The 288,358-nt window shown below is 32.4% G+C and overlaps 2 protein-coding genes across 2 annotated transcripts; one reads left to right on the top strand and one right to left on the bottom strand.

Moving 5' to 3' along the window:
• Nucleotides 1-46,155: 46,155 nt before the first annotated feature.
• Nucleotides 46,156-169,343, top strand: LOC129231099 (inversin-like). Its single transcript, XM_054865346.1, has 17 exons — nucleotides 46,156-46,422; nucleotides 49,572-49,745; nucleotides 56,336-56,401; nucleotides 56,569-56,670; nucleotides 60,641-60,739; nucleotides 62,526-62,601; nucleotides 67,267-67,373; nucleotides 92,542-92,707; nucleotides 94,821-95,028; nucleotides 97,296-97,376; nucleotides 97,867-97,966; nucleotides 118,238-118,344; nucleotides 135,387-135,504; nucleotides 138,895-138,959; nucleotides 144,555-144,731; nucleotides 155,790-155,892; nucleotides 169,023-169,343. Exons 1-17 carry the CDS (start codon nucleotides 46,156-46,158, stop codon nucleotides 169,341-169,343), a joined length of 2,337 nt encoding a protein of 778 aa, XP_054721321.1.
• Nucleotides 169,344-187,091: 17,748 nt separating this feature from the next.
• On the bottom strand, nucleotides 187,092-287,781 carry LOC129231098 (TBC domain-containing protein kinase-like protein). Its single transcript, XM_054865345.1, has 22 exons — nucleotides 287,703-287,781; nucleotides 275,364-275,559; nucleotides 275,206-275,278; nucleotides 268,572-268,686; nucleotides 261,423-261,496; nucleotides 260,856-260,967; nucleotides 258,691-258,760; nucleotides 243,108-243,237; nucleotides 242,829-242,928; nucleotides 242,684-242,733; nucleotides 242,472-242,565; nucleotides 237,783-237,917; nucleotides 231,026-231,088; nucleotides 230,754-230,931; nucleotides 228,210-228,293; nucleotides 225,710-225,795; nucleotides 219,240-219,276; nucleotides 205,139-205,300; nucleotides 198,488-198,651; nucleotides 194,238-194,398; nucleotides 192,381-192,534; nucleotides 187,092-187,219 (listed from the first exon to the last, which is right to left on the bottom strand). Exons 1-22 carry the CDS (start codon nucleotides 287,703-287,705, stop codon nucleotides 187,100-187,102), a joined length of 2,361 nt encoding a protein of 786 aa, XP_054721320.1. The 5' UTR covers nucleotides 287,706-287,781; the 3' UTR covers nucleotides 187,092-187,099.
• Nucleotides 287,782-288,358: the final 577 nt, after the last annotated feature.

The following is a 288,358-nucleotide window of genomic DNA, read 5'->3' as shown; positions in this document are numbered from 1 at the left end:
AGGGATGTAAGTAGATATTTTCAAGTTTTGATTAAAACGCGTTTAAAGATAAGGTCCTAGGTAGGCTTTCATTGAACTTTTTTTCTAAATCATGCTGTATATCAGCTTCTACTAAGGCTGCTAGTACTATCTCTGGGCCCAAGACAAAGGATAGGTTCACCTACCATTTGTACTGGTTATCTCTAAATTTTAAATTTTGACACTTACATACCTTTGCTTCTCACTGCCTCATTTGTGAAATAAATGTTTCTACGTATATGAAGTAAATATTAAATCCAATAACTTCTTCTGAAGCTCAAGCATTGCCAGTAAAAAAAATTATACATTATGTTACTTGTGAGGGCCGTGGTAGCCCGATCGGTGGAGTGTCGGATTCGGGGCCGGAGGGTCCTGAGTTCGAACCTCGATGGTCGAAGACCCACCGTCGTCATTAAAGGGGACTGGGCGACGTTAAATATGCCCGTGGTCTTAATGTCCTCCAAGTGAAACGATACCTCTGAGGGTGCTAGAACCAGGTCGCTACTAGCTCCTGGTCTAGTTCTAAATTCTCATTAACTGTTCGATCCGGTGATGGTGCTGCCATCTATAGGTATAAAAAATAATGGAGGCAAGGCACTTAGTATGCAGTCCTAGACATAAATACAGTAGTAGTCAGTTGTGACTCGGAATCGAAATCGAAATGTTACTTGTGTGACAAAAGAGCGTTACTTGTGTGGCCGTGATATTTTTTTTTCAATTAAAAGTCATTTTAATAGTGAAATATAACTTTTATTTAAATCAATTTCGTATGGCATGAACTAAAACTGTACGTAAGTGTTACCCAGGGGTACCCAGCCGACGAGGGCGCAGACTGTGTCATTGAAATTTTTAGGGAGATTCATTTTATAGGGTTTTTGATCTCATTTCGGGGGAAGGTGCTGTTCTGTAACATAAATGGAGGGTGCCATCATCTTTGGGGAAATACACTTTGTATTAACTTCAGTTGATGACTTTAATTTTTTAATACTTGGTCTTCAAAAAAACATGTCTGGTCATTCCACTTTTTCCTGAAGGGACTATAACTAAAATTTCTATTTCTGATCCTCTAAGTTATCTGGATATGATTCCTCCTGTCTACATAACAATCACCACTCACGTACTTTTTGCTCAATAACAACCTTTGTTACATTCGATCCATCATAAAAAGTCATAGTCAAATCTGGGTGCAGAATATCTGCATCTATACTGCCATATTTTCGCCATTCATAACTGACATAGCATTCATTCCTTGGATACCTAGAATATCTTTTACATTTTTTGAAAGGTTGTCTTCTGTAACTTCGAATCAATAACAACTTGACTAAGTAAAATTAGTTAAAGGCGTAGACTGTTTCAATATATCAAAGAAATCAGTTGAGGATCACTAAAAAAAGGGTTACTCTTGCTAATGAGTGTAGCGTTAAGCCACTTCTGGAGTAAGTAGTGCGATTTTAAGAAAACTCTAATTATTCGAGGAAACTTTCATGGTGACTTGTGTAATGTTTCATCTAGCAACAAAAAAAAAAGAGGTAGAGTTCAAAGCGCTTGCGTAAAGATCAGTATCGACGCAGAGCTGATAAACTCTAATAAACGAAATCAACACGTTCCTCCACAGCTGAGCGATAAAAGAAAACATCTTGTTTTGCGAACTGTCTGTGAGCTGTAAAAAGGATGTTGTGGGATCAGAGTCTTATTTCTTCTCTCTCTCTCTCTATCATTTGTAAAAATTAAAAATGTCTTGTCTGTAACTGCAATAAAATTCGGATGATCAAAAGTTGATTGGTGTACATTGGCTGTGAAAATGGATAGACCTAATAAATATTGAAAGAACGAATTATTGAATCACTGCGGAAGGCAAAAGCTGTAAATAACATATAAAAAATTATTAAATAAAAACAAAAAACCCAACTGTGTAAAAACCAAAAAAAGCTAAAAATAAAAATGTATAAACCCAGTAGTTTAGAATGTTATTAAGTACTACTGAATAACTACACCGTTGAAATAGTTTTATAACAGTACACAGATAAGACAAATCATAATTCAAAAGCAGAATAGAAGGATCAACAGTCGAGGCCCATTCCTTTCTGATTCAAGGAACCCCGTAAAATTTGAATTTCGCGCAGTCCACGCTGCAGCAAACGTCTCCGAATTGATGAAGCACACATTGAAACACCTATAGCAGTTGACCACTGTGCTGCCAATTATCTGGAAGAAGCTGTGTGGTCCGTCAGCGCCATACGCACCAGGTGTCTGTCATCGCGAGCTGACGTCACATTTCGGGGTCCACTCCCGGATTCCGAGCTGTCCGACCCTCGTCCGGCCACTACTTCCAAACACGCATGATTGTGCTGCTGTTACGCTGCACACGAGCGGCTACTGCACGATAAGACAATCCAGCTTCACGAAGACCGACGATTCTGCCCCATTCAAACTCCGAAATTTGCTCAAATTTCGCTTTCTTTCGTCAAAGAAGCATAGTAAAGATTCAGTTAAACGTTTACTCTAGCATATAACCACCGATAATCATACACGCCTCGCTACATATTTATATTCGGCTTGATCCACCGTTCAGAGGGTGCTACTCAGCATACGCATGAGCTACCGGTCTGCTATTCTAATCATTTGCATATTATGCCCCACTTTACATTTCCTGCAATTTTCAGCTCACTCACGTAAGTTCATCGTGGTGTTTGCAATTTTCACAAACAGGAATGTATATACAACGTTGTTATTTGAATCGGCTTGGGTGGTTTCATTGTTCATACTTAATTGGTTCGAAGGTCCTTTTTTTTTTTTTTTTTTTTTTTTTTTTTTTTTTTTTTGAAATGTTCAATGAAAAGAATAAAGTGAGTAGGAATGAATAAAAGTAAGAAGGAATAAAGTAGAGTAAAAAAAATTACATTAAATGTTGATTATAGCTTTAAGATTATAGCTTTAAGAGGGCCATTGATCTTCATTGGGGACTAATTAATTGACTAGGACCAGCCTAGCTGGGCCCAGAGCCTGTTGCTGGTCGTCACATTTGTATTATTTTGTTCAAGTTTTCAAGTTTATTTCTGAAAAAAATGGTTTTTTTTTTTTTTTTTTTTTTTTTTTGTGGAAAAAAGGGTGATATCCGCTGTTTTACTCCAAAAGGGAATATATCCAAAATAAAATTGGCAATTTTGATCTGATGAATTGGAGAAAAACTCCTAGACTTATGCCAAGAGTCACTTGTTATGCTACCAAAACATTGTGAAAAATTCGAAATTCTAACAGTTAGTGTTTGTGCGCAAAACGTTTTTTTTTTTCCCCCGTTTTGCCAAAAAAAAATATAAAATTAGATATAATCCGTTTTCAAAGTAAACTAGAAAATGCGTGTTTTTTTTTTTTTTTTTCCAAAATTGATAATACCCACTGTTTTACATCAAAAGGGAATATATCCAAAATAAAATTGGCAATTTAGGTCTGATGAGTTTGAAGAAAAATTCCTACACTTCTGCCAATAGTAACTTGTTATTCTACTAAAACCTTGTGAGAAATTCGAAGTTCTAGCAGTTAGTATTTGTGCGTAAAATGTTTTTTTTTTTTTCGTTTTGCCAAAAAATATAAACAGGATATAATCCGTTTTGTAAGTGAACTCCTCAGTTAGAAATAGTCAAAAAACTTAAAAATTAAGCAAAAGAACTTAAGCCTTCGAAGAAAATCCGATGGAAGCTTATTTTTACTAATGTGTGTGTAACCTTTCAAGCAATTTATCTACACATAACCATACAGGGAACTCTGTTGTAACCTTACACATAAATTAGTGATAGGTTACCACATAGTAACATCGTGTAACCTTCCTAAAGCGATATGTTACTTTACACCTGTTATACCAGTTAAATTACTCCAAAACAATAGAGGTAGCAATGCTGTCACCGTTTTTATAGAGTAAAGCCACACCAATTTTTTTACAATGATTGAGCTTTTATATTTCCCAATTTACTCGTACTTTTTTACCTAACGGAAGATTTTGCTCTTTCTCCCACCCTGTCACCCACCATTGTATGTATGTAAATAAGAAATATTAAATTTAAACTGTTAGATATTTAAACAAACAATTCTTTCTTTAGATTTATTCTATTGTGTTTATTATAACCTCCTCTAAGCACATATAAATGCAATTCATTTTTTTCACTGAGACATAGTTTTAGGATCAGCACACAATATGGAATCATTTAAAACACAGCCTTCCTTTTTACACTCAAATACAAAGATCCAACATTAAAAAAACTTTGAATGATAGTAAGAATTTTTTTAATTGTGCTGTAATAATAATATTACGCTTCATTATTGCACTGAAAATACTATTCCTTAATGTATAGAGAATCTCCACAGAAGGATATGTGCATGTAAAAACCTTTTTGAAACATATATTTCTATACCCTTTTGCAGCAAAGAAACAAGTAAAATTGAATTCTGGCGTGATATTAATCCCATTCATCAGCTACTTTTATCTTAATGTAAAGTTCGTGCTAAGTACACTTATAAATAAATGCATTACAGAGTATTTAACCAAAACTGCGTTTCCATGAGAATTAAAAAGCATAATGCTCGAATCTTTACGATTTGAAACCATTTTCAAGCACTAAAAAAGTAAAAAGTTAAAAACACTATTAATATTACTTTTAACTTTCCTTCTCTTCATTTTTTTAACCTTACATCAGATAACTTAATTTCAAAGAGAAAAATTATTCTTCTGTCAGTTTTATACTCCTTGGACAAAACGATGTCACTAGTGAACATATAGGTCAAAATCGTTAACAAAATGATAACTCCAGTCAGAAAGTTCAAACGAATATCATTTGTTCTTTCAACGGTCTTCGTTCACTTATCGTTTTTCTCTACATGAATGATATGAAAAATATCGACTTTAGCGCTAAGGAATGGCCCCACGCAACAATCAACTTTCTACAGTTTTGGAAAATCTAAGAAGACTTTGCCGAAGTGATAAAAAGATGGCTAATGCTTATGATGGCTTTTGAATGGGAAAAGATAGTTATATACATGTTTATCACTTTTTATTTTAATCATACATCAAGTGAGTAACGAAGCACACATTTAGTGTGGAGACAGTTTCTTAATTTTTTGTTATTGTGTCCCATTTTTTATTTTATTGATTTTTTTTAATCATATTTTAAGATTCTATCTGACGTAACTGTAAGTAAAACAACTTTTTACTCCTCTGAATTTGAAATGAAATACATTATTTCCATAAACATGTATTTCCTGATGCAATTATTTCTGACAAACATTTTCTACCGAAATTCGAAAATAATTTCCACCCCCTCTCTCTGGACATTTCCGTCCATGAAATTTAGTTATTAAGAAGATATAATAAAATGTAGTGCCAAAAAAAAGGTGTAAAAAAATGTATATACAGTGGTGGTAAAAAAAAATTGCATCACCCGCGCCGCAAAGGAGAGGAATATCATCCCGACTGCATTCAACACACAGTCAAGCATCCCGTATCCCAGATGATTTGCGGATGTATTTCTGATGTAGGAGTTGGTGGGCTTCACTTTGTGCAAGGAACAGTAAACGCTCAGGTGTATATTGACATTTTGGAGGAGAAATTGCTTCCGGGATCACTTTACTTCAGTTCCAAACGTCATTTTCTAGGATGATTCTGCTCCGTGCCATAGGTCAAAACTGGTAACAACCTTTATCCTGCCATTAGACTTAAATTGACATGGGGTTAAGTATTTTTTTTTTTTCTCTAAACTCACACGCAGGTTCAGAAATGGAAAAATAAGCAGCATGGGGTCAGCAGTTTGCCTTGGCCCGGAAACAGCCCTGATCTACGCAAACAAAGATCTGATTCCTGCTGTTGAATGTTTATTTCATAAGTTTTGCAGAATTTCACATACATTTATCGTTAATCGATCGACCAAACCTTCTCACATAATCCTATTGTTTTGAAAGTGCGAGGGTGATGCAATTTTTTTTACCAGCACTGTATATTCACCCTTTGACATAAATATTTGCTCAACGTGAAAAACTTGGAAGAATGAAACGAAAATTTTCATACCTGTGTTTAAAAGTTGATAGAAATCGAATACAAAATGATCATTTATTACTGGAAACATTCTAAATGAATGGACGTTTTAATACTCTGTTGAACCAGCTCTAGCGTGAATGCACATGGCAGGGCTCACAGGAGCCCTTTTTTCACAAGACAATGCTCGGTCACACACAGCAACGTTGTCAAAACACTTCCTCTTCCATACTATCACTTTCTCTGGCCTGCTCGACTCCTTGATTTGTCACAGATCAAGCATATCTGGGATAGCTTGGTGCTTTAACTTCGACAGTCTATACTATAGATTATATTAGTAGCTCGTTTACATTAACTGGAAAATCGTAGCCTCCTTGCCGCATAAACATACGGCATGTTAGATCCCGGGTTCGAAACCAGCTAGTCGGAGATCATCCGTGTTCATTAATGGTGAATAGGGCACTTTAAATATGTCGTGGTCCCGAAATCCTCCAAGTGAATCGATACCTCTGGAGGTGCTGGACCAGGGATTGCTCGGCTTCTGTTCTAAATAAAAAAAACTGAGTTGCCTTCAGGGCCACATCCATCCAGTTAAACTGCAAATAGTGGTATAGGTACCTGGAACCCTTTAGTGCGAAATGATATTTAGCTCAGACATTCGCGGCAAAATTAAATTTCTATTTCAATTTCGCGTCTTTGCAATGCAGTTGATATACAACTAGGCATCAAAATCCTCTATGGCATCTGCGCCTTAATAGCATCACGTGAAAGTCTAGATGCCTTATCGAGGGAACACACCAAGCCTGCAAAAAGGCTAAGATCTCTTACGCAGCCCCTATAGGAAAAGAAAAAAAGATTGAACTTCACACATTATCTATGCTGAAAAAACTTTCCACATCATAAGAAGCCTAATATAGATACTAAATTTTATTTAACTGACACAAACTTCTTCTAAAAATAATTTTTCATAAACACCATAAATCATTTAGTAGATTTTATTCTTTCTTTATTCAGCTCATACTTATTTATTTTATAATGTTCAAAAACATAAAAATCCTTTAAATTCTTTGTTCGTCTCAGCTTCAAGATTTACAAGTTGCTGACAATGTTTCAAGTAATAAATAACTTAAAGCAAGGAACTAATTAACTGGATAATTTAAAGCTCTTATCTGAAGCAAATAATTTATCATGAGCGTGATTTTCTACACTTTATTCATCGCAAGATAAAATAACATTATTTATTTTATATGCTGCTCAAGTTTACTTTTCTTTCACAAAATAATCACATGACTAACAGACTGCGAAGTAATAAAACATTTTGACTAATTTTCTGAAAAATGTGATTTGCGGGCCTAAAAAGAGAGAAACTATTTTTTGGCAGAATGTTTAAGCCATGTATTTCGAGATTTTGCAGGCCTTTGGTTGGCATAAACTTTTCTCTGTAAAAGTTAATTAAACATTCTGAGAAAAATTACCGCAAACATGGTGCTACTTTATGTGAGAAATATTTTATATTACTTCATGTATACCAATAAAATCTATTTTGTTTCATACCATTTATTGTTTTGTTTCATAAAAACAATCTGTTCATCCCCCCCCCCTCCCTTTTTTTCGTAGAAGTAAAAATTAAACATTTGCCAGTTAAAAAGTTTTAGTTTTTGCTAGTCGAAAGTTAGTCTATTGTAGATTTAAAGTCATCTCGATGAAAAACCATCTGTCGTCTGTTACTAGTCATCCAAATTCACCTTAATAGAAAGTAAAAATTTAACATTTTCCGATTTAATATAGTTTTTTTTTTTTTTTTTTTTTTTCAGTTAAAAATACGTCTATTATAAATTCGATGTCATCTCGATGAGAAACCGTGGTCTCTTCCTGGTCGTGTGACTTCACCATAATGAAAAGTTATTCAGTCCTCAAATCATAGCTAATGAAGAAATGAAGACAGATGAAGCTTCATCCTTTCAGCCTGAGGAACTACAGCATTGCTTTTCTAACGACCAAATGTAGTACCTAACTTTATGCTGTTATTTAGCTTCAGGACCAATTTAGGCTGTAGTCTAATATAGGCAATTTTCGCTGTTTTAATGATGATGTAAATTCATTCAACTACGTAAATATTTTTTTGAGGTTAAATATTTGTTCAATACGCATTAAAAAATAATGTTTTCTTTTAGGTCTATAAGTGGCACAATTTAGCAAACTGGTTTCTGAATTCGTACCGATAGTTCCATTATTGGCATCAGCCAGAAAAACATCGAGCAATTAATATGCAAGTGAGAAGACACAGTAAGTGACCCTAACCAATACTAAAATATGAACGTCAAAAGATTTTAAAGCAACAGAACACAGCGAAGGAAAATTGCTACCCCACCCCCACCCCGATCAGTTGGTGTTAAGCCATAATGCAATGATAATATTCAAGTGCACTTCAATTACGTAATTAGTATTTCCTGATGATTTTAATGGTTAATATCTACTCTAGCAAATAAGAAGTATTATTTATCTAATTAGCAGGAGTATTTTGGCATTGCTACTATTTATGTTGAACACTAAAATATAAAACTGCCACTGACACGAAAATTGTTATTGCAAAACTTTTTTTGTCCTTTATAGAAAATATCCATTGTAACATTTTCCACTATAATATTAAAATCTGTTCGCGTCCGTCTGTCTGTCTGAAAAGATCTATCTTCTCGAGAACCGCTGCGAATCGGGAGTCAAACGAGATACCGATCAATTCGAAATTTTCCAAAGAAAACAGTAGGACCAATCTCGACTTTAATTAGCGGAGGTATTAATTAAAACGTTAATTAACATAACGTTATTCGGGAATTTTATTTCTTTCCTGCTGCCATTTTGCATTTGCGTGAGCAAGTAAAATTCTAATAATTGTTTTAAAAGAGATTTTTTTGACTACTGTCCAAATCTTAAAATAACTTTTCCATCTAGAATTTCATTTTAAATTAGTTTAAAATTGGTTGCTCTATTCGGATATAGCCTTTATTTTATCGTCTGTCCTTTTTTTTATTTTTTACATTCAAGCTCTTAACTCCTTTCAACATATGAAAGTTGTTTCTTTAGCTATGTTTATTGACTGTAGTGTAAGTTTATCATTCACCGGCCTCATATTTTGGTACATTTAGGATGTGCGACTAATTATGTTTATTTTGTTGGACTTTTTCCCGTCACATGGGTGAGTTTTCGAATTGTAATAACTCTCTTTTTCCTTCCTGTTTCTATTTTTGAAATACAGTTTGTATCGTTAAAAGAACATGTTAAATTAAGATTGTTTGGATTTCTTTAAGTGAAACAGAGTTGAACAAAAATATTGTTTTTAAGGATTTTAACTAAAGCTTAATTCGAATCTGATGACTTGGTATTAAATTAATGCTGATTGGTATTTATTAAGTCTTGGTGCTTTAGTTTCACGTAAGCAACCAAAAAGTATGTGTCACTTTATGTAAAAAGCTGATCGTAATTGTACATACAAATGTTTCAGATATAGTCTATCAGATTTAATTCAGTTTAAAGTGAGCACAGATTATAATTGATAATGCATATATTTTCATCTTTTGTGCTAATTGAAAATACTCATAACTTGCATTATTGATAACTATGATTAACTTTAAAGAGATTTTTGCCAAAAATATGCTCTACTGGTGTTTTGCAAACCTTGCATTACGCGTATTTATTTACTCCTTAGCGCTTTAGAAACTGATGTCAGAGTAATACAAAAACATCAATTGGACATCTCTTTCATTTTTTAAGTAGCCCGTGCAACGCCGGGCACTCAGCTAGTATCCCTAATATTCTCAGTTGCTATCAAAAATATCTGGAGAAAAAAATTCAGATGATACCACTGTGTTTCTACGAGGTATAAAATGCAAGTCTAACGAGATATACCTACTTTTCTTTTTTATAACTGAGAGAGAAATGTGCCTAATATTTTTTAGTAAAGCCCTGCTCGCCCCTTACATTAGTGCCAAAAATAGAAATGTAATATTGTTTTACAGTGCGCACGATAATTAACTACTATTCCAGCCTTGTAATAAATTGTCTTCCCAAATAGCTTTCCGTTCGGCTAAGACTTAAATCCTTACAGAAAGCCGCTACTGCTAAATACTTTAACAGCTTCTCGCCACTTCTTTCGAGACCAAAGCGTAGATCAACATGGTAGAAAAGCACAGTCGTGAGAAGTAATAAAGTACTTAGATGGTCGTAATGTGACAGATAAGACTTATTAGATCATTAAGCAGATAGTCTCGGAGGTCTATGAGGATCTGATTAAGTGTTGTTATAAAAGAAAAGGTCCGGGAGAGAAATGATGTTACTTAAATCTAAGAACTGTTACCGATTCTTCGTCATTACAGTTAGTGCGCGTTGAGTTGAAGATTCAGATCAATTATGATGTTCAGGATATAGAAATATTGGTTTTTGGTGCTGGGCTAAGCTCATTATCTTCGAAAATTGCTGGTATATAAGAAGTTTTTTGTCTTGATTAAGGATTTATTTATGTGTAAGAAGAATAGCCTTCTATGTCTATGCGATATTAGTTAGTGTTATTTTTTAAGTATTATGTAGTTTTCTTTGGCAAGTCTTCATGGAATTATTTTATTGATGGTCTAAAATTATGTTTTTCACGAAGTATTTTTAAAGACATATAAATATAAAGAAATAATAATATAAAGTAATGTGCGTAATTTACAGTTAGAAGAAATTATTCGTGTATCAAATACATTCGTGAAAGTTGGACACTTAGCGCTGCATTAAAATAATATAAGCCGCACCACTTTCAACAGCAATCGGACCCTTCGTCAGTCAGCGGATACAAGGGGATGGTCATGGGGGTCATGACTCCCCCCCCCCCTCCAAACCTTCGACAACTGTATTCGTCCACGTTGTATTCAAACATTTTATGCATAAAATAAAAACGATTAAAATATCTTTTCAATCTATTAATTATTTTTGAAAGTAAATATTTGCACAACTATTTCGTTTCACTGCTTATGAAATTAATTTGAAACGTTTAGCCCAATTAGGTGCCTTATTTCTTGACAATTTGGTGCTTTTTATTGACTCCGAAGCAGTTTCAGAAATTTTTCGTACCCAAAATCGTATATTTTCGTTCAGAGGGGGTGGGTCACTCTTCTGCATGATAATTCCATTAAATAATTCCATCAAAAATAATTCCATTAAAAATAATTCCATTAAAAATATTTTTATACTATTCTTCAAATTATCATTCTTAATATTTAGTACACTTTCAATCAAAAGTGTTTTATTTATTTATTTATTTATTTTTGCGAAGTCTGAAACGGAGATTTTTGCACAATTCTTTTCAAAAGTAAACAACTTTTCAGCGATTAACTACTGATACAAATGTTTTGAGAGTCCAGTATTAATTGTTCTGGAAAGTTTTTGGCGTTTTTTAAGCTTGAAAGGTATTTAAAGTAATAGAAAACTTGTATTTTCTGCAAAACAAACTTTATTTTTTTGTTTCAAAACAACAAAAAACACCCTTTTACTTTTTTTCTACATAGCAAGAGAATAATTTAAATATGCTACAAAAAAATTTTGATGCAGATCGTAGTAGGTACTCCGGAGATATAACTCATTTAATCTCCCAATTGAAAAAACATAAGAACTGACTTTAGATAAAGAGTGTTCACCCAACTGTTCAAAGAATACTTTCTGTCGTTGTCGCTGACACACTGAAAGAGAAGAATACTAGCTTGAAATTGATACCGAATTCAGCTTAAATGATTGAAAAATTAAGAAATTAGAGAGATTTTCTGAATTCATGCCAAAACGGTGACTCCGAAAAATGATCAAAAATTGATTTTTTGAAAAAATTCTCCAAAGCGTAATTTTCATTTAAAAAATCTAAAAAAAAATTTTTTTGGGCTTTTCTCATAGAAAAAATAATGGAAAAAATCGGAGACATGACAGCACGGCCGACTATTTAATTTCGGCGATCTGGCGTGGAATGATCTTTCAGTAAATTTTTAAAATAGCAGTTTAAAAAATTATGTTTTTAAACTGCGATTCAATTTGAAAGTGATCGAAGCGGAAAGCAAACTATTGGTGTATTTAGTCATTATTTTAGCTTCGTATTTGTGTTTAAATGTTAAGAAGAAACATTATGTTAACTGTATTTTTATAACACAGTTATCTGAAACATTAAAATTTACGGTATTATGTCTTATGAAATTTATGTTGCATTTTTTTGACTTGTGTGTAACATTTATTAAACAAACCTATTCTTTATAAAAACTGTAGCGTAATTAAAAACAGAACCTTTAGTAGTTACATTGCAAATGTATACATATTTCATTCCATAGTAAAAGTTTCTGCGCTGTACTTCAAACAAGTTTTTTTGCAAAAAAAAAAAAAGCCCTGTACCTGAGCACAAAAATTAATATTTTAGGTAATTTGAATCAAATGCATATTTTCTTCAGTTCGATTTTTATTTTCTCACATATAGGAAGAGCTTAACCCCTAAAACACTCCCCACTGGCAAGTACTTTGGAGTACGCGTACCTGAGATGACTGTTAATTGAAAAAATGAATTAATATTCATAATGTTGATGAGCAGGAGAGTGCATCATTTTCGACCGGAGAACAAAGGATACATACTCCGATCTTGGTTCATTTCTCACTTTCCTTTCGCGAATAAAATGTGTATGATGGCGCCATCTTTCGGAGAAAAGCGCTGTAAAAGCATTGAATTATCTAATCGGTTCACAAATTACACTAGTCAACACCAGGGCTGCGAAATCAGAAGAAAAATGGTCGACTCCGACTCCTGGATTTTGAAACGTCCAACTCCGACTCCAACTCCGGCTTATTTATTTATTTATTATTTCAAATCCCCCCCTCATGGGAAGGGGGGAACCCGTAAACAGAGATAGAAATATTAATTCTTTTTTATGAAAATTTCGCGCTGTATTTTATTGCAAACCTAATATGCATACAACGTTAGAAGCAGGGCTGTGGAGTCGGAGTCGAACTGATTTTGTGATAAAGAAGTCGGAGTCGTTCGAAAACATGCCGACTCCGACCAGAGGCGTAGGAACTTTGTAGAAGTAGGGGGAGCTGGGACACTGTATAAGAAGTGTCTGGAATCTAAGGGGCAGAAGCAGAGGTGCAACCAGAAAATAATTTTGGGGGGGGGGGGGGGCGGGGGGGAGGCTTTTAAACGTTTTTCCCCATAAAAAATTGGCTTCGAAGCTTCCATCTCTTATTGAATATTGTATATATACAATTATTTATGGAGAGAATGAGGTGATTAAACTTCTGGTTTTGAAAAGGAGTCGGTTAGTACTCGAAGATGAGCACGTAGAAATAAAGGTGTTTCGGGGTCTCTCCCGGAAAATTTTCAAAATTCTTGTTCTAAAATCGAACTTATAGGTGATCTTTGATAATGTTAAGGGGAGAAAAGGTTCGAATACCCTCCCTGAAATTTTTCGAAATTAATGTCTTAAAACGCGATTATATACCATATTTGTTGCCTTTAGTGAAAATATGACTCGAAGGATTGTCCTCAATCGATTTTTCGAACGATTTACATCTCCGTCCTAATATTTCGAATTGGAAGTCCTAAAAACGTAATTGTAGACAACCTTCAATGATGGCAGGGGAAAAGGCTGTACTAGGGCTCTACTCTGGAAATTTTTCAAAATTGAAATCCTAATAGAGAGCGTTTTTCAATGATGTAATCAGAATCGCTTCAGAGGTTTCTTCTTCTTAATTTTTTCAAAATTGTAGTTGCTGAAAAACGCGACTGTGGATCATATTTGTTGGCGTTAGGGGTCCAGCAATTTTTTTGAAATTGAAGTCCCAAAAACGGAATATTACATAATCTCCCATGTTATTGGAGGGCAAGGCATTCAAAGGACTCTCTTCCGGAAATTTTCAGGGAATTGAGCCTTGAAAATAAAATTTGAGGCGCTCTGTAATAATTTTGGAGGAAAGGGGAGGCTTCGACAGCGTAGCATTTAGAAGACTTTCTTATGTTTTGAGAACTAGAAAAAGGGGAATAGATGAAACAGGAGGGCGGAAAAACAGAACGTTGGATATGTGTTAAAATGAATTGTTCACTATATATTATATTGTTCAGATAAATTTTTAGTTTAAAGTCTTTGAGCCTTAGATAGAAACTATAAAATATTGTTGGCTTTTTTTTTTTTTTTTTGCAATAATAGATGAAAGGTAACAATTTTGGCATAAAAATATATCTGTAAGTGATGAAAAAATCGTAATTTTGAGAAAGCAAAACAAAAAAAAAAAAAAATTAATTTGAATTTTGACATCTGGAATTCAAATTATGTTTTTCGCAATCACGAGTGTGTGTGTGTATGTAGGCGTGTGTGTTTGTGTCTGTGTGCAGGTATGAGTGTGGGTAGTTGTGTGTATGAGTGTTTGTGGTAGGGGGGGGGGGGAATGTGTATGTGTATGTAGGAATATGTGTCCGTGTACAGGCATGAGTGTGTGGGTAGTTGTGTGTATGAGTGTTTGTGGTTGGGGGGAGGAGTGTGTATGTGTGTGTAGGCATATGTGTTTGTGTCTGTGGCAGGCATGAGTGTGTGGGTAGTTGTGTGTGTATATGTCCGTATGTATGCGTGTGTGTGTATGTGTTTGTGTATATGTGTAGTTGTATGTATATGTGTGTATGTGTAGTTGTATGTATATGTGTGTATGTGTTTGTTTGTACGTGCGTGTATGTATACGTGTAAGGGTAAGATATTGACGCTACCTGGAGATGGTTTTCGCTAGAGGAGCAGCATCGTGAGGCCGGTCGACGGTGGTGCTACAGAGGGTGCTGGCGGGAAAATAAAATGATAGCACATCAAAACAGTCAAATGAAAGCAATAAGCAATCGTGATTGCTCAGAAAACAAGAATAACTGTAACTTCGTAAAGTATAATCTGAGGGGTCTGATAACTTAAAATGAGATACAGTGGCTCCCAAAAGTGTTCGTACACCTTGAAATTTTGTAGTAAAATCAAAATAACGCGAAACTGAATTCGAATATGAAGTCCTTTTTTTTTCACACCATTCCTATGCCATTCTGAATAAAACCCAGTAGTTTTTTTCAAAATATTGCCAGATTTTATTTTTGAAATTTGTCAAAAGACGAAGGGTCAGAGAAAAAAATACGCCACAAAAGTCATCGCACACTGAAATATTTTCGAATAAATTCATCATTAAAATTATCATAAGTTGTTTTTTTATTATTTTTGCATTGTGATGACACACTGTAAAGTCATTTGGCTTTAATTTTTTGTTTATTTATGCCCTAATATTCTGCTTATTATTTTAAAATGGCAGCTATGCGCATAAACCAAAAAAACAATTCGAAATTTGATGTTTTTTCTCTCTCAGTAGCCGTAAATTGGTTTGAAATATCTCTAAATTAGTTAATTTATACCATTCTATAGTGAAGTGCTTGATAAAATGCTTTAAAGACAAGAATCAGATCGAAAACTAGGTAAGAAAATGTCAAATGCAAAGTGAACAAAGCGTGATTGGAGATTTACAGTTAAAAATACACCTTTCAGCGATGAAAAATTTTCTGCAGAATGGAATGAAACATTTTCGTTTAATTTCCCCCTAAAATTATTCGCGAAGTTCTCTGATTACCTGGATTAAATGGGACCTCTTCCTGCAGAAATTTTCTTGTTCGTGCGAAAAACAGAAAGCTTACGTTTTCCGCCGTAAAATCAATGATAAATAAGCTCAAAACATTTTGGAACAACGTCTTACTTAAAAATAAAAATAAATTCAACATTTTGGGTTAAATTGTTGCATAATTGTAAATAGAAAAAAAAAGAGAAATTAAATCTAAAGAACTTAGTTGGGATCAGTTAATCAGAACGGTGAAGGTGGTCTTGTGTGAGGGTGCAGGACTTGAAAGTTTGAAATTTTTCGATGAATCATGCTGTTCAGTGAAATATTTTTAAAAACAATTTTAAATTATTAGCCCAAAATTTGGCAATCGGAAACAACTTCGTTTTTTTTAATCAAGATAACGATAAGAAGCACACGTTTGCGTTTGGTGCCTCAAATATTGTCATTAAGCTTAGAAATATCTCCTCAATCGCAAGATTTAAACTTAATAGAACATATTTGGAGATATCTGGTGGATATATTACGAAAATACACTATTGAAACGGAAAACGAATTAGAAACAGTAAGACTCGAAGTGCGGCTGAACACTTACTCAGAAATTGTTCAAAAAAAAAAAAAAAGAAAGAAAGAAAGAAAAGAAAAGAAAAGAAAAAAAAAACAATGAAATCTATTCCCAGACATTTAAAAGCTGTTGCTGATACTGCATGATATTCTACAAAATAATAACTTAGTAAAAAGTTAGATTATTTACTAGTTTTTTGACATTTTTTCAAAGTGTACGAAGACTTTTGTGAGATTAAGTTTCTGGCACTTTTTGATTTTTGGTTTCTTAAAAATCAAGTTTTATTATGTTATTAACAATTTTCATGTAGTTTTGTTAAAAAATAAATCATAGATCTTATAATTAAATACCCGTTCCAAAATATTAATTTTAACGAATCGATAATGGTGTATTTCATTGAAAATCGTAAGTGTAGGAATACTTTTGGGAGTCGCTGTAAGTTTTTGGAAAGTTGAAATTATTTGAACAAGTTCAAGATTATTTGAACAAGTTCAAACAACCTTAGTAATCTTTTTTCAGTCATGTCTGGAGCACCTTCCATGTTATTCATATTTAAATGCCAAACTGGCTCATTATTATCTCTGTTTGTGATCATTGGACTAATGGCGAATCCAGGGAGGGGGCGCGCTATGAGGCTGCAGCCACCCCCATACCAGAAATAAATTCTTTCACCCTCTGTCTATGCATCTTAATGTTAAAAATATATATATAATTGCCTACATCCATTCTATCTTTATCAATTAATTTGTTTTCGCTCTTCTTAAGGTTGATACACAAGTTTGCGATAGTAACAGTAGTGTTAGTTTTCCGAAATTTCCCTTCAAATTTCTGAACATTTTCCTACCTGTTCCAAATATTTTTACATTTACTCAATGAAAGAAGGAAAGGAGAAAAAAGTATAGATATAATAGCTACTTGTTTTTCTTTCTTTCTCTCTCTTTAATTTTCGTGTTTAATATCAATTCTTAAAATTTTGTCTTCTTTCTCGCTGTTTTTCACTCTTTGTTTAACATCTTTCAGCTTTTCTTTCTTCTATTTCATTTACATCACCTTGTCAGCGTAATTGTTTTGCATCCTTAACAAGAATTGAAAATTTTGCCTTCAAATTGCATAAAAAATATGTCTAAACGAATGAAAAAACTTTGAATATACATTTAAAATTTAGAATTTTAACACTGAATAGCAAATTTTAGATAATTACAAATGTAACTCAGAAAGATTCATTAGTCATTAACACCCCTAGATAGCAGATAATGATACAGAACACTTTCGTTTACATCGATAAACTTTGGTAATGACAAGGAAACCTCAGCAAGAATTTTAACTACCTCAGCCGCCCCCAGAACAAAATTCTGGATTCGCCACCGCATTGATCAAAAAAACCGCATGCAAAACTAATAAGAATATGAACTGAACTGCAATGCCGCTCTCGAAAACCGAAACACGAGCTCAAGGTGGGGAGCAAATCCATATTGGTACTGGTACTGATTTTCGCAGGCCGCGGGGTAGAGCCCACTTTTCCGTATTTCTAAATCAAGAGATGTTTTAACAGTAAAAAAAGGGTGAAGGTGATTTCAAGTGCACTGACCACTCCGTCTGTCCCCTGCTTTTGTTGCTTATTGGGTGGAAATTCCGAAATTCCTAGAAAAGGCAGATCACATTTTTGAAGTCAGGTTTGAGGAAATCAATGTACGGCAATAAGCTGCAGTGCTAGAATTTTTCGGGAGAGCTGGGCCGGTTTGAAATATTCCAGGGGGAGCTCAAGCTCCCCTAGCTCCCCCGGTTCCGACGCCTATGACTCCGACTCTGGTTTTCTTTTTTTTTCTTTAATTTTCACTGACTCTCCTTGCAATTTTTAAAAAACTGACTACCAAATAATTTGATACATGTATAAAACCTACTACTAATAGAAAAATAACTGTAGTTGTGGCGACCAGCTGGCTTCATTGTTTATCGAACTTTCTGTAACAACTACCTACGCCACAGTCTCATTTGCTTATTTTCTAACTTTGTTTAATTGATAACAATTCTGAGCAAAACAGTTTTATTGCCTAACAATTTCTAAGTATAATCACTTTCATATAAAAATAATGATATATTTTTTACCTCGATCTCAGTTATAAAATAGTAAAAGGAATGCATCGCTTGAGCAAGTTGGGAAACTTCTGACTCTGACTGTCTTGGTAAATTCAAATAAGTGTTAGCGCGAAAGCACAAATCCAGAAGATCCGATAAAATATAAATGTTTTTCTTAATCTAAAGACTTTATCGAAGAAAGCTTGGTTATCACTAAAAAGTACGGAATAAAATAAGTACATGATTTATTGGTTACAACACTCAGTAATTGTAGTTAATCCTAAAATCTTCATTCATATTAAGGTTAATTCTAAAGCTGCCAATACAATTAAAAATAAAATTGAGCCAAGAAATATAGGTACAGTAAAAACTATTCGTGCAAAGATGTATACCACCGCATTTTGTGTAAAAATTGACCCAGACGTATACATCAGGTATCCAACCCAAATCTCTCCCCGCAATATAGTGCAATTTTTTCGTTGAAATTTTCAAGATAAAATTTAAGATTTATTATTAGGGAAATTTTTCAGAATTAAGGTATTTCAATTTTTATATATTCTCAAATTAAGTTGAGGTATCACCCACTAGATGGGTGTCACCCGGGAGGGGGCGCCCCCTCTCAAGGAAAGTTTTTTGACTTAGCAAAAAAGTTTTTTTTCTCTCTCAAGGTACAGCTTTGAAAAATTGAAAGCACAGGATTAGGTCAACATTTTGTTAAACATTAAAAAGGATCAAATTAACCTTTTCAACTTTTTAAAAACGGGATTTTTAAGTAATCTCACTTTAGAAATCGCAACTATTGGATAACTTGATTTTCAAATTGAACTTCTAACCAGAGCTGCGGAGTCGGAGGGAAAATGACCGACTCCGACTCCGACCCCAACTCCGGGATTTAAAAGTCACCGACTCCTACTCCTGCTTTTTTCCATCAAGGAAAGGGGAGAAAAAAATCCTAAACAGAGATTGAAATATTGATTCCTATTATGAAATTTCCACTCCGTACTTCATTGTAAACAATCTAAGATGCATACAACCTTAGAAATTCAAATTTAAAGTTAAAGTTTTCAATAGTTGCGATTTTTAGAGTGATTACACAAAACTTCATTAAAAAAAATGAATGTGCATTAAATTGAGCCCTTTTTATTGTGTGACAAACAGATGTCCATCCAATCGCGGACTTTCAATTTTTGAAGATTATAACTGAAGACAAAAAAAAAGCTGTGGAATATTTATTATATCTCCTTTAATTGCAACGTAACTACTAGACTTATTTTCTTTTAAATGTTATAATAGTGATGTGAAATATCCTGCGTAACATGAAATGATTTTCCTATAAAATCAGTTTTCTTTCTTTCTTTCTTTTTTTTTTGGCAGTGTAAAATTATTATTAAATGTAACATGAAAAATATGAAAAGAAAATTGAAGCAGATGTATATGTTTTTTATATAAAGTTAAATGGGTGTGACAAGTTCAAAAAAATTATTTAAAAAATGTATAGTCAATGATTCAATGATAAACTTCGAATGAAGAGAAAACAAATTTTAAACTTCAACAACAACAGTGATAGTACAAAATAATAATAATGACACAAGAAAAAATCCTTTTTACGAAATGGACAATTTTTTGAAACAATGAAAATAAATAACTAATCTGCGATAAAAGAAAGTAATTAATTATGGATAAAATGATAATTATATTACTGATCCTAATAAACAGGGTGATCCAAAAGTCATTTGGATCAACAAAAATAGGTCAACAAAAATATTTCTGTTTTCGTCCAACAGGTGGCGCTATAGCTTTTTTAAATAACTCCAAAATACAGTTTAATTAAACGGGCTTTCTTAGTTATGGACAGCATTTCAATGCGTATTAGCTTCGACTACCATTGCCTGCTGCCTTTACTGCTTTGTATATCATTTGTTGCTTTGCATGTCCGTAGATTAAAAATCTGACAGCGCTATCTGTTGGTCGCCGACAGAATTATTTTTGCTTCGTTGCCACCCAAAAACCGGCTTTCTTTCCATTCGTTTAGTGCAAACCACATCTTTTTAACTTTCTTCGTGTTCAAATTTTTCATTTTTAAAGTGGGTCCTGACTTTTGGATCACTCGGTAGACTACTGTAATAAAGAGAGAGAGAGAGAGAGCAGACTTTGTATATTTATACAGAGTGTCCAGCAAAGAACTCCCTTATCTCAAAATAGAATATCTCGAAAACAAAGGACGATATTGTAATAAAACAAACGGTACGCTTATTGTGAAACCCATAAAAATCATCTACAGAAACTTGGAAATTAGTAACAAATGATTAGAATTGCAGACCGGTAGCGCATGCGTATGCTGAGCAGCGCCCTCTGAACGGCGGATCAAACCGAATATAAATAGACGGCTGTAGCGAGGCATGTATGATTATTGGTGGTCCAATCATGCGTGTTTGGAAGCAGTGGACGGGCGAGGGTCGGACTGCTCGGAATTTTCCGGGAGTGGACCCCGAAATGTGACGTCAGCTCGCGATGACAGACACCTGGTGCGTATGGCGCTGACGGACCACACAGCATCTTCTAGACAATTGGCAGCACAATGGTCAACAGCTACAGCTAAAAATAGTTTAAAACATTACAGATAGATGTCACAGTCAGGGTGCTTTAAGTTGTTTAAATAAGATGAAAGGGACAAACCCAAACCCCTGCTTCGTTAAGGACGTTGTTTGCAAGAAAGAGACAGCAGATTCCAAGGGTATGCTAGCAATTTATAATGTTTACAGCGAAAACAGTGATATTGACAACAAAAAAAGAGGAGTCTAATTAAACATGCGCCTTGCGGATGATTAAAGCATTTGTTCAATATGCCCTCTTCCTTCTTCAACTACAGACTCTTAACTTGAAGTGCTAAACTGCATGTTCCACACCAGATCAGCGGTTATCTGTGCTCATTGCATGATTGTGGCCAGTATGTCCTCTTTTAGTAATCAGCAACGGCAATTTGAACTATGACTGCTCCATCTCACACAGCACACTCGTCTATAAAACGACTATTTCTCGTCGAAACTCATCTAAAACTCATCTATACTCATCTACATCTAAAGGTGATATCTATTCTACGACTAATAAACGTCATTTCTAGATGTTCTATTAAACGTCTATACGTCTATTAATTATCCTTTACAGACGTAAATTAGATCATCCACAAGGGTCGTCTACTAAACGTCGAATAGAAGTGTCCAGTAGAATCAACACAAACAGTGATGGGTGAAAGCGGATTGCGGTGGAGCTAAATGCTGCAAAAAGTGAATTAAAAATAGTTCATTAGTTCATGTAACAACGGTTAAAGGGCTAGAACTTTATTTTTAAAAAATATTAATGACAATGATGATATTTATAATTTATTGACATAATTGGCAACACTTGTTTCTATGTTATTAGTGTTGAATCACGTGCTTCAACCTTCAACGTACGTTGAGCAGCACCGCTGCTTTTTACTTCTGATATTTTAGCGTCTGTTTTATAGCGCCTTCCCAAACAGCACAAATCGTCCCAAAATCGTAGAAGTAATGTAACATCAACGTGATCACATGTACCGAAATCCTCCTAAATTCGTAGAGAACTGGTTGATAAAACAGCAAAATGTCCGCCCAGCACAGCGATTTTACGTGAAATCGCTGTAGATATGATATGACTTTCAACATTTTTGGGAGCAATTATCAACGTTTTTTGGATGCTTACAAAATATCAACGATATTTCTATTTTGGTTATATTGTACTCTGGAGGAGTTTTCAACGGATTTTAGAGGTTAAATGGAATTATCTACTAATATTAGATGAACTAACAACCTGTTTCAGAGGATTTATCAACGATTTTCTCATGTGTTTGTGTCACGAAATATCTACATAAATTACATCTTGGTAAATTAATTACCAATAATTTATAGACTATTTGCACACTTTTTGAAAGTCTTAAAAACTTTTTTACCCTCAAACTTTTTAAAACAGTAATATACTTAAGATTTTTTAAAAAATCGTATAAATAAAATTCAAATTTGGAATATAACTCAATAAAATAATTAAGAAAGACAAGAAAAATGAAATAATTTTTAAATTAATTTCAAACATAAATAAATATGTATATTTTATTTAAATAATTTAAGAAAAAATGTCTGATGTTAACTATTTTTAGCGTTTTAAAAAAGTAATTTTAAAGATTTAAGACTTCCATAAGAAACATGGCAGTAATCTATGAATCATTGATAACCTATTTTGTATTCATATTTAAGTAGACAATAAACCATTTCTTTTGTATGCACAATTCACAAATTTTATTCCAGCAATAATCTGAACAAACAAACAAAATAATAATAATAATAATAATAATATGAGAATTTTTAATTCAAAGCTATCTCTACGTCGTTCTTGACGATCAGAACATTATTTCTTGAATTTAGGAAACATAATTAAAAAAAACTTTAAAAGCAGGCAATTACTTACTTCACGTTAATACAAGAAATCGCTAATTCATTTACACACTCACGATCGCAACAATACACAAGCCGACAACTGACAACGTGGAAACATACTACAGTCAGTAAATAGCCATTTTTCTAAACTGAAATTGTTGCGCATGCGCAGATTAAACAGTTTTCAGACACGTAAAAACTCGTCAAAATGATTACAAAAATTAGAGATACGCTATATACTATAAATGTAAACTTTCAAACATATTTTGGATTTATTTTGAAACCTGTGCCAATTTCGTACTTTTGTCAACCATATTTGGAAAAGCCCAACTACGTGAGGAAATCTACATCGCGTCGATATCCGTTTGTGATATGTCACGAGTTTTGCACCAGTTCAACGATATAACAACGAATATTGGAAGATCTGTGCTGTCTGGGTTATTGATTTCGGTAAGCTTATTCATCTTGTTGATGATTTCTGTTTCAAAATGATATATGGAAATAAGACTGTTGGATAAAAAAATAAGCTTACACACATGAAAATTTGAAAATAAGATTTTAAGTTTAATAGTGTAATTGCAATAAGTACTAAAAAATTGAACTGGCAGATTAGACAAAAATGTATGAATGTTAAAAGGTTAAGGAAAATGTAACGTGTCGTATAAACATTACAATTAAGAGTCCAGAATTGAAAAATGGTGTGCTGCGTTAATAAGCGCACCTAGAAGACGTTTTTTAGATCATCTATAACTGTTTTTGGTAACGTTATCTAGCGCTATGGATATCGTCTATTATTGATCTAATTCCACCATTTTTCATCCATTGTAGTCGTCTTTTTTCAACGTGTATAAGACGACTTTCAACTGTTCTGAGGGGACATTTCGACGAGTTACAGACGGTTTTTAGATCAGTTATAGACGAGTGTTTAGACCAGATTCGACGACTTTTCAACGTCTATTCCACCAGTTTGTGTTGTGTGGGATCTAGTGGCTCATTTCGGAACCATTGTCTTTCACGCCAAACATATAAGCAGAGAGGTATATGACTGTCATTCGATATAGTAGTTTTTAAATTAACAGAAACGTTTTGAAATCAGGACTTTAATTGTACACCCCTAAAAATTTTTAGAGAGAGTGAGAGTGACTAATAAAAGTTGTAATATCTTTGGAGCTGTACCCTTGAAAAAAATTTAATCGCCAGACAAATTATTTCTCAGAAGTTATTTTAAAATACAGAGTAACATAGCTTTAGAAACATTCTTGCTGTGATGATATTAGTCCCAAAGTATTTTTTCAGTCGCCTTGCCCAGTATTAGTCGAACCCGGGATAGATATGAATATATATTGCTAGATTTTATCATTAAAGAAAAAACCTTTTTTGTCGCAACAGTGACAATGACTTGGAAAAAAAAAATCTTGTTTTAAAAGGTGACTAGTGAGTAGTAAGATGAATCCACTTCCCAAGCAAAAAGATAGAAGAACTTTTACGTTTGTAATTCCGAGTTTTTAAAAAGGATTAGAGTTTCAAAAATCGACAGTAAAAAGGGGTTTTAATAAAGAACTCCCATATAAAGTGAAAAAAAATCCCCGGAGTCGTAGTGGGCCTCTGTTTTAAAGCGACGCCGACTCCGATTTAAAATTAGTCCGACTCGACTTTCCGACTCCAACTCCACAGCCCTGCAGGAAACAGATCCCCTTTTCTTTTTTGTCGGACAGTGGTGGGGTTAGCCGAAGTGGGACACTGTAATTTAGTAGGACTCGACCGATGCATCGGCCTGGCCGATGCATCGGCGCCGATGGTTTAACAATCTAGCCATCGGCATCGGCATCGGCGGCCGATGCTAAATTGCAGGAAACATCGGCCCATCGGCCTTAAAAACATCGAAAAGCCGATGGAATTGGCCGATGTTTTTGAAAAAAAAAAAAAAGAACCTTTGATGTTTTACCTTTTAATAAAAAGTAAAGGTTGTTTTCATATAGAATTGTTTACTAAATTTCAGTATGAATTTCTATTTCAGTCACCCCTGAAAGAGTTTTTAATACTGCATTCAGGTACCAAACAAGTTAATTATAGCGTTGTTTCTTGCTGCTGGATGTATGTACAGTGGCTCCCAAAAGTGTTCGTACACTTTGAAATTTTTTAGTAAAACCAAAATAACTCGAAACTGAATCCGAATATAAAGTCCAATATTTTTTCACATCATTCCTATGTCATTCTAAATACAACCCATTGGTTTTTTCAAAATATTGACGGATCTTCTTTTTGAAATGGGTCAGAAAACGAAGAGACAGAGAAATAACACGCCACAAAAGTCATCGTACACTCAGATATTTTCGAATAAATTCATGATTAAAATTATCATATGCCGTTTTATTAATATTTTTGCATTGTTTTGACCCTTATAAGTCATTTGGCTTTAATGTTTTGTTTATTTATTCTTTAATATTGTGCTTATTACTGTAAAATGGCTGGTATTCGTAAAAAACCGCAAACACCATTGAAAATTTGAATTTTTTTCCCACAGTAGTGGTAAATTGGTTTGAAATGTCTCTAAATTAGTTAATTTATTTGTTTGTATAGTAAAGTGCTTGATAAAACGCTTTAAAGAAAGGAATCGGACCGAAAACAAGGTAAGAAAAGGTCAACCGGCAAAGTTGACAAAATGTGATCGTAGATTTAAAGATAAAAAATTCATGAAAAATACACATTTGAGTACTGTAAAAGTTTCTGCAGAGTTAAATGAAACATTTTACATTTAATTTTCACCTAAAATTGTTCGCCAAGTTCTCTGATTAGCTGGATTAAATGGGACCTCTTCCCGCAGAAATTTTCTTGGTCGTGCGAAAAACAGAAAGCTTACTCTTTTCGTCGCAAAATTAATGATAAATAAGCTAAAAACGTTTTGGAATCACTTCTTACTTATAGATAAAAATTAACTCAACATTTTTGGTTAAATTGTTGTATAACTGTAAGTAAAAGAAAAAAATTAGGAACTTAATCTTAAGAACTTAGTTGGATCAGTTAATCAGGACGGTGGAGGTGTTTTAGTGTGAGGGTGCATATCAGCATCAGGACTTGGTAGTTTGTAATTTTTTGATGAAATAATGAATCATGCTGTTCCTTTAAATATTTTAAAAACCAATTTTGAACTCTTAGCCAAAAATTTGGTTATTGGGAACAACTTTGTTTTTTTATCAAGATAATGATAAGAAGCACACGGTTTTCAACGTTTGCGTCTAGTGCCTCGAAAATTGTCCTAAAATTTAGAAAATATCCCCTTAATCTCCACACTTTAACTTAATGCAACGTATTTAGAGATATCTGGAGGCTAGATTACGAAAATAGGGCTTTAAAACGAAAATAGAGCTAGAAACAGTAAGACTCGAAGTGTGGTAGACACTTACTCAGAAATTACGGTAAAAGAAGAAAGAAAAAGAATGAAATCTATTCGCAGACGTTTAAAAGGTGTTATGATATTCGACTAATTAATAATTTAATCAAAAGTTAGATAATTCAATAATATATAGACATTTTATAAAGTGTACGAAGACTTTTGTGAGATAAAATTTCCGGCACTTTTCGGTTTTTGATTTTTAAAAAATCAAGTTTTAATATTTTTTAAAAACTTTTCATGCAGTTTTGTTAAAAATTGATCGTAGATCTTATAATTAAATACCTATTCCGAAATATTAATTCTAACCAATGGATTGGGGCCTATTTCGCTGAAAGTCGTAGGTGTACGAAGACTTTTGGGAGCCACTGTATGTATCTCTCATAAGTCATAACTCCAAAATGGTAAACTGTAGAAGGATAAGTTTTCGCATGTGGGGTGTGCGTACGTTCCAGTTGTGCACTTCCCTTTTTGTTTTCTATCGGGTGTTCTGAAGAGCCTGTTTACTCATTTTTTGTGGCTATTAATTACTTATTTCAATGCAAAACTAATATAGCGTCTCAGACTGACGATCATTTGGTGATATATTGCCGAATTGGAGACTATGGAAGCAAATATGAGATGGCGAAACCGGTTTTTGTGACATTTTGTTAGATTCTCGTTGAGCCGACGGTAATTTTTAATTTTTCGATATTTGTTATATAAATCACAGTAATGCAGTCTTTTCTGTATTGCTTCGGCGGAGTTACAAGTTTGGGGTCCGTCGAAATACATTTTGGTGCCCTATTTCTCTATCACAGAAGTTGTAAAACATTTATCATTTGCATTTTTGTAACTGCTACGGTGCCCCTATGGTTATGCGCGTCTCGCGCAATTGCAACATTTGCTATATTTTAAATCCGCCACTGCACGTCAAAACAAACTCGGGTGCAAGTTTTGAAAGGGTTTTTTCTGCTTTATGATTATTTTGAGCTCTATTTTTTACAACTATTTTTTGAATTTCCGAGAACACTTGCGTGCCCCTCCTCCCACTCCCTCAATTTCTGAAATTAAACTCTAGTTGTACTTCTGAGTTGTTTAAAACTAACACCATTCATAAAATTAGAGGGGTTTTTTTTTCAAACTTTATCTATTGTTTAGAAAGAATTTAGAGCATTAATGTAAGAAATTGATTCAAAACGTTTTGAATGGTAACATAATTCGGAAATCGAAGGGACTTTTGAATTTTTAGAATAATCAGAGGATGACCCTCCCCCCCCCCCATTGCATAATGCGCCATCTTTTTTGTATCATTAATAGCGAACGATTTTTTTTTCTGTTGTAAGTAACTATTTTTATGTATTTATATAAAATCAATGAATAAGTTACTTTCGTTTTTTATAGAAAAGTTTCAAGGATTTTCTATTATGCAATTTTTTAAATTTCAAAAAATTATTGTTAAATTGAACAATTTAATTTGAACTTGTTTGTAAAGCTTCATAAAAGATTAAACAATCAAATTGTTCAACATTATGTGTGCCAACATCAGATCAAGTAGCATATGTATTCAGTTATTAACTTGGTGTAAATATTGAGTTTGTTTATTGTAGCTGCGTTTTAAGAATCTCGCTCTTTTCATATTTATTTTTTTTTTCAGCAAAATTTATGTCACTGTTTTAGTTTTTTGAAAAATGCAAAATTTTCTATTCATTAATTTTAAATAAGTATAAAAATATTCCTATTATGATTTAGTATTGTAATTAATTTGTTTTTGTTTAATTTGATGACTAAAAAATGTTTACGTACAATCTTTCCACTTTAATTGCGTAATTTGTTGACGGTTTCATAGTTTTATTCTGATTTTTTTTTTGAATGATTTAACAACATAATTTAATGTTTTTTAACTATGTGTAGTGTACCTAAATCCATACATCATTACAATATTACTGAAATCTTAGTTATATGTTCAATTAAAAAAAAACAAAAACAAATCAATTGGTTATTTAACAGCCTCTTTGTTTTTCTTCCTTTCTTTCTTTTTTTTTTTTTTTTTTTGGCTGTTGTTCTTTCTTTTTCATCATACGGCAGTCAAAAAAGGAGAAGCATAACTACACCTTATACAGATTGTACGTAGTACGATCAAAAGTTTGGGGACAAGCTGTATAAAACCTTACCTAGAATAGTTCACATTACAGAAGCACATCCACCTTCAAAAGGTTACCTTGAGGGACTATGTACTTCTGCCAGTGTTCATATAACTTTTGGAAACTCTCCTGGAAGCCATTTTTCGCTACCTTCTATGATGCAGCTTTATCTTCTCCTGGCGGAAGATAGCGGCGTCCATGCAAATTTTTTTTTTTTTTGCTGGGAACAGGTAAAAGTCACACGGAGCTAAGTCCGACGAAACGTTATGTTATTTGTTTGCCATATCAGAATATTGACCAATCGAACCGTGCATCCTCAACATGAAAGTCGCCTTCTTCCCCACGATGAAGTTAAAGCAGCAACGCAAGAGGCCTTACAGGAGGTTGTGAAAAATGTCTTCCAGGAGTGCTTCTAAAAGCTATACGAACATTGGCAGAAGTACATAGTCGTTCAAGGTGATTTTTTTGTAGATAGATGTGCTTCGGTAATGTGAACTATTCAGGGTAAGGTTTTATACAACTTGTCCTCTAACTTTTAGATCATACTACGTACGTATGAGTTTTCAACTTACTATTTCATAATGTTTTTGAATGACGTAAGTTTACGCGCATGAAAACATCATTAGAGAATTTGCGATAATTAACTGAGGAGGCGTTCAAAATGGATATTTCAGTCATCTACATGTTCTTAGGTACATATGCATGTGCAGATGTGCCGAAAAAACTTGTGAAGTTTGAATTGGGTGATCGTAAAATATAAATTTAGGTCAAAATCTGTTTTTTTTTTTTTTTTTGTGATTACAATTCCTTATTCGTAGAAGGGAAGTAAAGTGAAATGAATCAATGATCCTTTAAATCCATGATAATTTTATCAATTTATTTCTGTTTGATTTTTTTTTTTTTTGCCATCGGCCAACGGCATCGGCCATCGGCCATCGGCAATCGGCCATTTGGAGGAAAACAATCGGCCATCGGCCATCGGCCATCTTTGAACAATCGGCCAACAATCGGCATCGGCCCATCGGCCAAAAAATGCCATCGGTCGAGCCCTATAATTTAGCACCGTTTTTTTAAAAGGTGCCTAAGGCTGCTAGAGGCATGGATGGTGCAGGACTCTTTCAGGTCGACATTCACATTCTCTGTTGCCGCCGTTTTGGTATATGTTTAGTACAAACATTTTCTTCCACAAAGTTAAAGGGAAAAATCATGAACAAAACCATAAAAATATAAGAATAAAATTCGCCGACCTCCACTGGCGATAGTCTAAAATTGCGTTTTTATAACTACAATTTTGAAAATAAAGGAAAGTCTTCTTTCACACAACGTTAAACTATTTACGATTGCGCTTTTAAAGTTTCAATATTGAAAAATTACCGGGAAGGGCACACAATACCTTTTATCCCCCAAACATCACCAGAGGTCGTCTAAAACTGGTTTTAAAACTACAATTTCGAAAATTTTCCGGAGGAGAAAACACTCTTAAAAACTGTTATATTTAATCCGATTCGAAAGCGAGAAAATTTTTGGGGGGAATGAGCTTGGGGGGATGGGTAACCCTGCCCCCCTTAACAAAATCCCATCTACGTGCCTTGATGGAGATGGAGCATCAGTGTCAATAATTGGTTAATAACCACTGATGTCAGTAGCTGTCATGTGATCAACTAACATTGGTTACCGGTAGTTCTATGCGAACGCACTAAAACATTCAATGAAATTTGTTTGGCAACGATTTGTTTATTTACCTTTTAAGTTTGAAAAATGCGTGCTTAAATTTTTACTTTGTTTTTAAAAATAAAATTTTTTGAAGCTGCTGTTGAAATTTGCATCAAAAGGGAAAAAGAAAAAGCTAGTGAAATTGACCGATATTTCTGCTTAGTTTCTTCATAATTGCTAAATATATTTAATTTTGTATTATACTCTGGACGAAAATCTACGGAACAAACTAATATGTTGTCAACTCCAAAAGAAAAAGGTCTTTGAAACATGCAATATCTTTTGTATGCTTTAACGAGGTTCGTATGCATTCCAATGTTTTTTAGGAGTTTAAAAGTAGTGTTGTTTAAACTATTTCTAATCTAAGCTAGATAATGTTAGAAGCTGAATGTAAATGTCGAATGAGGCACTTTTGTTCTTTCGAACTTCCCAGTTTTTTTTTCCATCCAGTTTTTTTTCCATTTCCTTTTTCAGTGTTCTCAGTATTTCAGTTTTAAGCCCTGTTTTATAATTGGGTGGTGCAAAAATGGCACTTTTTAAAAAATTTCTGATTTTTACTAGTCTTACCTAGAGATCCTAAATACGAAGAGATTGGGGTTTGCCCCCCATAACGGGACGAAAACTACCCTATGTGTTATTCTGATGCATAAGCTATATTATTGTCAAGTTTCATTAAAATCCGTTCAGTAGTTTTTGCGTGAAAGTGTAACAAACATCCTTACATCCAGACAAACTTTCGCATATATAATAGTAGTAAGATTTGAAGCTTAAAAGTATGGAAATTATTTGTGAGCAAACTTGAACCAACTATCTGCGTTTACATTTATTTTCTCTAGATTTTGGTAGGAGGGGCCAGGGTCCCCATCCTTATATACGCCCTTTCTTTAGATATTTTCGTTTCTCGTCCTTTCTTTAGACATTTTCGTTTCTCGGTGATTTGCAAGCTATTTTTTGGGCTTGATTCAACCCTTTTTGGTGAAAAGCCAGACTCCTTTAGTTCAATAGACCCCTTACTTGATATGCCTCCCACAACCCCTGGCTGTCTCCAAAACTCAAGCGGCCATTAAGAGGAGCCAAATTTCAGATAAGAGAAGACATTATCATAGCTGCCAACATGCTAACTTAAAAATCTTACAATGCACGCGATGGCTATATTTCTACGCTTTTGACCATCATAAAGCAAACTATTAAAGTTAAAGTATTATAATATTTTCAAATCCCTACCTTTACTTGATCTGTGCTTTTATAAGGAAAAAAAATAAATTTAAAAATAAATACATATATAAACTTTTATTTCTTTGAACTTAAACTTTGAAAAGTTGCTGACTTCACAGCGTTCAAAAATTGTCTATCAAAAAATTGTTCAAAACTATATATGTTTTTCTATAAGTTCTTACAGATTAAAATGTTCATCATGTTGTAATCCAGTAAAGAAATGCGCAGTTCTTGCACAAATCTGCCATAAGACCGTACAAAGCTTTCGAAAATCTTACGATGCACAGCTAAATCGTACAAGTTGGCAGCATTGCATTATGACTGTAAACACAGTCCAGTCAAATACAGGCCTTCACGGGATGCATCACTGGAAGTAGTGTGTGGAGTCCCAAGCAGGCTGGCTACTCAAGTAATCTGATTTTTAATGCTCCAGGCATGCAATGTTTTTCCCTACGGCCAAAGTTCAGATACTTTTCTAACAGACCTCATACTTATAATAGTAATGAAATTGTGAAAATCATGCATAAAATTGTTTTGTTCTTCAAATATCAAGGTGTGACATGTACTTCTGTAAAATATTCTGAAGTTTATGAATATGGAAGAATTACCAGCAGGCCCAATGAGAGGTCATGTCAGCCTAGTCTGAAATTAGGGGGCCCAGGCTTGAGGGGGGGGATAACACTGACACAAAAAAAAAGAAAGGCAGAAAAAGAGGGGGAAACTCCGCATAAGAAAAAAGGTTAAGATTAAGTAAATTTTACTCTTTTGGTATCTACTGTAGTTTCACTTAAAATAGAGCTCTAATTGTTTTCCAGTTTACAGTTTTGATTACAGTTTTACCCCTCCCCTTTTTCTTATTTTTTCCTTTTTACTTTCTTCTATATCTAATATATAGAAGAAAGTATTGGATTCGTGCAAATTTTCGAATTTTGACGGATTCGAACGTTTTGAGGTGTGCTGAGTCCATTTCGACTATTTTTGGAAAATGTCTGTCTGTCTGTGTGTGTGTATGTGTGTGTGTGTGTGTGTATGTGTGTGTGTGTATGTGTGTGTGTGTGTGTGTGTGTATGTGTGTGTGTATGTGTGTGTGTCACGCCTGTGTGTGACCAGTTTTTTGTGGCCGCTCTACAGCAAAAACTACCGCATGAAATCGAACTAAATTTGGTACACATATGTGCTCCTATGTGAACTTGTGCCCATCGGTTTTTGGCGCGAATTCCTCCAAGGGGGGTGGAGCAATGGGACGTTTTTTGAGTTACGCGTGCTTGCTATTCCTCAGGAAGTAACTGGCGGAATCAAACAAAATTTGGTCCATATGTTGCCATTAACAGGAGCAGGTGCTGATTCAATTTTGGTGTCAATAACTCAAAGGGGGGTTGAGCTATAGAACGTTTTTTTTGACTGCTGTATCTCAAGAAATAATGAACGGAATGAAAGAAAAATTTATCGGCAAGTAGCCCTTAGTAGGTATAAGAGCTGATTTTATTTTGGTGTTGTATTCGCACTAAAATTAATTTTGAAACGAAGATTTTTTACCCCATTAATACGGTTTCAGATCTCATCTAGGAAAAATTAACGAATGAATGAATATTTGCAATAAATAAATTCATAAATTCGTTTTATTTTTAGAAAAATGTTCGTTATTGAAAATTGATGATTTCAAAAAAGGAAGGAAAAAAAAAGATAGTCTGCATGACCACACTGAATTTTAACAAAATGAACTCTAAATTCTAACCAAAAAATTTTCTTTAAAAATGGATGATCCTACTTAATATATTTGAAAAATCAAGTGCCGAATAAAAGTGGGGACTAAAAATACCAGTTATCGGTTGGCGAAATTGTTTCGCTTCCGCTGCCTGTTTGCCACTCTCCTCAACCCCATCCGAGTTGTCAGAAAACATTCTTCTTAAAAATGAAACTAGATCCTCTTTGCATAGTTAATACTTGATTGTACAATTAACATTAAATGCCACTAATTAGTTACATTAACCTTTATTTGAACTGATAATATTTATATTTTAGTGGTAAATTAAATGCTACTTTGTTGGTTAGTTACCTGTTTTACAAATGGAGTGGCAACTACAAAAAATGTGGCTACTCTAATTGCCTTTTCTCACCACTGGTGACCAGAAAATTCCCCCAATCTTTATCTTTGAATCCTTTTCTTTTTGAAAAAATATTTATTTATCTAATTACTATATGCAGATGAGAAGGCTACCATAGCATTTCTCAAGGAGTTGTTATGGTGAAAGTTCTTTCAAATTGAGCATAACAACGGCAAAGTCGCGAATGGCTACGGAGAAGGATTTCCTGGATTTGAAAAATTAAAGATTTTTCTGTGATCTTTGTTTGTATGCAGGGGTGCTCACCCTGCTCCAAACTCAAAGGCACAAATCACCCCTTCACCCACTCTCAATGTTTGTAAACTATCTTACCCTGAAATTTTGGAATAAAGCTAAACCTAGCACTTTTAGAGTCTCAAATTCCCAGTTACTAAATTCGGCAAAATACATGAGGTATTACATACAATATATGACCAAAAGTATTGGGACACTTTCAAAAATTCACAATTTTACGGATTTCTCGAGAAATAAAAGACCAATTGCTCTCTGCTCTGTAATTTTTTTCACATGAAAAGTATACTCCAGACATCAAATCCAATAACAATGAAGTCTGCTATTCATTTAGGGGACCAGCAACAGAATATACGTTCTTATCATGAATCACTCTGTAACGATGGCAGGAAAGTGTTGCCAGTTTGCGAACGACCCCTTACCATTCGTGGCATATCCTAGAATTATAGAAATTCGGCTCATTAGATCGCTGATAACTTTTTAAATTTTAAAGAAATTGTGTTGGAATTTTTTTCATGGATTGTAGGAAGTATCTGAGCTTTGGATTATGAACGTTATAAATTGCCCTCTTCCGTGTATGCGCAGTGAAAAATTAATTGCTTTAATTGTTCATATTTCATCAATTTTTCCGTATTTTAACTTCAAATCTTATTATTATGGCTCTCTAAAATGCTGTCAAATATTCCAAAAGTTTAGTAACGTTTGACAAAATACTCTGTGTGATATGAGGCGAAAACCTTCAAAAAAAAAAAAAAAAAAAAAATTGCATTTTTGAAAGAAATGCTTATATTTCCATGGGTATAAGGGATACTTTCACAAAAATATAAAAATAAGTTTTTGATAGATTTTTAACTCATTTCTGAAAATTATAGCTTATTCCCAGCAATTTACAATGAAAAATGATCAAAAAACCTTTTTTTTATTTCCTCAATTTGTTGTTGGTCTTTAAATGAATAGCAGACTTAATTTTTATTGGAAAATGACAACTAGAGTATACATTTTATGCGAAACAAATTATAGAGCAATTGGTCTATTATTTCTCGAGAAATCCCTAAAAATGAATTTTGGAAAGTGTCCCAATACTTTTGGTCATATAGTGTATATAGTGCTTCTGCTTCAACACATTGAGTTTTTATTAAAATTTTTCAATAAGTCTTGTGAGTATCTGATCCTCGTTAGTTGTCATGTAATAAATATTAAGGGTTGTCCTTTTTCTCAGGAGGTACGAAAATATTACCTAGATATATATCTGCCTGAAAAAAAAAATCTCGAAATAAATAGGTGAAAAAAATCTCAACGCCTCGCTCTGCCAGATTTTAAAGTTTTTATCGCTCTGCCTCGATTTCATGCATCTTGCATTTAATGAATCATTAATAAAAAATAAAAAAAGGGCATGAAACAGATAATACATAAAGTTACGACAAAAATGAAAATGAACAGCTTACATTTAGGAAAGCAATTATAAGTACAAGTAAGGGTATTTCACAATTAAAAAAAGAAAAGAAAAACCAAGACAAACTTTTTAAAAAAAGTTCTGTGTTACGCACTTCTGTGCCGAAAAATTATAGTATTGTGTCTTCAGTCACAGAATAAAATGAATGTTCTAATCAAATGATTATTAGTGATTTTGTCATTCGTACTGAACAAAAATCTTTTTTGAGATCCCACATTTTCTATTCTATTGACTCCTAGTAATATGTAAATACAGCGAGAGAAAGGATAGGATTTAGCTTCTTGTTTAAGAGAGGGAACCATTTCTATATTTAATTAATATGATCTTTATCGTAAGCATACTATTTACTGAGAAATACTCCCTATTTTTCCAAGCACTCTGTTTGGGGGCTATGCCTTTTAATTTTCTCGAAAATAAAATTTTCAAAATGCAGTTTTAAATGATCTCTGGTAGTATTTAGAAAATGGGAGTTCGGAAGCTTTCCCCGAAATATTTCGAAATAGTCTAAAAACGCAGTCTTAGTGTGATGTTGGGGGGGGGGGGAGGCAAAATTTTCAAAGTGTTATAAACATGATTGTAGGCCATCTTTAGTTACGCTCTGGGACATGCAGGTTTTTGAAATCAAAGTTCCAAAAATGCAATTTTAGACGACTTTTTTTTATGGTCAAAGGACTTTTCGCAAACTCCCTTCCCGAAATTTTTCGAAATTAAAGTCATAAAAACGAAATTTAAGACGATCTTTAATGATGTTTTTTTAAGGGAGGAGGGGAGGGGGGTGCTTATGTGACCTGAAAACCATTAATGCCCGTAATTAATTTTTTCTACGTTGTATTAAATTACTGATCTAGCTTCTGAGAATGAAAATAGAAAGCAATGAAAACTTGTAACCCCCATTCTATATTGTTCACACCTTAAGGCTGAAAACGTCATAAAAACTAATACATACAATGCTTAGTAATTCTAGCATGGTGTGTTTTTTACATTAACCGAATCATATTAAATTACTAATATATTTTTCATGATTTCCTATGTATTTAATGAGTATGTTGGTGTACGGAATGTTTTCCGCAACTGAATAAATGTTTTTGAAAAGTATTTTTATTCTAAAAAATACAGCTTCCAAATTCTTAAAAAGATTTTAAAAAAAACTATTTCTATTGTGAAAAGTTTCTGAAGACATCAGAAAGCCTTCTGTATTTTTGTTTTCTTATCAATCTTAAATGTCGGTATTAGTAATCTGGAAATTTTGTATTTGGATGAAATTTTGTTTTTAATTTCATCCACATTGATGTTTTTTTTCCCTGAAATGTAATTTTACACCCCCCTCCCCTTTTAAAAAGTAAAATCTACTTAAGTTAAACCTTGAATGAACACAAACAATTAGTAACCATGGCGACAAAAATTTGACTTCTTAGTAAATATTAAAACAACGAGCTAGAGTTATTCTTGTCATCATGACAATCTGAAAAATCAGAGCAACATCAGCTTTGGTCAAGTAAAGATAATAAGCATTCACAATTGCTCAAAAAAAAAAAAAAAAAAATTAATTTGTTTCTGGAAGAATAAATATTGTCCTGAATTTTAGTTGTTTTTCAAAAATGATATCGCTGTTGGAGAAATAATATTTAAGCAACGTACTTAAAAAAATATAAAACATGTTTTTTAATTGTAAAGACTATCTGTACAAGCTTGATTCGCTCTGAAAAGTATGGAATAACACAAGTACATGATTTTTTGATTTAAACACTCAAAACTTGCAGTTAATCGCAATATCGATATATTTAAGCTATTTCCAAAACAGTTAATTAAAAATAAGTATTTTAACTTTTTTTTTTCATTGTTTCCGGCAATAAATTAAAATTTGAGGTAAAACACAGGAATTATGACACAAAATGTAAGCTAGGAAATAGTCTTTATTAAAAATAAGATTAGCTACAATTCGCATTGCTGCGCTGGAAAATAGAAAATATGCTATTTTGTTTCTCACGTAATGTTTTAAAAACTGTATAATATCGTAATGTCTTAAAAGAATGAGTAATATTGCGACCCCATAAGAAACGTTTCACGATTCTATTTGGGGTCAAATTATGCATCGTTTTCTTCCTTAGGAAGTTTTCTAAAGAGAAATACAGTAAAATCCTATTACAACGTATACTAATGCAACGAAATACTTGTTTCAACCAAATAAATTTCTAGTCCTGATTCTGAAATTCGATGAATTTTACTGTATATTATGAATTACATGTTCAATGTGTATCTACCTTCTAAAGAAATTTGACGAGTCTGGCTCTTAAAGACACAAATAATTTTCAAAAACGTTTGTTGAGCTGTGGAAAGCACTTTATGTGTGTACATTTGTAGTAACATAAAACACACAAATGAAAAACAATGCAAAATACCTAGTATCTGGAATCTGGAATACGATTTAATCCATATATAAAAATATTTTTCTACTGGAAGGGAAAAATGTCAACTTTTCGCATTCGACAGCATTGTAACAATGTTCATTATATTCTTAATAAACAATTTGACTCAGAAATATCCCTTTCCAATCTATTTCTTTTCAAACCACAAATTTGAAAAAAAAAAAAAAAAAGCAGATGTTGCTAATTTAACAGCTTATAGCACGCATCTACATGAAATCACTTTCAAAAGCACTTGATTCTTCAAGAAAACCTTAGGAAAAAAAGAGGAGAACGTCCAGCGAAGGTCATTGAGGGGAACTAATGAGAGGGTAATAAATCTTACACCCCATTAGCTCTCTCCCCTCAAAAAAGGGGCGTTTACTATGAGGGGCGGAGCAAATGCAAAAAGTGAACGTATTTTGAAATTTTTTTCAATAGTTAGAACCCGATATTTGTTTAAAAAATGGTCGCATTATTTCAAACGAGATCTCAAAAGAGAGCTGAAAATATTTTGCGTGTTAGGGCGTTCTTAAAATTTCGATAGCACGAGTTCCAGATGTTTTACAGAGCGAAATATCCAACAGTACCTCGTTTTCGAAGAAATTCATTTTTTCTCGAATTTTAAAAAATCGGAGAATGGACACATAAAAAAAGTAAAAACTAAAATACACCGACATGGTCTTGAAAAATACTCAGAAAAAAAATTGATCCGAAAACTTCACAGGAATTTGTAAAACAAGCTCCAACTTTCCTGGTAGGTTAACATTAGATCCGAATCTTTCAGACTCTCAGTGAAGAGCACCCTTAACTTAATTGAACCAAATCAGGTAAATATCCTACGTAAATCATGGAATAGTATAGAGAACATATACATATTGCATATTGGTTTGTATAAGTTTCATACAACATTAATTTAAATTTATGTCGCAAATAAGAACCAGATGTTGTTTTAATGAATGTTAAGTGTTTTAATGCTGAAACAGTCTAAAATGTTGTTGTCCTGTGTCAGCCAAGCTGGTAATTTGGGGTGCGCTGCTTCACTTTTCCAACTGTACCGTAATTTGGTGTGAAGTCCAATTTCTACAGTATACACATGCTATAAGGACCTGTTTATAGGGTAGAATGAATTCGTTATTAATACCTAACTCAATTTTAGTATCTTCTCTGCTGGTGATTGTTCAAAATAGTGATAGAAAATTAAACGCAATCCTTATTGTTACAGGATTTTTTATTGAACATTTATGATTCAACGGTAGCATGCACCTTAAGTAAAACTGTAAAAGGTCTCAACGAATCCTTGAGGCTTCCCAGGGTTCATTTTAAGAAACGCTGAATAGCAACATTTCATATATGTACGGTTCTCTTGCCATACATCCACGCTTGCCCTTAAAACGCATTAACATCCATTGTTTAAGATACTTTTTTTGTTGATTGTATTTAAAATATTTCCTGGTGGCTATAAGTTGCTAGTCATTTTCTTTTGCTTGGAACCAAGGTTCACAAATTTAATGATTATCGTTTAATCTTTGAAGAAACTTCATCTGGGATATTTTTTTACACGCTTTTCATTCAGACCAAATTCATAACAATACGAAAAATCATTCGTGTAAAAAAGAGCAATTTAAAGAGACTCAAAATATAAATTTATACCTCTTTCGATCTTTTTAAAATTCCAAAAAAACCCCTACATGAATTCCTGAGCAGCAATTAACCTCTGTGCCAAATTTGGAAGAAATCTGACATAAACTGTAGATTTGTATAGGAACATACACACACACAAACCCACCCCCAGAAACATACATTCATATAATATATATAAATTAGTACCACATTATTATTAATTTTTTATTTTTTATTATTTTTCATTTTTAAATCCTTTTGCTACTAAATAGTTGGCCAACAATGTAGTATTATACAATATTTACAAGGGAAAAAAAGACAAACTATTTTCCTTTAACCAAAAACTAGAATTTAAAGTAATTTTTAAATTAATCTTCATATTCTGTATGAAGCTTAAATGCACTACAGTAGAGAACCAATTATCTGGGAAGTCCGGGACCATTGCTATTCTCGGATATATCTGAATTTCCCGGTTTTCTGGATTGTTAAAAAGCGCTATTCGCCGATTGTTTATTAAACTTAAATTACTTTAATAAATAGTATTACACATTAAAATAAGAGGAAAACAGTCAAAAAATACTTTTAAATATGAAAATATTAAAAACTACTAGAGAGAGAATAACTTAAACATAAAAAAAAAATGATGCTATCAATAAGACCGGAGGCCCTCACATTCAGTTTGAAAAAGAAAAAAGAAACTTTTCGGTGTTTTAACACGAAAGAAAATGAAGGGAAGGACAAGAAACAAGTTTTTGAACATAAATGTGTGATTTTTCTACTATAGTGTGCAAACAAATTTGTTTTTATGAATGCGTTTTTTTTTTAAATTTTTTTGTACAAGTTTTGTATTTGCAGTTACGGTAGTTATTGATAACTATTGCTTTTGCATTAAGTTATTATCAGTAGAAATTTGATTTATGAGTTCTTGCAGCCTTATTAACAGTCTTGTGGGGAATAATTTTTAGATTCTACGATCAACTATCCGGAAAGTTCGCAAATCTGGTTTTCGGCGTCTCCCGCATTTTTGCAACATCACTTACGCTCTAAACGGCTTTAATTAAAGGCCATTCAATAAGATATTGCATTAGAATGCGACAATACCGTCACCTCAGAGCAACACTAAGAAATCTAATCCCAGGAATAACACTAAGATGCCCTACTGCTGCTCTGAGACGACAATATTTATTTCTTTAGTTTTGAATTGGAATAAAACACGAAAGTTTCCGACTTACGAGTGAAGTACGTTTTAAGTCAAGAAAATATTTCGGAAATTTTGTTCCGCATAAAGGATAACCCTTTGAAGTTCGTTTTCGTAAATATTTTCCCGAGTTACCAATTTCTGAGTAATATGGTATTTATTATGAAACTGTTAATATTCTTTTAGGCATTTCAAAAAAATGCTTAGTTTTTTAAACTGCCAAAAATGCTTCTTTTAAAAATGACGGGGGAAAACGAGCAAAAAGTTGCTGGTTTTCTGGTTTCCCGGTTTTTTGGTTCCCGGATAAAAGGTTCTGCAGTGTACAACAAGAATAAACTTCGTAAAATAAAATATTCTTTGTATTGTTCAGTTTTATATTTGTTGTCGATCTAGTGAAACGAAACTTTAAGCATTGAGTTAGCAGAGTTACATAATTCGAAAAATATATTTTCTTATTGACAGTTACTGTACAATTTAAACTGACACAACATAGGTTACAAACCTCTCAATACAATTGGTATATATGTATATTATGTTTCATATTACATAGTTTTTTGTTGAAATGTGATGCTTGTCCTACATTTTTCAATTGTGTTTACATGTACCCCCCTATAGAGACTCGTGAAGTCATTTTTTAAAAATTCCATAAAGTTAATAAATAAATTAAAAAAAAAAAATCTGAAATAATTCCAGGTCACAAAGAAAAGACTATTTAATCATGGGGACACTTTTGCTCCGAGAAAATGATGATATTTTTTGAAAAATTAAGAAGTGAAAAAAAAATGTTCACATGTGCCCCTCTTCCCCTATTATAATTTTGGCTTTTTTTTCTGAAAGCTGTTTGTCATCAGACCCAACAATTTTCATTTAATGCATGTATTTTTATCAATGTACAATTAAACATTATGTTTTCATTTCTATCTTGATCATTTGATAAGTTTTAGGGCTCCTTTTGTTTATTATTTTTATGAATGACTAGCATTCCTGTACCCGGCATTGCTCGGGTTATGGAATTAGCTGGGGTGCACCTAGTTTCGAAAATCCCCTGTAATAATAATTACTTATCTTAATATATAAAAATCTTCTGTGCGGACGTTTGTCACCATAAGGCTTTTAAACGGCTGGACCAATTTCGATTAAATTTTTTGTGTGCAAGCATGGTTTCGAAGTGCGATGGATCGAATCGGAAACGTTTTTGTTAATTAATTAATAAATTTAAACATTGGATGGTTATACCTCCCAAATGATTAATATTTATTTTAACCTATTGTTGAGCGAGAATTGAAATAAATATTAAACCTGTTGCCAAAGGACAATAAGAAAGCCAGTTCTCCTTTTTGTAATGAAATTTCCTACTGTGATATGTCAATTGAGAATAGATAAAACGTAGAGAGAGAATGAAGCTTTCCATTTCTTAAAAGCAACGATTTTAGGTCCCGTGATATATTTTAAAGTAAAGTACTGGAAAGTTCACGCAAAACGTGTGTTCTGTCGTCGTAGTTGAACCATGTGACCGGATCGGTGCTTTAGATTCTCCTAACCAAATGATCAGAAAGTACCGTCCGTACTTAGCAACATTTGTTTCTCGGCTGAAATCCATCTGAGTTTTGGCACCAATGTCAAGAATACGTTAAGAATTATCTAACTAATCAGTACATTATTAAAGGAAAAGATGATGGAATTTAAAGACGAAACAAATTTTATTTTCGTCCAGATAAATTACAACAGGGTAGTTCTGTACACGAAAGATCAGTGCAGTGGGAGATCTTTATCTTTGGTGGAAAGAACAAATTAGGCAATATATGAAGTTTAAAAAGTTTTCGTTCAAAAGATCGAGCGCTAATCGGTCGGAGTTGGTTTCGCTCACTGATCGGCTGGATTACAGTAACGTGGTGGCTTGGCGACTTTGGCTGTAAACAATAGAGTTGTGTGATCATTTGTTTACATTTTAAAGCTACCGTTAATGTAATTTATTGTATATTTTGTTTATTTGGCGAATTATTTCAAATTGCAAGGAGTTGCTTTTCGTTTTTAAAGAGGTTTTAGTCATTTTAGTTGAAGAAAGCGTTTATTTTGCATCTTTATGGGGGGGGGGGAGGGATGAATGATTTTCGCTTATTCAGAGAACTGTTTTTACCTTTATCATTTTTTTAAACGATATCTTTTTCATTGTTTTATTCTTTTTCATATGGGGGATGTTGCAACGGGATTTCCCGTTTGTTCTAGATGGGTAGTTAGTTTTTTACACTTAATATCTGAGGACGCTTTTTATCCTTTGAGTATGGCTGAAAGAACAAACCATCAAGTACGGGAGAAAAATTAGTTAATAAAACAACTGTTCAGTGGGCATTAGATAAATCAAGTTGTAATAAATATACGCATTCTGACACCAAGCAGCTTAACACCTTTTCTTTTTACTTATTTTTTTCAACAAAACGGTTCAAACACTTGATAGTTTAGTGAATTTTTTTTACTTTTCAATTTACAAAGTTTGAACAGAACAACGTCTGTCGGGTCCTTTAGTTACCTATAATTTTTCCTAATTTTGGGAGGATCCCGGGGTCCCTGGACTCCTTATATATATGCCCTTGTCCTTAACCGATCTTTAACTGTTATTAACGATCCTTTTAAAGTATTGATTATCTTTGCAAACACAGACCATCCACATTTTATTGTTATACCTATGTTTAAGCAAGAACTTCTTTGTATACAACATTTTTAGTTTTTTTTTTTCCTGGTGCTAAAATTATTAAGCTGCTTGATGAACTGACTTTGGAGCAAGCTACATAACATTGGCCGTGTGAAAAAAGTCTTCTTTTAAATCGAATCCCTGCTACTTTTAATGTCTGTCCTTGTGACTTATTAATGGTTATTGCAAAGCAAACTTTAACCGGAAACTGCACTCTTCTAACTTCAAAAGGATAGTCCGCCTGTGATGATGTTCTTAAAAACTTAGTTTCTAGCAAAAGACACAAAGTCGTTTCTAGCAAAGTTTTGTGAAAGCAAAAGATAGAAACATTATGATTTGACTTGAGAAAAGCCTCGAAGAATCACGTGAGAAACAAAAACAATACCAAATTTATAGTTCGCTATCGACCAAAAGTTGAGATGAAGTACTGAATAATGATTTGAATGGAGGAAAGCCTTCGAAAATAAGGGATTTGAATTTCAATGACAGGTTTTAATTTCGCAGAAATTAAGAGTTTTAATTAATTTCTCCCGAACTAATTGAGATTTCAAAAAATCCTTTCTTAGTGGTTACTTTCGTAATTATGCGGACATACCTGCCAAATTTCAAGTCTGAAGCTTCAGCGGTTTCGGCTGTGCGTTGATATATATATGTATATATATTATCTCAGGACATTGATTTTTATATATTAAGATATTCATGAAAATATTTCAGGAAACACAAATTGTATTGCTAATGAAGTCAAAGGTATGGGGATTGTAGAAAATGAAGAACAAGTAAAACAGCTGCAAGAAGATTTAGATCATATCACTAACAGAACAGATAAGTGGGATATGACAGCAGTTAATGTTGAGAACGGTCAAGTGTTACATTTAGGTCATGCAAATGAGCATACAAGTTATTATTTACAGGGTTCAGTCATTAGTCAGGCAGAAAATGTTATTGATCGGGATGTCTCAATAAATCAGGAATTCAAGTTTTGTCAACAGTGTAGCATTGTAAGTAACAAAGTCAATAGATTGTTTGGATTTATCAATAGATCTATTTCAAATAAATCTAAGAAGGTTCTTCTGCCTTTATATAGGAGATTAGTAAGACCTCATTTGGAGTATGCTGTTCAGTTTCGGTCTCCTTATCTCAGGAAAGATATTTCTTTATTGGAAAGGGTTTAAAGAAGAGTTGCTAGACTAGTAAGGGAACTTTCAGATTTAGACTGTGATAACAGACTTAATAGGCTTTATATGTATAGTCCTGATCAAAGGAGGGTCAGAGGGGACATGATTCAGTTGTTTAAATCTATCAAAATGAAAGGTGTTAACAGGTTAAATTTTTGCAAATGGTTAAAGCATGATTCAGGCACGGGTCTTCTTTGCGCCCCTGCACCAAATTCTATATCCTAAAAGGGGCCACTTATCAAAAGTTCATTTTTTTTTAAAATTAAACCTTTTACAAAATTTTATGTGTAAAATCAGATCTTTCATTACTTGTAAAGCACAATCAGTTGGTGTGAAATCAAAAATATCTGAAAAAAAAAAAAAACCCTACAGCCTCCAAGTCATTTATTTGCAGTGAAATCTATCAGGCCAAAGGTATTTCAGATGAAATTTGTGATAGCCATGCATGCTCTTCTTACGGCATGACAGGATTGTTTTCACACAAAATAATAGAAGAAAAACACTCAAAAAGTTTTTTTTTTTTACAAAAAGAAAAAAAATTTATAAAAATTTCTTTTATTCACAAAATGCAGACTTGAAAATAAAAACTTTTTAATCAACCCCTGATCTATTTCATACGAATCTAAGAAGGTTTTTCAGCCTTTATATAAAAGTTTGGTAAGTCCTCATTTGGAGTATGATATTCAGTTTTGGTCTCCTTATCTGAAGAAAGATCTTTCTTTATTGAAAACAAAAGGGTTCAGAGAAGGGCTACCGGGTTAATAAGGGGTCTTTCAGATTTTGATTATGGTACTAAGCTTAAAAGTCTTGATATGCATAACCTGGAGCAAAGGAGAGTTAGAGCGGACAAGATTCAGTTGTTTAAATTTTATCAAAATGAGAGATTAAGTTTTATACAGAAACTAGGATAAGGGTTCATTGTTTTAAGCTATTAAAATCTTAGGTAAACCTAAAAATTCGGAAACACTACTACTTTAGTAGGTTTGTCAGCATTTGAAACAGCTTACCTTGAAGAGGCTGTAAAGAGTGAGAAGGTGGATAGCTGTAGGAAGGCTTTTGATTTTCATTGGAGACTAATAAATTGATTAGGAGCAGACTAGCTGGGCCCAGTGCCTGTTGCTGGGCATCACATTTGTATTTGTATCTAGCATTGTTATTCATTTTTCTTGATGTATAACCTAGGTGCCTTTGTTGTCCTTTGCAAATGAATGAATAAAGATGAGATACACTTAATGTTATTAAGATTGTGTAAAATTGAACTTGAAAATAATAATAATTCCTGATGTGGTCTGTAAAAATGGTTTTACAAGAATCAGAATCTAGAAGACTAGTTCTGCAAGAATAGAAGTTTGAAGATGTTTTATGCCAATGATACTTAGGTATTACATTCGTTTGACCAAGAAACTAATTTTTTTTTTTTGCATATACAGTTGGCTCTCTGTTTAACGACTTTCAACGGACCATAAAAAATCGTCCTTAAATAGAACGCTTTTAACACTATAGTGTACCATCTGGGACCGTGAAAAGCCGTCGTTAAATAGAGAAAGTCATTAAATAGAGCGTCGTTAAACAGAGAGCCAACTGTATGTGCTGCCGTGAAAAGGTAAAGGGCTGATCCACGATTTTTTTTTAAATTTTTTTGCATTTTTTATCTATTGCACTTTACTGTACAAGCTTGCTTATTTGGTTTCCACTAAAAATAAAGTATGATAAAAACGTCAAATTCCAACATTTCCTTATTGTTGAAATTTGAATCCAAAACGGGTTTCTTCAAATATCTCAAAAATTCATTCTGCAGATACTGTCCTTTACCTCTCCTTGGCAATGTGAATCTTGAGTTATGATTTCAATAATGCATGACCTCACATGAATGTGCAAAAAGGGGCGCAGAGCCTGAAAATTTCAGAACCCCTGATTTATTTGATGTATTTTTTTTACTTGTAGTTTTGTATAAACTTGAACTGTTACATTCTCTCTCATTTTGTCTTTTTTTTTATTATAGAAGTTCTTATAGACCATGCATCATCTCTTGAATACTACATTTATTGTTTTTGATTTGCTGCATTATGTTTGAAGAAATAATTTTTCCTCCTACATTATCGCCCAAACTACTTGGGGCATGTTCAACTGGTAATAAGAGTGTACTGAAGAAGTTAATCTCTTCTCTACCTTCTTATGCATTAGAGCAAAAGGATAAACTTGGAAGAACACCACTTATTTTGAGCACTGTTTACGATCACACTGATTGTGTTTCACTTTTACTGAAGGCTGGAGTACAAGTGGATAATAATGATAACAAGGGACAAACAGCACTCCATGCAGCTGCAGCAAAAGTATGATTTTTTAAAAAAAAATTAATTAAATTTCTCAAACAGCAAATTGATGCATGATGAAAAGAATGCTTCTTTTGTTTATTTTTGCAGCATTAAGATCGAGGAGTTAATTTTAAAAACCTTCATCAGTCATTGTTTAGAGATTTGAAAAATCATATGTCTCAAAATTTTCTGGAAAACCCTCATTTCTAATTACACATCATCTAAAATAGTTCTGTTGCCTTTCACAAATATGTTAAGAATTTTATCAAAAGTTTTTTTTTTTTTTAATTATATTTTTTACTGTTGAAATGTTAGAGATTTTTTTTTCAAGATGAAAATGTTCCTGCATGCTGAATAAATCCAAGTGAATGTTTTTAACATGCTTAATGTACAAGTGTTAATTTTAATTTACAAAAAATTTAACTACAGATGCTGGCAAAAAAATTGAGCCTATTTTTCTGTGTCATATCTTTTTCTGTAAATGATAGAGTAGTTTCTTAAGGAAGCTTTGAATTTGTGCCCCCTTTTAAAGCTCAACAATATGTAGCATTAGAACAATTGAGACAAATGCATGAAATAAAATAATTCAGATGTTCACTTAATAACCTGAGCAAAAGTTTTGAGACAATTTTTCTAAACTTTATTCAAATCAACCATCTTTATGTAATAAAATACAACAATAATAATTACAAAAATCAGCAAATGACTTTAATATTTAGTTGCATATTCTTTTGCTTTGAAGGACTGCAACACATTGTCCAGGCATGGAATTCACAAGGCTTTTATAAAGTGAATCTGGATCATTTTTGCCCATTCTGACTGAGAATCCTACAGGAATTTTGCCTATGAAAAATGCTTTTTTCTCCCATACATGCTATTTTGCCTTTTTTCAACATGTTGTCAGAAATTCCACTATCCGCCCCTAAGTTTCGGTGCCAGATGCATAACTGTCAACTTGACTCTTTTTTTTAGAAGATATTCCTGAGTTCTAAGCATTTTGAACGATTGTGTATCTGATGTAAGCAAGGATGTAAAGATCTGATTTTTGATTACTTGAACACTTTGAGAGATGGTAAAAACTCTACATTTTTCTCTAAATTTATAATGAAAAATGCAGTATTGCGGTGGGTGCAGCACAATCACCTACTAGATTCAAAGATATATTCAGAGGGGGCAAGTGAGGGCAGTTGCCCCACTTTTCAAAATAGAAAATACATGAAATAATAATAATTTAAAAAAAAAAGAAATCCAAGAAATTTTTAAAAAATTGTTAAGGGGAAAACCAATTTAGAAGGCCAAAATTAGAATATTTCTCATTTTTTTACTGGGGAAGGAATAAACAGACTTTGTTCAAACTTGGAGGATATTGTACTTATGTTTTGAAGTACACTGTTATTTTTTCAAGTCATTTCCGCCAGAATTAGTTGAATTAGAAGCTGTGCTTCTAATTTGACGTGGTGGTCCATGGCTGGACCACCATCAGAGCTTGTTGCTGATGGGTATTACCGAAATCACAATTTTTATTTGTTATTATTTTTTATTAACATATTTCCTAAGAATATAAACCTAATTATGATCAAAAAAGTTGAAAAATAGCATGCTTTTGGGGTGTTTGATTATAGTGTTATGCTTTCTACTATTTATTTTTTCACCTTTTTTTTTATTAAAAAATATTTTTGATAATATTATCATCCTAAAGTTAGGTTCATATAGATTTTAATTCAAAAAAGAATTTTCTTTGCGCACATTTTCAGAACAATTTGTCTTGAACTTTTTTAGCTAGAATGTTTATCAGTTGGAAAAAACTTGTTTTGAGAAAAACGCGTTTGTAAAAAAAGGAAGCGAAAACAAGCATCCAAACTAACAAGAGTTTTGCATTGAAATTTTTTCAGCTTTTTTAGACTTGTCAATAAATTCTGTTCTAATAACTTTGTGCCTGATTTTTTGAAAGTGTATTTCTTTTTCAAATTTTGAACAGTGCCTCGTCTAGGACCATCATTTCAGAGTTTGACCTGAAGAGGCCAAAATATGTATATTCAAGAAGCATTTTATGGAGAAAAACATCAAATTACATATTGCACTTACATAATTAAATTGTTTCCAAAATCGGAAAGGAGGTAATCCTCCCCCCCCCCCTATCGCCCAAAGATTGGCCTGCCCACCTTTCCCTTTTAAAATGAATAGCAGGGTTTGTTGAATTAAATCAAGTGATTAAAAAAAATCATTAATTTAAATCAATTGATTTGAGTCTAGTGATTTTTTTTAAACAAAATCATTAGTTAAAGTCCGTTCATTTTATTTTTATAAATTAATTATGCATTTTCAATGTGTTGCTATAAATTTAACTCCACTGCATTATACAATCTTAACTTCATCCGGCAAAACTACGTAGATCCCTCTTTCTGTGTGTGAAACAGATTTTCACTCTTGCAATATTGCTTTTACTCCAAAATTACAGTCAATTCAGTATAGAACAAAATAAAAATTTGCAGTTTTCTTACACACCATCACTAATATAGTTAAGAAAAGAAATTGCTCAACATATTGTTTTGCACTAAAACATACATGATGATGAAAACCTTATTTTTAAACAAAGCATAAAACGAAATCACTAATATAGTTAAGAAAAGTAATTGCTCAACATATTCTTTTACACTAAAACATACACGATGATTGAAACCTTATTTTTAAACAAAGCATAAAACAAAATGACTTTTTATCTAAGTATTGTAGCATATTTGTAAATCTTTAAAATGTATTGAATAGTTAGAGAAGTTATCTTTAGAATTAAGCTGAATGGATTAGCTACTGTATGAAATATATTATGTTTACAAATGAAAAGTAATTAATAGCTACGAATTTTTAGAAGATTTAAAAAAAAAAAAAAAACCTAATTTAAATTTTAAAAATGTCACTTTTTTGATTAAAAGATTTTTTTTTTTAATCACAAGCCGTGATGGATAGGGCCTTGACTGAAATTGTTTTCTTGGAATGTTGATAGGTACTCAGATTTTATTCTATAATAAGGTAGACTACCTAGTTTGAGATGCTAGCAATCTGTACAATGCCAGGTTCCAGACACTGCTACTAAAAATATAATGGTTGTGTATTAAATGTTAATGTATGTTACTGACATTTATAATTAAGAAATTTTTCTTCCCCCACAGGGATTCAGTCAATGTGTTAAACTTTTACTTCAACATAAAGCTTCAGTACAGTGTAGAAATTTTGATGGTGCTACTCCGTTACATTATGCAGCAATTTCCCCAAATCTGAAGTGCTTGTCACGGATTTTAAAGAAATTGAAGCCTGGTGAGATTGATTTGCAAGATGCTACAAGAGTAAGTTTTTACTTTAATAAGTTAGTGCTTCTTCGGTGTGTGGTTCTTTTTTTTTTTTTTTTTGCTAGATATAAAAAAGGAAAAAAAAAGAAACTAATTTATTTTATACTTAATTTATGGAAAGGTAAATATTTAAATGTTGACTTGAAAGAACGTAAAATTTGAAGTAAGAGAAGTGCATCTATAGTTACCTTTGAATTTACTTTCCTTGAACACTCGTGTCAATTCATGATTTACGATCATGACGTTTACACAACTGAAGTTGCTCATATTTTATTCAAAAATGCTATTTAAGTTTTCATGAAAACAAGGAATGATTAAGTGTACATCCGACATAATTATCACCTAATATTAGTTTGTGATTATTAGTGGAAGTTGTAGAAAATCTAAAAAATGTGTAATTACGGGGGTGACAGAAAAAAAGTTATAGTTTTTGAATGTCATGAAACAATTGAATCTATTGTACTAATGATCTTCTGGATTTTTTAAATAATTTCTCAATGATTCAGGTCCTATTTTACTTTAAAAAAATCTCATTTGTGATGAAAAGTTGAATTTTATGAATTTTTGATTACGGTTATTATTGTGACAAAATCAGTTACAGGTGTGACATCAAGATTATAGATTTCTTGGAGACTAGTAGTCTGTTGACTAGTTTGCAGTATGGTTTCTGGAAAGGAAAATTGTGTGGTACTAATTTATTGTATTTCTATGACAAGGTTACCTTGGCTTTAGATAATAAAAAGTGTGTGGATGTTGTTTATATTGATTTTCAAGAAGCTTTTGGTAAGGTACCACATGTTGCTCTTCTTAGCAAACTAGCTGATAGAGGAATAGAAGGGAAAATTTTACTTTGGGTTAAGAACTGGCTGACTGGTAGGAAATAGAAAGTAGTTGTAAAGGGAAATCATTCTAAATGAAGTGATGTTTTAAGTGGGGTTCCTCGGGGATCAGCTTTAGGGCCTCTTTTGTTAAAATTTTTTATGAATGACATTCATGAAAATATTTTTGGAAATATGGATTGTTTTGTTGATGATGTAAAAGTTAAGGGGATTGTAGAAAATTAAGAAAGAGTAAAGCAGCTTCAAGAGGATTTAGATCATATTACTTAGTGGTGCATGGATGGAGCATGGCAGTAAATATAGGGAAATGTCAAGTGCTACACTTTGGTCATGGAAATAAGTGTACAAGTTGTTATTTACAGGTTTCAGTCACTAGTCAGACAGAAAATGTTCTTGTTCTGGGTGACTTAATCGATCAGGATTTCAAGTTTATTTAAGAGTGCAGCATTGCAACTAATAAAGCCAACAGAATACATGGGTTTATCAATACAGATCTATTTCAAACAAATCTAAGGAAGTTTTTCTGCCTTTATACAGTGCTGGCCACAAATTATTAGTCTAAAGAGTTTTTTTTTTTGTTTATTGTACACTATTTGTACTAAAATACTATTTATTTTACAGTTAAAGTACAGTACATACTGTACACTGATTATTACGTTATTTTAGAATAATTTAATGTTTGCAGGTGGCAGCACTGTCTGCTTTGTTTATGTTCTTTGTTTATCTACCTACCAGGAACATAACCTCAATCAGCTTAAACAGTTCCCTAGTTCTTTTTATTAGTGTGTTCTGTTATATTTAAAGTTAGTTTTAGGTAATTAGTGAGTCTGTGTATATGAGTATATATAATAGTGAGTATAAACAATTTTTTACCTCCTTTTTCAAAAAGTTAAGAAATGGTGTAAAGTATGCCAAAAAGACTTAAAATGCTCATCAGGAACAAGGGAATGCTTACTAAATATTAGATAATTATTTCACTGTTCGTTAATGTGTCTATATTTATGTAATCAATAAAGAATTTGCTTTTAAAAGTCTTAGTCTAATAATTTGGCCAGCACTGTATAGAAGTTTGGTAAGACCTCATTTGGAGTATGCTATTCAGTTCTGGTCTCCTTATCTCAGGAAAGATATTTCTTTATTGGAAATGGTTTAAAGAAGAGTTGCTAGACTAGTAAGGGGACTTTCAGATTTAGATCATGATACCAGACTAAAAAGGTTTAATATGCACCCAAGCAGCACAAAAGCGTTCAAAGCTCGTTCTGAGCACACCATTCGTGTTACCACCAATTATGTTCTCGCAGAACAGCCCAAAACACGTCTATGTGTCTCATCAATCGATGTTGTATAGCACGTCAAAATCTGGTGGTGTACCAGCCCTTTTGCACTAACTTTGAACGTGGAATATGACATTATCTTGAATTGCTAGGAAGACGTTTCATTTTGGTGTTTACAACATGATATTGAATATTCTGTTTTCACAGGTAAAAACTACGCAATAATTATGTTTGTAACTTACCCTTTTCTCATAAAAATTCAGTTTACATGAGATTTTGCACAGAAGTCCTTTGATGATCCAGAATTCAAATGGATAGTTTTCACTCCCCTATCTGTGCAAAAAAACCCAAAGAGAAATTTTCCTTATACAAAAATCCAATTTAGGTTGTATCTTTTGCCAAATTTGGAAAAGAAGTCTTTGAATGCTCATGACTTAACATAAGAAGTTTTCATCTGCCCCTCTCTATGGGGGCAAAACCCCCGTAGCTTATTTTACGTCAGATCTTTGCTAAATTTGGCACATAGATCCTTCAATGCTCAAGAATTAACATAGGGGTTTTTGACAACTCCAATGACGGGGGGAGGGGGGACTCATAGAGGATTTTTCCTTGAGCAAATCCAGTTTGCTTTGGATATTTGCCTATTTGGCTTATAGGTCCTTAGATGCTCAGGAACTCACATAGGGATTTTCACAACTCCCTATCGAGGGGGGGGGGGCATAACCCCCAAAGAGGTTTTTCCCACTGCTAAAAAGCTAGTGATGGGTCTTTGCTAAATCTTGCGCATAGGTTCCTTTAATGCTCAATTATTCACATAGGGGAGTTTTCCCTTCGTTTTAGGTGCAGACTCCTCCCCTCCCCCTAAAGAGGGTTTTCTCTCATACAAAAATCCAGTTTATGTCAGATTGTCACAGAGGTCTTTCGATGCTCAAAAATTCACAGAGAGTTTTCTCCCCTTCCTCAGAGGACAAAAAACCCCATAGAAGTTTTTTGCTTCCAGAGACGGCTTTTCTCATTTAGAAATCAAGTTTTTGTTGGATCTTTGCTAAATTTGACTCATAGTTCTTTAGGTGTTCAAGAATTCACAGAAAAGAGTTCTCGCCCCCCCCCCCCCCTCTCATAAAGGGATTTTTCTCGGACATCCAATTTATGACGGATGTTTTTCAAATCTTTACCTTTATAATGTAAAGCCCAGATAAATCCTAAACCTCCTGATGAAGTTTCAGGTCGATATCTTTAAAATTTAAAAAGTTATCAGCGATCTAATGAGCCGAATTTCACATCGCCTTTGATAGGCGACAACTCGTGAGGGATTGTTTGCAAATAATCTGTTTTTATCATGAATCGCACTGAATGATGGCAGGCATGTGTTACCAGTTTACGAACTTTACGATTCTTCGCCTATCGAAGAATTATTGAAATTTGGCTCATTAGTTCTCTGATAACTTCTTGAATTTTAAAGATATCGAGCTGAAATTTTATCACAAGGTGTAGGATCTTTCTCTGCTTTGGATTATAAAGGTTATAAATTGTCAAAATATTAGAAATTTTTATTAATTTTTCTTGACTTTCTGTTGCTAGGGCAATTATATTAATTATACTTAATTATTTTATGTGAGGGGGTTCTCTATACCTTGACGCTACACTAAAAAATTCTGCATACAAAACTTTCGTTTATTCTAACAAATATGGTGAGAAAAGTAAACAAGCTTCGCAGTTAGTGGTTAAACTCACATTGAAAAGAAAATGTTCATCAAAGAAATGGTTTCAACGAATTTAACTGTTGCCAATAACTTTTCTGGAGTTTCTTTTTCAAGAATTTCATTGAACATTCTAATGACAATATGCAAATTGAATGGAACTTCAGTAAAGATGTATTTAAGCGGTAGACATCCGTTCATCAATCATCTCTCTCTTCCTCCACGTTAATGTTTCCCGTATAGTTTCCGAAGTGGGCTGGCTGCCCAGGTTTCTGATAATCATCTGGCTGGAAATGGATTGACAGCCAGATCCATTTGCTGAAGGTGTACGCTAGGCCGGCCGGCCTTCTGTGTTCCATTCCTGATTTGTGCCACAAATTACCATTGTCAAGATAGTTCAAAGCCTCAGGACTATTTATCAAGATGGAGTTTTATGGAGCACCAGTGGTATAAAAGTTCTTCAATTATGTTAGAATTCCTGCAATAGTTTTTGGTTTTATATCTGGATTTAGGATTCTATATGAATTTTACTTAAAAGTTTTAAAATGTTTGTTTTATCATGTTGTATTTTTTATTGAACTAATAAATGTTAATGATTTACTTAAATATGCTTTCTAATTTGACTCAACCAAGGCACATTTGTGAGGTTCACTAAAAATTTTAAATAGTTTCTCCTAACATAAATTGATATCTTTCGCGCACACACAGTGAAAATTCAACTGCTTTAAACGTTCATATTTCAACAACTTTTCAATATTTTAATTTCAAATTTTATTATTGTGTTTCTCTTGTATGCTGTCAAATATCTGAAAGTTTGGTAATATTTGACATAAAACTCTGCGTGTTATGAGCCAAAAGCCTTTTAAAAATTCATATTTTTGAAAGAAATGCTTATATCTCCGTGGGTGTAAGAGATACTTTAACAAAAATATAAAACTAAATTCTTCATAGTTTGTACAATGCTAGCAAAATAATCTTTACATTTGGTTGGCAATTAAAAACTTTACATAACTTTTACTTGTCATGCTAATTTGTGAATTGGCGGAATACCAAATATTTCGCCACAATCTGGCTGAATATTTGGCATTCGGCCAAAGAACTAGGGAGCATGCCAAATAAAATCATGACAAGAAGTTTGCATGTTAAGTTTTTTATTGCTAACTAAATATAAAGATTTTTTTTTGCCAGCACTGTATTCTTCAAATTACTATTCATATTTAGAATACATTCAATCAAAAGTGTTTTTTTTTTTCTGAAGTCTGAAGCAGAGGTTTTTGCACAATTCTTTTCCAAAGTGAACTACTTTTTAGCGCTTAACTACTGATACGAACCAATTTTTATCCTTTGACAGTCCAGTACTTATTGTTCTGAAAAGCTTTTGGGCTTTTTTAAACTTAAAAGGGCTTAAAGTAATAGAAACTTTGTATTTTCTGCAAAACAAACTTAGATTTTTTTATTTCAAAAGAACAAACAACACCCTCCTACTTTTTTCTACATAGCAAGATAATGATTTAAATATGATGCAAAAAAAAATTGAGTCAGATCATAGTTGGTACTCCGGAGGTATGACTTTTTTAATCTCCCAATTGAAAAAGCATAAAAACTGACTTTAGATAAGGAGTGGCAACACCGAACTATTCACAGAATAATGTCTGCTATTTGCATTGAAAAAAAAAGTATTTGCTTGAAATTGATAAAAAATTCAGCTTAATAGGTTAAAAAATAAAGAAATTAGAGAGATTTTTCTAAATTCATGCCAATACGATAACTCCAAAAAATGATCAAAAATTGAATTTTTGAAAAAAATCACCAAAGCATAATTTTCATTCAAAAAATCTAAAGAAAAATAATTTGGGCTTTTCTCTAGATATCTATTTAAAAAAAAATAATTGAGACAATCGGAGATGTGACATCACATGGCATTAAGCAATTTGATGTGAAATAACCCTTTAGTATTTTTTCTTTTTTTAATTTTTTCAAAATAAAAATGTCTGTTCAGTATTTTGCTTAAACCTTTTATTTTGCACAATATCAACGGTTTATGTTTAATTTGAACTATGAATCGTGTTGAAGAATGCAGACAGTTTCTTAAAATTTCAAACACTTACCCATCACACCAAACTATGAAAGATCATGTATTTTTGAGTTAGTATTTCAAATTCTCTGTAATTAAATCCTGTATTTCCTTTTCAAGCGATATATCAAACGGATAAAAATCTAAATATTGTTATCGCAGTAGTAGATATTTATTGATAAATGACTGTATATCAGTATATCGCACAGCCCTAGCCCTGACATATTGTTGTGTACAAAATTTTGTCTTCAAAGCATTTAGCAGTGATCTCTAAAATGCATCTCAAAATTTTTAGATATTTTTTTTTAATTTCAAATTTTAAAATTTTACTATGAACTATAAAAGTTCATGCAAAGTACAAAATTTAATAAAATATTAAGTGTATGTCAAAAAAGTGATTAGCAACCACTAACATTCCTGTCCTTAATTTCCAATAAAGATTATAACTGCTGGATCACTGCAACTTAAAATATAACAGTTGCAGTATCTTATATGATGCTTACTGCTATGCAGCCATCATCAAATTATGCTCTCTGAAACAAGAAAACAAAAAAAAAAAAAAAAAATCACAAGCATTCCAATTATACTGTGCAGCAAAAAAAAAAAAAAAAAACTTAAATATGCTTTTGACACTATTCTTGCTCATTCCTATGAAAATCTTCATTGCTATGTGTGTCTATTCAAGTTTAATGTTTTTCAGAAAACCCCATTGCATTGGAGTGCAGCATATGCGTGTCTGGAGCATCTGAAAATGCTTTTAGCCCGGGTTTGTATGCTTATTTATCATTTTACTTATCTGAATTGATTCTTATCTACTCCTCATTTTATATTTTGAACATTAATAAAAGTACAACAGATTTCCTTAGTGTAATTATTTACTTCCGATTGAAAAAAAGCTTAAATAGTTCATTAAAACAAAATTTAATATTTCAGGATGCTCATATCTGTATTCCTGATAAAGAAGGTAAAACACCACTGCACTTTGTTGTTCTCCGTAAAGAATCCAAGGCCCTAGAAATTGTTAAGATTTTGTTGGTAAGGTAGTTTTTATGACAAATTTTTATATTTTTATGTATTAAATATGAGAAATAAGTCTCTTTCCTGTATTGTTAAGTAATCATGTTTTCATTATCTGGTATAGTGCTAGTTTTTGATAAAAGATCCTCTGTTTCTTAATGCTATATTTATATAGTTCATGTAACAATGTTGAAAAATAACTAGATTTGAGTAACAATATTCTGATAGGTTCTGATATTTATTAGTATAAATTTCTGATATGTTCAGCTCTATTTCTTTCGAAGATTTTGATATAATTTGTCTTACTGAAACTTGGCTTTGTGAAGATATTGATTCTGCTGACTTATTTGACAATAGATATGCTGTTTTCAGAAAAGATTGATTTTGTGGCTAATGACTGTACGCGTGGTGGTGGTGGTGTAATTATTGCTATCAAGAACTATTTTTCTGCTGCTAATATTGACATGCTGGACTTAAACTTTGAATCTTTGTGGATATCTGTAAATTTGAGCTTTTCCCGTAAATTGCTTTTGTGCATTATTTATTGTCTGTCTGGTTTTAATAATGAAAAATATCTTCAGTTTTTTGACTGTTTTGATTGTTTTAGTTCTTTCTATAATATTTTTATCTGTGGTGATTTTACCTGCACAATATTGATGATCTTGAAAAATGTTCTTTTTATGAATTCTTCTGTTAGAAATTTATTTAATTTTATGTATCTGCATGATCTTAAACAATTCAATAATGTTTTCAATTATAATCGTAAATACCTTTACTTAATTTTATCTAATGTTCAGTTTTGTGATATTTCGGTTGTGCATAGTGTTGAACCTCTTGTTTTGGGGGATCTGCATCATCCTGCTCTTGTAATTGATGTTAATTTTATGCTTGCTTGTCATAGAAAACGCCCCACTAAAAGTGCTAACTATGATCTTAAGAGAGCTGATTTTTTTAAAATGTTTTGTATTTTTTCCGAGATTAACTGGAACTTTCTAAATGCTTTTGAAGATGTCAATTTTGCAGTCTCTGCATTTTATAATATTTTATTCAATGTTTTCAATCATATTCCCATTAAAATTAATAACAGGAAATTTCCTTTTTGGTACTCAACTGAAACCAAAAGATTGATAAGGCATAAAAATAAAGCTTGCAAATTGGCTTTAAGAACTGACGATCTCAATGTGCTGAGTGAATTTCAAACTCTGAGATTCTTCTCTTAAAAAGAGCGTTATAGATGATTACAGTAAATATTTGTGTATTACTGAAAATAATCCTATTTCTGATCCTACTTTAATAGCTCCTAGGATTTTGGTCCTACTTTAATAACAAATATTCCCTGCCTAACAAAATGTTTTACAACAATGTGTGCTATGATAATAATTGTGATATTGCTGAGGCATTTGCAAACTACTTTAGTTCTGTGTATCAGCCTATTACTTGTTATGAAAGAAATTTTAGACTTTTTGAAAACAATGTTTGTGATCTAATTAAAGTTGATAGTATTGGTTATAATAAAAATGTGTGTGTGTGTGATCATTGGCTTTAACGCTTTAAAATTCTCCTCAACAGTTGGAGTTGATAATGTGCCTTCTTTTATTGTAAAAGGTTGTGCTGATGGGCTAATCTATCCTATTCCTGTTTTGTTTAACCTTTCTTTGAAAACAAACACATTCCCTGATGCTTGGAAAAATACGAAAATTATTCCTGTTTTTAAAACTGGGAGTAAAAATGAATGCAGAAATCATCGCCCAATTGGAATTTTGAGCCCGTTTTCGAAAATTTTTGAATCTATTATTTATATAAAAAGCTCTTTCATCAAGTAAACAATTTAGTATCACCTGCTCAACATGGTTTTTTTCCTAAGCGGTCTACAAGTACCAATTGTTTTGTTTGACTAATAAAATCATTTCTGCATTTGAAAGCAGTGGTCAACTTGATGTTATTTACACTGATTTTGCAAAAGCGTTTGATGCGGTTGACTTCGGTATTCTTTGGGCAAAATTGAATTACATTGGCTTTCACATCAGTCTCCCTGACTACTTTTTTTCATATTTAACTTGTCCTATGTTATATGTTTATTTGAATGGTGCTATTTCTGATGATTTTACTAATACTTCTGGTGTGCTGCAAGGCTCTAATTTAGGACCCTTGCTTTTTATTCTATTCGTAAATGATATTTGTAATATTTTTTAATATTGTGACTATCTTTTGTTTGCTGAGTAGCTAAAGCTATTTAGAAACATTTGTACTATCTCTGACACTACCCTTTTACAGATTGATTTGGATAAGCTGCACCGGTGGTGCATGGTGAATAGGCTTTATTTAAATATTAGTTAATGCAGTGTTTTGAGTTACAGTCGCAGAGATTTGAGCCATTCTTGCATCTTTATAAAATTGACCAACAATGTTTATCGCATTCTGACTTTGCTACAAATTTGGGCATCACTTTTAATACAAACCTTGATTTTACACAACATATTAGCGTTGTTTCAAGGGCATATAAGGTTATGGGTTTTTTAAAACGCAAGAATAAAAATTTTTCTAATGAGCAAGCACTTAAAACGCTTTATTTTTGTCTTGTGCGCTCCAAAGTCGAGTACTGCAGTCTTATTTGGGATCCTATTACAATAATAAATATAAAACTCTTGAGCAGGTTCAATCCAAATTTGTTTATTACTTATGTTACAGAACTAATAATCAAGAATTTTTAACTTATTCTTACTCTCATTTATGTAATATTTATAATTTACACTCTTAAATCACAAGGTGAACTTTTGTCTTTTTTTCTATAAGGTTCTACATAATTTAATTGACTGCTCAGCTATCGTCAATTCAATACAACTTGCTGTCCCAAGTAGGACTGTTAGGAGTCATTCTATCTTTTTAATTTTACAAACTTTTTAACATTCATTGTCATGATTTAGATATTTTTAACTTGTCATTTTACAATTCTAAGTCTTTTATGTTTTAATATTTTAAATGTATAGTTTGTTTTAATTGCTTTTTTTATATTATTGTTGCCACTGTAACTGGATTCTTTCTGTAGTGTGCAATACTTTTAATAAATAAATAAATAAATAAAATATAACTTTTATGGAGTTCTTCGCTAATCTGATATCCATCAGATGCTTGTCGGTGCACCCACTAAAATATTGTTTGCATGTTATTAATGGTCAAGTACAAAATTCAGCTGTATGTGAAATTTATGATAACACTGTTATTTATAGTGAAAGTATAAAACAGTTACAAGAAGTTTAAAAGTAGATGAAAATGTTATTTTGAAATAGATATTTTTTAATTTCTTGAGATTTTTTTAAAAATAATTTTTGAATGCTCTGCTTTATTTTTATTTATTAATATACATACAATTTTTTTTTTTTTTGCAAATGGAAAGTAATTTTCACGCATAATAGCTTGCCCGTGCTTACGTGGAATATTGTGTAAGAATTGATGTTTCTTGACATGTTTGTTTTCGCTTGTTCAAATTAATCATTTTCTATTGGAGGACATTTTTGTTATAATTCAGTTCTAAAATTTATTTTCCTACATTTGCAGCATACATACTGGAAAAAAAAAAATTAAATTGTTCCTGATGAAAAATTCTTTAGTAACACATTTGATGAAACACAATGCCTAGTAATTTGAGAGGTCGAATGTGATATCATTGTTATGTTTCATGTTTCTTTTTATATGGAAAATGTATTTTGTTATGAAATTCTAAGATTAAAAAGGTAAATTTAAAATAGATTTACAGCCTAAGTCAATTGGGAGAAAGCTTGATGTTTGAAAATTAATGTTCATACTTGAGAAAGAGAGTAGTCTGATTTAGTTCTGTATGTATATATCGTTAATGTAAAAAAAAAAACAAAATTCATAAGGGCTGTATAAAGGTTTAAATTATTTTTTTTCTCGTAGTGAATTTCATAAACCATAAATAAGTTCACATTAACGTATCAGTAAATATATTTTAAAAATGTTCTCCTCACAGGATCATGAAAGCACTCTCATTAATTGGCAAGATTATGGAGGTCGTTCTGCTCTTCATCTTGCTGTATCAAGTGGCAGTGTTGAAATAGTGCATCATTTGGTATGTCCCTTATATACTTTATTTTTTAATTTAATCTTTAGATTTGTCTCTAAATATAATTTAATAATGAACTTCGTTTTCTCTTATAATACTGTATTTACTAGAGCATTACTTGCAAATGTTTTTATTGCTTACAAGGCAGTTAATGCATTGTGAACCATTTTTTTTCTTAAATTCTATAATTGAACTTCAGTTGAGAATCATAGATTAATCAAATTTCTTCAAAGTCACGAATGGTGATTTATCTCACCAATAGTTTTTCTCCTGCAAAATAATCAGGTTTCTACAAATGACTGTGGTGGGTGTTGAGCATTTACTACACTACAGGTACAGGAGAGTTGAGAAAATTTCCATCCCTTTTGCAGGGCTCCCAAATGGTCCGTTTTTCTCGCCTAAGTCCGTTTTTCAGGGTAAAGTCCGCTTTAGACCGCTTTTTAACATTTTGATCCGATTAGTGCATTTTGATATTGTTTTTTCTTAAAAATCAGATTTTGAAAGTTTTCATTACATTAAAAGATACTGTGCTGATGTTAGTTACACCCAAATACGCTGCAGCAGCACCTTTTTTCTATTGAGCCTGACTTTCCTGTATTTCGCTTCAGATTGATACTCCTCCTTCAACTGCTGCAGCATGGAAATCGAGCAAATGGAGAGGTTTGGGGGGAGGAGTTAAGATGTCAAATCGTAGCAGAACTACCGATATTTCTCCAAGGTTTGTAAGCCCTTGAAAAACCTTGAATTGCTCCCTCTGTTTGCAAACTCAATCTTTTTGCATCCTGTTAATATTTTGATATTCTTGACAATGAGAAGTTATTTTGACATACATTACCTTAGATTAGCTTATTTAATGTTTTATTTCAATAGATAATAAACAACTTTTTTTTGGAACCATGGCAACAGGGACTCAGACTTTGCCGAAATTTTGCTTGTTGTGTTTGAGATTTCTATGTCTTTGCATCTTGTAAATACTATTGTCACACCTGGGTCTTGTTTTGGATCTTCTAGATTACGAGATTCCAAAATTAGGAATCCTACAGTACGGTAAAGCTGAAGAAAAAATATCAGTTTTATCTGTAAATTGCACTGCTGATGGGGAATCATTTTATCTTTTTATTTAGTCATGAAATTGTGTAAAACAAATGCAACTGGAAACATTTAAAATAGTGCACTGAAATTATAATGGGATTTTGAATCACTACATCAGTAGGCAATCTGTATATTGAAATTTTACCTAAGTTTCCTCAAAGGAAGTAATGCTTCAAAAATGGTTCTCATGGAAATCTGAAATCCAAAATATTTCAGGATTGTAAAACTTCTTCAACTGTGTACAATGAAGTGATAAAGTGATTAGAAGCATGGTATTTTCTACACTCGCCAAGTAATAGGAACCTATAGAGACATATTGAGCTTGGATGTAAGAATAAAATTAACATTGATTTGCCATAAAAAGCCTGAGGTAAAAGAAAATGGTTTTTGCTCATTCAATTTAAAACTATTTGCAGGTATATGAAAAACCAAATTAAGTGAATACATACAACTTTTAGCAAGTTAATACCTTTTGCTTCATGAAATGAAAGCTAGAGATGAACTTTTTCATTATTTTATCTGCAAATTTTGAAGATAGCCAGTGTTTAAGATTTACATTAATTGAGTATTAGGGGAAGATACACATATCTGCAGTAAATGTATCCACACACAGTATATGCATGTACATTTATATTATCTACCTATGAAAGCAAGCAATGAGTCCTTTTCGTGATACTTATGTTTCTAATTTATATTTTAGATTTCTAGAGAAAATTGCAATTCTGATGTATTAGACAACTCATTTTGTACACCTTTGCACTGGGCTGCACGAAGAGGTAACTGGACTAATTTGTTCTCAGCCATAGATAGTTTATTGTGTAAAGTATGTGGATACTGCTTTTTTGTAAATTTATCGTCTGATGTGTTTTATGTTTAATTTTGCTGTTTATTTTCATTTAATGTGTATAAAATTCTTCCTATTATTTTATTTAATGGATGTCTGCTCTTTCTATTGTTTCTGGCAATGGCAACAGAAAAAGAAATGTAGAACAGCTTAGTTATGATGGAATTTGAATGTTTTTTTTCTCTCCTTATGTTGGCGGAGAACATAATTTATAGTGTTTACATAATTATGCAATTAGAAATCTTCTTTTATAGAAAGTAAGAATTTGATTTATTTACTGAAGTGCAGGATTAAATAGTGGCTCCCAAAAGTTCGTACACCTTGAAATTTTGTAGCAAAACCAAAATAATGCAAAAGTGAATTTGAATATAAAGTTCAATTTTTTTCACATTATTCTTATGTAATTCTAAATAAAACCCAGTAGTTTTTTTCAAACTATTGCATGATTTTATTTTTGAAATTTGTCAAAAAACGAAGAGATAGAGAAATAATATGACACACAAAATTAATTGTACACTGGAATATTTTCGAATAAATTTATGATTAAAATTATCACTTGTTGCTTATTTAGTATTTTTGTATTGATGTTGACACTCTAAAGTCATTAGGCTCTAATTTTTCGTCTATTTTTTCCCTAGTATTCTGCTTATTATTTTTAAATGGCTGGTGTTTGTAAAAACAACAAACACCTTTCGAAATTTTATTCTTTTCCCTCATAGTAGCGGTAAATTGGTTTGAAATGTCTCTGGGATTAGTTAATTTATACCATTCTATAGTGAAGTGTGAGATAAAATTCTTTAAAGAAAAGAATCGGATCAAAAACTAGGTAAGAAAAGGTCAACTGGCAAAGTTAACAAAGCATAATCAGAAATTTACAGTTAACTCTCTGATGGTTTTGAACGTCTTATTATGCCCTGCCGAGCATGTTTCAAAAGCAGTTTATGCTTATTTTTCTGATGCCAAAATGATCATTGTCAAATGGTCCAAAGTGCAGGGCAGTAGCTAGGCATCGATAGAAGGTAGAGCACTTGATTTACATGGCAAGTTACTCAAAAAAAATTTCATTGGAAAGGATTTCGCGCATCTTACTCATGACCCAGGACCGTCAGAGGGTCAAAAGCTACAAAAAATATACATTTCAGTGCTGTAAAATTTCTGCAGAATTTATTTAAAAATTTTTTGGTTCATTTTCGCCTAAAATTGTTTGCCAATTCTCTGATTAGCTGGATTTAATGGGACTTCTTTCTGCAGAAATTTTCTTTTTCATGCGAAAAACAGAAAGCTTCCGCTTTCCATTGCAAAATCAATGATAAACAAGTTCAAAACATATTGGAATAATGTCTTACTTTCAGATGGAAATAAATTCAACATTTTTGGTTAAATTGCTGTATGACTTTAAATGTAAGAAAAAATGAGAAATTTAATCTTAAGAACTTAGTTGGATCAGTTAATCAGGACTGCGAAGGTGTTCTTGCGTGAGGGTGCATATCAGCATCAGGATTTGGTAGTTTGAAATTTTTTGACGAAATAATAAATCATGCTGTTCGTTTAAATGTCTTAAAAAACAATTTTAAACTATTAGCCCACAATTTGTCAGAAACAACTTTTTTTATCAAGAGAGTGATAAGAAGCACACAGTTTTCAACGTTTGCATCTGGTGTCTAAAAAATTATAATCCTAAATATTATTTCCGTAGCCTGTTTTTCTGTTGCTATGCGAGATCTTCCTCATTTCTCGATCAAGTTCCATCACCCGCTCTTCATTTTAAAGCTTATCTTGCGATAAAATGATGAAAAATAGACCCACGTTCTAAAAAAAAATTCCATCAAAAAAAAAAAAAAAAAAAAAAAAAACCTGTTTAAAAGCATTGTTCTGAGTTATTCGGTTAAATTGATAAGTTTACCTTGAGTTGTTTACCACGCCTTTGGGGCTGTTAACCAGCTGGACCAGAGTTCAAGCTCTGCCAGCATCGAAAACTTAGACCATTATCATGCATTACATGTACACTTAACATATATAAAAATTCCGATCAATAATGAATCTTTTACCCTTACATGTCCGGCTGGGCATGCAATTATTATAATTTTTTAATTAAGTGTTGGTAATTTTAATGACAACTTATTATGTACTGTTTATTTAAATTTTTTATAATGTTTTATATTGAAATAACTCTTGACTCAGATATAAAACTTTTAAATTAGTTTTTTGTCTTATTAATGCTATATGACAAATTCAAATATTTTTGTTATAATACAATAAAAAACTGAGCATGTAAAAATTTTATTTGGGTATGTATTTTTTAGACAAACATGCGTGGCGGGGCATGTCAAATTTTAAAGATTTTTCTAGTCCTAAAACATACATAGCTGCTCCAAATTTGCAATTTTACAGCTCCAGGTTACTCCAAATTTGCAATTTTACAGCTCCAGGCTGCTCCAAATTTGCAATTTTACAGCTCCAGGCTGCTCCAAATTTGCAATTTTACTGCTCCAGGCTGCTTCAAATTTGCAATGTTGCTGCTCAAAATTTTACGTTTTACTGCTCCAAGCTGCTCCGAACTCACCATTTTCCTGCTCCCAAGATTGCTTAAAAGCGAGTTTTGGTCGGCACATCCCTGCATTTTGACTACATTTAAAAAACTACGCTTAAAAAAACGTACTTAGTTCAACTGATTTTGTATTTTAACCATGTGGTTAAATGATGAACACATGCTGCCATTTAAGCTGTAACAGTTAAGCAGCCTGGTAGAAATTTTCAAAAATGAAAACACTTCTCTTCATTGTCTTATCCTGTATCTTACTTCTGTAGCCTGTTTTACTGTTGATATGAGAGGTCTTCCTAATTCTTAATAAAGTTCTGTTATTTACCCCTCATTTTAAAGCTTAACATAACGGCTGATGACAAAAAAAAGATCCACAGTCTAAAAATTGGTTTCTCTGTCAAAAAATCCGTTTTTTGTTTTCTGTTTTTTACTACATATAACTTCCCTGAATATTACTTACAGGGGATATACTATTAAGTAATAGTATATTAAGTAATATACTATTACTTAATAGTATATCCCCTGAAGTAATATTCAGGGAATATACTATTCCCTGAATATTACTTTACTATAATGAGCTGAAGACACATTTGCTTTTTTTTTTCCAACAGAATTCTGGCTCAGTTTTCCTTTTTTTTTTTCTCTCTGCCTTTGCCAAAAAATATCTTACATTTTGTCTATTTTTTTCAAAAATAAAGCTTAAAAGAACCAACGTAATTGTTTATTTGAATTGATTCAGTTGTGTTGAGCCAGAGAGCTCAGCAGCTCAGTTGGTTGAGGGTTAGGATGGTAATTAGCTGGACGAGATTGCAAGGTTATGCCCATACCACCTGCCAGTATAGCAGGTTTAGATTAACATCACACATTAAATGACATACCGTATATACTTAAGTATAAGTCAATCTCGCGTATAAGTCCACCCCCCTACTTTTAAAAGAAAAATTAGGGAAAATTCGAAAACCCGCGTATAAGTCGAGCCCCTACTTTCAGAAAAACACTTCTCTTCGGGAACGTTTTGCCGGTAATTTTGAATGTAAAAAGAAGGCAAATGAAAAGCAACAAAATTTTTTTTTTTATTAAAAAATGTCTGATTATTATTCTTTGAAGGGTGGGGGTTTCTTTCTGTGATCGGGATTTTTGCAAAGGGTTCGATTTTGCTGTTAGGATTTTTGTTACTTGTTGCTTTTATTTTGAATAAATATCAATAAAATTAAGCGCTGTAGGAATGTTATGCATTATTCTTTGAAAAATGAGCATTAGTTTGCGATTATCAGGAAAATTCGTGAATACAGCAATTCTCACACTTTTCGCGTTATCGGCCGATTACTTTAATTATTTAGTCTTTTTCTCACAGTCAGACCATGCAAAAAGACTGCAGAATGTGTAAGTATTTACTTCTATAGCACCTGCTTAAAAGAATTAGACTACAATTGGGAAAATGTTCACGTTTTCGAGTGTTCTTTTCCCATGTAATGTTCGTGAAAAAATTTTGGAAATTCTGTCCTGTGTATAAGTCGACCCCCTAACTTTTAAACTCATTTTTTGTTTTGAATTTCTTGACTTATACGCGAGTATATGCAGTATATCATACATTAAATAATGCAATAAAATAAATATGAGGGGAACACTCCCTGGAGTTTTGCCAGTGTAATGCAATCTACAGTTCTTACACTGTTAAATTAACTTTTTATTGTACGTTTTTGTTTGTTTGTGGCTTTGACTTTGTACAGAAAACTAAGCGTAATGTAAGCATAAAAAAGAGTTATATTTGAAAATTCAGACCTAAAGGAAATCTTTTTTGCACAGAAAAGCAATTTTTCTTTCTATGCTAAAATGTAGATTTTCCTAATAAGAGTTTTTAACGTTTTGTATAAATAAAAAAAATGCTGCTCCAAATTGAAATTACGCTACGAAAGAAAACAAAAAAATTACTATCAACTTCAAAAGTAAAGTATCATTCATTTCCCTTTGGCTTTTGGCAAAAAAAAAACTGCTAATTACATTTTGTCTACAAAAGATTTATCAGCTAAATGTAAATTATTTAATGTGTTTTAGGTTTGTGGGAAAAGGCAAATTTACTGCTCAATAAAGGAGCCATTCCTACTAGTGCTGATCGCAATGGAGCCACTCCTTTACATTATGCAGCTTATATTAATCATGTTGTAAGTGTGTATTCTCATTTATTGCTTTCAAACAGTGCGATTGGAACTGAAAACTGTGGGTGCAAAAAAGGAATGACAACTAAAATCTAGAGGATTTTTAAGGGGGCATCAAAAAGAAAAAAAAACAGTACAACATTTTGCTAAGACTGGTTTTGAGAGCATATGAGTGGTAAAGTAAGAAATAACAACGTCAAAAAGCACAAATTGCAGATTACTACAGACACCTACTACAGAAGATTACTACAGAAGTGTTACAAGGAATGCCTTTTTCGATGCGAAAAAAATGAGCTTATAGATGAAAAGACATCTGACAAAAGACGTTAACAGATATATAAAGTAAAAAAATAATTATGATCTGAAAATTTTGACACTTCTGTCTTTTTTTATAGTTTCTAGTTTTGTTTCCTAAATCTATACTAATGTTATTCTGAAGAGTTTGTTTGTTTGAACACGCTAATCTCAGGGGTCCAATTGGAAATTTTTTTGTGTTGAATAGTCCATTTATTGAGGACAGCTATAGGTTATTTTGTAAAAATTAGATTGACTAAAATATTTGTAATTGCAAATTAAATGTTTAATTAATTGTTTATGTCTATAAATTCCTAATAGATGACTGGGTATGTTAACTCATTGAGAGGGCATTGGCAGACTGTGGATAGCTGCAAGGAACCATGCCACGTGGTTCAAATGGGCGGTTGGCTACGCTGTTGTGCTCAGCGAACTGAGTTTTGAATCTGTTTTTTTTTCGGTATTCCGGTACATAGCTTGATTTTGTAGGATTTTTCTATTGGGTTTTGTTTTCCTTTTTTCATCAACTTTTGTTTTTGTTCTTATAGTTGAAGATAGTTACTTATCTTAGTAAATAATTTGCCATATTATTCAATTGTGATTGTTCTTTATAACATTTTACCATAGTATTGTTTATTTGACGAAACATTTTAAATTCCAGAAAAAACCCGCTTCATTTGCTAAAGTGCAAGATTTTGGTTGTGTGGTTACTTGGCGCGTTAGGCAATGAACTATACAGTTGAAGAATTTGTTTGAGCTTTAAAGCTACTGTTAATCTTTTTATGTGTTTTGTCAAACTTTTAGATTCCAAAGAAACTTTAATTGGTTTTTTAAAAAAGTGTTTATGCATTTTAGTTAAAGATAAATGATCATTTCACATCAGAATGGGGAGGGGAGGGCATGTTTTTTTTTATTCAACGGACTTCCTTAAAGTTCTTAGCACGGACATCGCCGTTCGGGTTCTGCTAGTTGGAAAATAAAATAAATAAATGAACCTTAAAAGGTGCCCCACCCCCCCAAGTCACCGCCACTGCTTCCAAATGTGTCCACATTCCTTTGATTATTAGGCTTTTCTTACCACAGTAACTAGTCCACAAACTTTGATTTATAGGCTTTTCTTGGTATCTCAACATGTTAGCTTCCAAGTAACATTAAAAGTTACGTTCAGACCATGTTAATCATTGGTGACTGACTCAACTTTCTGTTCAGGTCTTGGATTCTATCAGTGACTGACAGTATAAAATACAATATGAAACTAAGAAATTACTTAATAATTTCAAGATCATATCATAAATGTATTTAAGTATTACTAATCAAGAACTTGAAAAAAAAAGAAAGGTGACCAAATGGGTATATTTCCCCCGCCCCCTCAAATATCAAAAGAATTCTTAATGAATTACTCTGCTTGCACATTTTAACTGAGCCATCAAGGTACTAGGCGGGTTTTTGTCAGTTTGGTCACCATGCCCCCATAAAACTTATTCAGGGTGAGAAGAAATAACTTGAACACACATAATACATTATAATATTGATGCTAATGAAAATATTGCGACCAAACTTCAAATTAAATATGAATACATAATTTCGTCTTATATATTTACAAATTTCTAAAATCTTATCCTTAGTACAGGGCTCTAAACGTGTCACAAAATTTTTGGCTATGTGCCGCAACTCACTTAGTGATATTTTATCCCATTCCTTGCATAAGGATTTCCATAGGGATGCCAAAGTTTTATGAGGTTTAGCACACACCCTTGTCTCAAAGATGGAACAAGCAGAATCATCCATTGAGTTCAAATCTGGGAAATACAGTAGCCATTCTTGAGCTCCAATGAAGTCCAAAAAATGTATCTTGCACCAATCTTGGGAGCTTTTAGCTCTGTGTGCAGGTACGGAATCCTGTTGAAGGTCCATCTTTTGTTTTAGAAGAACTTTTGCGACCAAGGTAAGACAACACCCTTCAAAATTAGTTTGTGATATGTTTCTTGATTAATCTTTATCCCTTGATCAAAAAAAGCAAATGGTTTTTCCCACTAGCACATATCACACCCCAAACCATTGCAAATTAGGGTTATTGATGCCATTTAACAATGCAAGAAGGTCTGGTTGACAAGGGTGTGCTAAACTTCATAAAACTTCCGCATCCCTAAAGAAATCCTTATCCAAGGAATGGGATAAAATAGCAGTAAGTGAGTTGCAGCCCATAGCTGAAAATCTTGTGACGTGTTTAGAACTCTGCATTGAAAAGTAGTAAATATACTCTGTCGCAAAAAAATATATGCACCCAGAAGAAATTAATCTACACTCACGAAACTTTGCAGGTATGTAGTGTATAAGGAGAGATAAGAAGATGATAAAAAATTCAGAATAAAAGATAATTTTATCAAGCAGTTACAGCATGCAAAAGGTTACAAATCAGTAAGTAGTGGAAAGTTGTTCAAAATGGGGTCGCTTATGCTTTTTTCTTTATAAAAAATTAACTTATTTTCATATAATAGAGATTTACTGCTTAAAAGCTTAGATATGTCTATTACTATCAAAAATTATGTTGAGCATTGACAAAAATGTGATTATTTTTATAATAAAGATTAAACAATTAAAAAGTGCACAAGTCCCCGTTTTGAACGACTATTCAGCTAAAACGGGGCTACCATAAAAACCAATGCAAAATTTGATTTAAATTTTTTTTTTACTATTTAATTAATTTCAAAACAAAAATTAACCTTACAAAAACTTTGTCATATAAATGAAAATACAGTAAGGTATATGTAAAGAGATCTTCATATTAGATCTAAATAGTCTGTGATATAGATAATTAAAAATCTTTTTATTACAATATTTCTAAATAAATGTCATTAATACTATTTGGCTTGTAATAGACTAGTAAAATTTGACCTTTCTAGCTGATAGTTGTGCCAATTTTGCAGAAATCACATTCAAAAGTGTCATCTTCTTCTTCAGCATTTGAACGTGCTTCATGGGCCCGACCTGAATACCCTGAACACTGAATCCAGGCCTCTTTTTGTTTAGAATCTGAGTAGAGTTCGTTACAAAAAATGCAAGTCTCCCCAGAACCATCATCTTCTTCAGAGGAAGAAGAATACTCAGGCTTTTTTCCAACTTTTTCTTTGAAGTTGACCCTCCATCATTATTTGTTTCCTTCTTTTTCTCCGTTCAGTCTTGTTCTTATTGTTAATCATTTGAGATTGATCTTAAAATAATTTCTTTTTTGAGACTTTTTTGTTTTTTCTTGCTTCTTCTTCAAATTCTAGCTCTTTTTTTGTACGGACTTGTTGGAAGAATTGCAGTTTTCCCACGTCTCTTGTCATTTATGACCTTCATAATTCTTTCCTTCTTCCCAAGTATGCATGAGCATACTTGGTGACACATTAAAGGATGTCGAAGGTTTATCACTAGAAGTTCCAGGCATCTAGACTGCTTGTTGTGACTCAAACACTGTAGCTTTGTCAATAGCAACACCAGAAGAAGAGACTGAGTGTTGAACAAGAGGCACTATAGGTAAATCTCTAATAGCCCCAGAAGAAGAGATTGCAAGTTGGTCTGGATGATTATGATTTGGTATATCTACTGTACATGCTTCACCAGTATCTCCAGAAACAAATACTGTCTGTTGGGGACTTGGAACTGTAGAAGAGTACATAGTCATTTCATTAGCAAGTACTACCTGTTGAGGGTTACAGAAAAAAGATCTATCTGTGGTCTCAGCTGGTGCAAATAGGTGATCAGGGAAAACATTATGATTAAATGGAAAAATACTGATTTTTTCAAAACTTTTTATAGCGGTTTGTACTGATGCTGCCCTTTGAAATACAGCACTGTATAGTTTTCCAACTTGTGCAATGGTTACTACATGGCCAGGGTGATTAATTAACCACCTCCTTACTTCTTGTTCGTAATATGTGCTTAGTGGGCCTATAAATGTGACGTCAAGTGGCTGGAGTCGGTGGGTCGTGTGAAGAGGAAAGCATAGTGAAATAACATTTTTTCTCTTGCAAGATTAATTAGCTCTATGCTTTTTGCATATGACCTATGCCCATCTAGGATCAGAAGAACAGGTTTTTCAGATGTTGGATTCGAAAACTCTACAAAGTGTGTGAACCAAAACAGAAAACTCTTTTGTAATCCATCCGCTTTCATGAAAGTAAGAAAACGATCCTGGAAGAGTATCGTCCATTAAAGCTGGATTCTCCCTCTTCCTTGGAAAGACAAACATGGTTGGCATGAAGTTTCCAGCAGCACTCATACAGGTTTCTGCTGTTATTAGGGTCCCTCTTTCCGCTGAACTTAGACAACCAACATGTTTTTTGCCTCGTAGAGCGAGAACTTTCGACTTCTTGCTGGGAACATTCATGATTCCCGTCTCATCAACATTAAAAATATTTTCTGGAGAGATGTGACGTTTCTCCATTGTTGACTGTAACAGGTAAAAAAATTTGTCCACAGCAACACGATTAAAGCCCTTCGCTTGTGCAATGGAAGTTTGTTCAGGACCTTAAAAAGAAATCCTTTGATTTCATTTAAGAAATCCGTAGAACCAGTCCTTTCCAGTGACTTTCTAATCCCTGTTGAAACTATTTTCAATGCCATTTACTTCGGCTAATTCATGTGCTAGGTGTCTAATATCAGACATTGTCAATCCGAAGAGCCTTTCTTCCATTTGTAATATATATTTAACTAGTTCTTCTTGCTCATTTGAGAAAACGCTCTTATGTCTACCAAGTCCCTTTTCAGCAGCACTTTCTGATGACAAACCTTTTTCAAGAGCATTTTTCACACGTCTCTCAAGCATTGTTTGCGGTACTTTGAAATTTGCAGAAGCATGCCTGTATCCCATCTTTCCATTAAGAACCGCCTGAACAGCTCCAATCATGCTCTTGTTAGACCAGCTTTATCTGTCTGTTTTCCTTTTGTAGCGCCACATATCAAGATCTGAAAATAAACAGGATGGTTGGTTTGTTTTCTGGAGAAAGACCACTAAAAATTAAGCCTACTCGAGCCCTACACGAAAAACGACAAGTAGCCTACCTAGTCTGTCAAGATGTTTGAACTTTGTTTATACTTTAACATAGCTAAAAATAAAGTTAACTGAGTCAATAATCTAAAGACTAGGCCTACAATATCATGAATATAAAATAAGTCTGTCATATTGTGTTTTTGAGCGTCAAATAAGTTCGTAACTACTCCCTCCCTTCAACAGAAGGTAGAAAACTCAAAAATACCATTAAAAATATCCCGAAAAATACAAATAAATTTGCTGTGTAAAAGAGTTACATTCATGCTTTTTGTCATCCAAAATGGGGACGTCCCCATTTTGAGCTACCTGAAATGTCCCCGTTTTGCCAGACAATGCAACTGTACAAAACACATGGATTAAAACAGATTTGAGGTTGAGTAACCATTCAAATAAAATATGTAAAATGATGTTTAACATACAATGGATTTAGTAGTATGCTTACCTAGTTCAGTTTTACAACCAATTTTGCTCTAAATGAAGTGAAAATACAGTTATAAATTGTAAAATATAACCCCAAAAAACTTCAACTTCACTTAAATCAACACTGTTTGCCTATATTACAATGACAACAAACTCAGAATGCCGTAATGGATGCCAGGTTCAACAGTATACATATCATTGGCACTGTAGGCAGCCCCTTTCAACTGAAACCACTACGTCCCCATTTGACCCAACGTCCCTGTTTTTGACAACTTTCCCCTAGTAAAGCCACCTCTGGCAGCTATACAAGCCGAAACATGATGTAGAATCAATTCAATTAGGTCACTTATGACCCCCTGCAGAAGATCATGCCATAATCTTTGCAACTGTGTCGTTAATTTCGCTGTATCCCGGGTTGGCTGCAGTTACCTTCTCAGCACGTCCAGACATGCTTTATTGGCAAAAGGTCTGGTAACCTGGCAGGCCATGGGAGTACATCATATCCCTGAAGACAATGTTAAGAGAGTCGCACAGTATGTGGACGAGCATTGTCCTGCTGATAAATGGCACCTGGGCAACTTGAAGGCATAGGCAGAACAATTGGCATTGAAATGCTGTCCACGTATCTGCGAGCTGTCAAAGTGCCTTGGAGAATAACTAGAGGTGATTGTGTGTCCCAAGAAATCGCTCTCCACACTCACACCTTATGAAATGGCTGTATGCCACTCGACAACAAATGCTGGATCGGAGCGCTGGCCGGTGCGCCTCCACTCACTTGTACGGTGATCATCAGAACTGAGACTGAATCGGGATTCATCACTGAAGATCAAACGCCTCCAGTCTGTTGCACTCCAAGCTGCCCAGGGCCGGCAAAAATCCAGTCAACACTGCCTGTGATGTGGGGTCAGTGGCAAGCATCTTAATGGACGTCAGCTCCTTAAGCCAACTTCGGCTAGTCATCTCCTAATGGTTTCCCTTGATATCACCGGATGCTTGGAAGGAGGTAAGTGGCGTTGAATCGATGCTAGCGACGTTTTCGGTGCTGACATGGCCGCTCTTCTGATTGTGTTGGGCTTATAAGCCTTTATTTAGTATCTTGGAGTACTTTTAATTTAATTTCAAATGTTTAAGTGTATTTTTGAAACTTACCTCCGTTACATTTTGCCACTCCGCTTCCCATGTCCCAGCGGCGAATAAGTGAAATTGATTCGGGCATGATCGTGCAACGTCGGAATCATCCTATGACGTAACACCCGATGGTTGAGATGTTTTTGACTACTCTGAGCCGAAAGAACGAATAGAAAGATTGTTAAATCACTCAATCAGGAATAGTTGAGATGTATATCTTCAATGCAAAGTAGGGTGTGTCATGGGATGACGTATAGTGGTCATGAAACATATAAATAGGTTGTTCAAAATATTTTCAGTGCTTGATTACTCATATTTACTTCCCATATTGGCATCTTGCCATTTTTGTTGACCAATTACGGATTGGTCTTTGCCGTGTAGGGTTGTCGTTGATGGAAGTTACGGCGTGCTCGAGTTGTTGTTGAAGTAAAATTTTTGGATTTATGCAGGGAATGAAATAAGTTTTATTCTGTGTTTAATGTTGTTTACGAGATTTAAATTACTCACTTAATGTGGTTTAAAATGTCACCATTGCGTAAGATTTTGCAGACGTTGACAGATATAAGTAGCTGACAGTAACTAGGCCTAAGTCATAAATATGACCAGTATTCCTACCAACTAACCGGTGCTTCTACGATGGAATTGAAACCTTCCTCTGTATGAATCATCGATGAACAACGGTGTGGTGTTCCTAGTCAAATTTCCTGGTGATACTGACGAGATCTTCCGAGGTTCCTAGTCATATTCCGGTGTGTGATCTAATCGTTGTTTCTGTGGATGGGGGAAATTCTTCTCAACCCAAGCAAGCCTATCGGTTGATGAATGGTGGGACTGTTAGCTGGATTGTCAACACTGTTGGTTTATGCTATTGATGCTGTGTTCAATAAGTCTTCGGCGCAGTGGACATGCGTATTTGGCACAGGAAGGTGACATTTTACAATTTCTTTAATACATTTCATGTTTTTCAAATATTTTGTTTGTCTAACGAGTCAACTATGAAATTTCTGTGATAATTGGGGGTTTACAGTCTAAATTATTTGGGTCTTTAACTAAATTTTTTCATAATGTAAACTGTGATATTTTCTGAATAAATGTTATTTATTTAAACTATTTGAGTATGCTTTATTTCTTACTGGCAGACTACACGGTTTTTTGATCCTCGCATTCATTTGTGTTCCTGGAATGCCCTGACCCTCCGAGACAGTAGACCTCCCTTCCGTGATCCACTGTTCCCAACACCGAGCAATTACCTTATCATTCCGACCGAGGGTGGCGGACAATACTCCTGTTTGACCAACCTGCTTCTCTTAGGCCTATTATACGGCCCCTATCAAACTCCGTCGGCGTTCATACTGCCACCGACTATGTCTTAGAGGCATCTTAAGTCACAATACAGCCTACCAAAGTCAACAGATTCGATTGAATAGCCCTACAGCACAAGTGCTTATTCTTTTTAACTCTCCCACCTGTGCAACTCACATGCTCATAGCACACATAGCCTTGTTTCATTGGCACTGAAATTATAATCATTTGCATATCGGCTATCAAACTGCATTTGTACTGAGTTTCATGATTGTGGCTCGAATTCTTCTAGGTGTGTATATATATATATATATATATATATATATATATATACAGCCTGAGTAAAAACTTTAAGGCCAGTACATTTTTTTGTGAAAACTAGAAAATAAAACTAAATTGATTTTAATACTATGGTATTATTAATTATTAATGTTCATTTGCAAGAAATAACACAACAGACAGGATTTGTAAAGTATGCAATTACCAGAAAAACAGTTCTATATTCATAGTTAGTATTTTAGCTTGAGTAAAATCTTTAAGGACACTAGTTTTTTTTTTAAACTATAGGCTTATATACTGGAATAAATATCACCGCAATTAACAAGATTATGGAAACCCTTCAACTCGTAGTTTTGTCCTTAATTTCTTCAAAGTTTTGGTTTTCTTTGTGAAGATATCGAAAGGTAGGAAGTTAACTGTTCATGCAAGAGAGCATATTGAATTTTTTTCTTTAGCGGGGATGATTAGGCGTACTATTGCGAAAAAAATTGGAAGATTTAAGATTGAAGTCAAAAACTTTTTTTAATTGAAACACAGTTATGGTAAGAAAAAGAACGGGAAAAGACCTAAAGCTTTGTCTTCGCGTGATGGAGGAAGAGTTTGCTAACTTTTCTCATCTGAAAAGTACTCAATCAGGAAACTTATTCAAAAATTATGTTTGAATGTTTGTCAAAAACGATGCATAACGCAATTAGAAGGAGTGAAGGTTTTATTTATGCAGTAGCCTAAGCCTCAGTTACTAATCAGACACAACATAGGGCATTTAAACTTGAATCAGGAAATCAAGACATCGGGTAACCAATGGCTACAAATAATTTTTTTGACGAAAAGAAGTGGAATTTGGATGGACCAGACAGATGGAAGCACTATTGGCAGGATTTACGAAAAGAAAAGGATATATTCTCCTAGCGCCAATTAGATGGAGGCTCTAGCATGACTTGAGATGGCTTTTATTACAATGGTGTGGGCTCAGTTATGTTTGTTTCATGTAAAATAAATTCACAAGCATATCAAGATGTCCTCACAAGTCATCTTTTACCAAATGCTGAATTTATTGCTGAGAAAATTTGAAATATCAGCAAAACAATGCACCCATCCATTAGAGTAACAGTGAAAAAAAAAAATGGTTCCAAGTCAACAATGTTAAAACTATGAAATGACCAATTAAGTTTTCAGATCTTAGCCCAATAGAGAGCTTATGGGGTGACTTAGCAAGATCAGTTTATGCAAATGAGAGACAAAATACTTCATCAAACAGAGTTGAAATTTACTATCGATGATGAATGGCATAAAATAGACCCCGAACGTTATCAAAAGTAGTTTTATCCATGAAAACAAAAATATTTAAAACAATTTGAAGAAATGCCTTCCAAACAAGCTTAAAAATGTTTTTATTTTTGTCTTCATATGCTTTTCTCTTTGTTGGCCTTAAAGATTTTACTCAGGCTCAAATATTGATCGGTAATATTTTCTAATATGGAAATACTTACAAATGAAATTTTTCGACTTTTTTACTTGTATTTAAGGTTAATAATTGTCACTCAAATGATTTTTTGATAATAAGTTTAAGATGTGTCCAATTTCTTAAAGCTTACTGGCCTTAAAGTTTTTACTCAGACTGTATATATTTGCAACAGAGTGACAAAATAATGTTATATATTTGACAAAATAAAGTATTCATATTTATTTTGAAGTTTGGTCATAATATTTTCATTAGCATTAAAATTATAATGTATTATATGTGTTCAAGTTATTTCTTGTCACCCTGTAGTATATATACTCACTAATTCCAATCCAAGTCCCCCAAAAGGTTGTTGGGCCTCTAGTTTCCAACTAGGCTGACATGACTTCTCATTGGCTCTGCATTCTAAAAAAAATTCGACCAAGAATGCATTTAAGATTTTAGAAAACTTCAACTTTTTCTCACATGGTTTTGGCTTATATCTCAGTTTTTGACCAAATCTCAACAAAGGTATGGTAAGATTGACAATGTACATAAGCTACATTGTAATGGATTTAAAATACAATACTGAATGGTGGGTAAGGTATGAACATTTAATTAAATTAATTCTTAACTGTTCCTGAATAAAATTTAGACATTTTTTATAGTTTCCCAGTCAGCTGTAAAGCACAACTTATGAGAAAATCCCAATCAAACATCATTAAATGTTAAAAAAAAGGTTTATAATTGTATAATTGACACAGTGTATTGTATTTCATTCACTTAGAGTCAAAATGTGAGGGGTAAAGGACTGTCCATAATGTTTAGTTTTTGTACTTCATCGACCACCTGCTTTCTTCAATGCTCTGCTCAAGACTCAAATTTGAATTTCATTGATTATCTTTAAATGGACTGAGATGTCATTTGTTTTACCAAAAAAAAAAAAAAAAAAGCCTACTCTCACCATGTATGAAGAATGGGGAAAAAAATCAAGCCATTAGTTTATCAAAAATTGGTCAAGAAAAAACTCAGGTGAAGAAATGCTTTATAACAAAAAAACTGACACTGTGTTAGTAATCATTCACTTCAACTAAAGTAAATTCAACTAAAATGTATCTTTCCACATAAGTTACATTTATGAAGTTTAAAGCGTTTATGTGATTTAGTTTTTCTAGTTCATATACATCATATTTGTAACTGTTACTTAGTTCAGCATGAATTCAGATTAGCTTTTGATTTATTAAAATACAGCTTTTGAAAGTCCATTATTATCCATTTACTTTCCAAGACTTGCAGAAATACTACTAAGTAAATCCTCAATATCTGAATTTTCAGGGTATCCAACTGGATTTTGTCACTGCAAGTAGCCTTATAGTTCATTATGAAATTATGAGATGAAAATTGCTATATATCATGCATGTACAGGTAAAAATTCTTCATTTTAATGCTTATCTTGTCCAGCATTCAGTCTTCATTTGTACACTCTATTTAAAAAAATTGATGCAACAAGAAGCAATCATCTGATTGCTTTGAAATTTTGTATGCTTGAGTGTTTTGACCAGATATGCAAATGATTAAAATTTGGTGTCCAATGAATGAATAGTTTGATCTCCAGCGCATCAAAACTGCGCATCCAGCAAATGTATATTGTTGCGTGTTCAGTGCAACTTCAAACTTTCTTTGAATGTTGACACAGTTCTTGAGAAAACACAGGAGATTTATTTACAACTATGTACAAAAAATATCGTTAGCAACTGCTAAATTAACCATAGCAATTAGGCCAATATCAATTAACACCGTAAAACTCAACGGTTACACACATATTTACATCCAAATATGCGAAAACAGCGTAAAGGCTGGTACACACAATAACAGAGCTAACGGCTCAGACAGTTTAAAAAGCAAAAACTGACTCTCCCACTCTAATGCCACACGGCTTTTATACTGCTTTGGAAAGTTCGACAAAATTCGAAATGCTTTTCGTATTTTCTTTTTATTTCATTCACAAATCTTATCAAATCTTACGGTCCCAATGGGGCGACCGTATACTTCAGACGAATGTCAGGGAGTTGTATGCACATTAAAAGAAGCTATTTACAGGTTACGTTACTAAGGTAATTTTAGATGAAAAATAATGGAATAAACGCCTAATTTAGCCAGATTACAACAAATTAATCACAAAAATAATTACCACTTACAGAATTTGTAACAATATAAAGAGCAGTTCTTCAACAGTTGTGAAAACTTTCAGTTTGATTGCGATTAGTGGCGGATGGGACAGCATGAACCGGCCTTTGCATATACAGACTTGCCGGCTTTTTAAGAGTTGCTCTTTGAAGAGGAGACGCCCCTCCCCCCTCTCTAGTTTTTTCAAATATAAAAGAAATAATGGATCTAGCTTCTAGTTTTAGGAGGGAGTCATCACTAGAGTCTAATGATTCAAATTAGGGGAATTGCATTTTACGAATGTGGAAAAGAAGAATTAGTGATATGAACACTTGCATAGTAAAAAGTTAAATATTCATGCAGATAATAGGGGATTTGGGGAAACTTTTCAAAATTATAGCTCCAAAAATGCACTGTTCAACTATTTTTAAATGATCTTGAACAATGTTTGCCGGGGGGGGGGATTGGAGAATTCCTCAAAAATGTTTTCGAAATTAGAGTCTTAAAAACTCATGTAAAAACTACCTTTGGGAACACTAGGAGAAGGGGTGTGTCGAGTGGTTTGAAGGCGAGGGTGTTTCGTATTTCATTGAAGACTAATGATGTAAGCACATAGATATTTTATTACTGGACTGAGTTACAGCACACAAGTACACCAACGCGAGAATCACAACAGCATAGCTACACACTCAGATAGCGTTAGCATACATCAACACAGAACGGAGCGCCATCTAGTGGCCAAAGCTCCCGCGACATCCCTCCGACGAAGTTCGGAAAAAGGGATTTAAAGATATAAACCTTCTGATGGTTTGACAACCCTACCAGAACGAGTTTTTTTATGGGTAATAGTCTTTGGTGTAGGACAGTCCTGAATTGGAGGAGTCTCTGGAAACAGTTTCTAGCGCCTCTGGTACAGCCTTGGGAACATTGATTGTTTTCTTGGTCTCTTCTAGTTCCAGCATCGGAATTAGGTGTTGGAGATTTTGACGAATCTCACCTCTGGGAATCAGGACGTTGTAGGATTTTGGTGTCTTTGCTGGAGAAGCAATGATTCCCACTGTTTTGGAGTCTGGAATCCTAACTTTCTCACCTGTGCTTAGAGGACGCAATTCGTAAGCAGCATGTTTTCGATCAAAAGCCGCTTTTCTTTATAAGAAATGTCTTTTTGTAAATGTTATTTCCCGTTTAGCCATTTTGGACGTAATTGTTTTGGGTGAACTGGAAGTCGAGTTCGGAGCGATCGGCCCATACATAGTTGAGCAGGGCTACTTCCTGTTGGCAACAATGTGATACGATAGATTAGTAGAGCAATGTTGAAATCTGAGGACTTTTCCAGTAAGTTTTTCATCGTCTGCACCATTGGCTCTGCTTCGGCGTTTGCTTGCAGATAGTGGGGACTACTCGTTTCATGCTTAAAGCCATAGTCAGCAGCAATGAATTCTGATGATGAATACTGTGGACCATTGTCGCTAATCACAAGGTCAGGTACGCCATGTCTGGCGAATATGGGTTTGATACTGTCTATGGTTGCTGAAGAAGTCAAGCTTTGCAATTCACAAACTTCTGGGTATCTTGAGTAATAGTCTGTGATTAATAGAAAGTGTTTACCTCTAACTTCAAAAAGGTCTGTAGTTAGCTTCTCCCAAGGTCGAGTTGGAGGAGTAGATGGAATTAAATGCTCTTTATTTTGAATTCTTGTTTTGACACAGATCGGACAGCAAGTTACTATTTGTTTTATTTGTTGAGAGATACCGGGCCACCATACCGACTCTGTAGCTCTGGATCTATATTTGTTTATGCCTAAGTGTCCATCATGGATTCGGCGTAATATATCTTTCTGTAATTTTTTTGGAATCACCAGCCTAGGTACCTTTTAGTAGTAGTCCGTCAGAAAATTCTTCCAGTATGGACCCGCTTCAAATGGCATGTTGCCGTGTTCTGGCCACTCCTCTTGGCAAAATATGATAATCAGAGATAAAGAGCTATCCTTCAGAAGTTCTTCTTTTATTTCTTGTAATTTCTTCGAAGAAGCAGGGATAGTTTTTACAATATAATTAACATAGGCTTGTACTTCCCTGTCCGACAGCTCATCGTGATTCATTTTATGTGTTTCTGGGGATCTTGATAATGTATTGGCAGTTGCAATTAAGTCACCTGGAACGTACAATATATTGTAATCAAAACGCATCAATCTGATTCTGAAACGTTGAATACATGGTGGCAGTCTTCGATTTTCATCTTGCCTAAAAGAGGGACTAGAGGCTTATGATCAGTCTCTGAGGTGAACTGAAGTCCTATCAAGTATTGTTGAAATCGTTCTGCTGCCCAGGTCACAGCCAAATCTTCCTTTACGATTTGCGAATAACGCTTTTCTGTGTCATTTAAAGATCTTGAAGCGTACGAAACTGCTCTTAACTCGTCATTGGGTTGTTTTTGGAGCAAGACACAGCCTAAACCAAAGGATGAAGCATCAGCCGATAAAGTAGTTTCATATTCAGGATGATATTTTGTTAAGCAGACTGACGAAATAATTATTTTTTTTATTTCTTCCAGTGCTTCTGATTGAGGAGTATTCCATTGAAATTCACCATTTTTATTGAAGAGTGAACTTAAAGGCTCAGTTAATGATGATAAATGAGGGATGAATCTAGCAACGTGATTTACCATTCCTAGAATTCTTCAAACACCGGATATATCACTTAGAGCACTAAGATTCTCTATTGCACTAATTTTCGCAGGATCAGGTTGAATACCATCTTTATCGATGACATGCCCTAGAAATTTTGCACTAATGCATGAAAATACACATTTAGGTAGATTGAGAGTGACTCCAGATTTGAATAATTTTGTTAAAACTTTTTCCAAACTTCTTCCCTTTGAAATTTTTAATTCTAAAAGTGCAAGTTTAGACTATCTTTGGAATTAAAAAAAAATGATCTTATTTATTAATTAAGAATTATCTTATCGGCCTGACACACAGAAAATCATCTTAGTACTTATGCCATGAGTTATTGTTTTTTATATCTTAATTTTGCAACCTTTGCTTTTCTTGCAGTGATTTTCTTATAAATCGTTGAGAAACGTACCAAATTATTATTTTTTTTTTTACTGCTCAATAAAAAAATTCAACATGGCCCAAACAGAGGCAGCCCACTGGGCCCATCCGCCCCTGATTGTGATTCAGATTACCTTTCAACAACTTAAAAATGCCTCGCTGCATGGTTCGTGCTCATTACGAGCAACTATCAGAATTTAAAAGAAGCCATATCATTGGATTAAAAGAGGCGGGTTGGTCAAATCGAAGAATCGCTCGTCATTTGAGTCGAAGTAATGCGGTGTTTCGAAGATACTGGCAAGGATGGGTGGAAAATGGCAGAGTTCAGCATCGGGATGGTAACGATCAACCTAGGGTCATAACAGATGGTGATGACAGAGTGATTGTCGGATCAGCTGTCACAGCACTTTCTTTATCTCTGTGAACTATCAGATGTTCAACCCAAACGCCAGTGTCCATCATGCCCATTTACAGACAGTTGGGACAATGAAATCTACGCTTGCGCTGACCGTTAAGCTACCTGCCACTGACGACTACACACTACCGAGCCAGATTACAGTAGTACATGGTTTGATCAGGTTGGAATGGTCCCGAATGGGGACATATAGTCTTTAGGGACAAATCCCACTTCAAACTGTGTCATGACGTTCATCGAAGACGTGTTTGGAAACACCCAGGGCAGAGGAGAGATCCTGGTTTCACTTTTGCACGCCCACCACTCTGGCTCTCAACAAGGCATTATGGTTTGGGGTGCCATTTCCTTTGATAACTGGACCTCTTTGGTCGCAATTAGAGGTACACTTACTGCACATTGGTACTTCGACGACATCCTAAGACCAGTTTTGTTGCCGTTCCTTTTGCAATACCCTCAGCTGATTTTCAGCTAGACAATGCCAGATAACATACGGCACGTGTTGCTATGAACTGTCTGCAAGCTTGTCAACTCTTCTGTGCCCTGCCAGATTGCAATCTCTCCCATCGAGCATCTCTGGGATATGATGGGATGGTGATTGCATCTGGCAAGGAATGTTGATAACCTTCTCCGACAATTGGAGTGAATTTGGCGGGAAATACCACAGGACACTCCCCTCCCCCGGGAGCTTTATCGGTATTTGCCATGCTGTGCTTCAGCTTGTATCCAGGCTAGAGGTGGGTCAATACCTTATTGAACTTGTTACTGTAACTTTGACATAAATCATTCAACTGTTCTGAAAATTTAATCATTTACTATTCAAAAGATACAAAAATGCAAAAGTGACGACCAGCAACAAACTCTGGGCCCAGCTAGACTAGTCCTAGCCAATTTACAATCCCCAGTGAAGATCAATGGCCCTCTTAAAACTATCTACTCCCTTGCTCATTACCACCTCTTCCGATGAGCTGTTCCAAGGTTCCACTACCCTGCTAAAATAATTTTTCCTAACATCCATGTTAGCCTGAGATTTAAATAGCTTAAAATAATGACCCCTTGTCCTGTTTTCAGTGCTAAACTTTAGCCCCGTAACATCTTTGGTTTTAATAAATTGAAACAGCTGAATCATGTCCCCTCGGTCTCTTCTTTGCTCAAGACTGTACATTTTTAGCCTTCTAAGCCTGGAATCATAGTCTAAATGAGAAAGGCCACTTATTAGCCTTGTAGCCCGTCTTTGAACCCTTTCCAATACATTGTCTTTCTAACGATAAGGAGACCAAAACTGAACAGCATACTCCAAATGAGCTCTTACCAAACTTCTATATAAGGGCAGAAGAACTTCTTTAGATTTGTTTAAAATAGATCTATTGATAAACCCAAGCATCTTATTGGCCTTGTTACTAGCAATGCTGCACTGTTGGCTAAACTTTAAATCCTGACTTATTAAGATCCCCAGATCAGTAACTTTGTCTGCCTGACTAATGACTGAACCTTGCAAATAATAACTTGTACACTTATTTCCATGCCTTAAATGTAGCACTTGGCATTTCCCAACATTAACAGCCATACCCCATTTATCAGCCCACTCCGTAATATGATCTAGATCCTCTTGCAGCTGTTTTGCTTGTTCTTCATTTTCTACAGTCCCCATAACTTTGACATCATCAGCAAAACAATTCATGTTCCCAGAAATATTTTTGTGAATATCGTTCATAAAAACAATGAACAAAACAGGCCCTAACACTGATCCTTGAGGAACCCCGCCTAAAACCTCACTCCAATTAGAATAATTTCCCCTTACAACTACCCTTTGTTTCCTTCCGGTCCGCCAGTTTTTTACCCAAATGAAAGTTTTTCCTCCTATTCCTATATCGGCTAATTTGCTAAGTAGAGCAACATGCGGTACCTTATCAAAAGCTTTTTGAAAATCATTGTAAACAACATCTACAGGCTTGTTATTGTCCAAAGCCATGGTAACTTTGTCATAGAAATGTAATAAATTAGTTGCACAAGATTTACCTTTCCTGAAACCATATTGAAAACTAGTCAATAGATTATTAGTCTCTAGAAAATTTACTATCTTAATTTTTATCCATGTTTCAAAAACTCTGCGAACCACCGAAGTTAGACTCACAGGTCTATAATTTCCCGCACTCCCTTTAGACCCTTTCTTGAAGAGCGGTGTAATGTTAGCCAGTTTCCAGTCCTCTGGCACTGTCCCCGAGTTATAAAAAGCATTGAAAATATTTACAATTACATCTGCTAATTCCTCCGCACATTCAACTAAAATTTTTGGATAAATATTGTCTGGTCCCGGAGCCTTAGTCTCTTTAATTTTTTTCAAAGGAAGTAAAACGTCATCCCTAGAAAATACAAAGTCCTCAAGGTGTACTATAGCTTGTGTCTTGTTGGTGTCAACTGTTGAGATACAGTTATCATTAAAAACACTCGAAAAAAAGTTATTAAGAACATTAGCAATATCACTCTCGTCCTGAATTAAAATTCCGTGCTCATCAACCAGTGGCCCAATATGACTATTTCGATATTTCCCGGAATTAGCGTATGCAAAAAACCTCTTGGGATTTCTGTTTATGTTATCTGTCAGTCTCTGCTCCAAATCTCTTTTCTGAATCTGTACCAAATACTTAAATTTACGCCTTGCCTTACAATACTGGAGCCTATTTGCACTGTGACCAGTTTCTCTAAACCTATGAAAAGCAGCTTGCTTGTAATTTAGAGCATCTTTAGTTTCCCTGGAGAACCACATTGGCCAAACTTTAGTGTTGACACCCTTTCTCCTAAAGGAAACATAATCCCGAACCGTATTCGCTAGATTTTCCTTAAACTCAGCCCACTGAAGATTCACATCACTATTGTCCAATGCAAAAGAAAAAACTACTTTCAAACTCTGCCTAAGTGCCACAAAATCAGTTTTTCTAAAAGTGAGCACAAACCTAAAATTCTCTACTTTGTGCATATCAAATTTAATCCCAAACCTAATACTTTTGTGGTCATTATCTCCAATGTGTTCCCCTACACATAACCCCTGAACAGAACCTTCCATATCACAGAAAACTAGATCCAAAATCCAAGTCCTGTCGAGTACCCTGAGTTACAATTTGATCTAAAAAACAGTCACCAATTATTTTCAAAAATTCCGCTTCTCTGCTATTACTAGGGTAAAAATTATTCCAATCAATTTCTGGAAAATTAAAATCTCCCATTATAATGACTGACCCCTTGCTTGAAATGTCACTAATAATACTAAACATCTGTTCATCTTGACCCTGGCTTAAGTTGGGTGGTCTATAAATGTTCCCTAAAAGTAGTTTTTTACCCTGATTGCTCATCAACTCCAGCCAAATCATATCAATCTCGTTAGATTTATCATTAATTACCAATTCTCTGCAAGTTAAAGTGTCTGACATAAAATAAAACCCCACCACCTCTTTTACCTACTCTATCTTATCTAAACATTATACCCAGCAATAGATAATAAATCATCATCACTTTCGGTAGCCCATGTCTCGGTAACTCCAATAATATCCAACCTCTCGTCTATTATTATGCTTTTCAATTCTTCCATCTTGTTCCTAATACTACGAGCATTTGTATAAAAAACCTTAAGTAAGCCCATCTTACTTTTATTTAATGCTGCACGATTATTTGAATCCCAACTGTTAAAATCTTTTCTCTTATTAGCCACCCTATTTCCGTTTCTACTAAAATCCCAATAGTTAGTACCCATTCGAATTCTGCTCCTTAAAGCATGCCCCCCATTCCAACTTAGTTTTTTGATTCTGAATCCTCTAAAACCAAACCACTAACCATTTTGACCCCTGTAGAGCTCAGATGCAGGCCATCCCTAGCAATCCAATCCCGTTTATAATGACTCCATACATCAATAAACCTGATACTACGCTTAACGCAAATATCCTTGAATACCAGGTTCTTACACCTAGCCTGTTGGTTTAACCTATTTCTATGCACTCCATATCTGGGAAGCAAACCAACCACTTGGACATTTGCCGAACAGTTGGTTGCTTTGTCCAACAGGGAATTCCATTCCATAGTAAACTCATTGTTGTTACTATGGCCTACATTGTTAGTTCCCACCCACAAAGTAACTACCTCCTCTTTATTAAATACCCCCTTCTATTCAGTAACCCTATTTACATCTCTCACCCGAGCCCCTGACAAACAACATCTAGCCACCTTACGTTTAACTCTGCCTATTAAGTTTCCCACCTCACGCACCATTGAATCACCCGAAATTATACCCTTTGTTTCCCAGTCTGTCGCCTCAGCAATAACTTTCGCCTTTACCTTTGGAATATTCCCACTGTCTAACACACAGCTAATGCTCACCTCCTTTTTACTAACTTCCCCCTTTCCCTCTGGAGTGTTTACCCCATCTACACTCCTACAGCCTAATGCTAACTCACCCTCCAAAGTAAGCATCCTAACTCTGATTTCTGAGAGTTAAACACACTTAGTGCAAATGAAATCCTTCTCTGACTCATCCTTCCCCTTAAACAAGCAGAACATCTGACATAGGTCACAAGAAATCCACTTGTCCCCGTTACCACTTTTAACCTCCTTCATTATGCATATCACTCCCATTCTAGCTCAAAATGGTACACTTAAAAAGTCAATACAAAAATACAAAATTGAAGAATTAATGCTAATTATTAGAATTAGAGAGCATTGGAAGTAAAAGGTACAAATATTACTAAATCCTAAGACAAGCAGTAAATTAAAATAAACAAGTTACACACTTAACAGAGCACTCAGGCTTAACAACAAGAAATCAGCACAATTTAGGCTTAGCTACAAAGAATAGAAAAACACTTTAAGAAAGCAAAAAAAATCAAAAATAAGACTTAAAAGCACAAAAATAGACTTAAAAGCAAAAAATTGTATGCATTGTCTTCCTATCCACCAATTTTCGTCTCAATCGGATCACTCCTTCTTGGTGCGTCAATTTTTTTGTTATAGAATATTTCAATGCAATGTTTTTTTTGTAGAGTGTCTATTCTTCTACAAATTTGGTGAAATTTGGCTGAAAACTGCATGTTTTAAACTAAAATGTCAAAGATATGGGCATTAAGAACATTTAAATATTTATGAATGTACATATTTTTCGGGAAATGCATATATAAGAAGAAAATATTGCATGCAGTTAGTACAGTCGAGTATCAGTTATCTGCAATTAATTGACTAGCAGATAATAGGTAGGGTTACATTATTGAAGAAATAAAGTATTCTAACAAACTTATACAAATAAATTGATGGAATTTATTTTAATTGTTCATTATCAATTCAATCCATTGCGGGAATTCTCCCAGTCAAATGCTTACTAAGAAGAGATCACATGCACTCATTGATGTGCACAAGGTATCGTCACGCTTCAGGGTCCCTTCTGCCTACCACTATTTATAGTTTAACTGGTTGGATGGGATCCTAAAGAAAACTTTTTTTTGATCCTGACCAAAAGCTGAGCAATCCCTGGTCCAGTACCCACACAGGTATTGATTCACTTGGCAGTCTTTGTGACCACAACATATTTAGTGAGCCCCAGTCACCATTAACGAGCACGGAGGACCTCGACTGACTGGAATGAAACCCGGTATCCTTCAGTTATGAGTCGACACCATACAAATTAGGCCACCATGGCACCTCATAAGCTATCGGCTGACATATAGTCGGAGTTTCTTTCAGACCCCTTGTTCGGGGGGGGGGGGGCAGGGCCCTTTTAAGAGATTGGAAGGGTCAAGGGCATATTTAAGGAGTGGGTCATGCACCCCCCCCCCCCCAAGAAATAAATTCAAAATTACCAACTCTGAATAATTTTATAACTTCAATTTGTGAACTTACCTTCTTGTTTGGCTTGCTCACCCATCCTGAAATAAATACCTGTATGCGTCCACAGGCTGGACGATATGAGTTTTAAAACACTCCCGGTTCATTATAGCATTCCTATAAAAATGTAACAGATCAAAAGGCTGACAGTACTGCAATATTATGAAAAACACAAATTTTTATTGGAAAATACGAAAAAAAAGTAATGAAAACATTTCTTAATCATTAAAATATACAAAGTCACTCCAATCGAGAAACATATCAAGTTTCATATTGACGGTCCTCCATCACACAGCAAATACATAAGAAACTTTTAAATTAATAAAACATGCAACAAATTATAAATATCATGTAATAAAATCTATTCAAAATTAAGTACATTTGAGAAACAAATGTTCGTTGAATTGTTCCTTGTAAAGTCGAATTTTGTTTCATTAATTTGTCTTAGAATTCCTATGACTTACGGTAACATGTAACAAAATAAAAATTTCAAATAGTTAAGAAAAATAACTCTCACTAAGTTTCTCAGGTAAAAAGGACAAGGAAAATGATTCGAGTCCAGATTGTGTACACTAAAAAATCATTGAAAAATTCATGCATATATATGCACTAAAAATACGTAAAATATTCACTAAAAGCTAAAAAATATGTACAAAAAAATGAAACAAAAAATTTGCTCTTTTTTTTTTTTTTTTAAATTTACGTAAAGAAAGAAGTGAAGAAAATCTAGTGAAAAACGCAGTAATATGTATTTTAAAAAAAAACTTTCTGTTTTTATGCATTAATATGCACTAAATGTCAAAAGGGGCCAAAATTAGCGATTACATATGTACACATGCGAAAGCGGTTTTGTAATGTTTGCAAAAATAAATAACTAATCAAATAAATAAATAAAACTAAAGTAAAACAAACTTTTTAAAAATTGAAATATTTTAAATTTTTTGAATTGAAAAAATAGGTAATATTACTAAATTTGAACATAAGTTATTAATTGTCCAATGACGCATGAGAATCTTCCAAAGAGTTATTCTTTTACTTAAAATCTAAAAAAAAATTATGAGGGTAATGTAATGGGACCCCAAATTAGTCTCAATTTATCGTTTCAATATTTCAATAGCATCGTAAACAGACGCATATGTAAGGACTATATTTTTTTAGTAGATACAGATTTTTCTATAAAAAATCATATTATGTATCTAAGTTTATTATTTTTTTTAACAACTTCATTAAAATTAGTTTTGATAAAGCTGTCAAGCTAAGAAAACTTTGAGAATGATTTCTAGACACCCTTGAAAATTAAATATTGGAGATCATTCTTTTATACAATTTTTAAAACGAACAGTACAATATTATCACGAGTGATTATTGTAAATAAATTTTTAAACTAAGGACAAAAATGTATTGAAAAACAAAAATGTCCCTCAAAATAATTTATTTTTGACTTGGATTGCAAAGATGATCGCTTAATACAGTAAAGATTTCTATTGGGAAACTTTAACAAATATCCGGCTCCCAACTTGAATAAGTTCATACATTAAAAGGCTTTGAGTTCTAGAATAATTATGAAATAAATCTGATCTTCTCTCAGAAAAAATCCGCATAGATTTTTAAAAGTTTTCTAATTGGCTAAAAGTCTTGTCTTCCTGAAAACTGTGGAATGACATAAAAGAAGGGAGGAGGGGAGGTAGTAAACAAAGCCGAATTTTAAGACATTTCTTTCGAAAAGAAGATGTTGTTGACACCATGTAATTTTTCATATAAAAGACAAACATAGGCATTCCCATTACAGCCCGCCACAGATAACTCAAAGCCCACTATCCCTTCCCCTCCATTCAATGCTCCTCATCCTGGAAACTTAATTTTCAACAAGATGTGCCATGAGTGCCAACAGAGTACATGTCCTAAGGTTCCGATACGAACCTTAGGCCGATCCCTCCCCCCCCACACCCTGATAATAAAGTAAAAATTTATTTTTATAATTTCCTTTTTTAGCTCAGAAAAAGAAGAAAAAAGCATGAAAGAAGGCTTAATGCATCTTAAAAATATCTTGAAAAACAAAAAAAAGTCAAAAATAAATAAAATAATTAAGTAAATATCGAAAAATTAAAAATTGGAAAGTAGGGTATTGAGATGGGGGAAAATGTCTGTCGATCTGTCTGTCCCCCCTAATAACTTTTGAGTGAATAGTCCGATTTGAACAATTTTTTTTGTTCAAAAGATCTCAGCAAGCATACCTCATTCCTATATTTCATTTTTTGGTTCGAGCTATTGTTTGTTCAATTTTGAACAGTTCAAAAAAACTTAACATTAGCACCTACGGGGAAGTTCAAGGCAATTCCAAACTGTGACGCGATTCTGCTTCAAACAAACTTCGTAGGAAAAGGCTTTTGATGAAAAACTTCTATATAAAATATCTTTTTGATTTTAACAATTTTCTGTTCAATTTTGAACAGTTCAAATTCCTTAACATTAGCGCCTACGGGGAAACTGAAAGTCAATGTAGATTTCGTACTTGAAGGCGGATTTACATCAAACAAATTTTGTTGAAAATAGCACTTGACGCCAAACTTCAGACTCCGACTCCTAGAATTTAGGGACACCTGACTCCGACTCCTGTGCCCGACACTTAATCAGACTCTGACTCCCCGACTTCGACTCTGACTTCGTAGCTTTGGCAGAAATTTATACATGGAGGACAAATAACTGACTCCGATTCTTGGATGTTCGAATCGGACTAATTTATCTCAAAATCATATTGGCTCCGACTCCGCAGCTATGGTTTTAACTGTGAAATGATCATTGCTTTTATGAGTTGTTTTTATTTTCACGCTAAAGTTTTAATTTAGGTATTCAGATTTCGGCGGATAAACTCGAAGTCATTTATGTTTCTACATAAAGATATTCGCAAACGATTTTTTTTTTTGACAATGAAAATTATTTCTTTAAGTTGTATTTATGTATTTATTTATTTTGGTACGTGCATTAATTTATTTAAAAAATTATTTTTGACAGCAGGGGAAAAAGAAACGATTTTTTTTTATATAATGTATTTATTTTAATGAGCTTATTAATTTTAATTATTATTCTTTCGTTTTGAAAGCTGTTAAAAAAAAATTTTTAATGGAAAAAAGTGTATTGGCTGCTTTGTTTAAAAAGTGCTGCTATTTTATTTGTTCGTTTTTTTTTCTACGCATCTAATTTTTTAGATGAGTGAGGAATATTTTATTCCTAGAAATCAGCTTAAAATATTTAAAAAAATATGTTTGAAACAATTTGCGATTTTAGGTATTTTTGAGAACATTGATCAGATACTAGAAAGTAGTATGGGCAGGAAGTAGGCTCATTTAGTTCTAGATGGAACTTCGTGTTTTAAAATCTTTATATAGTAAAGCAAGTGTAATCTCTATTTTTCAATAGTTTTTGTTGCATTAATTAATTAAATAAAAAATGCAAATACGGCTGGTACGGCCGAGAACCCAGAATAGCGAATAACCAGGACTCTACATTATGTTGTGAAAAATTATTTCCAGCTTTTAGCTATGTACGGGGATTTTTAAAAAATGTTATCTTTCTTCCTCAGTTATTACCTTCTAAATGCATTTATGAATCAAGTTTCTGGGAAAAGTGTTAGCTCAAGCATTTCTTTACATAACCAAAATTACCAAACAGTGGGTCTATAAGGAAGAAAAAAATATTTTGCATATAAATTGTATATGAACTTGTAATAATATAGTGTATGATATATTTTATTGATATAACCATAGAACTCTTAAATTTTAGAAAACTGTTCAAGTTTTCCTGTCAAGGAAATTTATCGAAGATGTTGGCGATTTTGAAGGAAAAACTGCTCTTATTTGGGCTGCTGCTATGAATTCTGTTGATGTACTAACTTACATGGCTGCTAAAGGTGTAAATTTAATAGCAACGGATAGAGATGGATCTACTGGTAAGATATTCATTATTCATTTGTATCATATTTGGATTTGAGTTATCTTTCAATGAACTTTCTGTTTCAGAAATTTCAGAATTATAACTGACATACTACTGAAGATGGAATACCACACATTAGAATGGCAGGATGCCAAGAAAGTGCATGCATCCCACAGGATGCATAAATTTGATCCACAATGTGACCCTTCTGCTTTAAATTGCTTTTTTCTTACTCTACTTCCCGCTCTACTTTGCCTTTCGACAATTAATCACTGCATTTATACTTATTACACTCAACTCCTACTTGGTAAAAGTAATTTTATTAATAACAATGAATGAGGAATTATTATTCTTTCTAATAGAATATATCTTGTGAATCTAAAGGCAAATAGCAAGTGTTTAAAATGTATACTTCAGATCCCTGTTTCAATATGGTACCAAAAAAAATCCAATATTTCACACAAAATGGTTAAAAAGTTTGAATACGAAAATGAAGATCTGTTTTGTGATATCTATGTGCAGCAAAAAATACTTTTATAAATAGATGCACTAATTTCCAGCATAGCACTTTTAAAATAGCTTGCTTAGGAAAATCCATAATATTTGTATAACTTGATATCTGTTGAAGATCTACCTAACTTATGTCAAATAAAACCTCAGAATTACATGTAAATGAAGTCTGGCAGATATATTTTATCTTGTAATTATACAGAGTTACCCCTCTTCCCTCCCCAAAGAAAAAACGAAGTGATGGTACAATCCCCAAATACTACAGAGCTCTCCTAGAACAAGACCCCCAAAGCAAAAAAGTTCACAGGCTCTCCCTCAGTATTTTCCAAAATTGAAATTTCAAATACAGTTTTGGATAATCTTCCATGATGTTATCAGGATGTTCGGGGGCACTTCGCAGGAAAATGTTTCAAAATTGAAACCATAAAAAAAGAAATTTTAGGAGATCTTCGATGATATTAAGGATAGAGGAGGGGGGGGGGATAACCAGAAAATTTTCCAAATTGAAGTTCAAAAAAAGAGTTTCATAACATTTTTTTTTCATATTTTAATTTTATATGGTTGAGACATGCTCTCATACAGTTATTAAGTGCAATAACAATTTATATTTAATTTTTTAGTTCTTGTACAGAATTCAAAGTTTCGGATTTGTTTTTTTTTTTTTTTCCTTTTCCATTTTAGAATTGAAATGTTTGTTAAAAGTTAATTTTTGAGATGTTGTTCACACAATGTTACCATAAACGTTGATTGATCTCTGGAAGCAACTTAAATTATCCCACCAGTATCTTTGTTTTTCTTTCATGAAAAGCATGATATTCCTTGAGAAAAATGTTTTTAATTTCTGTTGAAATTTTAGGAACTTCATTCGTGTAAAAAGGGGGTTGAAATCCATCTAGAGAGGGTGTCAGAAAGAATTCCCATTCAAATTTAGAAACCCCGACTAGATTTCCCTACAAAAATTCTTCCTCTCTGATGCACCCTTTCATAAAAACATATTTTTTGAAATATATATATAACATAAATGAAATAAGTATGGAAGATGAAAAAATGTTAAAAACTGGGTATGGTAAAGAAGCTGCTGTGCCTGTTAGCCATTGTTACCTCAGTCACCTGCATGTTATAGCAAAATATTATGGTGCTCTTTACTTTGAACCTCATTGTAATTTTTTTTCTTGAGCTAATAGGAATACTGCAGAACCCCTGGTGACCCCTGTGACCATGCCTCTGACTTACAGCTTGCAACTTTGATATGAAACTTATTTTTTTAAAAAAATTGTCTGTTTTTAAAATATCCACTAGACGCATTTTGTGCGTTCTTAGTTGTAGTAAGCCCATCACTCGCAAAGAAGTGTTTGAAATAGACTACAGATCATTGTACTCTTAATTTTCAAGGAGTTTTTTCTTACTGTCATCATATAAGTTGAAATTCAGGAAAAATGATACTTAAGGATAAATAGTAAATGGGAATTTCTAGATATTGCCTTGTTAAAACTGTTTCTGTGACTTTTGTTTGAGAATAGGCTGTTTTTGACTTTGAAAACTTTGCTACAAATAACTGTGAAAATGTTTGCTTATTTAACTATGAAACAATGAGTGTTGTTTTTTTCTTTCTTTTTTAGCACTCCATATAGCTACCATTCTTAACAATGCCCCAGCTGTCACTACATTACTAAAACTTGGAAATCCAGTGGATATTTTAGATGGAGATTTCATGACACCTTTATTGAAAGCTTGTGAGTTTGGTCGTGCAAATTCAGCCCAAATTTTGTTGGAATACGGAGCTAATCTGTATGCTGTAGACATGTGTGGTCGTACTAGTTTGCATTGGTAATAAAACCTTTAATTAAGTTATAATTTGTTCAAAATATATTAAAACCTGGTAAAAAAATAATAAAAAGCATACATCAAAATTTTATTGTAAATTATGTTCAGATAAACTTTCAATTTTGTAATTTTTATAGTATTTACAAATTAATGAGCTCTACTGAGCTTAACAGAATGGTTAAAATTCTGTTAAGCTCAGTAGATGGAATAAATTTGTAAATAATTTAAAATATAATGAAATTTAAAGTATTTTATTTATTTATTTATTTTTTTTTCAAATGCCACACACTAAAAATAGCATTTATGCCATTAGTGCAAGACTAAGTGCAAGGCTAAACACTAAGTGCAGTGCACACGTCCGATGTTCTGCGGTCATAGTCTGTCAAGTTCTGATGTGAACTTTATTAATTTATTTTCATGAAGAGTAAAACTTCTGATTATACCATGTGGGCAACATTATTTTCCACATATAACTCCCTCTATATTCTAAAAAAGTAATTATGTATTAACTTTTAACCCTTGCAAAAACAGAAAAGTATCATTTACATGGTGTAAATGTTTGCTCCTCCTGCTTTATTTTGCATTTTAATATGATTATTAATGCTTTTAAAAGACTTATGCCATTTATTTGCCATATTGTTTCACATTTTAATTTAGACTTTAATGATGACTAAGTTACAGTAACATGGCATTGTGATATGTAACTGGAGTTCAGTTTGGAAATTGTATTACATATTAATAGAGCTTTTAATAATTTTCAATGCCTTGCTTTATTTAAAATTGACTTAAAAAAACAATATGTGAGATTGCAAAATAAGTACCTTCAGTATAACTTTTTCTCATGTAGTGGTAAATACTAAGAATAGGTTTGCAATGCAGTAGTTCAGCGTTTCTTAAATTGTGTTCCCCAGAGCCCATGGGTTCCATGGAGATCAATCAAGGGTTCCATGAAGCTATCATTGTTTTTTTTTTTTTTCCTTTCTTTTTAGAAAACTTAAAACATCTATCAAAATAATAATTTTTCAAATCATTTTTCAAATTTTAAGCTTTAAAATTTTGTTTGCGTCTGCAAATTTTTTTTTCAAAGTTGTTTTCAGATTTTATTTTTTGTTAATTTTTGAAATTTATGTTTTGACATTTTCAAATTTTATTTGCAATAAATTTCCTTTTTTACTTAATAAAACATTACAAAATTGTTGCTTGAAACTATACTACTTACAAAAAAAAAAAAAAAAAACAAGGGTTCCACGAAAACAATATTATTAGAAAGGTTTCCTCTCATGAAAAAAAATGCTGCAGTAATTGAATATCAGTAGCTAGGAAATTGTTAGTCCCGATAACCATAAATGTTTTATATCATAAATATAATCCTATTTTATATTCCAGCCCAAAGAAAAAATGGTGTACTATGATTTATCTTGATTCATTGGTTTTTATTTTTCTTCAATGATGTTAATAGTAGTAAACACAGTTTCAAATAATTTTTATTTGAAAAAAAAACTGGTTTGGTTCAATCATTACAATATAATGTCAGGTGAAATCTTCTACAGTTTTACCTATATCCTCTGCATTTTTTAAGCAATCATGAATTGCTTATTCAGGGTTGGCAACCTTGGAGAAACAATTAGAAGAGCATCTATGGTGATTTTGATTAGCATTTTAAAATTTTGCAGAGCAGCTCAGTATTTTGCATAACATTCAATAAAAAAAAACTGAAATCACTTATATAAAATTGTTTTTGAACTTTGATAATCATTTTAAGCACTAGCATGAAAACAAAAAACAGCTTTAAACACTATGTCAGCTGTGTCTAACGCTATGTCTAAACACTTCGAAGACTCGGCCAGGAAATGCAGGGCAAAATAACTTTTTTGCGGAGCTGCGGAGTTTCGCTTTTTTTTCCCCGAGCAACTGGACAAGATGCGGAGCAGTTGGTAACCTTGCTTATTAAGCTCATTTTGCCGAGGTTCTATTATTCAATATAGAAAATTGAGTAAAGTTTCTGTTTTATCTGTTGAACCTCCCATCAAAGTGTTGCATAGGTGTCAAGTGCACAAAATAAATATAAATTATACCATTCTGTCTTCATTTTTAAGGAATTTTCTGCAAAATGAAAAAAATGTCTTCAAAACGTTTTAAAAATCTTAGATTTGAAATGGTGGAACTTTTACATGTTTTTTTTTTTTTTTTTTCACTTTTGATTAATGGAGATGGAAATCATTTTACTCAAAATTTTATTTAACATGTTATCTCTTTCTCTTGGTTTAAAGGTGTGCTTTAGGTGGACATGCCAATCTCTGCCAAATATTGATTTTAAAAGGGGCCTTATGTAATACTAAAGATAACTATGGGTCTGTAGCCTTTTTAATTTTTATTTCCTTTATTTTATCTTTTATTTCTTTAGTTAATCATTGCAATACAATTACACTTCATGCTACCATTTTTTGTTTAAAATATTTTTTGCCATTCTGTTTTCTTTTCATTTAGAACTTAATTGTTTTTCAGCTTCTTTCACATGTTTCAGCTAAACTAAGGGCTTTATTTTGAGTATGCTTATGCACAGATTGGTTAAATACATCTTTATTCACAATGTTATAAATTTAAAATATCAATTTTGATGTTCTTTCTTTTTTATTTAGCTATCTTTGAATTTAGTTTGGATATTTGATTTTTTTTTTATTTTATTTGCTTGTATTTATTTCTTTAGATTCGTAATTCACATTGCTCTGTATCATCTCAATTCTAATAAGTTTAAAATCTTGTGTTACTATAATGTGCTTGCTTTTGCTTTCTTTGTATACAATTATGAACATACATATTCATTTTTTTTCCCTTTTGTAGAATGGTTCCCCTACATTATGCTAGTATGCATGATAACAACGTTAATTGTGTTTCGGTTCTACTAGAGTCAACAGCTAATCCCAATATTATTGACAAAGAGGTATCAAAATTACAAATAATAGATTTCTTTAATTTCTTGGTATAATGTGAGATCTCTAAGGAGTCATTCCATGTCAAGTGACCTGAGGGTCCCCACTCAACCACCTCCGATTTGTATGAAATTTTATAGAGGTGTAGAGATGATTTTAAAAAACCTATATATGCATTTTCAGCTTTCAAGATCCAAATCCTGAGAATCTAGAATCTCCAAAAAAAAAAAGGATCCAATTCCTTAGGATCTAGGATCTCCGAAAAATGTGATCCAAAATGGCAGATCATTTATTTTGTGCCAAATTGCCAATTTTAGACTGAGTTTACAGAAAATTTTTCTCGCTCGAAACCTGAAATCTTAGAGGCTTAAAGTACGTTTGGGCGTTAATATATTCTAGTATTTTTGTGAATTTCAGCTCGTTAGATTTTGTGTAGCACCCGCTTAAACTTGTGAAAAAGCGCAACATGGATATTTTTTCCTGGATTTTAGATTGTCATAAAATCTGAACAAAAATAATTCAAAAGCTCGTGCTTTGTGATTCTATTGTAAAAATACTTGTTTTTAATGGGTTACAGTTGCAGAGCTTAAATATTTATTTTCTAAAAGATATTGACATAAAAAGTGCCTATCGAAACCGTTCAAGTGAAAAATAGCCTATTTTCAAAGCGCTGTATCTCAAGTTTTTCCCTTTTGCATCTTCTTTTTGTTAAAAGTATTAGAAAGAACAGATTTTTTCCTTTAAAAAAAGTTTTTATTTTCATTTTGATGGTGTTCTTTCGTTTAAGGATTAAAAATTGAGCTCGAAATTCTGTCTGTTGTAACAAATTTCCATCTTTAAGAGCAGGTTGCGGAAAATTTTATCTCACTGGAAGCCTGAAATTTTAGGAGCTTAAAGTACTTTTGGTTATCAATACGTTCTAGTATTTTTATGAATTTGAGTTCATTAACTTTTGTGTAGCAAGCATGCAAAGTTTTCACAAAATGCAGTGGAGAAACTTTTCTCTGGATTTTAGAATGTCATAAATTCTGAACAAAAATGATTCAAAAGCTTGTACTTAGTAATTCTACTATCAATATACATGTTTTTAATGGGTTATAGTTGCAGAGCGTACATATTGATTTTCTAAAAGATATTGCCATCCAAACTGACTGTGAAAGTCGTTCACTTGCAAATTTTTAATGCGCTGTAGCTCAAGTTTGTCACCATGCATCTTCTTTCCGTTAGCACCATTAGAAATAACATATTTTTTCCTATAAAAATATTTTGTCTTTTCAATGGCGTTCTTTCAAATCAGCATAAAAAATGAGCTTGAAGTACCGTTTGTCGTTCCCGAAAAAGTCTTGTTTTACAATAAACAAAGAATGGTGAATGCCGTGGACATTGACTAATAAGGATTTTGCAACTGTTAGTCAGAAATAGGTTTTTGATTCTCTTTTAAGATGTTCTGTTGCAAATTAAAAATATGATAGAAACAAAAAAATATCCTGTTCTTGAAGCAGACTGATACATCAGACAGAACAAGTTAATTTTCTTTTTCTATCATATTTCATTTGAAAAGTATTTTTTAAAATATAAATAAGAAACAATTTCTGACTTATAACAGTTTCAAAATTATCATTAGCCAGTTTCCATGGCATTTACCATTCTTTATTCATTGCAGAATTAGATTTCCTCGCTAACGACAAACAGTATTTCAAGCTCATTTTTGTACGCTTATCTGAAAGAACACCACTGAAAAGAAGAACTATTTTTATAGGAAAAAATGTGCTTTTTCTATTGGTGCCAACGGAAAGAAGATGCAAGGTGACAAACTTTAGCTTCAGCTCATTAAAAATTTGCTATTTTGCATGTGAACGACTTTGAAAGCAGTTTGGATGGCAATATCTTTTAGAAAATCAATATATACGCTCTGCAAATGTAACCCATTAAAAACATGTATATTGATAATAGAATTACTAAGTACGAACGAGCTTTTGAATTATTTTTGTTCAGAATTTATGACATTCTAAAATCCAGAAAAAACGTTTCTCCGCTGTGTTTTTCTTGCGACTTTGCATGCGTGCTACACAAAAGTTAATGAACTCAAATTCATAAAAATACTAAAATGTATTGACAACCAAAAGTACTTTAAGCCCGTAAAATTTCAGGCTTAGAGTGTGATGAAATTTTCCGCAATCTGCTCTAAAAGATTGAAATTCGTTACAACAGACAGAATTTTGAGCTCATTTTTTATTCCTTAAACGAAAGAACACCATCAGAAAAAAATCTGTTCTTTCTAATGGTTTTAACGAAAAAAAGCTGCGAGGTGACAAACTTGAGATATAGTGCTTTGAAAATTGGCTATTTTTAACTTGAATGGTTTTGATATCCACTTTGTATGTCAGTATCTTTTAGAAAATAGATATTTAAGCTCTACAACTGTAACCCATCAAAAACAAGTATTTTTACAATGGAATCACGAAGCACGAGCTTTTGAATTATTTTGGTTCAGATTTTATGACAACCTAAAATCCAGGAAAAATTATGCATGTTGCGCTTTTTCTCAAGTTTACGCGCATGCTACACAAAATCTGACGAGCTTAAATTCACAAAAATTCTTGAATATATTAATTCTCAATCATACTTTAAGTGCCTAAAATTCCAGGCTTCCAGCTTGATAAAATTTTCTGCTAACTCAGTCTAAAGTTGGCAATTTCGCACAAAAAGCTGATCCGCCATTTTGATCACATTTTTCGGAGATCCTAGGTCCTCAGGATTTGGACCTAGGAAGTTGAAAATTTGCATAGGTTAGTTTCAAAGACATCTCTACACCTCTATAAAATTTCATCCAAATCGGAGATGGTCGAGTGAGGACGATTTGAAAAATTAGGTCACTTGACGTGGAATAATTCAAAAATGTATTTGAGTGTAAGGGCTCAGAAAATGTATGATGTCTCCAGATATTATGGAATGTTAAAGGATTAAAATAATTACAAAATTATTCTAATTGTAAGCAAGTTTATTTCTATATCAAACTGTGTACTTGACCTTTTTTTAATTTTGGGAATTGCTTTAAATTTGAGATGCCACTAACAGACATGCCGATCGCTACGGATTATCCGTAGTTACTGCGGAAAAAATTTTAAAAAGTAAGTTAACTACGAATTACGGAAAAGGCCCTTTTTTCTACGGAAAATTTTTGTGACATCAACAAACGCTAAATGCGATGAAAAAAAAAAAAAAAATTGGCGATCGCCAAAGCGAGCGAGTACTGACCATTATGGAAGTCTGCAGTCGCAGACAATGGGAGATGGAGAAATGGCGACGGTAGAAAGCAAAAGAATCCGGTTCTAACCGGAAATTCTCCCCACCACGTTGGGTGATATTTGCAGCAACCCTGTTCGTTCGCTTGCTCCTTGCTTCGCACGTGTGTTTTTAGTCTCTGGTGTTTCTTTTCTCTGATTTGTTTATTTTCTTTAATGGATGGAAACACTCGATCGACGTCCCCTCTTCCCGAGAGTCGGGCGAAAAAAAAAGTTGTCAGAAATTCACAGACGTTTACACCAATGAGTTTCCTTGCTTGGAAAAATCTAAAATATCGGAAAATATGGCGTTTTGTACGATTTGTACAAAAAACTTCAGTTTGGCGCAGGGCGGCCGCGACGATTGTCGGCGGCACGTTTCAGCGAAGTCGCATGTTGAAAACTCCAAGGCGATGCAGAACACTAAAGAAGTCTCCACTTTCTTCAGAAAAAAAGATGAAAACTTGGAAGTCATCAAAGCAGAGTGTCTTTTGACTCGTTTTTTGATTGAGCATAATTTGCAGATTGCTACTGCAGACCATTCTAAACAGCTGTTTAAGGAAATGTTCCCAGACTTTTTTTTTCTTATTTCTTCAAGTTGTTTAAATTTTTCAGAATGATTTTTGTTGGGAAAAAAAAAAAACAACCGAAGGAGGAATTAGTCAGCACAGCATGTTTAACTATCTTCTGTTTGGCTTGCAACAGATTTCTAGAGTTCATGGACTCAGATTAAAAAGTTCAATTATTTCATCTTTTTTTTTTCCTTTAAAGACTTTGCTTTAAATGTGTTTTAAAATATCTTGAAAAAATAAGCTGTATATAAGTAACAGTCATCCTCATGTGAAAAAGGTATGTCATTTAAAAAATTTATATTAACTTTTGTTATTAGTTCTGTACATATGAATAAATATTTTGAAGGCAGTGGTTGCGGCACCGACCGCCGGAAATGCAATGAAGTACCGACCTCCTTCTGCGCATGCGCAGAGTAGAAATTACTGCCTTGGGGTCGGGATTGTTTTATGAACCCGACCAAGGGGGGCGTTACGATGGGCGGGATCTAATTTCAACAGCCGACCAATGATATTCTATGCGGTCGGATGAATTATGTATGGCCGACCGCACAAATTAAGATACTTTCCCAATGACCATGCTGAGCTGTCGGACGAAATATATATTGCCGACCACACACATTATGATTCTTTCCCAATCAGTCTAAGCGGTTGGACGAATTATGTATGGCAGACCACCACAAATTAAGATACTTTCCCAATGACCATGCTGAGCGGTCGGACAAAATATGCATGGCCGACCACACAAATTAAGATTCTTTCCCAATGACATTCTAAGCGGTCGGACGAGTAATATATGGCCGACTACGCAAATTAAGATATATACGCCGAGCGAAATGATAGTTCTGGAATTAATATAGATATTAAAACGGCATACACGATCTGTAATTATGCTTTAATCATAATTCAATTATTCGATGCGATACATCGACCATCTCCGACCCATGCCCTCGAGTGTCGCTGCTTTGGGTCGGACATGATTCAAATAGACCTTATGAAATTCTATGGAGGTCGGATGTATAATATGAGACTTAATATGAATTTCCAGTGAAATACTATATTTAGCGATAATTTAATAAGAATTAAGGTAGATTTACGGCGACTAACCGATGTGTGTCACCGCCGGTCGTATAATACGGCAGGAATTCTTTTCCGAACTCTGACTCATGCCCTCGAGCGCGAAATTCTAGGGAGGAAATCCGTAGAGCTATTCATTTTGAACTCTTTTAAACAGTTTTCGAATATTCAATGTACGCTTTGAAACTCGCACCGCGTTCCATGATGCTAGCCATTTTTACACGAACCAAGAGCACGCACGCACATGGTCGGAAGTAGTTGGAACTACTGACGTCGCTAGCTGGAACCGCTGCGCCTAGCGAAGGAGGCGTGTCAATCCGGTGAAAGTGTCAGATTTGCGCATGCGCAAGTTTCTAGGTCGGATGCCGAATCCAGCTCCGACGGTCGGTGCCGCAACCACTGCATATTTTGAAAATTGCTTTAAGCTTTTCTGCCATAGCACACAAAATTATTTAAGTGGATTCATAGTATTTAATATTAGATTCATGAATGCTCTTGATACAAAAAGGAAATCATACTTGCATTAAGCAGTGAAGAAATTCAAATTATTATCCAGTGTATATTTAATTCCATATTTCCTCTTATAATCTTGATGAACAAGTTTACTTGGTATAATACATATAACCTTTTAATTTTCGACGTCGCTATATGTTTGACTTTCGACTTTTGTGTTAGCGTTTGTTGGGCATTGTTAACTACTGATAAGCACTGAAAACTACTGAAATTTTTTTGAACTTCTACTGAAAGCTTGAATAAGAGAGTGGCATCTCTGCACTAACTATTTTTGATGGTGTAGTTCTGGGGCAGTTATTAACATAAGATTTATTGAAGTTGGAAACCCATTGAAAAAAGGTAGGGTATGCTTGTGATAAAAAAAAAAGTGGATGACCCTAGTCCCCATGCATCTCCCATAATTACAATACTGTGTATTTTTGATGTATGAGCTAATTTCAAGAAATCACATATAATTGTCTATACTTTTAAAGTAAGTGTCTTTCTTTGATGCATGTAAAAAATATTGTTGTAAAGAAAATAAATTACATAACTGTGAAACATTGAGATTGACATGAATATATTTCAAGATCAAATCTAGACAATCATTTCAAAGGATAGGGTGCAATTGACTTAGATAGAGGGATGGGAGGCGGAGTGATGAATGGAAATAAAAACAAAGAAAAAAACACTGCATAAATATGATACATGCCTTTTTCCTTATCATAATAAGTGTTAGTAAAATAGTTTTCTAAAAAGAGGGGTAAATTCCGTCTGATGTGAACACTAATGGGAGCCTTTTTTTTTTTGTCTGCAAAAGAGGTGTGTCCGCAGGACAGGGGTATAATAATGTTATTTGCCTTGGAATCGGGGAATTTAAAATTGTTGGCATAAAAGGGGAGTTCGTTAGATGGGGTTTTCCTGTATTTTGAGTATTAAGGTGACAAGGGACTATCATTTTTTTTAAATTAATTTTCAACGAGTTTCATTGAAATTTGCAGCATAGCTACATGTTACTAATACTTACACAAATGCAAAATTTTATGAAAATATTTTTTAATTTAATTTAAATTTTTTTTTCAAATTTCAAATTTGAATTTTTAACGCTTTTTTTCATATTGCAACTTGTGCCTGGAATTTCATCAAAATGACAAATTACTAGCAAAATATGATACATAAATCAAGAGAAAACAAAATGTCGGGAGTACTTTTTCAAGATGTTGTGGTAAAAAAATAAAAATTGGAGAAAAAACCCAAAAACAAGCCATTTTCGGTAAAATATATACATACTTCAGTAAAATATTTTAGACATAGCTAACCAAACAGAAAAATCTTTCCCATCAAAATGTTAAGAAACCTCTCAGGTACTTTGCATAAAATGTTTAGCAAATTTAAATAATAATTCATTACAATTTAACAGTTTGAAATTTGTAAACATGCCAAAAATGATGTTTTGAGAAAATCAACATTTACTGTTTTACTGATGAAAATTTCATTATTAAATAGATGGTTTAATTTTTCATACAAATTCAAAACAAATAAGGTCTTATGATTTATTTTAGGGATTCAAAAAGTAAAATAAAACTTATTTACTTAGAATTAGCATGAAAGATAATTTAATTTGACAGCTGGAAGAAGGGTCGAAACTGTGAACGAAGGGGGCCATGCCCCTTCATTCCCCACAAAAAGTCATAACTTTGTCGATTTTTCACCGATTCAAAAAAAAACTTTTGCAAAAGGTTCAGTTAAAGGTCTAGTTTTTGGAAATATAATAAAAGGAAAACAGTTTTTTTGAGCAATTTTACTCATCTGAAAAGCTCTTGTCACCTTAAGTGTTTTAAGAAAATTATGAATATTTTTACCAGTATTTCAGATCTATTATGTAACTAAAATTCTTCTACTTTTAGTTCGTTTGGGAACTGTATTTGACAGTAATTCAAATTTTCAATGTTCTCGCAAATCAAGGTTACAATACCTGGATAGAAGCTCTTTTTGTCTGTTTTAAATCTATACTAAATGAAATAAACATATTGAATTATTGTTACAAAAATCAAAAATGTAAATTTAATTTGTTGACAAGTATTTGTTTGTTTTGTTCTGTCATTTCTTCATCGTGCTAGCAAATATTTTACCAGGATGCTGATTGCTGATTGGAAATTAAATTTTCACCTCCAACCAAACAAAAATATCCTCGACCGGGAACAAACTATTTCACCTTGTGTCGGCAACAAGAGAGGAGAAATAACTATCCAAAATGAATATCCTGCTTTTATGTTGTTTTCCCCTCCAACTATTGTAAATACACTGGCCTCAAAAAGTTAAGGTACAACCGGTTTTTTGTGTATAATTTGCGAATGAATGAAAGTAGAAACAAAAAAATTTGGAGAATATGTGCATTAAATGGTTTTTTATTGAATGTGTCATAGAAATTTGTATAAGTGTATTACAAAAATGATTCAGGGTTTGTACTCTCCTTACAAACTCCTTATCAACTCCTGCTTTTTAAGAAAATAAAATAAGGGCCGTTAAAACTCCTGAATTTTGCTATTATATCCTTACAAACTCCTTATTTTTTATTCCGCATGGCCTTAAAGATTTTCTTCTGTCGCCAATCCAATACAAGTGAATACATAAGACCAAATTTTACTAGAATTCCGGTCATTGTTTCGTCTGATAATAGCAGATATCCGATTTTTTCATTAGACTATTTTCTTCCCCATATCCGATTTTTTTTTCCTTACTCTAAATTTCTGATGATTATGTCGATAATTATTAACAATATAAATCTTGTAGACTTGTTAAATTACCATTCTAAATTTTTTTTGCTTTAATAAATTCTTTTATTTGCCGTTTTTAGGCTTTTGTTGCTTTCATTTTCGTTAAAGCAATCTCTTTGCATCCAATATGAAAATCGAATTGTTCTGATTTTTGATGCTTATTATGTTTTTAGAGGGCAAATAAAATGAAATTTCTTTTTATTCCTATAAGAATCAAAAAGTTAAAATTTTCAAACGAAATTCTGTGTCCTTTATTGAGAGTCAAAAAGTTAAAATCTAAATTGCAGGTTTAATTTGACTTTTGCTTCAATTAGGTCAATTGTTATTAATAATATGTTTATTGTAGAGCTTTGAAATGCAATTCTAAAATAATTTAATTAAATTAATTCTTTTATGTGCCGTTCTTTTACTTTTAACGCATTCACTTCGAAAATTGCAATCTCTTTGCATCCGCCATGGGTATAAGATTTTTTGCATTTATGACACTTAATATGTCTTGTGAAGATGCAAAGAAATTAAGTTATATTTATATTTTTATTAAAATCATTAAATTAAAAAGTTTTTAATAAAATTCATGCCCTTTATAAGTGTTGAATGTCAGAAAGTTAAGTACGGAATCAATGGTTGAAATTAATTTTTGTTTCAACTATTTTAAGTGTTTTTATTCATACGTAGCGTGTGTAGTTGCCAGGGTTTGTGATTTTTTTTTCATTCAAAAAAATCTTTCGTTTTTTTTTAATTTAAATCAATTGTTTTTTAATTTTAAAAATTTGTAGATATCAATTACTAACAATTATAAATGCATGTGAAAGGGCTGTTTTGAGCAAAATCCCTCTTCAGAAGGTATTTTTTGATCAAAAAAATCCCTCCAGAATGCATTTTTGACCAAATAAAACCCCTCCAGAAGGTTTTTTTCATCCAAAAACCCTCTCCAGAAGGTATTTCTGACTGCACTAGTAGTTGTGTTTGAAGTTTGTCTTTTTGTATTCTGTAAATATTTTGATTATTTTGATAGGTGGAAGTTATCTTGACCTCTACTACTTTCAGTCAGCTTATTACAGTTCTTATTTTAACAACTATAAAGTCGCTCATCAAGTTATGACGGGTGAAAATTGCTTCTACTCTTCTACATTTGAACGAAGCAATTGCCTGTTTGGTGATATTTTGACATTTGAAATTTTAACCCTTACTCCAGTGAATTATCCCTAAACTCCAGTAGATAGCATTCATATTTGACGACTTTTTCATTTCTTTATTCCCCTGAAATGACAGTTTTACCAGTAGAACAGTTAAGTTGCCCGATCGAGTTCAGTCTTGTGACAATTAATCCTTTCCCTGCATGTTAATCATTACCAAAACATATTATCAAATTATCATGCCGTGGGGCAAGTTTCATTGTTGAAACACACACATTTGGCGGACATATGGATCAAGGATCTCATCCCGATATCTCAGACCAGTCGGAGTTTCTCCATGAACACATGAGGTCAGTGTGACGACCGAGCGAGATCTCTGCCCAAACCATAATTCCACCACCTCGATAACTGTGGTCTCCCAACAGTGCTGGATTGATGGTATCTATTGCGCTGTTCCCTTTAAATCAGTAGACACCCTGAATCACTCTCCAATGTAAATCTGGACTATTCTGTGAAAAGCACAGAAGCCCATTGCTGCTGGGTCCAGGAAACATGTTCTCTTGCCCAGCATAAGCGGATCCTTCACTGCGGTCGGTTGAGGGGAACACACACAAGTGGTTGTCTTGCATAGAGACCTGCACTGTGAAGACGATTTTGCACCGTAGTAGCAGATTCTTTTTCCTGATGCTACAAAGTGGTCTGTAATGAGCTGCACCACAGTAGTGGTTCTTCTCTTTCGAGCCGAAAGAACTAGAAAACGTTCTTCTGCAGATGTTGTAGCTTTTGGACACCGAATCTTTGTATTGGTATCGATCATAGCATTGCTGAACAACATTATGAAACATATTCAATACAACTTGCAATTCGATACAACTTGCTGTCCCAAGTAGGCCTCTTAGGAGTCATTCTTCTTTTGAAAATATTTTTACCTGACGGAACTATGTTTATAATTTTTGTCTTTTTAAATTTTACAAACTTTTTAACATTCATTGTCATGATTTAGATACTTTTCACTTGTCATTTTACAATTTTAAATCTCGATGTTTTAATATTTTAAATGTATAGTTTGCTTTAATTACTTTTTCTATATTGTTGCCACTGTAATTGGATCATATCTGTAGTGTGCAATGCTTTTAATAAATAATAAATAATAATAAATATTGAAACTTCTAGCAACATCACCCCGTGACAATCCCATATCCATCCATCTAACTGTCCTCCACCTTAACGAATCGGGTAAACAACGTCTCAGAGACCTTTTCTTAACTCTATTGACTATAGTCACTGAAACTGCCAACAACAGTTGAAAATCAACACAACTTACAGAAAAATGCAAAATCTTGATATTTGCATATTTTTTCTCACTCGTAAAAGTATGCTTTTTTTCCATGAAATAAAAGTAGTATCAACATTTTTTTCATAAATAGTTTTAAAGTTTGTTATTATCATTCATGCGAACTATGAATTTTATTGTTATTGCTATTTTTTTATGGTGAGCTTCAAAAAACATGTTGTACCTTAAATTTTTTAAGCCAGTGTATTGTGCTAGACAATAGTAACAATAGTAACATGGAAGAAAATAATATGTTCGGTGACAGTTGGAAGGATTTGAATCACACTGACCTGGAAGCATTTATTGACTCGTTGCTGCTGTCAAACAAAAAAAAATGTGCATTACATTGTCGTGTCTGAAATTTTACATTAATTTTTAAGACTGAATGTTTTGAACAACAGTGTTTTTATTTCATAAATACTGAAAGGCTCATTAAATTTGTAATCCGTTATGGTTATGAAAACTTATCTGTAAAGCAATTTTTAAAAAAATAAATATATGAAAATGTAATATAAATTCATTGTTACGTCACAAACATAGATAAAATGTAATTATAAGTTGATAATCCTGGAAATTACCACATGAGTCATATTTAACCTGAACACCTTAGTTATATGTTACATTGCAACAACATAAGATGTTTAACATGTCGGCATTAACCACATTGAGGTAATCATCACCAATTTTTTTTTTTTTTTTTTGAAAAACGTGTAAGTTCACGGATAATTGGAAGTTTTACTGTATTTTCCTTTCATAGTAAAAAATATTACTGAACTACAAAATATGGATGAGGTATAGTTATTTTGTGTATATACTCAATGCAAAAGTCTATCTTTAAGGTAAAAATATGCAAGTGTTATTTAATTTTGTATTAGATATATGTTGTGTAGTGTACTCTAAAGAAATGTATTATTTACAGTCGGTTTTAAATACAATAATATGAGTAGAATGATTTTTTTTTCACTATGGGACAGTATGTCCTATATATTATTTCTTTAGCCTGTTTTTCTATCAATCCGTGCGATCTTCCTTTATAGAACTCCATGGTTCATCCCTCATTTTAAAATTTATCGTTATTACGGCCAATGCTGAAAAATAAACGCATGGTGCAAAAGTGTACCGCTTGCCTTTAAGTTGAGATTTCAAATCATCTAAGAACAGGTCCTTTAATCGATATGTTGATTTTTTGATAGCCATTGAATCAGAGCTTGGTCAGTCAAAATAGATAGCAGTCAGTCAAGCGTAGCTGTTAACCAAATAGTCCCGGGATTGAGTCTGTTCATATAATCTACCTTCATAGCATATAAAAGTATTTTGTATATAGTTTCTGAGGTATTAAAATTTTTTGCAGTGCCAATTTTCTTCACTTTTTTGACTCCTTGTTGCAGCATACTGTTCTTTTATAGGGTCATTCCATTTTAAATCAACAAATTTTCCAAAAACTTGTTGCATCACCATTTTTGATTTTGATGAAAATTTGCAAGTGCATTCCTTTCATTTCCTAGACCTCAAAAAAAAAAATTTTTTAATTTTAAAAAAATTTACCCTTTCATATATAGGCCATTTTTGTTGTTGGCAACAGCAAAAATAGGGCATTTTGATGCTTTGTCTTATGGACAATAACTTTTTTCTATCAAAGTTTTTGAGCTCAAACATAGCTCATTGGAAAGCTAAGAAAAAGATCTTTTCATACATGATATCAATAAATTTCAGATTTAAAAAAAAAAAAAACAATTTTTTCAAGGTCAAAGTTTGCAATGAAAATCTATTTTTTTACCACTTTTGAAAATTAAAAAACCCATGAAGGGTTTAGAATAACCAGCCCTATTTTTCATCATATATTTATATGCATGGTTACTTATTGTATAAAAAAATTGGCTTGTTACTCCACCCCCTTTATGAGATATGCTCCCCCAAAGTTGCAAATTTTCAAAAAAATCTAGTTTTCAACGCTAAAAAAATGCATGTGGGGGACTAGATAAAAAAATTTTATTTGTGGTATTTTAAGTACTTTTCACCAGCTTTCTAACAAAATAAAAGTTGCTTTGTTATTCAAAAGTTTTTGGCAGATATAAGGGTCTGAATTTTCAAATAATTGCGCTGAAATAACAGTTTTTTTTTTTTTCACTTTTTATTCTTAGTTTTTTATTGAAATGTAATTATATACCTTATTCTTTGCTTTAAATGGTTAAAAAAAAGACTGAGAAGAGTTATGACGTATTGTATTTGTTACTTTACAAAGACAATTTAACATTTTTATCAGCTAGGGACATAAATCTTTCAATGCTATTTTCTTTAGTATTTTCTCTCACGGAGAAGAGTTGATAAATGTTCACTCATCACAGGTGTGATATTGTCACCTCCCCCTTGTGCAGACCATAGTTTTGATGCAATCAAGATTTTTAAAATGTCTTGCAACTGAACCCAAGTTTGGTCATTATCACTTGATTTTTTAAATGATGTTCCAGGCTCTTTAGGATGAAAATTGGATCCTGTATTCTTCTTCTATGTTGAATACTTTTACTTCCAAAACTTCTCCTAGCCACCAGTTACTATCATACACAGCAAACATAATCTGATAATTTCTTTCGGATTCTTGCTTTTTGTTCAGCAGGTTCGTCTTTCATGACCTGAAAAATTGTAAAATCTGAAGGAACAGATGCACGTGTGGCATTAATGATATGTCTGTTGATAGGGATGTAGCTGTGAAAAGACAGAGTTTGGGGGTAATGGCAATGATGCTTTATATCTTTTTTCAAGATCCTTTGCTACTGTCTTAACATCAGGGAAAATATCCTGCTAAACCATAAGGAAAATGAGTCCCCTCCCCCCTTAAAATTTTGCCTATAGGCGCCCATGCCCTTATCCAGAGCGTCTTTTTTTTATTTTAAAAACTCTGCTTGCTTACTGGCAATGAAATTGTGGCTCTTCAGGTGTTCTAAGTTTTTCACAACACTTAACCAAAAATTCTTGCAAGGGGAGCACATATTTCAATAAAAAACTAAGATTAAAAAGTGCAAAAAAATTGCATTGTTTCAGTGTAATTATTTGAAAATTCAGACCCGTATATTTACCAAACACCTTTGAATAACAAAGCAACTTTTATTTTGTTAGAAAGCTGGTAAAAAGTACTTAAAATACCACAAATAAAAAATTTTTTATCTTGCCCCCCCCCCCCTGCAATGCATTTTTTTAGCGTTGAAAACTGGATTTTTTTGAAAATTTGCAACTTTAGGGGAACATATCTCATAAAGGGGGTGGAGTAACAAGCCAATTTTTTTTTTATACAATAAGTAACCATGCATATAAATATATGATGAAAAATATTGCTGGTTATTCTAAACCCTTCATGGGTTTTTTAATTTTCAAAAGTGGTAAAAAAATAGATTTTCATCAAGAACTTTGACCTTGAAAAAATTGGTATTTTTTTTAATCTGAAATTTATTGATATCATGTATGAAAAGATCTTTTTCTTAGCTTTCCAAAGAGCTATGTTTGAGCTCAAAAGCTTTGATAGAAAAAAGTTATTGTCCATAAGACAAAGCATCAAAATGCCCTATTTTTGCTGTTGCCAACAGCAAAAATGGCCTATATATCAAAGGGTAAATTTTTTAAAAAATAAAAAATTTATTTTTTGAGGTCTAGAAAATAAAAGGAATGCACATGCGAATTTTCATCAACATCAAAAATGGTGATGCACGCCACATTTGTTGATTTAAAATGGAATGACCATATAGCTAAATTCATTAAGCATTCTGAACTATGACAGATCAGCATTTGTAAGTCATTATCAAGTTTATGAGTTGTTGCATTGATAATTTTGTACCTGCCAAATATGAATTTTTCATAGGATGGTTTTATGGGATATTTTTACAGCACAGCTGTAAGTTTCAAGCAAGGCTGCTTCATGCAGCTCAGCTAGCATATGAACATTTTGAAAATGACCCATTTGCTGTTTCAATCCTGAAGAAATGAAATTACCAATGCCATGTGTATGGAGAAATATAAGTATTATCTTGAATGCCAAATGAAATGAAAGATGGAATAACAAACAAACAAATAATGATGGAAATCTATTGGTGTGGGAAATATTCTTTCTACATGCTATAAGAAAAACTCTGAATATGATGTATAATATACAGTGAAATCCCAATTTTATGTTTCTCAAAAGACTGGAAAACACGTAAAAAACGAGAAAAAATATAATGCAGGATGCATAGAAAGCAAAAATCAAGTAGAAAAAAAATAAAGGTAGTAAAGATGACTCACAAAAGGTTTCTATATTTTACTAAAAGAACATTATTATACATACAATTTTAGATCATTTTAACTTGCTTAGTTGTGTATCCACGTATTTAGGTTGAAAATAGTTCAAAATAGTGGATGTTTTTTACTTCCTTTTACAAAAAAGGAAGTATTATATTTGCAAAAAAAATTTCACCCAAAAATCGGCCTTAATTTACATTTTGCTCATCACCAAATGAATGTTGAGTTTTTTTTCAACCCGACCACACGTGGATATGTGCCTAGGAACGTACAGACACCAGAAATATCCATTTTGACGATCCCCGAGTTAATTACAACGAGTTTTCTTGTGACATCTGTATGTATGTGTATGTGTGTCGCATAACTCAAGAACGGAATGTCCTAGAAAGTTGAAATTTGGTACGTAGAATCCTAGTGGAGTCTAGTTGTGCACCTTCCTTTTTGGTTGCATTCGGATGCTCCAAAGGGGACCTTTTTGGGGAGAAATCATTGTTAATTTCAATGTAAACTCAAGTGATGTTATAATTTGGCGGACACTTGGCGATATGTCGCCAGTCTTTTGGTCGCCAATTTTTTTTTTCATTTATTTTTTTTTTAGATCTGGTTTCAATTTGGCTACTGTTGGTGATATTTAGGGAGTAAACTATTGAATCATATTAAAACTGCCAATAATGAGAAAATGACATTAAAATTGGAGTAAAAGGAAGTCATGTGATGCACACATCAGCTCATTTAGTCATTCAGTTCAAAGTAAATGCATCTTCTAGGATTGAAATACTTTAATTTTTTTTCCCTTGTCTTTATGAGAAAGAATATAGCCTTTTACTATTTGGAAGCTCTTCAATGCAATAATGAAAGAAGGAATGGGCTGGGCTTCTAGTTCTTATTCATCTTCATTGGTGGAAGAAAAATCCATATGGTCAACTACAGATGGAGCTGTAGCATTTCCATTTTCATTAATTAGCTTTCAACAATGTGAATTTTCTTTAAAAAAAAAAAGCACAAATAAAAGATATTGCATACAGTGAAACTTCGATAAGTCGAAGTTGCAGAAACAGCAAAAAATATTCGTGTTATCGAAAATTCGGCACATTGAATAAATACAAATACAAATACAAAAGTGACGACCAGCAACAGGCTCTGGGCCCAGCTAGACTGGTCCTAGTCAATTTACAATCCCCAGTGAAGATCAATGGCCCTCTTAAAACTGTCTACTCCTTTACTCATTACCACCTCTTCCGGTAAGCTGTTCCAAGGTTCCACTACCCTGCTAAAATAATAATTTTTTCTAATATCCATGTTAGCCTGAGATTTAAATAGCTTAAAACAATGACCCCTTGTCCTGTTTTCAGTGCTAAACTTTAGCCCCGTAACATCTTTGGTTTTAATAAATTGAAACAGCTGAATCATGTCCCCTCGGTCTCTTCTTTGCTCAAGACTGTACATTTTTAGCCTTCTAAGCCTGGAATCATAATCTAAGTGGGAAAGTCCACTTATTAGCCTTGTAGCCCGCCTTTGAACCCTTTCCAATACATTAATGTCTTTCTTAAGATAATTAGACCAAAACTGAACAGCATACTCCAAATGGGGTCTTACCAAACTTCTATATAAGGGCAGAAGAACTTCTTTAGATTTATTTGAAATAGATCTATTGATAAACCCAAGCATCTTATTGGCTTTGTTGCTAGCAATGCTGCACTGTTGGCTAAACTTTAAATCCTGACTTATTAGGACCCCCAGATCAGTAACTTTGTCTGCCTGACTAATGACTGAACCTTGCAAATAATAACTTGTACACTTATTTCCATGCCCTAAATGTAGCACTTGACATTTCCCAACATTAACAGCCATACCCCATTTATCAGCCCACTCCGTAATATGATCTAGATCCTCTTGCAGCTGATTTGCTTGTTCTTCATTTTCTACAGTCCCCATAACTTTGACATCATCAGCAAAACAATTCATGTTCCCAGAAATATTTTTGTGAATATCGTTCATAAAGACAATGAACAAAACAGGCCCTAACACTGATCCTTGAGGAACCCCGCTTAAGACCTCACTCCAATTAGAATAATTTCCCCTTACAACTACTCTTTGTTTCCTTCCGGTCAGCCAATTTTTTACTCAAATAATAAGAAAAACAAACTATGTAGAAAAAGTAAATACCACCACTGACACTCCTTAAGTTTAAAATATGAGCAAAAAAGTGATAGAGTAATGTATCAAAGATAATATCATCGCTTCAAGGGAACAGTAGGATATCTTACCTTTATTCCAGGGATTAGATGTCGTATCGTTGCTCTAATGCGATGATACTTATATACTTGACATAGTAAATGTAGAATATAGTTCCATAAATTCAAGAGCTTGTATAGGTTGGAAAACAAGTTTATAGCTTTATGTATGCTATAACAATTTTTACTTTATTTTTTAAATCTGTTATCAAACATTCGGATGGGATTCTATAAAAACATGCAATACATCTGCTGCTTTTCTTGCGGCGGCGTTTTTTCTGGCACCGCCAATCGAAAAATGGCCAAAACTTTTTGTGTTAGGTGTTTAGTCTTCAACTCTGTTACGGGTTTCACAGATCGAAATGGCACTCCGAAGTGCGCTCTCCAGATATTGTACCTCTATGCGGTTTTTATTTTATTTTATTTTTTATTTATTTACTTTTTAAATAAAAGATGTTGTTAACACCTTCCCAACCTGAAGTTATCTTTTTCTACTAACTAATGATGAGGTACACTGGATTCTTTCCATTCTGAACACTCATGGGACCGAACAAAGTGTTCAGATTATAGGGGTGTTCATTATAGAGGGAGACTGGAGAACACATGTATTGTTCGTTTTTCACTAGAAGGCACTTGACTCTTCTCACGTCACATGGTGTCTCATGATTCTATTTCTCTGTTTTCGGCAGAATGTATGTTTGGATCATAGCATTTTGTTGTAAAAGCAGCAGTTTTTAAAATGGAAGAATAACTGAACTGACAACAGACAAGTGAAGCAAGTGGTGTAAATGACACTAAGACTTTTTTGCAAATTAAAATGCACGCCCAAGTTAAATCTATCTGGTTGTCTCTTTTTGAAGAGCGTGGATTGTGTACCGATCACCCCCGCATGAAATGGAACTCCGCGTTCGAGAGGGCGTGGCTAAATGCCTTCTCTTGAAAAACGAACAATATACTGCGTTCATGAACTATGTTCAGTATTTGTGTGCAAAACCCTCCCTGTGATATTTTCCACCTAATTTTCTGACTGCACTAAATAAAAACTGTGACTTTCTTTATGAGCAGGTTTTTCTTACCGAAAAAAACTAAGTAAGCAATAATTTAAGTGAAAAAAAAAACATTGCCAAATTATGTGCAAATTATCGGTGTCCGAGATTTATTTGATTCACTTTATATAGACAACTTTTGATGAAATGCAATGGTGCCTACTTTTTTCTTTTTGTTCATACTTTTTGGAAAGTAAAAAAAAAAAAAAAAAACACTATTTCGACTTTTAGAGTTACGTTAGCAAAAAAACTTCGACGACAGTCACGAAATAAAATTTGACTTTTAGAATATTTCGACTCAACGAACTTCGGCTTATCGAAAATAAATAACATTGATTTTCCATTCAGTTAAACGGGAATAAATATTCACTTCGACTTACCGAAGTTTTTGGCTCATCGAAGTTCGACTTAAAGAAGTTTTACTGTATTTTAGATTTTTTTCCCTTTACTTACTTCCTAGCAAAAACATATAATGCGGGAAATTCAACAACAATCCAGCTTAAATTAACAATATTAGTACAGTGAAACTTCTCTGGAGTGACCACTCTCTGTTCCTGAAAAAAGTTATCGTTAATGGAGTTTGGTCACTCTTAGAGATCCTTTTCGAACATGCAAATATATCACCATAGCTGTTATTTACCTTCTTCCTGCAGTATATTAATCAAGAACATTATGATAAAAATGTATTTAAATAAAGAAACTTTTTTTTTTAATTTTAAATGTAAAATATACTTTTTACTAGATTTTTCTATTTAAAAACTAATAGCTTTAAAATATGTGAAGATATTTGTTTGCTTCAGATTCTTTGTTTTTCCTAAAACAACTTTAGTTTCTAGTTTAGTTTTCAGCTGCAAAAATAAATTACTAATAGGTCATTATTAGTACAAGAAAAGATTATCTATTTCTGTTAAGAGTTTATTGTGCTAACAGCTTTGATCATACAGTATCCCTCAACTCCGCATTTTCATCACTTTCATTTTCCTCATCGGATTTTGTGTGCCTGAAAGACAAAAACATTTTTTTACCGCTAGTTTCTTTTAACTTCCTTTCTGATTTTCCTTTCTCATGTAAGTTCATGACTTCTACATGTTTCTCAAGAGTGCCCCACCTTAGCTTCCTAAGAGTCCTAAAAACAATGCCCTCCTTTTCGTGACCTTTTGAGGTTTAAAGCAGAAGAACACCTTTGGACTCGCAGGAGAATAGATTTTAAACCCTTATTCTGGTTTCTTTCCACCTTTGTCAACAAGAGAAAACTGGTCTGTGTATGATCTCCATGTTCTATTGTTTTTCTTTTGTTGTCTCTCGCTTTTTGAGTTTTCTCTAACAAAAATACCTATAGTTTTTAATGCTGAGGTTTACGATTTGCTGGTCATTGTGAGAGGTTTCAATGGTCTTTCCCAGAGGTATTTCAGCATTAGTCATATACGGCGGGGGGGGGATTGGTGTCTCAGAAAAGTGGTCGTTAATGGAGGTGATCGCTATATATAGGTGATCGCTCATAGAAGTTTCACTGTATGTGTAAAAACTAAAACCTGATGAAAGAAACGTGAAATACAGAGAAAATGTTGGTTTAGGGGACGTAAAATTAGATTTTCACTGTATGTGCTAATCTTTTTATGACCTATGGAAAAGAAAAACTGTTTCACATTTCGTTAAATAAAACACCCTGAGAAAAGAAGCTGCAAAAAAGGTCTGAACTTAAATCAATGAAGGAAAATATTTGTACTTTACAATAAACATATTGTGTTATACGTAATAAGAATATTTTTTACTCAAAGATGAAATTTATTCTGATTCCTCAAAAAAAATTATTGCATTTTTGAGCAATCAAAATATATTTTAATCATTCTTCTCATTTTGAAAATTAGTTTTATTGTTCCAAAAGTCCTTAATATACTTCATAGCGAATTTAGTTTCAGTTTAGATGATCAAGTTGGGCTGAGATAACTATGATTATTGTGTATGTGTATTTTCTTTATGAACCGGAAATGTCAAATCATAAACATTTGTTTATGCTTAAACTTTGGAGAACTATTTGCATTATAACTAAAAAATTTTCAATTACCAGGGAAAATCCCCACTTCATTCAGCTGTATTGAATAATCGGCATGGTATTGCAAAGTTACTTTGCCTTTATGATGCAGATGTTAATGCAATGGCAAGAATTGATGGATGGTGAGTAATGCTATAACGTTATTATGAAGTAGTATTTTGCTGCTATATTTTATTTCCAATTTTGATAAGATGTTCCGTCAGGTTTAGTAAGCTATCTTGTGTGAAACTTTTATATTTTATGCAAACTATTTAAGAGAATGCTCTGAAATATTTTTTGTAAATTTAGTATTACGTAATAGTTAACTCTGTCAAAGTAAAAATGTTATACCTATGTTAATGATTTCTCTTTTATTTAATGTATGAAAATCAAGAATCAATGATAAATTTGCTAATAAGTTTCTAAAGCAATATTATATATTTAGATAAATTTAGCTATATTTTTCTTATTCCTTAATTTTGGAAGAATTCACAAACTCTTCAATCAAAAATGAAATTAGCTCAACATTAGGAGTCATCTGGGAGGTATCCTCCATGTATTAAGATCCTTTGAACCCTCTGGTGTTGCAACAAGAACTAAAAACAATAAACTAAGAATAAATTACATTACACAACAAAAAAAAAATTTTTGTCTGCATCCTGGTTTTAAACATTCAATGCCTACTAGTTTTGGGTCAAGAAAAATAAATATGGTTGTGGATTCTTTTTTATTAGGTCTTGTTTTTGAGCTACCCAAAAGCCCACTAGAGAAATATACACAACAACCACACATTGATTTGATTTACAATTAAAAAGGAAAAAAGAATCCTGTGCAATAAATGTGATTAACCACTCAAGCGGCTGCGACGTAATATTACGTCAACGATTTTATATGTCATTAGCGGCAGCGACGTAATATTACGTTCGAAGCGTTCGGCTTTCCTGCAGAACACCAGCAGTTTTTCCCCTTGCGGGAAGTGAAGGGTGAAGGAATTGACGAACAGTAGGGGCGTTAAAAGCATCTACCGCTCCTTTGTCCACCCTCCGTGTCAATTTCTCCCAGTCAGGAATCACTTGAGCATGATTTTCAACTGTCATGTTTCTTTTGAAATACTTGTACAATGTGGATTTTTTTTTTTTTTTAATGCTTGCAAGTTTGTGAATAAAAGTAAATAAACATTTTACAATTACTTATAACGGCAATTTTAATATTTTAATAAGTTTGATTATGTAGAAAAATCTCTGAAAGGTCTTATAAATTATGCAATCAAAATTGATTAAGCTTTAATGTAAAATTTGTCATCCCTAATTCTTCATTTATTGCAGAACTGAGAACTAATATTATTTTTGTAATTTGAGTGTGCTTGGAAAAATCTTGCAGAAATGCTTTTATAGTAATTTTCATGGTAAATTTTTAACTCGTATAAAGAGTTCAATGGACCGAAAGTTTTATTCGTAGTAACGGAAATTTAGCTGCAATGGAGTTCAAGCAATATAATAGCATTTTTAAGGAAACAAAACCCTTATTTTGTTGCATTGGTTTTCGCTTATGAGGTATTACGTTTTTGAGCAATAAAAAGTTTGAAAGTTTGACGATATCAGATTTACAGTTATGTATATGATTAGAAATGATTTTATTATTTTAATGTTTTGAAGCTCAAATTTAGATTAAAAAAATCATAACCTATAATTTCTTCTAAATATTTATGCACTTTAAAATCGTGAAGAATATTCCGAAACGTTCCTGCAAAATAATGCGCAGCTAATGTGCTTAAATTCTGGCAGTAACGTATCGAGAAAAAAAAAGCACAACAGTTTCCCGCTAAAAGACAGTAACCCTTTCCGAAATCAACATGGAATTTTTCTGAAGTATTCAGAAACCTTCTCAATAGATGGCAATGACGTTTTAGGGAAGAAATCAGGTACTCTCTAAGAAAACTTATTTATGTTAGCTTGTTAGCTCCCTGATTTATCCCCTCAATCTGGATAAACCGTATAGTTGAACTTAAGGCTCAATAATCAAGCTCAATAAAAATTTAATAAAAACGCTGAGTATATTTTGATACTGGTAGCTAAAGATATTTTTTTCAAAACAGCAAGAAGTTTGCATTCCTGCAACTTGAAGCAATTCTGGAAATCTTTTCGCCGAACAACTTGATTTTCGCAGAAAACTGGTGGAAACCCGTTAAATTCTAAAATGTTGCTCGGAAATAACCTGTGACGTTCATTAATTTTCTTACAATGAAGAAGCTATTTCCACTTTTCTCCTCTCTTCATAGGTGATTTAAATTATAGCATTTGCTCTGGCGCGTTGAAAAGTAAACTAGTGCGTAATAAAAAAAAAAAAAAAAACAAAAAAAAACAAAAAATTGGTGTTTTTGGACAAAAGAACCAAAATTTGAGTTGTTTCTTAAGTTTTCATGGGAAGGGGGTGTAAAATCTTTTAAATGATGCTTCAATTGGTTTGATAAAGTATTGATGAAGTTATGGCGCTCCCACCGAAAAAAAAAAGAAGCGTTTGAGAAACAATATATATGATAATGATAATAATAATAATAACAAACAATTTCAGCAAAAGTATTGGAGAAATTCAGGTTTCAAGTTATACTAATTTCAAATTAATTAGACTTAAATAATGCAATGTGTTCAAAAAATAAAACAAAACTATATTTTATATTATGATTATTAGTTCGTTTTTTGGCCGAAACTAATATTGTATAGTTGAAGCTTGCAAACTTTTCTCCTAAATAATGAAATTTTAAAGACATGCTAATATTATGTACCTTTTATTCGCCACCTCGCCCCAATTGCGTAAACTGACTTAACGCCCGTATTGAGGTAGGAAAAAGTATTAAGTTGAGCTATTTTTTTGGGGGGGGGGGGCGGCTTTGGTTTCGCGTCAGCGACACACTCATGTTTAGAAGTGAAAATAATAATAATAATAATAATAATAAACTTTTCTTGTTACATAATAAAATTAGCAACTAAGTTTGAAGCTTGACCGTGTTAAAAATAAAAAATACAAATTACCATCTATAGCAAGTATTTTGAATCAAGTCTTGCCCGAAACAAGCAAAAAATTCATCGTCTCTTAGCTCTACTGATCGTATCTAGTATTCTCTGGATTTATACCTACTTTTTTGCGACTAAATTTTAGATTAGCAGAAAAGAAATCTGATTTGGTTGAAAGTCAACACTGGTTGAAACAATAAATTTTCTCTGCAGTAGATAATCTTTTGACTTCGAATCACCAACAGGCCAATCTTAACAGTACTGTAACTATGGGCATGACGCCTTGCGCTTATCCGTCAGTGAAAGCATGCATATATTGGAAGCTCGTTTGAAATACAGCGTAACCCCAAACGTACGCGATTTTCAAGGGACAGAAAAAAAGTTATCGTTAATTCAAGGATATCGTTAAACCGAGGAGCATGGATTTTTAATGCAGTCGAATCCGGAACAGTGAAATTCGTCGTTAAATTGGGGAAATCTCAAATCGAAGTTATACCGTACTTCAATACAGATAATAAAAAGATGCTTCAGCTGCATAAATGTGTACTAAAATGTGTTCAAATGGGATCCGGTGTACGGGATGTGAACTAAAATATGTTCCGAATTATGTTTTGTTACAAAGAAAATGCAACAATTGTGTTCTGCTCAAGATATTTGCTTAGTTAAAACTTGGAAACTCATTTGAACAGAGATTGGACGCACATTTGAGAATAGATTGGGGACAAATTTGAGAACAGATTTTGAGCACATCTTGGCGCACTTGTGAGATCATCCCTTTCTTTGTCACTACTGAGGGAAAGGGGGGGGGGGAGCCAGATGATAGAAAAGTATTTAATGCCGTATTTAAATACTAATCGTAATGGAAGTACATTTGCATCAGAGATTGGCGGTGAGCTATAAGTAAATGTAAAAAAAAAAATCATAATTTTTTAAACTAGCTGCAAAACAAAAAACTATATGATAGAATATAATATAATGCAGTATAGCACCGTTGATGCGTTTTTCAAGCGACTGATATGGAATGATGCATAAATGATTTTTTTTTTCTCTGCAGACAATAATTTTCGAAACAGAGACTTATCCAAAAGTTGGATAAGTCTCTATTTCGGTCTCGCTATTTTTTCTTTTGCTACGGCGGCATTCATGTAAAATTATTTTAAATTTTCAAATTTATTTTTTAATGAAAATACTTTACATATCCGAAACAGGTCAATTTTTAGGTCAATAAAAGAGGGTGAAAAATAATAATAATGTTAAAAATACACAAATAAATCAAGTATAATCTATTAGCTTCAGATTATAGTTCAGAGCAAATCATATTTTAAGTTTATTAAATGATTCATTTTGGAGAACTCATTTAATGAACAAGTTCAGATAATTTTATGAAATTTTGTTAAAAGCGTTGAAGAAAATAAGCAAAGGAACGAAAGAAAGAAGTGAAAGTGTAAAAATCACTCTTGTACATGTTACACTCACAAAAGCAGTTTGTCTACTTTCTTTTTCTTGAGTACTGAAGCACTCGTGTAAGCCCCCTGAATTTGACTGACAGCAGGGCGGAGAAGATAGATAACGTGACGTATGTTGCTTTTAGAATCCATTTCCAGTTTCATTGCATTCGTGAGGAAATTTCTCTGACCGTTCAACACGTTTCTTATTAAGAGTACAAGTTTCGCCAAGTTTCTTATCCAATTTTAAAACTAATAATTATAAAGTAAACAACAAATTAGCCTTTTTACAACTTAAAATAATTTACCACAACATTTAAACCTAATCCTACAGAATGTAATTTAAAAATTTGTAAAACTATGCTGATTGCAAAAATACTGAAACACATCTATACAACTGCCAATTTAACGTGCACACTAAAGATATATTGACAGATTAATGCATCTTTTTAAAAAACTGAAATATTGTATCTATACCTATTAAATAAAATATAATTTTAAAATAATTTTCTTTATTGATGCCCATTAACCGCATTACCCACCTTTTCATGTATAAATAACATCACTATTGTTATAAGTTTTAAAACTAGAAATCATTGAAGAATATTTAATGCAGTACATTTATATAGCTTCATTTTAAATCTCAGAAATTTTTTTAAAAACTAAACTTAATGTAATGTAACTTTCAATAGAATACATTGCAAATAAACATTTTATCGATTGTTGAATGAATTCTGGATCCAAGGGAAGGGATCAATACACAAATTTTAAAATCAAACATACATTTCTGTTATGATATATCAAAAGGTACAATTTTGAATTAAAAAAAAACATATCAAATTGCAAAAGAAAATTTGCAACATAATTTGTTTCTGGCCGAGGCGGTCGAATCACAGCTCAACCGCCACTTAGCCGGGGCACAAGTACATTTCACTAGCGTGCTAATCAATTTTAGATATCAATGTGAAGGAAGTGCCGGCAATGAGATATTTACTGCATTCAGTTTTTTTATGACTATTCTAGATTGACGATCCCAAATAGGGTGAATTTACAACTACTGAATGCGGCAAAGTTTAATAATATACTTATAACTCTTCCTAAGCTCTGACTAAGAGATGACACACACACATATGTCGCATATTTATTTCCATATGTGTGTTTGAAAACCTGTAACGCATCATCCAAAGCAGAGGATTTATTGTCCTTTAGATTGTACACATATTATCATTTGTCTGATTTCCTGAAGGGAATTGTATCTTTAACTGGAGTTTTGAGTCCGATGATAACATGTCTGTGAGCTTTTTAAAATCAGTTCATTTGCTATTATTTTGCAAGACGGAAAGGTATCACAGAAATATTAGAACCTGTGCGGGGAAACCCAAATTTATTTCAATAGTTAATTCAAAATCTATTTTATTTTTCTTCATCTTCTTCAGAAGTTAGCGCAGTGGTGGTGCCCAGCCTACGGCAAGGGCGGATTTCAGGGGATGGTCATGGGGGTATGACCCCCCCTAAACCATCGACACTATTATCCATTCATTATTATTTTACGTGATCATAATTTAATAATTGCATACGAGTTAGATGGATGAATGTAGCATATCATGAAAATATATCAATACGCATTGTGTTCAGATGCTTCATGAATAAAGTTGTCATCTGTAATAATTTTTAGTCTATTAATTATTTGTTTAAGTAAATATTTGAAATAATTCTTCCTTTCATTGCTTCTGATATTAATTTGAAAAAAAAAATGTGCAGTTCTAGATGCCATGAATTTGCCGATTTGATACATTTTATTGACACTCAAACAGTGTCAGAAATTTTTCGTAACCAAAACTGAATGTTTTTCAGCATGACCACCCCTCCCCCTAAAATGCTTGTCTGCATCCTCCCTTGATCTACGGCCCGTGAAGCATATGTGCTCTGTAAAAAGAAATGTGTAAGGTTACCAGTATTAATAGGTGTAACGTTACAAGAATTATGTTTTTGGTTTGGAAGGTTGTCGTAACATAAAGGCATAATCATAAGCAGACTATTCATTATTTATGAGAGTGTACATATATATTATTAATGTATCCCTGGGCTTTTATAATGATCTTAAATGAGGAATATAAAAAATGTGAAATTCATTTATAAATTAATTAGTTGGTTAAGAACCAACCAATTTTAAGAGAAAATATATATATATATATTTTTTTTTGCTGTTGTGAGATTAGTATAGAAATAATTCTGTTGTAAAAGAGACAGCTTTTTTTCTTTAGCATTTTTTCTATAGCTTTCTTGGGGAAGGGTGGGATGCAGGATCTTTCGAGAAAACATGAAAAGCACCTTATTGCACTCGATGTTGAAATCAATAAGGAATTCAGTTTCTACTTATTCTAGGTTGAAAGAAAGGCATGAGTAGAAAGAGCGAGAACATTCACAATACACAATAGCTCTTATCCATGGGGGTCGTTCCTGGGGGATCTTCTACCACACGTGTGTTTAGCAGGAGAGCTTGTCTCAATGGTCTAAGGCCATTTCTAACTGGTTTGTACTTACAAATACATATGACACAGAGACCTAAATTTAATAAACAAAGAGATAGAAAACTATTGTGATTGACCGATAATTGTGAATGGTTTTTGATGTTTTCAAGGCAAATCATTCATTTTAAAAAAAAGTGGTTAAAAGTATCACATTTTAGAACTTACATCCAAACTTTTACATCAATCAGAATGTATCGCACAACTTTTTAACGAATTCCTTACAAAAATAAAATTGTATGAGGCATTCACAATTCCCCAGAACGGATTTGTAAATCACGTGATTTTTTGGGTAATATAGATGGTAGAGTGATAATAATAAAATCCCCGATAAATTAGCGAATTTCGTTCTGATAGTTTTCTGCCTTATCTCTATCCAGGTCGTGATTTCGAATCCCCTCCCCCCTAACCGACGATCCTACCATTACCGTAATAATGCTAGATCTAAGTATTACTCCCAAAAATCTAGTTCTGTGATCTTGCCATACATTCACAGTAGCATCTTACTATTCCGTCATTCGTGTTAAGTGACGAAAGGACATAAGTCTGGGACTTATGCCCTTTCTGCACTAACGAAAAATGTGACCCCTCAATAAAGTGCTTTGTTGTACAAGTATAGACTTCCCTGCTATAATAGTCGATTTCTCTACATACTAAAACCACAGCGAAATCGATTTTGAAAAAAAAAAAAAAAAAAAAATGTGACATGCCCTTTCTGAAATAATCGATTCAAGTGTAATGTAAATTGTTATGTTAACCTTTTCTATTTGGCGCACCCTTCAAAATATTTTTTCTCGACTACAGCACTGCATATAGTGAGATCACGTTACAACGAATACTAATAAAACAAAATTTCTGTTTCAGTGAAATGATTTTTTAGTCGCAAGGTAATTGCTGTTAAATTGCTTGAATTAAATTGCTACGAAATCTCCGTTACAGCGAGCAAACACAATGTGTGGCTTCTTGAAGGGGGGGGGAGAGCTATGAATCAGTGGAGTAACGTAGGGGGGAGGCAAAGGGGGTACTCGCCCCGGGTGGCACTATGCTAGGGGCGGCAAATTCTGTAACACTACATTAAAATTAAAAAACGTTTTTTTTTTTTTTTTAACGGCACTTGTCTCAAGAAATTTTTCTCGTTCAACCACGAGCACGAAATACTGGATACTAACATGTATGTGTTGTATTGATCACTTTAGCTGATATAGTAAGACTAGAAGGGAGAGTTCAACCTCATTGAAGAGAATTATAAATATCACAAAAATCGACAAGCAGTTCGGGGCGGAATGAGTCCCCCCAGAGGGCGCCAACCTTGACTACCAAAGAGCGGAAAAAAAAAATAATAAATAAAAAATAAATAAATAAATAAAGAAAAGAAAAAGAAAAAAAAACACGAAGGTGCACAGATGGTTAGAGGGCGGAAAAATAGAAGAAAAAACGAAGACGCACACGTTCGAGGACACAAATAAAGTGATATAAAAAAAATTTACATCTTGAATTCGAATTATGTATTTCGCAATCAAGATTCACGAGATGCGTAAAATGGTACTCTGTGGCGACGTGCCTTCTCGTGAAAAACGGACACTATATGTGTGATCGTAACTTCAATAAGTATAAATAATTTGGGAAGGTTTGCCACTAAAGGTCTGTGGAGTCGGCTCATATGCAACATACGGTGCTTCAAGATGTATAATTTTTTAAAAAATTGTATTCATTTTATTTTATTTATTTATGTTTTTTTTTTTAACGTGCACATTTTTTCGGACATGGAACTCATGGAAATGAAGCCGATATTTTGATTTTTCATCGAGAAGTACAATCGAAAGCAAATTGCATTGGCTTAAGATTATATTAAAATGTAAAACTTGTTTTGGATAATAAAATCATGTTTTCGTTCTGTAAAATACTAAAAATGTCGTTTTTTAGGTGGAGGGTGGGGGGACATTTAGCAGGAGAGTGTAAGAGGGGCGGCAAATTTTGTGCCTGCCCCGGACGGCAGAAACCTACGCTACGCCGCTGCTACTTATACAAACTACACAATAATATTAATCGATAGATATAAAGAAAAAAGTCGAAAAATGTAATTTTACTTCACATCTGTTGCTATGCCGCTCATATGTACTTATCAAAACTTCAGGGAGTAATTAAAAAAAGCCTATGACAATTCCATAACTGAATGAGCTAAGGGAATTAATTATTTGTTGCAACATAACCAACTATAAGCTATTTAAAAAGAACTGAAAAAGGAAGGGGTTTCCTTCCAATTTCATTTTTCGAATTGAAATCAAATTCGGTCTACCTTTGGGAAGGAAGATTTCAGTGGTTCTTCTGAGGAAATTTCAAAAGAAAATGAAATTATAAATTACTTATCGACACAGATGCAGCACTTTCGAAGAGGAAAGGAGTAGCTAATATTTTGGAGCAAAAAACAAACATAAACATATCACCAAAAGTACTGGAAAACTTTGAAAAATTCACAATTTTACAAATTCCTCGAGAAATAAAAAACCAATTGCTCTGTAGTTTTTTGCACATAAAAAGTATGAACTCCGGTTATCATTTTCCAATTAAAATTACGTCTACTAATATTCATTTAGGGGACCAGCAACAAATTGAGTTGACAAAAAAGGGTTTTTGATCATCTTTCATTCTAAATAGCGGGGAATAAGCTATAAATTTCAGAAATAAGTAAAAGAACTATGCAGCGTTTATTTTTATATTTTCGTGAAAGTATCTCTTATACGTACGGAAGATAAAAGTATTTCTTTCAAAAATACAATTTTTTTGGACGATATTTGGCTCATAACATGCAGAGTTTTCCTTCAAACGATACTAAACTTTCAGAATATTTGACAGCGTACAAGAAAAATATAATAATAAAATGTGAAGCAAAAATATTGAAAATTCGATGAAATAGGAACGTTTAAAGCAATTATTTTTTCACTGCGCATGCACAAAAGATAACAATTTACAACCTTTATAATTCAAATTCCAAATAGATCTTACAACTCATAAAAAAAGTTCCACTTCGATATCATTAAAATTTAAAAAGTTATCAGTGTTCAAATGAGCTGAATTTCAATAATTCTTGGCTAGGCAACGAATGATGAGGGGTCGTTCTCAAACTGGCAAAACTTTCCTCTTATCGTGCAAAATGATTCATGATAAAAACGGATTATTTGCGAACGATCCCTCATGCTTCGTCGCCTATCCATGAATTCGGCTTATTAGATCGCTGACAACTTTTCAAATTTTAAAGATATCGAGTGGAATTTTTTCAATAGTTGGAGGATCTATCTGGAATTTGGATTATGAAAGTTATAATTTTCTTATGGTTAGCGCATGCACAGTGAAAAAGTAATTGCTTTAAACGTTCATATTTCATCAAATTTTCAATATTTTTACTTCAAATTTTCTTACTATATTTCTCAAGTATGCTGTCAAATATTCTGAAAGTTTAGTAACGTTTGACGGAAAACTGCGTGTTATGAGCCGAAAACCGTCAAAAACACTTTGTATTTTTCAAAGAAATGCTTATATCTCCGTAGTTTTAAGTGATACTTTCACCAAAATATAAAAATAAATTCTACATAGTTCTTTAACTTATTTCTGAAATTTGTTGCGCATTCCCAACTAATTACGGTAAAAGAAGATCAAAAACCTTTTTTTGTTTCCTCATATTGTTGCTAGTCCCCTAACTGAATTGACTTAATTTTTATTGGAAAATGATAACTGGAGTATACTTTTTATTTGAAAAAAAATACACAGAATTAGCTTCTTATTTCTGGAGAAATCCGTAAAAATGAATTTTTCAAAGTTTCCTAATACCAAATTACTAATTTTGGTCATATAGTGTATGCGCGTGTCGAAGTGTTGTAGTGTTGATGTGTAATATTATACACACATTGTGTTGAAAAGCATAGTAACACGATGTTGTTTCAGAAGAACGAAGCCAAGCGTTTAGGTATCTGTTTTCAATGCTTTTCAAATTCCTTCTCTGTACACTTTTCTACAACTGACCGTCGAACACGCCCAGGAATGGGGAGCATTGGAAGTCACTCGTGCGAACTAAAAGGCAGGCGTGGTCGAAGATAATCTTGACACTTTCCAGGGGGAGAAGCAGAGTTCCAATATGTGCTGCAGTGAAACTAACGTGCGAAAACCTGCTGCAATATGGCTACAATTTTTCCTTGAATTAGAGCCGCCAAAGTGGTTAAATAGGTCCTGTTGTATTGAACGGTGTTTATTTCTCCGAAAGCATTGGTTGCTTTTGGATATTGCTGTAAACACATCTTTTTCGAATACTTTTTTGTACCTCAAACAAGGACCATCTCTTGCAGTAGTTCAGCAGAATTTGGGGAGCATTAACAGTGCTCAATAACCATGATAACTGCATCCTATTGAAAAGATATCTTGGTGAAACCTTTCCTCGTGCTCATTGCTCATAGTTTGTGTTTAAGCAAAATATCCTTGAGGAAGTGAACGAAATAGAGTTTCAGAGACATATCATTCATCAATAATCACAGAAGATCTGTAGGGGTTTTTTGAACAATAGTTTTTAGTTTGCCTCGTGTCTGCTGCTAACAGAGCTCGTACGGGTCATGGAAATCCTGCAAAGTCATAGAGGAAAAAATAAGCAAATTTCAGACCTTTAAAAGTTATGGAAAATTTAAATTTTCTTTCAAAGTCATGGAAAAATGTCCTGGGCAAAGAGAAAGTAATAGTACCTAAAAGAGCATTAAAAATCTTGGGTGATTTAATAGTATTGCTCATAAAAGCTATTAAAATTGGAAAATTTAATAATCTCAAAAACAAATCTGAATTTTGAAATCTCATTGCATCCACTTCTTTAGCAGCCCCTCCATCTTTTTTGTATTAAATACAGTTCTTCAGAAATCAGACATCAGTTACAGTATATTTATTGTAGAATATAAATTAAATCATAAGGGGGGGGGGGAGGTTTCAGTCTTCAATTAAATAATAATAATATTTTAATGACTAAAAAAGTTATTTATTAGTAAAAGTAGAAAAATAATTGTTGTTGTTGTCGTGTTTGATGAAGTGCAAAGTTTGAAGGATTTAGATACCTCTTGTTAATGTCTTGATGACAAGATCTGCTAATTCTGGAGTTCGATGGCTGTAGAGGATTTCAATTGGTGTTGCTCCAAGTTGGAGGAGGGAGCGCTGACTTGAGTTATGTATGTAACCACGGCATAGGAAATTCTTCTTGGATAGCTAATTTAGATTAATATTACGCATTACATGTACTCATAACATACAACAGATAACACACGTAAGGCAATAAAATAAATGCAACGGGAACGCCCCTTGGCGTTTCGACTCCTTTATGCAGGCTAAAGTTATTATTCAAATAAATTGACTATTAATGGAAGGGTGTTCTTTCTTTTTTTTTTAAAGCTTTGACTCCATTCAGATGACTAAGCATAATGTAATCATAAAAAAAGTATTAGATTTAAAAATTCAGACCTCAAGGGAATCCTTTTTGTGCAGAAAAACTTTTTCATTGTATGCTGAAATGTAGATTTTGCTGTTAGCAGTGTTCGACCTTTTGTATAAGTAAAAAAATACTACGCCATATTGAAATTACGTTTTTCATCCCGTAAACCTTTAACTATTTATTCGAATGTGATGTAAAACATTACAATTATTATTAACTTCGAAAGCAAGAAATAATTTTCTGCTCCTCTGCTTTCAGCGAAATAAAAAAAGGCATTTTATCTACTTTCAAAAAATTACACTTAAAAAACAGACTCAGTTCAACTGGTTTTGGTTTTGAATTTTAAGTGTTTGATTAAAAGAAAAACATGTGCTGACATTCAAGCCATAACGGTTAAAGCAGCTTGCTGTGGGAAATTGTATCAATTTTCAAAAATAAAAACTCTTATTTTCAATCAAATTTATTATTTCTCTAGAATGTTTGTTTCAATTGCAATGCAAAATCTTCCTCATTCCTAAATCAGATTCCATGTTTTACAGATAATTTTAAAGTGTATCATGCTGGCTAATGACAAAACATAGACGCATGGTCTTTTTTTTTTTTTTTGGCAATTAGCTTTTTTGCTGTTTTTTATTACACATTGCTTCAATGAATAGCATTTGAAAATGAAGGCTCAATTGCTCGGTTGGTTGGAGTGTGGTGCTGATAATCAGAATCGCCCCAGTTGGAATCCATGCCAATGAATATCTCTTAAATGTTTCTTTTTTCCATCAGAAGCTCACATAGGCAGGATAGTATTTGCCACAATCCATTTTTTCACATGCACAATTACTGCTCTTTCACTAGTCACTCAGTCACACTTTTAATGATATTTATGTTTGCATTGAAAATACGTACAACCAAAAAGTGAGCGATGATTACATTATCACAACGTTATATTTACCGAGGTTTTGTTGCTGATGAATTTAAATTACATACTTTCTTTTGTGTGTTTACTTTTTTCTGTTTACTTAAATCTGTTTACTTTTTTTGATTCTTCTTCATAATGCTCTTTCTTTGAAACTTTTAAAGAGTGAAACGCCACATGAAACAATTTGAAGAAAAGTGCGGAGCTCCGCACGGGTCGACTAGTGCATCATATTTTTTCTGTTGATCTGTATTTCAGAGTTTATAGTATGGTTACATGTTTTGCAAAATGCAAAAGAGCATTCTAAATTCTGAAAATTAACTGCAGTTTAAACATTTTTACTGTGGCATTTCATTTTATGTTATTAAACAAAACTTATCTGAAAACATTTTGACTAAATTCATCAGTTCTAGTGAGTTTGTTTCTTAGTTGTATCACAATGGATCCATGAAATTCACATTAAGTATTAATACAGTGTATCTTTCCCTTTTCCCACAATAAGCTTATTACAGTATGCATCTACTACATTGGCATTAAACTGGTGTTTCAATGGTAAACATAATTGATTATTTTTCCTAATTTTCAAAAGTTTTAATTAGCTGTAGTGAATAACTTCTTCTTTGAACATGTCGTCGCCTCAGAGCAAGAGTAGGACATGTGCAAAAAGAGAGTTTCTAGTAAAATTGATTTGAAAGTTTGTTTTCATTTTCAATGCTGAATATTTGAGGTTGTAATTCATTGATTAAAAAAAAAAAATAGGAACTCCCCTAACTTTTGAGTACATCTTAAGGAGTGTACTGAAAAATTTAATTAATCTTATAGGAAAATAATTAAATTCACTTGTCCTACTGTTGCTCTTAATGTTTCTGAAGACAACTAGGATATATAAAAGAGAATAGCAACATATTCTAGTGTTTTACTTTAAAAAATCATTTTCAATTAGGACACTGCTAAGATCAGGGCTGCGGAGTCAGAGAGAAAAGGACCAACTCCGACTCCAGGAATTTTAGAGCTTTCGACTCCAGCAACATATTCAAGTGTTTTACTTCAAACAATCATTTTCAATTAGGACACTGCTAAGATCAGGGCTGCAGAGTTGTAGAGAAAAGGACCGACTCTGACTCCAGGAATTTTAGAGGTTTTGACTCCGACAGCACTGGCAGAACTGCAGACTTTGAGGGAAAATGACCGACTCTGAGTTTTTGAATTTAAAACTTTCAACTTCTTTACCACAAAATCAGCCCAACACCGACCCATTTACCACAAAATGAGTCTGACTCCGCAGCTCTGGTTAAGATAAATGTAAAGCTGTTGTTTTGCTGCTTCCAACTCATCAGTAAAGTTGATTTTAAATAAGCGGTTTTGTGGTTGTGTTTAGAAATTAAAAAAAGTCTAATGCTATTAAACATTTTTATTGGAAGTACACCCAAACTAGATATTATTCAGAATTACAATTATTATCATTGTCAACAGTCACGGATCCCTTTAGAGATATAAAGAAGTATTGCTTCTTTGGAACCATATTTTGTTTGCACACGGAAACCAGATCATTCTTCTTTTTGATTGGGATGAATGGTTTTTCTGTATAAACTGGATTTAGTACAGCTTGTTTTCTTTTTGCTTGAGTTTTTATTCTTATGACAATTATACGAGCAATATACTCGTTTTCAGGAAAAGATATCTCGTTAAATATTGACTCCTTCTAAGCAGGATTAGTAAAATAGTTCCAAAAAACCTTTAACAGATAAAAAAACTTCGAAAATTAGGTCAACAGATTTTCATTAAAAAAATCATCAAACTTTAAATAATGCCCCCCTCCTCTAAAAAAAAAGCGACATTCGAATTCAAATAATGTTTCCCCAAAACCCCGATTAGAATAAGAGTAGCAGTTCCGTAAAACCCTTATTATAGAGCTAACAGTCCTTATGAAAATTAGATCAAGGACTACGATCATGGTAAAAGTCTACAATAAAGTTAAAACAAAATTGTTGTCTGCCTACTTCAGAAAAAACATTGAATCATGAAAAAAAGGAAAAAGAAAAAAGAATAATAAGGGAAAATGAAGAATGAAAGGAAAACTGACATTAAAAAAACTGTCAAGGAACCTTTTTTGGATTGTTTAAAATGAATTTAAATCTTAAAGAATTGAAATTTGTTTCAAAACATTCATAAATTCAGAATTCGCGAAAAAGAATGAAAAAAAAAATAAAGTCCTTTTTTTATTGCCTGCGAAAAAACAAAATTACAGCTAATGAGCGCCACATTAGAATTTCAGCTAATTGTTCACCTTTACAATTTACTCTAGAAGAAGAGGTTACAAACAGACACACTGACAAACAGACAGATAGACACAAAGGCAGATGCCCACTTGTTTTAAAATTATAGATTATGCATATAAAAATAGCCAGAAAAAGTGTTCTGCATTTTTTTTACTAAATAGTATCATTTTAAATAAAATATTCACTAAACAGACACACAAAAAAATAAATGAAAATCCCTACATAAAACAAAATGATGCCTTTTTTCTATCACTAAAGGAATACATTTCTGTAAAATTGTGAATAGAATTTTACAGAATTATTCTTTGTAATTCAGTTATTCAGTTGAAAACTTTTTAAAATAATTTCTTCTATAAAATTGTCTATAGAATTCCATAGAAAACTTTCCTAAAGAACTTTCTTATAGAAAATGTATAGATCTTTACACTGCCATGGCAAGGTAAAGCAGAGCATCTGCAGAAATGAGGTTTTGAGATATTTAAAGAAATGTGTTTTGAATTCCATTCTAACAATAGGGAATTGTTAGAATTTGACATTTATTTTGTGCTTTATATCAGTGGAAACCAAATCAGCAAGCTTGTACCATAAATCCAAAGTACAACTAATGACAAATATGAAAGAAAAAAAACAATGAAAAATTTTCAGACACTGCTTTTTACCTTCCCATGGCAGTATAGAACTCTGTAACAATGCTATAGTTGTACTAAATATTCACCTTTTGATAATGGTGTCACCCTCCAACTGCGCATTTTTTTCACTCCTATTTTTAGAGCGTAACAATCATTTTTAGATAGCAAATAAAATTCAAATATACTTTGCTTGAAATTGTGACAGTATTTCAATCAAATATAGTTTTTCCTACCGCAGATCCATCCGCATTAACATACTACCATGCCTAAAAAAGGAACAATACTGAAAAACTTCGAACAGCTTTTAAGAGCGTTTTATGTTTGAAAATAATATTATCACCTGCTTGCTGCAAATAAAAATATTAAATCATGAAAAAAGGAAACTAAAATTATCATGTGATAATTGTTAGAGCAACATTAGCAAATTTAACATTTTGTTGCTTGTATTTTAGTAAAACAGAAGGATATCTGATTTAACCTAGTGTTGCCCTAAACTAAGATGAGTTTTGGAACTTCTGCAACACAAAGTTATGCTTTGCACACAAAAGATTTGTATATATAAAAAAATTTCGAATACTCCACTAAAGAAAGGCACATTTGGTAATATGAAAAAGATCATAAACTCTTTTTTTTTTTTTTTGAAGATGTCTTAGTGTTGCTCTGAGGCGTCAATGTCTCAATCAAAGTTTAAAATTTAGCTCAAATAAAAATGAAACAGATTGACACATCTACAAAGGGTTGCAAATGCATATTTATTAGCCTGATTCATGTTAGCATTTTTCAAAGATTTTTTTTTTTAAATGCTTTTTGCTTTTTCAATTGCTAAAGAAGAATTGAACTCAACTCAAACTTTGATACATGTATTTCCATAGCATATATGTTTGTATGTATATTTGTTTTCTGATGTAATATTTATTAATATTTGTTATAGGGTTACTCCTTTAGACTTGGCAATAAAACTGAAGAACAGGAAAATTATTTCTTTGTTAAAAAGTTACAATGCTTTTGAAGCAAATGAAATTAAAAAGCAAGCTGCTTTGTTAATTGAGGTTAGTTTTCTCATTCCATGACTAGATAAAGGATCCTGAAGTATTCTACTTTGGGAGGAATATCTTTCAATTTTTTAATTTCAAAATTCAGTAAATTCCCCATTATCTGCGGAATTCAGTGACACAAGTGCCGTGGATATTAAAAATCGTGGATAAACCACAAAAATGCTAAAATGAGGGACAAATAAGATAAAAATTGTCCTTCTTCAAACACTTGGCTGTATTGATGCATAATACATTCTACAAACCGTGAAAATATGTACAGTACAGTAAAAATGTTTTTTATTTTTGCACAATTGAACTCAACACCAGTAAAGAACAATTGCATGTATGATGAAGGAAACACAAAAAATAAATGAATAAATAAACAAATAAATAAAATAAAATTAACTGAGTTTAAATTTCAGTGTTTCGAAAAAAAAGAGCCTTTTTTTTTCTGCAAAAATACATGTTCCTGCTTGTTAATAAACTTGTGGATAATCCGCCCCGCCAATAATCCACTCACCGATAATTGGGAGTTTACTGTAGGTGGGAACACTGAACATTACTGGTTCTCAGTGAATTTTTTCCACCATAAAGTTGGCCTAAACTATCTATGATCTGCAAAGTATGAGACAAATAAAATAAAATATTTTTTGAAAATTGTATAATATTGGGATTGTTTTTTACTTTAAATAATCTGAACCCATATTTTATTCAGTTTCTTGAGGAGCAAGGAATAAGTAAAATGTGCTGACTGATAAAGGAACTATTGTAAAAAGCCTATTAATTGAAATGGATAGTGTGATGTTTATTATTAAAAAATATTATTTTTCTATGAAAAACAAAAATAAGATGATTATGAAATATACTATTTGACTTTTTTCTTTTAAATTAAGGACTTATTTTTCCCCCCTGCTTTTTTATTTATCTATATTTTATTACACCTATAATAGAACCTATAACAACTTTTGGAATGAGTTTTTTATATTAATAAATTTGTTTTTGTTTAACAAGTTAAAATTCTGAATCTAAGGGAAAAGGTTGAAGAAAACAGGGCTGCAGAGTGAGAGCAAAAATGACCGACTCCAGGAATTTTAGAGCCTCAGACTCCTTTAACCCAAAATCAGTCTGACTCCAACTCCGCAATCACTAGAAGAATGGCAGACTTTGTGGGGAAATGACAGATTCTAACTCTTGGAACTTTAAGCCTTTGACTCCTGAATCTGAGTCTTTTACTCCAAAATCAGTCCTACTCTGACTCTGCAGCCCTGGAAGAAACACAAATTCTGTTACTTCTTCATTTTAAGTATTTTATCCTTTCAAGTAACATCAAAACCCCTCTCTTGTTTGTTGAAAGGGAGGGGGGGGGGTTCTTGTTGTTCAAAACATAGATTGTTTTGAACTCGCTAAAAAAGTTCTTTGATGAATTCTTCTTTATGTTTTAGCACTTTAAACACTGATTTTATGGAGAAGAAAAAAGTGTTCAGACTGAGAAAGCAGCATTTAAAGATCACAGAACTGTTAGTAAAATAGTGCAGTTGAAATATTTTAAATTCTTGCTACTGTAGTAATATTGATCTGATTGTTTCAAAACTTTTCTGAATTGTATTAAAGGTGTCAAAAAATTTAAAACTTGATATTTTCATTGATTTTTGCTATTAAAATAGCCCTTCATAAAAATATTTTAAGGGGAAGGGGGTTGGGCAAAATATTTCACAATATTCTTTTTTGGAAAAGGACCATTCACAAAAACTCTTTAAAAAATTATTTTTTTAATCTCTAAAATTACCCTTTCACTATCCCTCTTTAGTTACAGATTAAAAGTACTGTAATCAAAATTTTTATTTCGAATTTATTCTGTTAATAAGCAGCAGAAGCTGTTATTTCTATTTTTTGAAACATGTATACATGTTGTTATTAATATTAAATAATGTATGTAACGATGTAAAAGTTATGGGGATTGTCGAAAATGAAGAACAAGTAAAACAGCTGCAAGAGGATTTAGATCATATTACTAAGTGGGCAGATAAATGGGGTATGGCAGTTAATGTAGGGAAATGTCAAGTGCTACACTTAGGTCATGGAAATAAGCGTATGAAATATCATTTACAGGGTTCAGTCATAAATCAGGCCGAAAATGTTATGGATCTGGGTATCTTTATAAATCAGGACTTCAAGTTTAGTCAACAGTGCAGTATTGCTAGTAACAAAGCCAACAAAATGCTTGGGTTCATCAATAGATCTATTTCAAACAATTCTAAGAAAGTTCTTCTGCCTTTATATAGGAGTTTAGTAAGACCTCATTTGGAGTATGCTGTTCAGTTTTGGTCGCCTTATCTGAAGAAAGATATTTTTATATTGGAAAGGGTTCAAAGAAGGGTAACTAAATTAGTAAGGGGACTCTCAGATTTAGATTATGATACCAGACTTAATAGGCTTAACATGTATAGCCTGGAGCAAAGGAGAGTCAGAGGGGACATGATTCAGTTATTTAAATTTATCAAAATGAAAGATGTAAATGGATTAAATTTTTGCGGGGAAAGCAGGACAAGGGGTCATTGTTTTAAGCTATTTAAATCTCAGGCTAACTTGGAAATCAGGAAAAACTACTACTTTAGCAGGGTCGTGGGCACTTGGAATAGCTTACCGGAAGAGGCGGTAATGAGCAAAGGAGTGGATAGCTTTAAGAGGGCCATTGATCTTCATTGGGGACTAATTAATTGACTAGGACCAGCCTAGCTGGGCCCAGAGCCTGTTGCTGGTCGTCACATTTGTATTTGTATTTGTATTATTGTATTTAGTTTTTTGATCTATACTTTTTAGTTTTAATATTGCAAATGCTATGCATTGATTTATGAAATTATATAGTTCTACAAATTCACAGGAACAGATAATGCTCAATTTTATGAACCTCTAATTTACAAATACTTAAGATTTTAGGAACTACTCCATAGTCCTTAAAATGTGTCATTGAAACAATGAAACTTTTCATTCTTTTTGATGAGCTCAAAATGACAAGAGTCTTTTTTAGTGAACTTGATGTAAAGGTCAAAGTAGCTCTTTCTTAAGATTTCCAGGTACAATGATTGAAAATTTAAGGGAGAAAGATAACATGACATGAAATGTTATAGCATGGCAGCTGTGCTGGGCATGAAGAATATTCAATTGGGCTTGGAAATAAAAATGAAATGGTCTTTATTGAGGTATCATAAAAGTATGAGTTTTATTACATGAATGGTTTAATGATATCATCATAAAAGTGCACAATCTTAATTAATATGTTCTTGTAGATTTTTTATTACTCAGAATAAAATATTCAAGCCTCAAATTAAAAAGCTAAAATTTTATTGCTTTTATTGTTAAACACTGTTTGACACTATTTCACTACAAAGGACATGATTGTTTTAGGCTTGGTACCTCAGAGTTAAGAGGAAAAGCAGCAAGAAGTGGAAATCAAATTTCTTTTTTCAGAGGTAAAACTACAATTAATAAAATAACTTGGAATTGTTTAATGCAATTATCTCATACTCTTTATGATTATCCCTTTTGCTTTATGTTTCTAGAAATGCTGTATGTTTTAAATTGCCAATTCCTTTATTTATTTAATAAAATGCAATGCTTATTTAAAATAAAAAAAAACTTAGCTCTTAACTTAATGCCTTTAAGTGAATGCTTTAATAAGGATGAAAGCACTTCTCTATGTCTAGAATAATGTAACTACTTTCTAGGCTTGTAGGTCATTGTCCATTTTCAGTGTTTCTAGCTGATGTTTCAGTTGACATGTGTCAGGATTTTTCAAAGCATACATGAGCCTGAGGCATGTCTTGTAAAACATCATAAAAATATTTTTTTATTACTACCAAAAATGAAAATAGTCAGAAAAAAAACGAAATATTTCGGGAAAAAATGGAAAAAATAGTTTTTCCCGAAGGGGTTTATTTTTACCCCGGAAAACTTTTCAGGAAGTTTTAATTGAAAATTTCAGCAAAAGGTGATAAAATTAGAAATTTCTCAAACTTAAATTCTAATGCTATTTCCTTCTCCCCCACCCCCTCCTTGTATGTTAGAACACTGTCAAACTTTCTTAATACAAGTTGTTGTATGATAATATAATTTGCATAAAGCTCAAAAAACATTTAATACTTTTTTCACAGAAAATGAAAATTTTTTCACAAAATTATCTCAATAATATAAAATAAGGGAACCCTTAGAGGTGAGAGTATGTATATATATTGGGTGTCCCAGGATATAATGGCAAAAAAAAAAAAAAATGTGAAATCAAATACGCATACCCTCCATATTTTTTCCATTTCACCTCAGAAATATGGAAAAAAAATTTTATTGCAATAAAATTACGGAAACCCATGCCCACTTGAGGTCAAAGTTGGACTTGAAATCCTGTATGGTGATTACAGTGGAAAGATCGCTAACTATATAATTTCTTACTACACGTGACATCAATTTATTTAAAGCAGATATTTACAACAATATTACACTACAAGAAACATTATTGGACAGATTTTTGTTTCCAATTTTGCTTTTTGCAGTCAGGATAGATCTTCCTATGCTCTTGAAAGTAATGTAACACAAATTGTTTTTGTTCCTCATCAGCTATTAGCTAACCATGGAAGTCCTGCATCATTTTTACTGCTCTTTCAGCTACATCGTTTACTGCTCTAAGCATTGAGACTGTCTTTTTCGCATCAAGGAATGAAATATTATTGTTCCATAGAGAGGAACTCGCATTAAGAAAACTATCATCAATTTTAAGTCTAGTACACAATGACTGACTTTTGGCTGATATGAAATCATAAATTGTTTTCTCTGAGAAATAATAAAATAACTGGCAACAAATGCACGATATAAAGGAATAATTAATTAAACAACTAGATGAAATCAATGTGCAAAACTTACCATGCAATAAACCACAAAGATCTTCCTTCGATGGAATGTATCTTTTCTCATGAGTCGAGAAGTCTTCGCTACATAGATTTGTCACCATTTTTGATTTTCTTTCTTCTACCTCATCATCAAAAAGCGCTAGGACTGCTATTTCTTCAGACAAATACCATAAATGCAGGATACATTTTTGTCGAGCAGCTTTTATGATAATTGGGTCCATATTTTTGTACGCTTTCAAAGATTTCAAAAATTACAAATCTTTGTTGGGTGCTTTGACTGCCAAAATGCATCGAAGCCATGGTTTCACCTATATTTTCACTACAAACAAGCAGACATTTAACAATGCTTCATTTTTCTTCGTATCTAATTTTAAATGTGAACTAAGTAGTAATAGTTTTAGGGTTTTTAATCCTTCGAGCCATCCATCGAGCTTGGTGCATGACTTCCAGTGGTCTTATTTTAAACTTTAAATTTATTTTCTGTATCTATGCCTAAAAATATGATAGTTCTATCAACTCTCCTTAGAGGAAACTCGGAAGAGGTGGTAATGAGCAAGGGAGTAGATAGCTTTAAGAGGGCCATTGATCTTCACTGGGGATTGTAAATTGGCTAGGACCAGTCTAGCTGGGCCCAGAGCCTGTTTCTGGTCGTCATTTTTGCATTTGTATTTGTATATGATGGCGGCAAGCAAAGGAATGCATTTCTCTATCTATATTTTGCTCAAGAAGGGCGCAAGCACCATTAAAACGACCTGAATTGGAAGCTGTAGTATCACAACAGGAAATTTGAACCCAATCAAAAACTGCCTTCCAAACTGCCTGAGACTGTTCTTTTCATGTGGAATCATCCAGTTCAGGTACAGCAATGAGTTTTTCTTTACATCCATATCAAATAACTATAAGTAAACAATCTTCTTTTGATTTTTGAGCACTCAAAGCAGGCGACAGTTTCTCATCCCAATGTAAAGTCACTACATCATCAGGGATGTTGAAGCGGAATCGTATTTCATGCGCCTGTTTTCTTTTTTGACAGCTTGAAGTCAAGCCCTTTCCTCTTTGTCGGCCAGTTTTTTATACACTACACCTAAGTGACCGTGTCGGCAGGACTCTCTTTGGAGTTGCAAGAAAAACCTCGCATTAAAAATCAATTTTTATTCTTGCCGCTTTTCGGTTCAAATTCTTTGAATTGAAGATTTACTTATCGGAAATTCATCGATGTTATACACACAAGTGCGTCAATAGTAACTTCAAGAATGAACACAGAATCTCATATACGTAACTGACACCTGTCCAATGCAGCAACTAACTTTGGAGTATTAATAAAATCACTCCTCATTACATATTTACTTGTTCTGGGTTCTGAATTACTTGTTCCAGGTTCTGATAAACATGTTCCAGATTCTGGCATACTTGTTTTAGGTTCTGAAATACTTGTTCCAGGTACTGATTTATGTGTTTCAGGGAAATCTTCTGAATGTATATTTTCACTAGAATTTGAAGAGGAATCTTGTTCTGGTTCATACTATTCTGAGGATGTTGAAGCGGAATCGTATTTCATGCACCTGTTTTCTTTTTTGACAGCTTGAAGTCAAGCCCTTTCCTCTTTGTCGGCCAGTATTTTATACACTACACCTAAGTGACCGTGTCGGCTGGACTCTCTTTGGAGTTGCAAGAAAATCCTATCTTCCTCCAATTTGATTAACAAGTGCATCAGCATGTGCAATATCGAATAAATTGTTTAAATTATTTACAAATTCTTGTTGGCGATGCCTGAATACTTCTTGCAGTTTCTTTGCGATTTTTTGTAAATCTCTCCAAATTTGATTGTAGGTTTTTAGTTTATTCACACAATTTGGCAACGATTTGGCGGGAATGGGTGCCTTTTCCCAAAAGATGATGCATTCCTGAATAGAGAGATTTCCACTTTCACTGATAGTTAAATTTACTTCTCGAATGTTATAAAACAAAACAGACAGAGCTTGTCTGCTAAAGGGAAGTTTTAAGCCCTTAATTTAATGTTTTACGACTCCTATTAAAAATATCTCTCTTTTTTTGAACTATGGAACTTCAGTGCCATATTTCGTTCACTATGGAAGAACTGGATTGCGCGTGCATTCTTGTTTTTTTTGTTTTGTTTTTTTTTCCTTCTCAAAACTTTATCTTCAGATGCTTTACAAATAAACTGGAAACACAAATGATATGCATCGCATCCAGTACATTTTGATAATTATCTTCTACATCTTGTATTAAAATAATTTATATTGCACAAGTGCAAATGTCTAGGAACACAAAACTAAAATTGAGGCAGTGAGACAAAAACCGACCTAAGTGTACTTTTCTAAGTTTTGAGTAAAACATGTGGCAAGTTCAAGCCTTATCATGCTTCCATTAAAAAAGTTTTTTGAATCAAGCTATAGATAAAACAACACCTACCAGGGCTACTAGTACCATCTTTTGCCACAAAATAGCTTAGAGGTTCCTCCATTCTTGCTAGTGATTTCCAAGCTTTTAATTTTGGCACTTACACCCTTCTAGGTGCATCATTTTTAGTTTCTGAAATAATTTTACCTCAAAACAATACAATTAGAAATCCGTTTCAGAAGCACTGAAAAGATTTCCCTGTCAAGGCCACATTTAGCATAGATAGAATTTACTGTTTAAAATGAAGGTTCTGTGTTTTAAATGAACTGGAAAAAGATGAAATAATTCTTGTTGGTCAACTGAAATTCAAAAATATTTTCACCCTTTTCATGAGAGCCATCTTAGAGCCCTGGAAAAAAACTAAATTAATGAAGGAAAATAAATAAAAACAGGGTTTGTTGTAATGTATCCATGTGTAAACACATTCAGCAGAATTTTGAACAATAAATAAATTCTGATTCCTCAGTGAAGAAAACTCAAAAAATAAAATATTTGGCTATAGGCAGTAATGAGAAGCAGTACCAATGTTTCAAGTAATTAGCCTACATGGAACAAAGGCCTCTTGAACCTTTGATGAAGTATTTAAAGTTTAGAATAATGAGAGATAGAAAGAATGAACATTTGTTTGACAGCCCACAATTTGGAAATATTTGAGTAAACTTAACTGTTGAAGTGTAGTACCTCTTAGCTTCTTATCACTTGAATGTTTACTAATGAACCAATGTAATATGCAAATACAAATGTGACGACCAGCAACAGGATCTGGAACCAGCTAGTCTGGTCCTAGTCAGTTTATAAGTCCCCAATGAAAATCTGTGGCCCTCTTAAAGCTATCCGTCCCCTTGCACATTACCGCCTCTTCTGGTAAGCTGTTCCAAATGCCCACTACTCTACTAAAGAAGCAATTTTTCCTAATTTCCAAGTTAGCCCGTGATTTGAATAACAAACCATGACTCCTTGTCCTGCTTTCCATGCAAAAATTTTATAATACAAGGAATTTTTACTGAACACAAATAAATTATTGCTGCAATCCAAATTTAACTTTAATATTTGATAAGCATTAGAAGAGCTATGGATTACTACTGGGTGAACTAATCAAGCAGCATAGAACCATTTGTGAGCTTACTATGCCCAACTGTTGCAAAAGAAACCAGTACCCAAAAGTAGACTTACTCCTTTAGACCAATTTAGCGTGAAAAGGAGTTTATTTATATTTAAAACATTAAATTATACACTATACAATAATAAAAGCCATACAAATTTAGATTATAATAAAAAATAAAAGAAGTATTAACCGTTTAATGCTGACATTACCGCTTAACTAAAAAAAAACTGAAAAACGAGCAGAGTAGCAAACAAGCACATTGTATAAAATAAAATCACTTGTTACCTAGTTCAAGAAAAAGTACTCAGCATTTAACTGCTATTGGCTGATAATTGGTATTAAGTAAACGAAGGAGAGAATGCGTCATATGCAATTTTAAGCTGAATAAATACTGGTGCACTTACCCTATACAATACATTTTCAGACATCTGTTATGCAATCATAAATTTTATGTTGATTTCTCTATGTACTTTTGAATTTTTTTCTCATACATCATGGTTGTGATTTCTATCTTTTATTTCTTTCCACTTTGTAAAACATTTATTTTTCTATTGCTTTAGTTGAAATAAATTTTCCTAAGAGTACATAAGAGTCGACTTCCTTCTTTTGCAGTCATCATTTTTATTTAAATATATTTGCAGAATAAAGAAGCAAGCTTTTCCTAAAAAGAAGTTTGTTGCTGTTATTGAAGCAGAGCCTTGTACTTGTTATGTTACTCACAATGGAAAACTCTGTGTCGACTGCACTTCAGGTGTGCATGTAGGTCCTTGCACATTGTTCATTGATAAGATTTTTCAAATTCAGCGTGCCTGGAGAAGGTAAGTTTGTTAAATGATTTCAATCATCATGTAATTCCTTAATTTAGTGATAGCTATTTGACAAGAGATATATTTTAAATCATTTTTTGAAAACCACATCATTTTCTTCTGAATACTATTGGTTTATGATTACATGTGCTGTTTATTTTTTGCTTTGAAAGATATTTTATGATTGTGCTTTCTTAATTTCAATTTGTAGCTACTGGTATAAAGTATTTTGTTTCATTGTTTGATATATGTAGGTACAGGCACTGTTATTGAAAATGATATATATTTTTAAAAGTTTCTAGTACAGCAGGCTCAATCCTTGATCTGAAACACATACTGTTTTTCCGAGCACTAGCTGCCATGCTTCAAAATTCGGTGCTCTCCAGATTCTCAGTAGCCTCTACCTGGCTCTTTCTGTCATGCCAAGACAAACAAGGTTCCAAAAATATATTAAACTAAATACAATAAGTGTATGTTTATTACTTAAAAAATAACATAAGTTCTATACATCATTTTACAAACATTAATAAATGCTTTAGTTTTGTTTGAATATTAATTGAATGTATTATTTTTTAAAATTCTGATCAGAAAAGTTTTATTGATCTTGGATAACTTTATTAAATTAAACCTAATATGAGAAGCAAACATTTCTAATCGTAAAACTAAAATATTTTGCAAGTATATGAAGGAAACAATATGTATAGAAAAGGTAATCAAAAAACAAAGTTATCTCTCTCAAAATAATGTATCTCTTTTAAAAGTTATGAATCCCAATTACAGTGATTGCTTCTGAGTCATTTGGTTTATTAGCATGTAACTAATCTGTAACAAATGACCTACAGTAATAACAAACACATTGGTTAAATGTCTAATCTTATTTAAATATTTTATTTTCTTAACTAAACGATAGAGAGAGAGAGAACAAATTTCTGTTGTAAAAAAATCTTAAAAATTACTCCTCTTGCGTCGCTTTCTTCTTTTTATATGTGAAACAACGCATTTTTTCATTGCAATCACTATGCATCAAGAATGTTGTTCCTCATAAGTGCCTTTAACATTCATTGAGTATGTAAAATATCGCTCCTTCTTTCACTTGAAAGATCACGCTGCACATTTTTATCAGTCAAGTTTTACATGTTAAGCAATTGTAGAAGCTGTGTGTGTTTGTGTGATGCAGATTAACGAATACCAGATTTAGTAAATTCGCTCTCCATTTACTAACAATTGGGTTCTCTTATTTACTTATTCCTTAGCCTTGTTTGCCTTGCCTGGGAACTAAGTGGGGAAATTTACTTATTTTTCATTCAAAGATGAATCCTGAATTATCCGGTATGCTAGTCAACCTCACTTTGTTCCAGCATGCCAGCTAATGCGGGTAACAAAATACATACACACACAATACAAATCACAGTGTTAATTATCAGCAGAAATAAGGTCTTTAGTATTCTAATGATGGGAGAAAAAAGAATTATAAAGCTTCTGGCAGTTAAGAAAGCAGTTTCAATGCCACTGCCGAGAGGGAACAATGGTGCATGCAGGATATTGATTAGGTAAATGTGAGCAGTTAGTTCTCTCCCACCACTACTAGAAATGCTGCAAATTTTCTCTTAGGCATTCTATCAACTGGAAGATGATGAAGAGAAGTGGCATAGTTATCTCTTTGCCCATTCTTCCAGTTCAAGCCTTAGGCGATATCTTATTTTCAAGTTTATTATGTGTGCAGCTGATATTTTATCAATTGAACTGAATGACCCTTGGGTGGTATTAATAGTGTTTTTGCGAATTGATCATGGTAAATCTGCTAGTGAGGTGGGATTCGCTGAAGAACTATTTTCTTGGATCTTAGCAATACCCACATAATTTACTAACAATCCATAATGGTAATGGAAGCACTTGTGAATAGAAACTTGGTTTGGTTCAAGTTCTTAATTGCTAGAATTGCCACCTGAAAATCAGAGAATGCAAAATCTGAGGAACGTGATCTTGAAAGCTGTAGAAAGTCTCTCATTGTCCTTACCTATCTGTTAAAACTCAAGTCAGAAATTTACAGTGAGATATCATGAGAGAAAAGTTCAAAACTCTGCAACTTCTAACATGGATGTCTTGAAGTTCTAAGGGGTTAGTCGGTGAAAGTAATATTACAGAATTTTTTACAGATATCAATTTTTCCTCCCTGATTATGCATTGATGGAAACGATCTTCTGCCTTCAACTTTCATGGGCACATGACAGAAGATGCTCCTCAGTCACTTATAGACAACCTAATCATCTTTTTATGTAATTTTAAGTCAGCACTCATAAACTCCTTTTTCTAAAGTGGGTTTGTCTGTAGAAAAGAATATTACAGTAATAGATTACTTTTATACTCCCTTTTACAAAAAAGGAAGTATTGTACTCGCGAAAAAATTTTCACTCGAAAATCGACCTTAATATCCATTTTGCTCATTCCCGAATGAATGTTGATTTTTTTTTTTCGACTCGATCACACGTGGATAAGTACCTAAGAATGCATAGACAGGCGAAATATCCATTTTGATGATTCCCGAGTTAATTACAACAAGTTTTCTCATGACCTCTGTATGTATGTGCGTATGTATGTTACTCCCTTTTACAAAAAAGGAAGTAATGTACTCGCGAAAAAATTTTCACTCGAAAATCGACCTTAATATCCATTTTGCTCATTCCCGAATGAATGTTGAGTTTTTTTTTTTTTCGACTCGACCACACGTGGATAAGTGCCTAAGAACGCATAGACAGGCAAAATATCCATTTTGATGATTCCCGAGTTAATTACAACAAGTTTTCTCATGACGTCTGTATGTATGTGCGTATGTATGTTGCATAACTCAAGAACGGTATGTCCTAGAAAGTTGAAATTTGGTAAGTAGATTCCTAGTGGGGTCTAGTTGTGCACCTCCCCTTTTGGTTGCATTCGAGTGTTTTTAAAGGGGGTCTTTTGCTTCTTTTTGAGGGGAAATCATTGTTAGTTTCGAGCTATTTAGTTTTGGTCGCCTTTTCTGAAGGAAAGATATTTCTGCATTGGAAAGGATTCAAAGAAGGGTAACTAAACCAGTAAGGGGCAGGGGCAGGCTGGGTCCCTCGAGAGCACAACCTTGGCCTCTAAAAGGTGCAAAAAAAGGTCCAAAATATAGATGGTACACAGGTTTACAAATTTTAAGGAGAAAAAAAAGCGAACTGAATTTTCACAGGTTTGTGAGTGAAAAAAAAGAAAGTTTCACCAAAAATAAATAAATATATAAATAAATAAATAAAAATTGTTCAAGCTTAAGTGCACAATGGTGCATATATATAGGCGGGAGGGTCAGTTCGCCATTGGTAAGAGGACTTTCAGATTTAGATTATGATACCAGACTTAAAAGGCTTAATATGTATAGCTTGGAGCAAAGGAGAGTCAGAAGGGACATGATTCAATTGCTTAAATTTATCAAAATGAAAGGTGTTTATATGGATTAAATTTTTGCATGGTAAGCATGACGAGTGGTCATTGTTTTAAGCAATTTAAATCTCAGGCTAACCTAATTAGGAAAAATATTACGTTAGTAGGATTGTGGGCACTTGGAATAGCTTAACGGAAGAGGCGGTAATGAGCAAGGGGGTGGATAGCTTTAAGAGGGCTATCATTCATTGGTCTTCATTGGGGACTAATAAACTGATTAGGAACAGCCTAGCTGAGCCCAGAGCTTGTTGCAGGTCATTACATTTGTATTGTATAAGTATAGTTACTGTATTCAATGAAAATAATATAAATCTCTTTAAGGTTTCTGTAATTCATTTTTTTTCTTTTTTTTTTTTTTACATTTTGAAATAATGTATGAGAAATCATAATACATTACTTGCACGTAAATAATAAAATTTGCTTTATTTCGAGTACATAATATGCTTACTGTTCAAATGGTTAATTGTTTATGTTATTGGTTCGTTTGTGTGAACAATGTTGGAAACCTAAATGACAAACCTAATTAAGTGCTTCAATTATAAAGTTTTTGTTATATTATTGATATTTTGTCCTAACAGAATAAATTTACTATTCCAATTCTTTCATAGCAGAAAAAAGGGGATGTTTTAGCAATCCAAAAAATTACAATGATTTAAAAGTGGTGTTCATTACTATTAGCAATATGTTTTTGAATGCACTGGAGGAAATATACTATATTAGTGTAATTAAAATCAAATTTTCGATTGAGAATATTTAATTTTCAGCTGTAGTTATAGTAATATTTGTCTTTGAACGATAAAAGCAGTCAAGTGTCCTGAATGAGAGGTATTCAAATGATAATGGAAACTTGCTTTCGGTTCTTTCCAACTACACTATCATTTATTAGGACTCGACTAATGCATTTGCACCAATGGTTCAAAAATTTACCCATCGGCATCATCGACCAATGCTAACTTGGAAAAAACATCAGCCTATCGGCCTTGAAAAACATCTAAATGCCGATGTATTTAGTCCAGTTATCTGGTAGTTTTACCTGGAAAGTTTTCCGGGAGTTTTGAAAATTGGATATTTTATAGATTTTGATGTGCTCTTTTCGAATTTCCACTTTTCCACTTCCTATCTTTGCCGCTCGCTTGGCCATATTGAAAAAATGGCGTCTAAAAGCGGTATTTTGAGGATATCTCCGTTCTGACTTATTTTACGATAAAAACATATTTAAAAAATTAAACTAGAGAAAATTTCCTACAATTTATGTCAGAACAATTTTTTTCGTAAAACAAATAGTTTCGAAGAACGAGCGCTGCAAAGTATTATTTAACACGTGTTATCTCAGAATAAGTCGTTACACTGATTTGAGGTTTAGTTATCGTAACACATCGATGAAACGCAGAGTTTAATTAATAAGAATATAGTATTAACACAATTGAATCGATTTACAATTTACTAACTGCATAAAAACTGACAATCCACAAACTAAAATTCTTTTTGTGGTATAAATGAGCGACGGAGTAATACAGAAGCCAAATTCCATTTCAGTCATTTCTTCCTATCTGCACTAAAACGACGACTCTTTCAACCAGGAGCCACATGGATTCCCCATCTCTCCCTTTCCGAAATTTCGACTGGTAGAACTCAATAGAATATTTTAGTCTGTGTCATCAGTATACTACGTAATTGTCGTAGATCTTCTTATTCTTTTGACAGCTGTATCTAAGTGATCAAACATATAGATATTCAAACCAGGAAGAGGAAAAATTTCGCAACAAATATATACAACTGACAGTATACGACAGTAAGACAGCCACAAACCATATTTTATTCTTGCATGCTTTTAGTGGCTGTGATACAAATTTAAGCAAGTCTATTAATGCATTCAAAAATCCAAATGCTGATCCAGAGATCATTGCTAAAGCTGGAGAACACTTCCTTCTTGACTTATACGGTTACAGTGGAGTGAAAAGTAAAAAAAGCAAGTAAAACATGACTTTAAAACGCCTACAGATATGAATGCTTTGTAAAATCCGCATATAAAAGTAAATTTAATACTTCGTCGCTACTTCCAACAGAAACAGCAGCAAGACAAAATTCTTTTCGATCCTATCACTAGATTCATCAGTGGTGTGGGAATGAAAAAAAACCCAGAGCTGTAGGAGTGAAATAGAAATATGAATTGGGTAATTTCTATGTTATTACACTTGAACCCCCAGATCCACAATCCTTAACAAAGACTTATTTCTTGCAAATGCAAAAAAGGATGTCAAAGAGCCTGTGAATGCAGAAAAGCCAGGTTAAAATGCTCCGTTATGTGTACTAATTGTACAGGTGGTAATTGTGAGAATTCAAAGTTCATACATGATAGCGGTGAAGAGGAAGAAACGGAGACGGTTTTCGAGCAAACGAATGATGCAACAAAAAACGAAGTAGCTTATGATGAATTTGATGATCCCATCGCAGATCATACCAAAGAAATTGCATGATGTCTCAACAGGGGCGGATACAGGATTTCATTTAAGGAGTGGGGGTCATGCTCAAGAATGTAGTCTTACGAACAAAAAATTTCTTCTACGAACAACACCCTCCCCCCCCTGTAAAAACTCTTCAAATATGCTTACAAAAATCATCAAAATCATTGATAAAAATCATTTTAAAAGTTTTTAATTAAAATAATTTTTCAGTTTTAGAATGAAGCCGAAAATTTTCAGAAATGACAACTCAGTTTTCGAAAATTTTGTATCACAAAACCCCTGGTTGATTAAATATTTGTATAGTACTAGACACATATCCATCTTAGATTATAAATTTGCATAATACTCGACACATCCATCTTGTATGCAGAAAAATAACATCAGTTAAAATAATAGTAAAATAACGCTTAAAATAAAAGTAAAACATGTGGCGAAAATCTAATAGTCACAGTCTCAAAGTCTGATACAGGAACTCCAGATATGTTTCCCATCGGGGGGACTTCAACAGTTTTTTCAACAGTCCAAAAAAAGAGACTACACTGCTTTGTCACCCGAGCGCTTCAGTGTTTTTGTAATAGGTCAGGGGTTCCCATAGTGGGTGCCGCAAGGAGGGGGAGGGGTGCTGTAAGCTGTCCATATTTTCAATATGTGTGTATAATAGAAATAGATTAGGGAGCTGTGAAAAATTGTAATTCGTAAAAGAGTGCCGCGAGTCGGAATAAATTGGGAACCCCTGTTATATATAGTTTTTTTTAACAAACGCGGTTTTTTCGACAGGGTTTCCGTCTAATACGGTGGGCTAGTTTACGAGACCCTTGGTATAATGAGGTTTTGCGCTAACACGACACTCAAATTTTACATTTCCTGCACGATACTAAATCCAAAACACTGATTTAAACTAATTAACTTTTTACAACACATTTAAAAATAAACTCAGCACGGTTAAAAACGAAACTATCTAAAAATTACAACAGAAATAAAACATTTACACACTCAAAGGTTTTATCAATTGAAGCAATGCCTGCAGCTTTGGATGCAGTTTTAACCATACAACAAATTTAATCAACTATCGTTGATTAAATTTGTTGCAAAAAAAAGTGATTGGGCGTCAGACACTTCTTTGTTGCTTTTCATTATACTGGCTCCTGAACACAGCGCCGCAGACTAACTGTCTCAAGAAAAGCTATTTTATTGTCTACATATTTTTAAAAAATATAGTATAAATGACAGTTGATACACCCCCCCAAAAAAAAAAGAATTCGAAAACTATTTATTGTTTCTTATTATGTGGTTTCGGTCCGTCTTTTCTTTTTTTTTTCCAAGCAGAAATGCTCACTACTTTAATGCAATGAACCTCAAAACAGATTACAAACTATTGTCGCAGATTTTGATGGGGGGGGGGTTCATGACCCCCATGATCCCCCTCCTTGTATGGTATGCACATTTTAGTTTCGATAAAGTTTTTTATTTTTTCGAGCAAATATTTAAATAATGTTGCGGGTTGGGGACCCCATGACCCCCCCCCCCCCCCGTAACCACCACTGCATCTCAATCGATACTGAAGACGATGAACAGGTGTAACTTCTGGTCCATAAAAAAAACATTTACGCGATAATGCTGTTAAATAACACTTTTCGGCTCTCGTACGCCTAAATTATTCATTTTGCAAAAAGGAAAAAAAATATTGTGATATAAATTGTAGGAGATTTTTTCTTGTTTAATTTTGTATGTAAATTAATATATATAATGCATAAATTAATGTTGCATATGATTTTTTTTTTGTCACAAAATAAGTCAGAAAGAAGATATCATCAAAATACCGCTTTTAGACACCATTTTTTCAATATGGCCGTGCGAGCGGCAAAGATACAAGGTGGCAAAGTGGAAATTCGAAAAGAGCACATCAAAATCTATAAAATATCCAATTTTCAAAACTCCCAGAAAACTTTCCAGGTAACCCCCTTTTTTTGACCAAATGACTGGACTAATTGCAATTTTTTTTTTAAGATGATAAAATTTACTTTTTATTTATCTATTTTTTACTGCATAATTTAAAGTAAGTAAGCATATTGCCCAAAATTGCGGAGCAATGGTACCAACACCAGTTTTAAACTCCAGAAATATGCCGAGTTTTGAATCACCACCGAAATTTCACAGCATGTCAGGCACTTAGCAAACACTTACTTTGATTAGAGTTTTAAGTATTTCATGCTCTTAATTTGAAATAATTGCATTAATACAAATACAAATACAAATACAAAAGTGACGACCAGCAACAGGCTCTGGGCCCAGCTAGACTGGTCCTAGTCAATTTACAATCCCCAGTGAAGATCAATGGCTCTCTTAAAACTGTCTACTCCTTTGCTCATTACCACCTCTTCCGGTAAGCTATTCCAAGGTTCCACTGCCCTGCTAAAATAATAATTTTTCCTAATATCCATGTTAGCCTGAGATTTAAATAGCTTAAAACAATGACCCCTTGTCCTGTTTTCAGTGCTAAACTTTAGCCCCGTAACATCTTTCGTTTTAATAAATTTAAACAGCTGAATCATGTTCCCTCGGTCTCTTCTTTGCTCAAGACTGTACATTTTTAGCCTTCTAAGCCTGGAATCATAATCTAAGTGGGAAAGTCCACTTATTAGCCTTGTAGCCCGCCTTTGAACCCTTTCCAATACATTAATGTCTTTCTTAAGATAAGGAGACCAAAACTGAACAGCATACTCCAAATGGGGTCTTACCAAACTTCTATATTAGGGCAGAAGAACTTCTTTAGATTTATTTGAAATAGATCTATTGATAAACCCAAGCATCTTATTGGCTTTGTTGCTAGCAATGCTGCACTGTTGGCTAAACTTTAAATCCTGACTTATTAGGACCCCCAGATCAGTAACTTTGTCTGCCTGACTAATGACTGAACCTTGCAAATAATAACTTGTACACTTATTTCCATGTCCTAAATGTAGCACTTGACATTTCCCAACATTAACAGCCATACCCCATTTATCAGCCCACTCCGTAATATGATCTAGATCCTCTTGCAGCTGATTTGCTTGTTCTTCATTTTCTACAGTCCCCATAACTTTGACATCATCAGCAAAACAGTTCATGTTCCCAGAAATATTTTTGTGAATATCGTTCATAAAGACAATGAACAAAACAGGTCCTAACACTGATCCTTGAGGAGGATCCATTATGTATTAGCAAGTTAGTTAAGCAATTTAGTACAAAAAACGAGGCTCAAATTTGGGGTCGTCATGGGATAAAATTACATAAACCTTTTCTTCCCAAACAGAAAACGAAAACCTTGATATTTTACAGATTTTAACTTACCCCTTTTAACTTAACACTAAACAAATAAATACTAATACATTCTAGCATATAATCTGGCCTTTAATTGAAGACTTTAACTGCAAGAAGAGCTCAATCATAATAATAGCAAGGAAAACGCCAAATTCATATGGTAAATTATCCCTAAAATAGGCATTATTTTTCTGTCTCGCTTTTAATGCCTAAAAGCAAGACTAGTTTTCCACTGAAATCCGTATTAATACTTTTACAGCTCTTCGCCAGGTTACATGCAGTAATTTTATTTTCAAGGTAGTTTTTTAATTTTTTTTAGGAATAAAAAATGAAAAAAAACTTTCTTAAATTCAATATTCAACTTTCGGACCCATTATATTGGTATGAACTGATTAAGAAAAATTTCTCCAAAACCGTTAAAGTGATCAACTAAAGAAAGTGAAATTTAGAAATTTAATTTAGGGAATTCTAACATTATTGAATGTTTAAAAACTTACATAAATGCTTTTATTTTTTCAATAGCCCAGCTTTTTATTTCCCAGCTTTGGTTTCAAAAGCAGAGTGGGTGGGATTCAAAGGGCTCCTCCTGAGCCAAGTTTTGGAAATGGAAGTTCTAAAAACGCAGTTTTAAAGGATCTTCGATGCTATTAGTAGAGTTCTCAGTCTATGGAAAGCTTTTCAAATTAAAAGTTTTAAAAAAGTGATTATAAGCTATTTTGACAAGAAAGAGATTGGGTTCAATGACTTTCTTTCAAAATGGAGCAATCTTTCAAAATGGAAGCTTCAAAACACAATTTTATCCAAACAATCCGGTTGTATGGTATCCGAAGATATTAGGGGGGTGGAGGGGGGTGCTCTTCGCCAGTATTTTTTCAAAATTGAACTCCTAAAGTAATTTTGGAAGAACTTTAATGATTTTGAGTTTGGTAGAATGTTTTTCAAAATTGAAGGCTTGTAATAAACACGATTGTTGTCCATCTTTTGGATTCGTTAGGCAAACAGATGGATTTGAAAGACTCTCTGATGCTAGATTTTAGAAACTGAAGTCCAAAAAAAGCAAATTTTGCCCTATTTTTTTTTTTTTTTTACTTTAAATAAAAATTTTATGGGAAAACTTCCTAAAGTTGTTTTTTTTCCCAACCACACTTAAAACTTATTTTTCTACGGTAGTATTTTAGGTTTATAGCCTTATATTTTTATTTGTTGAAATTCAATAAATTTCTATTTAAAGTGTTGTTTTACTTCAGTTTTACCTTTGAACATTTAACTACTAACTTTCTGGTGTGACTTTTCGTGACAATCCTTTAAATCCCTCTGTCTTTCTTTACCTTTTCTTCTGTTAAAAACATATATTTGAGGTTCATGTATTTTTCTCTACTTTGCTGTACTTTTCGACATAATACTTTTATCAAAAATAAGAAACATAAATATGTTTGAGGCCTCTATAGAGCTACCATATTTGTTTATTCATTCACTTTTTTTAAAATATGACTTGCCATCAGTTTCTACAAAGAACTGAATACGTTTTTGTTCCTTAAAAAGTGTTTGAAACCTAAATTTTGGTCGTCAATAGTTAGGTGTTTCCATCGGCTATCTTTGAACCATCAGCCAACAATAGGCATTGGCTCATCAGCCAAAAATTGCCATCGGTCAGGCCCTACTATTTATCATTGTTTTAGCGCATCTTGGATCCCCTGTCCCATACATTAATAGGGTTCTTGAATATAACACTTAAAAATTTCTTTATGATGTTAATATTGAATCTCTTGTAAAACAAGGAATTGATTAAGAACGTTCTAAAATGCCAAATGTCTCTATAAATTTTGAATTAATCATTTTGTTTATGCAGATATTCTATGAGGAAAAAATTTGAAAGAGCGCGAAATAACGTTCAAGCATTTTTTGAATCTGAAGAAGCAAGAAGAAATGCTGAGCGGCAATGGAAGAAGAAGGTAAAAAAACTTTTACAGACTGTATAAGTTATGATAGAATATTACATTGTAGTAGTTCAAATCAGTTTGTAATAATTGAATGACAAGAAACAATGTGATATATTTTTGATAAAACATGTACAGATATTTATAGAAATAAATATTTTATACAAAAATTGTGTTTCAACATTTAAAATCTGGTGGAATCAAGATATAAGGAATGAAAAGCACAATTATAGGATGAGAAGTGGGATATTATATTGGAATTACAGAGACATGGGCTACTGAATATGATGCAGGTTTATCATGTTTTTCCGCATATAATTTTAAACAAGATAGAGTAGACAAAAGAGGTGGCGGGGTTTTATTTTATGAGAGACAATTTCATTTGCAATGAATTGTTCATAAATGATAAATCTACCGGTATTGATATGGTTTGGCTGGAGGTGATGAGCAACAAGGGCAAAAAATTGGGTATTGGAAACATTTATAGGCTACCTAATTTAAACCAGGGACAAGATGAACAGATATATCATATTATTAGTGACATGTCCATTAAGGGATCTGTCATCATAATGGGGGATTTCAATCTGCCAGGTATTGATTGATTGGATTAATCTTTACCCTGGTAATGGCAGAGAAGAGGAATTTTTAAAAGTAATTGGTGACTGTTTCTTAGATCAAGTTATAACTTGGGGAACTCGAGAAGATGTAATTTTGGATTTAGTTTTCTGTGACGTAGCAAGTTCTGTTCAGGGGTTGTGTGTAGAGGATGATATTAGAGATAGTGATCATGACAGTATTAGGTTCTGAATTAAATTCAAAGTGTACAAAATTGAAAATTTCAGGATTGTGCAAAATTTCAGAAATACTAATTTTGTTGCACTTAGGCAAAGCTTGAAAGAGATATTTTCATCAGGATTGGAAAATAGCCACGTAAATGTGCAGTGGACGGAGTTTAAGGAAATATTAGCAAAAACTGATGGGGATTATGTTCCATTTAGGAGAAAAGGTGTTAGTACTAAAATCTGGCTTATGTGGTTCTCCAGGGAGATTAAAGAAGCTCTAAATTATAAGCAAGTGGCTTTTCATCAGTTTAAGGAAACTGGTCAGAGTGCAGATAGGCTCCAGTATTGTAAGGCAAAACGAAATTTTAAGTATTTGGTACGAATTTTAGAAAAGAGAATTGAAGCAAAAGCTAGCTGATAACATTGACGGAAAACCTAAAAGGTTTTTTGCTAACGCTAATTCTGGGAAAGCTCCAAAATTTTAAATTGGGTCATTAGTTGATGAGCATGGAAATTTAATTCTAAACAATAGGGATATTGCAAATGTTCTTAATAACTTTTTTTCCAGTGTGTTTAACAGTAACTGTATCTCAACAGTTGACACTAGCAAGACACATGCTATTATTCAGCTTGAGGGTTTTGTGTTTTCTAGGGAGGAGATTCTCTTTCATTTGAAAAAAAATAAAGCAACTAAAGCTCCGGGACCAGATAATATTTATCCAAAAAATTTAGTTGAATGTGCAGAGGAATTAGTCAGGGTTCATACGGGTCATGGAAATCCTGGAAAGTCATGGAAAAAAATAAACAAATTTCAGACCTGGAAAAGTCATGGAAATTTATGTTAAGTCATGGAAAAATGTCTTGGGTAGTAAAAAAGTAACAATAGCTAAAAGAGCACTAGAAATATTGAGTGATTTAGTAATATTGCATATAAATTGAACGATCTCAAAAACAAATCCTAGTTTTGGAATCCAATTTCATCTGCTTCTGTAACAGCCGCTCGCCTTTTTTTGTAATGTGATTTTACTTATTGGGGCGTCACATTATTTTCAGCACTTCTTATATTTTGTATTCTGTAGTAGTGGACTTGCACATTCTTGATTTTGCCACGCCCCCTCAAAAAGTGTAATTCAATTGCATCCGAGTTAGTGTCAACTACTTGTAAAAAATTCATTATTAAATTTACCAGAGTTTATCTTAATATGTTGAAGGCTTTAGAAAATGAAGACTTGAGTCAGGCAATAGAACATAGAAATATGGGAATTCCAATACTCTAAAACAGTAGTGCCCTACATACAGCTCGCAAAACTGATCCTCGTGGCCAACTCAAATATCTGGTTTAGAAAAAGGAATTTACTGAAAAAAGTGGCTTTATTTTAGCAAACGCATATACTTTCAAGTTACATGGATGATTAGATGCACTATTGACACCAAAAGACAATGTTTTTATGAATTAAATTTATTATTGGAAAATTAGTAATGACTCATTCAATTTTTGTCCCATGCATTACTATTCGACCCTATTTATTAAATATTTGTTAGACATTTAAACATCAGTGTATTGCATTCACTGTATTTTTATTTTGCTTGACTTTGTATGATAAAGAAAATAAGAATAATTTATTAGTTTCTGCAGTGTGCACTGATATTTTTTCAGTCCCAAGTGAGTGCTCCAATGAGGTAGTGGCACTCACGTAACAATTCTTCTAATGCCCATTTTCAGAAATTGTCAAATTTTACATTAAATAGTACTATTCTCTTTGTATAACAAGGTCATGGAAAATTTTATGAAGTTCTGAAAAAGTCTTGGAAAAGTCATGGAATTTTTTTATCCAAATTGAGTATGAACCCTGTTAGTGGATGTTATTTTAAATATTTTCAATGCTTCTTATAACTCAGGCACAGTGCCAGAAGACTGGAAGCTGGCTAACATAGTGCCACTCTCTTCAAGAAAGGGCCTAAAGATAATGCAGGGGACCTGTAAGTCTGACTTCAGTACCTTGTAAGATTTTTGAAACTTTGATCAAAATTAAGATTATGAGTTTCTTAGAGACTAATAGTCTGTTGTTTAGTTTGTAGTATGGTTGAAGGGAAGGTAAATCATGTGCTACTAATTTGTTACATTTCTATGACACCTTGACTTTAGATAACAAAAAGTGTGTGGATGTTGTTTATATTGATCTTCAAAAAGTTTTTGATAAGGTACCACATGTTGTTAGCAAACCAGATGATGTAGGAATAGGAGGGAAAACTTTACTCTGGGTAAGGAATTGGCTGACATGAAAGAAACACAGAGTAGTTGTGAGGGGAACTCATTCTAAATGGAGTGATGTTTTAAGCAGGGTTCCTCATGGATCATTTTTAAGGCCTCCTTTGTTTATTATTTTTATGAATGACATTCATGAAAATATTTCTGGAAACATGAATTGTTTTGTTGATGATGTAAAAGCTATGGGGATTGTAGAAAATGATGAACAAGTAAAAAAGTTTTATGAGGATTTAGATCATATTACTAAGTGAGCGGATGAGTGGGGTATGGCAGTTAATGTAAAGAAATGACAAGTGCTACATTTAGGTCATGGAAATAAGCGTACGAGTTATCGTTTATAGGGTTTGGTCATTAGTCAGGCAGAAAATGTTATTAATATGGGTACCATTACAAATCAGGATTTCAAGTTCAGTCAACTGTGCAATATTGCAAGTAACAAAGCCAACAAACAGAATGCTTGGGTTTATCATTATAACTATTTCAAAAAAATCTAAGAAGGTTCTTCTGCTTTTGTATTGGAGTTTAGTAAGAGCTCATTTAGAGTATGCTGTTTAGGTTTGGTCTCCTTATCTTAGGAAATATATTTTTGTACTAGAAAGGGTTTGAAAAAGGGTTACTAGACTAGTAAGGGGACTTTCAGGTTTATATTTTGATACCAGACTTAATAGGCTTAATATGTATAGCCTGGAGGAAAAGAGAGTCAGAGAGGACATGATTTAGTTGTTTAAATTTATCAAAATGAAAGATATTAACAGGTTAATTTTTTGTATGGAAAGCAAAAGGGGTCATTGTTTTAAGCTATTCAAATCTCTAGCTAACCTGGAAATTAGGAGAAATTACTACTTTAGTAGGGGATCAGTGTAGTGGGGCCCAGAGCCTGTTGCTGGTCGTCACATTTGTATTTGTATCTTTAGACAATTCATGATTATTTTACCTGCTTTTAATATGTATAGACTGGAGCAAAGGAGAGCCAGAGGGGACATGATTCAGTTGTTTAAATTTATCAAAATGAAAGATGTTAACGCGGTAAATTTTCTCACGGAAAGCAAGACAAGTTGACAGTGCTTTAAGCTATTCAAAACTCAGGCTTACCTGGAAATTTGGAAAAATTACTTCTTTAGTAGGGTTGTGGGCACCTGGAACAGCTTATCGGAAGAGGTGGTAATGAGCAAGGGGGTGGATAGCTTTAAGAGGGACATTGATCTTCATTGGGACTTATAAACTGACTAGGACCAGCCTAGCTGGGCCCAGAGCCTGTTGCTGGTCGTCACATTTGTATTTCTAAAGTGAAAATTGACCGATATTTACTAGAAAAGCTTATATGATTGGTGTTCATTGGGTAGAATATTGCATTCTGAGGTTTATTTTCAGACCTAAATAATGACCAAATAAAATTATCTGTATTATAAAAACTTTTAACTAAACTAAAACACATTTTAAAACTCATTTGTTGCCTTTTTAATGTTTGGTAGAAAGTTGAAGAAAAACAAAAGGTCTGAAACTAATTTAATAAGTACGGTGAAACTTCAATAAGTCAAACTTTAATGAGCCAAAACTTCGTCGAGCCAAAGTGAACATTTATTCCTATCTAATTAAATAGAGAATGTATGTTATTTATTTTTGATAAGCCAAATTTCTTTGAGTGGAGTATTCAATTTACTGAATGTTTCAGGAACAGCTTCAAACTTTCCTTGCAACTGTAACTCTCCAACTCGAAATCGTTCCCCTCCCCCCTAATAGTTTGTACAAAATAAAATAAATGCCTCAGTGCATTAAAAGACATCTAGAGAAAAAAGATTTAACAAGTCCCTGGAACCAATAGTTTGCATTTTTTCAATTATTGTGGTTTGCATCATTTATTTTTATAAAAAAGAATAACCTGTACATAGATAAGCCAAAAGCCCTGAAAATGAGGTGGAACAAATTAGGGGGGGGGGGCATATTTCCAGGAAAAAGGAATAATTCCATTTACAGCAGAAAAGTTCTGCCGGGGGGGGGGGGGCGGCATGATTATGCAGTACTGTCTGCATCTCCTAGTGCTTCCAAGTTTCCTTTTGTGGTCCTGTTTTACCGATTCCTGAGTTTTTATAATATAACTTTTTACACCAGCTCCACATAAGAGCAAGAGGCAGAACAAGGAAGAGAGTGTGGATGGGGAATTCGGCACGTCTTGGTGTCTCTCACTAAGTCAAGTATTCCCTCCAGTAAATGTCAGTAAAATTTGTCCCGAGTCAAAGGAACGCTAGAGCCAGTGCTGCGCCATCTGTCCGCTGCATGGAATTTGCTTTGTTTTTGTTTTTAATAAGCGTAGCTCATTTCTTCGCTGCTCATCATAGCTAGTAATATTTTATGGAATAACTCTTTGGAATTAAGTTTTTTAGAAATTTTGCAAACAGAGCCTACTTTAGCAGGGTCGTGGGCACTTGGAATAGCTTACCGGAAGAGGCGGTAATGAGCAAGGGAGTGGATAGCTTTAAGAGGGCCATTGATCTTCATTGGGGACTAATTAATTGACTAGGACCAGCCTAGCTGGGCCCAGAGCCTGTTGCTGGTCGTCACATTTGTATTTGTATTATTTAGAATGTGAGGCATGCAAAGCACAAAAATAAGCAAAAGGTTTTCGATGCATGTAATCGAATTTCCACGGAAATGTTGATTTCAATAGATGCTCTGAAAAAAAGAAAGATTCGCTTAAGGCCACATACAAGGGCCAAGTAAGGCCAATAAAAGCATCAATGTTATCGGGAACATCCCCAGACAATGTTTATAAACCTGTATGGTTTGCATTTGAAACTATGCATGCATTCTTACAAATACAAGTGGCGATCAGCAACAGGCTCTGGGACAAGCTAAGCAGGTCCTAGTCAGTTTGTTAGCCCTCAATGAAGATCAATGGCTCTCTTAATGCTATCCACCCCCTTCTAATTACCGCTTCTTAAAGCTGTTGCATGTGAGCACGACTCTATTAAAGTAGAAATTTTTCAATTTCCAGGTTAGCCTGAGATTTGAATAACTAAAAACAATGGCCCCTCGTCCTGCTTAACATGCAAAAATTTAATCCATTATCATCTTTCATTTTGATAAATTTAAACAACTGAATCATGTCCTCTCTGACTCTCCTTTGCTCCTGGCTATACATACACTATATGATCAAAGTATTGGGACACTTTCACAAATTCACATTTTAAAGGATTTCTTGAGAAATAAAAGACCAATTGTTTTGTAACTTTTGTCACATAAAAGGTATGTTCTAGCTGTTGTTTTCCATTGAAAGTTATATCACAAATGCATTTATGGGACCAGCAACAAATTGTGGAAAACAAAAATTTTTGTATCATCATTCATCGTAAATAGCTGAGAATAAGCTGTAATTTTCAGAAATTAGGATCCTTACTACGTACAATTATTTTACATACTTTTGAGAAAATATCACTGATATTCATAAAAATAGAACAGATCGGAGTGGTGATTTCAAAAATTTTAGGACACAATTTTGTTAAAATTTTAGGACATTTTTAGGAAACAAAAATTAAGTTTTTTTAAACTTAAGTGTAATTTATAAGCTTGATTTTCGTAATGGATGATAAAACTTTTCAAACTCAATATTGAAAACTTCAATAAAATGCATTCAATCTTTTATTCTTCAACACAGTGACGCATTGTGAAGTAGAAGTATGCATGGTGCGATCCAAAAGTAATGAGCCTTCGTTTAAAAAGACAGATTTATTGAGCTGATCGGTACAACTGCCTAATCGTCTTAAAAATAAGAACCTCCTGCAACAATGTACTTCTGTAGGCGGCTTTTCCATGACTCAAAGACAACCCTGAAGTCTTGTTTCGATATACCTGCAAGGGCTGCCTTGACATGTGCTTGGATGTCCTTGATGGAGTTGAAACATTTTCTTTTCAGCGTTGATTTTGATAGTGGAAATAAGAAGTCAGGAAGCCCGGACTGCAGCAAGGCTAGGGAAACACGAGAGAATTGACTCGGACCTTCTTCAGTCAGAACTCTCGGCACAAGTTTTGCGCAGACTTTCCGCAGGTGCAACTTCTCTGTAACAATGCGTTGCACCGTTGTTTCCGATAAGTCTAGGGCTTTTGCTACTTGGTAGAGACTCAAACACCAGTCCGTGTTCAAAAATTCACACAAAATTAAACATTTATGTCAGTACGGGCCGAGGACGGGCGTCCAGACTGGGGTTTGTCAGTCACCACTTCCTGGCCTTACAAAAGGCCTTGTGCAACTTTTCTACTTGCAAATAGGACAGATACTCAGTTCCAAACGCCTTTTAAATCATTGTGAAAGTTTGAGAAGAGAACCGAAAGCAAAATTTGATATCTTTACGTTGCTCTGACGAACTTTCCATATTGCCATGTCACGCACAATGGTATAGGGGTTACTTTTAAAGCTGATATTACCACCCCGAAAGCTGAGAGGCAGCTGACTTGTGTTGCACTGTAAAGCCAACAACCCGCACCACCGTTGCTGTCAAGCGGAGCGAGCTTCAGTGTGTGCATGCGTCAGTATAATGTAAGGCTCATTACTTTTGGATTGTACCATGTATACGAGTAGGATAAATGCAGGTCCAATTGCTTCTTTACTTGCCTTGTTGTTGTTTTATCAAAGTGAATTACAAAGAATGATGAAAAAATATCCTTAATAAGGAGGGATTAAAAGTAAGGTGCAAGTCCAAAATTTATTATGTACTTACCTTTTATCAGATAGTTTCATTGTTTTGGTACCTTAGAATCATCAAAAATATCCCTGTAAATTACAGATAAGTCATAAAAATACAAATGAATAATTTTTTTACCGCAACTAAAACTAAGAAAACCTCATCTTTTCGAAATTTTATCTTGGAGTAAATTTGGAGCAAAAGCTTTGGATTGCTTCATCATAACAAATTCATTTTCAGTAGAAGACTAAGAACAAGGAATTAAAGATACAGCTTGATTTTTCAAGTTACTTGTTAACCTCTTCTTATGCCCTGCCGAAAAAATACTTGCTTATCAATATTGGAAAAGTAATGTACAAACAGAACAAAATGCTTTAAATTCATCCTTTTCTGAATGGCACCATGTGCTGATCTTGCATCCATTTCTGTCAGTTTCTCCCAACCACAAAGAAGAGAATTTCGTTTTCCATGGTATTTTAATAAAAACAAATTACAATTTACATTTTTAAAGCAAAAAGCTAGTGACTTAATTTAAAAATTATATGTGCAAGAAATAATCCAACTTCACTGAACAGGAACACAAAGCAAACCAACTCTTTGTACTGGAAGGACAAGGTAATGCTCAGACCACAACGCAAGATGAGCACTATAAAAATGAAATTACTTCCCACCTGAGGACAATCCACTTAAATTTTGCTCTGAATATATTTTTTGAACCAAGTGTTTATATTTGGGTTCTAACTCGACACATAGTATTTATTTTCTTTCAATGAGCTATGATACCTTTCACCCCTCCCCTCTCGACCACAGACCTTCAATTTGAGAGAAAGAGGTAATACTCCACCCCCCCCCCCCCCCAAGTTGACATATTTTTCATTTCTTTTCAAAACGGAAAAATCAAAAATATCACATTCTATTCCTTTCCCCTAACTGTTTTCTGCAACATTTGCTGCACAGCTGTTTTTATTTTCTTTGCTATTTTATTTTTATGTCTTTCTTGCAGAAAAGGAATGACTACAAGACTTACAAAGTATAGATAAAACAAACAGCTTTATATTCAGCATATGTTTTGGTTAATTGCACCCCCCCCCCCCCTTTACCAGAAAAAAAGCAGCAGTAGCATAGGTTTTTCTCTTTCCTTTTTAGAGAAAATTTCTTAGGGTCAACCAAGTTTATTTTATTCTCAAATGGAGGCATGTCATCAAAAAAGATTGCATTTTTGAATTGTATTTTATTTTTCTGCCCAAGTAGAGAATAAAATAATGAACATTTTAGGAATTTTAAGACAAAATTTGAAATTTTAGGATAACTCCTACCCCTGTATAAGCATTTCTTTCAGAGCTACGAATTTTATTTAAAGTTTTTTGGCTCATAATGCGTAAAGTTTTCCATCAAAGCTTACTAAACTTTCAGAAAACGTGACAGCTCACAAGAGAAGAATAATATTGAAATTTGAAATTTTAAAATGTTGAAAATTTGATGAAATATTAATATTTAAAGCAATTAATTTTTCTCTGCTCATATGCGAAAGATAGCAATTATAACTTTCATAATCTAAACTCCAACTAGATTTTCCAACTCATAGTAAAATTTCAGTTCAATATCTTAAAAATTCAAAAAGTTATCAGCGTTCTAATAAGCTGAATTTGAATAGCTCTTGGGCAGACTATGAATCGTGAGGGATCGTTTGTAAATACAGTATAGTCTCAAAAATCCGAGTCTCAAATCTTCAAGGTTCCATTTAATCTGAGGTGCTTCATTTACAGTTCAAGTGAATTTTTTAGTATCTCAAAAACTGATTTTCATGAAAATTTGAAAACATAATTGTTTTGTTGCAGTAAAAACTTATTAACTACATTCAGTTTTAAACTAAAACTACATAATTAAAGCAGGTACATTGAATGAAATTGGTTTCAACAACACTAGCCCTAAGTGGTACGAAATATTCATCATCTACAAGATAGGGATTAAGAAATGCATTGGGATATTGGAGAGTTTTTATAATAACTTAATATGTAAAATTGACATTGATTTGCCACTAAAACGTGTTAACATGCCGTTTAGAAGATTACGATTGCAATAAAAAAAATAGTGCACTACTTGATGCCACATGAGTTAATGTTCAGCCATTATACAACTAATCGTTTTTGTGTTAACCAAGATACCACAACATGTATATATGATGAGAACCCACACACATGTATATAGTAGACACCATTAAAAGTTTGACGAAATGGATTCCGTCACAGTCAAAATACATGTTTTAGTTGCCTACAAATTTTCCCACATAAATACGTACGGACATTGTGAAAATTTAAAGCCAAAATTCATTTAGTTGTAAGAAGACCATACTTTTTTAGCACAAAATTCTTTTAAAACTGTAGAATATTTCAGTCCCCTCAGTTTGAAGTTAAAAATTTTTACTTATGAATAAATAACTCAGAGAAAAAAAAACCACGACAAGTTGCTTATTATTTTCTGCTTTTTAATTGTATAATATATTATGCAATGCTAGTGTTACAGTGGTGGTCAAAATTATACGGACAAAAGGGAAAACCTCCACATCTTTCTGTATTTGGATGGAAAGTTATACAAATTTAGGACTATTAACTAATAGGTAATGAAACTTTTTTTACAACTTTTATTGAAAATGCAAAAGAATTTCTTATTTGTGGAAGGAAGTTTGAGTTTAGACATCCGTGTGATATGGACAAAATTATAAGGACAATTACATTTGTGTATTCTAAAAAGTAAAATTTGCCTGCTTTTTGTTCTACAAACTGCGCTACATAATGATATAAAAGCTTAGTAAGCGATTGGGAAAGTCAGATTCTATTTTTACAATCATCCCACTAGGTACAAAATTTAAAGAATTTGAGAAAAAGAAAGTGGTTGCTTGAAAAATTTCACGACCTATGGTACGTCAAAATGTAACAAATTTGAATAGATAAAGATCAGTCATTGAGAGCTTTCTCAAAATTCCGGCTAATAAGCTCTATAAAGAGAAAAAGGTAGGAAATCTTCTGTTTCTTTGTGTGGTGGTGATAAGACTAATATTGATAAGACTAGCTTGCTCAAAAAAAAAAAGAAAATACCAAGAGATATTTGATGGGAATTCAAGTTACGGTACAGCTCTCAACCTGTTCAACATCTTTTACAAAAAATGAAAAAGTTTCATCATGTGCTGTAATGCAATGTCATGACAGGTTCTCAAAAAAATTGATTAAAGACTAAGGGTTGAGCATGCCAAAAATGCATTGTCATAAGTAAAAAGTGGGATAATGTGATATTTTCGGATGAGAAAAAGTTCAATTAGGATGGACTACATGGTTTTTGATACTTCTGGTACGAGTGAAGGAAAAAAACTCAGAGCTTGTATTTTTGGCGCTGGCTCAGTAATGGTCTGAGGAAATTTCACAACAGACGGAAACTATACCAATATTTTTTGTGCAAAGCAGAATGAATCCTGAGAGTAATATTGATGTACTGAGCAATATTTTTTAACCAAAACCACCGTTTGTTATGAGTTTAAACTATTTGTTCCAGCAGAATAATGCCTAATTACATGTTTCTCAAACCTCAAAACAATTATTTGATGCTTGTGCACTGAACTATGCTGGCCGGACAGAAGGCTAGATCTACGTGAGGCATTCTGGTATCCGAAGTATGAAAAAATGATATTTATTATTGAAACAAGCAAGAACTCATTTTCTCCAAAGAAAAAAAACAGAATAAAAGTTTCCATGATCTTCGACTTTCATGACATCAAGACTGATAAAAGTGATTAAAAAAAGGGTTATATTATTGATTACATTGAGTACTGGGGTTTTTCAGGGCAAAATGCTGGTCCTTATAATTTTGTCCAGTTTTAACAATGACATTTTTTTATTAATCACGGCAAAGCATTTATGTTTCGTATTTTCAAATGTTCTGCATTCCACAATAATTTCTAGCATAAAAATGCATTTTTTTGTGCAAAAATTTCACTGAATTATTTCAGAAATATTTTTTGTATGTTTAATTTTTCTGCTGTCCTTATAATAATTCTGACCACCACTGTATAAGTTCTATTTTAGTACATTTATGAAAAATATTTTAGGTTTCAAAACTCCAAAAATATTAAGAATTCTTAATCAGGCTTTACGGTTATTTATAAAACATAATTCTTGGGTTTTAGCTTAATTTCACCTGTACTTTTAATAATTCTCCTGTATTTGAACAGCATTACAGTCGAACTCGCTTGTAACGAGAGCAAGGGGCACACAATATTTGCTCGTTATAACCAAGTGCTTCGTAAAATACGAGTTTGTGAAAAAAATCATAAAAAATTCCTAATAGTCACAATTTTTTACCTTATTTTTAATCTCTGTGCAGTACCAAAGAAATTGGTTAATTCGCTTTGCACTGTCCGAATGTATGTTTCTTGTGTCACTGTTTCTGAGGTATGGACATACACACATATAAATTTTAAATGCTTCCTTACTCAACAAATTTAAAAAAGTGCTGTCATTGCATGTTCTCGGGATTTATGATTTATCATTACTTTTAGTTGACTTAGAAATATTGAAGAAAATTTTCTCAAAAAAGGATGAACATAACGGGAAATATCAAAAAAAAATTATGAATCACAGAAATATTGCTTGGTTTAAGGGGGGTCACTGGTAAAAAGCAAGTTATTCACCTATAGATTTAAAATTGTACCAACCAAGTATCACTGATTTCCTCTCTAAACCCGGGTTCTCCTTAAATCAGGGCTCGTTATAAGCAAGTTCGACTGTATAAAAATGAGTTATTTCAGTTGAACTGCTAGGAAAAAAAAAACGTTTTTCACAGTATTCATAGAATTCATTAGATTTTTTAGCTGATTTACATATTGCTATGCATGCAAACTGAATACATCAACTAGCTTCAAGTTTAGTAAAAAAATATTTTTTTGTTACCAAATGATGAGAGGATGTGTTCTACTCTCATATGTTCACTTTCTGTGTAACTGCATATTAAGTTTACAAATTTACCAAAGTTCAAAAATTTCACCCGAATACTGTCTGAACATCAACTTAATTGCAGAAATTGCTTCTAATATTCTAAATAGTACCTCATACTTATTTGGAACAATTAAAATTTTTTAAAAAATGCTTACTTTTCTGATACTACGAGTGCAAAACAAAAATAAATCTTAAAAATGATGAATTACTAAATTTAAAAGATACAAAGTTAACAAAAGATGCTGTATGGACTAGATAATATTGAAACATATGGATTGCATTCATTGTAAAAGCTCAATACATACCGTGAAAAAAGCTCCAGCCATTAGTTGGCTAAAGCTTAAGTATTTGGTTCTTCAAGCTGTCACTTTACTCCATTCACCTGGGGAAATGCTCGTTATGAACAATTACTTAGTTCCTTTAATATTTACAGAGCACATCAGTAGTTGAGGAAGAAGCTTCGTCATCTCAAGGGAAATCAACCCCGTATACTTCTTCTCAATGGACATTCAGCATCGGGAAAAGGAAAAAAGAACCTGGACTTATAGAAATGAAGAACAGCATGAAAGAGGCATTCACTCTATTTTATTGGATCATGGAGAGGGAAGCTGCCGAAGATCCTTGTGACCTGTATGGCAGGCTCCTTGCAATTAAGTTGCGACAAATGCCGCAGCAAATTAGTGCAGTAGCAATGCACCGTATTGACAAACTAATGCTCCAAATGAATCCCTGCTCTCTGAAGTCAGAATTTTGATATTTTCTATTGTAAATATGATGGATAAATTATTTATAAGTTCATATGATTTATGTCATTTTTTTAAATTTTAGTGTAAGTTTTGAGTTTTGCTTTTTATCCTTCATGTTATTACATGTAAAACAAAATGAAGTTCAAATGTAATTACCCCAGTAGCATTAGAACATTCAAATTTGGTACAGGAACTGTGTTATTGGTCAAATGAGGGTGTTAAGTGTCACTTGTATAACTTCTTATCAATAGCTGTTTAATGGATACAGTACAGTTTTGCTTCTTTGTGAAAGTTTCATTTCTGATTTGTGTTGGTATTGATAGGTTACAATATTTATTTTCCTGATAGTGGTAATTTGCTATTGTTGTTTTCGATTATGAATTAAAAGTTGGAATAGAATAATCAATATATTATTATATGCTGAATCTCATTTTTTGATACATTTTAAAAAAAGTTGACTGCCACAATAATTTTATTTATGCAAAAAATGTGCTTAATATATTTTTCAAATAAAAAATCTGTTGCTGCTGTTAAGTAAGTGGGTACCTGTACATACTAAAAAGTAATACCAAACTAATATGTTTGAATATTGAGGAGGAAAATGAGAGAGAGAGAACAGAAATGCATTAAAAAATTCATTATAAATAACTTATGTGATTAACAGAGAAAGTTCCTAGGTCAAATAGTATTTTAAAAAGATAGATTTATCTCAAAATAGTCAAGATTATAAAAATAAGATTTGTTGAATAAAATGTAATTCATTCTATTCTAAAGCAGTATTATTTGTTTTATCGCAGCCAAAACAAAATGGTGAGTAGTCATATATTGCAGATTCGTCTGATGTTTATTGATATCATCTGCCGCTTGGAATTTCTCCCACCCCCTCATATTTCAGCAGATAATAAGTAAATATAATAAGTCCAGCAAAAATCAACAATACGGTTTTTGCTGTTTAATCACATCAATGTTAAAGTAAAAAATTTCCATTCAGTGAATAATTTACGGATATATCATTGCATTAATTGTTGCTTTTGATTAATTAAGTTTTGGTGATTTATACTGTACTTCTGTGAGCAGAACTTAAAAACTAGAACCATTTTTCAAGTTTTTTTCCCTTCCTTACATATTTGATCAATATTTAGCAGTATGATTCATTCATTAAAAAAAAAATCTTAAAACACCAGTATTTCATTTTATCATACAGCAATACTAAAATTCCAACTACATATCACAAATTGTCTTTTGATATTTAAAAAAAAATGAATTGCCTCTCTATAATACTATTCCTCAAAATTGACAAAAGTATTGAGGTCCAAAGGTATTGTATTTATCAAGCCATAAACGGGACAAAAATCATTTTTCAAATTCTTTTTTGGTTGTTCCTAAAATATGTGTCATATATATTTGTATATTGTGCATATATTTATCATAAATTTTTATTGACTTATATGTGTTTCTTAATTCATTTTTTGTGAATGTGTTAGTCTGTTTATAAATAAGTTACAAATACAGATATCCCTCGTATAACACGGTTTTATTCGTTCTGTGTAGTATCGAAACTGTGTTATACGAGACTTCTTTATAAAAAGTTTTCTTACTTATTTTTTAACCTAATTAATCATGTACATATTATAAATCATGTCAAGGTTTACCATGATGTATCGAAACCATGTTCCGTGTTATATCAAAACTGTGTTATACGAGACCTTGAAATAATGTAAATCAAGGAATGTGTACCAAGGAATGTGTGAGCAAGGGCGTGGATAGCTTTGAGGACCATTGATCTTCATTGAGGACTAATTAGACTAGGACCAGCCCAGCTGGGCCTAGAACCTGTTGCTGGTCGTCACATTTGTATTTGTATTTCTGAAATCTAAGAAACATAGAGGCAAAGTGAAATACTTAAGATGACTGAGCTATTTCAAAATAAACAAATTAGAAATTTGTTCATTCGTATTCGAAGAATTCGTATCTCTTGCCTAAGGCGAAAGAGGCCAGAAAAGAATATTTTCTTTTTCATGTGTTGTCGCTTGGAGATAAATTCGTCCTTGAAGAAGGAATTCTCTTTGAAATATACGTTGATTGTTTCAGTCAGTGACTTGATTTTTGTCAGAAGATAAACGCGGAATTCTTTACGATTGAACGTGTATTCGGTTAAAACGCCTTTTTCGGCTTTTAGGTCTAGTTTCTTTTTTAATAGCTGGGGAATACCAGCAAAACAGGTCACTCTGAAAGGTTTTAAATGTCTTACAAACAGTTTTCTTCCCCGGTAAAGGTTCAAATGGGATCTTTTCTTGATTTGAGTGACAAATTCTATTCCATGTGTAGACAAAATATGACATTTCCTCAGGCCAAAAATTGTTTGGCAAACCACTTTCTTTTAACAAAACGCAAGCACTATTTGCTATTGTAGGGTTAAAATTCTCAATTAATCCGTTTTGCTTTGGCGTGTACACATTTGTTAGTTCATGTTGTATACCCATATCCTGACAAAACCCGTCTAGTTCCTGATTTACAAATTCCTTCCCGTATCAGATCTGATACTGGCAACCTTTTTGCAGATAAATCTTTCGTCTCTCAGTAATATGTCGTTTTACGATTTCGGGAACCTGACTTTTTGACTTAATGGGATATAATGAACACCTTTTGGAATAGTCATCTATAATAGAAAGAAAATAATTTTTTCCGTTTCTTCCCTCTACTTCATTTTCCCCAAGTGTCCATATGTAATAGCTGTAATGGCTGGGTACTTCTTTCTCTATCAACTTGAAACTAACACGTTTAAATTTTCCTAGTTTAAAAACATCACAATTTAATTTCGCATGTTTAAACTTAGGTAGGCCAAAAACAGCTGAAAGATTTTACGGATACTTTAAGTGTTTACATGTCCACAGCGTTTATGCCAAGTTTCAATGTCACTTTAACAGCATTCTACAGAAGGTACTTTATTTACATGACTAGAGCTAGGAGAATTTTTAGACTTTTTACAACTAACATTATAAACACCATTTTTGAGTTCAGTTCTAAAAATTAATCCATTTGTCGGAAACCTCCACGAAACCTCTCCCACCCTTAAATTTTGCCCCACCTTGGTCAAACTTGGTGCCAGACAAAATATTTCGTCTTAAGGGGGTCTGGGACACATTTTGAAAATTTTTTTATTATGTACTTTAGAGTTTTGAAATTTTTTGCACTGATTCATCATTTATTTAATAAGCAAAATCATAACATAAATATGAAAAAAAAATATTTTTTTATTTAAATTTAATTAATTTTTTTTTCAAAAAATGGGGTTGCTTTAAATTGCTATAACTCAAAATATTGTTGGTCAATTTTCAATTTTTTTTCAAAAAAGTATGCACAAATATCTAAGCTTTAATTTTTATTCGGCGATTTTAAAAATATTGATTCAATAAAAAATATTTGAAGAAAAATTTCGAAAAATTCAAAGATACTTTTTTTTAAAAAAATCATAATTTTTGCAGTAAACGTTTTTTTCAAATTCGCCGAATAAAAATTAAAGTAAATTGCTTGAAAAGGATATGCTCCAAGTTTCATTACTTTATCTCTATCGGTTCCTGACTTATAAGAGTTTGAATGCAAGAAATCAGGAAAAATTGCAGCATGGAGAAAAACGCGTTTAAAGTTTTAAAGTTAAGTACACATTAGTTAGATGCATGCAACAAAAATAACTATATTTTTCTTTCTATTTAAGGTAGAAACAAGATTCAAATGTCTTCTTAAGCAGAAAGAAACGGAGCAATTTTTCAAATTATAAAAAAAAATTGCAAAATTTGACGATTTTTGTGTTCCGGACCCCCTTAAACAAAGAGAACACAGACAACCACAAATATCTCAAAGACATCCAAATAGGTCTATTACATGTCCAGACGTCTTTTAGATTTCTTGGACATCTGAATAATATCCAAAAATATTTAAATCATGGATATAGATATTTGGACATCCAAAGGATATCATGGTATCTCCAAATCATGGATACAGATATTTGGACATCCTAAGAATATCCAGGTATCTCCAAATCATGGGTATGGGTTTTTGCATGTATTCCAGAGATCCTGCAGTTACATGTTTTAGATATGTATATTAGGATAATTTATAGATAACTGTTCAATATCCGTACGATGCATTATAAATATCCGCGAATGTCTGCTTTCAGGATGACTTCAAGATATTTGACTTTTAGATCTGACCGGATTTGTTTGTATTCTGAATTCTGCGGCGATATTATTTTATTTTGAAATTTCATAGAAGAAAAGTGATTTCTTTTTTTTTTTTTCAATTCCTACTCTTTAAAAAAAATCGAGTTGTGTGAACTGAGAAAACTCTTAACTTCTTATAAACTTTGTTAATTTTTTCAAGATCGCTTGTGCCGATGTGGAGATTCTGCTGACTTTTTTTTCTTTCCCCAAGATTAAATTGATAGTGGGAGTGATATTCATTTCTTGATTTCCACAGGTGTTAATTTGTTTTTCAACAGAAGTTTGTAATGAAAGGTAAGTGATGTGTTCATATGTTACTGATCGGTTGTTTGATTAGAATAGGGGTCATCATTAACCAACTTCAAAAAAGGAGGTTATGATTTCGTCTTGCGGCTTTTTATGTGTGTTTTCATTTTTCTCCAAGAATATTGAACCGATTTGAAAAATTCCTTTTTTGTTTGGAAGGGTATGCTTTCCGAATGGTCCCATGTTAATTCGTCTGGATCTGATGAGGGTTCTCGGAGTAATCTAAGAAACTTTAAATTTCTTACGTTGTGGCTACGCGGACCATATGCTTTTGTCAGCTCCGCGATACGTCACTCACAGTTCACGTGATTTTGGCGTGAACGGTGCTATAGTGCCTAGAAAGAGTGCTCTTTCTAGGCACTATAATATTGCATTTTTTCGATGGAGGAATCTTGTCTTGAACAATATTTAATTCTCAGACATGTTTGGCTTTCACAGTGCCGCTTGTTAATTTTAATTATAGTCTTACTAATGTATTTATTACTTATGTCGCAAATCAGTAAATTAAATGTATTTCACTACAAAAATAGTTGAATAAATTAATTTAATATAAAAAAAATTTGATAATAAATAACTTCATTTAGTCATTTAAGTTTTTTTTTTAATATTGCAGTTTTAAAATATATTTAGTGTTCAATTCAAGGGGAATTGAAGACAAAATCCCCCCCCCCCCTCTCTCCAATGATTAAATTGATGTTCTTTATTAAATATATTGTAACTGGTGTCCAATTTCTAAAGTTTGACAAGTATTCTAGATTCAATATTTCATGACGTGGTCAGTTTAATTTACAGTTATGGCAATACTAATTAACAGACTTCGATAGAACTTTATTACTTGTACTTATGTAGTATGCTTCCCGATTACTAGAAGACGCCTAGACCGATTAGGAAAATTCTTTTTCTGTTTTGAAACGGTATACTTATCCCGGTCGTCTAATGGTCTTCAAGTCCAGGTATGAGAGATCCTGGAGAAATCGTTGGAACTCTTCAAATTTCATACTCGCGCTTTGTTGCTTGTAAATTCATAGCGTTTCACTTAGTGAAACAATTTTTATGGCTTTTTTGTTTAATCGATATGAGTGATCTAACTTAGGTCCCAAACCTTTGCTTCACCATATTTGTTCTTTAGAAAAAAGTTATGGGCAAAAAATAAGAAACTTCTTTTAATTTCAATATTAAAGGATTAATTATAAAATCTACTGTTAAAGAAAGTGTCTAATAAAACAAAGGTACTTTCTTCACTCAGTGTTAAAGAAAATACCATAAAACATTTACCATAAAGCATAATCAGGGGAGCCCCTTAAGGGCAGGGGAGGGGGTGTTGAGAGCTATTTTTCCTTTTTAGGGGCTCTTGCTTTAGGGGGAGTACCCCCCTCCCCCCAAATATTTTCCCTGCATTAATCATTAGTAGTCATACCGCAAATTTTGAATAGACTCTTCTGAAGCAAACAGGAAATTCATTTAGTATCATTGGTTTAGTAGTATCTTCATATATACAACATCACAGTAGATCCTCTTTCTAGTGTGGTGTTGATCTATAACATGGCCAAGTAAAGAGAAATGCGACTTTTTTCACCAGTTACGTAACACGTATTATTGTGAAATATAAAGTTGTTAGGAAAATCATTGACATTTTAATGGTTCTAATTAATTTAGCGTACAAATAAACCTTGGAGAGGAACAAAGATCCGTTTTTAGTGCCAATTGTATAAAATGTTACGCGCATTATGATTTTTTCCTTTTTTAGCCAACTTCAAAAAAGACGTTCCAAATTCGTCGGAATCTTTTTATGTATGTCACCCGTGAACACAAACACGCATAGACCAATTTGGAAAATTCTTTTTTTTTTTTTCCCTCGTTTGAAAAGGTATATACTTCCCAGGTGATCCCATGGTCATCAGGTCAGTATCTGAAGATGGGATCCTTGAAAAATCAAGAAAACTCATCAAATTCTATGGGCAAAGTTAAAGCAATTTCTTTTTTAGTGATTCATGATTTTTTTTCGAAAGCTACTTTGATAAAGTCAAACTGATGATGAAGACAATTATCTTTGTAAATAATTGCGCATTTGAAAAAGCCTTTCTTCAGTCTTCGGAAGTCTCCGAGACGTTGTGCTCTATTTCTTTCCCCATTTTGCTCATCTTAGCTGTTTTCATACTCCTGTGCTCGAAGCTTTCTCACTTGAGATGTATGTAAGGACTATAGTACATACTTTACGCTACATACTTATTTTATATTTACACAATTAAAAAGCAAAAAAGAAATTATTTTCAAATGAAAAAAGAACCGACTTCAAAAAACAAAGAGGGAAAAAATAATTGGTCACACTTACATAGGATTTCCTACCCAAACGTATAAATCAAATTTATTTTACAATTCCTATTCAAAAATCAACTAAACACTCAATTATAAAATAAACACTGATTTTAATTACTATAGGATGAATTATTTTAATACCTAACTAATTATATACGATCTCTTAATTTTTAATAACCATTTGAAGTCAGGGGCCTCCTATAAACTACTACCTAACGTAACCGGGAACCCACCAAATCCTGAGTTAAAAACTAATTTAATAAAGCGCAAAAGTCTTTAAAACTAAACCTACTCAGTTACGTTAGGTAGTAGTTGAAAATAATTTATTTCACCATTGCTACTTTGTTTTAAGGTTTAAAAGGTTTGTTTTCAAGTCTTTCTCATTTAGTTTGTATGTTTCTTTAATTTTTCTAAACATAATTTGCAACTCAATTATTGTTTTCCCGATTTATGAGGAGTCAAAATTGCAAGTTTAACCTTAACTAACTTTGATTCTGTGCGTGTATGGTTGGTCTGCATTTCTGCAATCTTTCATTCATTGCTATTTGTTGAATGTTAAAAATCTATGTGCAACTAGGCTAGGTACTTTGTTTTCTATGCTTGTGTTGCTTTGTTGTGTTACTTTGCTAAATTATATTTAAACTCGTATAACTGTGATAAAAAATGGGATGCTAAAACTTAAAATTGAGTTTAATTTTTTGAAGTGTCCACATTTCCGAATGTTTAATTTAATGATTTGTATTATGCTTAAATTTCTCCAAAAAAAAAAAAGAAAGAAAGTATATCCTTTTTATTAAATTGTTCAATTGCAAAGATTGCTCAAAAATAGGTTTACATTAAAAAGATAAAGTAAACTTCGGGTTTTCTTTTTAATGTAAACCTTCTTCAAGCTTCGACAAATTTGAGTTTTCTCTCAATGAGTATTCAACTATCAAAGAGTCTGAATCTTCTGATTGATCTGAATCTTGGAACAGCTTACCAGAAGAGGTGGTAATGAGCAAGGGGGTGTATAGCTTTAAGAGGGCCATTGATCTTCATTGGGGACTTATAAACTGACTAGGACCGGCCTAGCTGGGCCCAGAGCCTGTTGCCACATTTGTATTTGTAATAAGGTGATGCAATTTTTAAAAGCGGAATTTTTTGCAGCGGAAAAAGTGTGCAAATGGCAAAAAAATAATTGTACACAATCGATACAAGAAACAGTTAAAATGCATAAAATATCATTCATGTTGTACTTCTTTGAAGTAGAACTAGCTGACCCATACAAAGCATTAGCACTTGACAGGAGACATTTAAAAAGTTCTTTTTAAAGCAGTTTTTTGACTAACAGTAAAAATGTGACTTGTTTGCTTATATTTACTGATAGCAGTAAAAAAATCTTTAAAATGATGTCTTACTTTTGAAGCTTGATAAAGTTTTCAGGAAGTTATAGCATACACACAAAACACACCTTTGAGAAATAAAATAGTTGAAACTGCAATTTATCGTGTTAAAATAAATGGTTTTTTTTTTCTGATTTCAATATACAAAGCATAGCACAACTGTGGTTTCAAGTCCTGTGCCAGTTAATGGAATCATTGGATCAGGATTCAGCTGAGGAAAATTAGTCATTCAAAAATTACATTTTCTAACCCATAGGAGGATCAATCCCATGAACTTTGCATTATTAGTTCTTCGCTCTTACCATCTGAGCTACTGGGTCTCCATCTCAGGAAGCTATACGCTGAAGAAATATAGTAAAGCAACAAAATAAGTTGAAATATGTTTAAAACGTTCAACTGATTTACCATGTTAAAATCAATGTTTTGTTTCTTGAGTTCAACAACAACAGATCTGAAGCTCAGAGTCCTGCCATGAGTTTAGATTACATATTAATGGAAATTTGGATTAGAATTCTGCTGAAGAAAATAAATCATTATAAAACAATACTTTTCAGCCCAGATTCGAACTCACGTCCTTCCCACAGGACACCCTATTTAACTGAGCCAATGTATCTTCATTTTTGGATGCTATTTATTTATTGAAGCAATGTGTTTTAAAAACTTAGTTTTTTCTTTGCCAAAAAAAACAAAAGTTCCTTTTTTTTTTTTTTTAAATTTCCGACGAAAGTGGTTAAAAAAAATCTTTAAAATAATGCCTTATGAAGTTTGATCAAGTATTCAGGGAGTTATTGCGTTGTCCTAATAAAGAAAGAAACAAAACCTATGAGAAATAATATACACCAACTGACACAAGCAAAGCATCTGCACTCGACTGAAGGAATTAAAAGAATCGTTTTTTTTTAATAGAAAAATGTGAACATTTTTGCTCACAGCGATGAAAACAATCTTTATTATGATGTCTATTTTTTAAAGATTGATGAGATGAAATGTTGAGAATGTTATGATCCCCCCCCCCCCCCCCAATGCATTTCAGAAATAATATACAGTTGCTGACCTGTGCAAAGCATTCACGCTTGGCAGAAGAACTAAAAAAATATTTTTAAGTACTTTTTTGAATAACAGCACAAATATGACTTGTTTGGGTGTGTGTTGTGACATGGGCTGGAAAATATATTAATATTTTTCAGCCCATTGGGAGCTGGGATTCATACTCACAACCCTCTTGTTATTAGAACAATGCTTTATCCAACTGAGCCAATGTATCTACGTTTTGGAATGCTACACATTGTAGCTATGTGTAATAAAAAACACAATAATTCGTTTTTTGAACAGAACAATCAATGTTAATAGTTTCTTTATTCTCCCCCCCCCCGCCCCAAAAACGGCGGAAAAAGGCTTTTAAATGATTTCTGACTTTTTAAATTTGATAAACTATTCAGACAATTATAGCATTGCCACAAAAAAAAAAAAAAAACTATTAGAATAATATATATATTTGCAAAACATCTGCTATAAAGATTAAATGGATCATTAAAAAAAAATCATGAAAGGTTTGTTCCAGGGTTCACACTAGAGAAAAAAGTAAGGTGGGATCTCCCACCCTGACCAAAATTTTAAAAGGGATTTTTAAAATTGAAGTGGAAGTAGCTTTTCTTCTTTTGATTGCTTGAACATTTTAGATAAATATTTATTTGTACAAAGTACTTGCACATTATGTAGCACAAAACTTCTTTAATAAATATAACATTGAAAGAGAATATCCGGTTTTTTACTAAAAAATAAATGTGCATCTTTTTATTTTATATAAATAGACTAATTTTTTTAAAGAAAAATTAACTTTGGAATCTCCTTATTTTTTTCTAATTAGGCAAGATTATTTTTAAAAATCAATCATTTACTAAATGGTCTGCTAATGAAGCACTCTCCATTGTTATAACAAAATGCACCAATGCCTCCAAAAGAAACGAGCTGATGTGTGTGAATTACATGACTCCCTTTTACTCCAATTTAATGTTATTTTCTCATTATTGCCAGTTTTAATGTGATTCAATAATTTACTTTCTAAATATCACCAACAGTGGCCAAATTGAAAACAGATTTTTAAAAAAATCGCCAAATTTGTAGCCAAGTTGGCGACCAAAAGACTGGCGATATATCGCCAAGTGTCCCCCAAATTATAACACTACTTGTGTTTACATCGAAATTAACAATGATTTTACCCCAAAAAGGTGTAAAAGACCCCCTTTGGAACATCCGAATGCAACCAAAAGAGAAGGTGCACAACTAGACCCCACTTGGAGTCTATGTACGAAATTTCAACTTTCTAGGACATACCATTCTTGAGTTATGCGAGATACATACACACATATGCAGAATGCAGATACATATGTACATACGGACATCACAAGATAACTCGTTGTAATTAACTCGGGGATCGTCAAAATGGATTCTTCAGGCATCTATACCTTCTTAGGCATGTATCCACGTGTGATCGGGTTGAAAAAAAAAATGAATATTCATTCTGAGGCGAGCAAAATGGAAATTAAGGCCGATGTTTGAGTGAACATTTTTTCGCGAATACGATACTTCCTTTTTTGTAAAAGGAAGTAAAAAATAAGTGTGAAAATAGCAAAATTGCCAATGAAAGCATTATGGTACAGTTTGACCTAAAATGGGTTGAAAAATACATTTTGTTTGGTGCAAGTAGGAGCAAAAGCTAAACTCAAAGTTTGGAAAGATTTTTCAGCATCCAGTAAACACAAAAAAAAAAGCTATTCTCAATCTTTTATTCTCTTTTCTTTGTGGCTAAATTCCTGGATTCCTCTGTTCATTGATGATAAGACAACACTTAAAAATTATCATGAACCATTCTATTTATATTACCTATCTTCTTAAAATAAATATGAAAAATTTAAAAAATCCAAGATGAAATACTTCACTATCTTTAAAAAATATATCTCCTACAAAGGTGATTAGCCGGAACAGCCCACAAAAGGGAATTTTAATTGAGTGAGATCATAGAAAAAGTTGCGGGAAACCTGCACCCTAGCATGAACCCCAGTCTATTCTAAAGTGAAAGATATTGCGAAGATTCCGTTTTATAACGAAACATTTTTTAAATGCGTTTATCAGATTAAATATCCAGTGAAAAATTTGTTTTTGCAATAAAATACTAAGAGAAGGGCTCATTTAATTCTCCCAAACAGACTAAAGGCAAAGTTTTCCCACTTTTTTAGGAACACCAAAAACATGTTACGACTATTTTAAGAATATTAGGAGATGCAAACTCTTTTAGGAATTTTAGAAAGAATGCGATCTTTACTATGTCACTTTTTGTATGACATTCTTGAAACATTATTTTATCTTTTTTTTTTTTTTTGCTCATATTATATATTTAGTGAGTTCCAGTGGTAGTATTTGAGTTTATTGTTTGCTTTCCTCACCAACTTCTAAAAGTTTCACTGTTTTGCTGATTGAATTGATTATTTTTTTCTATAAATTCAGTTACAGCTTTACTTATTTGTTTAAACAAGACTGAGTTATATTAAAAAAATTCAACAAGCAAAGTTCAAAAATACTTTATTTTTTATTTTATTAATAATAAAACAAAAATAAAGATTTAACAAGTACTTTAAAATATATGTATCATTATACAAAAAACTTGAATTTAAAAAAATGTATTTTTATAAATAAACAGAACATAAATCTGACTAGCAAATACTTGTGGAATATATATACAATCAGAAATTGAGCATGTAGCAACAAATTCTTAAACAAGAAATTCCTCTAAAGAGAATAACATCAAAGCAGACAAAATGAAATGAATGTATTCAATTGCATAGAGCTCAAAGCCCATGGAACACTTAAACAGTTACTACAAAGTTTCTAAAAAACACTAATAAAACTTTAAAGACTATTTGTAACAGTAGCAAGCATCAAATTTACCAGTGCAAAAGCTGGAACAAAAGTGAGTATTCATTGAGAGAGAAAAATGCTGATAATACTCAAAATTTAAATCAATAAGTAAATAAAACACACTGAAAAGAAATCAACCCATATTCAATATTTCTAAGATTAATTTTCAGAAGAAAATTAAACATTTAAGATGTGTTAGCTTTTTAATAACTGGGTTTCAAGAAATATAGTAAAAGAAAAAAGGTGGACTTTTGAATCGCTTATTTAAGTTACTAATAGCCTTTTCTTTCTGAGGAGGGAAAAAAAACCTAAATGCATACTTAATGACATTCATTTTACCAGAAATTTCAATTGTTAAGAAGTCTTTTTTAAGTTTGTTTTTTGCTTCAGGTTTTTCCAACTTGTCTCTCATCGAGTTGTACTAATTTCTTTAACTATATTTGTTGTGGTCAATTTTGACTGAATTCTCCACTCATATAGACTTTTAGCTTATTTTAGTGTTCAAATTGGCAGAATTTCAGCCGATCTCGTACCCACTGATTTGTTTACAAGACTCTTTCACATGCTTTCTGACTGAAAACTGCTTTCTGACTTGTATATGTATATATGTATTTACTATTTAATTAATAGCATTTTTACTAGTAAAAAGAATTATTCCTGCAGTGCATTTCTGCTTTTTTACATATGAGCTATGCTCTTTTTTTTTGTTAATCCATGCTTCATTTTTCTCTCCCTTATCCTAAAGATATACCCTCTAATACACTGTTATAACCAGGGGTTCCAGACGAGTGAATATATTCCCTCTAGGGTGAAAGCATGGTGTCCTAAGGTGCCACACTGGCCAGGAAATAGAGCAGAGGAGCCAAAACAACATGCAATCACAGAAAGACTAGCTGCCCATGTGCTTTTGCCGTAGACATGCATTCAACTACTTCAATATGGTGGACAAATGATGGTGCATCTATGTGTCTTTCACATTGAATGAAGTACACTATTGGATTAAAACACAACTTTTCTAGGATTAATTATCCGAAATAACAAGTAAGTACAGCTTTTGATCACTTTGTAGCTTTTAGGGCTTTCAAACATAGTTAAAAGTATTTAAAAGTGCATTTACTGCTCTTCAGTTACCATTACTGTCGTGAAATTTCCATCATTCAAAACGCTACCAAAAATATCTATCATTATTTTCTTGAGTAAAGTTAGTTGTTATTAATAATCAACAAGTCAGAACCAGAATAAAAATTATTCTTGTGCTTCGGGTAGGATATAACAGAATAGCATGCGAAAACATAAACAGCAAAAAAAAAAAAAAAATCTTTCTCCGTATGGCTTTTTCTTTTTCATTCAAGTGTTTGAATCATTTCCTGTTAGCAGTTAATGTCTTGATAGCGTTAGAAGTTTCATTTGGTTTTTAAACTATCGAAAAACTTCTTGTGCATTTTATTTTGTTACTTATGAAACGATTTTGTTTTTCCATAACTGTAATATCCCAGAATACTTTTGGCACGGGTTATGTTTTAGTAAATGTATAATATCTCACATTATTTAAATAATTACTCGTCTTTAAATTATAACATATTTGTGACAGCTCTTTGATACCAAGTGAAGGGGTAGATATTTATTGTTTTAATTAATTTTTAACGTTACTTTGTTAAAAAAAAAAAACTCATCAGAACCGAATTTTTTTCACACGTTTTTAACGGCCCCCCGAGTTATTATTATTTATTTTATGAATTTTTAAGAAAACTATTAAGATTTCACTGGTCCCCAAAGTTTTTTATTTGCTTTTACCGGCCCATGGATCAAAAGAGGTTGAGAAACACTGAGTTAGAGCACAATCAGATGAATTAAAGCAATGAGCACTTCTTAACTATGTTGAAAACTCTGAAACACGATCAAATGCTGTAATCACCAAGTTTTAATCATTTCCAGTACTGAGCTCAATGTGAAAAAGTCCAAAACGTAGAATATCATGAATCGAAAGAAAACTATTAAAAAAAAAGCACAACTGTATTCAAAAACGCACACAATATGGGGGAGGGGGGAGGAGGATCTACAGTAAGGGTGCCATTTCTCTCTACGAAGGTTCCTTTTTTTCACCCCGGCTGCCTATTTTTTAAAAGTTGCCTGTTTTTCACTCTATTTAGAGGTGCTAATTCGGCTCCGTTTTGGGTGCCGCTGGTGAACAAGCGTTTCTCCTCTGAAAGGTGCCGAATGCATCCTGTAGTTTTAACAGTGTACTGGTTGAAAGGACTTTTTGGCCCAGCTCTAATTCCTTTGCATGTGATCGAAGCATTGTTTATATTCTTTCCTCAGATGAATTTGTTGAATTTTGGTATGTTCTTCAATTATTTGACCTGCGCAGTGGAAAAAAATCTATGCTAGCTTTTATTTAATGTCACTCTTATATTTTTCTCACTTTAATAAGTTAATTGAGAATTTTCTTGCTTGATAGCTACCTTTTTTTCTAATTTAAAAAGTATTCTTAAGCAATATGACAGAAAAAATGAGGCAGTACATTCACATTTGAAAATTAATTTTAGTAAATGGTGCTCCATAGCAACTTTGTTTCCTAACGCTTATGGCAATAAGAGGCGCTAATGATCCTCAAAATATGTGAGCCATGCTTATTGATTTTGTCTGACTTTACATTCCTTGCATTACATTCCTTGCATTCCTTGCATTGATCTCAACATTAATTTTTTTTTAAGCTTTTAAATCATAAGTAGTCAAAACATCATTGCAGTACGCTAAAATTGAGCATAAAGTTTTAAAATAAGAATAATTATTTTACCTTTAACTACTTCTTTCTATAACTCATTTGACACAAAATTAAAAAAAAAGTACTCATGTTTCTACAGAAGACTGCAAAAAGAAATATAAATGGATAATAATAAAATTAATAACCTGACAGATTAAAATCGTCTATTTCAGTAAGTCAATATTTATTTAACTCTATAAAGAAGAAATGGTCACTTAACATTAGAAAGACAGAGGCTTATGAAGCCCTTCTCATACTTTGTAGTTTAAACTGAATAATAACTAGCCGCACATAATAGAACTTTCTGACTTTTTGTAATGTGACCCTATTCGATTTCTTATTTAATCTTTCAGTTATTAGCCTCATAGAAGCTTAGATATTAAGCTTGATATCTAAAAAGACAGAAGGGATTACAATGACCCTTAAAGCATTATACAATTAAAAACAGGAATTTTTCTTTCTCCTAGTAGCTGTGATATGAAAAAGTGCTATACATTCTAGTTTCATTTAGACATTTCTCCTTTTGCAATTTAACAGTATTACAGATGCTGAATACCACTGAATGCCCACTAGCCAAAAACAGGGTTGCCTTCAAAAGAGCAACAAACGTTATGTTTTTGAGTAAAAACATCATTGAACATAATTATGCCTTCAATCTTTATTTTGTTAAGCATAATATAGATAAGAGAAGATACCTGAAGCATATGGACTGATTCTTAAAGAAAATTTACAATAATTCACTAAAAAATAGGTAGAACCACACCACCTACTTCAGTCTTTCTAAGTTTTCATTTTTTTTTAATTTTTTTTTTTAGTGCTTTGTTAAGAACATCTTTTTTAGTTGTACATCAATCAAATCAGTTTGATAAAATTAGTCATAAAATGTTTTCCTGGATAATTTCACCGGATCCTTATATTTGTATCAGGTTTCAAAAGGATAGTTTTGTTGCTCTAGCTTTATTATGAATGTGACAACATAATAACAATACAAAACAGGTGAATACACAACTGTATAAAGAATTCAACGAATGGCAAATAGCAGGGACGTAACTAGAGGAGGCAGATGAGGTTTGAGCTCTGAGCACCACATTTTAGGGGTGCTAAACTAACATAGTATATGTGAACAAATGGTTTCCCCCCGGAAAAACTGTGGAAGGAAAAAGACAACTTCCAAGAAGTTAACCAAAAAAAAGAACCTAACTAAATGCAGAAAGATAGCATGGGTGGGAAGAATGGGCAGAATGAGCACAGAAAGGGGGGGGGGGGGCAGCAAATGCTGGGAATGTAATTTGACCAATACTTTCTATATCTTATCCAATCGCAAAACTTGAAGGAGGATTCTGCAAACCAAGAGCCTTGAAAAAGCATTACAAAGTGATGCAAATACTTAAATAACGTCATCATGCAATAATACCCTTAAACTTTCACCATGATGTCTTCTTCAGCTTACAATGAAGAGAGTGACTCTATCCTGCAGGGCTAAGGGAGTGACAGTCAGTCATGTATCAAGTTCTCACTATCTTTGGCAAATCAAAATTCAACAAGCCCCCCCCCCCCCCATTTCCTCCAGAATTCCTCTTTGTGTTAGTAGTATGTTTTCTTTTAATTTTGCCTTTTTTATTTCACCTCCTGCATTTACAATTTTTAGCATTAAAAAATACCAAAATACACAGTGCAAAAGGAAAGAAAAAGCTCCCCAGAAGTCTTCTTTTATTACTCAACTCCTTTAAATGTTAAAGGTGCAAAAAGAGTAGGTAAGACATTGTTTAATTAATTTGAATAATATAAATAAATTAGTTCAATGTTATTGATCTTTTCACAGTATTTTGGACAAATGTAGACTCCATTACATGACACCTTTTTTGCCATAACTATTTAATTCACTGTTTGTAGCACATTATTTTATCTTGAGTTTTTCCTTCTAACATACAAGCTCAAATTAAAATAAGATGCTAATCTAACAGTAAATTAAATAGTTATGGAGAAAAAAAAGTGTCATGTTATGGGACTCTACATTTGGACAAAATACTGTGAAATGGCTCTAGTTTTAATTTCTTATTTCATTCATTCTTGGGGGAAAGTATTGCACCATAATTATGGAGATTTAAAGCTCTAAAAACAGTTTTTCCAGGGAAAACACCAAAAAAATTGTTTTCCTCTTTTTTATTTCTTGCAATCAATGAATATACTCAGGGTCCATTTAGATTTTTACCAGTAATTAATTTACAATTGCACATGGTTTGAAGACTTATTGTGCCGGCAACAAAAGTTAAGATAAAATTATACAACTGATACTGTTTGATGAATTAATTTATTCTTTAATCAACAATTACTGTTTAAAATTACATGAATGTTAGGGTGCGTTTTTCAGTTAAATATCTTCATGTAAACAAATTTTTAAAGTAAAATTACATTCAAATTAATTTAAAATATTTCCTCCTCTCTAGTTTTCCAACAAAGTTAAATACCATAATCCAAAGCAATAATCTATTTATTTTGGTTCAGCCCACATACATCTTTTCACAATTGAAATTATTATAATAAGAGATAATGATTATGTTCACTAAGCTTCTTTTATATTAATGTCTTATGTCTATGAGCTATTTCAAAGGAATCTTGATATTTTACTGTAAAAAAGTAAAGATATTGTACATTAAATTATATTTTCAAACCAACACATTTACTATCTCAGTTGAATGGGGAGGGGGGATTGAAATTAATGAGTGGTGTTAATATCAAGTTTGTTCAGCAACAGTCTTGTTGTTGGTAGGGGGTAGGGGGCGCCAAAGACAAGTCTTCTACAATTTTAAAATTTCTTAGTTACGTCCCTGAGTAAAATTCGGATCTTTTCAGATCATTAACTAACTGTTATAGCTTTCAGATGTTTTGGCAATCAGCAAACCAGTCCTCCTTAAAACTTCAATGCCTCCATGTAAAGTACAAACATAACTGTAGCCTGCTCTTACTAGCTTAGTAGCAAACTGAAATAAAGTAACACAATATCAATATGATATATATATATTTTACTCATTCATCACAAATTGAAATTTTCATGAATCTTAAGCATATACAGGGTTGCCAACTGCTCCCCATCTTGTAGAAATACTCTGCAACTTTGAAAAGAAGTTATTTTGCTCTGCATTCCCTGGCTGAGCTCATTCACAAGCAATCAGGCAAATACCCCTTCATCTCCTTTCTTTCCGGTCAGGATTTCTACTATTGCATGTGTTCATTCTAAGATACGAAAAAAGATGGGAACTTTGTGCCTTGGGTAGGAAGGAGAAAGGTTTGAGAGTGACAGTGCAAGTGTTAGTGTTTTCACATTTTGAAATCAGACTGCATCGCCTTCCGTAACACTTGCTCATTTTTGTCTATAATGCCTTTTTACCACTTAAGACCTTCATAACTTTTTGTTGATTATTTTCAACCCTTCGTATGTTTTATTGTGTTCTTTCTTGGGTAGAAAGAAGGAAGGAACTTCTTTCTGCTGGTGGGGGAGGGTAAAACAGCAGTGGAGGGAGAAGTGAAATCTGATTGCATCCATTAGTGTTCTCTCAGTTTTGTCTGCTATACCATCCTACTGCTTAGACATTTATACCCTTTGTAGACTTATTTCTATCCTTATATTTAATTTTTTGCTGAAGACTGCCTTACCTATTCAAGAAAGTAGTTCCATCGGATCTAATTTAAGCCAGTATCATTCGCCAAATTTAGTCTTAATGCTTACCAAAGATATAGCTTACTAAGATTTTAATAAAATGAAATTTATTTTAATAACATTTTGCTATTTCATTATGACAGAAATGTAAATATGGGAAATGAAAGATGCTTATAGTTAAAACATGACATAGTGTTTAAAGCTGTTTTATTAATTTAAAAATAATTTATTTTACTGCTAGTGCTTAAAACCATTATCAAAGCTTGTAAACAATTTAGATAAGAGGTTTTAGTTTTTTTTTATTAATTTTTATACAAAATACCCTGCTGCTACACAAAATTTTAAAATGCTCTCAAAAGCCCACATATACTCCTCAAATTTTTTCTCCAAGGTTGGCAACCCTGCATATTGTCCACCTCACAATAGTTGGCATTTATCTTTGGATGAATCTAATTCAAAACCAATTGAAGAGGAGAAAAAAAAATGTGTCTTAAATCAAGCACTGTTGAATAGGGTGGGCCAAAAAATAACTTTTTTTTTTTTTTTGATTATGGGTAGTACGGAAAAGGTGCCATTGATAGAGCAAAGTGCACATAAATTCGAATTTTTTCAATTCAAATTGTGTATTGAAAATTTCTTGATCTGCTGCAATTGGGTTGAAGTTTCGAAAAAATGCTGTTTTTTCACGTTTTTAGCCAAAATTAGTAAAAATAGTACGCTACTATTTTTGATGATGAGTTGCGTGGAAAACGTGCCATTGGTGGCACTAAACTCCCATAAAAATTTTGGGGTGTGTGGTATAGCTGTTTCCTTTGCCACAAAGGAGTAGAAGTTTTCGCAATTTTCACTTTTTTTAACATTTTCAATAAAATTTTTCAAATAGTAAAAAATTTGTTTTTGCTATATTTTTCTGCCATAATTATAGTTTTATGACATGTGATGCATTTTTAGATGCATGGTGTGTTGTAAATTACTTATTGCATATAAATTTTTAAATTTAAAATATGCTATTAGAAAACTTAATGCAGCTCTGTTTGATTAGCGTTCAAAACCAACGGGAGTAATGCAAAATTCGTTTTTAATCACTGGTAAATCTTTCTATTTAAGAACAAAGTTATTATCTCTTAACTAAAACAGTCTCGTGAAACCGTACTCCCATAAGAACCATGAAAAGAAAAACAAAAAACATACGGTCAACGGTGCAGGTGTTAAAAAAAGAAGGAAATAAAACTTGACGTTAAATCCCGGTTATCACAAATTTGCCATTTCAACTGCGCTTGCGCGCGAACTTTGCTGATTTCAAAAATCTTGCTAAAATTAATTACAAACATTTTAAATTTGTTAATAAATATGAGATAGCAACAGATAAAAATTAGAAATCACAAAGCTTTCTCTGATTTAGTTTTTAGGTCTCGGTAAAGATTGAATTTTCGTCTTAATTATTAATGGATTCGGAGTTTGATTTTTCTATTAAACAAAAGCCCTATTGGCCATTTTTTGGCCCCCATGGCCAAATTCGCAACCTCAGAAGAGTACTAAAACTGCAGCATTACTTCTAATACAAAGCCGAACTATGAACCTAAATAAAAATGTATAATACTAAGCTGTTTACGCCTAACGTAAAATATCCGCAATAGACAGATATCTGTCCATCATAACGTTTTTAAACTACGTTTTTTAGGAATGAATTGTAGCCTAAGTTGCTCCCTGATAATGTAGCTATCTATGGTGAAACAATGGTTGAAATCGGTCTGGTAGTTTTGAAGATTATCCCGTATATACATACACGCAGAAGTAGCCATTTATGTATAAAGATAAATATTTCCAAATCAATAAATATTGAAGGGTCATTTTTCTCTTTACATTATAAAGATTATCAGTTATTCATATAATATATCGCGAAATCACTGCAAAAATAAATCGCAATTATTAATTTGTTGTATTATAACACTAAAACAAGAAACATGAAATCTTAAAACAGAAAACCCAAAAAGGCTAAGTCCGCGCGCAAGCGCAGTTGAAATGGCAAATTTGTGATAACCGGGATTTAACGTCCAGTGGAAATAAAGAGCTGCAACATTTGGTGTACATTTTTCATACGAACAGACTACTGGTCTGACACCTGATAAATACGATAGAAAAAGTACTGAACCTAAGAACTTTCTGGCTTAATCAAACCCAAGCTGATGGCATGCGAAAACCTACTTATGCTATCATTCTATGTTACCTTTGTCATGTATTTCTACATTGGCAAAAGAAAAGGAAAATATTGAAAATTTGAGCACAGACCAAAAGCAAATAATTGATAGTTGTGCAACTGTTTCAACTGGACTGTTCAGAGTTACAAGACAGCCAACCAGGGCCTATTACGTACTCTAAGTGGCTCACAGCTGCCTACAGAACATTTTGCTTGCACTTTTTGTAATATGAATTGATTTGCCCATATGATTCGCTTAAAGAAACGACCAGGTTACACAAAAGGGATTTAAAAAAGTAAATTACATGACCTTCCTAAGAATTCACAATAATGCTACCACAGCAATGGAAATTGACTAAAACCAAGGTATTAAAACACTGTGATGAGTATTAATTGAAAAAATAGACAGCAATTATAAGAAGAAACAAAGATCAAGAAATTCGAGTGTTTGAAGTTTAAGGTTCCAAAATCAAAATTCAGGTTAAGTGAATATGATGATATGCTCCCCCCGGTTTGGTTTTCAACCAATATCAGCCAACCTTGAATCACGAAATGTCTTTGGATGCAAGAAACTGGAATAAACATAGTATCCGAATCAATTTTAGAACCTGAAGTCTTACGCCAGTTGTGTGTAGTAAATAGAATGCTACTAAAACAGCACGGAAAATGCAGACGGCCGCAAAGGAAGAAATGCTTTCATTGAAACAATACTGCAACAGAAGTAAAAGTGCTAAAAGGCAGAATTTCAACTGGAAAAAAGCTTTATTACCTAAAATAGTGAAGATAAAAATTGTCTGCAAGCAGAAATTTCCTGTACATACACACCATCTTTAGTTCTTTGTTGAGTTCTGTGTTGTTTAACCTTAATTTTGAACGCAGCTGCAAAGTTTTTGAATAGCACATTTCAAATTAAAAATTTTATACGCAATAAGTAGTTAATTTATGACACATCACATATCTAAAAATGCAACGCATGGGATAAAACTAGATAATAATGGCAGAAAAATATGGCGAAAACAAAATTTGTACTACTTGAGAAAATTTATTAAAAACGCTAAAACACTGAAAATTAGTATAACTTCTACTCATTTGTGGCAAAGGAAAGAACTGTACCACACATCTAAAAATTTTTATGCAAGTTAAGTACCACCAATGGCACTTTTTCAACGCAACTCATCATCGAAAATAAAAATATACTATGTTTACTAATTTTGGCTAAAAACATGAAAAATCAGCATTTTTTCAACAATAAAGAGGCAGATTATATAACTATTTATTTTCATTGAAACATAGCAATTAAGTAGTGCAATTTTGCAAATTGAACACAAAAATATTTAAATATTTTTTTTTAAATCATGCAAACAGGGGCACATTTGGATTTCAGAACAATGTTGAATGTGGCATATACCAAAACAAAATTATTATTATAATTTTGAGGCACCCTGTGCCTGGAAAAAAACCCCATAAAAATGAGTTTCCCCTGCTACCTTCAAAGATCAACAAATCATTTAAAGTGAAGCCTTTGTGGCACAATTGACTAGTGTGCTTGGCAGTTAACTGAATATGAATAGTTAGTGGATCAAACCTACTCGGGAGAGTGATATGTTTTTATTTACTGCCTTAAAAAAAAGGCAGTTGCTGGACTAGCAGGCAGAAGCTATGTTTCATTGAATAACATAAGCTTATAATGTAGAAGTTGAAAATGTTGAATTGATAAATCTCACTCAAATTTAATTAGCTTTGTTGTTTCAAGATACCCTCAACATTATAAGCTTATGTTATTCAATAACAGCACAGCTTCTGACCACCAGTGCTGCAATTGTCATTTGTTTTATTTCTTAAAATTTATGTTTTAAAAACTGAGTAATCTACTTTTTTGGTAATAAAGCTTTTTTCTTTTTTTTTGTTTAGAAAAAGAAACAAGCACTCAACTTTTATTCTGTTATTTCATATAGTAACTTATGAAGAAGTTTTTTTTTTAAGTTCATATATGAGAACATCCTGAAGTTTTAATTATTTTAAAAACCTAGCAAGTAGCACTTCGGTTTGATCAATTTCAAACTATTTCAGCTAGATCCACTAATAATACAGCAAAACATTTATATATGTAAGAAGCAAATAAGATATGAAAATATCAACACATGATAAACTAATGAATATTTTTAAATAATGGATTGCTAATTGTTTTTTAATAGTTCAGTGATTAAATTATACAAACTGAAAATCAAACTGTTCATGTGATTATTATATAGCATGATATCAGAATTAAGAAATTGCATTAACTTACTTCAGAAGCTGCTCTGTCTTTACTGCTACCAATGACAGTGATCAATTTTCCTTTCCAGCTACGATGAAGTTGTGAACTACCTAAACTACCATCATCTGAAAATGCTGTAGAAAAGGGTACATTTATACTGTTCTCTAACGATCCACGACAATATCTAAAATATCCATTCAGGAAAAATTTAAACTAAGTTATGAAAACTCAACTTTACATTTGAAACTCATTTTTAAATACACATTTGCAGCAATAAAACAAGGCTGTCCTTAATACATTAGCACTAAAACTACTTACTTTTTAAATGCATTAAACATGAGAATCAAACATAAAGAAGCTCTACAGAATTAATTTAGAATAATGAAAAAAAAAGCAATAGCATTTAATTGATCCTTTCATATATTGAGAGAATTTTTCCTAGGGTGGAGAATGAATTATGTCCCCCTAATAAAATCTTATCTATCTTATATCTTCCCTCTCCTGAGCTGGACAGTGTGACAGGCTTTTGTTGTATGGTTAGTATGCTATTTCTGCCGATGATAGAGATTACTATGCTTTGAATCTGAAAATGCCTGGGATTCAAGATACAGATAGATATTTTGAGAATTTTTTCCTCGGTAATAAATTTGTAAAATATCCTAAATTTTGGCTAGAAATGCACAGAAAGCTTTAAAAAAAAATTAATTAAAAAAAACTGAAAGAGGTTTTCGAGGTAAGCAAACACATTAAGACACACTTTGAATTTTTTTCTTTGAATGTTACCAGAGTTTACTTATTAGTATGGAGGAAGATAAACAAGAATGAAATTAAGTATAAAACTAACAAGTTTCTTTCGTGAGTTAAGTTTGTGTTAGCAATTGAGGGAAACCTGAGATGTTTCCTCAAAGTTACTTTGTATAGAATAGCAGTACTTTACTTCTAGTTTAGGAATGTGATGTAAAAATTAAATGCTATCTAATAAAAAATAATTGAATATTATGAATTATACTTCTCAACAAACCATGCATTGAAATAACAAAATCTATGATGCAGAAAAGATAATTTTGAGAACTTTTCAAGGAACTGTTCCATCAACAAGTTTCAGAAATATATTTATCTGACTCATTGATGGGGATTTTTCTTGACATTATCTGTTACCGTAACACAAAAGACATTTATTTTCTAGAGTCTTGCAACAGTTGTTTAGATAGCAATTATTATCAATTGAGAGATGAGATTTAGAAGGGAAATTAAAATTATTTTCTTTTAAAGAACATTCTAGAGCTTTTTTTAATTTTATTTTTTCATCATTTGAAATTTTTACAAGAGCAAAAGCATTTAATATTATTTTACTATTTTAACCTTTTTTGCTTCTTACAATCTAAACTTCGGCATGTGAGATGTCTTGTTTTTTTCTCATAACTATTTTGACATTTTGACCAAATACTTTCTTTTACGTCACTAAATGCACATAAATATTTCATACTATTGTAAATTTTCCGGTATATATACAGCATCATTATGCAAGTGATATCACACACTCAAGCTGTGCATAAGCTTTGATGATTTTTTTTTTTTTTTTGCAAGCCAGAAAATTTTACATGGACAGTTTTCTGAGATGAAAATAAATCTTGATGTGATTCCTGTATTCCTACTCAGAATTTCAGCCCTTAAAAGGATCTCAAGCTCAGTTAAAATATAAATATGTTTTAACCTATTTTTTTATATTTGTTGTTAAAACAGAAAAACTGTGCTTTCTTTCTAAGAAATGTTTACAGAGGAATACTCATAACTTCAAATAATCTTCTTTGAACAGATTGTCACTAAACAGAGAATTAATTGCATATATACATATACTAAAAATCAGCAAAATAGTATAAAGGATACTCTTCACTTGATCTAATGTCAACAACTACAATCTTAATCTTTTGGGACTTTGGATGAGTTCGTGGACCAGGTAAAAGATCTAAAAAGTCTAACAGGTCTTCTGCAGAAATTCTGGCACACGTTTCGGATTTTAGTTCTTCAAGAGGTACAGGTGTCATCACCTAAATAATTATGAAGCATAATTTAATTAATTTTCAAACGGATATAAACTTTGTGTTCACGATTATATTGATATGAAAATGTAGTTACTACAAGCTAAACCTATGAGATTATACCTTTACTAAATGCATTGATTGATGCAGGAGAAAATACAGTAAGGAGTGAAAAGTGAGCATGACATTAATGCAGTCATTTAAAAGTATAGAATATGTACTTTTTGGTAATTAAACTGATTGGAAATATTATGAACTGCAAAATTGTAATAGATTTATACTGCAAAAGTCATAATAGTAATACTTTGATTAATTTGAAACGCTTGAACCCAAAACACTGTTAACCAAAATTATTTTTTTTCCCTTATTCAAATTCTCAAATTTAAGTCAAGGTAACTATTTATAATGTTAGTGTAGTAATTTATTTTCATTTATGTATTGCAGCATCATCATATTTACAATGCCATTTTGTTATAAGAAATAAATGCAGTTTACACAATCTGAAAATGAATACTAGAATTACGGCAGTCTTCATATACCCAGAGTAATGATGTGGGTTATTTTGACCCTCCAAGAAGAGATTTATAGTTCCCTACATAATGTTATAAAAAGTAGTTTGAATAATATTTATAATAAATGCAGTTTAATTAAAGGATGCAGAGATTTTGAGGATATATGAGGCAGTGAGAAGCAAAGGGATGTAAATGGCAAAATTAGAAATTTGGAGATAAACAGTACAAATAGTAAGGGAACCTTTCCTCTGTCTTGTGGCAAGATATAATACAAATAGCATTGGTAGGTGGTGCTGTACAGCATGATTTAGAAAAAAAAAATCAATGAAAGCCAACCCAGGATGTTATCTTTAAACATGTTTTACTCAAAAATTGAAAATATCTACTTACATCCCTTTGCTTCTCATTCTCTCATATGATGAAGTATAGGGGGTAAAAAATCTTGAAATAACCAGCCTAACCTAATGTTCACTAGCCGCTAATGCTCCTTTTTATGTACAAAAACATTATGGATGCTACAAGTTCTTGCCATAACATGTTCCAAGAGGCACTTTTGAGGTTCTGCTCTGCTTCAGCATTAGTAAATGTATTTACAATTCTTATTTTCCTCACAGGGGTGAAAATGACACCTGCCAACAACGTCTATGTATAGCCCTTTAGTTTGGATTAAAAAAAAAGAAACATTTTCTTGAAAACTTTCTGCTATATTTAGGCTTGCCAGATTTCTGAAATGCTCAACTGGGACAGCATCCTCCCCCCCCCCCCCAAGTGGAACAAACAAGGATTCAAAAGGACACTGGTCGGTTTTTAGAGTTTTAGAGCGTTGTTCATTCTCAATGCTATGAATAAACAGTTAATAATTAGGAGCCTAAACCAGGGGTAATAAAAGGATGCCTCAGTTGCCAAATGGATTAACTCCACTTTTTTAAAAAAATCATCATTTCTGCTTTAATAGTGCTAAATCAATGCTTAGCAAGTGACTTGATATCAAAGTTTTAGTTCAGCACATTTCTGACCATGTGATGGCAGACTAAGTAACACGAGGTCCTATTTACTCCTATGGATAGAAAACCATCTTCTTTATAACTTTTCTCCACTTTTTGCTTTATGGAGTTAATCGATTTGCCAAGTGAGGCATCCAAATAATACACGACACAAGCAGATACATTTAAACATTTTATTTCCAACAGATTAATATTTTTAAGTTAGTTTAGTTCAATGAAACACTTTGAATGAGGAATAAAAATTTGAACAATATTTATGTGTCTTTTTTTTTGGCCAGGACTTTTTTAGAATATCTCATTTGTTTTTAATCTTGTGATAAACATCCTCACAAGCTAATCCGATATTAATCTTGCAGGTCAATGTTACAAATCTGTACCTCAGAGCCAGACTAACTTAAGTCCATAATGACTACTTTACAGGAGAAAGGAAAAACATTTGTCTGGCACATGCAAAGGATAGGACGTGCATTATTTTAACACTTGTAAATAATTATAGAGGGTTTTTTTTAAAAAGTTGTTTGCATTGCTCGATGTGGACTAGGATTCTACATACAATGCAGTAATAAATTGCGAATTTTGGACTTAGTCAGTCTGGATTTGAGGTTCAGAAATGAGTTTTTATTTTAAATAAATAATCCTTTACAATTAATAATGTTTAGACTTTTTGGTCATCTGTAATCAAATTTATCTTTTACAGGGGCGTGAAGTAAATCGGCTAGGACGCTGGGATTTTGTCTGAAAACCGGGACATCTGGCAAGACGTCTGGCATAATCAGTGCTTATAGGTTTTACTTCAAATAAATATTTAATAATTATTTTTAGAACATTTGTTCAAAATATACATATAAAACATGTGATAGAGTAGAAAACATAATCTAACAATAAGTAAGATATGACAGAAAATTAATTCACTACTTGAAAAACTCACTACTAACAAACAATAAATAAAATATTTGCAGAATACAAAAGAATGGAAATCTAAAATACAGCATGCAAGTTACTGCAAAGCACATGTTTCAGTTTTTCCATGCTTAAGAGCCAGTTTTTATAAGAACCGGGCAGAAATGAGGTGTTTGGATATACACCATTTTTGATTTTGCTCAATTTTTCATGGTGGATTCTTTTAAAGATTTTAGAAGACACATATTTTTTCTTTTCCTCCAAAATATTTTCTTGGGACCTGTAAAAATTCGTAAAGTGGAGCCTGACATAGAGGTTTTTCCCAAATCAGCATTTTTTAAAATGCGATTATTTCTGAGTATTAAGCATCAACCAAAAAAATTCTTGTGTTTACAATAAAACATTTAGTACTTAAATTGAAATATATGATAAATTTTGTGGCTGATTTTCAGTACATCCTTTCAGGAGTCGCCAAACTTTGTCGGAAAAAAAAATGAAAAAGAGCCATGTTTGAGGCCCTCTGATTCCCTGCATTCAAGCTCAACCATGGTTTTTGTACATAATTTGTGTAAGAATATATATAAATTATTTAATACCCTCATTAGGTGCATGGCTCACCATCTGAGCTGCTAAAAAAGTGGCAGTTTTAGTATTGAAAAATGCTAAAAAGTGCAGTTTTCATAAGCCTTTATCTCAGTGCACTGAGGGTCAGTGTAGAACTGGATGCCTAAATTTTAAACTAGAGTATGTGTACTTTCAGAAACAAGTGACAGAATTATGGGCAAATTCTTCTCAAGAACACAATACGTATTTCAAAACAGTAAAATGAACTTCAATTCAGTCAACTTATCCAGGTTTAAACTTTCCTCCAGGGACTTCCAGATACTATTTAAAAAAACTAGTATGATCAAAAACGTACCATAATAAACGTACCAATTGGTGCCCAAGCTAATTGTCATAAATTCAATGAATTGTATTGAATAGAGCAAAATGAAAATCATGTTGCAGGGCAGTTAGAATGTAATACAGCCAAACCAGCTTATAACAAGCCCTGATTTAATGAGAACCTGGATTTAATGAGGAATACAGGAATATTTGGTAAATACAATGGTAAGTTTGTGGGAGCATAACTTGCTTTAAATGAGCAAAGTCTGCTTAATGTGAGCAATAATTCTAAAATTTAAAAAATTTCAACATTGCCTTCCAGTTCAGTTTATTTTTTCTTGAAAAAATTGCTTTGATATTCCAACATCAACCAAAAGTTAGCAAGGAATCAAAATCTTAAGATAGTTCAAAGTAAATAATCAATGTTTTGGGAACTGTACAGAAAAAAAAGAAAGAAAAAAGAAAAAGATGCAAGAATTTATAAAGTTGTATAATTTTTAACACCAACATGTTATATACGAGCACTCCTATATAACGAAAAAAGATCCATGTCCCTGGGAACTTGTTACTAGCAAGTTAGACTGTATTATGCAATATAACAAATTTTAATATTAAATTTACAGTACAAAATTCAAGGAATTTAACAAAAACTGAAATGTACTTCTTCAATTTTTTCAAAAATGAAAAGATAACTATAAGACTGAAGCAATAAGGGAAAAGAAAACATTTGATAAAAGCAACAGTAACTTTCAGTTTAAACAAGACAAAACTTTGAAAATTCTTCATGCAAATCTTACTAAATTCTGCTCTACTGCATAAGATTCATTCGAGGACTTCACATTAGTTGCAGAAGACTGTTTCGGTTTTGGACTAGGATTTTCATGCATTCTGTACGTTATGCTTTTGGGTGTACTACAAAATATTTTTTTCGAATCTTGAACACAACGCTGTATATCAATTTCTAAAAAGAAAGTAAAAATATTTTTTTTATAAAAGAAATTTTGTATAAAAATTATTTTGTTTGCACACTCTAGGACCAATACTTTACGTAAATAGGCAATTACGTAATGGGCAACTCTATTTTTGTTGTAATTCTAACTATAGCAAAATCTTTTTTTTTTTAAATTCAATCAAGGACAATCAATTTTAACTTGTTCAAGCTCATTTGGCTGATCAGAACATTTTATCAGTAGAGTTAGTTTATGTTGTTAGTTATGTTTGAGGTGTTATGTGTAAATGAGAACCATGAGTTTGGTTACAAGTATGAACTGATAGTTTAATTATTTAGAAAATTAACTGCAGTGTCTGTTTACATCTTTCACTTATACTATGATAAATTTTACTATGTTAACATGGATTTGAATGTTTAAAATTAAAGTCAACTAAGTAAACTACAGTTATATTGTTTTTATTGTGTTTAATTGTTATAGGGATACTTGATCCCTGGGATCATGTATCCCTGAAACTGAAGGGATCAAGTATCCATAATATGTGATTTTTACAAACATAGGCTAGGCTGGGGCTAGTTGAGCATAGGGGAACTTTGTGCAATTGAAATATCTCAAAAACTGCTCACCATACGTATAGGCATCAAATGGCAGAAAGAAAGGGTTATGGAGGTAGAGCTCATTGTTTACTTTGTGACAAAAAAGTAAAAAACTCATTTGCTGCAAGTTTTGTCTCTATTAGTCCAATGTAATCTGTTTTCTGTCAGGCAAGTTTTATTCTTTCAAATACTATATTTTCCATATTAATTTATTCCTTCCTTAAATATTTTTTTTTTTAATTTTAATAAACTGTTTCTCTTGTTTGTTGCCAAGTTTGTACCAAGTTTCGTAAAACTAAGTGGAAAATTTGTTGAAAGCCAAAATCATGTGAAATAAATTCACATTTTTTGAAGAAATATTTAGGGGAAAGGGGGGCACATGTGAGCATGGTATGTTTTACTGGGATAACATCAAGCAAAAAATCTTGAAAATTTCTCAAGTAATGGCAGTACTATTCCTACTTCTTGGCCAAACTTCTAGAGCAATGAGACAGTTCATATTTCTGTGGTGACAGCTTCTTTGTTTTAGTAGATGTTGCATAAAATTTTATCGTTGCCTTCTTCTCATGAAAACTAACTAACGAAATAAACTGAATAATTGCAAACCTTTATATGAACTTTCAAGTAAATTAATGACAATGTTTAAAATTTTTATTTAAACTAAAAATTCTTTATTTTCCAAAATTAGTTCAAAGGTAGATGATGGGGCACTTCTGAAGAGAACACGTAGGGTCACATATGAACAGTTTTCATATCCTCTCCATAATATAAATATTAGTATAGCATTATTTTAAGTGTTTAAAAAAAGATGTAAAGATTTATAATCACTAGTTTGCAACAATCAGTTAGTAAATTTATTGTTAATAATTATTAAATTATTGGTAATTAATTATTTCATTATTTTCTGTTTTTTAAAATCCTTAGTTACTAAATAGTTGGCCATGAATTTAGTGTTATATAATATTAACAAGAACAAACTGATGTGTGCATCACATGACTTCCTTTTACACCAATTTAATGTTATTTTCCCATTATTGCAATTATAATGCGATTCAATAGTTTACTCTCCAAATATCACCAACAATGGCCTAATTAAAAAGATTTTTAAAAAAAAATCGCCAAATTTGTCGACCAAAAGACTGGCGATATATCGCCAAGTGTCCACCAAATTATAACACCATTTGAGTTTGCATCAAATTAGCCCCCAAAAAAGTGCAAAAGACCCCTTTAGAAACCCCGGAATGCAACGAAAAGGGGAGGTGCACAACTAGACCCTACTGGGAGTCTACATACCTAATTTCAACTTTCTAAACCTACCGTTCTTGAGTTATGCAACATACATATGCACATATATAAATACAGACGTCATGAGAAAACTCGTTGTAATTAACTCGGGAATCGTCAAAATAGATATTTCGGGCATCTATAAGTTCTTAGGTACATATGTATGTGTGGTCGGGTCGAAAAAAAAAAACTCAACATTCATTTGGGGGTGAGCAAAATGGAAACTAAGACCGATTTTTGAGTGAACATTTTTTCGCGCATACAATACTTCCTTTTTTGCAAAAGGAAGTAAAAAACAAAATATTTATATAAAGTTGAAAATAATTTTAACATTTATCATTATATTCTGTATGAAGCTTAAACACACTATGTAACAAGAATAAATTTTAAAGAACCCAAAGAATATTTTATTATGTAGTCTTACAGGGTCATTCCACGCCAAATCAACGAACCTCTGAAATAGAACCATCGTCGATTTCTACAAAATTTACAGGAATGAATTTACCCACGTGATGATAGAAAAATGCAGTTTTTAAAGATTTTTTTTCACCATTAGTTTTTTGTGTGAGACAGCAGAAAGTACTCAAAAAATGGCAAAAAGTGACATTTTGGTAGTTACAAAATTAGTTTTTCTCAGCTAATATAGTAGCTAGAGTTTTGTACTAGGTGTCATTTTAAAGCTCTTTTAGTAGACTTTCACAAGATATGTCACTTAGCAAGGTTACGTTACACTAATATTTCAAAGTCATACACAACATTATTTGACCTTAAATATCTTAAAAAATGAATTTTTTAAAAATCTGAAAAAAATATTTTTTTTTGCAGACTAATGTGGTCTAGACATGGTAAAAATTTCAGAATGAGAACATAATGGGATCATACTGAAAATTAATAATGAAATTTTTCGATTCTGTAGAATAATGCAATTTTCCCAAGGTGTGATTGCTAATTGAAAAGGAATAATTAATTGTCAGTATGATCCCATTGCTGTCCCATTCTGAAATTTTTTATCACAGATGTAGACCACATTAGTAAGCAAAATATACATATTTTTTTTTCAGATTTAAAAAAAAAAATCAACTTTTTAAGATGTTAGAGGTAATGTAAAGTTTTGCATGACCTTAAATTATTAATGTCACATGACCTTGCTAAAAAAACATATCATGTGACAGCCTATTAAAAGAACTTTAAAATGACGCCTAGTACAACACTCTAGCTCCTATAGGAGCTGAGAAAAAGGAAATTTTTGTAACTGCCAAAATATCACTTTTTGAGTACTTTGGGAGGTCTCGTAAAAAAAAAACAAATGGTTAAAAAAATCTAAAAAAACTATTTTTTTCTATCATCACGTGGGTAGACTCATTCTTGTAAATTCTGTAGAAATTAACAATGGGTCAATTTCAGAGGTTCGTTGATTTGGTGTGGAATGACCTTATAAGTTTTTTCTTGTCAATCCAGTGATTAGACTATGCAACAAAACTTTAAAATTTGATAGTGAGCAGAGATATAGTTTGGAAAAAATAGTTTCTTATTGGCAGTTACTATACAGTTTAAACTGGTTCAGTATAGGTTACAAACCCTTCAATGTAATTGGTATATACATATACAGGTAGTTATCAAAATAATGGAAATACCTGTGAATAAAAGTGACATTTTTGAATGTGCTTTGTACGCAATAAAGAACAAAACTAGATATGTTTTTTTTTTTTTTATAAGTAGCAATCTACATATTCTGGTAGTATATGGTGGATTAACTGAAGTTCTGGACGCCTTGGATTTTTTTAAAGCGGGTGAAATATCGGACCTCTCAAATTTTAAAAGAGGCCAAATTGTTGGAGCGCGTCTAGCTGAAGCAAGTGTAACTGAAACATCTCAATTTTTTGGTGTTTCTAGAGGTACAGTATCTATAGTCATGACAGCATCCATGCAGTGCTGTAAGACAAGCGTGTTGACAAAGCAAAATATTGGACAGAAAGAGAAGCTTAGTGAAAGAAACCGACAGTATTGAAGAGGATTGTAATGTCTAAAAAGCAAACAATTAGAGCTCGACAGATGGCATTTTTTTGGCCGATGGGCCGATTGTTCAAAGGTGGCCGATGGCCGATTGTTTTTCTCCAAACGGCCAATGGCCGGTGCCGTTGGCCGATGACAAAAAAAAAAATTAACGGAAATAAATTGATAAGATTGTCAGGGACATAAAGGATAATTTATTCATTTACTTTACTTCCTTTGGACGAATAAGGAATTGAAATCACAAATAATAATAATAATAATGATAATAATAAGATTTAGACCTAAATTTCTATTTTACAATCACCCAATTTAAACTTCACAAGTTTTTTTGGCACATCTGTACATGCATGTGTACCTAAGATCATATAGATGACCAAAATATCCATTTTGAACACCTCTTCAGTTAATTATTGCAAGTTCTCTTGTGATGTCTTCATGTGCGTAAACTTGTGTCGCTCAAAGACGTTATGAAATAGTAAGTTGAAAACTCATACGTACGTAGTATGATCTAAAAGTTCGAGGACAAGTTGCATAAAACCTTACCCTGAATAGTTCACATTACCGAAGCACATCTATCTACAAAATAGTTACCTTGAATGACTATGCACTTCTGCCAACGTTCGTATAGTTTTAGAAACACTCCTGGCAGCCATTTTTCGCAACCTCCTGAAGGGCCTCTTGCGCTGCTGCTTTAACTTAATCGTGGGGAAGAAGGTGACTTTCATATTGAGGATGCACGGTTCGATTGATCAATACTCTGATATGACAAACAAATAACATAACGTTTCGTCGGACTTAGCTTTGTGTGACTTTTACCTGTTCCCAGCAAAAAAACATTTGCATGGACGCCGCTTTCTTCCGTCAGGAGAAGATAAAGCTGCATCATAGAAGGTTGCGAAAAATGACTTCCAGGTGTGTTTCCAAAAGTTATATGAACACTGGCAGAAGTACATAGTCCCTCAAGGCGACCCTTTGAAGGTGGATGTGCTTCGGTAATGTAAACTATTCTGGGTAAGGTTTTATACAGATTGTCCCCGAACTTTTGGATCATACTACGTACAATCTGTATAGGGTGTAAATATGCTTCTCCTTTTTTGACTGTTGTATGATGATAGAGAAAGAACAACAGCCAAAAAAAAAAAGAAGAAAAACAATGACACTGTTTAATAACCGATTTAAAAAAAAATTTTTTTTTTTTAATTGAACAATTAACTAAGATTTCAGTAATATTGTATATTTATCTAACAAAATGACACAAAAACCGGTTTCGCCATCTCATATTTGATTCCATGGTCTCAAATTCGGCAATATATCACCAGATGATCGTCAGTCTCAGACGCTATATTAGTTTTGCATTGAAATAAGTAATTAATAGTCACAAAAAAATGAGTAAATGGGATTTTTAGAAAACCCAATTGAAAACAAAAAGGGAAGTGCGCAACTGAAACGTACGCACACACCACATGGAAAAATTTAACCTTCTACATCTTACCATTTTTGAGTTATGACTTATGAGAGATACATTTGTACATCCAGCTGCAAGAAACAATGCAATAATTAACTTGTTTGATATCTGAATGCAGTATTAAAATCTCTTTTAGGGGTGACTAAAATAGAAATTCATACTGAGAAATTTAGTAAACAACTTTATATGAAAACAATAACTCCCTTTACTTCGTATTAAAAAGTAAAACAGCAAAGGTCTTTTTTTTTTCGAAAACATCGGCCAATTCCATCGGCTTTTTGATGTTTTTTAAGGCCAATGGGCTGATGTTTCCTGCAAGTTAGCATCGGCCGCCGATGCCGATGGCTAAACTGTTGAACCATCAGCGCTGATGCATCGGTCGAGTCCTACAAACAATATCAACAAAAATGACCAGAGAACTCAATCACAACCTGGATTCACCAGTGTGAGTTATTAGAGTCAGGAGGCACCGTTATCAACAGAACATTTATAGCAGAGTAGCGATTCCCAACACACTTGTGACAGAGTGTTTCCATTATTTTGATAACTACCTGTATGTTTCAAATTAAGGAGTTTTAAGTTGAAATGTGATGCTTGTTCTGCATTTTTTAATCATGTTCATATGTGCTCCTCCCCCCTATTGGGGCACAAGCAAACAAATGAAGGCATTTTTTAAAAATTTTATATATTACAGAAAATTTTTTGAAAAAAATCTGAAAAAATTCCAGGGCACAAAAAAGACGAGAATTCAATTCATAAGGACACTTTTGCTCTGAGAAATTGAAAATATTTTTTGAGAAATTAAGAAATAAAGAAAAATAGCCACATGTGCAACCCTTTCCCCTATATATCCATAAATATGTGGCTTATTTTATGGAAGTTCATTGATTGTATATAGCAAGTCAAATCTAGTTTGAAATGTAATTTATTTCTAGTTTTTTACAGTATAGGATGATCGAACATGAACTGATGAAGGATATGTAACTGAAAGAGAGCTAAACCATGCCATATAAAATACTGTCATATAAAATGCTGTAAGTCTAGGAATCATGGTCACGTAACTCACACAAAACAAATCTTTGAATATGTTTATGTCAAAATTATAATGAATTAACTTATGAGCAGTTAAAAGCAACTTACCAGGCATGTCAGAAAACATAAGAATGCATTCATTGAAGCCATATGATAGTAAGTTATTTCGCAGTTGCTTTAAAATAGCTACACCAATGCAAAGAGGAAAACATGGATCACCCAACAGCAAGGTATCCCATAAATGAAAGATTTTATGCAATGGAAAAACATCTAGAGAGAAATGAAGGAAGTATTTTGTGACATGACAAAAGAAAATATATAAACAAAGTAAAATTCATTATGAACTCGTTATTCAACAAAATGCATTACACACATTGTCACAAAGCAAAACATTTTACAACATTTATGTGTTGTTCCAGTTTTAATATTACTCCAAAGAGCTGGCTTCAAATGAGTGTCTGTGTTAATTATTACATTTATTGTGTAACTGTATCTGGTTACAATATTGCTTGCAGTTGCACTAGAGTTCAGTGTGAAGAATACAGCAGTTTCTTGTAAAAATGTATCAATGATATAGAAAAAGTTTTTAAGGTATATGATGTACCTTTATAGCATAGTGAAAATCACTGGTACTGGTTAATTTTCTCACTGGCTATTATTTAATTTTCTTTACCTACTTTTGCATAGCCCTGCATACAAAAAAAAAAAAAAAAAAACTACTACTGCTACTAGAAAACATCAACTGATATTGCAATGGTATTATTGAACATTAATGTTTAATTAAATGAACAACTTCCAACATTGATTTTAGTTTCTTAACTTTAATTCATTAGTATAACCAGATAGTGCATAATGAAAAGAGTACATCTTTAATGATAATTTATATTGAGATGAACCCTTTTTATTCCATGTGTATGATGTTTGAAGAAATAATTTTAAATATTTTAGCAATTACTACTTTGATACAATACAACCTAGCAAATCTCTTGCAACTCAAATCCTATTACAACTAATCTATTATATAAAACATAGGAATAAAATAATAATTAAAAATCAAGTTCACTGAAAGATTGATCAAAGATTACTCTAGAAAAGAATAATATTATTCATGCAATTATAGGGATTTTTTTCAACCCAATGAACTTATTTAATCAGATATTTACTTCTTGATGGAACTATTTTAAATACCAATAATGCTAAAAAGAAATTCTTTTGTAAATCATAGTGCATTAAAACTTAATATTATTAATGGAATGGATTAATGATCATTTGATACTTAAAAAAGAATAATTTGTCCCATCTGTAATTTTTTAAGTTGAAATCCACATTTCAGTAAGGTTAGGGATTTTAGAAGGAGGTAAGCAGGATAATAAAGATGGTGAATATGATTTCCCTCAGAAACAGGATTTTATTAGTAATGGATCAAATTGAAAAAGATTTAGAGTAAGATTTTTCGATTCCGAAAAAATAATGAAACATTTTGCAATGATCAATTTTTTTTATTCATAAGAGAGTAAAACATCTCTTGCCATCTCTTTTCCTTTCTTTTATTTATCTATTTAAAATATGCAGTCGAACCTCCATATATCAAACTTTCACATATCAAAATTTTCTACATATCGAAATCCCAGCAAATTTCTATGTTCATTACATAAAAAAATTGTTTCTATCTATCGAAAAAAATCTCTATGTATCGAATTTTTTTTCGAGACATACATAGATTTTTTTCTTCTTTAGACTGTTTGTCTCATGAAAAATAAAGTTTAGGGGAGAAAACTATGTTCACTAAAAGTTGCTACGAAACTCATAAGGAATCTGGGGTTGAGGGGTGTGTAGATAGGTCGTTGTTTTGTTTTAGAATTCTTAAATTCCCTCAAGTTTATTTCAAATATTTTAGTTGTAACCAGTAACATTGTAAAATCAGTTTCAAGTCACCCCTTTTGTCTGTTGATTATCGTTCCTAGTCGTTTTAGCTGTAGTAAAAACCATTTAAGTTAAGTAGATTAATTTTTTACTTTTCTCTCGATTTGTCAAAACGAAAATCCCCTAATGTTGCGGATCAAGTTGAATTGCCGAAGAATGAAGATGTATGAAGGCGCAAAAATGTAATTTCTGTTATTTTTTTAATTATTAACTTTCATTTAATCTGATGCTTGTATAAATTAGAAATTAGGTGTCATACACGAAAATTAATTTTAATGTTTTAGGAGATTTTTAGGATAAAATAAGATCCTTTCTATATATCAAAATTTCTATATATCGAATTTTTTTCCAGCAATTTGCTACTTCGCTATATGGAGGTCCGACTGTATATATATATTTTACATTTTAAATTTTCAATTCATTTTATGTTATAGTTTTTTTAACTTTAACCAAATGTTACTTTAAAAAGAAGTACAACTTGTACGTGGTACAATTCCCAGTTTTATGAAATAAAATCAAAACAATGAACAAATTTTCTAAAAATCATGTAAAAATAATCAACATAAAAAAGCTTTTTATTCTTGTCTTGCTTTTTTCTTAACTTCATTTATTGTTTCTCAATTGGACAGTGTTTAAAAACTGCCAATTGACTTATTAATAAGTCACATTAAGTTATGAGTTGGCTCATTTTAAAATATTGTTCTGGCACCAATTCACACCTGATATTTATACATGGTATCCACTAAAGTTTGCTGCCACCCAAAATAACTTCTGAACGGCACAAGCTATAGGCTATAGTTGTAAAAGTTGGGGCTAGGTTTACTAAAGTTGGCCAGCAGTTCACAATAAAGCTGCTTACAGTGCCCCTGGTGGCAAATTTCAGAGTTAGAGTTATTATCTCAGAAGCAGTAAGAGATACGCAAAAAAAGTCAAATACAAAGTTTAGTAAAGATCAGACATTTTCCACACAGTAACGTTAAAAATAGTAGCCGTAAAATGCATCAAAGCTACTAGTTGTTAAAGTATGGTGGTTGCCTAAAATGGTCTTGATGTTCACCTGACCTAAATCCTTTGACTTTTCTTGGTAAAAATACATCACACAGCAAGTATATCCAACACCAATACCAACATTGTAGGAATTTTGAAACTGTATTATGTATACTCCTGCCAACATGTTACCTACCATGTTGTGCAATGTGTAATGGGAAGTGCAGTCATGTGTCCAGATGTATACTTGTGCTAAAATGCAACATATTTAGCATTACAGATAGATCAGGCTCATTTTTGCAAGTGCAGTTCTGTTCAATGTTATCAAACAGAAGGCTGATTTATACTACCCTACTATTTTTAACATCACTGTTTCAGAAAATGATGCAGAAATACTTTATACCACCCTACTATTTTTAACATCACTGTTCAGAAAATGATGCAGAAATACTTCATATTCAACTTCTCCCCTATATCTCTTACTGCTCCTGAGATAAGAATGCTAACTTAGAATTTTGCTGCCAGAGAGCACTGTAAGTATCTTCACCGTGTAGCGCAGGGCAATTTTAGTATACATAGATCCAACTTTTATGACTCTAGCTTTTACCATTGGCTTGTAACCGTAGTTGGTAGGCCCCTTGTAAATACAGGGCCTCTTGTACATGTCGGTACAAACTTGCAGGAGTTGTACAGGAGATACTGACGATGCAGAATCACATAAATGGGACGAAAAAAGCTTTTTAATAGAGTAAAAACATGTTTTAGTACGAGACAATTTTCCCTTTGTGCACTGAATGCTGAATATATAGAAAAAGTTGATTTAATACACAGTACCTGATTATCACACAGGCTGCCTAGGCCTGGGTCTGGGGCCCCATCTTCCTAAGGGGCCCATTTTTTAAAAAGAATTATGCATAGCATTAAAATTAATATGAGCAAGTAACATTACATGTAATTTTTTTGGAAAACTATGAGTTATTCATTAGAAAAGAACTTAAAGGGATTTTTTTTTAATTCTGCAGGTAGCAGATTTACCATGTCACAATAGCTAGGGGTCTTTACAATCATAGGGGCCCTAATGGGGACTCATAAAAGCACATGATGCATGCTTAAGCAATAGAGCTCAGCGATTGACAAAGGGGCCTCCAAAAGTGCATTCTGATGGGCCTAAAAACCAGGGCTGTGGAGTCGGACTGATTTTGGGGTAAAGGAGTCGGAGTTGTTAGAAAACATGCCGACTCCGGGCCGGGCTTCTTTTTTTCTTTCCTTTTCACTGACTCTCCCAGCATTTTTGAAAAACTGACTACCAATTGGTTCGATTACATGTATAAAAAGATACTAATGAGAAAATAACTGCCATTATGGCAATCAGCTAGCTTGAGTGCTTACCGAACTTTCTGTAGCCGTCCCATAGTTTGCTTGCTTTTTAACTTAACTAATAGCAACTCTCAGCAAATGGTTTTAATGCCTAACATTTTCAAATAAAAATAGAAATATAATGTTTTGTTCGATCTAAGCTATAAAATAGTAAAAGAAACGTAACAAATTAGTAAGTCGAGGCCCGTAGCTAAGGTTGAAACATTTAAGGGTGATCGGCAAATTCAAAAAGTTCTGGCACGAAAACATTAATCCAAAAGAACTGATGAAATAATCTAATGTATTTTTCTTTGTTAAGACTATTTCTATAAACTTTGGTTCTCATTAAAAAGTATGGAACAAAATAAGTGTAAATGATTTCTTGATTACAACACTCAATAATTGCAGTTAATCTTAAAATCTTCATATTATGGTTAATTCTAAAGCAGCCAATAAAATTTAAGTTAAAAATTTAGCGAAGAAGAAATATAGGTATAATAATAGCTATTTGTACAAATTTGTATACCGGCGCATTTTGTGTAAAATTAGCTCCTGACGTTTATGTGCCCTAATTTCATTGAAATTTCTTTGATGAAATATAATTTAAAATATATTCGCGAAAATTTTCAGAATTAAAATATTTATATTTTTTATAAACTCTGAAATAAACTTTGGGTGTCATCTACCAGATGGGTGTCACCTGGGGCAAACCACCCCCTCTAAAGAACTTCGATTTAGTGAAAAAGCTTTTTTTCTCTCAAGTTACAGCTTTCAAAAATTGAAAGCACACGATTTGATCAATATCTATTTGTTAAACATTAAAAGGGGGCAAATTACAGGTAATCCTTTTCAAATTTTTTAAAAGGGTTTTTTAAGTCATCTCACTTTTCAACTCGTAACTATTGGAAAATTTGATTTTTAAATTCAATTTCTAACGTTGTATGCGTCTTAGGTTTACAATAAAAAACAAAATGCAAAATTTTCATAAAAAGGAATTAATATTTCAATCTCTGTTTAGAGGTTTCCCCCTTCCCCTGAAGGGAGAGAGGGAGTTGAAAAAATACAATTAAAAAAAATTTTTTAAATCCGGAGTTGGAGGTTTCAAAATCCAGGAGTCGGAGTTGGGGTCGGAGCCGGCCATTTTCCTTCCAACTCTGCAGCCCTGCTAAAAACCTGTGAATCCACCACTGCATTCTGCCATAGTCATCAGAGGCCCTCCAAATTATTGTGGGCTTTGGGCCTCACTTTTAGTTAGTCGGGCCCTGTTAATACATGCCGTCTTTCTGCTAAATACTATGAATGGAATGAAGTATATAAATTTCCTTAATGTAAGAAAGTAAATACTTCTCTGGATATTACCACTTAGAAACGTAAGCTCAAGATTTTTCTGTATTGGAAAAACTGTTTCTTATAGGTAAAAACATGCACATGCAGCTATTTTCCAACTTTAGAGCTTTATCTTTTAAAGAAAGGTTTGCAAAGCATGTTTTAAATGAGAAAGAAAACTTTTGTGCTTTCAAACTCTCCTAAAATGATATCTACCAGGGTTTGAAATGAGTCCTATTTTGTAATTAAAAATTTTAGCTTGATGACCATTAGGGTGTCCCGTCCATATATGAGGAAAAAAAAAATTTGAGCTACACTATCACAAGAGGTGTCAAAATTTGCGAAATTTTTCACAGATCACGAAAAAGGTAAAAGAAATGAAATTGCGTGTCATCTTGAGGGCTCTACCGCTCTTTGAAGTTTTGCATATTTTACATTTTTGACAGACCTAAACGATATGATTTAAAAAAATACAAAAATTAAGTTTAGAAAGCATTTTATTTAAGAAACTAATGAAACAAAGCACAAGAAAACAAAATAAACAAACTACAGTTTATAAATAATGACAAAAGTTTAGAATTTAAACTTATTTTTGTGTACAAAATTTGGCATTTCTGCGCGAGATTGCAACCTGGTTCTAACGAAGCCATCTCTAAAAGTAGCGTTAGTAACACTTTGTGAAGCCTGTGTTATTAGTTTAACACATCTTTCCACAGATTGTGAGTGGCAGGGAAAGTCAACGATTTCCAAGCTATTATCTTTTGCCATAATTTGAAGGTTCTCGTTAGAAATATGTCGAAGAACCAGTGGTGCTGTAACCTGACACTCTTGCCAGACAATTATTTCCGTATAATCTTTAGCAGAGAAGTTAATTTTTGGTGTTTTAAATATTCTGCGTTTAGTGCTACTTTCAGCCTCTCTAGCTTTTTTTATTCTTCGTAATGCTAACTCCTGAATGTGCTCCCTATCATCAAACAACATACTGACCAGCAGGTTTTCTGGGTGCGCAAAAAAAGCATTTCTTTCGATAACAGAATACACAACAGATTTCAAGTTTTCGGGTAAAAATCGAGAGTACACAATCATTTGAAAAATATGTTTGGCTGCTTCCTTAAAAGATGACTTTTGCTTGATTAAGAACCAAACTGGAGCGTACACTTTAACCACGTAGTTAACAAGTAATCGCAAATTTTCTGTTGGATTAAGAATACTTACATAAAGTCTGAGTATACGATTAGCAGAAGTAAGCCATCTCGAGTGCGCCATTTTTCCAGGTTGGCGATTTGTCAGCTCAGGTCTACAGAAACCAGTTGATACAGCTTGACAAATCTCATAAAGATATTTTTGATCCGTGCTTAGTTCATCAACCACATTTTTCGGCAAATTAGGCAAATTACCATCCACCGCGCAAAAAGACAATGTCATTTTATTTTCACAACCAGCTAACTGTTTTCCAATAGGTCCGGAATATCCTTTAGGACCCAAAGTGCAACCATCTAAGGTCAAGAATAAATGACGAAGGGGTAATTCGTTGGCATGAAGCATACACACACACCATTGCAATGGTCTTTCCAAATACTCCTCTAAATATTGAATCACGCCACCCTTCCAACCGGTGTTTATTGCAGTTCCGTCACATCCAACGCAAATCACGTCTTCTAAATTCAAGCATTGACCTTCTAATAGAGCTGTAATCGAAGTTAGAATTGCCTTTGCAATGCCACGACTTGGCGTTGTGTGTCCCAAATAAATTGATCCGGGTTCTGCTAAAATTGAGATGTGCTCTTCTAAAATTTCTTTGCGATGGTAACGAGCTCCTATTTTCTCATTTATCAGAGTCTTGTCTTTACGTCCATCAAAGTAAATGCTTTTTATAACAATACTTCCAATATCTTTGGAAGCTTCTTTCCGAGCTTTAGCTACAGCTCTGTAAATTTTGTTTTCATCAACAACTAGAGTTAAATCTTCTTTTGAAACCAAGCCGACATCAGCTAAAACTGCAAAAGCAACAGCAGCAGCAGATCGCGTCGACAAACCGTATCTATCACAGACCTTAGCAACTGTTGGCAAGATCAGTGTATTCCTATTTGTCGTTGCAGTTGATGGTGTCCCTGTAGAGGCCGTATTCGTCTCTGTTATGGGATACGTTTCTGGAGAAAATTCACGCATCGAATCGTCATCAAAATTTGCTGAGACAGAATCGTTGTTTTCAGTAGAAGACTTTTTTGCTGCCCTTTCAAGTTTTCTCTGCTGTTGTTTCATTAATCTAACTGTTTCTTTCTTATCGACACCTCTTATCACCATTTTCCTGTCATTTCTTTGATCCAACAAGAAACTTCTCTCATTGATGGGAACTTTATTAGGTTTTAAACACGAACAAGACTCAAATACAGGGCACTTACAAGCCGCAACGTCGAAGAGCTTCTCAGATGACTCTAAAAAGCACTTCAGTTTATTTTCAAAACTATCATTTCGTTTGCTTCTGGGGTATCGTTTCAAATTGACGTACTTTTCGAAATAGAATTTTAATAATTGAATTACTCGTTCCTTAGTTACGATTGGAATTGAAGCTTTTGTCCAAATACTGTTGATTTTTTCAGAAACAATTGTATATATATATCTGAACTGGAAGGATCCTTTCCATTATGCATACATTTCTGTTCGCTCCTGACAAATAAAATAAATTTTATGACATCTTTTACAGTAGGTAGCTGCCGATCATCAAGTTCCTTGTAGGGTCCCAGTATAGCACAAGTAGTCTCACTACGTCTCGAACTCATTACTTAAAACTAACAGAATCGGCATATAACACTAACAATTGCAACTGTACTTTTTTAGCATTAAAATTACTTTGGCTACGAAGAAAACACCCGTGAGTCAAGCCAAGAAAGCCCTCAAAACAAGTAAAAGGAATTAGCAAGTTGAAACCAAACAAAGTCGAAGTCGTCAGTAACATATTGTTGCATGCAAATCGAGACGTGGCGTCAAGCTTCGTGGATGATTCTACTGCGGAAATGGGGGTTATTCCCATATAGGCATTTACAGTAGTAATCACCATATGTTTTTTTTTTTCTGTTCGTGTTGATATTACGAATCACGATCTTTTTATTTCAGCTGTCGAGCTTTTATTTCACAGTAAATTTATAACTTTATTCACGGTACTTCTTTTTCAGTTGCCATAAAAATGACAATTTTTCAAAACTTTGACGATCGGTAGAGCCCTGAAGATATAGTTTTATTCTATTTTTTAAATTATTTTTGTAATTTACGATCGATTTCGCAAATTTTGAGGGGTCTTGCATTAAGAAAAACGGAAAAAAAAATTTCAGGACACCCTAATGACCATGGTTTCACAATTAGTTGTCATTTTTTACTAACTTTATATGTTATGCAAAATATATTCAAACCTGACAGGTCCAAATTGAATTCCTGTCTTTCTTTTCCAAGCTTTGATTTTAACAATAGTGCCTATACTTCGAACAATTGAGAGAAATTCATTTCTGCTGCCACCGATCTTTCCTAAACGGTTTATTTTAACAGTGGCTTTTTACAGGAAGTAATCACAAATTACTAATGAATACCTTATTGAATGACTTGAGCTTCTCATTATTTCGAATTTTTAATGTATACATACACTTACATAAAGTTTCTAAAGTGATTTTCAATAATGCTCTTGCTTATCAATTTTTCTGGTAAGGCAGTAACAGTTTGTAATTACAAAAAAATATACATATTTATTCCCTCTAAATGAATTACATATTTTAACAATAACATAATTATCATAACAATCGAAACTTGAAAGCTTTACCTAAGCTGCTTGAAAATGTTTTAAATTGTGTGTTAGCAGAACATTTAAGCAACCAAAACAAAAAATTAAATGCTAATGACACATAACTTTTAAACAAAGGAACTAGTTTATACACCGCAATGTAATGTGATTCTCTGAGTCACCATCTATACTCCCTGCAGTTTTGTATTAATACACAGTCCAGTTATATCTATTTGATCACCCCCCCCCCCCCCCCCACTTTTGACGTCAACATTAAATAAAGAATCGCATCTACTGGAAAAAAATCCAGTAGATGATTGAGACATACAGCAATATCATATTTTTCATTGTTATTTAGGGAAAAATAGAATGTTTTTAACATCCATTAAAGTACAATGAAATGCAAGTTCCTTATATTACATAAACAATCGAGAGAAATGCTCAAAATGAAAGAACCTCCTGGAAAAACTAGTAGAGTTGGCAGGTATGCATTCGATTGTATTATTTTCAGAAATTCTAAAACATGTTTATTATTTTTAATGATCCAAGTGTGGCCACAATCCAGAATTTTATTAAAAAATGAATTTAACAGGTTAACAAAAATTTTTCCAGGGGAATTCATATAGGAGTTTGAACCACAGGTAATATAACGGAATTTACCAGGATTTTTTTTTTTTTTTTTTGAAATTTGAAAATTTGAGAAACGAGCTGATGTGTGCATCACATGACTTCCTTTTACACCAATTTAATGCTATTTCCCTATTATTGCAATTTTAATGGGATTCTCTCTCTAACTCTTTAAATATCACTAGCAATGGCCACATTGAAAGCAGATTTAAAAAAAAAAAAAAAAAATCGCCAAATTTTTCGCCAAGTTGGCGACAAAACTTGGCAACCAAAAGACTGGCGATATATCGCCAAGTGACCGCCAAATTATAACACCACTTGAGTTTGCATCGAAATTAACAATGATTTCCCCCCAAAAAGGTGCAAAATACCCCTTTAGAAACACCCGAATGCAACCAAAATAGGAGGTGCACAACTAGACCCCACTACGAGTCTATGTACCAAATTTCAACTTTCTAGGACATACCATTTTTGAGTTATGCGAGATACATACGCACATACGCACATACGCACATACGCACATACGCACATACACACATACGCACATACATACAGACGTCACGAGAAAAGTCGTTGTAATTACCTCGGTGATGGTCAAAATGGATATTTCGCGTGTCTATACATTCTTAGGCACTTTTCCGCATGTGGTCGAATCGAAAAAAAAACTCAACATTCATTTGGGGGTGAGCAAAATGGAAATTAAGGGCGATTTTTGAGTGAAAATTTTTTCGCGAATACAATACTTCCTTTTTTGTAAAAGGAAGTAAAAATGGTAATGTATGGGAAGATAATCTTAGAGTGTATAATATTAACTTTTTTGTTGAGAGCAATGACCTTTTTAGCAATGGTATTATAAGAAGAGTTAACTTTAAGCTTATTTTTAAAGGTTTGCATTCTGGTTGTTGCTTTTTTTTTTTTTTTTTTTTTTGCATGTTCACTCGAAACTCTTCAGTTTGTTTATTTACATGTATGTTTTCATGTTCAATTTTCCTCCAAGGCTCTTGGGGAGGGTAGCAAGTTATTGGGACATTCTCTCTTGCTAAACAGAAAGGGCCTTGTGAGCTTAGGGACCGGTCCTCTCCTTAAGAAAGTATTGGTCTCTGGTTCACTTTCTTCATTTTGGTGTTGTTTCCTTGTTCTTGCATTTAGGTGTTGTTTCAGTGTTCTTGCTTATTGCAATTTCCAGTTTATATTGATTGTTTATACATGAAAATGTTTGCACTGTTTTTGTTTCCAGCAACTTTGCCCTGGCATTACAGTACACTTTACTGTCTGTTCTCTAACTCCGCAACTAGAAGCTGCGAACTGTTCCAATTGAAAAAAAGGTGATGGTTTAAGGAAGTGCACTTCACAATGCATTCAGTTTTTGCTTGCTTGTAACTTCCTTCTTGCTATTACCCCTGTTTTGATAAAATTAGAAGAGACCTGAAGCATGCGCAAATTCAAGTAAGGTTTCGCATTAAATATCGGACAGTAGCTTTTATTCTTTCTTTCAATTTTGGATTTAAATTTAAAATGTTCTTAAAATGTATCTAATGCTTTACATGTAATATATATATATATATATATATATATATATATATATATATATATATATATATATACATACAGGGTGATTATTATTAAAGTTCCACCTTCAAAACGCTGTAAAAATAAAACCACTGGTCAGAAGGACCTAAAATTTCAACGGGATATTATCGAAGAAGGGGGAAAACGTATGACAATAGAAAAATAAATACAGTCGGACCTCCATATATCGAACTTCCACATATCGAAATTCCAGCACATTTCCATGTTCATTACATAGAAAAATTGTTTCTATATATCGAAAAAATCTCTATACAGTCAAATCTCGTTATCGCGACACCCGGATTTCCCCGACACTCCGGATGTCACGTAACTTTTTCAAAGTCCCGAACCTATGCCACATAATTTTAACGTTAAGTAGCTCCGGATTTTACGACAGTCATTTTGGTGCACCTCCGGTTAAGACGACACTTTGAGCAGCGCCGACTGGATCAAATATTTCTTTGCAATTGTTAAATTTTCTGTGAAATAATGAAAACATCTGGAAATGTTTGTTGTAGGAACTTCGGACTCTGACAAGAGATTTGAACAGGCATGACACCTCAAGAATGGTGGGGGGCGTGTAGATAAGTTCTGAAAGGTACAGGTTTCATACTTTGACAAGAGGGACAATAGAAAGGAATTCAAAGCAGGTGGAGAGTCTTGAATTGGTTTCTTTCTTGCTGATACTTTCGTGGAAAGGAGGAGTGTTAAAAATGCTATTGAAAAGTTATTTAGTAAGAAAAGTTTTTAGTTACACAAAAAATAATAATAATAAGTGAAGATTTTTTTAAGAAAAAAATATTTTTGTTATATCTACCAATAATTCAAATTTACATTAGTTAAATCTAATTTAAAATGTATATATAGATACTACTATTTTCTTCATTAAATCTAATTTTAATGTTAACTAATGTTTAATTATGAATTTTTAAATATTCTGGTTATGACGTCGCTCCGGCTATGACGACACTTTGTTGACAGTCTCAAAAGTGTCGTGATAACGAGGTTCGACTGTATATCGAAAAAATTTTCCAGACATTCGTAGATTTTTTTTTTTCCACTTTAGACTGCTTGTCTCATGAAAAATGAAGGTTAGGGGAGAATATTATGTTCACTAAAGGTTGCTATGAAACTCATATGGAACCTGGGGCTGAGAGGTGTGTAGATAGGTCGTTGTTCCGTTCTGGAGTTCCGTCAAGTTCATTTCAAATCTTATTACTAGTAACACTGTAAAATCAGTTTCAAGTTATCCCTTTTGTCTGTTGATTATCATTTTTAGTCTTTTAATTCAGTAAAAATCATTCAGGTTAAGTAGATTGTGGTTTTTTTTTTTCTTTTCTCTCGATCACATTGTCAAGACGAAAATACCCTAATGTTGCGGATCAAGTTGAATTGACGAAAAATGAAGATGTATGAAGACCCAAAAGTGTAATTTCTGTTAATTTTTTAATTCTTAGCTTTTGATCTGATGCTCGTATAAATTAGAAATTGGGTTTCATACACGAAAATGAGCTTTAATTTTAATGTTTTAGGAGATTTTTATGATAAAAACAGATTGTCTCTATAAATCGAAATTTCTATATATCGAATTTTTTTCCGGCAATTTGCTACTTCGATATATGGAGGTCCGACTGTAGTTGGAATTTTTAGCAATAGATGGTGCAGCAAGTGTCAGAATATGTCAATCAAAACACCTGTCATGTGCCCGACTCATTAAAGTTGTTATAAAAACGCCAAATACACATTTTTTCCTCATTTCGCATCTGAGAAGATCACTATGACTGTCTCAATGAAAGACCTGGCCTTCCCGATCACCTGATCTTAACCCGTGTGACTTCTGGATATGGGGCTATCTGATAGCTGTTGTGTTCAGTGCTCTGATTGCAAACTTCGCTGAGCTGAAGGCATGCATTGCGCAACACATTCTAAACGTGACCCTGAAAACACTTCACTCAGTCTTGGAACATGCTGATGTTGTTTCTCGATTTCAACTTGTTACAGAAAATGAAGTATATTATATTGAACATCTTTTGCGGCAGTCTCACGAAAATTAAAGACCGATTTGATTATTACTGATGTGCTACTTACTTACTTTATGCAGTTTTCGGCCTCAGAACAATTAAAAACCAATTTTTCCCATCCGATGTGATATGACCTTTCCGTGTTGGATGGGCTTACTTAACTGTCACACCAATACACTCGTGCACGCTGAGAAGTACGGAGTTTTAACGTATAGTTTACACCTTAGGTAATATTTTTTGATTTATTTGTCATTTGTAGTCGACCATTATTAAATATGATGCTTACAGTGCCATCTATTGCTAAAAATTCCAACTATTTATTTTTCTTCTGCCATCAAGTTCCCCCCTTCTTCGATAATATTCCGTTGAAGTTTGACGTCATTCTGACCAGTGGTTTTATTTTTATAGCGTTTTGAAAGTGGAACTTTAATTATAATCACCCTGTATATATGGGCAAGCAGTGAAGCACTGTTTATACACTTTTGAAGAGCTGTACAAAAAGCGCATAAATGAAAAAACATATAATTTATAAAAATGCATAAAAGATAAATGTAGAACTATGACATACATATACTGAATACTGTATGAATAAGTTACATTCTAGTGATGAAATAAATGATGAAAATCTTACGTGTATACATAGTAAGAAACCATGGAATGGCATACAGCTAAAAGAAGAAAATGTACTGTTCAACATGTTAAAATCTATAAAACATATAAAATAATTTTGGTAAATCATAAACAATATGCAAAACAAATATCAGGGTTGGGGCATAAGTCATGGCAACTATTTTTTTTCTTGTAGATATGTGATCACAAACATATATGCATCACATGGAAGTTCTGCAGGCATAGTGTGTATGCAGAACAAGAGATGGCTCAATGATAGCTGGGAATAGTGCAGCGAGGGCTGTGAAATCAGTCAGTTGGTGAGTCATGTGCAAGACCATATAAAGCAGTGTGTATGGTAGTTACTCTGACATTGGGGATGGGAAGAATTAGAGAACCCGCCATACTCTCCCAACCTTTCCCATTGTGACTTTGATCTCATTCCCAAGATTAAGTGGTTGGCGGTTTGCAATACGAGAGGACATTGCTAATGCTGTGCGCCACCAGCTGACCCGATTCACATATGGTGAGGCAAATGCTGAGGCTGATAGTATTCAGTGCCTCCCACATCGTTAACAGCATGTGATGACAGTAGCAGGGGATTACATTGAGGGTCTTTAGGCCCGGGTTTATCATGTCGACTTTTTGTGTACTGTGTTGTCCTTCTTTTGCACCATGAAGCCTATATTGCCCCATATACTAACGAAATGAATTAGTGTGTTACAATATTTCAGTGCTATTCATTGTCCACACATGTAGTCAACACCTTGTCCTTTCGTCTGTATCTGTCACATTATTCAACCGGACTGGTTGTATTCAAGAAAAAATAGCTGCCATGACTTTTGCCCCAACCCTCGCAATTTTCAATATTCTGTTATAACAGAACAGAAGAAACATACTCAGAACAACAATATAGTGTTATAAATATAAAAAATATGATTTTTTATATTAACTCAAAAGCAGAAAAATGTTAGTAAGCTGTAAGAAGAGTTTTATGTGCAAAAAAAAACAGAATTATGCATAACATGAAAAAAATAGATTCTATCAAGCCTATATGGATTGTAAGACTTAAAAATTTATTAAATCACCAAAACTTTTGCACACACACACACATTTTTCAAAAAAAAAACTCAGAAGCTGTAGCAACCTTGCAATAGAAAATATCAATCTTTATATTACTATAAAATCTACACAATTTTTCATTTCCTTTTTTCATTGTCAATGGTAGTTGCTGTTCATGTCTTATATGCTAGAATTTGCTCAGCCAAACCTACTGATCAGATTATTCACAGGGAATCTATTCGGAACTGAAGAGGATTAACATTGATTAACTCCAGTAATAGTACATAAACATACAGGCCACCAATTATTTCGCACCTTAGAGCATAAACCTGAAGATGTACGCACTCTTTACGTATTAAACATCATCCTCGTCAAAATTGCCATGCCCTTTGAGAGTCCTGGCCTTTATTAAGTCTATAAAGGACGGATCTTATATTTTGCCATGTCAAGCCTTTCCCATTCCACTCACCTGCCAGATAGTTAACCTTCAGTTTCTAACTTCTCAAAAAGCAAAATCTGCATCAAGGCAGAATGTTTTTCTCTAGATCTTCTAAAAGCAGGAGTTGCATTAAAGACCTTAAAGGCGGTTCTCTCTGTATTCATCCTCAGAAGATGACCTGCCCATCTCATTATATTTAGTTTTATTGATTTAATAATGTCTTCATCTTTATATACATATATATATATATATATATATATATATATATATATATATATATATATATATATATATATATATATATATATATTGTAAGCTCGAAATTATACATGTATTGCTTAAGCCATAAATGGATCCTAGAATGGCACCGAAAATAGTGCGTCCAATTTTCCTTCCAAAGGTCACTAAAGCAATTTTTCCCTTAGAGTCACAGTCATTGTCTCTGAAGCATAGGTTAAAACTAATTTTAATTAAAACCTTGTACACAAGAATTTTCTTCCTTCTCTTCATTGGATGTGGTTTCAATAGCAATCTTAAACCAATAAAGCAACGCTTTACAGAAAATGATCCCTTTTTTTTCTTATTTCAGGATTAATATAATTTTGAAAGTTAATTTTGGAACACAAATAGGTCACTTATTTCACAGATTCAAAATTAAAAGTTCCAATATAAAAAAAATTAGAATTTGTATATTTAGGCACACTATTTCATCTGTTTCGTATTTATTAGACACTTTTTATTAAGAGCAAACTAACTGCAAATCATAAAAATTAAAACCTAATAGCAATTGCATAGACATAAGAGGATATACTTGCATAGATTGTATGGTATATGCAGATACAATGCAAATTACATGTAGTGAAAATGATATTTCTCAGAATTTCTTTAAACAGTATGGTTCGTAGTATGTAGTATCCAGGGGTCTGTCCAGGATTTTTCACAGGTTATGTTTCAAGAAAAATTAGAAAAATCAAATAATTTTGCAAAAAAAAAAAAAATAAAAAATAAAATAAAATAAATTATACAAAAACAAAATTTCAGGTATTTGAGTGAGGGGAGGGTGGTATCACTCTCTGGGAGATGGGCACCCCTCAAGTATCAATATACCATTCTACATTGTGTCAAAAAAACAACCAAATGTTATATGTATAACATTATAATTTTGAAAAAAAAAACAGAAAAAAAATCATGTAGGGATTGAAAATTGAACTTTTTGACCAAAGACACTCTTAAAAAGAACAAAATTTCATTTCAAACTTATAAATTTTGTAATTTTAACAAAAAAAAAGAGATTTTATTTGTTTACCTCTTAACAAGAGTACTAAACATCAAAAATTCGAAATATCCAATTCCCATCCTTCCTGATCTTAGCGGATGCACAAAGAATTCAATCTTCTAAGTGAAGGCATCAAAATTATAAAAAAGGCTTGTAAAATAGATAGTTTTTGTATAATTATTTTGGAATTGCATTTTAGAGGCCTATGATAAACATATCATTAATATTTATAGACTCCGTGAAAGGAAAAAAAATTAAAACCATCGATTCAGCATTTCAATTTTTGAGTCATAAAAGAAAATGGAATTTCGCTTAAAAACTTGAAATAAACCTTGTAACAGAAATAAAGATACTTTGCATTTAATTGAATCCTAATAAAGTGAAGTTAGCTTGAAAAAAGAATAAAATATGATTTTCATATTGGATGTAAACATATTGCATTTTTCAAAATGAAGGCATCAAAAGTATAAAAATGATCTGAAAATAATCTTCAAAATAGATCAAAATTTTGTCAAAAACTTCAAAACCTTTGTGTGACTCAAAACTGATATACAAAGAAAACTGACTAATTTTAAGAATTTTTCTTCTAAAAAGTATGAAAATTATAATTCTAGGAAATAGTGGTACCACTGTTTAGCCATTAAGGTGCTCTTTCATCTATTGTATAAAATGTTATATTTATTCATATTTAAGTAATTAATATTTACAAAATTTTAAAATTTAAAAAAAACTGATTTAAATAAAAGAATTCTGATATTGCTTTTCTTTTTTTTTTTTAATAAAAAAAAATACAAACCCTTTCAACTGCAGATGTTATGTATGTATTAAAACATTTCAAGAAGTTGAAACAAGAAAAAAAAAATCAGCCAGGGATTCCCTAATTAAATTTCTGACATTCAACACTTTTACAGAGCATGACTTTTCTCAAAAACTTTTTAATTTAATGATTTTAATAAAAAGACAAAAAAACTTAATTTCTTTGCCTCTTCATGAGGCATAAATGCAAAAAATCTTATACTCATGGCTGATGCAGAGAGATTGCTAATTTCACACTGAACTTGATAAAAGTATAAAGAACGGCACACAAAAGAATTTTTTAAAAATATTTTAGAATTCTATTTTGGAGCTCTACAATAAACATAATATTGATAACAATCGATGTAGTTGAAGCAAAAATCAAATTAAACCAGGAATTAAGATTTTTACTTTTTGACTCTCATAAAGGACACAGAATTTGGCTTGAAAATTTTAACTTTGTGATTTTTATAGGAATAAAAGGAAATTTCATTTATTTGCCCTCCAAAAAAGCATAAAAAGCATCAAAAATCAGAAAAATTTGATTCTCATATCGGATGCAAAGACATTGCTTTAATCAAAATGAAAGCATCAGAACTCTAAAAACGGCAAATAAAAGAATTTATTAAAGCAAAAAAAACTTTAGAATGGTACTTTAACACGCCTACAAGATGTTACATTAATAATTATCGACGTAATCATCAGAAAATTGGAAAAAAAATTGGATGAGAGGAAAAAAAAGTGTAACAAAAAAATCGAATTTCTGGTATTAACAAAAAAAAAAAAAAATAGCAGAATTCCGGTAAAATTCGATATAATGTAATCACTCGTATCGAATTGGCGATAGAAGAAAATCTTTAAGGTCATGTAGAATAAAAAAACTAGTATGTTGTGGCCATCACGAAACTTTCTTTTATATTTTTCTTTTTTTTTTTTCTGATCCCTCCCCATGCTTGACAATATGCAATATTCCCAACAAAAACAAAATTACACATGCAAAAACTAGACGACCATCCCAATGTCTGAATTATTGCAAAAGCAAAGCAAAGAGCGAAAATTGAAAGTTATTTTAAAAGCCTTGCTTGAATTAATTATAAATATTTTATTTGTTAACAAACATAAGATGGCAACAGTTAAAAATTTTAAATCATTGAGATAATATTTCCGATCATTTCCGAGAAATATGCAGACGACAATCTATTACAATTCATCTTTCTTATTGTTGCATTAATAAATCTATTTTTATTCGCAAAAAAAAAAAAAATCAACACCTCTTGGAGCGATTGGCGTCAAAATTGAACCAAAGCCTGTTTAGATATGGATTCACATATATTCCAAATTTCAACCAGAACGTAGTATTACTTCTTGAGATAGGGCACTCACAATGAAAAAAAAGAACAGGCGATTGTGCTACTCCCTTTCTAGCTGTTGACACCAAAATAAAATCAGCTCTTATACCCACTAAGGGCTACTTGCCGATAAATTTTTCTTTCATCCCGTTCATTATTTCTTGAGATACAGCAGTCACAATTGACGAAAAAATAGTTCTATAGCTCAACCCCCGTTTGAGTTATTGACACCAAAATTGAATCAGCACCCGTTCCTGTTGATGGCAACATATGGACCAAATTTTGTTTGATTCTGCCAGTTACTTCCTGAGGAATAACAAGCACGCGTAACTCAAAAAACGTCCCATTGCTCCACCCCCCTTGGAGGAATTCGCGCCAAAAACCAATGGGCACAAGTTCACATAGGGGCACATATGTGTACCAAATTTCGTTCGATTTCATGCGGTAGTTTTTGCTGTAGAGCAGCCACAAAAAACTGGTCACGCACAGACGTGACACACACACATACACACAGACAGACAGACATTTTCCAAAAATAGTCGAAATGGACTCGGCACACCTCAAAACGTTCGAATCCGTCAAAATTCGAAATTCGAAAATTTGCACGAATCCAATTCTTTCTTCTATATATTAGATATAGAAGAAAGTAATAAGGAGTTTGTAAGGAAATAATAGAAAAATTTAGGAGTTTTAAAGGCCCTTATTTTTGTTTCTTAAAAAGCAGGAGTTTATAAGGAGTTTGTAAAGAGCGTACAAACTTTGGGATAAGAATATCTTTTTCAAAATCTTAATTTAGCTCTGCAACTGTAACCCATTAAAAACCAGCATTTTGAAAACAGAATTAGGAACTATGCGCTCATGAATTTTTTTTGTTTAGATTTATAACAACTCCATTTAAAACCCATTAAAACGTTTCCCCAACAGGCTTTTTTACAAGTTTACATGCATGTTAAAGGAAATCTAATGAGTTCAAACTCACAAAAAATACTAGAGCATGTTAACAGAATTACACAATTTAAGCCCCTAAAATTTTAGGTTTAAAGTGTGAGAAAAAATTACAACCATAGCCAAAACAAAGCAATTCGTTTCACAAAGCTTAACTGCCATTTTGGAACACTTTTTTGGAGACCTAGATCCTCAGGATTTGGAATTTGGAAGCTAAACATTTGCACAGGTTAGTTTCAAAGGCATCTCTACACCCCAGTAAAATTTCATCCAATTTTGAGATGGTCGAGCTAGGACAATTTGAAAAATCAGGTCAGTTGACATATAACTCAGCTACCAATATTATGGTTAGTGTCATATTCTACGGCAAAAAAACTTTTCTTTAGTTCTTAATGACTTCTTCACTGCGTGCATGCTGCTTATACATTCAGTGGAGCAGGGGGAAAAAAGGATTTCTTCTGGGTACAGCAGCTGTTTCACCATAATTAGAAGGTGAACCACGATTTAATTCAAAAATTGCTGATTGATATGTGTACTAAATTGAAACATTTATCACAATAGTGTAATACAGAAAATGCTTTTAAATATTTAAACAAATGAATTTAAAAACTACAAAAGTATCTCACCTCTGGAATGAAACCAATGTTGTCTAAATGGTTAGTCAACTGCGGATCATGATAAGCAATCAAATGAGAAAATTTGGCAAGATATTCTGCTCCAAGGAGAGGAGAAAAAAAAGATATAATTTTAAATAGTTAAAAACTAACAAAATTATATAAACAGTATAATATATAGAAGACATTATCAACAAAAATACAATTTTTTTTAACATACATTTTGAGGTCTAATATTTCTTCAGTTTTCCTATGTTTAAACCAGTGTGAATAAGGAATAAAGAGTTTATTTGACCAGTACATGTTTTGACGCTTTTGCATGGCAGTGTAGCACAAGTTACATAAAATTATGGTTGGAACTTTTGATAGCACTAAAGCTTAATTCAGTACTAAGACCAGTGGACTTTTGTGCAACTATGTGTGTGTGTGTGTGTGTGCACATTTTTATCACTATTATTATTATTTTTGGAACAGATAAGAAATTATTCTTAAACTTTTAAGCAGCCACTTTAATTTTGCTTTAAACTTGATTTTAAGTGTATTATTCAAATCCTTTACAACCCATTTTATATGAGCTCAAGAATTATTTTTTTATGCATTATAGTACAATGCACACCAGTTTGGGAACTATTAGCCTTCCTTGTTTTGCTTCACTCAATCAAAGCCTTACAAAATCAAGTCATCACTTGCAGAATTCAAGTTTAAAATTTTTAATTGGATGCATCTCTGCAATTCTTTAAAAAGTTAAAAATTTCAGAAAAAGTAACATGTAATGCATAGCAAAAAATGAATTACTTTAGTGCCATTTTGACAGAAAGAAAAGAGACTTTTGGGGAACAAAGGAAAACACAAGTACAGTGAAACCTCTCTAATGCAGACACTAACAGGACAAATTTTTTTGTCCACAATGGAGGATTGTCCGCAGGACGGGGTTAAATACGGTTATTTGCCTTGGAATAGGGGAATTGAAAATTGTCTGCATAAGAGAAGTGTTTATTAGGAGGGGTTTTACTGTATTTATAGGAACTACACTAACATTTTCCCAACAGTTTTATACTCATAACAATACTCCTAATTTTTTGTAATAAACTGTAAAGAGTAAAATAATATATTATTAAAAAATTATTTTATGAACATGAGCAAAGATAGTACCTCTGGGTACTGACACACTGCTTATTTTTTTTCAAATGAAATGTGTCATTAAACAATTGTTCTTTACAAAAACTAGAATGTAATCCAGATTGCACAGCTGATGCATACTAAGCTTACATAATGAAACACAAAATTAATGATAGAAAAATCTTGTGCAAATTTATAGACCTATACATTTTATTATACTATTGTACTATTTATATTCATATTTTCTCCAGTGGATAAATTAGAATGCAAATAGTAACATTCACTTTATTTTGGAAAAGTGTATCTTGCAACAGAAACTACGTGAATCCCTCATAAGCAAAAATCGTCGTCATGAATGAAAATGCTTTTTAACATGTTTACTGCCAATTTTATTTATGGGCCATTTCATGGAATACAGTAACTTTGTCCCACATGTGACGTCTTGTATATTTCATTAAAAGTAATAGTTTAAAAGGGCAATGAAGAAAATGTTGTTCCTTAGCAAATTACAAATGTATGTGGAATTCCTTAAGCAAAAGATTTCGTAATTACCTTTTAAAGTTATTATACTTTAATGAAATATATGAACCCTCATGTGCAGAACAAAGTGATTACTTTTTCGTGGAATGGCCAACTACATGTTTTTTTAACGGTTTAAACGGCTATTGTTTCTCAACAAATGATATAAGTTTCCTTTACACAGCAACCTTTGCTTTTAAAACCTATAATTATTTTGTCATTGTAATATTAATAGATCAAAAATATTAAATGATTCATACAGCAAGTTACAAGAGGTTGACTTAGGCTGTCCTGCATGTGACACATGCAAATCAGTTAAATTGTAAGTAACAAAATTATTTAATAAAAAGAAAACTGCAAAAATGAAAAAATGTGCTTATCCCTGTTTAATTAAAATATTAAGAAATATGATAAAATGTGAAATTTAAGCGTCTGATTATCCTGCAGGTTATGGTAGAATGGCCCTTATAATTCTTTGGTCTCAAATATTAGCCTAGTTCAGCTACATTTAAAAACCTTAGTAAAAAAAATATCTCAAGGACTTAATAGAAAACAATGTTAAAGACTTAAATATATGGCTCTAAAAACTATTAACTTGTATATGTGAATCAACTTTTGATTGACTAGTACCTTCCCAGATGACAAATATCCCTACTTATTCCTTGCACCTGCACTTGAATTTGTACAAAAATGGCAAATCCAGTCATTATGATATAACTCATAGTTCTATTTTCTCACCTGAGCCTACACGCTATGATATATCTTGCAGTTGACAGCCAACGTTATAATGCTTTATTTATGCAGATGATAATAAAAAAAATTTGTGCACCAAAATTTGATTAGGAGTTCAAATGGAAATTTAAGACTTGATTACCTTGTATGACAGATGAATTGTCCTTTAAGAAAAAATTGTAGAGGTATTTTGGTATAAATGCAGACAAGCATGCATATGCAAGAGCTGAAAAAAAAGAAAAAAAAAAAACTTTTAATTAAAAGCAAAGGAGGTAAAAATATTAACAAAGCATCATACTCGTATGTACTACTTCTTAATCTTAAAACAAAAGAGTAATATTTTAAAATTCCTAAGTCGATAAACAAATCTGCTATTGCCAGTGTTACAAGAAAATAACATTTAAATGATAACAAAAACATTAGGTCCATTACTTAAATAAGAAATTTCATTCATGATTCTTTATCTTTGTCCTAAATCCCTTTTATTATTTTTGAAAAAATTTAAAATATATTACAAGTTAAGGATGAAACTAGATTTTTTTTTTTTTTTTGTAAGGAGATTTTTAAGCCTCCACAGACTTTTGTCATTTAAGCAGAAGCATTGTATATATCAGTAAGCATATTAAGACATCAGCATTCGGAAGAAAATATTAAGAACTCTGCAATTTTAGGTTTTAGGTTTACCTAATCACAAAAGAGTATCAATAATTTGTAACAGCATAGATTTTTGTTATTTTATGACTACTTGTCTATAATTAAATATCTAACTTAAAGGGGGAAAAAACAAGAGTACATGTACTAGTTTTTACACATTAAACGGCAAGAACTTCCTCCAGTATCAATCTTTTTCAAATTGGAAAGAATGCCTCTTGTAAGAAAGAGCACTTTTATCTCTGGATAAGCTTTGTTTGACGTCCATAGGTATGATTTGTGGATAGTTGAAAACATTTTGACGCACTTATTAACAACTCTTCAATTTCAGGACAATGCTTCTGTTAAGATAGCAATTTCATCAGTGTTAATAAACCAAAGTTCTTCTGTGAAACCTTTTGTGATTGTTGCGTTAGAGTATCTAAATGCAGTTTTTTTGCAGAGAACTACAATATTGTTGACAATATGCTAAACTAACGAATGTGAAAATTGGCACTTTTTAGGAGAGAAAAAAAATTTTCTCCACCTGATGCCTTTAGTTATTTTGAATGTTTTAATTTTTAGAGATAACTCTAAGTGTAAAAGTATCATTTGAAGTAGTTATAACTAGTAGGTAGCCGTTTTAGATTACTACGGCAAATAATCAAATTTGAAAAACGCGTTTTGTGATTTTTCACATTTACTAGTTTAGCAGTTTTTGTTTTGTGATTAGATTTATTTTAACTGTAGCATTAGTTAGTTTTGCAATTTTTCACATTAGTTAGTTATTTTGTATGTCAATGATATGGTGCACAAAATTGTTAGAATTGAAATTTCATATGAAAAATGGCCAAAAGGCATAAAAAAGGAGAATGTCGTCAGCACCATGTTAAACTAACATATGTGAAAAATCACAAATCATGTTTTTCAAATTCGATGGTTTGCTGTAGTACTCAAAAAGGGCTACCTACTGGTTATAACTACTTCAAACGATAGTTTTACACTTAAAATTATCTCTAAAAATTAAAACATTGAAAATAACTAAAGGCGTAAGGTGAAAAAAATTTATTGTTTTGGCTCTCCTAAAAAGTGCCAATTTTCATTTGTTAGTTCAGCATAGTGACGGCAATATCTTTAAAAAAAATAGAACACAATTTTTAAAAATACCCTAAAAGAGAAAAATGATCCAAAAATGCTATTGATATCAAGAAATCTCTGGAGAATATATTTCATGCTTAAACCTAAGAGATCAAGAAAAAAATCACCAGAGAACAAGGACAAAATATGTATAGATTAAATAAATAGTATCAACTAAGTCAATTGTAAGGAATGAAAATATTCAGACAACTTACACATGTGAATTCTACAACGCAAAAAATTGTAGTTAACTTAAGCACATTTCTGTTAACATGTGTCAAGCAACAGGTGTCAGTAACAGGCCAAAAGTCTACTTTTAATCTATCCCAATCCATCTACTTTACCACTTCTTGACAGAGTGAAATAATGGGAACGGTGCATCCGCAGAAATATAAATATACATTAATGCTACATTATAAGCATACTTAATTTCACTTTTAATCTTAATTATATCTGTGAATATAACTTGGACAAAGATAAATAATGCAGGAAGGTTCTTTACTCAAGATCTATGATGTGCCTTGTATGCAACATAAAATGCTTCTAAGAATTGTTTAAACTCTTTTTACATCGTGAAAACATTTTTGGATATGGAGCTCATTGGAGTGAGGCCAATATTCTGGTTTTACACTGAAAAATCATAAGAAAAAAATGAAAAATAGATTGTGTTTGATCATTTGAAATATATTTTAAAGGCAGAGTTTCCATGAGTCTCTCTTTTAGAGACAAATGTCTATGCTTTTGAACTTTTTCCCTCTCTAGCCTCTCAGAAGAATATTAATGGTTAACACTTTTTTCTTCTAAACGAAAAAAAAATAGCTTTGAAATAACGAAAATTGAAAAATAACAAGAATTGTGTCAGAAGCATTTTGAAAAGTTTTTTTTTTTTTTTTTTTTTGCCATGCAGTGTTATTTTTACCTTCATCATTGAAATTCAAAGAAAGAAAAGGAGCACATAAGGAATCAAGGCCTTGCCAATAGACATACTGTGGGTGACTAACAACCCATGCTTTCAAAATCCTTTTAAATTTTTGATGACCAATAGGTGAAGACAACAATTCATCATACTGATGACAGCGTGGAATATCTACTTCTATCTGCAAAAATAATTCATGCATTAAAATCAGGATCAAAAACTAATGATATGAACTTGAACAGTATTTTTACAGAAATATAAAGATCAAGTAATACCTGACGATCAGTTGGAGTCACAGTTTCCTTGTCTATACTGTCATATATTAATGTAACATCACCCTGAAAAAGAGCATAGTTAATATGGTACACAAATATTAACTACTATGAACACAATAACTAAGTTTTTTTTAATACTGTATGTATAATTGTCATCTAATTCTCATTGTTTGAAAACATTATCAAAAAAACTCAAAATATTTTTAGCAAAAGGCACTTTGGTTCAGTTATATCAAGTTCTAGAATATACTAATTGAAAACACCTGTACACTTCAAAAGCATGCATTACAAAACACATGGATAAATGTTTAATGCTAGTTAAAGATTGAACAAACTTGAATAACTTTTGAAATTGATTTACTACTTCCAAGGCTATTCTGCCGTGGGCAGGCAAGGGGCAGTAACTGCAAATTTTAAATTTTTTTCTTGTCATCTATTTTATGTTAGCCTTATTGTACAAGCTTGCTCATTTGGTTTCCGATGATATTGAAGTGCAAAAATGAGCTAATATAGTAGGCGCCGCTTAAGGTGATCAAGGTTATTGTTATCATTCGCTTAATGTGATCAGAATCACGAAGTCCTGGAATATTTGTATATTAACACGTGCTTAAAAAGTTGGATATTGTAACCAGTGTCTTCGTTTATTGTTATCACTTTTTCGTAAACTTTTAATTTTTGTTCCTCAGTTAAAAGAAATACAAAACAAATCCTGACAAGTAGCTTCCAGAAAAACAAGTTGAATTTTTATCAATAAAGCAGTATTTTTCTGCCTGCTCAGTTAAACTAAAAACTTCACTCTAAGCGGTCAAACATTTTAGCCATGGAGAAAAAGCACAATAATTTAACTTTCAAAAAAAAAAAAGACATTTTAAAGCGCTTTGACAATTTAACAGTGATGAGTCAAAGAAATGTTGAAGAACAAGTAAATAATTCCCAACCATTACTTTGTAAATTATTAAAAAATCGCGAAGAGATTGAAAACAAAATGAAGCTAAATAAAAATTTGAACAACAAGCGAAACCGTGTTGAAAGAAGATGGTGAAGTTGAATCTGCTTTGATATTGTGGTTTACGAATGTCAGGGAAAAGGATGCGTTCGATTGCGGCAAAAAGTAGATCTTGCTTTTAAAAGGGAAAAAAAAGACTTTGTAGCATCGGCTGGATGGTTAAATCGATTGAAAAAAAAGAGCTATTCCATTCTGCTAACCTAGTAATTTATAATTTAAAAATGTGTTTAGTTGAGGTATTGTAATTTTAATTTGCAGTGGTAAGAATAAATGCTTCTTAATTGAAAAAAATCATTATTTTGTCTGCCCTGGATTATTTTCGGTTGTTGTTATCAGTCGGTTATTGTTATCGAACTGTGTTTGTCTCAAAGTGATCACATTAAGCGGCACCTACTGTATGTCTCAATTGTTAATATTGAATCTCAAATGTGTTTCTTCAAATATTTTGAAACCGATTTCTACAGATACTGCCGTTTATCTGCCCAAGGCAAAATAGTAAATAATAATGGAGTTGCACTTAAGGCCCCTGACATAAAAAAAGGGAATGTAAAAACAAAATGCATACATGAGAGACAAGAACTATGACCCCCCCCCCCCCCCCCCAACACCATCACACTTTTTTCTTTATTCCAATCCAACTTCTTAGCAATCAGTCAAAAAATTCTTCTAATGATCAACTTATCCACAACTTTAACATAAAACCAAATTTTGAATTAGTAAAATGATGAAAGGAGAATGATTAGGTACTTTATGATTTAAGTGTACAGAAATTATTAAATGCTTAAGTATTAATAGACACCAATGCCCATTCTATTAATTTAATCACCATGATTCATTTTTTAACTGTTATTCATTATGGTTGCGTTCGCATACCGCAACCGGTAGCCACCAGTCAGTTGATCACATGACAACTAATGACGTCAGCGGTTATTCACCAGTGGTTCACCAGTCGATGTTTCATTGAATGCTTTCGGTAGATCCCTGGCTACTTAAGCAGATGAATAATGTGCAGGTGAAAATGTTGGACAAAAATGTGACGTGCTTCAATCAACCAGCTTAAATTTCAATCGACCGGTGAATCTACCGGTAAGCCATAGAGCAACTTTGAAAACAACCAGTTAATCCGTAGCTCTATTAGAATGTTAAGGTCTGGTCGACCAGTTGTGGTATGTGAATGCAATCTATAATACATTTAAATCACTTGCCTTTTATAATATTTTGTAAAGTGCAAAATGTCCCATTAATGGATGCATTTTGAAAGTAACCTCATTCAATAAATTGACAAGCTGTATGAGTTAGTTGACCTAGTTCACTAACAGATTGTATAAAACATCATAATAAATGTTAAGTAAAGTCACACATGTTTAATTCAATTAGTATATTGTTATTTCTGTTTTTCTATTGAGTGGCAACAGTTGGTGCGTTTGTTAGAACAGCTAAGTTTTGAAATGTTTTGAGAAGTTTTGGTAAGAAATATTAAGTAGAATGAAGCATATGCATATGAATTGACAAAATGGTGAGCATTTAATGTCGTACCTACTAATAAGCATCTAGAATCACTCTAAAATCTGCCAATCATTCTAGATTGATATACACCAGGGTTTCTCAAACTTTTTAGCCTTTGGATCCCTATTATGGACGAAAGTTTATTGTGGACCCTTGTCATTAGAGTGTAAACTTAATTAAATTAACAATTAGAGGGATTTATCACTACTACATAACAGGTAAGTAAATAAAAATGCTTAACTTTATTTACAAATTTTGGAGTAGGAAAATCAAGTTGAACACACAGAAACCAATAGGAAACAAAACAATTAAAATTCAAAATAGAGCGTTGAACTAAGGGGAAAAGTGAGGTTGTTTTCACTGACATAACTTTAATATATTGGGTTTAATTGTTAACAAATGGAGTCGAATATTAGGATCAGCATCTAGACAGCTTTGGTATTTAGCTTTGTTGGCTACATATACTGAAAATTCGAATTTACATCAGTAAGTTGTCGGAATGAGAAGAACCGGCTTTGCTTTTTCAACACTTGAAGTTTTTGGTTTTCCAGCCAAAACCATAAATGGGGGCAGGGTTCCAAAATATCCTGATATTTTGGAAAATATCGAAAAATCCGATATAATACAGGGTTCATACACTTTTGGTTAAAAAAAGTTCCCTGACTTTTCCAGGTTTTCCAGGTTGTTTTTTAGAAAATTCCAGGTCACTCGCTTCATTAAAAATTTAAGTTTAAATAGTAATATTTTCAAAATAATTAAAATTATTTAAAGTAGCAATGCAGAAGAACGGAAACTTCTCCCCTTAGATTGAAAAAAAAACTTTGAATTTTTTTTCCTTTGTTTTCTTTGTCAAAATTTTAACTTTATTTACAAATTTTGGAGTAGGAAAATCAAGTTGAACACACAGAAACCAATAGGAAACAAAACAATTAAAATTCAAAATAGAGCGTTGAACTAAGGGGAAAAGTGAGGTTGTTTTCACTGACATAACTTTAATATATTGGGTTTAATTGTTAACAAATGGAGTCGAATATTAGGATCAGCATCTAGACAGCTTTGGTATTTAGCTTTGTTGGCTACATATACTGAAAATTCGAATTTACATCAGTAAGTTGTCGGAATGAGAAGAACCGGCTTTGCTTTTTCAACACTTGAAGTTTTTGGTTTTCCAGCCAAAACCATAAATGGGGGCAGGGTTCCAAAATATCCTGATATTTTGGAAAATATCGAAAAATCCGATATAATACAGGGTTCATACACTTTTGGTTAAAAAAAGTTCCCTGACTTTTCCAGGTTTTCCAGGTTGTTTTTTAGAAAATTCCAGGTCACTCGCTTCATTAAAAATTTAAGTTTAAATAGTAATATTTTCAAAATAATTAAAATTATTTAAAGTAGCAATGCAGAAGAACGGAAACTTCTCCCCTTAGATTGAAAAAAAAAACTTTGAATTTTTTTTCCTTTGTTTTCTTTGTCAAAATTTTAAGTTTTTTTAAACATTTTGTTCAAAATTGTTTTAATTTGTTTACTATTTGTTGAAAACAGAGTACTTTCAACTTATTTAGCATTTCTTTGATGCCACGTGTCACGCGTAATATTATAGCGTTTTGCTGTAGTCCTGCAGCAACCTTTTAGCATCTGCTTTTGGTTTACAATACTTCTTTTTATTTTCTTATTAGTAAGTTACACAAAACATATTGAGCAAAAATGCAAAGCTAAATTTCAGTATAAATATGATTAACTTGTTGCATCAATTGGCATACCATGTAATGCATAGTAACAAAAATCAACATCCGCCGATCATAGGCCAATGCCAATAATCTTTTTTTTTTTTTCACATATTAAAGGACACTTACATTAAAATTTTAAATTTTCCTTTCCAGAAAGTAATAGTTAATTTTCAAAAATTCATAACTTTTTGCACATTTAATGTTGTTTTCAATAGTACACATTGATATAAACATACTACTTCCATTGTGCAAATGATCAAATATGGCGACAAAGTGAAAAATTTAAAATAATAAGTAGATTTTTGGATTTGTAGTATAAAAGTAGTAATAAATAATTAATAATCCTTAAAAAATTACAATAAAAGCAAAATAGTCAATATTTAGCACATAAAGAGTCTAAATCAATTAAAACAAAAAAATGTTATGAAGATTAAATTTTGCATTTTTCGAGAAAATAATTACAAATTATCCGAAAAAAAAGGCATAATTTGTGTTGTTTTCAATAGTTTGCATTGCAATTAACATCCAATGCCGTTTTCGGGATCTTAGGCACTTAAAAAGTCTAGTGCACTTCCCTCTTGGGAATGACCAAATATGGCGGCTATGCCCAAAAATAAGAAATAACTTTTTTAATTTGTCGCGTGAAGACAATTAAAAAATAATAAATCTTCATGAAACTACAATTCATTGAAAAGTTTTTATCACATTTGCGTTCAAGGCAGTGAGGATAAGATTAAGTTTTAATAACAAAATTTTTCATTTCTCAAGAAAATTATTTTAAATAATAATAATAATAGAAAAACAATTTGCAGACCATTTTTTGTTATTTTCATCAGTTTTCAATTAAAGAAAACATCCAATTCTGCTTTGTTTTCAGAAACTTAGGCATTTTAGGATCGTATCTACTTCCATTTTGTGAATGACCAAAGATGGCGACTACGTTTCACACGTAGCTGAAAGGGATTTTCCGATCAAAAATAAAAATAAAATAAAAACGATTTTCCTCGATCGGCCCTCCCATCTACAGGTTGTGCTTCCGAAGCAGTAAATTGTCTTCTCTCCTGTTGAGTTTGTGCATAATTCCTGTTCACCTGACTTTCTTTTCCTTGGGAACTACTGAGAGCCAAAAATGGCGGCTGTTGAAGATTTTTTGGGTCGCCACTTTTTTCATTGCTTTAAAATTGTTACAATTTTTTTTAAATACATCGATAAAAATGAAGATTAGATCACATAAAACAAAATTCCCTGGGGTAAAATTGGAAAAAGAAAATTTTTGGGGACACATTTGGAAAATTCCCTGACATTTTTGACTATGTCATTTTCCCTGATAATTCCAGGTTTTCCCGGAGCGCACAACCCTGAAACGAACAGAATATTGTGGCAACCCATCTAAAACTTTAGGCAGTAGAAAGAAATGCGCTCCCCTCACTGACTCCATGCAAGAAAATCTTCGCTCTTTTGGCGCATTTTTCGTTGTGAAAAAAAACGTTCATTTTTCGATTGCAGTTTTAAGTAACAGCGTCGGTTTAGATAAAAATTTACAATTTTTTTCGTGAAATCACAATAAAAACGAAGATTAGATCTCATGGTACTTAATTCCTTGGGGAAAAAAATGGAAAAAAAAATTTTGGAGGACAAAATTTGAAAACTCCCTGACATTTTTGACAGTGTCATTTTCCCTGACAATTCCCGGAATTCCCGGAGCGTACGAACCCTGTAATACTTCTTCTTCTTCTTCAAGGATTAGGCATATAGCCTGTTCCGGCTTCATAGTCGCTCCACCACTTCCTGGACCTACCACGGTCTCGTTTGCCCCTTGGTCTGTAATAAAAGGCAGCTCTCGGAAGTCTCCCTCGTGCCATACTTCGACAATGGTTTTTCCAATGGTTACGATATTCCGTAATTTTTTCATTGAGACTGAATATCTGTAATTCCCTTTGAATAATTCATTCCTTATTTTGTCTAGGATAGTGCAGTTCTTCAGAGATCACAAATACTTCATCTCTGCTGCTTGAATTCTACTAGTTTCTTGACTGTTCAAAGTCCATGTTTCAGAGCTGTATAGTAAGGTTGGCACCGCCATAACATTATAGAGCTTCAGTTGTGTTTCCTTTCTCGTTTTTCCCTTAAGGGTTCTTGTAAGGGTTCCACATAAATGTTCAAACCTATGTAGTTTGTTTTGGACATCATTGTCGTGGTCAAAGGTGATGTCACATCCTAGGTAGTTGAAGTGCTTCACCTGTTCAATAATTCTATTATCAATAACAATTTTACTTCTAATTGGCACTTTACCCCTAAATGCCATTGTTTTAGTTTTCGGGATTGAGATCTTCATATTATATTCTTGGCATATCTTGTGGAGTATGTAGGTGGATCTTTGAAGATCGTCTTCATTTGATGTAATACTTGACAGTAAAATAGCATGTTGAAAAAAGCATCTTACTTGTATTTTAAATCAACCTTCAATTTGAAGACAAGAAAAAAGAACGAAAGCATATGATTAAACATTCATTCTTACTTCAATTTCAAGTAAAGCAGCCCATATCCATGGCCTATAAAGAGGAGGAACGTCAACTTTAGCATCATACAGAATTTGCGCCCTTTTGTATGGGTATGCTTCAAGCTGTTTTTTAAACATTATATTACGATGAAGCTGTAAAAATAAGAAAACAGCTTTACGAAACAAAATATGTTTTGGTAAAAGATGATTATTTAATAAAATTAACTTTAGTTGATACAATGAACAGTGGCATTCAACAAATCAAGTAGAACCAACCTTAAACACATAACTTATGAAAACAAAGGTTCAAAATGTGCATGAATGTCATCATGGATCTTGAAACATAAGATCCTAACATTTTAAACACATACATAAAAATATCAGGCAAGTTACTATCCCTTAGGTCAGTATGTCACAACTCATTGCCCGTGGGCTGCATGTAGCAGTCTCATTCATTTTGTCAGCACTTACTAAACATTAAAGAAATAAATACTGACACTGTCTGCCAAAATGTTTCATTATTAAAGACTTTTAGACAGTAGAAATTTGACTGGGTGAAAAAGCGAGACATGCTGAATTATGAATCCAACCATTTTTTTTCATAGTTGATTTTGGAAATAAATTTGTTTGAAAAATTTGTATGGGAAATAATGCTTCAAGAAATTCGAAAGATAAATTTTGTGGATTTTAATGCAAAAAAAAGCAATAATTAGCATAAAAAAACGATTGGCGGAAACTAATGTGTTTCTAAATTTGGGATTACAAAAAAAAAACCTTTATAAAAACAAGATTAAAAATTGGACACACTTTTCTGATCATCTGATCATTTTTAAGAAAGTTCATTAAACTTGGTTTACGTTCTTTTTAAAATACTTTATTTTCTGTAGATGTGGCAAACCCTATATAAAACTAATCGTTTTTAAGAACTGTATGGGCCGCACCTGTTAATCCATCACATCGTCAATTTCTAAATGTTCCAAAAGTATGGTATAGCATCATATTCAAGTCAAGAAAAGATATTTAAGAATCAATCCAGTAGTCACACATTTGCAGAGCAAAAATTTCTTCCGAATATTGATGAAAAGCTCTAGATGTCATTACTATTTGGACAACAGGCAGGTTTTTAAGCATCCAGAATAAATACTAAAATAAAATATCAAGAAATACTGAATATAATTCCTAAAACCTTTTTTTATGTATAAAATTCTTTTTCTAGGAGATCAAATATGACATTGACGTGAAAAGTTTCATTTTATTTCTTCGTTTTTCAATTTTATGCTAATTATTTTAAGCAGTTTACTTATTTCTTGAGTCACCTAAAACTAAACAAGTATTCCATCAAATAAATAGTTTTGAATGCCAATTCAATCTTAACAATTTTAAGTAGAAGGATATTAAAATAAATCACCAGTTTTAGTTTTTTTTCCTTTGGGGGGGGGGGATTTTCAGACTGAAATGTAAATAAATGTGTCGTGAAATAAAAGTTTTGATTCAGGTCAAAACAATGAGAAAAAAATGTCATTTACTCTTTATAGACCAGCATTTCTCAACCTTTTTTGATCCAGAAACCAGCCAGAGCTTCTGAAAAAAAAAAAAAAAAATAGCGGACAAATGTTTTCCCCCCTTTCTTTTCTTCTTTCTCTTTCATTTTTTTTAATGAAAAAAGAAAAAAAATTTGCTCTTGCAGACAGTTTAAAACATGTAAATTTTTTTTACGAACTGGTAAGGTTTTTTTTCCCCAAAAAAAGTTAACTTGAGGACCATGAAACACTGGTGATTTAAGTGTAATTTTTGGTCTTTTGACCCTATGATGAAACTTCCACTGCTCATGGGTACTGGTTTTATCAACTTAGTTTACTTAATTTATCTATCTTGTTATGTAAACTTGTCTGCTTGTTATTTTATTGGTGTTTATATTTACCTGGCTTATTTGTTTGACGGCTTTGCGCATCTTTGGGCTTGTGGTTTATTCTATTAATTTTTTTCTTCTAAATGTTTTCAATATATATATATATATATATATATATATATATATATATATATATGAAGAGTCAGGGGGAAAAATGCTTTCAGTCCAAAAATTTGGAAATTCAGGTTTTTACGGAATATTGTAGTTCAATTCCGTCTCTATTGACCCCGCAAAGCAAAAGGGAGAAAAACGCTACCAGTCCACAGTAATTTAATAAAAACTAATGGCACTGAGGGGGGGAACGCTTTCAGTCACAGCGCGGCGCAATGACTGAAGTTTGGTAAATTTTCTGCAGGAGTGTTTTGGGTTGAGGAGTAAAATCCTTGCTTTAGTCAAAAATGAAAACATTGAGCAAGAATTTCAAGCTAAAAAAAAAATCAGTTTTTAAATTTTATTACTTTTCTGGTAGATTTAACTTCTTACTTAAATGAAATTGCTTTAAACTAGGAACTTAAGGCAGAAAATTTTAATATCTTTCATGAAATAATATTTAAGATAAATTTTTTTAAAGTTCTACTACAGATCCTAAGTTTTTATCCCCTTAGAACTAAAACTTGCACTGTTAAACAGCCCATTGAGACTTATGCTTTCTACCTTTTCATATTTAAATTTTTGATTTTTAGTCAGCCCCCCTCCCCTTCTACCAGACTAAAAAAAGTAACAATCCTGAAAAGTTCTTAAAACTAATCTCCAAAGAGCATATTCCCAAACTGCATAAATTCTATTGGCAAACTATCATTGTCAGTCAATAGATATGTGTGTGAAAGTGTTTTTTCTACTTTCAAACAATTTAATGAATATGATTGATTTAATAGAAAAAACAAGAAATTGCATTTTCAGTGTCTTCCCAGCTTGAGACGTTACTGAATTAGCAGAGAACTTGTCATAGCAAAAAAGTAATATATCAGGAAAGCAATAAAAATGATCACATTAATTTCTCAACGGCAAAATATAGTGATAGATAAATCTAGGAAGCATACAGGGTTTGTCCGGAAAGTAATAGGTCTAATTTTCTTCCGCCGCGACTGTACTTCAGAGCATGCACACACCGGCTGCATTCGGTAGAGGGCATTCCTAGCTAACGAACGAGCGGCTAGTCGGTTGTCCCGAGCACCTGAAGAGTCAGGACAGGCATTTTCGCGCGACGTGTTTCTGTGAGTGGTGCAAGCCAAAAATGCAGCGTTCGTTAGAGCAGAGGTACGCGATTAAATTCTGTTCAAAACTCGGTAAATCTGCAACAGAGACGTTTGATATGATCAAGCATTTTTACCCAGATGTTGCTTTAGCAAGAAGTGGTGTGTTTCGGTGGCACCAGGCCTTTTTGGCAGGCCGGGAAGAGGTCGCCGATGAAGACCGCTCTGGAAGATCTTCGACTTCAAGAAACACCTGTTGCATTGTTAAAGAATACTCACGTATTGTGAGTGTAATTGTGCCAAAAGTTGCAAGAAAAAATCGATTATGTAAGACAACAAAAGCCTTTATTGAGGCAAAAATTTTATGTAAATAAAACATTAAAAACATTTGTTAGAATAAAGAATGAACTGGGCCATTGGGTATTTAGACTATTGCACTAACTAAAATAGCAAGAAAAAATATTTAAATATTGCACTATATCATATCCTACATTTGCTGCCTAATACTAATCCTGTTTACAACCTTGAGTAAAAACTTTCAAGTAGTGAGCAAAATGACTAGATGAAGTTCAAATCTTATACTACCAACATGGAGAAATTCAACTTAGCATCTTACAACTTGGAGGTAGGCTGAACATTCTGCTCACGTTGATACAACTTACGAACTAGTTGTAAACAAGCCTTCACATGGCTTGTTTACAACCAGTTGGTACACGTGGTCCCATTGGTCCACGTGTACCAAGTATGATCAATGTAACAACTTCTGGAACCTTCTACGACTTTCCCGCTCATGAGAGATCGTGACGAGGGCGCCACCAAGTAGCGAAAACATTGGAAGTACGTATTCGAACTTTAACTTTGATGGAGGATGTTTACCGGATGCTTACTGATATAACATGCGGCCAAATGCCGTAAGTAAACACTCAATTCTTATACAAATCTTTAAGCAGTAAGCAACGAGATAAAAATAATATAGGGTGAATATACTATTAAAAGATAACAATGCCGACAATGTGACTTGGGTGCGAAAAGTTTGCGTCGACTAAGTATTCGTTTAATTGCCCAAATAAACGAATACTTAGTTAAATTTACCAAAATCTGTGGTTCATGACATTGTGACGGTGCATTTGAACATACGCAAGGTGTGCGCGAAGTTGGTGAACAGCTAACTGACCAAGGCCGGCATTCCAACGTTTCCGCAACCGCCCTACAGTCCAGATGCGGCCTTCCCGGACATTTTTTTGTTTTCTCGCCTGAAAAGGCAGATGAAAGGCAAGCATTTTGAGACGACAGGGGGATCCAAGCAGCATGCACCGCGGCTCTCAAGGCTATTCCTTAGAATGCCCACCGTGACGCCTTCAATGCTTGGAAATCGCGCTTGCAGCGCTGCATCGATGCAGAAGGAGTCTATTTTGAAAGTTTTTAAAGAATTATAACAATTGGCACAATAAATTTTTTAAATTGACTCAGTCCTATTACTTTCCGGACAAACCCTGTAATTCGTTCCTTAATGTGGTTCATAATTTTCAACACTAAAGTGATAAACAGGTTAGACCACACTGCTTTAGCAAATAATTATGTGTAAAAACTTGTCGTTGAAATTACCTGATATTCAACATCTTTTTCTTTAATGATAAGAGGTAATTTGGCTGTTTCTATCAAAGCTTGAAAACAACTGGAATTATGTATCCCATTTAACCTGCAACTCCAAAGAAAAACATTAAATTATTTCCATCATATTTAAAGCACAAATAAATAAATAGCTAATAGGTCAAAACTTGAATGCAAATTCAAACTTTTTTAAAATATTCACTTACACATATTCTGTGAGAGGATAATACACTTCAGGATCAACATCTCTCAGTCTCTGATATTAAGATAAGTAAAATAAATCAGTTATTTGCAGTAATTAAACTCAGCTGTATAACTCAAACTGTATAACACAACAATTTAGCAACTCACATGTTTAAGGGGCTCTAACGGCAGAGTTAATACTGAAACGTCTAATAAATAAGCACGATCTTTTTCCAATCCAAATTCTTCTCCTTCTCCAGCTACAATCCTGAAAATTTTCAGATTTCAAAGCTTAGTTACATTTAACTATTAGATCAAAATAATGAAAATAATATAAATATATAATTATTATAATTAAAATAATAATTTCCAAGAAATGTCGAAAATGTATTCATTTTATGTGACTAATGCAATGAATTGATTGTGAAAAATTCTACTATGTATTACTTGGATATAGTAACAACAGGGGGTTTAGCTTTAATGAGTTCTTGCCTTCGCAGCTCAGCTTCCAGATCACCACCAGCTAGTTGCCATAGATAATACACTTCATGAAATGGTCTGTTTGCTAAGTGATCAACTAAAAATTAAAAGAAATATCAGTTGCAGCATTATTTTAAAAAATATTGGATGAAACATATGTGTTATTTAATAAATAGTTGGGCAATGTGGGGTAGTGAAATGGTGAAGTATTTACTCTGCTTTTAGCGCGCCACCTATCTGGTAATACTTTAACAATGTAATAACACAAGTAGTCTATTCCAGTCAGGAAAAAATTATCTCTGAAGATCAAAGCATATAATTTTTTTTTTTTTTTTTTCCAATGGGGCTGTATAAGAAACTCACCTCAACAGGTGTCTGGGCCATAACCAGACCTAGTGCGCTCCCCAACAATGCATCAGTCTTTCATGTGTCACCATTAAGGCGCTGATGCATGACACAGTAGTAGTTTTTTGACGCCCAGTTTCTACTTGATGGGGGCACCTGGGCTCTCTTTTGATGCCAAATTGCACTAGGAATTTAATTTAGACGAGGGATATTCTAAGCCAAATGAATACCCTAGGGATTTTTTACATGCTGTATCATCATATGACATGGGCGCTGATGATTTTCTGTATCTTGAAAATCCAACGACTGGCCACCTCGGGCAGGCCAGAACCCAGGTCCACAGGCTTAGAAGGCCAGCGCCTAACATCAAAGCATATAATGATGCAAGCAATTTTTAAAATTTGGTATTCAATGTAATATTTTATTGTAAGTCAATTTTTTTTTCAATATTAACAAATGGTTAAGTTCTTGTTTTTAACATTTTAAATATCAAGTTGAGACTTACTTTAATTTTCAGTACAGTATTTATTTATTTATTTAATATTAAGTTGATTTGTATTTAAATATTTCGCATAATTAGTCAAGTACATGCGGGGCAAAGTGAATGGGGAAAAGTGAAACAGTTCATTTTGTTTACTTATTCAATCATTTACTAAATCACTTGAGCATCCATTTAAAACTAATTTATTTTCATTACTTTATTTAACTATTCACTCAATTACTTGTTCATCCAAATTTGGCAATGATAAAACAAGACAAATTTTTTAAGGTAATAAAAACATAATCAGACCTCGACTAAGCATTTGTAAAATTTTAATTACTCAAACAATGTCATCAAACATTAAACAAGGTAATCAAGCACAATTAAAACAAGCAACACAAGGCTTACAATCTAATTTGCTCACATATAGTCTACTCCTACTCAAATATAAACATCTATGCTACAGTTTTTTTTTTTTTTTTTTTTTTGCAGGGTAACATCTGGTACCTTTCAAATTTTTTGTTTAACAAGGCTATTTTATTGCACCAAAGAACTATATAGTTCATAGCAGAGAAACTTTGAAACATTATCTTTCGCAGACAATATAAATTAAAAACCACAGTTAAAGCAAAGTAATTTAGTCATCACTTAGATAAACATGAGAAAACTGATTATTTAATAATAAGATTCAAAATTGTATGGCATCACATGGTCTTTATTTCTATAAAGTATCAGACACTGTGACCAAAATATATAAATACATATACTTAATACAATAAAGACAGTTCTTCTAAAGATATACGATATTTTCCTGTGAATTATCCGCAGACCACCTATAATCCGCAGGTCCTAAAATCAGCCTGAAGAAAAAAAAGCTTTGTATAATCTGCGGCGTCGTTTAGTCTGTGGATAAAACGATGTAAAAAAATAAAGTTTGAATTTAACATACCATTTGAGCAACTAAACTAAAAACGTGAAAAAGTAATTACTTTGAAGGCATAATCAAAATTAATCTAAAATATAATCTAAAATATAATTATTTCTTCTTGAAATCTTGATTATAGTACGCTAATTACTTGAAAAACAAAGAGTCAAGACAAAGGAGCAAACGGTCTAACCTTCTGCAAATGGCTACTTATTTCACTGTAATCTTGCTTATTTTACATGACATGAATCGCCAATAGGAACATTCAAGCAACATAAAATAACCAACATACAGGCAGACAGTGAGGAAGAACAAGCATGCTTCATAAAATAAACAGTCGGCGTACGGTCTCGATTGGTGAATCCTACTGTAAAAATATTGAGGCTCAACGTGTTGGTGTTAAGGGGGGGGAAAAAATCACAGATAATCCGCGGCTGCGTATAATCCGCACCTCATAAACTTTGCCTTTTTTAGCAGATAATCCGTGGATTATATGCAGGAAAATACGGTAAATGTCTTTTGTAAGAGGTGGAGACAGAATAAGAAAAATGTCAGGTTTTGCACCTTGTGCGAGTACACAGAGGATTGGTGAACATTGTGAATTATTTAAGCTTGTTTTTGGTCTAGTTCTATGTGCTTCTCTCCATAACTGCATTATTATTATTATGTACACCTCTACATAGATTCAAGTGAGAGGTAAATTGCAAGCTATATTGTTTATAGACCAGTAGGTTCAAGACAGAAGCATGCCGTTTACCTGAAAATCATTTCTTCTGTAACTAAAAGAACTGTAAAATCAAGGTTCAATTAAAAAATCAATTGTTAAATCAAGGCTCATTATGTAAACCTAATGTATGATTTATTGCAGAGTATAACAGATACTGGTTTTAACCTCAACCAATAAATCAGCTTCCAAACTTTTAACCCCTTCCCTCTCTCTCCCGTAAAAATGATGGGCTGGGGTTTCAACCTCCATTTTTCATGCCTGTGATATTGCCATGCTGGAGTGCGCAATATTAACGCAACAAAACGGTTAAAACCAATTCAATTCTTTTGAACGGAATACATTTTATTTCTCTTTTTACACATTAGATGGTAGTACCTGTCAATTTCAAATTTAATTGCAGATAGTTTTTTTTTTCACCAGATGTAGCACTAATCGGATATGTGTTTTTGTATTATGCAATCTTAGCCCAGTTACTTCCTTTTCGTTACACGAGGCGTTAGTTTAATTCAAAGGCATTTTATTACACAAATACCATGAAATCAAAAGAAATGGTAACCATCAAGCGAATGCAAAGTTTGTTGTTCCAGGAGGGACGAAAACAATAAGAGATGCAGGAAGGAAACTCGGTACTACTGTCTAGATTGTGATGTTGGCCTCTGTTTCTCATGCTTTAAAATTTACCACACAAGAAAAAATTACTAATTTTTACTTATATTACACAAAAGTATTTTACTGCTTGCTGGAAAACCAACATTCAGTCAAAAGCCTGAATGCTGGCTATTCATAAAATTTTAAATTTCAATCTAATAAATATAAAAAATTAAAAATTGAATGCACATGTTGTTCGTACACTTATTTTTATATAATTTTCTTAAATAAAAAAAATAGACCCTTTTATGAGTTTTCCTGAAAATTATTCTATCATTAAGGGGTTAATATAATCTGACAATTGTATATGGTGGTACGATCAGTATTTTTGGAACCTGTTCATCTTTACAGAAATATTGTAATGTTGCATTGTGAAAATGTCTTTTTTTTTTTTTTTAAATCTTTTGTTACAAAATATTTTTTCTAAAAATTAAAAAAGTCTTTAGCATCAAATATGTAAAACTAATGCAGATAAGTAGTATGTTTAGAATGAATTTATTTATATTATAAACTGGATTATAATATAAATAAACTGAATTTATTTATATTATAATGACCTCCTATAAGAAAAATTAAGAAACTCGGGGCCAATTTAGGCAAATTGCAATTCTAATTACTTTTTTAAACCCGTTGATTTTTTAAAAATAACTATAATATTATGAGCACATTTTTCCAAAAATTGTACTTTTTTTTGGCGAAACTCAAAAATGAAATTTTAGAAAGAAGCATTTAGCAGCACAAGGAAAAAAATTACCAACTATTCCATTTCGATTTATTTTGTTTACTTCAGTGCATCTTAGCTGCGTGGACAAGAAAAATGGTACAGCTGGGGTATTTTCAGCATAACACAAATCCTTGAACAATGGATGCAATAATAACTGTTTGGCTTCTGGTCTGCAAGTAAAATAGTTTCAAATATATAAGAGTTACTTTTCAGACATTTATGAGCAAACTAGTTAGTACAAATTATCTTTATAAAAAAACAATTTTTTATTCAAACAGGCAAAGAAGTTCTTTATAACTCTTTAGACTTAACTTAAGATATACTAAACTAAAAGATTTTGGATAATTATCTTCACTTGTTAGGAAAACCTTTGTTAAATTATCATCAGGAACTTCAAAACTACAGAAATACTTTCTATTTTTCTCAAATGTTCCAAACAAAGCAAAAAAAAGGGGGGGGGGGGGAATACCAGAAGGAAAAACGTCTTAAGAAATATGATAGCAACCCAATGTTCCACAAAAAAAAAAAAAAAAAACTCAAACCATATGTGAAAAATCCCAAGATCACATATTAAAAACTATTTTTATACTTTAAAATAATGTTATTTTCTATTTAAGTTAAATAACATGCTTTTTTTTTGGTACTTTTTTGTCAAATAAACACTAATTAGCATTGTATGCCAAATCCTATCATGATATTTTTATTTAAACCACTAAATCTCTCTGGTATTGAAATTTTGTCAAATGGTTAAATCACAAAGAGGTATTATTAGCTTGATCGTTAGCCGCATGATATTGAGATTGAAGGTATAATTTGGTAAAATACCAAGTATCATTCCTTATACCCACTGAATCTAGATTTAAAAATTATCAAGAAGGAAAAATATCATTAATGACAAGAAACAAACACTATAAGAGACATCTGACAAACATAAAACTTTTACAATATGTGTGAGCCTTGATGCTTTGGGAGAAAGCCGCTTCAAGTTCTAGGCCAATCAACATAAGTTTTTCGGTGTGGATTTATATTTACACTTCATATCACTGAATGAAAACTTATTTCACTTCTATACATTGAATACAAATTTCAAATCAACTGATATGCAAATAGCAAATGAACAAGTCTGTTTCTAACTATCAGGAAATCAAACACAATGCAAGATGCTCAGAAGCTAGTGACTGTGGTTTATTGAGATGCATTGTGGTTTGGGATTTTGTACAACAATACTTTTATTGGGTATACTCTAAGACGCAACTGATGTAGCCAGCTATTTTTATCCCTGTGACTTCAGAAATAAACATTTTTTTTTCCAAACAATAAGCATTTTTACACTGTGCATTCTAAAAGTATGGGAAAAAATGTGGAATTCTATCAACAGTGACATAAGGTATGGAAGCTAAATTGGTTTACAGACAAAATGATGTTCTGTGAGAAAGCAGTTAACTGCCGCATCGATCAAAAATGAGGTACAGTACCAAGTTTTTACAGATTCAATCATTTTTCTTGCTGTCATGTTCATGGTCTTATGATTCTGGAACATAAACAGATTTGCTTTTTATAAAGCTAGATATCTGATTTACCTTCATCATCAACAACTAGTGTTTCAAGAGGGTTCCGTCGGTTTTTCTTCCCCTTAAGTGTCAATAATATGAATGACTCATGCTATTATTTCTGATCCACCATAGCTCCACTAAATTCCCCTACACTTAACCGCTATAAGTTTTCAAAAAAGGTACCCATATTATAGAAATAGGAGAGGTTCCCAATCTGCCTCTTTGGCACTGCATTGCTTACAATATCCATGGCAATACAGATTGGCAGCAAGTATATTGCATTCAAAATCAATAGAATATACTTGTGGTGCATGTGGGTTGTTACAATATTATTTTCACACCATTTTAACATGGAATTATAAACAATCCCAATTCCTCTTCCATGAGTTAGCTTTGTGTGTTGTGAATTTCAAATTTGACTGTGTAAGAAAATACAGTGAAAATCTATCTGATAATACAATAATAAATAACTAGCAAATACCACTAAAATCAACTGTGTAAGAATACAATGGCAGAAGCGGAATACTTCCTTTTTTAAAGCTTACTGAGAGTTTTAAGACTATTGATATTCCGAGTCAAGTTCGTAATTGATGACATTTTGGAATCATTTTTTAAGTTTTATTTTTATATTTTTGTAACAAGTGAGTTTTTCATTATTACAGAAGATTTCTTCCTATACTTCTAATAACTTTTTCTTCAAATTTAACATATTTAAATGAAATGTGAAATGCAATTTAGAAAATTCCAGCTGTTGATTGATGGAATTAGGTGCACTTTTTTTTTTAAAACTTGAAAAACTATATTATATTTGAAAATATCATAGAAATTTCAAATGGAATTATAAACTATTTGGCCTTTTCACTAATATAAATTTTCTGCAGAACATAGAAGTTCGAAAAATATCTGCGTAGCATATTTTAATTGAATAAAGAGATAAAGAGAAAAAAACTGATTAAAGAATGAGTTTCATGGTTTGTTCTTAATAACAACTATTTTCATTTGACTGCAAAACACATAATTAGGAAATATATGGAGACTGCTGCACTTTGAAAAAAATTAACATCAAGGTTTTTCCTCATTAAAGAAGTACTTTTTCGATCTCTCTCTCTCTCTTTTTCTTCAGATTATTCTAAAAATTCAATCAAGTAAAAAAAAATAAAGCTAAAATAATACTTTGGCTATTGTAAAACTTCCTCAATGCATAAAATGAAGTAATGAAAGCTACTTAGAGGTAGGCTATTCTGCTCACCAAGTGGCACAAAATATTCATTGGCTATGAAAGATTGATCAATAGATGCCTTGGACACACTATCTCAATATGAAAGAGGGACTTAAAATTATTATTGTTGTGTTGCAAATAACAAATAAACATTCTTTTTGGAATATCTGATTGCAATCAACAAGAAAAATGCACAACTTGATACTGTACAAATCGTGTTAATCAAAATTTACCTTCTGTGGTTTAATATTTGTGTGATGTGCAAGATGTACTTACATATGAACACCCAGGCACATACATACAACTTTCATAACAAAACTGATCCAAATGAATTTGGAGATAGTTGAAACATGTATATTTTGGCTACCTACAAGTTTACACACACTTTTAGATATCCTGAAAATAGATTTTCGGGAAATTTAAATGGAAGTTTGCTGAAATATGAGTGATAAATTTGTTGTGAAGCAAATTCATTATCCTCATTGAACATAGAAGTAAAAGGTGCACTTCTTTATGTTATCCAGACATTGAAAATTTTTATTGCTAAGAACTTTTTGAATGGTCAGAGCTTTCAGAAATCCAGGATGGCGTGAGTCCCAATTACCTCAGATTCTCGAGACTTTAGTGTATTAATATTTTTACATATAATTTTAAGTAGACTTTTTTTATTTTGTAAATAAGATGAGTTAGATAAATGCACAAGTTCAATGCTATTAATTTAGCTGAATGAGTAATTTATTGAAAAAATGTGCAATTAATATACTTTTGATACTTGAAATTATTTTATACAATACTAGTGCATGCTAAAAAATCTTTTTATGACATTTAATTTGTTCGACACTGTGCATACTGATAACCCAGCACACGGGTAAAATTTTTATGTAAACTCGGGGAAAACAAGTCTGAAATATCATGTGACTGTCCGGAACAGAGGTTACAGCAGCAAACACTAGGGGGAGTCAGGAAGATATAACTCAACTCCCTAATTTTGTACATAAATTTGACTCAATTATATTAAAAAAATCAATCAAACTTCAATAACATAACACATAACATTGTTACACCACAAGAAGTCGTCACTCAATTAAATTAAAACTCTATTGAACACGATCTCGTGCGTCTTTTACTTCTCAACAATGAGGTGTTGCCATTCAGCAGTTTGTGTAAAATGAAAATAAATATATTTAACAATTGAAATACATTACAAATATGGATGAGGTGTTGCCATGTATATTACTAGAAATGATCATATTATTGATTGCGAAGAGCACTTCACACTCTTATTGTTAGAAAAATAATTAATTTTAATTCTTGAAAACAATTTCTTAAATCCTATAATGTTTCTAAAGTAATGGAACTTACTTTTCAATTCAAACTCTGAGAGAAATTTACCCCGCTAGCTAACTGGCGCAGGAAATTCCCCTGATGTAAAAGCCTATGATTCATGTTGTTTTCTTACCGCGATGGTGTGACGCAATGGGCTGAAATTGAGTAACATTTGGCTGACACATAGCAAAGATAATTTTTGAAACATTCAGTTATCAGGTGCACAGTGTTAAGATGTCTATACTAACTTAATTTATTCAAAATTTGATATAAATACGAGCACAATTAAAAAAAACTTATCTTTTTGAGCATATGCTTTATTTTTATTAATTTTGTTATAGATGTAAAAACCACTAGAACTACAAATGAATTTCATTTAGTAAATGAAATAGTAATTTGGTATAGTAGTCATAATTTGAGCACTTAAAATTTGAAATAAATAGTATTGTCACTTATATTTAAAAACTTTAATGCCAATTCTGCAGAAACTGATTAGATTGAAGTACGATTTTATCATCGAAAGGGCTTATTAGAATACTATTGAAAACTGTACATGTAATTAAAATAAGTACAAAACTTATTTTAATTACTAAGTACAAACAGGTCTAGTACTTGCAATGAATCTTTCACTTTTGGTCAATGGTACACTTACACACACACACACACAAAAATAGATTTTTTTTTTTATAAATATGTAATTCATTTTGCATATATCTTTGATTGTCTGCATGTAAAATTTCTAGCAAAACATTTTGATTCAAAATTTTTACCCATTTTTAAGTTTTAGAATGGTTAAAATAAAAGGAATACATTCTGGTGTTTCAAAATGAACTGTATTGTATCAAAATTGAAAACGTCAAACATGAATAAATGTTCAAAATGAAATTAAAAATACCTAGATTTAGGCATAATGTTTAAGCATTCTGCAATAAACAACTGCACATCCTCTGGAGCACTCTGAAAATATATTTTCCATGAAATTGGCATACACAATGAAAAAAAATTGAATTGTGCACAAATCATTTTCAAAATATTCATATGGTTCAGCAGCGAAAAAGATGATTGCACTCTTAATATGGCACTGAAACCAACTGTAAGTATTACATTTCTTTAGGGTTAACATATATCTAATAAAAAAAATTCACTTGCATATTTTTACCTTACAGAGACAGACTTCTGTATCTAGTAAATGATAAAAAGAGCTGTCCCTCATTTGTATTTTAGAATTGGGTAATATTTTTTCACTTCTTCTTTTTATGTAAAAGGATAATAATTGGGACTTTATATCAGGTAAATCACTAGTATTTTTAATTTCTGAGATTATTTCTGAAAATATTTTTTTTAATAAAGACATCTACAAAATCATTTTGTGCCTCATATTTCATCAAATCTGTTACCAAAGAACACTAAGGGACAACCACAGCAATTACGGATGTTGGTTTCATCCACCCACAGTAATGGATGGTGTGTGGTGCCCTTACAATCCCTAACGGAACTGTTCATGACCACTTATGACTCTAGTCGCTGTGGTTTTAGATATAAGATCTGGTTTGGTGGTGCCCATTTCCTTTATAATTTACCACCCTAAAGTCACTGAACAGATACAGATCTCATCAATCATCTATATAAATTCATGAATAAAGGTTGACATGAAGTGATTATATGAAGCAAATGAAATACATTTTTAATAAAAAACACTTATACTAGTTAAATATTTACCTATAGCCATTTCCTTTTCAGTAGTATAAATTTATTTTTAAAGTTGAGTATTGAAATTGAATGTCAAGTCCATTACCTATTTTTACTTCCTTTCACAAAAAAGGAAGTATTGTATTTGCAAAGAGATTTTCAATCAAAAATGGACCTTAATTTCCATTTTGCTCACCCCCCGAATGAATGTTGAGTTTTTTTTTTTTCCGACCCGACCACACGTGGATACATGCCTAATAACATATAGACACCCAAAATATCCATTTCCACGTTTACCGAGCTAATTACGACGAGTTTTCTCACGACGTCTGTATGTATGTCCCATAACTCAAGAACGGTATGTCCTAGAAAGTTTGAAATTTAGTATGTAGACTCCTGGTGGGGTCTAGTTGTGCACCGCCCTTTTTGGTTGCATTCAAGTGTTTCTAAAGGGATCTTTTGCACCTCGTAGGGGGAAATCATTGTTAATTTCGATGCAAACTCAAGTGGTGTTATAATTTGGTGGACACTTGGCGATATATCGCCAGTCTTTTGGTCGATAAGTTTTGTTGCCAACTTGGCGACAAATTTTGGGACTGTTTTTATTTTTTTAAATCTAGTTCAATTTGGCCACTGTTGGTCATATTTAGAGAGCTAACTATTGACTCACATTAAAATTGCAATATTGGGGAAATAACATTAAATTGGTGTAAAAGGAAGTCATGTGCTGCACACATTAGCTCTTTTTTTATGTTAAAAAAATATAAATATATTGTTTTCTTTTGTTTAACGTTTGTATTTATTAACATTTTTTTTAAAAATACGTTTTTAATGATTCTTTGAAGAGATTTTGCCTAATTTCTTATTGTAATTGATTAGCATATAGGGTTTTAAAGATATTTTGCTGTTATTCTCTAAACCATTATCAGTCAAGTCAGTTACCATGTTACTGGTAACGGATTTGACGGTTCTTCCAAATAACTTATGATAAAATTGTTTTTATTAGAATTTACCAAGCATTGAAATATTTTGCTAGTAGTTAAATGGATACAAAACCTAAACATTGCAATTGAGTTTCAGATATTTTTACTTATTTGTGTACCTAAAATAAATTGAAATTTCTAGTAACAGTCGAGACAAAGTGATCCACAATTTTGAGGAAAACAGTTCACTAAACATCAAGTTCAAAAAACTTGAACAGTCGGATGCAGAAAAGTTGTGTTGCTAAGTTCTGAAATTTTAGAGCTAATAAGTTAATATTTTTTCCTCCAATGGCTAGTATATATATATATATATATATATATATATATATATATATATATACACACACACATAGCTAGATAATGTAGACGCACACGCGCACACCGTGCGCGGAAACATTTGCCGCTGTGGAGATATATTTGCTGCAAATATGTATTTCGCTCAAAACTTTTAAATTAATATCAATATTAAACAATGGTTATCTTGAAAATATGTAGATAAACTAATGAAATTATTTTCTTGCTTTCATGGATACATGATTGAAAACACAATAAGCATTGCATTACTGAAAATTTTACCTACCCACTGTATAAATTTTTAAATACTTGCAGATAGTTTTGAATTGTGTGCGCAGATACTTTATATTTTTTTTCTTACTATGTATATATATATATATACCAAGAAACATTAACATAAACTATTTTGAACCTGGACAATTCAAACAATTTAAATTAAATTAAATTGAATCAAGCTTTACTACTCAGTTCAATAGGTGCCAAAGCCAGCACTTTGATACTGGTAGATGAAAAATTTAATACAGGGTTCCCATTCTTCCAGCAGATTAAAAAATTGGGCCTTTATATGGCCTTTTTAAAGCACATTTTTTTAAACTATGTAGCGCCACTTCACGCCAATGTCACACAACAATTATTTTTGATGCCTTAAATTTGTTATATGTATTTTTTTAAAATCTATCATTCATAATTGATGAGAAATTTTGAAATGCATTAAAAAGCACTTTTTTTTTTAATTTGACAGCAATGCTCTAAAATGTTATAACGAAAGTTCTATAGAAGCTACAGAGTTGTATGATAGCTCATTTTAAAGACAATTACATGCGCATGAATTTTATATGTTTATGTAACTAGAATAATTGGTGTGATTTTTTTTTCATAAAAAGTTAAGTTCAAAATTTTTAAAGATAGTGTCTTTTAAAATTTTTGGTAAAAACACATGATTTTTATTGCACTTGAACGAATACAGAGAATTTCAGAGTGGGAAGATGAAAGGATCATCAGTTACAGCAAATGATGTAGGACACATTACTGCAATTTTCGCTAAAACTTTGTAGTAACTGCTTAACCCTTCATGCTCCCACTGAAAAATTTTGGACATTTTCATAAATATGCATTAAAAACCAAACAGAATTTTTAAAAAAATTCAAGGACACTATCACAAAAATGTTTCAATTTTTATATTTTAAAATTTTGTGGAAGATATTTTTTCTCAAAAATTATTCAAGTTACAAACTAAAGAGAAATGTAATTTACTTTAAAATGGGCAATTATAAATTTCTGTTAGCGTGATTACAGAGGCAATTATGATAAAAAAAATTGAATTCATCTGGGAGTACACTCTCAATTAGTTCACTTTTCATCTCAATGGCAGTGTAGAAATTGTCTGCCTATTTGTTGTACTGTATATTTTGATACAGTTCAATTTCACCAATATCCTCCAGCGATTGCTTAGAAAATACACGTGCGAATAAATCATTTTGTGTTTATGCTCACATGTTCATGGTCAATCACATTACCTCGACATTAGGCTATAAAAATTATTGCTTTAAACATGTGCTGATTTCATCGGAATAACTGGTAATGTCTGCCGGAAGTCAGCAAACAGTATTCAGACAATTTCGCCTAAAAGTTTATTATTGCTGTTCAAATCTTGCACAATCCTATGATGTGCTTCGAATGAATGCTTTTACTCATGAACCATAGTACACTTATCCCAAATTATAATTGCACTTTTTTACAACACTACAGCCATTCCGTTTTTTTTTCCTTAATGTTACACATTGCGTTTTATTTGTTATGAATATGTAATAGGCAACTTTAAAGCTCAATGTGCTGTTCGTCTACCATCTAAAAAAAGTAGCAGCAATGCCTGACAATGCAATTGTCACTGCAATTTTCTGTTGTGAACGTATCTTTGCAAGAATTAATGATATTAAAAATCTCTTGGGGAAAAAAAAGAAAGAAAATAAATGTTTTCCGCTTAAATTCATTAACCTTCCAGAAATAACCTCGGAATATTTTTGAAGAATTCAGTAGTCTTCTTGGTTAAAGCCAGTTATGATTCTGGCACCTTCAGAGAAGCCTAACGTAGGTTTAATATAATAGCATGGAACCTTCCTGCTTTTTCTAAAAAAGCTCTCAAAGCATTAATGCAATCATTGCCAACGCTGAGACAGACCCTCAAGCAAGTAGCTCAAATGTAACTCGTCTGCAATTCTTGCAATGCTTCGTGATCCACATTTCTTTTCGCTCTCGCTGGGAGCTGAGTCAATCTGGACGGACCGTCATCATGCTGAACCCGATACACCTATTAAATACGTTCACTTAATCTTGGTACTGATAAAGAAAAATATTTTTCACAACGGTGTGAAATCTGCAATTTGTAACAATTCAGGAAACTTTTTGACAAATATAGTTGATTTCCTCAGGAAGTGAATAATAACACGTAAAATCCTGAAACGTTATATGGAAATAATAAGCAACGTTTCCGAGCTTTTTTTATCATAGTGTTTTTAGCAGTAAGTCAAACGATGTTAGAGTTATATCGATCAATTAACTTACACCGCCATCTATTGAGAATTTTTTAAACCAAACAATTAATTCACACCATTCTTGTATAATTAATATTTAATTTGCAATAAAAAATTATAAAATCTATCCTATCTTTTAAGTTGGACAAAATGACACATAAGTATGAAATTTAATAAAAATCGGTTGGGTAGTTTCAGAGCTTACCCCGAATAAACATCGTGACATGATATATATATATATATACACACTTTACTGTAAGTAACAAATAGCATTAGCATTTCAGGTAAATGCTGTCAAAAAATAGAAAATACAACTTACTGTATACTCTTCTAGGACATTATTACTTTGTGCAATGAATTCTGCAACTTCTTTACCAGTTTCTAAAACAATAGTACAGTATCATATATTATAAAGCTCTAAACTATGAATTATACATAAAAAATACTAGTTATTAAGCAAAACAGTAGCTAAAATAAAGGTACATTGGCTCTTGATGACTTTTATACTTTCTATCCAGGTAGAAATAGAAAAATATTGTTTATGTTGACACCATGTTTGGGAGTCATGCTTTAATTTTACATTCTAAAGGAACTTTTTATGTTGTAAAGTGATTTAGAATATTTTTTAGAGGTTTATTTTACATTTTAATGTAAACTGACATTTTAATATAAACTGTTATATAATGCCTTGTTTTATTTATTTAAAGGATTATTTTAATCTTTAACAGTGCTTTTAATGGCTTAATTAATTTCGTAGATAATTTTATCGAAAAGCAAGTTTCAATCTTGTTAATTTTAGCCTTAGATATTATTTGTTAACACTAACTGAAAATAAATAAGGGGCCCATGTAGTTTATTTATTTATTTATTTTAGAAAACTTGAACCAGAAATCAAAGGCATAGTTTTAGAAAATATACGCTACAAGTGCTAATATTTTTAAATACAGAAGGGTGGCCCAAAGCGGGCAGGTCTTCGTATGCCCCCCCCCCCATGATGTGTAAGCGGCGATGTATATGTATGTCGTGTTTACATGAACACCGAGTTTTTATCAGTCCCAGTGAAGCAGTAGTGAAGCAGCATGGCGCAACCAGGCTTAAAATTAAAAAAATATACATTTATTTTAAAAAAATGATGTTTTGTAAGTTGTGATTAGTTGAAGATCAGCTTTTTTTTTTTGTCAATAATATTACATTATTCTGACACTATCTACCTACAAACTACGATAGTCATATCGTTTGTTTCTTTTTTAAATTTAAGGTTATAATTTAAGTATAACTTTAAAACATTATTTTATAGGATGGCAATTAATTAGTCTATTGATTTAGTTAGTTATTTCTTTATGTTTTTATAAACAAATGTGCTGACTTTAAATTAGATAAGTACAACTGTTTTACATTTTTTTATATGATGGCAGGTAGCTAGTGAACTATTTTAATCATTTATAATTTTATATTTGATTTGCAAATGTACCAAACCAAAATTAGCTAAGCTTTCCCGCTTTGGGCTACCTGGTAGGGCAAAGCAGGTTTTTCAAATGTTTGTAAAAATTCATAATTAATAAATATTAGGCTTGAAATAAAACAAAAATCACTTTTTATTTTGAAGTTCAAGAGCCCTGCTAGGAAATAAAACCAAAATTGTTGAGATAAAAATAAAACTACAATTTTCGAAAACCTACCCGCTTTGGGCCACCCTCCCCTATGCAGCATAAATTTAAGTTTAACAAACACTTAATATCAATACATAAGACATTAGTTCCTAATTTGATTTTTTTTTCTTTTTCTTACAGAATTTCTTACAATAATTTAGAAAACTGAGGGTACCATTTTTTCTATTTTTTTCGAGAAATTTCTGAGATTTTCCCATTTGCCAATACTTTTGTCAAATCACACTTTCTTTCACCAAATATACAATTTTATTGCATCGGACGCTTTGGCAAATGCTTGGTGCAAGCCCTGAAAACTACTAAAAGCTGAAGATTAATTTTACTTTTAAGTAGTTAACTAAAAGTTAGAGCAAAAGACAACATAGAAAAAAGATTTCAATATACAACCTGATAGATTTTTTTAAAAAACAGTTATTACAAAGACACAAAATAACATACTTAATTTTAAAACTGAGAGTATTTTCCTAAATGTATCTTGAAGTGACAATTTCTTAAAAAATTCAGCTCCCTAAAAATGAATAAGTCAAAAATATCATACACAAAATTCTTTTATTTCTCACTAAAGGACTATTGTAAAAGAATATTTGAATAAAAGTATACACATCAGCAAACAGAAAGTAAAGTTTATGAGAAAACATATTGAAAACATTTGAAAATTTATTTGCAATATAGTAAAGTATGTGATAAAAATATTGAAAAATAATTGTTAAAACAATAGGATTTTTATTGTTCTTTAAATCTTCGTAGCTTTAACAACAAGCCAAAAGTATGTTGGGTTTTATCAATCCGTATAGTTTACTATATTTTGAGGAGGTAGTTCTACTCTTATATAGAAGTTTAGTAAGACCTTATTAGGAATATGCTGTTTAGATTTGGTCCCCTTATCTCAAGGAAGATATTAGTTCATTGGAAAATGTTGAAAGGAAAGACACAAGGTTAGTAAATGGGCTTTCTAATTTAGATTATGAATCCAGGCTTAGAACACATTATATGCATAGTTTTGAGCAAAGGAAAGTAAGAGGGGACATGATCCAGTTATTTCAATTCATTAAAATGGAAGATGTAGGTTCCCACAGATATTTCACAATTAATTTCCCCGATATAACTGAGTAGGTTTAGTTTTAAAGACTTCCACATTTTGTTAAATTAGTGTTTAACTCAGGATTTGGTGGGTTGTAAGTTAGGTAGCAGTTTATAAGAGGCCCCTACTTTAAATGGTTATTAACTATTAAGAGATTGTATATAATTTGTTAGCTATTAAGATAATTCATAGTAAAGAAATTAAAATCATTGTTTATTTTATAATTGGGTGTTTAGTTTAGCTGATTTTTGTACTGGAATTGAAAAAAAAAATTTGATTAATAAGTTTGGGTAGGAAATCATATGCAAGTATGACCAATTATTTTTTACTTTTCAGTTCCTCTTTGTTTTCTGAAGTTGTTTCTTTTTTTATTTGAAAATAATTTATTTTTTGCTTTTTAGTGGTGTAAATATAAAAAAAGTACATAAGGTAAAGTATGTGGTACACTATTTATGTACATCTCAAATGAGAAAGCGTTGAGCACAGGAGTCTGAAAACAGCTAAGATGAGCAAAATAGAGAAAGATATAGAGCACAGCATCTTGGAGATTTCCGAAGACAGTGAAGAAAGGCTTTCTCAAATGCGCAATTATTTGCAAAGAAAATTGTCTTTATCATCAGTTTGACTTTATCAAAGTACGCTTTCCGAAAAAAATTCACAGCTCACTAAAAAACAAAAAAATCGCTTTCACTTTGGCCACAGAATTTGAACAGTTTGAAGGATTGATTTTTCAGGGATCCCATCTTCAGATACTTACCTGATGACCATGGGATCACCTGGGAAGTATATACCTTTTCAAACGAGAAAAAAAAAGAATTTTCCAAATTGGTCCATGCGCGTTTGAGTTTATACGGCATGTACATAAAAAGATTCCGACGAATTGAGAAAGTCTTTTTTGAAGTCGGTTAAAAAAAGAAAAAATTTTAATGTGCATAATATTTTAAACGATTGGCACTAAAAACTGATCTTTGTTCCTCTCCAGGATTTATTTGTGCTCTAATTTAATAGGAACCAAATGTCAATGGTTTTAATAACTATTTTATATTTCACAATAATGCGTGTCACGTAACTCGTGAAAAAAGTCACATTTATTTTTACTTAGCCCCGTTACAGATCAACACCACACTAGAAACAGAGTATCCACTGTGATGTTGTATATATGAAGATCAAAATACTACTAGAGCAATGATGCTAAATGAATTTCCTGTTTGCTTCAGAGAAGTCTCTATTCAAAACTTGCAATATGACTACTAATGATTAATGCAAGGGAAATATGATTAATATGGGGGGGGGGGGGGTTCCCCCCAAAACGAGAACCCCCTAAAAAGGAAAAAATATTCCTCAAAATACCTCCTCCCGCCCTTAAGGGGGCACCCCTGATTAATGATATGATATGTGCTCCGTGCTCACATGTGCCCCCTTTTCCCATATGTGTTGTATTTTGGAAAAACATGGTAATATAAGAAATATTTTAAAAGTACATGTTAAAAAAAATTTCTAAAAACTTATTGATTAAACTTACAGTGATGACTTCTAATAAAATAATTCCCATAGACCAAATATCACTTTTGGGAGAAGATTTACTATCAAATGGACCAGATGAAATGACCTCAGGAGCTAAATATTTCGGAGTTCTGAGAAGATAGAAAAAAATGAGGGATTATTTTTTTAAAATAATAATCTATAATGAAAACAAAATGTTTTTAAAACCTAAAGCTAAAGTAAACCATATATTTAACAATTTCAAAGTAATAAAAAAAGTGTTTTAAAAGTATTGGTTTAGCAGTTATAGTTATTAACACACAAAAGGAACACAAAAATTATAATACGTATATATTCAATAAAGTGAATGAGAATTTTGAGCTTTTTTCAATGAAAGATTGAAGAAATTGTGATGATTATAATGCTATTGAATCTTTAGTTTGCAAATGTGTCAAGCATTTAAATAAAATAACTTTAAAAATTCAGCATTTAAATGTTAATCAACACATCTAGAATAGATCCAGTTTTTAATACCATTATAATTTAAGCAATGCATACATCTAACTGCAATGATTTAATTCACACTTATTTAAAAAAGGATATGTACCCAATGGGAAATGATACAGTGGAACCTCCTTCGGTCATGTAATACAACCCATAACTTGAGAGTTTTACATGGCCCTAAAAGAAAAAGTATCATTCTTAAAATGGAAACATTTTATGTTTACTTGCCATTGAAAGCAATATAAAAAGTAGTATGAGCAAAGCAGACTATGAAAAGAAAGTTAAGAAATTAATACATTTTTTTTTCTTTTTAGATGTATAATTTTTAGAGCATATGAGTCTTTTCACAGCTACTGGTAATTGATGAATTGTTAAAATATCAACTTTGGCTAAAAATATAATCACTTCAACACTTCTTTTTTTATAAGCATACTAGCAGTACCACACAGCGATGCCTGTGCTAAAAATTTAAAGGAAGTCTCCTGAATAAATAAAGATCCAACATGCAAAAGAGTTTTGCAATGTTTTTCTCAAATTAAATGTTTGTTTGAGCTATGAGTTGTGAGTTATTCCAGCCTCAGAGAGTTGTTGTGATGCATGGGGTAGATGTTAGTTTATGGTTCAGATATTATTTGTGTCCCAAATTTTTTAAAATGCAACACTCTACCTAGAAAAATCAGAGCGAATACTTAAAATATTTTACAATAAAAAACAAAGAAATTCTTCCTAGTCGTACCCGCTATAACATGAAGAAGTGCTATTCAATAAAGTTTCATCTTGACTTTTCTTTTTATGCAGCCCATTGGAATCCCAAATGCTACACACTGTCAACTACCTACTAACTGAACTGCAACTATCACTCTTTGAAACAGGAAACATTATAAAAAATAACATCACTGTGCAGTATTATATACTCTGTTTTTATTTAGTTTTAAGAGAAGACTCCGCAGGTATGTGGAATCACTTGAGGAGAAATATTTTTAAAGTGTCTCAAACTAAAGTGTTTCTTTCTAGTGTTAAACAAAACAGCCTACTGCTGAAAAATTAATGGTTTAGTAATATATTAATCAAGCTTAACATACATTTACTTTTCGATTCTTTTCCACTCTGAAAATTTTTACTTGGGATAGAATTTGTGTGTTTTTAGTGAGTAATCAAAACAAACTTGTTGATAAAAGGATTCCCTAATGCAGAAAGTCATTTAACTTTATGCCATACAAAATGAAAATTAATTTTTTTTTTGAAAAAAGTAACAATGATCATATGGCTTTAAAGGTGCTTATAATAATATTTATTAGTTTTTGAAGAACACTATCAGTGGATTCTCAAAATAGCATCTTTCAAGAACACTTTCACTACATTTTTACTATTAAAAAAATTTATTTATGATCAAAAAAAATTTTCAAAAGAAAAAAGATGCAATTTTCTTTGTGCTTTTGAAGGTTTTTTTTTCTGAAGGGCAAGACACTGCTGTTTATCAGACTCGTTTTTTTTTTCAGGGGGGGGGGGGACATTCTCATTCCTTAGCTTCTTTTTTCCTATCATATGGTTATATTTTTGCCATTAATTACGATACGATCCTTTTAAACAGATGTATGCATAAATAGTCAGACGAAATTAAGTTTTTCAGTTACAGCACACATGACTATAATAGAACTTTTTGCCATTCTTACATAAAATTATCATTTAAAACTGATGATAAAATGTAAGCAAAATTTGACAGACTAAAAATAAAAAATACAGCAGTGGAATAATTTTATTAATTTATTTATATCTGTTGTTGTTCAGACGAACCTTTCAGAAGTGATTTGTCAGCTATTCATTTTTTAATTTAAATGTTGCTTGAATCGGTAAGTTGAAATTTGATTATATTGTAACAAAGTGTTTCAATATGGTTGCATATTTTATTTTTGGGTATTTACTGAAAATAATTGAATACAGCTAGCATGACTATTAATAGTTTTTAGTTTGCCTATAACTAAGCGAGTAAGATCATAACTAGTCAAACCAGCAGATTCCAATTTATGTTAAAAAATATATCCACAAACCATAGTTGAAAATGAATAAAAATCTCAGCTATAAAAGTGCTATTTCTAAGCACTAACACTAAAAAATAGTTTTTCCCATGAACTAAACTAAGAGTACTGTTCAAAAACAATTAAAAATTTAAAAAACCCTTAACCATACCCATTACCAGTCATTTACCCTAGTTATTTCCTTCCAGCTGCATTATATTTAAGGGGAGAGGGATTTGTAGATTCACCATGCTATGGGGAAAAGGATATTCCTAATTACAACCTTGTGCAAATTAATTGGAACAAAGTATTTTTTTTAATCAATTTTAAAATCACCAATCATACTTAAATTCGAAAAAATACGGATAGGATGAAGAAACCCTTTACCTATTATCAATTTCCACCATCAGAGGGGTTCTGAAACAGGGTTCATACTCTGTTCAGATAAAAAAATTTCATGACTTTTCAAAGACTTTTTCATGACTTCATACACATTTTTATGGCCTTGTTACACGAGTAGAATAGCTCTAATAGTACTATTTAATTTCTTACTTGCAAATTTTCGGAAATGAGCATTACTTCTACGTGAATACCACTAACTAATCAAAGCACTTACTTGTAATTGAAAAAATATCACTGTACACCTAAAAAAACTAACCTAATCTTATTTGTCTTCATCATATAAATTTAAGTAAAGTAAAAATACAAAGAATGAAATATAATGATGCTTAAATGTCCAATAATTGTTTTATAAACAGGCCAAATGATAATGAATGGGAGAAAGGTTGAATGAGTCATTACTAAGTTTTAATAAATTTGTTTCAAAAGTTGTCTTTTACTGTCAACAGTCTCTAATCATCCACATAACTTGACAATATTTTGGTTCTTTATAGTAAAGCCATTCTTTAGTAAATTCATGTTTCTAAACATTCAGTAGTGAATAAAACTTCTGATTTCAAATGCATATAAATAGATAGGTTCAGAATTCCTGAACATAGTGTTTGATTCCTGACATTGACATAGCAGTGGGTTGCATGGATTGGTTTTGATTATTAGAATTCCCCTATTTCTATATTCTATCACCTGACAAAAGATATTTATTTTCTAAAACTTTCAACAAATTTACATATACTCTGATAAATTTAATGATAAAGTTTTTACGAGTGTTGGAAATGAACTCGGATGCAATTGAGTTGCATTTTTTGAGTGGACAAGGCAAAATCAAGAACGAGGCACAAAGAAAACTGCCATGAAATCCGGAGTCACTTAACATTAAAATTATATGGTATAAGTTCGGAACTTTGAAAAAGTGATGTGAAATCTGGGTGTGGCGATAACGAGGTTTGACTGTATATCTTAAAACACTTAAAGAAGTTGAAACAAAAATTAATTTCTGCCAGCGATTCCATACTTAACTTTCTGACATTCAACACTCTTAAAGAGCATGAATTTCATTAAAAAATTTTCAATTTAATGATTTTAATAAACTTACAAATGAGCTTAATTTATATGCCTCTTAACAAGGCAAGCATCAAAAATGCAAAAAAGCTTGTACCCATGGCAGCTGCAAAGAGATAGCGATTTTCAAAGTGAACACCTTAAAAGAGTAATGAATGACACATAAAAGAATTTAATAAAGTAAATTATTTTAGAATTGCATTTTACAATTCTACAATAACCGCATTACAAATAACAATTGACGTAATTTAAGCAAAAATCAAATTAAACCTGGGATTTAGATTTTAACTTTTTAACTCATAAAAGACACAGAATTTGGCTTGAAAATTTTACCTTAGTGATTTTTATAGGAATAAAAAGAAATTTTATTTATGTGCCCTCCAAATAAGCATCAGGAATCAGAAAAATTCGATTCTCATATCGGATGCAAATAGATTGTTTTAATCAAAATGAAAGCATCAAAAGTCTAAAAACAGCAAATAAAAGAATTTATTAAAGCAAAAAAACTTTAGAATAGTACTTTAACAAGTGTACAAGATGTTATATTATTAATAATTATCGACATAATCGTCAGAAATTTGGAAAAAAAAATTCGGATGTGGGGATGAAAATAGTCTGATGAAAAAAATCGGATTTCCAGTAATTACAGACGAAAAAAAATCGGAATTGCGGTAAAATTCAGTAGGACGGTACTTGTATCGGATTGGCGATAGAAAAAATCTTTAAAGTCATGTAGAATTTAAAAAAATAAGGAATTTGTAAGGAGATAATAGCAAAATTCAAGAGTTTTAAGGGCCCTTATTTTCTTTTCTTAAAAAGCAGGAGTTTGTAAGGAGCATACGAACCCTGTTAAATCACTCAAGATTCCTAATGCTCTTTTAGCTACTGTTACTTTCTCTTTGCCCAGGACATTTTTCCATGACTTTAAATAAATTTCCATGACTTAGAATGAAAATTAAAGTTTTCCATGACTTTTTCAGGTCTGCTTATGATCATGTCAGTTGAGATTTCACAGTCATCAGCAAATGAATATAACATTGCGAAAGCGTACAAAAATTGTTAATCTTTCTGCACAAACACCAAAGAATTATAGAGATTTTGAAGATAGTTGGTGTTAGTATTGCAACTGTGAGCAGCTGCATTATAAAACAAAATAGAGAAACATGATCCATATCTCCAAAACAGAGAGGGAAATGTGTCTGAAAATTAAAAACACCAAGAGATGACTCTTTTCCACTTTTGCAGGGTAAAAAAAAAAAAACCGCTGAATGACTAGTGCAGTATTTAATAAAGATTTCAAAGAGCATGGAATAAATATTAGCTCACCTACTGCTCAGAGGCGCTTTATATCAGCCGGTCAACTAGCCCATCAGCCTACAAAGAGACAGCTTCTGACCCAACAAAGAAAGAAAACAAGTTTTTTGTGGAAGATAAAATGTATGAATTGGACTGTTGAAAACTGTAGGAAAGATCTATGTAGCAATGAAAGTCATTTCATTGTCCAAGGCCAACGAACTCAACACATACGAAGATCTCCAGGAAAAATGATTTGGGATTGCCCCATGAACCAATTTGTAAAACACCTTCAAAAGAAGTTGTTTTTGGAATGTTTTGTCTACCATGGGGTTAGTTCTTTGCAGCCTGTTGAGGGTATGATGTATTCTGAGCAATACATTACTATTCTGGAAAGGTGTTACCTGAATTGAAAAAATGATACCCAGATGGAACTGGGATTTTTCAGCAGGATTTAGCCTCTTTCCCTACGTCCAAAATGGTTAAGAAATTCACATATCAGAACAAAGTTGAGACATTGGAATGGCCTGGGAACTCTCCTAATATCAACCCATTTGAGAATCTTGGGCTATAAGCAAAAATCCTCTATTACATAAAGACTTCAACTATGGAGAAGCTAATCAATGTGCTAATTCATGTCTGGTAAAGTGCACAAATATTATGGCTGATTATAAAAAACTTGTGGATTCCATGCCAAATTGTGTCCATAGGTTAATAAAGAAATGTGGAGATCATATTATTTACTAAAAACTTTTGATTTATATAACTTTAAATAGCATATCATTTCTTCTTAATTTTCTCAATTTTTCGAGTTTGTTTTAATTAATTTGCACGCGGATGTAAGTGGTCATTATGTACAACTTGCTCAAGGTAGAATTTATGAGACGATTCAGAATACAGTTTTACATAGAAATAGAAAAATTGAATTAAAATAATTTTATCTGAGTACTCATTACTAAAACAAGTCACTTGAAATGAATAATTTTTGCTTTTACTATTATTCACATGTCTAGCTTTTTGGTATCTTGCTATTTAAGGAACTAGCTATAAATAATGTCACTTTTTTTCATCATATTTCATCCCCCTCCCCCCTTGTCACAGTTCCGCTTTTTAACATAAGTATATTGTTATAAAAAATGCATGATGTCTCACTTCTTGCTACCCCATCCCTCCTCTTTGGCACAAACTCACAATTTCAGAAACCCCCTCTCCCCCTCAAAGGGCGACATCATTTGCGGATGACCTTTAAAGTGCAGCAGGCAAAATTTTAAACAAGTTTCAGGGCAGCACACTAAATAGTTCTATCATCTAACAACAGAAAAAAGAGAATATATAAAGCATTACTGCCTGATTTCATCATTTAACATCCCAGCTATTGCCATTTGTAAATAACCCAGAAAAAGTTGTGGTTAGTCAAATTTAGATCAATTAAGTCTTATTTTTGAAAGTAGCATTAGTAGAGTAAGAATGTGAACTTTGAGTCATCTGATTTCAAACCCCCTTTCCCCCTTAAGGGTAGATTCAAAAGCAAATACCCACTTTGTGAACCCCTTCACAAAATTCTATACTGTAAAAGTGGCCACTTTACAAAATTTCATCTTAAAACTATACCTTTTACAAAACTTCATTTGTTGTTTTTTTCCATACTTTTAAGCCTAATCAGTTCATCTTTAAAGCAAAACAAGAGTAAAAAAAACCTAAAGATAAAAAATATTTGTAATTCTTTGAGTGCTATAAAAATTTTACCTGCGAGAATTATCTGTGTAAATTTTTTGATGCCTAAACCTTACGATTTAAACTATGGTACATAGACAATATCATAGAATTAGTTTAAATTATATTTTCCATAAAACAAAGAAAACATATTTTTTTAAATGAAAAGCAGTTTTGAGTACTGAACTTAAAATAAGCACAGAACAAAATACTTTAAAGCCGATGTGTCACAGTTTGAGCATGGTCTTTTATTCGTCTGCTACAGATCAAATGTCAGTCTGTTACGCATGCAAATTGCTTTTCCATCATATTTGCTATATTTACATTATATATGCTAAACAAATTTTGTGAGAGAATTACTTCTAAACCCCTTTTACATTAAATATATTACTTTCATAAAGAATTATCAGCTATTTTGTACATAATAGGCATAACTATGAACGTCAAACAATTATAACGTCAAAACAACATTAATTCGACAGTTTGTTATTTTACCTTTGTTGTTATTTTACCTTTTGTTGGTTATAATTAATGACATTTAATATTTTGAAGAAACTAACACCTTTACTTTTATTCAGCTATCATATGCAATGCTTAACCATAATGTGAATGAATAATTAAAGCTTTCTGAAAGCAGCAAGGCCATTTTCCCCTTTTATGATTGTTAGTATATTACAATGGAATTACACTTTAATTACATTTTCTTTAGCATTTAGTATGTCTACTGAAAAGTAAATGTTTTTATTTCTAATTAAATTTAATTTTTAGCATACCTCTGGATTCAAACGAATATTTTGAGGAGATAAACAACGATGAATGATGCCCTTTAAATGAAGGTAAGATAAGGCATTTGTGATTTCAAAGGCAAGTTTTCTAAAGTTGTCACCACTGAAATGAAAACAATCAGTTTTACAGTATAATTGCACAATATTACACTTAAAAATATCATGATTTCAAAGCAAGAAGTAGTAATTGTGTCATCATTTCTAGTTACTATAAAAGTAATAGAAACAGAAGTACAGTAAGTTCATAAGATCGTTGTGCACTTTTTGCCGGTCACAGGACAGCAACAAAACAAGATAAAAATGTGGAATCTTCACCAAGAGCTCAGAAAAACTTTCCAAGTTTCATACACATTCAGAACAGTTCAATGCGGCCACTAGTTGTTTCCCTACACATATCTAAACAATATTCAAGTTGTTCACAGACACAGTTAAGGATGTCTTGTGTAACAGAACAAATAACGACTATGATTCTCTGTTTTGAATGATTAATGTCATCAATAGGATCACTGTGTACATGTTGCTTCACATTACTCCACAAGTAAAAATCAAAAGGCATCAGATCCGAAAATTGTGATGGTCATGGCTTAACTGAACTCTTGCCTATCCACCGCTGGGGGAATGTTGTATTTAGAGGCTTACAATGTTACTGTAATCTGCAATTTGTGCTTTTTGACACTATTATTTCTTATTTTATTTTTCGGCACAAAAATATTTATTTGTTTATTTATTTTTGGAGTATTTGCCTAGTGATCCACTTCATAACACAGTACTGTTCTGGTACTCTGAACTTGAGACATCATTTATTTTATGCATGGCATTAATTTTGCATTTGAGAAATTAAGTAGTCTAATGTATTCCTTTTTGTTACTTTGTCTACTTGTTATTTAAATACTGTAAAAGTACTTATTTTTAAGAGGTTTCAATTTTTACAAGTTCGTCAAAATGGCGAATGATTGGCTATTTTGACGAATGGTTTTAGCAACTAATAAGAAAATTTTACTTGTCTGATCAGAGCTACATTTAATACAGTGAAACCTGTGTAAGTTGACCACTTGCGGTGCAGTACTTTGGTGGTCAACTTATAAAGGGTGGTTATGATTTTTTTTTTTTTGTCATTTCCTTGCACCATGGACCATGTATTCATTTCTGGAATCATTGACACTTACTCTTTCTGTTTAAGTCACTTTTATTGTTTAACATTACTTTGAAACAATAATTTAAAAAGTTATTCAAATATTTTTGCTTTTTTTCCTCGTTTTTTACTAAATTAGACATTGTAGTTTTAGAAATTTTGGTATGTGTCAGCTAATTTTCGCCAACTTTCTTCCTTTTCATATAATTTTAATATTTCATACTTTTTATCAATCTCAAGTTCAACTAACTTTCTTTTTGAAACCATTTTATGTAAAACTTTTACACAAAGAGCAATAAGCTGGACTCTCCTAGTTCATAAAGGCAGTTGAAAATGAAAATATTCTATCTCTTAATCCCTTGCACCAGAAATAAGTAACTTTTCTCTTTAGCACAATTCCAGTGTTGCCTCAAAATATTGCTACTAACTGGAAGAAAAGACTTTGTACTTTTTCTACTGACACCAGTTTTTTATTTTCGTTGAACAGAGTACAAAAAGCAATCTCAAATGGAACAACAAAAGAAAAACAAGTTCGGAGAATTAGGAGCAGCATAAGCTTTATGCTGTTGTTTTATTTAGTTGGTAAAATGCTGGTCTAAAGCATCAAAATTATTCTTGGAAAGCTATAAAAAATAATAATAATAAAAGAAAATAATTTGCTTGATTAAGTTAAAAAAAAAAAAAAAACCTAATGATCAACTTACAAAGGGTTTTTTACAATACTCAGAACCAAATTTGGTGTAACTATCAATATTATCTATCTCTTTCTGTATCCATCCATGTATATCTATCTCTATTTAATTTAACCTTCAATCCTATTCCCTAACAAAAACAAATTCATGTTTTTTTTTTTTTTAGCGCATTTATTTATTTAAATAAAATAGCACAAAAAATGCTGGCTCTGTTCCCTGTAGTATGTAAGAAGACAGTGTTTACAAAAGAAAAAAAAAATCAGTTTTTATTGAAAGTAATTTTTTTAGGACAAAAATGATCCCGCCCTGACGAGGTCCGATTAACCAGAATCGAATGAACAGCGAAACGTTTTGGGGGGTCAAATGAAATCCTAAATGCAAGAAAAAAAAGGTGAAGCTATCATTGGAAAGGAAGGGGGAAAAAAAAACTACTTCAGTTAAATCATGTAAGTCACGCCTGTCCCAAATTCAATTTTCAATCAAATAAAAGGATTGAACAAAGGCTTCTCGCTCAAAATTTAAACTCTAACTTTCTACGAAAAGTGTTTCAAGATAAAAAATATAAATAACACACTGAAGAACAATGATGCTTGCTTAACGAACAAAATTACAGCTAGTATTCTCACTTTAATCATGAACAGATCTTTTTTTATCATTAGGCAAATGAATAATATGACCATATAAATCAAATAAAAAAACTCAATTTTCTCCATATTTTAACTCATTCAGATTACTTATGACTTTTTAAACTTCTATCTTGTTCCATCTCACTGTTTCAACATTTTTCAAACAGACAGATTTTTTCCAAACACTTTCACCTACCACTCTGAGTATGTACACAACTTGATTCTCTGTAACTACATACAGTAGTGTTCATAAGTTTCTGGCGAGTACTTATACATTGCCAATTTTGGTAATTACTTTTATATCTTCCGGAGCCTACAGTTAATACTCATACATAATTTTGGCACTATGACAAGGAATTAATTTTAAAGGAAAAAAAATTTTCTAAATGTTTTTAAATGTGCATGTTTATTTTTATAACAAATATGTGTTCAAAAATATTGGACTACACTGATGGATCATGAAATAAAAAGGTTGTATTAAATTTTAAGTGCACTATAATATTGTAATGTCAGTATATTTGGTAGACATACCTTTAGCAACAATAACAGCAACACAGCAATGAGGCATAGACTCAATAAGTGGTTTAATATCGTAAAAAGTAAATTTGTCCTTATGCAATTTTTGAAAAAAATCAGTGGAATTTGTGTACTTATGTAGCAGCTCAAGTTTATCAAGTTCATTCTAAAGGTCAAACTCACCACCTGTTGTATTTTTTTTTTTTTTTACTAATCAAAGGTTTTTTTCACAGTAACTCTAACAAAGAGTCCTACAGCATGCAGACACCTTTGAAACTATCACACGACTGACATCAGCAAGATCTTTTTCCAGTAATTCTTGGGCGATATCATTAGAATTTGATGTAGGTCAGCAGCTGACTTCCTTTTTATTGATCGTCTACTTGTAAGGTGGTCTTCCACTTCAAAACATGTCATAAACTCAAAAACCAACTCAATATTTTTTTTATTATTATCATTTACTGTGAATTTTTCCATTGGTAGAAGTTTTCCTATCTCACAAGAGGATTTCCCTTCCTTGAATAAACTACAGTAGAACCTCCATTAAGGGACACCTCTATTTAAGGGACATTTTTTCTGGTCCCAGTCCCTTTGAATAGGGATTTTCATGTATTTACCTCAAATTAAGGGACACTGTTTAAGGGACAGTCACAAAAAAAAAAAAAAAAAGCAAGAAATAATGCATAGGATACATTAGACATAAGAAATAGTGAATTTACTGGAATTCAAGTTTCACTTTTCCTCTAAAAATTAATTGAGGTAAGTTTGACATAAACATATACGAGACAAGTGATGTATTGTAAAAAAAAAAAAAACTTGCTGAAATTAATATGCATCATTTGCCCTCTCAACAATTTATTCAAGTAGGTTCCGGGCCGACGAAGAATGCACAGCAATTAATTAGCTTTGTATATAAAACTTAAAAAATTTGGACATTAAATTGTAATTCACATAGTATTACACTGTAAATTACGTAACATAAAGCAAGTACATGTAATAAATTACTTCAAAATTATTTCTGTATGCTACAAAACTTTGCCATTACAAAATTTTTGATTAAATTTTAATTAATAAAATAATATAAACTTAGACATTTGAATAATTATGAATTTTATTTAACATAATGACGCATTTTCAGTATTTAATCTTAAGTGATAAAATGTAATGCTAATTGCGATATTACACTACTTAGTACACAGCATGCATCCATTCATCCACCTCCACATAAGGGACACCTCTATTTAAGGGACAAAATGTCTGGTCCCCTTAGTGTCCCTTATTGAGAGGTTCTACTGTAATAATTTTTCACAGAAAACACTTTTTTAATTGATTTTCATTTTTGACCGACAAGTTTTTTTTTCTTCACAAAACATTAAAATGGCCTTTCCATAAATCAGCAGGCATAAAAAAAACATTACTTAACTTACAGGATGGAAAGTTTTGAGCATATCAAATTGAATGTCTCCCTGTGCAGCTCATTGTAGGACCACAGCGTCAACTCTAAATTTTTATATTCCTTCTCTCTCAGCCAATTACAAATTTCATTTCTGCTTAATTTTATCTTAAAAATAACAAATTTTATATCTGGCCAAAAATTTATGAATGTCACTATATGTTATTATAAAGTTAAAATAACAAAATGTAATAAAAATAAAAATAAACTGAACAACATTAAAAAAAACTGCAAATGACTGCAAATGTGAAGTTGTTGGCAATCTTGCTAATGCATAAAGCTGGTATGTGCAATTACACAGTTGCCAGCATTGAAAAGTGAAAATTAGGGAGACTTATGCATAAAATTAGGGACTCTCAACACAAATAAATTTAACAACAAAAGCTTGAGTGTAAAAAAGGTTTTTGAAATATTAGTAGGGATTTTTTTAAATCATGTCTGAATAGGTGCCTAAATTTGTTGGTATCAAATCTGGCATTACCCAAAATTCAAACTGAGATCATTTATCTTACTTTTTTTAATTAAAAAAAAATAAAGTGAAATCCCATTACAATAAATACCGATATAACAAAATATTTGTTACAACGAACAAAATGTTTGGTCCCATCTTAAAAATCATTAAGTTAATGTATAAAAAACTTGTTTTAGCGAAACGAATTTCCTCAATAATTCGTTACAACGAAATGTTTTCTCAAATCTCAACAGAGAAGTTCAAGCTGGAAATCTGCTTATGCTGAAAGGTAAGGAAGCTGATGTGTGAGAACATAAGCCAGTGTCTAGCTATGCATAGTCTATTTCTACACACTAATAGTGAGGCACTGTGCAAATTCCCAAGTGGGTCAGCAAGATGTCAACTTTTCTTGTGGTCAGTATAAGTTGTGTTCATACATTAGAATCTTGTATAATGTCTTCTAGGACCAAATATCTTGTTAAAAAAGAAAATTACACTTTTTGTGTAGATGACCAATAGACCAGCATTCAATATTTTTCTCTTTGTTTTTACAGAATTAATAAAGAATTTAATTATACTTTAGATCGATAGTAATGGTAAATGTTGCAGGTTTAATTATATTAGAGTAGATTTGCAAAATTAACTCTTATAAAAAAGATACAGAAAGTTTTAAACGATTCCATTACAACAAATAATCTGTTACAACATTTTTTTTTTTTTAGATCCCTTGGAGTTCTTTGGAACAGGATTTTACTGTACAACTTTTAGATTTGAAAAAACATGTTTTAAAGAGGCATGAGTTTCTTTTCGCTTATTAGTGATGATAAAATACTAGAAGCAGGTAAAAATTTAGGAAAGCCGGGGGATAATTGGATATGTTTTACCGCATTTTTTGGGAAATAAAGTATTTTAAAGAAGGAAAACAAAATAAACATGTTTTAAAAATGATTGGACATATACAATTTTTACACAAGTGAATGAAAACATTTAGTTTTTGTGATCACGATTCTTTTATTGAAGACATTTTTTTTGAAGATCCTAATCATTGAAAAATCCTTTTTTTTTCTGAAGAATTTCAGTGTTTTGATGAAAATTAGAGGATATTTATTTCATAAGGGAGTTTGGGATCAAATTCAGGAGTTTCCCAAACAAATTGGAAGAGTTAGTAGCTGTGCAATTATTGAAGAAACGTTTCAATAAAACTAAAACATGAACAAAGACTAGTAGTTTTCCTAAGCAATTAAAAATATATGATCAGTTTTATAAAGAAAATGGGAACAGGGAAAGCTTTTTAAAAGTACTTAATAAATTTTAATTATGAAACAAAAAACCAATTCAAAACACTGACAAAAATGGGTAGTTTTCCTTAGTAATTCATTAAAATTTCAAATATCAGTAAAAGAAATAAACAATGAAATTAAACACAGAAAGAGATCATTGGGAAAAGAGGAAAAATAACACTTATTCACTGTTTAATGATTTACTTTAAAAAAAATAAAAACTAAAGCACCTTGTCAAAATAATTCAGAATTTGTGCTCATAATCAAGCCTTTTAAAGGGTATTTTGTAACAGCTCACTAAAATAAAGCACTTTCAAGGATCTGTGGGAACCCTTGATAACCTAACTAGCTAAAAAAAAAAATCCTTTTAAAAAAAGCAGACATAAAACTGCTGTACAATTGGGGGAAAAAATCTTACATTTAATATGCTGTAGTATTATTCTTGAATTTAAAACTGAAACTTAAGACTTACTTCCTGGCACGTGACCTATTTTCGTTTTCATGTAATCCATTTAAAAAATATTCACTCACAATCATTACTCGTTCTAAAAAGATAAAATTCAAAAAATATTATTTTGATCCCCAGTTAGAGAAAAATTGAAAAATTAGTAACAATTCTTGAGAGCATACCATGTTTTCCACGTTTTGCATCTAAATAAGCACATATTCCACAATGTGATAAGGTTTTCAATTTTTGAAACTGTCCTAGAATTCTAATTGAGTTTGGCGTAAGGGGCAAACCATTTAATCCACAAACATCAATTGCATGGGCAGAGGCAAAGAATGTCCATGCTCCTAAAACTGCACTTTCAAGTTTCTGATTCATCTGAAATATAAAAGAGCAATAATTAAGGCAAAATATAATACCAAGCTTGAACTACGATTTATACATACATTTAGTTCCACTTTGTTAAATAAAATCCTTTTTTAATCATTTCAAAAATGAGATGCAGGACATGAACATTGAAAAACAAAAACATAATTAAACCTAGTAGCAGGAGTAAGTAGCAGGGTATCATGGATTACTATTGCAATGGACAGGGGATGACAAAATATTTTTGGCCATAGTGTGAGAGTAAACACTATGAGGTTTTTCTTGATAGTCTCTATCATGAAACAAGTTGAACAGAGTAAATAGCAATCAACAACCTTTTAATGCACAAAATTAGCAGATTAATCTGCTAATTTTGCGAATCAAAATTTTGTTGATTGCTATTTACTTCTCTGCACAAAGGTATTTATTTATTTCTTAAGTTAAACAGAGGTTTACGCATTGGTTAACAGGTAAAATAGTAAAAACAAATACTGAATGCTTTTCAAAAATATATTTTTCAACATAAGTTAATACTTTGAAATAAATACCTTTTGTAAAGCATAACTAGTAATCTGAATATTGAATATTGAATATCTGGCATATTGAATGCCTGTATTTTGAGTTTTTTTACAATTTTTTAAAACCGATATTTGCTGATGCAAAATACCAGTATTTCCAGTATTAGCTCCAAATATTAGAGACAAATAATTTACCCCAGGGAACAACCATGTTCCATAGTGGGAAATCAGGAATATGTCATAAGTATGTGTCACTTATTCCTGTTACTAATGTATAGTATCTAGAACTAGTCACCAGGTAAGTATCCAGCTTTCTTTTCTCTTTCAGCTGCACCACTACTTGCTGGCCATTCACTGTCTGATCTGTCTCTCATCGCCAAAGAGCCATGTTTCCAAAAAGTCTCCACGAATTTTATAACACTTATCAGTTCTCCTACCTCCTCCCATCCCTTCATTTTGACAATTCACTACTCACACTACAAAAGCATTAATTTTTTAGCCCCTTTTCTGTTCCTGTCAGTGGTATTTTGAATTGACATTGTACACAAGTATGCATGCTTCAGTGAACAAGAATTTCCACCAGAATTCTACAACATCATGTTCCTTTGCTTCATTCTGCAAAAAGATTCAAGAACAAAAAGCATGCTGCAAGCCTGCAATTTATTGATAATCATTTTGCTGAAAATTTGTGCGGGAAAAAAAGTTAACCACACAAAAGAATCGTATGAAACATACTGAAGGAAAAGCAAAAATGATGAGAGAAATAAAAAATCTTTTACATTAATTATTTTCTTGAAATTTCATTTGATAACAAAAATACATGCTTGCAAATGTATTTTCATAAAACTTTTATGAAGGATTGATGAAACCTGGTTAAATTGCCATCCTTGGCTTCCGCAAACTTGTGGCCTATCACTAAATTGGCTGTTTAAGGAGGTTCGAGTATATGCACATTTCTTTCTTGATGAGGCAACCAAAATGAATCGGTTGGTATAAAATTAACATTTAATTGCAACAATACTTCATGGTATAGTATTTTTAATATTTGTCACAACTGTGCCGAGTTTCGAGAAAATACTTTCCTGTTCGTATAACAATTGATAATTTGCTGCCATTGCTATTGGTTTGCTATCCTATCATGCTATTTAACTGGCGACAATATTTAACAATTATATAGTGCCTTAAAAATTTCCATGGTGGAAGGCATAGTGAACTGGAAAATAGTTTTAGGCATTTGCATAATTGAGGGGTTGACATGGGAAAGAAAGTAAGTCATAAATTTTAAGTTCCTCTTTTTTTTTCCTCAGAAAAAACAGTAAACACTCAAGTTAATGTTAAGGAATACATAGTAAGACAATTGGCAAAATAGTTTAGTTTTTACGGGAAATGAAATTGCATGTAATCGACAATACTTGGTCTGGTGTTTTTTGCTTTCCCTGTAAAATTTACTTTTTTTGACTTACTGTCTTCCCTACAACAGTACCTCAACTGCAAAGAATTTTGAAAAGAAAATGAAAACAAACAAAATAAACTAAAAAGATCAAATTCAGTTTACTTCATTGTAAAGTTTAAACCAAAAGGTTAGTATACACTGCAGGTCAAACACTGAAATATGCCTAGAAATCAAGTATCGTTTACCACATTTGGTAACTAAGAAAAATAAGTGTGTTCCAGAGGTCTAGAGGCATAATAGGTCAGAAAATACAATGTTCCCACGAAAATAGTTGCACATTACTTTTTTACAGGCCGCTGAAGTTTAGTTGTTCTGGTAGCAATCTTTGTAATTCCTTCGCGTTTCTTTTGAAAACTTTTGTATTTTTTCTACTTTTAAGAAATTTAAAACGTGTAAATGTATTCGTTTGAAGCTCATTTGGTATTATCAAGTCAAAATAAAACTGTAGTGTTGTTATTTTTACCTATTTCTGATAGTTTTTCTTTCAAAAGTTCAATTTTTTTTTTTTTTTTTCAGTCCCTCGTTTTGAATTTTAGCATTAAATATATATATATATATATATATATATATATATATATATATATATATATATATATATATATATATATATATATATTTTTTTTTTTTTTTTTTTTTTTTTTTTGATAAATGCAAGATTTTAAAACTAAAAACTGCTGAAAATGCCTCCTTGAAATTTTCAGGTAGTTAATTACAAGTTTTGTCAAACAGTGGGAGACTTCTAGCAAATAAATGCGTGGATGCCTTAAATTCTTCATATCCATTTCGCCACCAAATATATCATGATCACAAAAATTAAATGTAAAAGTAAACCAGTAAATTCAAAATTAAAAATAAAACTTTGAAAATTACCCAGCGACCATACTGATTACTTGAATGTCTAGCATTAATATCATTCATTAATAATTTTAAATTTGCATCTAATTTAAGTCACTCTGGCAAGTGTCACTTGAATATTGCTTATTCTCACTTTCATCCTTGCATTTACAGCCGCCATAACATACACAAACAACAAAATAAAATAGTTTGTCCCTTTTGTAGGAACATTTGTTTGAAATACAAAATCTTTTTCCATGAACGAGATACTCGCTTCAGCTTATTTTTTGGCATGTACAGATGTGAATGCCACTGTGTAGTAATAATGTGGGTAACATAATGACTGTAGAAGTCAAAAAGAAATGGCTACTGCTCGAATATACATTTTATAAAATATTTTCGACACTTTAAAAGGTTTTGCAATCAAATATTAATTTTATGATTCAACATACACACGTTGTTTTGATGAATCATAAAATATAACTTTTTAAACAAAATTTTAAACAATATACGTTATTTGATAAGATTAAGCGCAGTTAACACTGCTATCAAGGAAGTGCCGAATGGGAGGTTTTTAGCGCTAAACCATTGGAACAATAATTAAATGAAAAAATAGCTTAACTTTTAATTTAGGTTCAAATTAGAGTTTCAGCAATATACCTTACCCCTTCGCAGCTAAATAAAGTTCAGCTAGAGAAATTCAACGATGAAACTACCTTTGAATCAATCTGGCAAACATTTAGGTTAATATTATATATATAATATTATATATATCATGTTAATATTATATGAATAATATAATAATTATTATATATATATATATATACAGTAGAAGACTGTTTATAACGCCGACTTGTATAACGCAATTCTCTATAAACCGCACTACTTTTCAGAAGTAAACAATAGGTTTTGAAGTTTGAAAAATCCCTCTGTTTTGCTTTGCAAAAATAAAAATTGTTAGGCAAATTAAATTTTGAAAGTTTTTTATCTTTCCATCTTATTTCAAAGCTTTTAAATTGAAAATTAGTACCTCATAGTAAACAGAAAATACCAGATGGCTCTTGAAAATGCAGCTGTTAATGCAAACCATGAAGCTAGCAGAAGTGCAGGATTTTGATTGTGAAACATATTTATTTGTGAGTAACTTAATTGTAATATTAGTGCTTTAATACTCATTGCAGATAAAACTCATTCTGAAGTGCTAATATATAGGTATATTCTGAATATTAGTTTCAAAATTTGTGAGATGATCTATATAACGCAAAAACCTGTATAACGCAAAAGCTCTGGTGCCAAGGTGTGCGTTATAACGGTCTTTTACTGTATACATATATATATAAAATTAAGCAATCAGAATTTCAAATATTAAACAAATTATAAATAATAAATGATGATAAAAAGGAAAAATGCAAACAGCCATTAAGTAGGAATAGATAAAAGAGTGAATCCAGAGCTCATCTAGGGATGGAAGTTTTAGTTCCTTTTGAGGAACTAGTTCGCTTAGTTCATCTCAACCTTGTGAACTAGTTCAATGAACTAGTTCAAATGAACTATTCAGAGCTTTTTGGCGGAAAAATATAGTCACATGTTGCCAGATAGTTAGTTCTCCCTTTTTAAGGGCCGGGGGGGGGGGAATAAATTTTGCAATTTGCCGGGCTGTGGAAATTTGGGCTGATTGAATTTTCGCATATTTATGTATATTTTTCGGCGAATTTCCGCGTATTCATTCATATTTTTCGGTTTAATTATCAAAACTAATATTTTTTAACAATCACTGGTTCCAACCTGGTGGAGGGGGGGGGGGGTCATGGCACAGGCTGCACCATTGAAATTTTTAGGGGGAGGGGTAGTAGGGGTATTTTTTCTTTTTTTCGGGGGAGGCTCCTGCTTTGAGGGGATTCGTGATTTTTAGAGGATTGCTCCTTTACACAGGGGGGGGGGACCCCTTGAGCAATACATTAGTGCATATATACATCTTTACAATTGTTTTCAACTCATTTTCTTTTACCCTTAAGTATTTATGTTGATTTTTAATTTTTTGCGTTACACTTCATGTTCTGTGTTAAAGTTTTGTCATTTTAGAGATTCGTTGGTCTTGTTACTAAAATTAATGTTTCTGAGTTATTCATTTTTGTTTTCATCCTCACATTTACTGTCAAGAGCATTTTTTAATTCTCAATCGATAGCGTACACAGACTTAGTGCGCCCCCCCCCCCTTATAGAATAGAAAGTGTGCAAAAGTTAAAATTTAATAATAATAATATAGTTTAACATAGTATTATTTCAGAACGTGCGGCCTCCTACCTCTTGACCTCCCCCCCCCCTCGCGCCCAGGATTTTCATTAACTACTCAAGTTAAAAAAATTCAAATATTGCTATACATTTAATTTCTTCATAGAAGAGATATTCTCCCCCACCCCCTTCTCCCTTCATTTCGCCACTAAGTCGCTAAGAATATTCTCTGGTTCACTCTGTAAACAATTCATGGCGACAGAGCTGTATTAACTGAAAAGTTTTACTGTATTGGTTTTTAATTCAATGTATTTTATGATATGATTGAGATGCTCTTTCATTTTCTTTTGAATATTTTAAACTCTCAAATATTTTGTTGAAATATTTTGCCCTGAAAGCGACTGTAGGAATTCGGGGGAACAAACTGACGCCCTTGCCTTAGGTGGCAACTTTTTAAGGGCGCCCTCATTTGTGTTTTTCTCGTTGAAACTTCTTATAAAAACTAAAAAAAAAAAAAAAAATTTAGTCAAGGCGCCAGTTTCAAAAGATATACAACGACTAGGAAAGATTAGAGCCAGCACTGAAAAATGATAATTTACTTAACACAACCAAAACGATATACATGTTTAAAAAAAACAAAAAAACTTATGGAGATTAATTCAAAAACTAAAAAAAAAAAAAAAAAAAACTTAAGGGGTCAACAAACTTGACTAGTTGCGAAGTTTTCAAAACACATTGAGAAAATGATATTGTACTCATTTTATGAAATATTGTATTTTTATTGTATTTGAAAACAATGATTTTTACGCTGTTGCTGGCGTAACACGTACAAATCAATATTTGTATACTACACAAATTGTTTTTAGAAAGTTGAAGCTTCGTTTATGATAGTTAAGGGGGTTCCTTTTATTCGAATATACCACAAAAAATGCCTAAAATTCCAGGGGAAAACTGCAAATTTATGCTCAAAAATCTCACACCCGTGCAAATGGATTGAGAAAAATATGAGTTTTAAGATAGGCAGAACATTTTTATTGGAAAGCACAAAAAAGTCTGTTCCTAACTTCTTTTGCACTGTCGAAAGTGGAAAAAAAAAATTTTCCGAAGTCTTTTTCTTTTTTTTTCTTTTCATTTTAAAGTCTATTTGTGCGATGGAAATAATTTGAAGTTTAAATTAAAAAACAAAATAATAATCTATCAATTTAATTCTGAAATAAGCGCATCCAATGCATGTGACGAGGCGCACATAATCCGCCTCTTTCACTAATCACGCCACATCCATAGTGCATTGCGATTGAATTGAAAGGAAAGTCAAGAATCTTGCCGAACTTTCCCCCACCCGCCTCTGCTAAACAATAGCTCCATTGAATCTTGAATGACTGAACGAAAAACAGATGCACTGCGAGAGACACGCAGGAAAACTGGTCGAACTAGATGAAATCGAACTAGATGCAATACTGAACTAAACAGTCAGCTTTTAGTTCAGGGAACTAGATTTCTAGTTCAGTGAACTAGATGAGGAAAAGAACTACTGATGAACTAGATGCCAAATCGAACTAAAGAAATCGAACTAAGAACTAAACGAACGGACTAGTTGCCAAATCGAACGAGAGAAAGAGAACTAAACGAAATCGAACTAAGAACTAAATGAACGAAGAACTAAACGAACTAAGAACTAAACGAACTAAGAACTAAACGAACTAGTGAACTAGATTGTTTTCTACTGAACTAAAAGCTGAACTAGTTCGATTGAAAGACCCGTTCACTGTGACCGGGTCCGAACTAAACGTTCCATCTCTAAGCTCATCAGCCGTGGAGGATTCATTAATTATGGTCAAAAGACCAAAATTTTAACTATGAACTAGAAGAGAATGTTTAAGCTCCAGTACATGCAATATAGAGTAACAATGGGCAAAAGCACCACTTGCTAAACTAAAAACAATAAACTAGAGCTCAAACCTAAAACTAAAAGCAGGGGGTTTCGCCTCGACTAATTAGGAAAACAAGTTCCTTGGAAGGCTAATTATCGGACAATTTTTGCGAAAATTTAATATATTGGCATTTTAATTTCTGATTTTTTTTTAAAATCAATTATATAATATTCATAAAAGAAAAGGAAACAGTGCAAGATCATTTTAGTTAGAAAAAAGCACAAGTATGTCAAAAGTATGCTTTTTATTATGTCAATAAGCATTTTAATTAATCTGTTACATGAATCCCATGTACAAAGATAATAAAAATACTTAGCAAAAAGGAAAGAATTGAATGATCGCCCTGTCAATGCGATATGTTTCCATTTCAAACGGTTTTTTAAGGGGCGGAGGAGGCTGGGGATGGGGGTTAAAAATCCAAGATATTAAAAAAATACCCTTGTATTTTAGCCCAATAAGCTTTGTACTATGTTCTTCTTTGGAAACAATCAGAAAGTTAACTTTCCAGAAACAGATATAAAAAGATTGCTACACAATCACTAGCAATGCGCTAAAATTAGCTAAGCCTAATTTCCACGTGCAAACGAAAAACGGACACAAAGGGCTGAAATGTTAGGAAAGTGTCCTATTCCCTCTCTCATTGTTGATTCCCAGAAGATCAAGGATGGGAAGGAATGAAACAAAGATCTCTCCCTTCCCAGAGGACCCTACTCCTTCCCACAACCTTTCAAAAATGCACCCTCAATAGAAGGAAGAACATGCCTTTGTTTCCTACTGATAAGCCTGTTTGAATTCCGAGAATCTCATCCCCTCTTTGCCTAGGTATTTGCTTCCCCTTTTGTTTATGGGGCCGCTTTCAAGGTGAAATTCTGGGAACAAGGATAAGACATGGGCGTTTTTACAGACGATCGCTGGACAAATAAAATTGCCCCGATATCGCGGTAGGCCGAAACGATGATTGAGGCATCTTTTTAAAAACACAGGGTGCAATTTCTTATTTTTGAAAAGGGCGGGGCGCATTTCGCGATCTAAAAGGAGGGCAGGGCGCATTCTGCTGATATGGAAAAGGGCAGGGCGCTGCGCCCTTCAAAAACGGCTTAGCGGGAACACTATTTACGTGTTTAAAAGTTAAAATTTCGGAAGTGCGGCCTTTCTGCCGATGCAGCATTTACGGTCGACTTTTCTTTTTATTACCCCCGATTTTAATTCAACTGTTTTCACCAAACAATAAAAAAATAGATGCTGACATAATCTATTATAATTATATATTATCTACCTATTAATTAACTCATTGATGGTTTTGAACGTCTTATCCCGCCCTAGTTAGCATGTTTCAAAGCATTTTGCACTTACTTTTTTGATGCTAAATGTTCCTTGTCAAACGGTCAGAGGCGCAGGACGGTAGCTAGGCATTGATAGAAGGTAGGACACTTGATTTACATGGCAAATTACTTCAAAAAATAATTTCTAGGGGAAGAATTTCACACATCTTACTCATGACCCAGGACCATCAGAGGGTTAAAAGCTTTAATTACAATAAAGGATCAGTCGTTCAAAAAGTGCGGGAAAAGTCAAATTTAATAATAGCGAAGTTTTAGCATTATTGATTACAAGTAAAATAGAGCTTGTTTTTCAAACAAAAAGATAATATTCGGTACAGATGTGATATACCCCCCCCCCCCCCCCATTTGGCAACATTAAATTTTTTTGCACAAAATTAAAATATTTTTCTCGCCAATGAGGCGATAATTTTTTATGCATGGCATCCCTGGCCAAACTAACCTACGTTTAGCAACCCGAAGGCAATCTTACAGATCTGTTCAAACTTGTTTACTTGGGTTGTTTGGGTTTCACGCAGGAGAGATACGTGGTGTTGTTTCGTGCAATATACCTTACAGGAATGCTTATTTTGTGTTAGTTTAAATTCAGTAGTTGTGTTTTGAAGTAAAAACATTAGAAAATGCCAGTTTCTTCAAACTTGAAGGTTAATTAAAAGTTAACTCCAACGTGGTGTGTATCTGTAACGTGCCATTGTCATATGATGTATTGTTTTAGACTGAGTGTGAATATTTATACCATATAAAAAGGTAAGTTCTTTATTTTAGAATTCAAAAAAAAACCTCTCACTTCCAAAATTCTTTGTTTTTACAAATCCTTGAGGGGTTCTTGTAGTTTTTAACTTTATTTTTACTGTATGTAAATTAATTTTACAGAAATAGCACGGTTATTTTGTTCTAAAAGTTAATTCTTATCGATGCCACGAATTATTTAGACATTCTATTAACGTGCCTCCTTTAGGTACTGAATTTTATGTTAACAGTTGAAAGTTCTTTCGGTTGTACTCTTAAAAATGCTGAATTTTATTAATAAATCTGCACAATAATGGTGCATATTTCACACTTAAAACTGTGTCATTATTGTACACTGAACGGAAGGAGCCACCCTTGGGTGTCTCCATGAAAATATACATAACTGTGACCATACTCCGACTGTAATGTATATTAACAGTCGGAGGGATAACGGACCGAGCGGAGCGAGGTCCTGGCGAGCCAGAGGTCTCATAGTACTTTCGTAATGAGACCGAGGTCTCATTACGAAAGTACTATGAGACCGAGGGCTTGTATCCCGGAGAAATGATGAAAAAAAAATTAATGCATTAATTTCGACTTGTAATTAATACAATAATTTATTTCATTGTATTTTAATATGTTTACAAAAAACCCCGGCCCTGTACATTTTTGAAGCATATATTCGTGATGTTTTTTGTTGTGCTTTTATGTTGTTTTTATATATATTGTGTTCTGAAGTGCTTTGATCATGTTTTTTTATCTGATTTTTTCCTGTTGGCGCTAAAAAAGCATCGCTAAGAACGATGTATGACATATGTCGTCATACATTGTTTTCTTGGCGACGCTTTCTTGGCGCCAACAGGAAAAAGTCGCCAAGGGTGGGGTATATCACATCAGTTCCTAATATTCAACCTTAAAGGAACATAAGTAAGCAAAAAATGAAAATCCTGCATATATTTTATTGATTTAAGGACAAAATAAAAGCAACAGATGACAGAAATTCGGTATAACGAACCATTTTTTTCAAATTGCAAACTCAAACTTTTTTCATAGAGAAATGTGATAGTTGTTCATCCTAAATTGTAAATATGATTATAAAATTTCATTTCATTTCTTTGTAAAGAGTTTATTTGCAAAAAAAATTGGAAAAGCGTTCCCGATTTTTCTCCACTAATAGGGTCCGTTTTTTTCTTAATTTTGTCGTTAAAAGAAGGGAATAGACCAATACACAAGTATATGCTGTAAATTCTTTCTTTTTAATGAGCTTTTTGATAGGTATTTTCTACTTTGATACACCATGGATGAGTTAATCATAATTTTTAAGTTTGGCGTTTCTGAGCATTTTAAAAATTTTTGACGCTCTTTTTCCGGGGTGAGGCAATTATGTCGATGCGGTGTTTCTTCCAGAAATTACTGTAGTTAGAAGAGGTGTATTGCTTACTATTAACAGTACTACTGATCAGCGTGAATTCAAAAATGATATTCTAGACTGCAGGAAAACTGTGCTTTAAAATGAGTTTCAGCTTTTCTGACAATTCAATAGATGTTTTATGCTTCTTGCTATACTATCAATATTTTTTATTTTAATTTATGACTAACAAATAGCACCTATAGTCCTACAAATCCTTTTTACAAAATCACACAGTACAGTTATTTTAAACAAATTTTATCTCAGAAAATTTTAATGCAATTTTTCAGAGCTGAGTAATTTTCATATAAGCTTACAACTTACCTTTCTTTTAATGAATTAAACATTCTTTTAAAATGAATTAAACAAAGAATGAGTAATATATTGAAGTCCACCCCTAAAGTAAGTTCCTTTAGTTCATAATTATTTGCAAGTTATTTATTTATGGTCATAAGGGAAAAAATTGTGACAACATTTTTCAGGCCAAGAACCCTGGGTACATTGATCAACTTTCAGAAAACCCACAAAAATTGAAAACTTTTCGAAGAATTAGAAAATAAATTATGTGTGTATCAGCTACAGTGAGGTTGATAAAGACCCAAGCTGTGCTGATTCTTGAGAAAATGTCGATGGTTCTAGCATAAATAATGCAAAAGGAGAAGTTAATCTAATTAGTTTTAGTCCTTAGTTTTTTGATCAATGCAAAAGAACATAAATTAGCTACAACATTGGACAATATTTATCATTAAAATTGTAACGGAAGTTGTTTTTATACTGTTAACCGACAAAGCAAGGCGGTGCTCGTGGCACACTGGTCTGCTTTAGAGTTCTGTTAAAAACAGACAGGTGACCCAAGCAGGATGAAAAATACTAAAATTGCATGGCTGTGTAAATGAACCACAACACTGTTAGTATATCATACTACACCTGAAAGCTCTCTCATTTACTTTTTGTTTCTATATAGCAGACTATTTTCATTGGCTGCATGAAATTATTTGGAAACTTGAATTTAGCTTCCAATGTCCCTTCTTTTTTCTCGCATACAGTATTTTGCTCTCAGGAAAAATACTAAATTCAGTATAAATATTGCAAAATCACATGTCTGGAAAAATTAATGTAAGAAAAAATAAGTCAATTGAACATTTTCAATAAATATCTGTGGTGGTGAGAAATGCTTAATAAAGCTCATGGTGGAAAAATTACTCATTTAATTTTTTATGAAGTGAAAAATAAAAATTAGAAAAGAGGACAATCATGCTCTACCTCCCTCACACTCAGGCCCCACATTTAGTAAATCAGGGGGAAAACAAGATGTAATCCCGCATTTTTCCTACAAAATGCATTCATTTCAAACCTTTTGCCCCCCCCCCCCCTTGGAAAACTGAAATGACGGGGCTGAATACACTCCACACATTTCCCGATTGTGGATATTTATTTAAAAGAAATACATTTGCAACATGATGGAAATTTTACAGTTTTAATATTTTTAATTTAATACGTAAATATTAGAATTTATTGAAAAGCAAATCGCATGCATAATATTTTACAGAGTTAAGTAAAACAAGACGGAAACGAGAATGGATCATAATTTTCGAAACAATGAAAGCAAACATTTTTACATGAACTATGCGACTGTGACACCATCTCGTCATGTTCATTTAAAAACACCCTACAAAACAAAACTGCAATCAAATATTTAAAAATATTCACCATGAACTAAAGCTGCTACAAACAACATATAATTCCAGGAACATTTCTAACAATAACAAAAGTTCAAGGCTACTTGTTTAACACATTATTCACCATTATAACAAATGGATTGCGTAAAATATAACAAAACTGGAACACTTTATTTCAAACTCAATACTCAAAACGCCCATCATTTTCAATACACTACACGAAAAGTCCAAAATAGGAAAATACCACTAAATCTTGAAGCTGTAGAAGCTTTCTCATTGGCTCTTGAATTTGCTACATCGGCTTTGCCTCACTTTTGAAAATTATTCTAATTAGTCTTTGATGTTAAAGTTTGGCAGCAGACACTTCTTCTTTAGGTATCGCTACGCATGCGCTGTGGCGCGAGTTTGGCGTGCTAAAGAGCGATAGTTGGAGCAGGCTGCTCTGCTTGGCCGCTTGGCACTTGGCGAAATAGGTTATCGCCAATACATTTGGCATTCTGAAGGAAATGGTGGCAACCATCGAAAAGAGCCTAGTGAACTTTAATGCCTACCGAGATGCATAATTCCGAAAGTTGTCTACTCGTTTCATAAATGATACTATGGTGGCGGAGCGCTTGTCAAGTACATGGTTTGAAGATGAATGGAGAGAATTAGAGTATAAAAATGAAAAGAAATCCAGCCCTGTTT

The sequence above is a fragment of the Uloborus diversus genome, chromosome 10, assembly GCF_026930045.1.
Source record: "Uloborus diversus isolate 005 chromosome 10, Udiv.v.3.1, whole genome shotgun sequence".
NCBI lineage: Eukaryota > Metazoa > Arthropoda > Arachnida > Araneae > Uloboridae > Uloborus > Uloborus diversus.
The sequence above is the reverse complement of the archived record's forward strand: the minus strand, read 5'-3'. Positions and strand labels throughout refer to the sequence as shown.

Excerpts from the sequence above, each read along its gene's own strand:
- LOC129231098 (XM_054865345.1), bottom strand. Across the intron at positions 242,734-242,828 it reads CGTTAGAGCCCCTTAAACAT|AGACTGAGAGATGTTGATCC; the intron begins GTGAGTTGCTAA and ends TCTTAATATCAG. Across the intron at positions 187,220-192,380 it reads AAGACAGAGCAGCTTCTGAA|TTTGCTACTAAGCTAGTAAG; the intron begins GTAAGTTAATGC and ends ACTTTATTTCAG.
- LOC129231099 (XM_054865346.1), top strand. The coding sequence starts at position 46,156 with ATGTTTGAAGAAATAATTTTTCCTCCTACATTATCGCCCAAACTACTT. Across the intron at positions 97,377-97,866 it reads AATACTAAAGATAACTATGG|AATGGTTCCCCTACATTATG; the intron begins GTCTGTAGCCTT and ends TCCCTTTTGTAG. Across the intron at positions 138,960-144,554 it reads TCAAATTTCTTTTTTCAGAG|AATAAAGAAGCAAGCTTTTC; the intron begins GTAAAACTACAA and ends ATATATTTGCAG.